We start from the raw sequence: 288,358 nt of genomic DNA, 5'->3' as shown, positions 1-288,358 counted from the left end.
TTCAGTAGTTTTTGAGAAATGTAGGAAAATCCAAATTTGTATATCTCTGGCTGCAAAGTATTCACGAAAAAAAGACAAGCTAGTGCAGGGGAATGCACAGCTCTGATTGGCTGCCAACACTTCATCCAGGAAGTGTTGGCAGCCATTTTAGGATTTGGCCTCAGCTGAGTCCCAGAAAAAATGCAAAACAAAAGACAAGGGGCCAGGGTAGGGACACCCTGACCCCTTACTCTGGTGGTGGAGCCCAAGGGTGCCCCCCCGAACAAAAAACAATATTTTTGCCCCAAACTCATGACATTCGCAAATTCACAGAAAAAAAATACAAAAAACAAGCGCGGGCTCCCGGGGCAAAATGCGTGCATGGTGTGGAGGATGCCAGTCGGGCTCCTCTACAGCCCCATATACCACCACCTCCCCGGGGCGATCTCTAATTATTTTCAGGGGGCTACGCACACCCCTATGCCCTGGGTACCACCAACTCCCAGGGGCAAAATTAATTATGGGTGTGGGGGAACTCATCAGCCCACCCCACAGCCCTGAGGACCGCAACCTGTCAAACAGGTCCAGCTGTCAAAAAGTGGAGCTTATATCTCTGTTCCTTGCATGCAAATATGTGTGCAGTGAACAGAGATGAAAGGTGTGCTTCATCAACCACAGAGCTGCTGTTAAAAGCATCTCCGTTGTTGCTGAAGCAATGGGACCAGGGGTAAGCCCATGAGGCTTCCCCCGTAGTCACAGATAACCCATAAAGGGCTAAAAAAAAATGGTTGAAAAAAAAATAGCTCAGTGTGAAGGTTACAAACCTTCAAACTGAGCATTGAGGGTTCGAGTCCAGCAGGACTCGTTTCCCTCTTTTATTTTTTTAAAGTACAAATGTTTTAGGGTGAAATGAAAAGTGTTTTTACTTTTTTTAAATGATAAATACATTTTTCTTTTTAAACTGTATAGAAATATCTCATTCTAAGTATATCATCCATCGAAGCATAAAAAAGTCTATATTGCTCTCTCTGAATCTCTCTCTCTCACTTTCAATCTCTTTCTCCCATTCCCACACCCACACCCACTCAGGCACTTAGACACCCACTCACAAACACAATCAAACACTAACGCACCCACTCACAGAACCACTGAAACCCTTGTGCACCCACTCACAGCCCCAGTCAGACCCAACACAGTAGCACTTACTAGTTAGGCAGTAGAAAGTACTCCAATTGGGTAGACGTTTTGCTTTTCTTGAATAAATAAGCAGGTCATGTTGCATTTTGACACTAATGCTCATTTCAGAGAGATTAAACTCCAACCCCCCCCTACCCAAAAGGGTGCCTGGGAGAGAATAACCACAGGGCCTGGCTGAAGACCAGACCTTGGCACGGGGATAAGATGCCAACCCCATTGTGCACAATGAAAGGCTGTGCGTGGCATGAGGTTTGATGTCTACAGGGGGTTTGATGCCTAGGAGTTTGATGCCTATGAGGGTTTTTGGGGCACAAGTTATTGTTACCTTAGGGCACAAGTTATAGTTATTTGAAATGACTTTTACTATAGCTGTGGAATTTCTACAAGTTACAGTTACTTGAGATAACTATAACTATAGCTGCTGAATTTCTATGATGGTGTGTGTGTAAAATCTGAACCTAATTATAACATCCCTGTAACTTTTGTTTTTTTACTTGATATTCTAATGTTTTCTAAATTTTATTTCCTAACTATGGCATCCCTGTAAATTTGTTTTTTTTCAGTGAATTTCTTATACATATACACATATGTTGAATGTTTGCCACAGTGATCACTGGGCTGTGGAGAAGGCAACATACAGTCAGGAGAGCTGGAACAGGGGTATTCATAGCTAATGAACAATACTGAAAGTCCTTATGTCTTCAGAGGGAGTCTGTACAGACACAAATGCACTGTGAAAATCAGGGAGCCAGAACCTGACTGAGAATGATATCAGTAAGAACAAAAACAAAAACCTTGACTTATATTCTTTGCTCTGAACAGTTATACTTCTGTCTTTCTAGCTTCCATTTGCTTTTGGCTCTAAAACATCTCTTCTTCTATTCAGTGTTTTATGGCTCAGACAAAGCACCGGAATATGCACCCGTGACGACCTCCCATGCACTGAATAATCTCTCTCTGCATGGGCGCTCAGCTGTGCCGCTTAAATGGAACTCAGATTGGAAGCAGTGGGTGGATACAAGAAAAAGTTCCTAAATTAAAGTTGGTGGATTACAGAAATGGACAATAATTTTGCATTGAAGAAGGTTGGTAAGTAATTAGTAACACATGGCCTGAAGAGAAAGTCTTGAAGTGAGATTGTGCAACATGTGATAAGATTAGGGATGATTTTATGAAGAAAAATGGGATTATGATGAGAGGAGTCAAAGTCGTACCTCTGAATGGCTTCCACAATTACATAATCATATTACATCATGAAGCCCATAGGCAATTTTATTATTAAATTGTATCAGCAACATGCCTTACAATAATATTAAAGTACACATCATAAAAGACTAAAAATTAATAATAGCCCCATAGTCACAGTTTAAAATATAATAGCAGCAGTCACTCTATTCATACAAAATCACATATCCCCGAACAATTAAATATAAATGATTGATTTAAGAACGACTGCCCCCCCCCATCCACATCCTAGAAGAGGGGCAGCTCTTTGTCAGTACCTGTCCTCTATTCGTGGAGGGACCTAAAGGCAAAGTGCTTGTGCTCACAGTATTTTATATTGACAGTAATAACTCACATAGCTACAGGGTCTTTTGAAGGGGAAGGAGGGGCCCTAACATTAGTGGGGGCAGACCATTATTTCATCATACCGCTATTGCCTAGGGCCCTATTAGATCTTGAAAAAATTTGAAAGTTTTAAAAAACAGCCACCCCTAGTTTGGCTGGCAATCACCTTAGCCTGGGCCAACTGGCACATATGTATGAGGCGACCAGGTTATGTTCGCTCATAGTACCTGACCTTGGGCAAAGTGCATGTGCAGTTTTTGTGGAATTTGCTCCACTAGCCTTAAAAGGAGGGAGAAGCCACCAACGCCTTACCTCATCAAATTTCTTACATGCCAGGGTGAAATGAGACACATTATACACCTCCCCAGGGGTGCAGTCACAAAACTCCAAACCTTCCGTCAGCCTACAAGTGCGGACCAGGTAGCCTTTTAGGGGCAACACTCCCAACCTGTATTCCATATAGAGAGTCCGCTTCAATTCCAGATACAGCATATCCAAGTACGCCTGGGGAGCAGGGTCATAGACATTGTTAAAGTAGTGCATGATTGAATTAGGCCTTAGTTCCTGGTGCACCCTCATCTTACTGAGTTCCTGGTATAGATTGTTTATCTGGCCCACCGTATCTTTGGTAACTCTACCCGGGTCTACCCGGGTAGAGTTACCCCAGGAGCTCCCAAGGAACACCCCCAAGGACCATCATGTGCCATAGTGATTTCACGAACGCTAAAATAAAAACTAGGGAGAACGTTTGGTAGCCCAGCATTAAAGCAATGATACCTTGATATATGGGTATGAGCTTGTAAGGTAAGGTCGACTGTAAGAGTGTTAAATCTGCAAAGGTGTGTAGGGTATCTGCGAGCTTGGCGTGGTTGCTTGAGGGCTTTTGGATAAAATTGGCTATTGATTTCAGGGATCCCTTCTTGATTCTTGATTCTACTTGAGAAGGGGACGTGTGCCATTATTGTGATGGATTCTTTCACTAAGTTGCCAGCGGCTGTAGCGGATGGGAGTTTGACCTCTTAAGTAGTCATTTGTTTCTTAGAGGTCCTTCTTTGTAGGAAAGGCATACCAGAACAAATCATTTCAGGTAATGAAATGCAGATCATTAAAAAATGCAACTTTGTTTTAGAAATTGTGGACTGAAACACTTGTGTGTGGCTTTCTATCATCCTGAGGCCAACAACTAGGTTGAACACTTCAATATGGTGGTGAAGGAGACTATCCTTACCTGCAGTTAAGTCTTGAATTTGTAAGAGGAAATCTCTCCAGGCTACCTTGTTGTTGTATAGAATACATCCAGTGCCGTAACAGGAAAAAATCCATTTGGACTGTTGAGAGGTTGCACATCAGCCCTGTTGCTAATTTCATGGTGGCTGAACAAAGACAAAAAAAAGAAGGTATTTGGAGATGAGGTGCAAATGAAAAAGAAAGGTTAAGAAGTATTGAGAAAGGAAGTGCATGAATTGAAAAAGAGGTAACAGCAGGACTTGACGGACAAAAGTTGAAGCTGGTCAAAACGTCAGAGTTAGTAAACCATGTTGATGGATAAAGGTTTGTCATAATGATCTCATCACCAGAACATGGTAGAGGTCTTCAGGACAGTTGTTAGATTGGCAGAGGGAAACATGGACCCTCACTAGGGTTCCCTTATGTCAAGATATTTATGTTGTGGATGAACTATATGAATCAAGTAGAAAGGAAGAGTGCAATGTTTTTTATAAGGAGGAAGATAGGACTAATGAGATTGGAGTTGTTGGAGGGAAATGTGGAGCTGTGGATGAGTCTGGATTTATGACGCTGTAACTGCTTGATTGAATGAAGTTGTAGTTGGAACATGAGGCCCCATACAATCTGGCTTCTGTACCTTGAAGGCAATACCTTGATGCAATGCTCTTGTTTGCAAGATACACACAAAGTTTGATGATCTCCTTCTAGAGTAGACACTTTGATGTATGCAGTCTTTCAATTGTTTTCATGTGTATGTGTCTTTATGTGGATATGTGTGCAGAAGGAGATGTCTGGTGAATGCCTTAGATATGTGGTGTGAGAATGGGATGTGGTATTGGGATGTTGAGAGGTGCATGTTGATCACTAAATGAGAGTTGGAGGACATATGGGTTGATCATGGAAGTACCACTCATTTCGTCTGCCACTTATCTTGTTGAGCCTCCACACCCGAACACTCCCCTGTAAAAAGCTTCTGAGTTGATCATTTGCCTTTGTAGGGACCAATGCTTGTTTACAGAGACCAATGCTTGTTTGCAGAGACCAATGTCTGTTGGAACCAATGCTTGTTAGAGACCAAAGCTTGCTTGGGAACACGTGTTGCACAAGCCTCCAGCATCCCTATGACAGATTTGAACATTGGAATGTTGGTAGCTCCATTGAAAACAATGGAGTGCTGCGGGCTTTTACAGGCCGGTAAAAGCCCGCAGCGCCAACATTCCAATGTTCGCTTTGTTCACAGCAACAGCTGTGAACAAAGCCTCACGGAGCCCGAGGGGATTTTAATCCCCTCCGGCTCCGTGAAAATTTTTTTTTTTAATAGAACATTCTGCCCTGAGTGGCAGAATGTTCTAATAGCCTTAGAACCCGCCGTAGCAGGCTCTACCGGCTATTAAAGTCCCTCTCCCTTGTTAAATGCCCTCGACTTCGGCTCGGGCATTTAACGCGGGGAGCGGGCCTATAATAGCCGGTAGAGCCCGCTACGGCGGGTTCTAAGGCTATATTGGGTGTGGCTCCCCATGACTCAGACTGGGAGTGGCTGGATGCAGCAGGTATTTAAACCATAATCGGCCTGGGGGAATTGCTTGCTGTAAAGGATACCGGCTGCAGAAAGGAATCTCTGCACCTACGCTTTTGATCTTCACGTTCTGTTTTGTCCAGCATCTTGGAGGCCGTTTCTGGGAGAAGAAGAGACCGATGGAATTAACCCTGAAAAAGGCGGTTATGCGCTGCGCGCAATTTAAGAACATTTATTGCTAAAACTTGATACTTTGTGACTTGAAACTTGATAAGCGAATGTTCCAGGATACGATGGGCCTAAAAGGGCACATCTTTGGGTTTTAAGATTACTGGGATGTTTGCCGCTTGTCATGCTACAACATTTATTGTAGTTGCTTCCATTATACCACAGAAAGGAGTTTCTATTGAACAATTCTTATGAAAACCATATACTGTGAATATGTTTGTTACCGCTGAGCTTAATGTGGCATTACTATTGTTGTTAACAATACGATGTTCTGTGATTACGGTTATTATTGCTGAGTTCAAAGTGGCATTTGCATTATTTCAAATTGTTGCTGGTGATGCAGAACATTCTGTGTTTGGCTCTTTACCGAAGTTGAAGCTTAGCTTTGACATGCTCAAAATTACGCTGTGATGTAATAGTGATAAACCAGTTGTTCATGAAGTTAAACGCTATTAATTAACCCTATGTTTTCTTAGTAATACAACGTGAACCATAATCCTCGATATTAAACCTAAGCTTTCAGTGTGATTTAAACGCTGAATTGTGGTCCTCGCAATACGAGCACAGTACAATGATTAACCCCTGGATATCTGGAGAATTTAATTGTCTGAGAGTTTGTTCTTATTATTGTTGTCTATGTAAATGTCTATGAGTCGAGTGAGTGAGCACCTTGGGAAATCTCATCAAGGTGAATCAAGCAAGACATCCACTGAACGTCAAGGAACATCTAGGTAGGCTTAATTCAGGTGACAAGCGACTAATCTGGGATTACATTGGGAGTAGTTATAGACAGTATAGGAGGTTCAAGGCTCTTATTTTATTACAGGTAATCCACATCATTTCACAAACTTCCTACAGAGAGGGAAAGCCATGAAAAGCAGGAAAGGAGACCCCAACAGGTACATCAAGCTTGCACACCATAGTTTAACAGTAGAGTATACATGGGTTATGAGATATTAGTTATTTGACTGATGTGTAATTTATCTTTGGAAAGACCAGCTCTTCAAGCACCATCACTTGGCGTCCTTATCCAGCCCTGTGACTTCAGTGCCTCTCTCCTTCTCTCACCCATCCCCTTTGCCCTGGGACAAAGTGGTGCCAATCATGGGTATTTAAGTGGGAGCAACGTTTAGGTGGAATTGGGAACAAGCAGCTTGGTCAACATTGTGTCTCTGTGGGAAGAACAGGTTAGTGCTTGATATATCTTTAATAATCACTTATCTAATGGGTGAAGACATTGAGATTTGTTGTTTAACACACTACTGCTATACTAGGAACGCATAGCCACTACCCCTGTACCTATAGACCAGTAAAAATAATTTAGGTGTCACCTTATTTGTGCTGTAAGAAATTGGGTTGTTGGTTGACTGGGGTGAGAGCCCTGATCAAGCAGCAACCATAATCCTTGTTAGGATAAAACACAAGAAAACCCTAAATTAACCTGTGCTCAACCCCTGGTAGGTAGCTTTGCACAGACTAGTCAAGTTTAACTTAGGAGCAATGTGTAAAGAATTTGTGCAACATGTCAAATAGTAACACAGTGAAAACACACCACAAAGTAGCCCACAACAGAATTAGAAAAATAGAGTAGATTTTAATAAATAAAAGACCAAAACAACAAATATTCACTTGGGAGAACTAGAGATAATACATTTTAAAGTTTTAGGGAAAAATAGTGCCAAGAAGCGCTAATGGGGAAATCTGGTTGCACCCACCACAAAGCAGCCTGGGCTGGCTACAGGGTCTCAGCTAAGCTCCTGAACAAAGTACCTTAAATCCTGGTTGTGGAGCGTTGTGTGGACATGCGTCGAAGATGCGACACACAGCCGAGGTGATGGTTCGGTTCTGAGATGTGGTGAGGAAGCAGTGCAAGGTCCTGTTGTGTCAACGTCGAGGGTCACGTCGACGGGGCTTGTAATCTTGTGATACGAAGACTAGTGTCAGGGATGCTTTGCACAGTGGAGGCAATGTTTTAGTTCCGTTAAGTGGTGAAGCTGCGATGCAAAGCTTTGGCAAAGTAGCTGAGGCTGCCAATAATGAGGGATGCGACGAACTGTGTCGGGACATCGTTGCACAGCGGTGGTTCCGAAGGTGATGCCTCAGCCCCAAGATGTGAGTTGCTGAGGCGATGTGAGTCTTTTCCTACGGGTTCAATCCATGCATTATCAGCAATGCATTGGTGCTGTTCCGGATGCTCGGGCCCCTAGAGGAGATATATTAGTTCTGCCCACGGATGCTTCACTCGACAGAGGCAATGCATCGGTTCTGCTGACAAGCACCTTGGGCCCACTTCCAAGGCTCCAGGACTGGGGTAGCACCATTTGTTAGGGCAGATGTAAGTGTCCAGAGGGAGAAGCAGGGTGGTTGGAAGTCTTTTATGTCCCCGAGAATTCAAATAAGGAGTTCAGACAACTAGCCTTTGGAGTCACTCTGGGTTCTGGGTTCAAGAGATGCAGGTCCAGTCCTTCTCACCCAGGCAACAGGGCAGCGGCAACAGATCAGTATAGCAAAACTGGAGTCCAGCTGAGTGCAGTCCAAGAGTGGCAGTTCATCTAGCAGCACAACAGCACTTCTTTCTGGCAGGGTATACACAGGTCCTAAAGTGTACTGAAGTGATGGTAATACGTATGCCCAATAATGTCTTTGAAGTGTGCAAGCCTTTAAAAACATGCCTATGAAGTGCACAGATGTCCTGCCCTCCCTTCCCTGGCTCTAGACTAACTAAAGGGGGTATGCAGGCCTCTGTGTGAGGACATGACACAGCCTAATCAGGTGTAAGTGAGGCTGTGCCCAGCCACTCCCTGCGATCCTGCCTGGATGGTCCATCAAGTCACACCTAAGCTCCCATTGTATGTGACTGTCTAGAGGGAATATACAGAGCCCACTGCTAACTACATCCAGTCATGTGACCAGAAACAGGGTGCTGGCACCAAATGGCTAAAGCAGGACAATGGCAACTTTCTAACAGTGGCATTTCCATAATTGCAATTTAAAATCAGACTTCACCATTAGTTAGGGTTTTAAATTGTGATTCCAGAGACACCAAACTTGAAGAAAGTATCTCTTCCCATCCAGACGTTATACTTATAAGATTTAATAAGGTAACTTCAATGTTATCCTATGGAAGAAAAATTAATTTAAGAGTTTTTCACTACCAGAACATGTGAAACTGGAAAGTACATATCCTTCTTTTTAAATACAGTGCATCATTGGCTGTCCAGGGCTTACCCAAGGGGTGACTTATATGTATTAAAAAAGGAAGATTTGGGCCTGTGTGATGCTATTAATTGTGTTTGACCAATAACTTTGTGTTTCACCACTGCGCATATTAGTTGCTCAATGTTCACCAGTAGCACATTATTCAGGTTAGCCGCCTATTGGCTTTAACAGGGCATTAGACATTACATTTGGTATTTGGGTTTAGCTGCCTATTGGCTTTAACATGGCATTAGCCATTACATTCTGTATTCAGTTTAGCTGCCTATTGGCTTTGACATGGCATTAGGCATTACATTTGGTATTTAGGTTAGCTGCCTATTGGCTTTAACATGGAGTTAGACATTGCAGTTAAGACATTGCAGATGAGCTGTGTTTTTCCAAGCTGTGTTTTTCACACCAGACCCTAGCTGATTAGAGCACATAGATTTTGTGTTTACCTCTCAATCCAGTCTGAGAACGAGTGAGGCTTGGAGAATTGGCCTCTCTCCAAGTTTCTTCGGTTCTCAGACCGAGTTTGCTTTTAAGGATGGCTCTGGACAACAGCAGAGTTAGTTAGATAGAAACTATCTTGACTTCAGACAGGAACGGAGACGTCAGTTGCCTGTCCCCGTTTGGGTAGAAAATCTCTTTCTCGCAGTTGAACCGGAGTCATCAACTTGAAACCAGAAAGATGAAGCAGTAATAGGCCCTACGGTGATGCTATTTTGACTTTTATGCTTTGCTTTGAAGTTATGCTATAATATAATCACATGTATTTGCTGTGTACATTGCAACTGAGAAGTACTTTGTTATATTTTGCTTTCATTGCTGCAACTACTTTTGAACATGTGCTTCCAACCTACTAATTTCGTCACTCAGGAACCTTGTGGTGAAGTAACAATAACAATAAATGTCTTCTTTAAACTAAGAAGTGCATTTCAGAGAGGTTTTGTAAGCTCGGTCATGAGATAAGAGAAGGAAAGCAGGACATTTTGGCGTTCGTCGTCAGTCTTGAGAGTCGAAGTTGGAGATTGGAAGTGCACTATTTAAAAGTGTACTTGTTTTTGTTGTTTAGAGAATTAAAGAAGCACTGCAGACCATGTTTGAAAATGCATGTGAAGTTAAACTGCCTTATGGTGCTGTGAGAAACATGTTTTCTTGTTTATCAGGACTGTGTGAGTCATGGGATGAGTGCTGTGATAAAGCATATTTAGAAAATGTGCCTTTTGAAATAAATAATGTTCCTTTTGTTCTTGACAGAAGGGTTTGGATACTTTTGTCTGCTTACAGAAAATGCATGAGAGATGTAGGCAGTTAGAAAATGAAAATAAGAATTTACGTGAGCAAATTAGCCAGAACACATTATTGCAAGATAATGCTGAAATCTATAAAACTGCTGTTTTAGAAGAATCTGGCTTTTCCCATTCCAGCAATGAGGAGGTTAAAACAGCTGTGGGCCAGTCTGAGCCTCAGTGTGAGCAGAACAGCCCACAGTTTTTGGCAGTTGAAGTGCATTCCTTAACAGATAACACTGAGAACAGAGCTCGGAATGTGATTTACAGACCGCTTTTGCAAAGTAAAATTAATTCGGACAAGGCAGAAGTACTGTCGCAAAATGAGCAGTTACTGGGAATTCAGTGGAACCCAGAAAATAGACAGATGTTGTCACAAGTAAAACAAAAGATTTTAGAGTTTCTCACTATGTGCACTAAGCAAGAGACACCAAGTTTCATGAGCTTGTTTGATTTTTGGAAACAGTATAGCCCTCATCTGAGTGAAATCTTAACACTTTGGTACAAAGTAACTAGGAAAAAACATGAGCAGCTGCGTGCTTTTGATTTGGCAAATGAAATAATTCAGACTTTCGGTTTCTGCGCAGTGCAAGAGGGAAACACTGATTTACATGTAAATCAGGAACAGGGGAGGACAAGAGTGCCCCAGGAACTTTGGAGCAAGCTTTTGACTTGTTATTGGGCTCTAGTGAATACTGAGAAAATTACATTAAATGATAATGTAATTCTGAAACCTGAAATATCAAGCATGCAGTGGGTGATGAGTTCACCTAACTCTCACAGTTTAGGACAGGCACAGGAGGCTAGTATCATACACTGGATCTGGTACATGCAAGAGAGGGCTAGAGTCACTGCAGCCCTACATGAACAGGTGTCACAAACCCTGTTTCAGGGTGAGGAGAGGGTGCAGGGAGTACCACAGGTAAAAGAGTCACCAGTGAAATTGAGTGCACCATTTGACTTCGTGTCCCCTGAGGATAAAAAGCATGTTTGTTTGACTATTGATTCAGATTTGTACAATGTGTGTCAGACTTTAAAGCAAGAGCTGCTTGAGATGTGTCATTTTTACACTGATTCTTGGTTCACTGCCAATGGTTTAGCCGTTTGGTTTTCCACATGGCTTGCACATAACTGGTTCAATTCCCTTGCAGTTGTTAAAGAGAAAAGTACAGAAGTGTCCACCCAGAATTCTGACTTAGTGGGGATGGCTAAGTGGGTGCACCAGAAATGTGGACATCTGAGAGAAAAAGCCACTTACAGGTGGGCAGAGATTAGAGAGATGCACATTCCCCTAGATTTAACTGTGATTTTGCAATGTCCTATTTGTCAGCATGCACAACAGCAATATGTCCCACAAACAGTCAAAGATCAGTTGGGGAGAGGAAAGTTACCAGGACAGATATGGCAAATTGATCAGGTTTTAGGGGGAGTGATTGCTGCAGATTACCAAGGAGAAATCAAAATTATGCTGATAACTAGAAAATAATCTGATTTATTCATACAGATTGGAGACAGAATTGCCCAACTTGTCAAAAGTGCAGTGAATGGAGGTTTGGTAAAGAAGGAGTCTGCCCCAGCCCTTCTGACAGTGCAAGATAAGGGAAGCTGTGGTGCAGCAGATAAAAACCTCAGTGCTAAGGTGTGGGTTGAATCCCCAAATGACCCTCTAGAACCTGCAGAAATCATAACAAAGGGGCCCAAAAACGTCCTGCTGATTAAAAAACAAGGAAAGGACGAGGAAGGGCACATTTCAGATGACAAATGTTATTTGCAAAAGAAGTCATACTTTTTTCTTTTGCAGATCCTACCACGTCTCGCCACTGACCATGCATATGCTGTGTGGTAAAGTACAAACCCAATGCATCCATTTTGCGCAACTGGCGCCTTCAGTTCAAGTTCAACTTGTTTGATTACATTCTTCCACTGGAACTAAGCAACCTTACCAGTTAACTGTCTGTGTTTTTTCGTGTGGAACTCTGACTTTCGCTTATATTCCAGCAAACCTTTCAGGTGGACCGTGTACCTTTACATGAGTAGAACTCATGCTACATCAAATTGCTATTTAGAGACACTATTATGCCAATCAGAGTATAGATGTATCTTATGTGGTAGGTTATGAGATCAATATGTTAATCCACTTCCATTGCTTTACAGTGATTACTTTTATCATTCAAATCTGATTTGCTTATAATGTTTTTTTTTTGTGTTGATGTTTTTGTTTTTTGTTTGAAATAAGAGGTATGTAAACAAAAATTCATTGGTCATAGGGTGGAGTGTGATGCTATTAATTGTGTTTGACCAATGACTTTGTGTTTCACCACTGCGCATATTAGTTGCTCAATGTTCACCAGTAGCACATTTTTCAGGTTAGCTGCCTATTGGCTTTAACAGGGCATTAGACATTACATTTGGTATTTGGGTTTAGCTGCCTATTGGCTTTAACATGGCATTAGCCATTACATTCTGTATTCAGTTTAGCTGCCTATTGGCTTTGACATGGCATTAGACATTACATTTGGTATTTAGGTTAGCTGCCTATTGGCTTTAACGTGGAGTTAGACATTGCAGTTGAGACACTGCAGATGAGCTGTGTTTTTCCAAGCTGTGTTTTTCCACATTGTAGACCAAGCTGTGTTTTTCACACCAGACCCTAGCTGAGTTAGTTAGATAGAAACTATCTTGACTTCAGACTTCAGACAGGAACGGAGACGTCAGTTGTCTGTCCCCGTTTGGGTAGAAAATCTCTTTCTCGCAGTTGAACCGGAGTCATCAACTTGATGCCCCAGAAAGATGAAGCAGTAATAGGCCCTACGGTGATGCAATTTTGACTTTTATGCTTTTATGCTTTGCTTTGAAGTTATGCTATAATATAATCACATGTATTTGCTGTGTACATTGCAACTGAGAAGTACTTTGATATATTTTACTTTCATTGCTGCGACTACTTTTGAACGTGTGCTTCCAACCTACTAATTTCGTCTCTCAGGAACCTCGTGGTGAAGTAATAATAACAATAAATGTCTTCTTTAAACTAAGAAGTGCATTCCAGAGAGGTTTTGTAATCTCGGTCATGAGATAAGAGAAGGAAAGCAGGACAGCCTGGCAAAAGGGTTATTTTGCCAGGTCAAAATGGCAGTTTAAAACCGTACACAAGCTCGGCAATGGCAGGCCTGGGATGTGCTTAAAGGGCTACTGAAGTGGGTGGCACAATCAGTGCATATAATGCACTTTACTAGGCACTTATAAGTAAATTCAATGTGCCAATTGGGAACAAGTCAATACTACCATGTTCAGTGGAGACAGCACAAGCACTTTAGCACTGGTTAGCAGTGGTAAAGTGCCCAGAGTCCTAATACCAGCAAACACAAGGTCAGAAAAATTGAGGAAGAAGGCAAAAGGTTAAGGAGAAGGCCACCCTAAGTCTGATAGATCAAACAGGTTTCACCTCAGCTGAAAGTGGGTAGCACTACCCACCCCTTTTTGAGTTTCCTTCACTAAGGCAGAAGAACCTGAATAGACCATCAACATCAGAATGGTCTGACCCAAGATAGTGTTCCACCATAAAGTCCATTCCCTGTAGGGAGATGGATCACCTCAGCAGTTGGATTTTCACCCCTCATCTGTATGAGCCATCTGAGAAGTCTGTGGTCTGTCTGAACCTGGAAGTGAGTCCCAAACATGTATGGTCTCAGCTTCTTCAGTGCCACTATCACAACAAAAACCTCACTTTCGATCACACTCCACCTCTGTTCCCTTGGAAATAACCTCCTACTAATGAAGGTTACCAATTGGTCTAGGCCCTTCTCATTCAACTGTGCTAAGACTGCCCCTCCCTAAGCCATGCTCTGAAGCATCTGTCTGCACTATGAATGCCTTTGAGAAATCAGGGGCCTTAAGTTCAAGTGTTGTGCACATGGCTCCTTTGAGGAGATCAAAGGCTTTCTGGCAGGCCTCTGTTCTGATCACTTGTCAGGGCTCTTCTTCAAAGTCAGCTCTGTTAAGGGAGCAACAATGGTGCCGTAACCCTTAACAAACATCCTATATTATACTGTGAGGCCTAAAAAAAAGGGCCTCGCTTTGGTCTGAGTTTTAGGGGGTTACCAGTCCAGGAGAGTCAATCTTGGCTTTGATGGGTTGCAACTTGCCCCAGCCCACCATTAGGCTCAGATAAACCACAGAGCCCTGCCCTATCTGGCTCTTACTGGCCTTGATAGTCAGGCCGGCCTGCTGCAGGGCCTGAAGCACCTCCTTGAGGTACTAGAGGTGTTCCTCCCAGCTAGAGCTCTAGGCAGATATATCATCCAAGTAGGCGGCACAGAATGTCTCCTTCCCAGCCATGACCCTGTTGATCAACCTCTGAAAGATAGCAGGGACATTCTTCAAAACAGAGGGCATCACCCTGAACTGGATGTGGTCCTCTGGGGTTGAGAATGCTGACCTCTCTTTTGCCCCCTCAATCAGAGCAATCTGCTAAAACCCTAATGAAAGGTCAAACATACTCAGAAACTTGGCAGCACCCAGCCTGTCAATGAGATCATCAGCTCGGGGATGGGGTATGTGTCAGTCTTCAAGACAGAATTGAGACCCTAGTAGTCCCCTAATACTAGCATCTTGGAAACCTCCACCTTGATACTGGCCCTCACCTTATCTGACATCAAGTAAATCTTATTTTTAATAGATGGACTCTCTCCAGTGTCAATATCATGGACACACAAGTGTATGAGTCCAGGGGTGAGGGAGAACAGAGAAGCGAACTGCTCTAGTAACTGGCAGCAGGCAATCGGCTGCTCTGTGTTCAGAATAAAAGAGAGGTTGATACTCTCCACTGACCCTTCGTGTTCCTGGGTAGACAAGAGGTCAGTGAGAGGTTCTCTCTCCTCATCCCCTCCCTTATTTATCACCCGGAGCAAACTTACTTTGGACCTCTCGAAGTGTGATTTAAGGCAGTTCACATGAAGCACCCTTAAGGTGTTTCTAGGAGTCTTGATACTCCCCCTTCCACTCCTTCAGCTTATATGGACCTGTTCAGCAATCCTGGCTCTGGGCTCCACAGGCTCCGTGACCCACACTGTCTGGCCAGTTTGGAACTCCAGAGTGGCCTTCTGGTCATGCCAGTGATTCATAACCTCTTGACTGGCCTCCAGGTTACTTTTAACCTTTTTCCAGAAGCAGTGCATCTCGCTGCAAATGGCCATTGTGTAGCTGACCACATCCTGAGGTGGTTTCCTGAGAGCTCCCCCCCTCTTTCACAAGACTAAGAGGTCCCCTAATTGATTGGGCATATAGGAGTTCAAAGGGGCTAAACCCTGCTCCCTTCTGTGACACCTCCTTGTAGGCAAAAAGAAGGCATGGGGTCATGAGGTTGCCCTCAACAAGGGATGTGAGGAGCCGCGCCAGGGAGAGTGTTGTGCCGGGTTATTTCCAAAGATGATGCATCGGTCCCAAGTTGTGGGTTGTTGCAGCAATGCTAGTCTTTTACGAAGTGTCCAATCCACGCAGTAGCAGCTATGCCTCAGTTCTGCTCAGTCTTTTGTGAAGTGTCCAATCCACGCAGTAGCAGCTATGCCTCAGTTCTGCTCACAGTTGCGCCGACCTGTAAAGGAGATGCCACAGTTCTTCTCAAAGGTATGTCGTTCAGCAGAGCTGATGCGTTGGTTCCACTGGCAAGAACCTTAGGACCACTTTAAAGGGTCCAGGTCTGGGGTGGCACCACTGGGCAGGGTAGGCTCAGCAATGCAGAATCTAGGTACAAAAGCAGGTGGTTGGGAGTGTTTCATGTCCCTGAGAATTCAGATAAGAAAGGCAGCCAGCTAGCCCTTAAAGACACTTTTGGTTATGGGTTCAAGAGATGCAGGTCAAGTCCTTCTCACACAGGCAAGAGGGCAGTAGGCAGCAAGTCAGCACAGCAAAGCAGGAGTCCAGCAGAGTAGTGCTCCTTCGGCAGCACAGCAATCCTTCTACCTGGCAGAGTATCCACAGGTCCAGAACGTTATGGAAATGGTGGTGTCTGAGGTCCAGTTCTCATACCCAGTGGTACCTTTGAAGTGGGGGAGACTTCTAACATGCCTTTAAAGTGGACAGATGCCCTCCCCTCCATGCCATCCTTGCCCCAGCTCCAGACTAACTGCCAGGGAGAACGTTGCGCAGGGGTGGTTCCAAAGGTGATGCGTCGGTCTCAAGATGTGGGTTTCTGCGGCAATGCTTGTCTTTTACAGGAGTATGCAGCTCTTTGTGTGGGGACAGGACACAGATACTTTAGGTGTAAGTGAGGCTGTGCCCAGCCTCTCCCTCCCATCCAGCCAGGATGGCCCATCAAGTCACATCTAAGCTGCTCCCATTGTGTGTGGCTGTCTAAGGGGAATACACTAAGCCCACTGTCAACTACGCCCAGTCATGTTACCAGAGACAGGCTGTTGGCACAAAATCACTTAAGGCAGGAAAAACTTGAAGAAAGTGTTAAAGATGTAATTAGGGAACTACAATATTACACTATGGGAGAAATAGGCCTTGCAGCAGTGAAAACACATTTAAGAGGTTTTCACTACCAGGACAGGTAAAACTAAAAGGTACATGTTCTTCTTTATAAATACATTGCACCCTGCCCTTTGGGCTGTTCAGTGCATACCATAGGGATGACTTATATGTATTAAAAAGGAAGGTTTGGGCCTGGCAAAAGGGTTATTTTTGAAATGGCAGTTTCTAACTGTACACAGGCTCTGCAATGGCATGCCTGAGACATGTTTAAAGGGCTACTTAAGTGGGTGGCGCAATCAGTGCAGCATGCCCAATAGTAGGATTTACTTTGCAGGCCCTGGGCACATGTAGTGCACTTTACTAGAGACTTATAGTTAAATTAAAACTGCCAATTGGGGACAAGCCAATATTACCACGTTCAGAGGACACTTAAGCAATACAATTCTACTAAGGAAAAAACAGATCATGTAAAAAAAGTTCCTATCTATTGTTCTGCACAGTTTTTGAAAACATTTGGGCGGTATTTAAAAAAATTATTTTGTTAATAAAAAAGCAAGAAATAATATTTTTTAAATGACAATCAATTCATATCTGGACCTAAGAGCATTTTCTCTGTACCTCAGACTGAGAAGTTGAGTATATCAGTTATTTTGTAAATAAATAACAGGAGGGATTTGTGAGACAAGGCCTCTTTTTCTCATGGTTAGCCCCCACTTTTTGCCAGGTATTTGATGTGGTCTCAAATTTGTTAGTGCCCAGGGCCTCTGCTAGCCAAGTTCCCTGTGCCAGATCTCTATCGTAAAACTTTTGTGATGCATTGGCACAATTGGCAACACCTTTAGCTGCCACTATAATTCCCTAGTAAATGGTACTTAGGTAGCCAGGCCTGGGTTACTAAGGTTAGGCACCTGACGGCAGCAGCACAGATTGCGCCACCCTCTAGGGCCTTGTTTCCAGATGCACCCAGCACTGCAACTGCAGGCTGAGTGTCCTGGTGCAATTCTAAAATGCAAACTAGACATGATACACAGCCTGTGTGCCCTGACAACTATACACTACATGCAATATGGTAAGCCACCCCTCTGGCAGGCCTTCCATCCATAACGCAGGGTGCACTAGACTGTATGTCTGAACATAGATGCATGAGCAATATGACCCTACTGTGTCCTTACCAAACCTAGGACATAGTAAGTGGACACACAAGCCATTTTAAATGCATGTTCTGGAGCCAGGTCAGTACGAGGTTCACAGCTACATGATGGCTACTCTGAAGCCTTGGTTGTTTAGTATCAAACAAATCAGAATCATAAATCCAATCTGGTACCAGTAGTGGATTTGACGCAAAATGTACCCAGAGACCACCTTAGAGGTGACCCCTGCAAAACCAACTAACATTGGCATGGTTTCTGGCCAGTCACAACCAGCCTGCCACAACCAGAGAAGAGTCTGTAACCCTGAGATGAGAGCTCCTGCTGGGTCCCAACACAAAGGTGGTCATTACGAGTTTAGTGGTAATTACTGCCAACCGCAGTGCAGTGTGCCGTGAAAAGACCGGTGTGGACGCAGGAAACTTACCATCATAATACGACCCCAAAGGCAAAATCTGCCAGAAAAGAGCTAGGTATCCGACCCCGCCAGGCCGATCGACGGACAGAAACAGGCTGCACAGAAATCGCCACTGCCATGGCAAAAACTAAACCGCCCTCCCAAATACGAATCAGAAATCAGCACAGCAGTTGTGCAACGGCGGTATGCCATTGGCGCCATGGACCGCTGTGGTCATGAAATGAACTCACCAACAACAACACCCCATATTGGACAATTTGAAAACCCCACACCTGAGACACATACATACACTTCACACACCTACACACACCACTATAAAACACACACCCACAATACCCACAAACCCGAGCTATTCCTATCTGTTGCTTTACAACTACCGGCCAACTGGAAAGGGACACCACAAACTCAAGTCACGTTTTTGCTCACTCCACACCACATATAACTCACAAACACACAACCACACATCCCACGACTGCACCTTCAATTTTCACCACAACTGCCACCAACTCACTCACACACTGCACAACCCCAAACAACACCACTACATCACAGCACACATCTCCCCACACAACCCACTATGGCACCCCCTAAAAAGCCCCGTTTCACTGACAGGGAGTTGCAGACCATGGTGGACGAAATAATCAGGGTTCAGCCACAGCTGTTTGGTGTACACATCCAACAGACATCTATAGCCAGGAAGATGGAGCTATGACAGAGGATCGTCAACAGGGTGAATGCAGTGTGAAACCATCCACGCACAAGGGATGACATCAGAAAGAGATGGGATGACCTGCGGGGGAAGGTCCGGGAAATGGCATCACGACAACAGATTGCCATCCAGAGGACTGGCGGTGGTCCCCCACCACCTCCCCCGAGTGGACCGAGTGGGAGGTGAAGGTCATGGCTATTCTTCATCCAGAGGGCCTCACTGGACTCACTGGAGGACTGGACTCTAGTAAGTCAATGACATACCCCTCCCACCACCTGCACCTGAAAAGCATGTCACCGAATCCAAGACACACTATCCCATGTCCATTCCACCCCATCAACCACCCACACCCATCCCCCTGCATGCCCACGCACCCCACTAACACCTACCCAACCAATGTGCACACAACCATCAGTCGCTGCATGTAATGCTTGAAACACAACAAGTCCCATAATGCATCACCCATCCCACTGATTCCATGCACTGCACCTATCCCAATGGGAGTCCTGCATGCAGATGTATGGGGATGAAAGCACAATCTACTGGTGGCAGATGCTGACAGGGAAATGGCAATGACAGGACAGAGGACAGAAACAGAAGGAAACACATGCCACTGAGAAAGTGTGCAAGCAAAGCACATGTGCAATGTCCACCATCAACAACTAACTGACTGTCAATACCATATCCCCTGAAGCTGTTAACACTGCTGCCACCCAGCTAACACACAGTCAAACACTCTGCAGGACACACGATCAACTTGATTTGTTCTACTCCACAGGTGAAACTGCCCGTGGCAGCCGCCAGGAGGTGCCAGCAAGTGCCAGTCCCACAACAGAAGAAGGCCTCAGTGATGACACTACAGCAGGATGTCTAGATCTGAACGAGCAGACTGGCCCATCAGGAACCTCTGGTCAGTCACCCTCCAGAAGCCCCACCCAGCCTACCCAACAGACCCCCACTACACAGCCACCACCAACAGCTGTGGCCCAATGCCCCCAAACCAGTGTTCCTGGCTCAGCCACTGTGTGCCCATCTATACAGAGACCAGAGTCACCACCGGTCACAAGGCAAGACGATGAAGGTCCTGGTGCAAGTGGGGTAACTGTAACGGGATCACAGGCACAGGGGGCCCAGGCCAGTGGGATGCCGTCTGTGGGACAAGGGGGGAGCCACACAAGGGTATCAACTGGCCAGGGGGCCATTTAGCAAATCCTGTCAGCATACCAGCACACCCAGGACAGGAGGGGCCATATTCCGCCCACTTTGCAGGAGGTTCAGAGGCTGCAGAGTGAACACCATCAGGAGCCCATGGAGCAATGGCAGACCCACAATGCCACCATGGCCTCCATCAAAGGAATGCTGCAGGACATGACTGCAGTCCTACATGAGATCTTCACCCGCATGCAGGCCCCGTCCACAAGACACGAGACACCCCACCCCTTCACATCTGCTGCTGGTAGTGGATTAGTGGTTGTGCCAGGGAACTCACAGGACACCAGCACCCCTTTTTCTGCTGCCCAAGAACCCCCTCGCAAATGTGGCCAGCCAACCAGACATATCTCAGACACTGTAGTTATGACCAAACCAACCGCCAGAAAGTGATCCCTTCTTGTACTGTTTCCCTTGTGTGCCACTGACACACCTTGTTGACCATCTACTGTCTGTGCTCCATTTCCCAAAGGCCCCATGGACTCTGGACCTGTGCTACCAACAACTGTGAACACCAAACTGACTATTTAGTCCACCATCTGCACACTCCCTTCTATTTCACCATTCCTTATTTCGCTGCACTTAATTAAAATTGTACATTCACACCCAATGTATTGGTGCTTTATTCTTAATGCATGCATGTAAGGTATTACTTTGTCCGTGTCAAATGTTAAACAGTACCAGAATTTGGTTAGGGCGAATGTAACATTCAAAATCTGAGAAATGGCTTCCTGACACTTGCACCAGGAATGTCCTCATCCTCCTTGTACGTGGCATGGCAAAGGGTATCCCACCATAGTAAGGCCTGCGAGGAACAGATATGTAGCATACATTTAGGTACAGTTTGTTCAATGACACATGTACCTGCTTTGTGTCCGAAGCTGAACATCATTGCAAGAGTACTGTCACTTATTCACTAACCAGTATTACCATTTGTCAATTGTACTACACACCAGTTATGCACACACATATGCAGCTTTCAAAATTAGTACAACTGTAGGCCAAACAGTCCATATAGACTTCCGTGTGTGAACTACCTTAGGGAGTCATCAAACACATGAAGCAGTAGGGGGTATGTGACAGTACACACATTGCACCACATACACACTGCAGTGTCTCCAGCACTGGTTGTACAGTCTTACAATTGTACACAACTCTACGTAGGAAATGTTGTGGGATACATTAGGCTAAATGGACCTTCAACTCATTGCAAGGATAGCTGAATGAGCTGAGCTCTGGAGTCCACATCGTCCTCCTTCTTCATCGCTGACCACTGTCCCCTCAGCTGCCACCTGTGGATCATGTAGTTCCTAATCTTCCAGTAGTGGTACATGTCTCCTTAGTGCCAAGTTGTGCAGCATACAGCAGGCCACGATGATCTGGCAAACCTTGTTTGGGGAGTAGAACAGGGATCTGCCTGACAAATGCAGGCACCGGAATATTGCCTTCGGGAGGCCGAAGGTACTTTTGATAACTTTTCTTGTCTTGCCATGTGCCTCATTGTACCTAATGTCACCCCCTGACCTGGGATACCTCAGAGGTGTCAACAGCCAGGACAGGTTTGGATAGCCAGAATCACCTGGGAAGAGTAGGAATACATAGCACATGTCAGCATTGTGTAGAGGGTAAAGAGTTAGAAAAGCAGGTTGTTAGCTACTGCACTCTCAAATCTCACTTACCCAAGTCAGGCTCTCTCTCTTTGTAGTTGTGCCATCAGGTGTAGGACACTGCTGTTCCTCAAAATGTAAGAGTCATGCACAGATCCAGGGAATTTGGCAATTACTTGGGAGATGTACTGGTCTGCAAGACACACCACCTGTACATTAATGGAGAGATAACTTTTCCTATTCCTGTACACTTGTTCATTTACCCCCGGAGGAATCAAAGGAATATGGGTGCCATCTATGGCCCCAGTCACATGTGGAATCCGTGCAATGGCATAGAAACCTGATTTCACAGTGGGTAAGTCAGCAGGTTGTGGAAATTTGATGTAGGTGTGGAGGTGTTTCAGCAAGGCAGTCAGGACATCCCTTAAGATGTTACTGAACATTGGCTGTGACACGCCTGCTGCCAAAGTGACTTCCTCATGAAATGACCCACTGGCCAAGAAATGTAGCACAGATAGCACCTGCACAGTAGGTGGAATAGCTTAGGGATTACGTAGACCTGGCAGTAGACCTGGCTCCAATTGGGCACACAGTTCACGTATAGTCATCCGGTTCAGATGGTAGGTCAGTATGATGTGTTGTTTTTCCATGGTTACCAGTTCAACTAGGGGCCAATACACATGTGCATTCCTCAGTCTCTGCAGGGGTCGGTACCTAGGGAAGGACAACACACATATTTCACCACACCAACACATTACAAATGATGTCAACGCACACACAACTGCACAAACGCAACCTTCACATTGTGGAAGTATTGCATGCGGCTAACACTGTGACAATCAATGTCTGTACCTGGTGCCATGCAACCTACAAATCCAGATAACTGATGCCACATATCACATATGGCATGTGTTGCTGTGTATGACTGGGGTGCATAACATGTTCAGGAAGCTATAACAGCATGGAGGGCGTGTAGAGATTGCACTCTATACAATTTTACATTTCAAATGGTGGTTGCCTGTCCTACATGCTGAGGACAGATGGAAGTGGCATGACCCCCCTGGCGTAAATCGTCATTGTGTTAGATGGTCTGTACTGCCATGCAATTCCCCATTGGTTAACATTGGTGTCTATGGGGAACAGGGGCCAATCACGATCGGCGGTGGCAGTGCATATCACCACAGTCTTCACCGCCAGTTTGATTTTCCTTAGCCACTTGACTCCTGCACTCACCACTACTCCACTGCGTGTGCTGCTGTGTCCTGCATCTGGTCACGAAGATGGCACGTGCTACAGGGGGGCAGAAACCACTAGTCACCAGGGATTTTATTTTTTAATTTTTTTACAGATGGGTAGCGACCCCTTAGGCAAGGGTTGCTCCCTTGGGGGGGGGGGATTTTATTTTAGGCCAATTCTGCCCCCCTTGGGGGCAGATCACCCTATTTTTCTTAGGCCAATTTGCCCCCAAGGGGGGCAGAAACAACTAGACACCAGGATTTTTTTTTGGTCAATTTCACACAAGGGGAGCGACCCCTTAGGCAAGGGCCGCTCCCCTGGGTGGGCAAGTTTATTTTAGGCCATTTCTGCGCCCCTTGGGGGCAGATCGGCCTATTGTAACCTCTAGGCACCAGGGATCATGTTTCTTTCTTTTTTTTTTTCAAACGTGGGGAGTGACCCCTTAGGCAAGGGTCGCTCCACTGGGGTGAAAAATCTTTTTAGGCCACTTCTTACCCCTTGGGGGCAGATCGGCCTATTTTTATTAGGCCAAATGTCCCCAAGGGGGGCAGAAAAAACTAGACACCAGGGATTTATAATTTTTTGCGTCAATTTCATCCAAGGGGAGTGACCCCTTAGGCAAGGGTCATTTCCCTGGGGCGGCAATTTTTTTTTAGGCCATTTCTGCCCCCAAGGGGGGCAGATCGGCCTATTTTCATTAGGCCGACCTGCCCCCAAGGGGGGCAGAAACCAGTAGGCACCAGGGATTTTCTTTTTGCTCCAATTTCACGCAAGGAGAGCGACCCCTTAGGCAAGGGTTGCTCTCACATTTATTTTAGGACATTTCACCTATTTCTATTAGGCCGATCTGCCGTGGGGGGGGCAGAAACCACTTAGGCACCAGGGGATGGTGTGTATGTGTGTGTTTTGTTTGGGGGGGCAGCCCCTTGGGCAAGGGTCGCTTCCCATGGAGGCACATTACTGTTGGCCATATCTGCCCCCCTGGGGGGCAGATCAGCCTATTTTTGGAAGGCCCATCTGCCCCCAAAGGGGGCAGAAAGCCCACCAGAGGCTAGGGAAGATTTTTTTTTCTCAAAAAAAGAGGGTGGGGGTATTGCCATACCCCCAACCCAAATAAATGGACCAAAGTTATTATGCCCACCAGTGGGCAGATGGGGCAATTACCCTCGATTCACTCCCCGGAGAGGGTGGAAAACCTACTGCCAGGGAATACAAATAAAATTAAAAAATAGTTGGGTATTGGCTACCAATCAGTATGGGCATGGTTATGCCCCCGCCCCAACTGAAGGGAGTAACAGTCTTTCAGCTCTCCCCCGCACACTAAAACATCTTATCCCACAGCAGGCAAGAGGACATTTTATTATTTTGGGTTTTGGTTTTACATTTGGGCCATGAGAGCTTGTCTAACTCTCAAAATCATCCCACTTGGAATCGTGAGGGCTGCACTTTTTGGACCTTGGACTTTGGAACGCTGCCATATAGAAAAATCTCCGAGACCTAGACACATCTGAAAACTAAACATCTGTGTGAGTCCAGGGTGGTGCGCTTCCCATGCACACCGCACCATTTTCTAACCCACAATGCCCTGCAAACCTCCAACTTTGCTGGAAGTCCCACATTTTTCCCACATTTTTGTGATGGAACCTTCCGGAATCTGCAGGAATCCACAAAATTCCTACCACTCAGCATAGTTGCATCTATACCGATAAAAATTCTGCCCCACGTTTTTTTTCAAACTGCCCTTTTGGACCCGCATTGGTTCCCCCTCATTTTCAACATATTTTTGGCTCTTCCCTGTCACAGGCACTAGGCCCATCTACACAAGTGAGGTATAATTTTTACCGGGAGGCTGATGGGAACATTTGGTGGTAGGAAATTTATGCCTGTGCGGTGATTCCACACAGAAATGTGTGAAAAGTATTATTTTTTAGCTAAATTTCAGGTTTGATGAGGATTATGGGTAAGGAAACACTGGGGTATCCATGCAAATCACACCTCCCTGGGCTCACTTGGGTGTCTAGTTTGCAGAAATGTTTGGGTTTGGCAGGTTTCCCTATATGGCTGCTGAGCCCAGGACCAAAAACGCAGCCCTCAGCCCCCACCCTCAAAAACAGGTAGTTTTGTATTTGATCATTTTGATGTGTCCACATACTGTTTTGGGGCATTTCCTTTCGCGGGCACTAGGCCTACCCACACAAGTGAGGTGCCATTTTTATCAGAAGACTTGGGGAGCGCTGTGCCGAAGGAAATTTGTGGCTCCTCTCAGATTCCAGAACTTTCTGTCACCGAAATGTGTGGAAAAAGTGTTTTTTGCCAAATTTTGAGGTTTGCAAAGGATTCTGGTTAACAGAACCTGGTGAAAGCCCCACACGACACCCCTTTTTAGATTCCCCTAGGCGTCTAGTTTTAAAAAATGCACAGATTTGGTAACTTTTCCTAGGTGCCGGCTGAGCTAGAGGCCAAAATCCACAGCTTGGCACTTTGCAAAAAACAGCTCTGTTTTCTTTGGGAAAATATGATGTGTCCACATCGTGTTAGGCCTACCCACACAAGTGAGGTACCATTCTTATAGGGAGACTTGGGGGAATGCTGGGTGGAAGGAAATGTGTGGCTCCTCTCAGATTCCAGATCTTTCTGTCACCGAAATGTGAGGAAAAAGTGTTTTTGGGGCCACAATTTGAGGTTTGCAAAGGATTCTGGGTAACAGAACCTGGTGAAAGCCCCACAAGTCATCCCATCTTGGATTCCCCTAGGTATCTAGTTTTAAAAAATGCACAGGTTTGATAGGTTTCCCTAAGTGCCGGCTGAGCTAGAGATCAAAATCCACAGCTAGGCACTTTCCAAAAAACAGATCAGTTTTCAATGTAAAAATGTGATGTGTCCATGTTGCGTTTCCTGACGCGGGCATTAGGCCTACCCATGCAAGTGAGGTACCATTTTTATCGGGAGACTTTGGGGCACACAGAGTAGCAGAACAAGTGTTATTGCCCCTTGTCTTTCCATACATTTTTTCCTTCCAAATTAAGACAGTGTGTAAAAAAAGACATCTATTTGAGAAATGCCCTGTAATTCACATGCTAGTATGGGCACCCCGAAATTAAGAGATGTGCAAATGACCACTGCTTCTCAACACCTTATCTTGTGCCCATTTCGGAAATACAAAGGTTTCCTTGATACCTATTTTTCACTCTTTAAATTTCACCAAATGAATTGCTGTATACCAGGCATACAAGGAAAACCCATTGCAAGGTGCAGCTCCTTTATTGGCTCTGGGAACCTAGGGCTCTTCATGAACCTACAAGTCCAATATATCCCCGCAACCAGAGGAGTCCAGAAGATGTAACAGTATATTACTTTTACGTTACAGAGTAAAAAGTGGGGAAAAATTGATTTTTTAACCTCAATTTCAATATTTTTTTATTTCAGCTGTTATGTTCTGAAGGAAAACTTTGTAGGATCTACACAAATGACCCCTTGCGGAATTCAGAATTTTGTCTACTTTTCAGAAATGTTTAGCTTTCCAGGATCCAGCATTGGTTTCGCACCCACTTCTGTCACTAACTGGAAGGAGGCTACAAGCACAAAAAATAGTAAAAATTGGGTATGTCCCAGTAAAATGCCTAAATTGTGTTGGAAAATGTGGTTTTCTGATTCAGGTCTGCCTGTTCCTGAAAGATGGGAAGAATGTGATTTTAGCACCGCACACGCTTTGTTGATGCCATTTTCAGGCAAAAAACCACAAGCCTTCTTCTGCAGCCCTTTGTTCCCATCTTTTTAAAAAAAAACACAAAAAAATTGCTCTATTTTGGCTAATCTCTTGGTCTCCTCCAGGGGAACCCGCAAACTCTGGGTACCTCTAGAATCCCTAAGATGTTGGGAAAAAAGGACGCAAATTTGGCGTGGATAGCTTATGTGGACAAAACGTTATGAGGGCCTAAGAGCAAACTGCCCCAAATAGCCAAAAAAAAAGGCCTGGCACCAGAGGGGGAAAAGGCCTGGAAGTGCAGGGGTTAAAATATAGTTAATATAAAAAACTAACACAATTAACATATTAAGTAATAAAAAGAATTATTAATAAGTGAATAATTAATTGTTGAATAACCAACTTCCTATTACCATACTAACACAACTACCAGCAACTGGTATATAACATTGAAAACATAATTATTGATCGCAAACCACTACTAGGGATCCGGTCGAGGCAAGATGGCGGCCGCGAGTTGCTAGCGGTCAGAAAGCTCTCCTTCCCCCCAGCTCCTGTGCGGCGTTTTTGTTTCCCCCGCGGGGAGGATTATGCGGGCGGCTTCAGATGAAGGCATTCCCGCTTACATCTGCGGTAATCACCTGCCGAGCAGTATTGCGCGTGGAATCGGCGGATTTATTAGGAGCTCCCTGGGTGATTTCGGCCATAACGGCCTTGGCTTCCTCATTTGGACATTTGCTATTTTCTTACCCCCTCGCGGCAAACAGCGGCGGATGGCCCCGAAAGCTGCACGCGGCAGCCGGCCAAAACCAGGGTCGCAGGAACGACGACCTCTGGACCCCCAGCCCCTCGCTTGGGGGGGATCACCAGGAACAGCGGCTTTGGAAACACCGGCAGTGGTGAGAATGTGCCTGAGGGCAGGCAGCCAGCCCCAGGGAACTCTGCGGCTTTGGGGCAGACGTACAAGGCAAAGAATGGCGCAAAACAGACTGGAGAAAAGGAGGAAGGGGTGACTATACCCCGAATGTTTAAAGCCCTTCATAACTCTGCCCCTACGGGGGGCAGCACTACTATAAAGGACTCTGATACTGGACCTATACGAGGTGCAGCAGAATTGGCTGGGGATGGCGACAGCACTGGTCCCGGATGTCTGGCTTCCTCAGATAGTGGAGGGTCGCTTCAGGTGAAAACCAATGTTGGTAGCCGCTTTCTGGATGTACATCAAACTGTAAGTTGCAGTGCTGGGGGATCCCCACAGGCTTCTGGTTTTTGTGTAGGGGGTAATGGGCTTGCAGCTGCATCTGAGGGGGAAATTGACCTACCGTTATATGCCCCTGGGTCTCAAAGCAATGTAGGGCTGGCGCAAGAAGTAGTGTCAGGGGCAGGGTACTGCGAGCAAGTAGCAGCAGCAGCAGTATGCTTATTGCCAAGCACCGACCCGTCAGCTCCGGCTTGTACTCTGGAGGCGATCCGTGATTACCGGCAGGGTAGAGTGGACTTATTAGCTCAGGGTGAAGTTGGGGAGAATTTTTTTTCCCTGTCGGATCAATCTCAAGATTCGGATAAGGACAGCACCTGCCCCTCCATAGACTCAGAGACTTGTGATAGTTCTACAGCGCCTTCAACCCCTATTTCTGTGTTGAGGGGCACCACAGTCAAACGCCAATCAAAGCAGACTGAGATAACAAGACTAGACAAAGCTGGTGAGTCCAGTGAGAAGAGGGGAAAAAAAAAGAAGAAGGTGTCTAGGACGAGAGCTATGTCCTGGGACTACACAGAAACACAACAACTGCTGCATAGTATGGGTGATCTTTCAGTGGCTCCAGCTCAAACAGAGGTTAATGTTCTGAATGTAGAGTCTGCGCCCCCTTCCCTTTCTCTGCACCTTATTTATCAGACCATCACGTCACAGCATAAGCAAACGCAGAGGGACAGTAAGAAAGCCAGGGTGGCCACGAAGCAACTACAAGTGGCAATCAGTAAGGTTGCGAAGACATGCTCTGAAATTGGGGAGCGGATTGTTGCTATTGAGTGCCGGGCGGACGCACTGGAATCAGATTTGGGTGCAGTAACAAAACAAGCCGCTATGCATGAGAGTCAACTCTCTGATATTCAGTGGAAAGTAGAGGACTTTGAAAACCAGCAACGTCGTAACAACTTGCGCTTAATTGGGATACAAGAAGGTGTAGAAGGGCAGAACTCAAGAGCCTTTATAATTAGATTGCTTAAAGCAGCACTCCCGGAGCAGACTGGATGGGACTGGGAGAAAGAGATACAGAGAGCCCATCGGTTTCCACTACGTCTGAGGAATCAACAATTAACAGGAGCAAGTGGAACAGCCCAGCAACAGCCTAGGGCCTTTACAGTCTATTTTGGCAATTATCTGTTGCGCCAAATAGTGTTTGAGAAAGCCCGCCCTGATGCTAGGATTAGCTGTGAGGGCTGTACATTCTTCTCCCGCCCCGACTTCTGCCATGCTACGGTAGAGAGACGATGGCGTTTGAGACAACTGATTAGCCCCTTCCAGGAGAAGGGAGCGGAAGCCTATCTACTGTCCCTGGCTCGACTTAAGACTATATATAATGGGATGATACGAGTGTTTGCATCCGAGATCAAAGCCAAGGAGTACTTGCAGTCTTTGACTTAACTGTTGATACATGGTTGATACATGGTTAAAAAAAAAAAAAAAAAAAAAAACAGGGCTTATTTAAAAAAAGAAAAGGAAAAATGAAAGGGGCGGGTGATAGAGGTGGGTAGCCCAGGGAGAGCAGAAGAGGAGGAGGGGTGCTCTTATTCAAATTGTTGGTTTGTGGGGGTCTAGTCTTTTAGGGGAAACAATTTTTTCTTTGGTTAGTCAATTTGCTTAATCTAGGAGTCGCTGCAGGAGCCCTTCAAGGGGGGAGGGCTGCTTGTACATCTTACAGACTACAGCCTGGAAGCCTCATTTGGTTGGGTGGGGGGTGGGTGGGAGGTAGGGTTTCCTTTTGTGGGTGGGGAGGTGATTGGTGGGGTGGGTTGGGGTTGGGTAGGTTTTGCATGGGAGATGCACAGAAATATGTATTTGAAGGCACATGAGATAATTAGGTGTATGATGAAACAAGATGTAAGTTTGGGTGTATTTGTTACAGTTTTCAATGGGGGACCGTAATGTTTTACGGGTAGCCACCTTAAATATATGTGGGCTAAATGATTCTAAGAAAAGACGTCTTGCCACTCATGAGCTTAGAACATTAAGGGCAGATATAATTTGTATGCAAGAAACGCATGTTACCCCGGCTAAAAAGTATTTGTTGGATTTTCCTGGTTTCCAATTAGTCGCATACACCACCCAAAATACGAACACTAGAGGGGTTGCAGTACTTACACGGCGAGATCTTCTTAAGGTGGTCAAGAACAAGGTAGATAACATGGGCCGATGGGTGATAATAGAGTGTGCTATGGGACAATCGAATTTTACTGTGTGTTCTATCTATGGCTCTAATGTTGATGATCCGGCTGGTATTAATATGTTGAATACTGAACTTGCGCTCTGGGCCTTACCGCTTATTGTATGTGGGGATTTTAATATACATACTGAGACTAATATCCCCTTACAGAATCAGGGTTCATACGTCGGACGAAAGCCGAAGGTGTTTCGCGCCTTACAAATGTTGCTGCAGACTCATGGTCTTGTGGATGCATGGCAGCATTGTATGCCTATGGATCCTGGTTACACTTTCTTTTCATACCCCCACCGAAAGTCTGTCCGGTTAGACTACTTTTTTCTGTCTTCATCGTTATGCGAAGGAATTCTGGTGGAAAAATTCCCTAGGGTCATATCTGACCATAATCCCTTGGTAGTACAACTCTCGGACTTGCGTAAAGAGCGACATCTGAGACCCTGGTCTTTTGACCGGGGCTTGCTGCTTGACTCAGTTTATGTGTCACGGATGAAAGTATGGCTAACTGAGTTTTTGGGTTTTAACAGGGGTACGGCTCCACCGGGGATGTTATGGGATGCTTTAAAGGCTGCTATCCGCGGGGAAACTCTGAGCTACGCCCTTAGGCGGGAGAAACAACGGCACCTAGCTATATCTATGGCCCAGACCAAATTGGCTTCTTTGGAGAGTCAGATAGTGGTGCTTGCAAGGAATAATGCTCCAATACAAGATACTTTGGATAAGATGACGGTCATGAAGGCCAAGATCATTCAGTTGTATTTAGACCAAGACATCATTAAAGCCCAGATTCGTACGCAGGAATGTTATGAGTTTAGTGAGAGGGTGGGCAAGGTGCTTGCATATAAGACTAGACAAAAGGCGGCTCGGAGTGCCATTTTGGCAATTAAAGATAGGCTGGGGCAGATTGTGTATGGAGATACGTTAGTATTACAGGTGTTTAAAGAATATTATTCCGCATTGTACCAGCAGGAAAATCTCTTCTCGGATGAGAGAGACGAAAAGATTGCTCAGTATTTGAGTGATATGTCGTGCCCAAAGTTAGCGCAAGAGGAGGGCTGTCAGTTGACTGCCCCCATTGAGTTGGATGAGATTATCTCAGCTCTAACTGTTATATCTAATGGGAAAGCCACTGGCCCTGATATGATCCCAATAGAATTCTTTAAAACGTTTTTTGAGGAATTGAAGGATGATATCATTGCACTCTTTACGTCAGTACAGGCTGGAGAGCGGGCGCCGGGCTCATGGCTGGAGGCTAACATTGTTATATTTTTAAAAAAAGAGAAGATCCCACTTTTACCAGGCTCCTACCGACCTATCTCATTGATAAACGCAGATGCCAAATGGTATGCCAAAATCCTTGCGGTTAGGCTTAGTCGAGTTATTGGTGGGCTTGTTTCCCCTTGGCAACATGGGTTTATTCCCGGGCGGGGGACCGCCGATCATGTTAGGCGTGTTATCACCATGTTAGATGCATCTCAGGTTATGGCGGCCCCTATGGCATTAATATTATTAGATGCCGAAAAGGCTTTTGATCGGGTCAATTGGAAATACTTATGGACAGTGCTTAGTAAAGTTAATATAGGGGCTGGTTTTATTAAGGCTATACAAGGTTTAAATCAGAAGCCCCTTGCTCGAATTCAATTAGCCGGGGCAATTTCAGAACCCTTCTATATTACAAGAGGAACTAGGCAGGGCTGCCCCTGCTCCCCTTTATTGTTTGCACTCTATATAGACCCCTTGATTCAGAAGTTATTGCAAAGTACATTGATCTCGCCTATGGTAATGGCGGAGGGCAGGTTTAAAATTTTGGCATATGCTGATGACATAGCCGTCACTACTCCTGAACCAGGGAAGGCGATCGAACAAATAGAGAAACTAGCTGCGGAGTTTGGGCAAATCTCAGGCTATGCATTAAATAGGAGTAAATGCCAAATATTGGGCAATGAGTGGGCCATTATTGAAGACAACAGCAGGGCCAATCAAGTGACCTATCTAGGTGTCAGATTGTCGGTTAATTTGGACTTGATAGTAGAGAGCAATCTTGCGCCTGTCTTAGCTAAAACCAGGAAAGAGTTGCATCATATGAACAATCTGCATTTAACAATTATTGGTAGATGCAATCTTATTAAAATGATTTTTTTACCTAGGGTCTTATATTTTTTCCGCACTATCCCGCTGGAATTTAACAAAGAATTGTTTAAGCATATGGAGAGTTTAGCGACTAGTTTTATCTGGTCTTTTTAAAAAGTACGGCGGGCATATAAGTATTTAGTGCTACCCAGAGAGAGGGTGGGGTGGGCGGCCCCTCATTTTCTTTTTTATTACTGGGTATCTGCACTGCAATATATCCAACCATTAATTAATCGACAGGCTGATAATCGAGATTTTGGCGAAATTTGTCCTACTATATATAATATGATTTGGGGAAGTCATGCCAATGCAGCTTTCTTGAGAACAGTGGAGCCTAGTTACTTTAAAAAAGTTAAGTTCAAGACTGTCTGGGCTGCATTTAAGGTCTGGACCAATGTTAAAAAAAAAATTGGAATCGGCCGGATCAATTTTTACACCCCAATTTTGAATTCGTCGGTACTTCCTGACATTTTTAAGGATGAATACTGTACCAGGTGGGCACAGCTTTGTGTTCGGTGTATTGGTGATTTCTATGGGAATACCCACCTTAAATCTTTTGAAGAACTGACAAGTGAATTTTCATTAAACACCAAGGATTTTTTTAAATATTTGCAAATTAGACATTTTTGGGGGGTAAATTTTAGATCAGCATCTGGCCAGGTGGGGGATAGAATCCCAGTTATGGAAGTTCTTCATAACTCCACTAGATGGTGGGTTCGCTCGCTTTATCCGCTCTTCTTGAACTTAATGCCAGATGACTTGAGTAAACAGGCGGAGAGGTGGGCTCGGAATATTGGAGCTTCTGAAGTGGCCGTACGTACTTCTTTAGATATGCCACTGCATTTTATATTATCTGCTGGGCCACAAGCCCAACATTATAAGACTATTTTTCACTTATATTATACTCCCGCTAAGCTATTTAATTGGGGCAGCTCAAGGGGGGTGGTGTGTCCCAGATGTAAGAGTGTATCGGCCGACCTGGTACATATGTTTTTTAAGTGCAGCAGGCTACATGAATTTTTTACTGATATGGCTAACTTTTTAACTAGGCTAACCCATCGGGAGGTGGTAATTTCACCGCAATTAGTATTACTTGGAACTGATGGAGTGGTATCCCCAGAATATTCACAGAGGTTTTTGTTTCTAGCCATGTCTGTGGCCCGCTGCTGTATTGCATCTGATTGGTTGGAGTCAACTCCACCAACTTTTAACCATTGGCTGGCTCGGATGTGCTCATTGTTTTATTTAGAGATGGGCTCTTATGCGTATAAGGGCCGCGGGCGTAGACGGTTGGGTGAAGCTATATGGGCCCAGTTTGCACAGTGGCTAGGCAATAATTGAATCAGGCTCGTAGGGGATCTATTCATTTATTTAATTATGCTCAACTTTGGCACTTTATTTGTATTCTAATGGTCGTGAACAGGCTATTTCATACGCCCCCTCTCAGTGGTCTTGATGTCTGCTGTAGGTTGATGAAATTAATTTATGTAATGATGTGTATTTATTTAATGTATTCATTGTATTTATTCAGCCTTCTTTCTGCTTTGGTATTTGTACACTGTGCATCTTCAATAAAAAAAATAAAAAAATAAAAATAAAAAAAATAAAACATAATTATTAAACAATTAACATAATTGAAATTCAATTAAATATTTTAACAAAAATTAATACATTGATAATTAATTATTATTTAACTTCCCACCCTATACACCTACAAACAGCACAGCCCACACCTAATATATACATTAATTAAATTAAAAATTACAATATTAACACTATTTAGATATCTAATTATCAATGAAATAACCAGTAAATAGCTATTAACTATTATGAATCAATTATTACATAATTAATTTTCCACCCTATACCCCTAGAGACCCAACAACCCCCACCTAAAATATAACTCAAAAAATATAATAGGTACACAATTTACATATGTTTTTATCAATTAGGTCATTAATTAATAATAAAATAATAATATATTATTACTTAATTAACTTTCCACCCTGTACCACTACACACCCAACAACCCACAAAATATATATAACATAAAAAAGTATTATTAAAAAATGTACATAAATAAAAATTAAATTAAACATTTCAATAAAAATGTATAATTAATTGATAAATGATTATTACTTAATTAACTCCCCCATACCGCTACAAACCCAACATCCTGTACCTAAAATATAACTTACAAAGTATAATAAGTACACAATTGTCATAATTGATTATCACCCAAATAGTTAATAATAATTCAAAGTTAATTATTAATTAATTATACCTGATTAACTTCCCACCCTGTAACCCTGCAATCCTCACAGCCCACTACAACACTATAACCCACTATTAACAATTAAATTGAAAATTGTAAATAACTTAAAATCACAAACTATATTATAAATATTAACAACAATTATGCAAATAATAAAACATATATAATTAAAATATGACTAAAACACATAAAGATAATTAAAAATGATATTTTTACAACTATATTATTGAAATGGTTATTAACAACACAGATATCATTGAAAAAGATATTACTTACCTAAAAATTAATATTAACGTCAGCGACATTTTTTCATCACAATATTTAGGTGTCACAATATTTAAAACTCAATATTTCTGTGACTCGATATTTTTGATTCAATATTTTGTCCAAATACTGAAGAAAATACCATGAGTGGTCTGATAAACAGCAAAGCATCATTCTTTAAAAGGTAGGACAGGCTGGAGATAGCTTAGGTATATCAGGCTGAGGTAAAGGGAAGAGAAGCAGGGCTGCAACCACTCCTTCTTTGTATGTAAAATATGTAAAATTTTGCATTTAGCTAAACACTGACTTGTGTAGATATATACATACACCCGACATTGAAAGCACCACATAAATGTGAACACCTCTGGCATTACAAATTGTCCCTTATTGCTAATGAGACCTTTTTTAGTTCAACTTCTATTTCTCAGGTCTCCAACTTCTCAAGGGTTCTGTTCCAGGCAGTCTCCAATCACATCATTCTGCCCTATCTCAAAATGACTATTTCCACTTCCAAGGTGTTTTTGACAGTTTGGCCTCTTTTTTCTATGAGAAGATCAAGGAATCACAGCCATTCGTGATTGTGTGGCCCAAATTCTGTTTTTAATCCCAGGGCAGAAACAAACTAATAGCCTCATCTTTCTTTTGCCATCAGTCACTAAAATTGATGAGAAGTTCTTGCTCAGCTGCTTTTTTTATATAACCTGAAGAGCACCAGTATATAGAAGCTAGGATACTGAGGCTGGTGGCTGTACCGAATTACATCAGCCAAGGTTACAATGATGACATTTCCATCTGCCTCATCCTACTGTTGCGGTTGTGTCCAAATGAGAATCTTTAGGAAAAAACGTTTTTTGACTCTGTGCCACAATTCGGCTTGTGTTGTTAATGCTACCATCAGTTCTAGATTGAACTATGCCAATGCTGGCTACATTGGCCTTCCTAGGTCAGCTATTTACCATTACATGTTTAGGAAGGCTCTTAAAATGTATCGATTTTATTATCTTCATATCTTTTCTGATGTTGTTAGTCAGATCAGTGTCAAGATATCTGAGGCCATTTGTTGCCCCTTTTAAGCAACAGCTCAACTCATATCTTGCATACATAGGTTTTCAATATACTTACTGGGTGCCCTCAGGAATTAAATGAATCACTAGTGGTAATTTTACAAGAAATTGAGCATAAATAATTAGTTGTAGCTCTGTCGTTCAGTGATGGAGCATATTCACCTTGGGGATAGCTCAGGTGTCTAGTGCCTGACTTATGGATAACCTAAGAGATAACTCAGCTGTTAAGTCGTGTATTCTGTCAAGGGTTTCTTTAGTTGCTAAGGTTGGACTGTGGTGCTTGAGTCCTTGGAGCAACATTCCAGGGAGTGTCAGTTGTTTTGCTGGCTCTCTGGAAGTTGGTCGTTGAAGGATGGTGTACTCGAACTTATATATTCCATGAAAGTGTGAACTTCATCCTGGCGTCCTCTTCATTGGTTTATGAGGACGTAACATATTTGGTGACAGAGGATGGGATATGTCTCATTTGAATGTTTGGATTGGAGTCCCTAAAACACTACGACCGCATTGTCAATTTTGGGTGGGGATTGATTTTTATTCAGTTTTCAAAGAGGGTTGCGGATACAGGTGGATTGCGCTTTTAGTTTTCCCCTCTGTTTTGGGAGCTTTGACTGTGAGAGTTGATCACGCACGGCCTTCCGTGCATTGCCACCTTGTGGTGATGTTATTTGGAGATCCTACTCCGCGTTGTCCCTGGCACACGCGTTTGGCAGTTTTGGGACTTTTATTGTACATTTTGTTAAACTGCTTTTCATGTACTGCATCTGTGTGCTGCCTTCATTTGAAGACGCTGAGCATCTTTCCCTGCATGCGTATTTACTCTTACCATTATCTGTCAAGGGATCCACAGCTCTAGTGTCATTCTTGGAGGTTTCTTGCATGCGTGTGTGCACGCTCTAAAGATAAGCCCTTCGCACAGGAAGCCGCTATTAGAGTTCTGCCCACAGATTGATTTTCAGCATGTGAGCGCAAGGAAAACCCGTCTTAAAGGTGAGGGCTGAAGATATTTACACAGTGATGCGCTCACCTTAATTAACAGTATAGGCGCTCATGGTTCACTGGATTTTTATGTGATATCATCTTAAAGGCAAAGTTGGCAAGTCTGTTATGTAGTTGTACACGGTGATACGCTCACCTTAATCTACAATGGAGGCGTTCACTGTTTGATTTGGAATCTGGGAAACCTGCATAGTCCTCATAGTTTCACACAGTGATATGCACACCATTTAAACAGATGTCGAAGATATATTTCTCTAAGTTAAGTAGTTTTGGTATTTGTGCACACAGTGATGCGCACACCAGATGTATGTTTTATATCATTAAATGTATTGTATTTGGAGGGTACAACATTTTAATTGTTTATCTGTGGAGTAACAAAAAACAACAGGAAAAAGAGAATTAACATTAATACTATTATAATAACCAGTATGCAAACTGCAAATTTACCAGTGGCATTCCAAACAGAGCCAGCTCTTGCTAAGATCGAGTGGAGTCAATGGTACAGATCATTCAACAGCTACTTGCTCGCTACTGATGGAACAAATTTTTCAGCCGCTAGGAAGAAAGCTATGTTATACAATTGTTTAGGAACAGGGGGGGCAAAGGATTTTTTACCATCAGCCTCAGCTATTTTCACAAACTACCACGAAATGGAATGGAATTAATTTACTGAAGCAGTCAAGAGACTAGAGAAATATTTAATTAGGGATCCGAGTGTCATAGTTGAAAGACATAGATTTTTCACACAGAAGCAATTTGAGAATGAGACAACAGATAATTTTGTAGCGGAGTTAAGGATTTTAGACTCCTCGTGTGAGTTTCTAGGGCCTTTAGACCAATATTTGAGAGATAAAATTGTGGTAAATTGTTTTGATGTTAAAGTGCAAGAAATAATTTTATGCTGTAAGAACCCAATATTGGAGGAAACCCTGGAGGGAGTTAGAGGTATAGAGAGTGTTTTGCATCTTCAAAAGAATTAGGAAAGGCAAAAGAGAGTACATGTGAAAGAGTAAATGCTATCTTGTACAAAACCAAAGCAGTCTTACTTAACAAATCTGATAAGAATTATTTGTGTTTTAGGTGTGGATCGAAACTTTATTCTGCAAATGCTAAGAATTGTCCAGCAGTTGGCAAGGCCTGTAATAAGTATTAAAAAATTGGTCACTTTGCACATGTATGTAGAAACTCTGCTAAAGTAATGTTGGCAGAGAATCAGGAGAATCACATTGTTGACCCTACGGTTGATGAGGAGAATAATAACTCTAAAAGAATGACATTATGAATAAATATAATACAAACATCATTGCAAGAAGATAAAGCTGGGGGTGATCCTGCGTGCATATTACAAATAGGAAAAGCAGAAGTTAAAGTCACAGTTGATTCAGGGTCACCGATTACAATAAATTCTGACGAACTGTTCTTGAATGAATGTGTTGACGTAAAATTGCTGCCTCCTGACATATGTACAGTAGCCTATGGAGGATAAAAAAGTCAATTAATGGGGTATTTTATGGAGGATATGATATTTAATGGTAGGTCAATCCCTTCAAAGGTCTATGTAGCACAAAAAGTATATAACATTCTAGGGTGGAGGAACCAAGGGAAATTCTGGATAGTTCTCAAACCAGGCTCAGCGCATCCTATTTCTTTGGTAGAGAGCTTAGATACACAGGATTTCACATTGAAAGATCTTGTGGATAAACATAAAACTGTGTTTGAAGACAAAGTAGGGATGGTTTAAGGTTTTGAACATAAGATCATACTCAAACCGGATGCCATTCTTGTAGTACATAAAGTACGGAACATCCCATTGAGTGTAAGGGGAAAACTAAAGGAACATCTCAAAAATGTGTGCAGAAGATGGGTGATTGAGCCAATAGATTCATCATAATGAATCTCGCCTATAGTAGTGGCCATGAAGAGATCAGGAGGGATGCAACTTTGTGTTGATTTTAGATCTTTAAATAAAAACATACAGGTTGACTGTTTACCTCTGCCAAGGATCCAAGATATGTTTGCCCAATTAAGGGTATGCACATTTTTTCTACTATTGACCTTAGGGCTGCGTATCACCAAGTCGAACATAGACAAGAGTCCAGGGATCGAACTGCATTTATCACTCCTTTGAGAGTATTCAGATTTCTCCGGATGTCGTTCGGTTTGATTTCAGCAGCATTCATCTTTCAGAAACTCATGCAACAGTTATTGGGGGAAGAGAAGGAAGTTTTTGCATATCAGTATGACATTTTGATATGTTCATAGTCAGTTTAGTCGCATTTGGAAAAACTTGACAGAGTGTTGGACATATTGCAGGATCATGGCATTACATTGAAACATCAGAAGTTTCGATTTTTATTGCAGGAGGTAGAATATTTAGGGCACAAGTTATCCTCTAAAGACATAGAACCTAAGGTTGATCTTTTAATGGCCATTCATGATTGTACCCAACCCACAGACAAAGATCAATTGTGATCCTTTCTTGGTCTATGCGAATACTATTCTTGTTTTGTACAACATTTTGCTCTACAAAGTGAACCGCTTAGGGAATTATTGAGAACAAATTCTACATTTGTATGGGGACAAGAACAAGAAAAGGCTTTCACAACATTAAAAAAACGATTGTGCAAGCTCCAGCTATACACCCCTTTAATGATAAAGCCATGTCTGTTGTGACAGTAGATGCTAGCAATACGGGGATTGGAGCTGCATTCACTCAATTGCAGGAAGGTGTAGAAAATATTGTAGCCTTTGCCTCAATAAGACTTACAGAGACTGAACAAATTATAGTACCATTGAAAAAGAAACATTGGCTTGTGTGTGGGGAGTTCTTCATTTCTCTACGTACTTATAGGGGAGGGAACTCGTAGTAGTTTCTGATCCTAAGCCATTGGTCCTTTTGTGGAATGATAAGGGTATGGGTAAAGCTAGTCTGGAGTTAATAAGGTTATTAACCAAATTGCATGAATTCAATTTCAGTATGAAACACATACAAGGGGGAAGAAATTGTGGAGCAGATTGTCCATCACAGGGAGAGATTGGTGAGATGTGTAAATGTGGAGAGGACAAAGAAATCGTAATTGGTATGACTGATGGTGTCACAATAGCACAGAATTCAATATCGAGGAAATGTTGGGAGTAAAATGTGGATAATGACTTATGTTTGAAGAAACTCAAAAAATGTATAATGCAAGGTTGGCCCAGGGAAGAACAGGTATCTGATGATTTGAAGCCATTCAACAAAGTGAAGGATGAGTTGAGTATGGAAGGGGATTTGGTGTTGAGGGGTACCATGGTAATTCCTCCAAATGCTTTGAAAACAAAATTAGCAGTTTGGCACACTAGGGACATGTTGGAATGACTGGGACTATAAAAAGGCTGAGACTTCACGACTGGTGGCCAGGGATGGATAGTGAAGTGGAATTGATGGTTGGGAGGTGTGTTGAATGTGCACAATCTTAAAAAGGTATCAACATGACTTTCACGCCATTATGTCCTGTTGCTTTTGCTGGACGACCATGGGAGAAGATTGGAATGGATTTCATTGGACCCATTGGGTGACTCAATGATGTTGAGAGATTTGTTCTAGTAGTTCTTGACTACTGCTCTAAGTGGGTGGCTTTCAAATTCATGAGGGAGCCACATACTAGCAGTTTGATCACATTTTTAGAGGATGTTTTTTAGTTAGAAGGGGTTCCTGCATTTCTGATCAATGATAATGGAGTTCAAGCCATGTTGAATCAAATGTTAGAATTTCTCAAAAGGTGGGGTATTAAGCACCTAACTACAACATTGTAAAGGCGTGGTAGAGAGGGTTAATCGTATACTTAAAGATTCTATTCAATTGGCTTCCTGACACTTGCACCAGGAATGTCCTCATCCTCCTTGTACGTGGCATGGCAAAGGGTATCCCACCATAGTAAGGCCTGCGAGGAACAGATATGTAGCATACATTTAGGTACAGTTTGTTCAATGACACATGTACCTGCTTTGTGTCCGAAGCTGAACATCATTGCAAGAGTACTGTCACTTATTCACTAACCAGTATTACCATTTGTCAATTGTACTACACACCAGTTATGCACACACATATGCAGCTTTCAAAATTAGTACAACTGTAGGCCAAACAGTCCATATAGACTTCCGTGTGTGAACTACCTTAGGGAGTCATCAAACACATGAAGCAGTAGGGGGTATGTGACAGTACACACATTGCACCACATACACACTGCAGTGTCTCCAGCACTGGTTGTACAGTCTTACAATTGTACACAACTCTACGTAGGAAATGTTGTGGGATACATTAGGCTAAATGGACCTTCAACTCATTGCAAGGATAGCTGAATGAGCTGAGCTCTGGAGTCCACATCGTCCTCCTTCTTCATCGCTGACCACTGTCCCCTCAGCTGCCACCTGTGGATCATGTAGTTCCTCATCTTCCAGTAGTGGTACATGTCTCCTTAGTGCCAAGTTGTGCAGCATACAGCAGGCCACGATGATCTGGCAAACCTTGTTTGGGGAGTAGAACAGGGATCTGCCTGACAAATGCAGGCACCGGAATATTGCCTTCGGGAGGCCGAAGGTACTTTTGATAACTTTTCTTGTCTTGCCATGTGCCTCATTGTACCTAATGTCACCCCCTGACCTGGGATACCTCAGAGGTGTCAACAGCCAGGACAGGTTTGGATAGCCAGAATCACCTGGGAAGAGTAGGAATACATAGCACATGTCAGCATTGTGTAGAGGGTAAAGAGTTAGAAAAGCAGGTTGTTAGCTACTGCACTCTCAAATCTCACTTACCCAAGTCAGGCTCTCTCTCTTTGTAGTTGTGCCATCAGGTGTAGGACACTGCTGTTCCTCAAAATGTAAGAGTCATGCACAGATCCAGGGAATTTGGCAATTACTTGGGAGATGTACTGGTCTGCAAGACACACCACCTGTACATTAATGGAGAGATAACTTTTCCTATTCCTGTACACTTGTTCATTTACCCCCGGAGGAATCAAAGGAATATGGGTGCCATCTATGGCCCCAGTCACATGTGGAATCCGTGCAATGGCATAGAAACCTGATTTCACAGTGGGTAAGTCAGCAGGTTGTGGAAATTTGATGTAGGTGTGGAGGTGTTTCAGCAAGGCAGTCAGGACATCCCTTAAGATGTTACTGAACATTGGCTGTGACACGCCTGCTGCCAAAGTGACTTCCTCATGAAATGACCCACTGGCCAAGAAATGTAGCACAGATAGCACCTGCACAGTAGGTGGAATAGCTTAGGGATTACGTAGACCTGGCAGTAGACCTGGCTCCAATTGGGCACACAGTTCACGTATAGTCATCCGGTTCAGATGGTAGGTCAGTATGATGTGTTGTTTTTCCATGGTTACCAGTTCAACTAGGGGCCAATACACATGTGCATTCCTCAGTCTCTGCAGGGGTCGGTACCTAGGGAAGGACAACACACATATTTCACCACACCAACACATTACAAATGATGTCAACGCACACACAACTGCACAAACGCAACCTTCACATTGTGGAAGTATTGCATGCGGCTAACACTGTGACAATCAATGTCTGTACCTGGTGCCATGCAACCTACAAATCCAGATAACTGATGCCACATATCACATATGGCATGTGTTGCTGTGTATGACTGGGGTGCATAACATGTTCAGGAAGCTATAACAGCATGGAGGGCGTGTAGAGATTGCACTCTATACAATTTTACATTTCAAATGGTGGTTGCCTGTCCTACATGCTGAGGACAGGTGGAAGTGGCATGACCCCCCTGGCGTAAATCGTCATTGTGTTAGGTGGTCTGTACTGCCATGCAATTCCCCATTGGTTAACATTGGTGTCTATGGGGAACATGGGCCAATCACGATCGGCGGTGGCAGTGCATATCACCACAGTCTTCACCGCCAGTTTGATTTTCCTTAGCCACTTGACTCCTGCACTCACCACTACTCCACTGCGTGTGCTGCTGTGTCCTGCATCTGGTCACGAAGATGGCACGTGCTACAGGGGGGCAGAAACCACTAGTCACCAGGGATTTTATTTTTTTATTTTTTTACAGATGGGTAGCGACCCCTTAGGCAAGGGTTGCTCCCTTGGGGGGGGGGGATTTTATTTTAGGCCAATTCTGCCCCCCTTGGGGGCAGATCACCCTATTTTTCTTAGGCCAATTTGCCCCCAGGGGGGCAGAAACAACTAGACACCAGGATTTTTTTTTGGTCAATTTCACACAAGGGGAGCGACCCCTTAGGCAAGGGCCGCTCCCCTGGGTGGGCAAGTTTATTTTAGGCCATTTCTGCGCCCCTTGGGGGCAGATCGGCCTATTGTAACCTCTAGGCACCAGGGATCATGTTTCTTTCTTTTTTTTTTTCAAACGTGGGGAGTGACCCCTTAGGCAAGGGTCGCTCCACTGGGGTGAAAAATCTTTTTAGGCCACTTCTTACCCCTTGGGGGCAGATCGGCCTATTTTTATTAGGCCAAATGTCCCCAAGGGGGGCAGAAAAAACTAGACACCAGGGATTTATAATTTTTTGCGTCAATTTCATCCAAGGGGAGCGACCCCTTAGGCAAGGGTCATTTCCCTGGGGCGGCAATTTTTTTTTAGGCCATTTCTGCCCCCAAGGGGGGCAGATCGGCCTATTTTCATTAGGCCGACCTGCCCCCAAGGGGGGCAGAAACCAGTAGGCACCAGGGATTTTCTTTTTGCTCCAATTTCACGCAAGGAGAGCGACCCCTTAGGCAAGGGTTGCTCCCCTGGGGGAGGGGGGGGGCACATTTATTTTAGGACATTTCACCTATTTCTATTAGGCCGATCTGCCGTGGGGGGGGCAGAAACCACTTAGGCACCAGGGGATGGTGTGTATGTGTGTGTTTTGTTTGGGGGGGCAGCCCCTTGGGCAAGGGTCGCTTCCCATGGAGGCACATTACTGTTGGCCATATCTGCCCCCCTGGGGGGCAGATCAGCCTATTTTTGGAAGGCCCATCTTCCCCCAAAGGGGGCAGAAAGCCCACCAGAGGCTAGGGAAGATTTTTTTTTCTCAAAAAAAGAGGGTGGGGGTATTGCCATACCCCCAACCCAAATAAATGGACCAAAGTTATTATGCCCACCAGTGGGCAGATGGGGCAATTACCCTCGATTCACTCCCCGGAGAGGGTGGAAAACCTACTGCCAGGGAATACAAATAAAATTAAAAAATAGTTGGGTATTGGCTACCAATCAGTATGGGCATGGTTATGCCCCCGCCCCAACTGAAGGGGGTAACAGTCTTTCAGCTCTCCCCCGCACACTAAAACATCTTATCCCACAGCAGGCAAGAGGACATTTGATTATTTTGGGTTTTGGTTTTACATTTGGGCCATGAGAGCTTGTCTAACTCTCAAAATCATCCCACTTGGAATCGTGAGGGCTGCACTTTTTGGACCTTGGACTTTGGAACGCTGCCATATAGAAAAATCTCCGAGACCTAGACACATCTGAAAACTAAACATCTGTGTGAGTCCAGGGTGGTGCGCTTCCCATGCACACCGCACCATTTTCTAACCCACAATGCCCTGCAAACCTCCAACTTTGCTGGAAGTCACACATTTTTCCCACATTTTTGTGATGGAACCTTCCGGAATCTGCAGGAATCCACAAAATTCCTACCACTCAGCATAGTTGCATCTATACCGATAAAAATTCTGCCCAACGTTTTTTTTCAAACTGCCCTTTTGGACCCGCATTGGTTCCCCCTCATTTTCAACATATTTTTGGCTCTTCCCTGTCACAGGCACTAGGCCCATCTACACAAGTGAGGTATAATTTTTACCGGGAGGCTGATGGGAACATTTGGTGGTAGGAAATTTATGCCTGTGCGGTGATTCCACACAGAAATGTGTGAAAAGTATTATTTTTTAGCTAAATTTCAGGTTTGATGAGGATTATGGGTAAGGAAACACTGGGGTATCCATGCAAATCACACCTCCCTGGGCTCACTTGGGTGTCTAGTTTGCAGAAATGTTTGGGTTTGGCAGGTTTCCCTATATGGCTGCTGAGCCCAGGACCAAAAACGCAGCCCTCAGCCCCCACCCTCAAAAACAGGTAGTTTTGTATTTGATCATTTTGATGTGTCCACATACTGTTTTGGGGCATTTCCTTTCGCGGGCACTAGGCCTACCCACACAAGTGAGGTGCCATTTTTATCAGAAGACTTGGGGAGCGCTGTGCCGAAGGAAATTTGTGGCTCCTCTCAGATTCCAGAACTTTCTGTCACCGAAATGTGTGGAAAAAGTGTTTTTTGCCAAATTTTGAGGTTTGCAAAGGATTCTGGTTAACAGAACCTGGTGAAAGCCCCACACGACACCCCTTTTTAGATTCCCCTAGGCGTCTAGTTTTAAAAAATGCACAGATTTGGTAACTTTTCCTAGGTGCCGGCTGAGCTAGAGGCCAAAATCCACAGGTTGGCACTTTGCAAAAAACAGCTCTGTTTTCTTTGGGAAAATATGATGTGTCCACATCGTGTTAGGCCTACCCACACAAGTGAGGTACCATTTTTATAGGGAGACTTGGGGGAATGCTGGGTGGAAGGAAATGTGTGGCTCCTCTCAGATTCCAGATCTTTCTGTCACCGAAATGTGAGGAAAAAGTGTTTTTGGGGCCACAATTTGAGGTTTGCAAAGGATTCTGGGTAACAGAACCTGGTGAAAGCCCCACAAGTCATCCCATCTTGGATTCCCCTAGGTATCTAGTTTTAAAAAATGCACAGGTTTGATAGGTTTCCCTAAGTGCCGGCTGAGCTAGAGATCAAAATCCACAGCTAGGCACTTTCCAAAAAACAGATCAGTTTTCAATGTAAAAATGTGATGTGTCCATGTTGCGTTTCCTGACGCGGGCATTAGGCCTACCCATGCAAGTGAGGTACCATTTTTATCGGGAGACTTTGGGGCACACAGAGTAGCAGAACAAGTGTTATTGCCCCTTGTCTTTCCATACATTTTTTCCTTCCAAATTAAGACAGTGTGTAAAAAAAGACATCTATTTGAGAAATGCCCTGTAATTCACATGCTAGTATGGGCACCCCGAAATTAAGAGATGTGCAAATGACCACTGCTTCTCAACACCTTATCTTGTGCCCATTTCGGAAATACAAAGGTTTCCTTGATACCTATTTTTCACTCTTTAAATTTCACCAAATGAATTGCTGTATACCAGGCATACAAGGAAAACCCATTGCAAGGTGCAGCTCCTTTATTGGCTCTGGGAACCTAGGGCTCTTCATGAACCTACAAGTCCAATATATCCCCGCAACCAGAGGAGTCCAGAAGATGTAACAGTATATTACTTTTACGTTACAGAGTAAAAAGTGGAGAAAAATTGATTTTTTAACCTCAATTTCAATATTTTTTTATTTCAGCTGTTATGTTCTGAAGGAAAACTTTGTAGGATCTACACAAATGACCCCTTGCGGAATTCAGAATTTTGTCTACTTTTCAGAAATGTTTAGCTTTCCAGGATCCAGCATTGGTTTCGCACCCACTTCTGTCACTAACTGGAAGGAGGCTACAAGCACAAAAAATAGTAAAAATTGGGTATGTCCCAGTAAAATGCCTAAATTGTGTTGGAAAATGTGGTTTTCTGATTCAGGTCTGCCTGTTCCTGAAAGATGGGAAGAATGTGATTTTAGCACCGCACACGCTTTGTTGATGCCATTTTCAGGCAAAAAACCACAAGCCTTCTTCTGCAGCCCTTTGTTCCCATCTTTTAAAAAAAAAACACAAAAAAATTGCTCTATTTTGGCTAATCTCTTGGTCTCCTCCAGGGGAACCCGCAAACTCTGGGTACCTCTAGAATCCCTAAGATGTTGGGAAAAAAGGACGCAAATTTGGCGTGGATAGCTTATGTGGACAAAACGTTATGAGGGCCTAAGAGCAAACTGCCCCAAATAGCCAAAAAAAAAGGCCTGGCACCAGAGGGGGAAAAGGCCTGGAAGTGCAGGGGTTAAAATATAGTTAATATAAAAAACTAACACAATTAACATATTAAGTAATAAAAAGAATTATTAATAAGTGAATAATTAATTGTTGAATAACCAACTTCCTATTACCATACTAACACAACTACCAGCAACTGGTATATAACATTGAAAACATAATTATTGATCGCAAACCACTACTAGGGATCCGGTCGAGGCAAGATGGCGGCCGCGAGTTGCTAGCGGTCAGAAAGCTCTCCTTCCCCCCAGCTCCTGTGCGGCGTTTTTGTTTCCCCCGCGGGGAGGATTATGCGGGCGGCTTCAGATGAAGGCATTCCCGCTTACATCTGCGGTAATCACCTGCCGAGCAGTATTGCGCGTGGAATCGGCGGATTTATTAGGAGCTCCCTGGGTGATTTCGGCCATAACGGCCGTGGCTTCCTCATTTGGACATTTGCTATTTTCTTACCCCCTCGCGGCAAACAGCGGCGGATGGCCCCGAAAGCTGCACGCGGCAGCCGGCCAAAACCAGGGTCGCAGGAACGACGACCTCTGGACCCCCAGCCCCTCGCTCGGGGGGGATCACCAGGAACAGCGGCTTTGGAAACACCGGCAGTGGTGAGAATGTGCCTGAGGGCAGGCAGCCAGCCCCAGGGAACTCTGCGGCTTTGGGGCAGACGTACAAGGCAAAGAATGGCGCAAAACAGACTGGAGAAAAGGAGGAAGGGGTGACTATACCCTGAATGTTTAAAGCCCTTCATAACTCTGCCCCTACGGGGGGCAGCACTACTATAAAGGACTCTGATACTGGACCTATACGAGGTGCAGCAGAATTGGCTGGGGATGGCGACAGCACTGGTCCCGGATGTCTGGCTTCCTCAGATAGTGGAGGGTCGCTTCAGGTGAAAACCAATGTTGGTAGCCGCTTTCTGGATGTACATCAAACTGTAAGTTGCAGTGCTGGGGGATCCCCACAGGCTTCTGGTTTTTGTGTAGGGGGTAATGGGCTTGCAGCTGCATCTGAGGGGGAAATTGACCTACCGTTATATGCCCCTGGGTCTCAAAGCAATGTAGGGCTGGCGCAAGAAGTAGTGTCAGGGGCAGGGTACTGCGAGCAAGTAGCAGCAGCAGCAGTATGCTTATTGCCAAGCACCGACCCGTCAGCTCCGGCTTGTACTCTGGAGGCGATCCGTGATTACCGGCAGGGTAGAGTGGACTTATTAGCTCAGGGTGAAGTTGGGGAGAATTTTTTTTCCCTGTCGGATCAATCTCAAGATTCGGATGAGGACAGCACCTGCCCCTCCATAGACTCAGAGACTTGTGATAGTTCTACAGCGCCTTCAACCCCTATTTCTGTGTTGAGGGGCACCACAGTCAAACGCCAATCAAAGCAGACTGAGATAACAAGACTAGACAAAGCTGGTGAGTCCAGTGAGAAGAGGGGAAAAAAAAAGAAGAAGGTGTCTAGGACGAGAGCTATGTCCTGGGACTACACAGAAACACAACAACTGCTGCATAGTATGGGTGATCTTTCAGTGGCTCCAGCTCAAACAGAGGTTAATGTTCTGAATGTAGAGTCTGCGCCCCCTTCCCCTTCTCTGCACCTTATTTATCAGACCATCACGTCACAGCATAAGCAAACGCAGAGGGACAGTAAGAAAGCCAGGGTGGCCACGAAGCAACTACAAGTGGCAATCAGTAAGGTTGCGAAGACATGCTCTGAAATTGGGGAGCGGATTGTTGCTATTGAGTGCCGGGCGGACGCACTGGAATCAGATTTGGGTGCAGTAACAAAACAAGCCGCTATGCATGAGAGTCAACTCTCTGATATTCAGTGGAAAGTAGAGGACTTTGAAAACCGGCAACGTCGTAACAACTTGCACTTAATTGGGATACAAGAAGGTGTAGAAGGGCAGAACTCAAGAGCCTTTATAATTAGATTGCTTAAAGCAGCACTCCCGGAGCAGACTGGATGGGACTGGGAGAAAGAGATACAGAGAGCCCATCGGTTTCCACTACGTCTGAGGAATCAACAATTAACAGGAGCAAGTGGAACAGCCCAGCAACAGCCTAGGGCCTTTACAGTCTATTTTGGCAATTATCTGTTGCGCCAAATAGTGTTTGAGAAAGCCCGCACTGATGCTAGGATTAGCTGTGAGGACTGTACATTCTTCTCCCGCCCCGACTTCTGCCATGCTACGGTAGAGAGACGATGGCGTTTGAGACAACTGATTAGCCCCTTCCAGGAGAAGGGAGCGGAAGCCTATCTACTGTCCCTGGCTCGACTTAAGACTATATATAATGGGATGATACGAGTGTTTGCATCCGAGATCAAAGCCAAGGAGTACTTGCAGTCTTTGACTTAACTGTTGATACATGGTTGATACATGGTTAAAAAAAAAAAAAAAAAAAAAACAGGGCTTATTTAAAAAAAGAAAAGGAAAAATGAAAGGGGCGGGTGATAGAGGTGGGTAGCCCGGGGAGAACAGAAGAGGAGGAGGGGTGCTCTTATTCAAATTGTTGGTTTGTGGGGGTCTAGTCTTTTAGGGGAAACAATTTTTTCTTTGGTTAATCAATTTGCTTAATCTAGGAGTCGCTGCAGGAGCCCTTCAAGGGGGGAGGGCTGCTTGTACATCTTACAGACTACAGCCTGGAAGCCTCATTTGGTTGGGTGGGGGGTGGGTGGGAGGTAGGGTTTCCTTTTGTGGGTGGGGAGGTGATTGGTGGGGTGGGTTGGGGTTGGGTAGGTTTTGCATGGGAGATGCACAGAAATATGTATTTGAAGGCACATGAGATAATTAGGTGTATGATGAAACAAGATGTAAGTTTGGGTGTATTTGTTACAGTTTTCAATGGGGGACCGTAATGTTTTACGGGTAGCCACCTTAAATATATGTGGGCTAAATGATTCTAAGAAAATACGTCTTGCCACTCATGAGCTTAGAACATTAAGGGCAGATATAATTTGTATGCAAGAAACGCATGTTACCCCGGCTAAAAAGTATTTGTTGGATTTTCCTGGTTTCCAATTAGTCGCATACACCACCCAAAATACGAACACTAGAGGGGTTGCAGTACTTACACGGCGAGATCTTCTTAAGGTGGTCAAGAAAAAGGTTGATAACATGGGCCGATGGGTGATAATAGAGTGTGCTATGGGACAATCGAATTTTACTGTGTGTTCTATCTATGGCTCTAATGTTGATGATCCGGCTGGTATTAATATGTTGAATACTGAACTTGCGCTCTGGGCCTTACCGCTTATTGTATGTGGGGATTTTAATATACATACTGAGACTAATATCCCCTTACAGAATCAGGGTTCATACGTCGGACGAAAGCCGAAGGTGTTTCGCGCCTTACAAATGTTGCTGCAGACTCATGGTCTTGTGGATGCATGGCAGCATTGTATGCCTATGGATCCTGGTTACACTTTCTTTTCATACCCCCACCGAAAGTCTGTCCGGTTAGACTACTTTTTTCTGTCTTCATCGTTATGCGAAGGAATTCTGGTGGAAAAATTCCCTAGGGTCATATCTGACCATAATCCCTTGGTAGTACAACTCTCGGACTTGCGTAAGGAGCGACATCTGAGACCCTGGTCTTTTGACCGGGGCTTGCTGCTTGACTCAGTTTATGTGTCACGGATGAAAGTATGGCTAACTGAGTTTTTGGGTTTTAACAGGGGTACGGCTCCACCGGGGATGTTATGGGATGCTTTAAAGGCTGCTATCCGCGGGGAAACTCTGAGCTACGCCCTTAGGCGGGAGAAACAACGGCACCTAGCTATATCTATGGCCCAGACCAAATTGGCTTCTTTGGAGAGTCAGATAGTGGTGCTTGCAAGGAATAATGCTCCAATACAAGATACTTTGGATAAGATGACGGTCATGAAGGCCAAGATCATTCAGTTGTATTTAGACCAAGACATCATTAAAGCCCAGATTCGTACGCAGGAATGTTATGAGTTTAGTGAGAGGGTGGGCAAGGTGCTTGCATATAAGACTAGACAAAAGGCGGCTCGGAGTGCCATTTTGGCAATTAAAGATAGGCTGGGGCAGATTGTGTATGGAGATACGTTAGTATTACAGGTGTTTAAAGAATATTATTCCGCATTGTACCAGCAGGAAAATCTCTTCTCGGATGAGAGAGACGAAAAGATTGCTCAGTATTTGAGTGATATGTCGTGCCCAAAGTTAGCGCAAGAGGAGGGCTGTCAGTTGACTGCCCCCATTGAGTTGGATGAGATTATCTCGGCTCTAACTGTTATATCTAATGGGAAAGCCACTGGCCCTGATATGATCCCAATAGAATTCTTTAAAACGTTTTTTGAGGAATTGAAGGATGATATCATTGCACTCTTTACGTCAGTACAGGCTGGAGAGCGGGCACCGGGCTCATGGCTGGAGGCTAACATTGTTATATTTTTTAAAAAAGAGAAGATCCCACTTTTACCAGGCTCCTACCGACCTATCTCATTGATAAACGCAGATGCCAAATGGTATGCCAAAATCCTTGCGGTTAGGCTTAGTCGAGTTATTGGTGGGCTTGTTTCCCCTTGGCAACATGGGTTTATTCCCGGGCGGGGGACCGCCGATCATGTTAGGCGTGTTATCACCATGTTAGATGCATCTCAGGTTATGGCGGCCCCTATGGCATTAATATTATTAGATGCCGAAAAGGCTTTTGATCGGGTCAATTGGAAATACTTATGGACAGTGCTTAGTAAAGTTAATATAGGGGCTGGTTTTATTAAGGCTATACAAGGTTTATATCAGAAGCCCCTTGCTCGAATTCAATTAGCCGGGGCAATTTCAGAACCCTTCTATATTACAAGAGGAACTAGGCAGGGCTGCCCCTGCTCCCCTTTATTGTTTGCACTCTATATAGACCCCTTGATTCAGAAGTTATTGCAAAGTACATTGATCTCGCCTATGGTAATGGCGGAGGGCAGGTTTAAAATTTTGGCATATGCTGATGACATAGCCGTCACTACTCCTGAACCAGGGAAGGCGATCGAACAAATAGAGAAACTAGCTGCGGAGTTTGGGCAAATCTCAGGCTATGCATTAAATAGGAGTAAATGCCAAATATTGGGCAATGAGTGGGCCATTATTGAAGACAACAGCAGGGCCAATCAAGTGACCTATCTAGGTGTCAGATTGTCGGTTAATTTGGACTTGATAGTAGAGAGCAATCTTGCGCCTGTCTTAGCTAAAACCAGGAAAGAGTTGCATCATGTGAACAATCTGCATTTAACAATTATTGGTAGATGCAATCTTATTAAAATGATTTTTTTACCTAGGGTCTTATATTTTTTCCGCACTATCCCGCTGGAATTTAACAAAGAATGGTTTAAGCATATGGAGAGTTTAGCAACTAGTTTTATCTGGTCTTTTAAAAAAGTACGGCGGGCATATAAGTATTTAGTGCTACCCAGAGAGAGGGTGGGGTGGGTGGCCCCTCATTTTCTTTTTTATTACTGGGTATCTGCACTGCAATATATCCAACCATTAATTAATCGACAGGCTGATAATCGAGATTTTGGCGAAATTTGTCCTACTATATATAATATGATTTGGGGAAGTCATGCCAATGCAGCTTTCTTGAGAACAGTGGAGCCTAGTTACTTTAAAAAAGTTAAGTTCAAGACTGTCTGGGCTGCATTTAAGGTCTGGACCAATGTTAAAAAAAAAATTGGAATCGGCCGGATCAATTTTTACACCCCAATTTTGAATTCGTCGGTACTTCCTGACATTTTTAAGGATGAATACTGTACCAGGTGGGCACAGCTTTGTGTTCGGTGTATTGGTGATTTCTATGGGAATACCCACCTTAAATCTTTTAAAGAACTGACAAGTGAATTTTCATTAAACACCAAGGATTTTTTTAAATATATGCAAATTAGACATTTTTGGGGGGTAAATTTTAGATCAGCATCTGGCCAGGTGGGGGATAGAATCCCAGTTATGGAGGTTCTTCATAACTCCACTAGATGGTGGGTTCGCTCGCTTTATCCGCTCTTCTTGAACTTAATGCCAGATGACTTGAGTAAACAGGCGGAGAGGTGGGCTCGGAATATTGGAGCTTCTGAAGTGGCCGTACGTACTTCTTTAGATATGCCACTGCATTTTATATTATCTGCTGGGCCACAAGCCCAACATTATAAGACTATTTTTCACTTATATTATACTCCCGCTAAGCTATTTAATTGGGGCAGCTCAAGGGGGGTGGTGTGTCCCAAATGTAAGAGTGTATCGGCCGACCTGGTACATATGTTTTTTTAAGTGCAGCAGGCTACATGAATTTTTTACTGATATGGCTAACTTTTTAAGTAGGCTAACCCATCGGGAGGTGGTAATTTCACCGCAATTAGTATTACTTGGAACTGATGGAGTGGTATCCCCAGAATATTCACAGAGGTTTTTGTTTCTAGCCATGTCTGTGGCCCGCTGCTGTATTGCATCTGATTGGTTGGAGTCAACTCCACCAACTTTTAACCATTGGCTGGCTCGGATGTGCTCATTGTTTTATTTAGAGATGGGCTCTTATGCGTATAAGGGCCGCGGGCGTAGACGGTTGGGTGAAGCTATCTGGGCCCAGTTTGCACAGTGGCTAGGCAATAATTGAATCAGGCTCGTAGGGGATCTATTCATTTATTTAATTATGCTCAACTTTGGCACTTTATTTGTATTCTAATGGTCGTGAACAGGCTATTTCATACGCCCCCTCTCAGTGGTCTTGATGTCTGCTGTAGGTTGATGAAATTAATTTATGTAATGATGTGTATTTATTTAATGTATTCATTGTATTTATTCAGCCTTCTTTCTGCTTTGGTATTTGTACACTGTGCATCTTCAATAAAAAAAATAAAAAATAAAAAATAAAAAAAATAAAACATAATTATTAAACAATTAACATAATTGAAATTCAATTAAATATTTTAACAAAAATTAATACATTGATAATTAATTATTATTTAACTTCCCACCCTATACACCTACAAACAGCACAGCCCACACCTAATATATACATTAATTAAATTAAAAATTACAATATTAACACTATTTAGATATCTAATTATCAATGAAATAACCAGTAAATAGCTATTAACTATTATGAATCAATTATTACATAATTAATTTTCCACCCTATACCCCTAGAGACCCAACAACCCCCACCTAAAATATAACTCAAAAAATATAATAGGTACACAATTTACATATGTTTTTATCTATTAGGTCATTAATTAATAATAAAATAATAATATATTATTACTTAATTAACTTTCCACCCTGTACCACTACACACCCAACAACCCACAAAATATATATAACATAAAAAAGTATTATTAAAAAATGTACATAAATAAAAATTAAATTAAACATTTCAATAAAAATGTATAATTAATTGATAAATGATTATTACTTAATTAACTCCCCCATACCGCTACAAACCCAACATCCTGTACCTAAAATATAACTTACAAAGTATAATAAGTACACAATTGTCATAATTGATTATCACCCAAATAGTTAATAATAATTCAAAGTTAATTATTAATTAATTATACCTGATTAACTTCCCACCCTGTAACCCTGCAATCCTCACAGCCCACTACAACACTATAACCCACTATTAACAATTAAATTGAAAATTGTAAATAACTTAAAATCACAAACTATATTATAAATATTAACAACAATTATGCAAATAATAAAACATATATAATTAAAATATGACTAAAACACATAAAGATAATTAAAAATGATATTTTTACAACTATATTATTGAAATGGTTATTAACAACACAGATATCATTGAAAAAGATATTACTTACCTAAAAATTAATATTAACGTCAGCGACATTTTTTCATCACAATATTTAGGTGTCACAATATTTAAAACTCAATATTTCTGTGACTCGATATTTTTGATTCAATATTTTGTCCAAATACTGAAGAAAATACCATGAGTGGTCTGATAAACAGCAAAGCATCATTCTTTAAAAGGTAGGACAGGCTGGAGATAGCTTAGGTATATCAGGCTGAGGTAAAGGGAAGAGAAGCAGGGCTGCAACCACTCCTTCTTTGTATGTAAAATATGTAAAATTTTGCATTTAGCTAAACACTGACTTGTGTAGATATATACATACACCCGACATTGAAAGCACCACATAAATGTGAACACCTCTGGCATTACAAATTGTCCCTTATTGCTAATGAGACCTTTTTTAGTTCAACTTCTATTTCTCAGGTCTCCAACTTCTCAAGGGTTCTGTTCCAGGCAGTCTCCAATCACATCATTCTGCCCTATCTCAAAATGACTATTTCCACTTCCAAGGTGTTTTTGACAGTTTGGCCTCTTTTTTCTATGAGAAGATCAAGGAATCACAGCCATTCGTGATTGTGTGGCCCAAATTCTGTTTTTAATCCCAGGGCAGAAACAAACTAATAGCCTCATCTTTCTTTTGCCATCAGTCACTAAAATTGATGAGAAGTTCTTGCTCAGCTGCTTTTTTTATATAACCTGAAGAGCACCAGTATATAGAAGCTAGGATACTGAGGCTGGTGGCTGTACCGAATTACATCAGCCAAGGTTACAATGATGACATTTCCATCTGCCTCATCCTACTGTTGCGGTTGTGTCCAAATGAGAATCTTTAGGAAAAAACGTTTTTTGACTCTGTGCCACAATTCGGCTTGTGTTGTTAATGCTACCATCAGTTCTAGATTGAACTATGCCAATGCTGGCTACATTGGCCTTCCTAGGTCAGCTATTTACCATTACATGTTTAGGAAGGCTCTTAAAATGGATCGATTTTATTATCTTCATATCTTTTCTGATGTTGTTAGTCAGATCAGTGTTAAGATATCTGAGGCCATTTGTTGCCCCTTTTAGGCAACAGCTCAACTCATATCTTGCATACATAGGTTTTCAATATACTTACTGGGTGCCCTCAGGAATTAAATGAATCACTAGTGGTAATTTTACAAGAAATTGAGCATAAATAATTAGTTGTAGCTCTGTCGTTCAGTGATGGAGCATATTCACCTTGGGGATAGCTCAGGTGTCTAGTGCCTGACTTATGGATAACCTAAGAGATAACTCAGCTGTTAAGTCGTGTATTCTGTCAAGGGTTTCTTTAGTTGCTAAGGTTGGACTGTGGTGCTTGAGTCCTTGGAGCAACATTCCAGGGAGTGTCAGTTGTTTTGCTGGCTCTCTGGAAGTTGGTCGTTGAAGGATGGTGTACTCGAACTTATATATTCCATGAAAGTGTGAACTTCATCCTGGCGTCCTCTTCATTGGTTTATGAGGACGTAACATATTTGGTGACAGAGGATGGGATATGTCTCATTTGAATGTTTGGATTGGAGTCCCTAAAACACTACGACCGCATTGTCAATTTTGGGTGGGGATTGATTTTTATTCAGTTTTCAAAGAGGGTTGCGGATACAGGTGGATTGCGCTTTTAGTTTTCCCCTCTGTTTTGGGAGCTTTGACTGTGAGAGTTGATCACACACGGCCTTCCGTGCATTGCCACCTTGTGGTGATGTTATTTGGAGATCCTACTCCGCGTTGTCCCTGGCACACGCGTTTGGCAGTTTTGGGACTTTTATTGTACATTTTGTTAAACTGCTTTTCATGTACTGCATCTGTGTGCTGCCTTCATTTGAAGACGCTGAGCATCTTTCCCTGCATGCGTATTTACTCTTACCATTATCTGTCAAGGGATCCACAGCTCTAGTGTCATTCTTGGAGGTTTCTTGCATGCGTGTGTGCACGCTCTAAAGATAAGCCCTTCGCACAGGAAGCCGCTATTAGAGTTCTGCCCACAGATTGATTTTCAGCATGTGAGCGCAAGGAAAACCCATCTTAAAGGTGAGGGCTGAAGATATTTACACAGTGATGCGCTCACCTTAATTAACAGTATAGGCGCTCATGGTTCACTGGATTTTTATGTGATATCATCTTAAAGGCAAAGTTGGCAAGTCTGTTATGTAGTTGTACACGGTGATACGCTCACCTTAATCTACAATGGAGGCATTCACTGTTTGATTTGGAATCTGGGAAACCTGCATAGTCCTCATAGTTTCACACAGTGATATGCACACCATTTAAACAGATGTCGAAGATATATTTCTCTAAGTTAAGTAGTTTTGGTATTTGTGCACACAGTGATGCGCACACCAGATGTATGTTTTATATCATTAAATGTATTGTATTTGGAGGGTACAACATTTTAATTGTTTATCTGTGGAGTAACAAAAAACAACAGGAAAAAGAGAATTAACATTAATACTATTATAATAACCAGTATGCAAACTGCAAATTTACCAGTGGCATTCCAAACAGAGCCAGCTCTTGCTAAGATCGAGTGGAGTCAATGGTACAGATCATTCAACAGCTACTTGCTCGCTATTGATGGAACAAATTTTTCAGCCGCTAGGAAGAAAGCTATGTTATACAATTGTTTAGGAACAGGGGGGGCAAAGGATTTTTTACCATCAGCCTCAGCTATTTTCACAAACTACCACGAAATGGAATGGAATTAATTTACTGAAGCAGTCAAGAGACTAGAGAAATATTTAATTAGGGATCCGAGTGTCATAGTTGAAAGACATAGATTTTTCACACAGAAGCAATTTGAGAATGAGACAACAGATAATTTTGTAGCGGAGTTAAGGATGTTAGACTCCTCGTGTGAGTTTCTAGGGCCTTTAGACCAATATTTGAGAGATAAAATTGTGGTAAATTGTTTTGATGTTAAAGTGCAAGAAATAATTTTATGCTGTAAGAACCCAATATTGGAGGAAACCCTGGAGGGAGTTAGAGGTATAGAGAGTGTTTTGCATCTTCAAAAGAATTAGGAAAGGCAAAAGAGAGTACATGTGAAAGAGTAAATGCTATCTTGTACAAAACCAAAGCAGTCTTACTTAACAAATCTGATAAGAATTATTCGTGTTTTAGGTGTGGATCGAAACTTTATTCTGCAAATGCTAAGAATTGTCCAGCAGTTGGCAAGGCCTGTAATAAGTATTAAAAAATTGGTCACTTTGCACATGTATGTAGAAACTCTGCTAAAGTAATGTTGGCAGAGAATCAGGAGAATCACATTGTTGACCCTACGGTTGATGAGGAGAATAATAACTCTAAAAGAATGACATTATGAATAAATATAATACAAACATCATTGCAAGAAGATAAAGCTGGGGGTGATCCTGCGTGCATATTACAAATAGGAAAAGCAGAAGTTAAAGTCACAGTTGATTCAGGGTCACCGATTACAATAAATTCTGACAAACTGTTCTTGAATGAATGTGTTGACGTAAAATTGCTGCCTCCTGACATATGTACAGTAGCCTATGGAGGATAAAAAAGTCAATTAATGGGGTATTTTATGGAGGATATGATATTTAATGGTAGGTCAATCCCTTCAAAGGTCTATGTAGCACAAAAAGTATATAACATTCTAGGGTGGAGGAACCAAGGGAAATTCTGGATAGTTCTCAAACCAGGCTCAGCGCATCCTATTTCTTTGGTAGAGAGCTTAGATACACAGGATTTCACATTGAAAGATCTTGTGGATAAACATAAAACTGTGTTTGAAGACAAAGTAGGGATGGTTTAAGGTTTTGAACATAAGATCATACTCAAACCGGATGCCATTCTTGTAGTACATAAAGTACGGAACATCCCATTGAGTGTAAGGGGAAAACTAAAGGAACATCTCAAAAATGTGTGCAGAAGATGGGTGATTGAGCCAATAGATTCATCATAATGAATCTCGCCTATAGTAGTGGCCATGAAGAGATCAGGAGGGATGCAACTTTGTGTTGATTTTAGATCTTTAAATAAAAACATACAGGTTGACTGTTTACCTCTGCAAAGGATCCAAGATATGTTTGCCCAATTAAGGGTATGCACATTTTTTCTACTATTGACCTTAGGGCTGCGTATCACCAAGTCGAACATAGACAAGAGTCCAGGGATCGAACTGCATTTATCACTCCTTTGAGAGTATTCAGATTTCTCCGGATGTCGTTCGGTTTGATTTCAGCAGCATTCATCTTTCAGAAACTCATGCAACAGTTATTGGGGGAAGAGAAGGAAGTTTTTGCATATCAGTATGACATTTTGATATGTTCATAGTCTGTTTAGTCGCATTTGGAAAAACTTGACAGAGTGTTGGACATATTGCAGGATCATGGCATTACATTGAAACATCAGAAGTTTCGATTTTTATTGCAGGAGGTAGAATATTTAGGGCACAAGTTATCCTCTAAAGACATAGAACCTAAGGTTTATCTTTTAATGGCCATTCATGATTGTACCCAACCCACAGACAAAGATCAATTGTGATCCTTTCTTGGTCTATGCGAATACTATTCTTGTTTTGTACAACATTTTGCTCTACAAAGTGAATCGCTTAGGGAATTTTTGAGAACAAATTCTACATTTGTATGGGGACAAGAACAAGAAAAGGCTTTCACAACATTAAAAAAACGATTGTGCAAGCTCCAGCTATACACCCCTTTAATTATAAAGCCATGTCTGTTGTGACAGTAGATGCTAGCAATACGGGGATTGGAGCTGCATTCACTCAATTGCAGGAAGGTGTAGAAAATATTGTAGCCTTTGCCTCAATAAGACTTACAGAGACTGAACAAATTATAGTACCATTGAAAAAGAAACATTGGCTTGTGTGTGGGGAGTTCTTCATTTCTCTACGTACTTATAGGGGAGGGAACTCGTAGTAGTTTCTGATCCTAAGCCATTGGTCCTTTTGTGGAATGATAAGGGTATGGGTAAAGCTAGTCTGGGGTTAATAAGGTTATTAACCAAATTGCATGAATTCAATTTCACTATGAAACACATACAAGGGGGAAGAAATTGTGGAGCAGATTGTCCATCACAGGGAGAGATTGGTGAGATGTGTAAATGTGGAGAGGACAAAGAAATCGTAATTGGTATGACTGATGGTGTCACAATAGCACAGAATTCAATATCGAGGAAATGTTGGGAGTAAAATGTGGATAATGACTTATGTTTGAAGAAACTCAAAAAATGTATAATGCAAGGTTGGCCCAGGGAAGAACAGGTATCTGATGATTTGAAGCCATTCAACAAAGTGAAGGATGAGTTGAGTATGGAAGGGGATTTGGTGTTGAGGGGTGCCATGGTAATTCCTCCAAATGCTTTGAAAACAAAATTAGCAGTTTGGCACACTAGGGACATGTTGGAATGACTGGGACTATAAAAAGGCTGAGACTTCACGACTGGTGGCCAGGGATGGATAGTGAAGTGGAATTGATGGTTGGGAGGTGTGTTGAATGTGCACAATCTTAAAAAGGTATCAACATGACTTTCACGCCATTATGTCCTGTTGCTTTTGCTGGACGACCATGGGAGAAGATTGGAATGGATTTCATTGGACCCATTGGGTGACTCAATGATGTTGAGAGATTTGTTCTAGTAGTTCTTGACTACTGCTCTAAGTGGGTGGCTTTCAAATTCATGAGGGAGCCACATACTAGCAGTTTGATCACATTTTTAGAGGATGTTTTTTGGTTAGAAGGGGTTCCTGCATTTCTGATCAATGATAATGGAGTTCAAGCCATGTTGAATCAAATGTTAGAATTTCTCAAAAGGTGGGGTATTAAGCACCTAACTACAACATTGTAAAGGCGTGGTAGAGAGGGTTAATCGTATACTTAAAGATTCTATTCAATTGGCTATTACCGCAGGACCGAGTGTCTAACAAGGCGTGGCGGTCAGGATTTGGAGTTACCCTAATACTCCTCATTCGACAACCTTGATTACTCCATTTGCACTTCTGAGGGGAAGACACTCATGCAATTAATTATCTCCCAGTTGGATGTTGGAGGAGTAGATCATGGGAAGTCGTTTCCCAGCTTAGAGTCTATCAAGGTTAGAGTAGGGAGTTCTCAAGATAAAGCAAAAAAAAAAGGTATGATGAAGTAAAAAAGGTGAAAGATGTAGACTTGAGTGTAGGGGAATGTGTCAGAATTCGAAGACCTTTTTAAAAAGAGAGGGTCCAAGTTTTATCCCAAAGTAAGAGGGGTGCAGGTTTCCAAGCTTGGAGCACCTGGGGACCCAGCACTAAAAATATGACAGACTTGTTGATCAGTGTATAGCCTATGTTTGGTGCTCCAAATCCCTCTAGAGCAGCAAGGAAACAAATAAGGCACACACAACCCACCACTCATGCTCCTCCGGGGATAGGGAGAATGAGCACGCTGGGGGGCAGGAGGAGACCTTCCGTGGTGGTGGCAAAAACAGATAAGCCTAACTGAAGATAAAGTGGAGAATGTGAAACTCCCCTATTAGGATCCTTGTAACAATCACGAAATGGAAGGGGAAATGATGATGCTCCCCAAGGAGCATAAGTAAAGATAGAGTCAAGCACATATGTATGCCACAAGAATAATTGCTTGCACTGATAGAACGTGAGACCTTGCACACAACTCTGGACTGATGACTAAGGACAAAGAGCCTAGATCTGCTAAAAAAGGGAAGATGGACAATTCTATGGAATTAATATTTACCCCAGTGGAAACAGGGGTTAGGGTAGTGGGAGAATGAGAAGGACTCCCTCCCAATATAGCTACCATTCTACTAGGGGTGGGTGTAACTTGCATAATTCTGTGTAATGCAATCATTAGGAATTACCTAAGAATTCTGCAAGAAAAACATGAAATTACGTGAGAAACGTAATTCTACATTCAATACTATTTCTTAACACAAACATGGCTACCTGTGTCTAAAATGGACCCAATGATGCTTTTTGAGCTAAGAAATAACTGTAAATGCACCAGAACATGAACAGCAAGCACAGGCAGCTGCTCATGCATGCTAAATGTGCTCATGACTTAGGATTTTCCTCTGTCTTACTACTGGTATTTAGGGCTATTTCCTTAGTGCTAAATGCACTATTACATCCAATATGGTTGCGAAAATTCATTATGTGCAAAGAAATAGTGCTAAATGTAGTAGAACCTGAATAGCGAGATTTTTCTCCCAGTAGTAAAATGTGCTGAGATAAGATTTTTCCCTTGAATTACTTTTAATTACGCAAGCAAGAGTAATTGTGTTATTATCAGTAATTCCACACAAAAGCGTAGTGTGAAATTACTCCAATTACTCCAGTAATTGAAATGCTGCCCCAACCTATATTCTAAAGGCCATTCAAAACTTGTGACCAGTTCTGGAATGTCAAATTGTGTAGGTGATTTAAGAGGTGTTGCTGATCAGGCGAGACCTTCAAAGTGTGCTGAAAGGCTCTCCACAGCTGAATAACAAATTTTGGAATTAGAAGACACTCTCAAAGATCTAAAGAGTTCTGTCACTCACTGAAGAGCAGATTCCCAGGAGATGGCCATGAGAGTGGAAGATACCAAAATCCATTTGAGTATCAGCAACCTATGTTTCATTGGATTTCCAGATGGAATAGCAGGTAACAATATGGTGGTCTTCCTAATGAAATAGTTTAAGACTACAATACTAATCCAAATCCACTGCAAATCAGATGACAGAGCACGCAAACTGCATTGGTAAGTGCTGTCCTGGAATGAGAATGCAACGGAACCAAAATCAAAAAAGTGCTGGTGGCACATTACCTCTGGAGGCATTGCCCTGATTTTCCACTACTCCAAGAGACCCATCTCATAGGTACTTACTCTTAGTTCTTAGTAAGATGCCAATACAAATTACTATCACACATAGGATTCATAACTGGGCCCAGGGGAATTGCTATTCTTGCAAAATAGAACTCTCCATTCCACATCAACAAAATATGACATACCCTAATGGATGTTTCCTGATGGTGCTAGAGCAATGGGAACAGCAAGCAACCATACTTTTCCATGTGTATGCCTTTTCCAGATTACAAAACACAGTGTTCGAAAAAAATAGGGATTATACTCCTTGAAGCTGACTCATCGGCACATGTAATGGCAGGGACTTAAATTATTTAATGTCACATGAACTAGACAGGATGACCGTCCAAACGACGCACCTTGTGCCTACGACACACATCTCACAATTTGCTATGGCATCTAGCCTCATAGATATTTTGAAACTTAAATATCACAATGATATGCAATTATCGTGCTTCTCTAAGTCACATAAAGTGTTTTCTAGGTGGAGTATATGTTTGTTCCGAATCCTGAAGCTCCACTTATAGAAAAGGAAGAATTCTATCCTAGAGGAATTTTAGATCACTCTCCCCTGATTGTAATTACAGGAAAGACCCAGAAATGAAAGACGACAGAATGGAAGCTCAATGCATTGAACTGAAAGACATCAAAACCATGCCAGAGATTCGAGCAGACAGTGAGTTTTACGGCAAAGTGAATGAAGGGTCGGTTGAATCCCAGGATATATGGGGGATGTGTATGGTGGTTCTCAGAGATAAAATACAGAACTTTATGCCCCACAAGAAAAACTGCAAATTAAAAGGCAAGAGAAAAACAGAAGTTAAGATCCTTCCTTTGGAGCATGGGAAGATATTCAATCTGTCCCACAGGAGATTCAGAAAGCTGGAACTAATGAAAAAAGAACACTGGCACATGGGACAAAATGAAACTTGCCAACAATGGCTGGGAACACAACACCACACAAACTGTATGGAGAAGGGGACAAGGCTGGCTGACTACTGGCATGACTCAGCAAGAGAGAAGCAGAAGTTACATGAGTGAGGAAAATAGTAAATGATGAGGGAACTAGACATGACACTGACGCAGGAATAGCTGGAGAGTTAGCACAGTATTTTAGTACGTTTTATGAACCACACCTGCAGGATTGAGAGGACGAGGTTAAATGTTTTCTAGATGGGTTAGATATCCCAACACTAAATAGAGCTGAAAGAGAGGACTTAGAAAAAGACGTTGAATTAGAGGGAGTAGGAAATGGAATCAACCACTTAAAATCAGGAAAGATCCCAGGCCCCAATGTGATACTGGCAGAGATTTACACAAAACTCTGCTCACTACTGAGCCCACATCTCCTGAACATACATAAAAGAAGCTAGAGAGAAAGGAATGTCTCGGACATGCAATTATTACAGTAATAAATAACATAGATAGGCTAAGAGATACGTGCTAATTTTACCAACCAATTTTGTTGCTGAATATTGAAACTAAGATGTTGGCTATGATCCTGGCCAGTAGCCTGGCGGTGCTCAAGCATCCTTTTTACCCAGAGATTAATCGGATTTTATACCAAGGTGATCTACCAGGCTTAATCTTAAAAGACTGCACAGTTATTTGGCGAATATGAATAACCAGACAGACCCACATGTGGTAATCTCATAAGACGCCAAAAAGCCTTTGCTGTGATACACTGGCCTTTCTTCTTCTTCTTAGCCCTTCAAAGGTTTGGGCTTGTCCCAATGTTTTGCAGTTGGGTAGCTCTCCTTTATGGAAACCTTACAGCAGAAATCAAAGTCAACAAAACAACATCATATAGCTTTCCTATGGGGTGGGGCACCCGGCAGGGATGCCCAATCTCTCCACCACTTTTTGCCATCAGCGTATAACCCTTGGCTTGTTGGGTTAGGGCCCAGGAAGAGGTAGGAGGAATCCAAGCAGTTACTATTCCCATGGACAAAAAAAATCTCACTCTAAACAGACAACATTGTATTGTATGTCAAGCAACTATTGACATTAATTCCCAATATATTTAATCTGTTTGTAAAATATAACCTGGATGCAAAATAAACTGAAAAAAATCAATCCTATACAGAAAGAAGGTTGGGAATTTGAGGGTACGCTACCCCCAGTAATCTGGGTCACTTCTGAGGGTATTAAATATCTGGGGATATTTGTAGCATTGCAAGACGTTTTGTTGTTGTCTAGAACTATAGATGGTATTGATAGTGAATTTCAGGCTGATGTGTGACATGGGAGAACGTCCCACTTTGAATTAATGGGTCATGCTGCAATTTTAAAATGATCTCTCTCCCGAAATGAATCTATGCCATGTAGAGCACACCCTACCCAATCCCAAAGTTGGTCTTTGTGAAAACTGACAGGTAAATAAGGACCCTTTTGTGAGATGGGGTAACCCAAGGATTGTAATGAAACTCATATTAGAGGTCTATACAATGGGGGAATTGCTCTCCCTAATGTAAGAGACTATCATTTGTATTGATGACTATATCATTAGTATTAATGACTGGATTTATGCACCAGGAGATGATCTTTCAATACTATTGGAAAGGTTGATAATGATTAAGCCTTCCTATCTGTGATACACATATGGGGAAAAAAATACTCATCTTCTGCCAGCAATATAGTATGTAGTTGAAAGTTGGGGAAAAACCACAAAACGCTTGAGAAGGAAAGCTATGATTACAAAAGAAACCCCCTTGTGGGAGGGGAAAATGTTGCTAGAAGTCAATAAACTAAATGGATTTAAAGCATGAAACAACATTGGTATTGGTGGGAGACACAGTTAAGTCCTTCATAAACCTCCAGATGGAATATGAGCTAACCCCGAACCAGGCATATAAATAAACCGAATCTAGACACACTTTTCTGGTTGAAGATGTGGGGCGGTTGGAGGTCCCCGAATACACCCAATTTGACAATAGAGTATTAATAGATGAATTAGGGCGAGGGGAAATTTATTTTTTATATTAGACTGATTAACAATATACCAGGCAGACTGAGATGTGAGAACAAAGTGGGAGGAATAACTAGACAATATGGAGGCAGCATTGATACACCAACTGGAGGTCACAATAAAGACAAGAATGTGACTAGTTAAATGTAAAATTTTACACCTAGTCTACTGTAGTAGAGGAAGGCTCAACAGAATGGGCCAAGTCCTGCTACCAATTTGCTTTCAATGTAACAGAGATGAAGGCACACTTCTAAACACATTTTGAGGGTGTAGCACAGTACAGACATACTGGAGAACTATCACGTGGGAACTGGGCCATAGCCTGGAATTTGAAATCTCTATGACTCCTCCATTTATTGTTTTGGGAATTCCAAATGATGTAGAGTCTCAAGGAAGAATTTAATACTTTGCATGCTGGGATTAATGGAAGCTAGATGGGAAATTAACAAAGATGTGTGGTACTCCTAACGGCTCCAATGAAAAGAGGATAGAAAAAGGTGAAAGGATGCTTATATGGAGGCCTTAAAAGTAACATACGACTCTAGGGGTAGCCCTGTAAATTCTACCAATATGAGGATACTGGCTCAACTACTATAGACTAGATCAGTTATACTCATAGTACAGCCCAGGGGCCGCAAGCGATCCTCCTGACCTTTACATGAGGCCCAGCGGCTCTGGGCTGCTCTTAACTAGACAGCACTAACATTAAAAACAATTAATTAAACAGGCTAGCATTTATTTAAGGTGAGTTGAAGGTAAAGAAAAGATATAACAGAGGGGTTCTGTACAATGTAACATCAGAAACTCCTTTATTTTTAAAGACATATTTGAAACAAAAATGTAAAAGCATGATCAAGTCTGCTCAGAATTCAAAAAGTGTATTTCATTAACACGTAGAAACGTCACCTTAGTACACCAGATTATATCAGTGCATTGAAGAAATATATTTTTTCAAAGTGATACTTTTCTAACCAGAATTTAGAAACATTTACTCCCCCATCCCCTACCCGGACAACAATGCCTTTGGTGAACTAAGAGGCAAGTCAGCTATGTGCACTGCACTCTTTCGGTGGCCTAGGTTCCATTATACAAAAACATTATAGTTTATGAATTCAAACACAAAAAGGTTTTGTGTAGCACACATCCTGAAGTCATGCGAGGTCCTCATATGTGATAATGAATAAAAAGCAGGGAAAGTGAAATGGAACATTTGCTTAGGATCACACAGTTTGGTTAAGTGGAGAAGCCGTGATTATTCCCAAGTTTATGGTTTCACGTTGTGCTATTTAGACACTACAAATAAATGCTTTGCATCACTTACAACCACTTTACTGCCAACCCCCGACTGCCACCCTGGTGCCATCAGTGTGGCCCTCGGTCACATCAAAGACCAAACTCTGCGGCCCCCATGAAAATGTTTGCGAGTACCCATGGACTAGATGATGTATTCAGATTGGTAGTGGACAACCACTCTTCATGAGCTGTGGGATGTACCCTGCATTTCACAACAAATCAAATCAACATGAATTGGCCACTGTTGGCTATGAATATAAAGTCTCATTGCTGGTGTTGGTACGGTGTGCTTCTTCTATGTCGTAATAAATTTAAAACTTAAAAGATATTTATAAAAAAGGAATCCTAAAAGAACTAAAGGAAGAAATGGCCATATTGGAAAGGGATGAAATGGAAAAAAATCCCTTTAAATCACACATGCAAATTTCCAGGCAAGTGATTGCCCTCTTGGAGTCAAGCCCCCTGGAAGAAGGCCAGCAGCACCCAGCAGCAGCAAGGAGCTGGGACACTCCAGTAAGACTAGTCCTTGCAGTTTCCATGTGCTGTGGTACTAAGGCTCCCGGGTACCACAACACTGCAGTCCGCAAAAGCCAGCAGGAAGACATATTTGCAACAGTCTGTCAAAAGGAATATAACTCAGCTACTGTGTATAATAATAGTTCATGGCTAGTGCTACAATGATGAACTGGTAACAATGCTAACTGCCTGGTGCTTCTCTTGTGTCCCATTCCAGGGTGTCCCTTTCACATAGGAGGCCAGGTTGATTGCCATAATTAGTATAGACATTTGGGAACAACTATTCTAGAGAATATGGTCATTCTTCTGAAAAGATTTTTGCAGATAATCTTAACAAATGTTGCATTCTATAAAGCACATTGGCCTGCAGAATGTAATAACAATATTGATATTCTAGTGGAGTTGACAGTTAATGTGCCTCAGGCATGATTTCTAGTTTTGTTGGAGTGACCTCCTTGCAGGACATTGCACAGAAAGCCTGCAGTCTGTGTGTTGTGGACATGTAAGGAATATTTGCATTCTTCACATGTAAGAACATCATTTATTTCAGTTATTTCAGGGCACCTGCCTGTTTGTGCCAGGTCTTTAGGCCTAGCGACATCTTAAATATATGAACTGCTCATCGTGGGGTGCTATTGTACTATTTTATTTTCATTTAGAGTAGTGCAGATTATTGCCAGAGTACTTACCAGGTGGTAATACTGACAACTGATTGGCATTCACTTATTCAATCGAAGGGGGAATGGAAGCTGCATTAGGAATCCAGCCTGTGACTTACCAGCCACCATCCGGAAATCAGGTACATTAATACTCTACTCTGTACATGTATGTGGCCTCAAACAAGCACATGTTGCAATGTGCTGGCGAGCATCCTGGAAAATGCACCTTTGATCAACAGGCAGCAGCGCCGTTCTAATTCATTTCACAGAAGGAATGCTTGGACCAAGGGCAAGGAGGGTTGTTTTTGAACAACTTTTCGAAAACGGGTTTAGTTTGAAATCTGTGGAAACTGATTTTTAGTTGTCAAATTTCTAATGTGCCTTTGTGAAGATCTCTGCCTGCTGGCTATAAAGCGTTGTCATATCCACTAAAATGTTTGATACACAATGTATCGCTATTTTTTTTTTACATTGGCTCTAAAGAGCTTTGCCCTGTTGTTTGAAAGAGTTTGCCAAGCCTTCATTGGATGACGTGTTAGCCACCCCTGTCCCCAAAGTTCGTCGCCCTTTACACCCTTCTTAAGAGTTCGTTCATCTAGTGAGGTCTCCCCTCCTTTCGGATCCGCCGCCTCCACTTACAAAAACTCTCCATTCCATTTCCCCACGATCTCTCTTCTGCGGTCCCTCATCCCCTCTCCCCCACCTCGTGAATGGTTGCTCTAACCCCTAAATACTTGTCCGTGATGTCTCTTCATTCCTTCGGGCCCCTCTAGTATAGTCCGCCCATCCCCTTTACACCCCCGTCTCTCCTGGCACCCCCACTGCACCTCACCCCCTTTGTGTGGTCTCTCCAAACCCGCACCACTTTCCCCAGGCCCCGCTTGTGTGGTCTCTCATCCCCTCCACTCCCTCCCTGCAGCCCACGGGGGAGGGGGTCCTCTCAAGCCCCCTTCCACGTATGGTAATTACTTTCACCCGCGCCCCCTTGTTTAGTCTATTCTCTCCCCCAACCCCTGTGGCGTGCTACATCCACCCCTCACGGAGACCCCCATGTTTACTGTCCCTCCAATCTCTCACCTCGACCCCCCACCCCGCGCGAACTTTCCCGCTGCCGTCGCCCACTCATCTGTTTTCATTTCCTCCCGCGCCCCTCACTCCTCCGCCGCCTCTCCCCGTCCCTCCCACTGCCTTTGTCTGTATCTCATTGTGTCTGCCCCGCTAATGCTCATTGCGGAGGTACCGGTGAGCTGGCGCAGTGATGGGCACAGCCCTGGCACCGTGTGATGAAGAGGAGGGAGCTTCCTCGCAGACCAATGAGGATACAGAGATGACGCGCGCGCGTGTGTGTGTGTTTGGGAGGGGAGGGGGTCCAGGTTCCCTCTGCACATTGTGTGTGGGAAGGAGAAATCTTCAGATCCCCTCTCAGAACCTCAGCACCCCCGGGCCTCCCCACCTGCTCTGCACGTCCAACACAAAACCCACAGAATGAATGAGACACCTCGCGCGCCTTCTGCCAGGCCTCGCCTGGAGGGTGCAGTCTCTCCTACTCCACTCACCACACTCACGTTCTCTCCCCCCTCCACTCTTGGTCTTTCATGTCCCAGTCCCAGTCTCTTCCGCTCCACCCTAGGCATCTCCTAACCTGCCCGTAATCTATTTTACTGTACTCGTTGGCACTTCGATAACACGAATTCGCAGTCTCTTCTGCCCACTGGCGGAGTGTGCGGACTATACCGCCTCACTTATGGTCTCCCTGTCCTACCCGCAGTCTCTGCTGCCCAACGTGAGGAGTGTGTGGTTACTCAAGGTGTGTGCGGTCTCTCCAGAGTCTGCGATCAGCACAATCTTTTCCGAGTGTGAGGTCTCTTCCAAGTGTGCGTCTCTTCTGCTGCTGGCAGTCTCTTGCCTTGTCTCGCTTCTTACTCAGGGGCACGACTCAGGATAGAGCAGAGACGAGGGTAAGTCATTCAAGCTGAATTATTCTCTGCATGTTTCCGGCTGGGGCGTCTCTTCTGTGCAGAATCACCAGCTGTTCATGGGTGTATTGCACGTGTGCATGTGCAGGTATGTATGCTTGTGTCTGAAGAAGTGTGAGCAAGTCTGTATACATGCATCTTTATAGCTTCATATCTTTACGTGTACAATTGATACATGTCTCTACGTGTGTGTGTATTTGCACTTGTATTTTAGATGCATCTCTATTTCTGTACACCTGATTGTATAATCAATGTATGTTGTTGGGGGGGGGGGGGTTTGCATGCATGTCTAGAGGGACATGCATGTGCATAAGTATCTGGAGCCCGTGTGCGTGATCTACTTTTGCGAGTGCATCTTCAGAAAGTGCATGGTTACGTGAGAGGGGGAGAAAGAGAGTGTGTGTGTGTGTGTATACACACACACAAACGTATCCAGAAGTGATATGCCTGTTTCTTTGCGTGTGTGTGTGTGTCTGGGTATGGATGAGCATGAATCTATGTATGCATTTATTGTATATGCCTGTGTGTACTTGAATCAGCAGTCGCTTGTCTGCATTCGGATTCTATGTATGTGCATCTATAGGTATGCGCCTCTACATATGTATCTGCCGGGCTGTTCCTGGAGTGGGACATTCTGTTTGTATGGATTTGCACTTGTAAGTGTGCATGTGTGTTGCCCCGTCTTTGCCTGTCTAGGTATGTTCTGTATACACTTGAGTCTAAATTTACATGTGTGGCGAAGTGCATGTCTGAGCGAAGGCTTGTGTATGTTTTTTTGTGAACTGAAGTGAATTGTGCAATATTTAGTGTGTAGCTATGTTTGCGTGCGTGTCTCTGTGTGGGGACGCTCACATTTCTGTGTGTGCGTGCATACTTGTCGGTCTGGCTATCTTTGTGTGTGCGTGTGTCTGGTGTGTCTGTCTGTGTACAACCTAGTCAATCCGTTCACAGGTCTAGCTATCTTTGTGTGTGCGTGTCTGGTGTGTGTGTCTATGCACTCAGTTCGCAGGTCTAGCTATCTTTGTGTGTGTGTGTCTGGTGTGCCTATGTACTCCGTTCACAGGTCTAGCTATCTTTGTGTGTGCGTGTCTGGTGTGTGTGTCTATGTACTCAGTTCACAGGTCTAGCTATCTTTGTGTGTGCGTGTCTGGTGTGTCTCTCTATGTACTCCGTTCACATGTCTAGCTAGCTTTGCATGGATGCGCGTGTGTGTGTGTTAAGCTAAACTTCTGTGTGTTGTACTTCTCTGTGATTGCGTGTGTGATTTTGCATGCATTCCCAGATCACTCTGTCCTTTTCTACCTCTGTGTGCTTGGATAGCTGCACAGTTACCAAGTGACTAATCATTTTGCGCTTGTTTTCTGTTGGTGCAGTGGGGTGCATGCGTGTGCTTCTCCCTGCTTACCTTTTAGCTGGGTCTTCTTGGCGCTCTGCAGATGCCGGCTTCGTCTCTGTGTTTGTGGATGTGTCCTTGTGTTTCTGTGTATGGCAGTGGTCATATATTGTTTTCTGGGGCGTTGCATACGACTGGGTTTCTCCCCTAATTGTACCTGTTACTGTGTTTTATGTTCTGTTCTGTTACGCTATGCTGCATTTTATATCGTGTTGTGCCACGTTATTGTATGTGTTGTTGTATTGTGCTGTGCAGTCACGTCGGTTCATGCTGTGCTAGCTGTGCGAAGCTTTCTTACGATTCTACACTCTCCACAGTCATACGGTATTGTGTTGTATTGCATCGTACGTTGTGCTGTGCCATGCTGTACGGTGATATGCCGCAAGTTTGTGTTATGCTGAACTGTCATCTCACATTAGGTTGTGTTACGGCATGGCACGGTGTGGTACGGCGTATATGAGTTTGCGTGTGTATGGTATACTGTATATTTCGCCACTGTAGCGCCTATTGTTTGGGCACCAAAAGACAGCAGCGGCGGTAGCAGCAAGGCTAACTGCCCTCGTCTAACATGCCCGTTTGTTTCAGTGTCGCCCTCGGCGCATAACTGCAGCCGACACAATGTCCAACCCACCATAACATAACAACGACCATGCAGCCTCACTGCCCGCTGAAGTGACGGTCGGCGCTTCACGGGGTCGTCGCACCACACGCACAGGCAAACACGGCGGCGCCTGCACATGTGTGTACGGAAGAGCCTGGCTGGGCGCTGCATCGAAGCTGAGCTAGCGTAAAACCATTGGAGCGTTGCGCAGTGACAGGGGAGGGACTCCCCCTTCCCGGCACTTGTCTACATAACGTAGCGCCCGCTGAGACAGCCGGCACTGTCAAAGCGCTGACAGTAGCCAGTGTTCTCATATCACCATCGGGAGGATGAAAGGCTGAGATGGCCTCGGCAGGCCTCCAAACCAGCGAACTTTAGCTTAAACATTTATTTTTACAACAGGCGCTTTAACCCACTGAAGAACCTACCCTGTCTGACACCGGTGACGTGCAGGTCACACACAGGCTCTCTGCTGGAGAGCCAGTGACCCACTAAGCTCCCTAACGAAGTCAGCCAGACGTCTCTGACTTACCGGTTACTTCTGAAGTCTGCAACATATACAGTAACCTTCTCAGTTATTTTATCAGCTTTGGCTCCTATGATATGTACGATGTACTTATGTCTCTGCAGCAGACACTTTAACCCACTTAACTGACTAACCAAGTCCAAATCGGTGACTTTTCGGATGCACAAACACCTCAGCAGAATGCACATCACTGGTTTGATGGGTATTTGATGGTGTGGTGTGAGGTTAGTGTGGTACACCTTTGTCCTGACCGCAGCAGGGACCATAAACCACCACAGGAATTCTAGCACCACAGGACAACAGACCCTTGGCTTTGGGACCGTGAATACTCCTCTGGGGAGTGAGTGCCTGAGTTTTAGTCCACCGAAATCATATAAAGTACCGAATTTTACGTAACAGGCAGTGTGCAGTTACAAAGACAGCTGGTGTGTTTGTTTCGGAGTGTTGTATGCACACTGGGGGGCGCTGGCAGTGCCCTGAGGTGTCTTCTCAATGGGTGTCACTCTCAGGGGTACCGGTAAGCCGCGGCCTCTTCGCTTATGTACACATATAGTCCACGCTGTCACGCGCGCGGCTATAGGTGGGTTTAGTGCGCGGTCCTGTCTGTTCATGCTGCTCACCCTGGGCACTCCACAGACCCGACTTCTGTGGACGCTTCTCGGGAGGGGGTACATCTCCCCCTAGGGGGCGGTGTGTTCTTTAAATCTAGCCCTGGCTTTTCTGCGCTTGCTTTTCAGGCCGGGGACTGGCTGTCCGGCCAGAGGAGCCCCGTCCCGGGGGTTCCCCGCGCCCCCTTGTAGTGTGAGTGGAAGGAGCTGTCCACCGAAGGCAGGATCCTTCCTGCGAGGCCGGGGAGTCGAGGCCAGGGGGAGACCGGGCGGACAGCGCCCCCTGTCGCATCTCACTATGTAAGTCACTGTCTCCTTCGAAATGAGTGTCTTCTAAGCCTGAGGCGACAGCGCTGTCAGGCGAGGGGCTGTCCAGGGGATGGTGAAGGGGTGAATAGAGGGGCCAAGGGGTAGGTGAGGACAAAGAGACGTGCAACAGAGGCGGGGGGGGGGGGGGGGGGGTGAGGGGGGGCAGCAAGAGACAGAAGCAGTAAGAATACATGGGGAGCGGTGAGATGTGGACAGGCCGGGGGCAGGAAGAGATGATGAGACAGACGGAGCTTGGAACAGTTAGGAGGAAAGGGAAAGGCGCGAGACACGTAGAACTGAGGGGCAGGGTGACGTGGGAGGGAGAGACATTACGCCACAAAGGGAGAGGTGTGAGGCACACAGACTGCGGGACAGGGAGACAGCCACATTTAAGTATAAAGGAAAATATGTGAACCAAGAAACGTTTTGGCAGAGGTAGGAGAAGTGAGGCATAAAAGGGAGCGGTATGAAGCCGAAACAGGCAGAGGGACTAGGTGAATGGGAGAGAGGGAACAGGCGGGAGGGGTCGGCTCAGTGAGGGATGGAGGGCGAGCCGTGAGGCAGGGACTTGCTTCGGGCCAGGGTGCGACGGGATAGCGGCCGGTGGTGGATTCGGTGAGGTATAAAGGCACGGCTGCAGTGAGATGAGGGAGGCGGATTGAGGGGGAGAGGCAGGCACTTCGAGGTGCACAAAGAACTTGGGGGATAGGATGTGGGATAAGAAGAGAGTTGCATGGGGACCGGAAACGGAGGCAGAGGATAGAGGCAGGTGCTGTGAGGTAAGGGGGGCGCCGCCAAAGGCAGGGGAAAAGGCGCGAAGAAACAGAGATACAGGTCAAAGGTGCAGAGGAGCGTGAGGTGGGGTCAGAGGGCTACAGAGGAGCCGAGGGACAGGAAGTGACATAGATAGGTCAGGGGAGGGAGAGCTGGACACAGCGAGGTGCAGTGCGCTGTGAGAGACGGACTGGGGCCAGGAAGAGGTAGGGAGCTGGGCCAGAGATGCAGAGACACGCGAGGTTCACAGGAAGAGCCCGACAGACAGGCCGAGGAGCAGCAACAGAGGAGGGGGTGGGCTGTTAAGAAGGGAACTTCGATGGGACGACGGAGGCGGGGACAGGGCAGAGATCTGGAATAAATGGGGCTGGGAGAGAGAGTGGCAAAGCAAAGGCGAAGAGAGTGAAATAAAGAATATCGTCAGAATGAGGAGGAGAGCGAGACAATGGAAGAGGAGCCCGGGGGAGAGGGGAGGGGGGAGCAGAAAGTGTCACCACTGACAAATAAAGCAATGGAAAAGAGGCGCTGAGGAGATGCGGAAAGTCGAGAAAACGAAAGGCAGTGAGGTGGAGAGACATGGAGGTGAGCAAGATGGAGAAAAAAAACAAGAGAGACAGAGAGAGAGATTGGACAGAGCGAGCGAATCCGAAGAGAGAATTATGGACACACAGAGGGAAGAACGTGAAAAAGGGGACAGTAGAAGTGAGAAGTGGGGGAGACAGGTCAGAGGAGTATAGAGAACATTTGAAAGAGAGGGTAAGGGCACCCGGATGTGACGGAGAGGCAATGTTCCATACGAACAGAGACGGCGAGGAGCAGACTGCACAAGTCACAGAGAGTGGCGTGGTGAGAGGGGAGAGTCAGGGAAAGGCGCGCCGGAGAGAGCGGACAGGGAGAAGAGGGAGAGACAGAAAGAGGCGAGAAGCTTTGGAAACCTAGGCCGACATAGGACAGAAGCTAAGAGTAACCGGCGCCAAACAGAGGGGAAAACTCTGCAGGGGAGACGGAGGGCGAGACAGCGAGGTGAGAGCAGACCGAGATGGCGAAGACGGGAGGGGAGCGAGGAAGGCCTGGCACAGGAGGATAGACAGACACCGAGAGGAACGGGGGGAGGGGCAGATAAGGGTGGTCCCTTTCCGTCAGACGAGTATCTTGTATCTCTTTGCTGTTATATAAAGCACGGACTTCACTCAGCAGGGCTTCAGGGCGCTGTACATAGGTGGGTGTGAGAACACCAGGCAGAGGTTTACCATGTCTTAAGTGGAGACAAAGAAAAGCAAATGTCTCTTACAATAGGGCTAGTGTTTAAGGAATACATAGGATTCAATTGCAGTGATTTAAAGGGCGGGTAACAGGGCATCATGTTAGTTGAATGCAGTGTATGCTGAATAGCAGCACTACAGTACACATGCACAACAATTGGGTAGTTCTGCATTAACTGGTAGACTTGGCATAAAACATATAACCATGCCCCCTGGAATATTGTGATTGTAGGGCTTCAGCAATTTTCGTATAATTATAGGTGTGCCACATTTGCCACATAATCCATCAGCTGTCACATAATCTGCAGATTTGAACCAAAAAAAATGTTTCTAGCTCAAATTGTTGAAAAGTTACTAAAAATGCAGCAACACATGCTGCAATGCAGTTGAAGGCCCTTTGCAAAGCGGGAATGGTCACCTTTCTCTGGCTTATTTGTGTGTTAACTTGGTCCTACTGAGGTGGAGCCAATGCCCAGCCACTGCTACCAAGTTTAACAAGCATTTTCAATGCAACGGGTCTCGCGTTTGTTCAAGTTAGAGCTATTAGCGCTGTAAAGCAAAAATAAATGCAGCATGATCATGTTATGTAAAATGCAACGTGATCGCGCTGCGTGGAAAATAAACAGATAAAGTAGCTTGGCTCCAGGCTGAAAACATCGAGCCTCGTATGTTTTTGGTACTTTACCGGTGCTCTGTTGGTGGGCTAAACACTGGAAAAGGCATGAGGTATGCATGCCTTTCACAAATGAAAGCAAGTGGATTTTAAAAGGCAAGCCCACGAACCAATGTAAGTGACTGACGTGGCATAGGCGTGGTTTCAAGCCCAAAGAGAGATTACAGAATGGATGGAGCACTTTGTGCTCGCCCATAAAAATGACAAAATAATTAAGTAAAACTCTTGCAACATGTGCCACATAATTTGCCTTTACTTGCCACATAATTTACTCAACCCTGCCGCACAATTTGTCCCTCTTTTGCTGCATAATTCCAGTGGCCCTGCATATAGCTGTCTAAGGTTTGTATCAATGTGGTACAGCCTAGTAGGGCGCTTGGATTACCAAGTGGCTGCTCCGAGAAATAGATACATGATCAGAAAAAAGCAGCGATTTGTGTGGTAAACAATTAGTCATAAATTGATGACTGAATTGAAAGCAATCAGGAGGAAAAGCACAAATACACAGAATATGTAAGAGAATAGTTCAACTACAATCTACTATACCCTATGTAGGCACCATTGATCAAAGAAGCCCTAGATTCAATATTAGACATTGTGTAGCAGATGACATTCAGCAGTTGGAGGTATATGTAAGTTAAAATCTAGGTGTAGCAATGAATGCCACGTACCGACACCACAAATCAATACGTAAATCAAACAGAGCACCAATTTGTGTGAGTCATGCTTTTTCATACAAGAGGATTATGATCATATATGACTGGGTTACAAATAATCTTGAGTACAGGTTCAAAAGCAAAGGAAAACACGTGAAGATGGGGTAAGGCAAAACAATACTGACAATGGCATCATTTTTCAGAGGTTAGGACTTAGTGGTAAATGAATGGTAGTTCGAGATTGTTGAACCGAGAAATTGGGGCGGTTGGTACAAACAGAGGTCTGTTCCTCAGCACAGACTGAAAAAGACAGATGCCGACATGTACTAACTTGTGTTTTGGGGTGGATGAAGACCCCCATCTCTGTGTCCAAGAGAGGGAAACCCACAGTTGGCAGAGTTCACCCCTACTCTAAACACCGAATGAACTTGACAAAGACCTCCGTGTGTGTGCGTGGGTCTCCGGGGCTTGTGCATGCAGAGTGCAGGCGGTTGGCGAAAATGTTGATGGCTAGAGGGAGTTTGAGTGAGTCATCCCCTGAGGAGGATCTGTGTGGCCGAATTTATGGGCTTGCATCTTTGTTTGGGATATGTGAGGGGATCTCAAAATGGTACCTTTGTGAAGGATACGTGGGTTTATTTCTGTATGGGGCATAAGCGTGGGGGTTTGTATGGTTTGTTCAGAAGGGGATCGGGGTGGGGTATGTATGTGGGTGGTCTTTAGCTGGAAGACCTATTCACACATGTGCTTGTGCATGGGGCTCGGTTAGAGTAATTCTATGTAAGAACTCATGGAGTTTATATCTTTGTGTGCAAGATATGTGCCTCTGTACACATAGAGATCCGCGTGTGTGCCCTAATGGAGTATCTATGAGTAAATGTCCATGTGGTATATACTAGGTATGAGCCAATTGCACGTACTGCACAATGGCACACACAGTTACAAAAATTAGGCATACACAAAAAGATCTGAAAGCAGGACATGTGAACACAGTAGGGGCTCACTCTGGATCGGGCTGTTCAGTGACAAGGAGCCATCCCGGTTGTCTTTCCCCAATCCTGTGTCCTTGCCCTTGTGTTTCATCTACGGTGACTACCTACATTGGATGCTCACATTAAAGGAGCTGTCCTTGTAGAGTTACTGCCAGATTGAGGGCACTGGGGCTCTGGAGGGATGCCCACATCTTGATAATGTTCTTTTAATGTGAACTCTTTCCTACTGAGGGTTATGCTGGGGCTATGTAAGAATGCTATTACAAGGGACCGTTCCTATAGAGGCAGTGCTCCCATGGTGAAGGGACTGTGAAGGAAGGCTCTCATCATGTGTAAGTTTTTATAATTAGAATTATGTCTATATAGAGAGATAGGAGGGGCTTTAGAGGTAGATGTACACATCTTTATTTTATTTACTTACACAGTTTTCTATAGTGGGGACCAGACCTCATGAGAGGAAAATCTTCATTGGGGGAAAAAAGTTTGTATAGCAAGGGAAATAAGAACATAATAGTCCTAACATCAGAGACCAAGAACAGTCAGCCACTCCATTACGTAGAATAGACATTTTCTCTTGCCAGTTAAATACACACATTTTGAACTTGAAAGATTAAGAATAAAAAATACTTTCCCCTGGTGGGAGGTTTGGGAAACAAAGCCCTATTGAATGGCTGGTCAATCATGTAATGCTTGAAACAGTGGAGGCTGTGGAAGCCTTTGTAACATGAAGAATGTTCACGCTATTGCTTTACTGTTGTATAGCTGTCTTGCTTTGGAAGGTTTATGTGGCAGGCCTGGCTAAATTTGCAGAGAGAAGAATGTATCTGCGGAAATAAATCCCAAAGGAAAAAACAAATGAGAAGAACAAAACACACATGGTTCTGCATAACTTAATGCATCTCATAAATTCAAATGGGGATTCAATTGAAATCGATATCAATGAAAAATGTGCTCCATGGGTGCAAAGTGAAAAGGTGCTCGTGCATCTGGTAACTAGAGACTGTACAAATAAGCAGAAAACATGTTTGGATTCTTTAATAAGCTTGCCCAAACTCTATAGCCCTCATTGCGACTTTGGCAGTCTTTTCACAAGACCGCCAAAGCCGCGGGCGCTGAAAGACCGCCAAGGCTGGCGGTCTTAAGACTGCCGCATTACAACTGCTGCCAGATTTGCGCCTGAAATCGGACGGGTATCCGACAGCAGTCGTGCTGGAAGTTGACGGGGAAGAGGAGGTTCCACCGTGGACACCGCCACACCAAAAGCATGCCGGATGCAGTATTACGACCTGTAATACGCCATGAAGGTGTCCTTAAGGTGCGGCACTGCCAGTGGTGGAAACGCTGGGGACCGTCCCTTCCCAGATGACCTCCTTGACGGACGAGGTAAGTGATCGTCCGACTGGGGAGGGGGGTGGGAGGTGTGTGTGAGTGAGTGTGTGAGTGTCGTGAAAGCGGGGAGAGGTGGGTGCATGTATGTTGGTGATTGCAGATGGATGGGGTGAGTGCGTGTGTGCGGTGCGGAAGGGGGAAGTGAATGGGTCTATGCGGAGGGGGGACGTGTATGGATGCATGAGGGTGAGGGGGCGTGAATGTGGGTATGAGCTGGAAGGGGGAGGGTAGAAGGGGAGTGAATGCGTGAGTGTCGGCAGTGTTTGTGTATGTATATCAGTGTGAATGCGTGTGTATGTCACAATTGTGTGGGTGAGTTGGGGTGTGTTTGTGTGTAAAAGTGTGTGAGTGCATGCATGCAGGTATGTGGAAGTGTGTGTGAGTGTATCCTGGCGACAGGAATGCTTATTCCTGTCACCAGGATGCAAGACCGCCAGCATTTTTCTGGCCTCCCGCATCTTAATACTGCTAGCAGTATTACACCATCCGCAGTGCTGGAGGTGCTGACCTCCAGCCCAGCAGACCGTAGAAAAGCGGCAGGATGGGCAGAGTATCGGCGGTTTGGCTTCGGCCAAACCACCGAACTCGTAATTTGGCGGTCTTCACCGCCAACCCGTCAGAGGTGAGACCGCCACTGCGGCCCTGGCAGGTTTTTTGCCCAAAAGACAACCATATAATTAGAATATCAGTACAGGCAATTTAAACATACTGTGGTGTGTTTAAATGTCATACTGAATATCTAGTCTTTTGAGAGTCTTAGGATAGACGAAATTTCCACATTTATGGGAGACTTTAAACTTATAGAGTTTGGACAGACTTACTAAATAATCCAAACTTGTTTCTACTTATTTGTACAGACACTATTTATCTATCACATGCACTGTATGAGCACATTTTAACTTTGCACCTATGGAGCACCCTTTTCATTGATGTGAACGATTTCAATTGAGTCCTCCTTTGAACATATGTGATGCATTTAGTTATACAGACCCATGTGTGTTTTGTTCTTCTCACTTATTTCTTTTCTTTGGTATTTATTTCCAAAGATACATTAACTACATGTGTGTATGTGTATTGCGTTTGCTCCCACAGATCCATTTGTGTTATTGAGTAAAGTCTTGAGCACAAGAAGTGAGGCGAATCATGGTGGTCATCAGGATCTGAGTTCTAATGAAGGGGCCAAGTAAGATGTACGATGGGGTCTCTGATGTGCCACAGAGAAGTCTGAATGTGATTCATGGGTTTTGACTGGCCCACAGAGGTTGCAAATGGGAACATAGTAGGGAAGAGCTTTGGAGAGAGGAGTGGGGGAGGTTAAATTTATGGCTTTAAATAATTGTTCAACAATTTTAGGTTTATGCTTGATTATCCGCAGATATCGGGTTGTCAGATTATCTGGGGGAGGGTTGTAAAAGGTTCTCATGTAACAGTTTGTAGCCAGATGGCAGGCCAAGGCCATAGGTCTAAGACCGATTCAGAGAGAGCTCTTGACTCCTTAGCTCTATTTGGGATCAGGACACTCCGGCCGGTCTACTGATGCTGGGCCTCTCGGCAGCATTTGATCACTGCATCCTCATTAAGCAATTAAAAGTGATAGGCCTTGCAGTATCAGCACTGGACTAATCTCCATCTTTCCTCAAAGACATAACAAAGTCAGTCTCTCTATTGCAGTTTCAGCCTAAAGAGTGGAAGGTGAACTCCGGAGAGCCAAAAGGGCTGGTCCTTTAACCAATTAAAAAATAAAATCTAACCTAGTCCCTTGGAGAGTCGATTCAGAGCTTTGGTTTTCAACTAGTATCATCTGCTATGCTAACGTCGCCCAAATTTTGCTCAAGTACTATAAAGCGGCCCCCCACAGTATTGCTTCCTTGCCGTCTAGAATTGGACATTGGCAAATTTCTCAAATTAAACTGGAATAAACAAAGTTTTCTGGTCAGGGATTCACTGTCAGCTTGAAACCAATCTCTCTAACCGATTTCACTCAGCATACTAACTGCTCCAACCAAGGACGTGTGTCATTTTGGCTTTTTGTTCCAACATAATCTGTCCCCGAATGTTCAAATTCAGAAAACATGGACATCCTGTCTTGTGCTATTAAGGACAATGAGGAAAATTATTCTTTTCCTCCCTCAACAGTTGGGTTCCACTTATGGTACCATTCTGTCGCTGCTTCACTATGGCAACACCATAGACTTCAGACCACCTGAAAATCAAATAGCTAAACTGCCAAGAATACAAAACTTGGCTGCCGGTCTCAGGTGGAGTTGATCAGATGTTGGAGTGAAGGCGTAGCCTCCTCTGCCTGCCAGTTAAGACTCCGTGCATTGTACATCAATCTTTTCAGACGTCTGTCCCTACATTATTCTGGTACGATTGTGCCAGCATATCCCAATCAGATAGCTCAGATCATGTGCTAAGCTCCCCTTACAGGTCCCATGTTTTCGCTGTTAACTGCATAAGTGGGCGCTCTTTCAGCATCTTTTGCCCACACTGTGCAATAGTCTACCCACCGATCTAATTAAAATCTTCTTTCATTGTCTGTTTAAAAAATAGCTTCTGATGATCTTTGATGTCTTTTTCACTTTTGGCTATCCACTTTCTCTCTCTTTTTATTCCTTTTTACCTGTCCTGGTGCCATGATGCCCTTTGGTGTAAGCCGCACTTTATAAATATTCAAAAAACAAAATACAAATATAAAAGTGTAGAACTTTGTTCAGTAAGGTGAAAGATTAGACAGAAAGATTGACTAATATTGACTAATAGATAATTACAATAGTCAAATATGCCTAGAACTAGTGATCTATGTCTCGACTCCAAGAAAGGGGATGTTTGAGCAGACCTTGCATATATACTTCAAAGCTGATACTTGACTGCTGTGACTGTGCAAGTTATGAATGCTTCTGTTTGCATAACAAGGTTGAAAAGCAAACTGAGGTTTCTGGGCGAAGGAGATGGGTCAAAGTGCTGGGAGAGAAAGAGTGGGGAGCAAAATGCAGATATGCGAGGAAAATAAATGATCTCTGCTTTACATGAGTTCAACAGGTTGGGCAGAGAGCCAAGTATTGGCAAACTCCTGTGTGACAGTCAGATTCCCTAGCTGGAAGTAGGGAGTAAAGGGCAGAAACTGGAAAGATATCTGAGTACCATCAGCATGTAGATGACAGGAAACCCAAAAGAGGAGATGATGATAGGAGAGGAGGGTGATGAGGAGGGAGAAAAGGAGTGGACTCAGGACTAAAGATTAGTGGATGTCAACATGTGGGGGGGATAACAGTGACAGCAAGGAGCACTATGAGATGAAGAAAGAGGCTAGAGATATAAGACAAGCGCCCGTCAATGGCTAATCCAATAATGCAAAGGGCCAAGGGAAAATGGCACTGAGGTGTCACTGACTGTACACACGCAGAGCAGAGGACAAGGACAATAAGTTCATTAAGTCATATGTTTGTTATGGTATCCAGGCTGCAGATCAGCAGAGATTCCGGAAGGAAGCCGAAAAGAGAGAGGTCTTCAGTGTACTTACTAAGGAGGGATGAGTATAGATGAGATGTGCCTCTGGTAAAAGGAGGTAACGAAGGGAGAGCTTAATATATCACAGGTTTTTTGACGCCCTAACCCTTCTACTAGCAAAATGTTGGGTTTTGTTGGCACAAAAATCTAACTTGCAATGCATTAAAGATACAGTACAAGTTTCAAATGTCTTTGTGATTCACAATGTACACATTGTGACTCCTATAAATTGATAAGGAAATTGAGTGTGAAATCGAAGTGCTTTCTTTCTAGCAATTCACAGTAAGATTTATGTTTGTGACCACAAGTGTGGTCGCAAACCACTGACTGGAGGCCAAAGCCAGAGAGCGGTGCTTTCCATTCACAAAGTAGAAGCTCTCCTTCACTTTGTGAATGTGGGCTGTGGGCACTTGGGGTGAGCATGGCGATCGAGGGAATCAGTGCATTCTCTTCTAATTCCCTTTACAATATGTCATCGTTGGTTGAATTGTAGCCCCTGCTCTTTATGGGAGAGAGGTTGCAATTGTACTGATTTTTGCAAATGTTAATACAGGAATGGAGGTCTATTGTCCCTGGGTGGCCCCTAAATCTGCATCCATAGACATTCTGTAGAATTCACAGAAGGAGCCCTCCCTCATTTATATGCACAGAGCAGGACCTTTGTGAATCCGACCCAATGTTGCGCTGTGAAGGACTAGTAAATCTTCTGCAAAAATATTCTCAGGTTGCAAAACAGTCGCTGTACAAAAACACAACCTCTTTGCGATATGAGAATGCTACACTGGGGCCAATATGGGCAAGAGAGATGGAAATGTATGTGGAGGGAATGGCCGTGAATCTCAAGTGAAGGATACTGGAGAACCTGTGTGATGAGAAAAAGGGTGATGCTGTTGAATGCAAAACATCTGAGTACTTCCGAGAAGTTGGCTTGGGAAACAGTTGGGCATGAGATATGCAGGTAAAAGAGTTTTTCATCTGTTTCTGTGCTTTTCAAAGTCTGGCCTGTGGCAGAGGGTCTGTGCACGTGATATCATTAGCAGTGCTATGATTTGTTCTCATCAGACATGCAAATCAACTTCATACCAGTTACCAATTGGCCAGCACAATTATAACATAACATGACAGGGCATACCATAACTTCTATTTAAACATCCAGTGTGCGATGCAGAGTTTCCAGCCCCTTGGCTCTTGTGACTCTGAGGCAGGGGCGTCGTGAACCCCCCTCCCACCTTAGAAGCTACAGCAGAGGTGGAGTTGTTGATGGGTCTCTTCTGTTTGCAACTGGGAAGATCACCCCTCATAATTAACCTGTAAGGGGATGTGAGTGAGAGGGAGGGAGGAAGGAAAAACGAAACGGATGGGTGAGGGGAAGGGTGGATGGACAAGTGAAAGGATGGATGGATGAGTGAAAGGGTGAATAGATGGATAAGTGAAAAGGTGGACGGTTGATTGGAGAAAGGACGGGCTGATGAGCCAAAGAATGGATGGATAATTGAAAGGGTAAATTAATGGATTAGTGGATGGATTGGTGAAAGCGTGGATGGACAACTGAAATAATTGATGGCTGAGTAAAAAAGTGGATGGATGAGTGGAAGGGAGGATGGATGGATGGAGTGAAAGGAATGATTCATCAATGAGTGAAAGGGTGGATTGACGGATGAATGAAACGGTGGATTGATGGATGAGCAAAAGGAAGTATGGATGGATAGATGGCTAATTAGATGGATTAGTGAAAGGATGGGTGTAAGGATGGATGAGTGAAAGGGAGAGAGGATGGATGGATAAGTGAAAGGGTGGGTGAATGGATGATGAGAGAAAGGATGATAGATGAGTGGGTGAAAGGATGGATGGATGAATGAGTGAAAGGGTAAATGTCTGGATTGGTGGGTATTGAGTGAAAGGATGGATGAGTCAAAGGGAAGTTGGAATGATGGATTTGATGGATAGGTTTGGAGATGGATGGATAGGTTTGGAGATGGATGGATAGGTTTGGGTATGGATGGGTGGATGAGCGGATTAAATGGTGAACTAGTGATAAATGAAAGGATGAATGGGTGACAGAATGTAAAGATGAAATGGTGGCTATCAGTGGGTGGATGGAAGGATGAAAGGATGAATAGATAGATGCATGGCTGAAAAAGACACTAGAGCTCTTCTGGGGAGGATCGTGATGACTTGCTTTGCCTGCTTGTAGCCCTAAGGGCTATGGTTCAAAGTGGGGGGTATTTTAATTTTCTGTCTACTCCCAGTCTTTGAGGAATTATATCCGACTGCTGTTGCAGTTCCAACGCTGGGGATTAGACAGGTTTTACTACATTGTCAAACATACATGAGTCGCCTTCCAGATTTAGCATTTCACCAACCATTTCACTGGAACGTCCAGGTTTAATATAAATATCTGTGATAATAAACTGGGTCCACTGTTTTAATAAAAGCTCCCATTTAATGGGGAAGACTATTTTCTTCTACATTTAAAGGGCATTTTTGTAGGTTCTGACGCAAGCTTTATTGACAATTGAGTTAAAAGGGCCACCAGCGAGCATCTTGGCTTTTATCTGATTTGCACAGGATTCCAAAACAAATTAGGACCTTGGTGGGCTGCAGCCAGGTCTCCTGGAGGAGTAAAATGTTGATTTTTTTCAAATAGTCAATAAATATAGGGTCATGCTCTCATCGCACGTAGCTATATATGATCCAAAGTATTGGCCAGCCATTACCCTGTATCCCTAATTTTGGACTAGCCTGAAGACAACAACTTGACACTGCTCAGGCTTTGTGACCAGATTCTTATTAAGATTGAGGGGGCAAGCTTGGGTATTTTGTATAGTGGTTAGTTATAACTCCAGGTCTTCAGGTATTGGTGCTCGGGTCATTATCCTCTTTACCAGACTCCCTACTACAACTGTTTTTCTGATATACTCTTTGCTTGCAGGGTGGCCAGCTCAAGATGAAAAGGTTATTTCTTTGTTCTTTATTTATAATGTATATATATCGCACATGCAGTGGGATTAATCGCATTTGGAATCCACATAGGAAAAGAAAAGCAATTGCACCAATGGCTTTTTTGGTAACTGGGATGTAAATGTTTACTGTGAAAAAATTAAACTCGCAGGGTGCTGTCTTTTTAGCAGAAGACCGCTAGGCCAGGGCAGGGCTTCTTAAGTGATGCAGCAAAGTGGCCATACACTAACCTAGCCCACACCTTGCATTATTCACAGTGCGTGCATTTCTTAGGCTAGTGCTCCTGAAAGATTGCCAGGTCTGAGACTAGAGTGACTGACTCCAGCATGGCCCTATAGTCCTTTCTACAGAATGGCCTGCTAGGAATGTCCCATTTTCTTTGTAGCCACTCCTCCTCTGAATATGGAAAGAAACCATTGTTGATAGGCGAAGGCGGTCCATGCATTGTGCATAACATACATAACATCACCATAGCATCCCATACGTATGGAATCATATTCCTTCTCGTGCATACTAAAAACATGAAACCAATAACCAAGATGACAACAAGAAAATCTAAAAAAAAAAACTGTTACGTAGTTACAGATCGTTAAAACTCTGTGTGCAGTGACCATTTCCTTTTACAATATCTGCAGCTGTACAAGAATTGTTGAGATTCTCATAAAATGTCTATGTAATGGATAGTTTGTTTTCCACATTTTAGGTTGAAAATCTAGGGCCATATTTACAAGGCCCCGGCTGCACAATTACAGCGCTGGAGAATCACTTTTGTGATTCTCCTGCGGTGCGGTGTGCCCACACATATTTACAAGGCCACATAAAGCAACCTAGTCTGTCTTTTCGTGGCCTTGCAAATATGGCCCGCTTTCACGCATAACCCTACGTGAAAGGGGCGTTCCATGGTGTTGCTGTGGGTGTTCCCATGCTACACCCATGGAATCGGACGCATTCCCAGATTTATAACGTTTCGTACGCCTGGGAATGCATAAGATTCCTACGCCACCCCAGGGGTGACGAAAAGGTGACGCACCTTTATTTCTCCATACTTTTTGCTCTTTCTATGTGTGCTGCATTCTGCAAAACACATAGAAGGAGGAAAATGCCATTCATGATTATGTGCAGGACGGTGTCCCTTGCAGCACATATACAATCACCCCTGAAACACAGGCACCCTTGCACAATGGTGCAAGGTGCCTGTGTTGGTGCTAGGCAGCCAATTATGTGCCAGTGCAGAGGAAAGTACAGTGATGCATTGTATTGTTGTAAATACGACGCCTCCCTGCACTTTCCTAATGGTACGGCGCAGCAGACTGGCTTGCGGTGCCACGCTGCTTCATTTTCTTGTAAATATAGGCTCTTGAATTTTAATTGCATATCCAGTTCTTCATTGTGGCATTTCAAGAATCCAAATTACTCAGAAGCCCTAAAATGTAATTTTTTTATTTTTTATTTTGTCTGAGTTCCAGAACTTCACTTATTCACCTCTCTAAAAATGACAGCTATTAAAGAGATACCATGAAATTGTCACATAGCACCAATAACAAGAGTGTTTAGAGATTCCTTCCTGAGTCTATGAAATAATACCAATGTTCCAATCCTAGGAATCTACAAAACATACCTGTGAAAGCCCAGAATAAAATACATCATCAGGCTGTAGTAAAAGGATGTTATTAAGGTGGAGAACGCTAAACTTGTAAATGTCAGTAGGTGGGGAGATAGTTTTCCAATGAGCTGTTTGGCTTGGAAATGTTGAATGTCAACACAAATGCAAAATTGTGGGCATTTCCAAACTATTTTCTGTCCCTTTTTCACCCTGCAAATTGACAGATTTTTAAAGTTTCATTTATAAAGTGCTTACTACCCCTGACGAAGCTTTAAAGCACTCTTTTCAGGGTGGAAATGGGAAGAGGCCACCCCCAGATTTGATTTTTTCGTATGTACGTTTTTATTGGCATTTTACAAAAACATAATATCAAATTCATACTGTAGATACAGTTCAAGATGATAAATATGTCACACATATGCACAATGTAGGAGTCTGGACTGGCTTGTAGTGAGTACCAAGGGGTACTTGCACCTTGCACCAGGCCCAGTTATCCCTTATTAGTGTATAGGGTGTCTAGCAGCTTAGGCTGATAGATAATGGTAGCTTAGCAGAGCAGCTTAGGCTGAACTAGGAGACGTATGAAGCAACTACAGTACCACAAGTGTCAGTTGCACAATATCATAAGAAAACACAATACACAGTTATACTAAAAATAAAGGTACTTTATTTTTATGACAATATGCCAAAGTATCTTAGAGTGTACCCTCAGTGAGAGGATAGGAAATATACACAAGATATATATACACAATAGCAAAAATATGCAGTATAGTCTTAGAAAACAGTGCAAACAATGTATAGTTACAATAGGATGCAATGGGAACACATAGGGATAGGGGCAACACAAACCATATACTCCAAAAGTGGAATGCGAACCACGAATGGACCCCAAACCTATGTGACCTTGTAGAGGGTCGCTGGGACTATTAGAAAATAGTGAGAGTTAGAAAAATAACCCTCCCCAAGACCCTGAAAAGTGAGTGCAAAGTGCACTAAAGTTCCCCTAAGGACAAAGAAGTTGTGTTAGAGGAATAATGCAGGAAAGACACAAACCAACAATGCAACAACGATGGATTTCCAATCTAGGGTACCTGTGGAACAAGGGGACCAAGTCCAAAGGTCACAAGCAAGTCGGAGATGGGCATATGCCCAGGAAATGCCAGCTGTGGGTGCAAAGAAGCTTCTACTGGACAGAAGAAGCTGAGGTTTCTGCAGGAACGAAAAGGGCTAGAGACTTCCCCTTTGGTGGACGGATCCTTCTCGCCGTGGAAAGTCGTGCAGAAGTATTTTCCCGCCGAAAGAACGCCAACAAGCCTTGCTAGCTGCAAATCGTGTGGTTAGCGATTTTGGACACTGCTGTGGCCCAGGAGGGACCAGGCGGTCGCAAATTGGACCAGGAGAGAGAGGGGACGTCGAGCAAGACAAGGAGCCCTCTCAGCAGCAGGTAGCACCCGGAAAAGTGCCAGAAACAGGCACTACGAGGATGTGTGAAACGGTGCTCACCCGAAGTTACACAAAGGAGTCCCACGTCGCCGGAGACCAACTTAGAAAGTTGTGCAATGCAGGTTAGAGTGCCGTGGACCCAGGCTTGGCTGTGCACAAAGGATTTCCGCCGGAAGTGCACAGGGGCCGGAGTAGCTGCAAAAGTCGCGGTTCCCAGCAATGCAGTCTAGCGAGGTGATACCTCCACCAAACTTGGACTGAAGAGTCACTGGACTGTGGGAGTCACTTGGACAGAGTTGCTGGATTCGAGGGACCTCGCTCGTCGTGCTGAGAGGAGACCCAAGGGACCGGTAATGCAGCTTTTTGGTGCCTGCGGTTGCAGGGGGAAGATTCCGTCGACCCACGGGAGATATCTTCGGAGCTTCTAGTGCAGAGAGGAGGCAGACTACCCCCACAGCATGCACCACCAGGAAAACAGTCGAGAAGGCGGCAGGATCAGCGTTACAGAGTTGCAGTAGTCGTCTTTGCTACTATGTTGCAGGTTTGCAGGATTCCAGCGGTCAGCAGTCGATTCCTTGGCAGAAGGTGAAGAGAGAGATGCAGAGGAACTCGGATGAGCTCTTGCATTCGTTATCTAAAGTTTCCCCAGAGACAGAGACCCTAAATAGCCAGAAAAGAGGGTTTGGCTACCTAGGAGAGAGAATAGGCTAGCAACACCTGAAGGAGCCTATCACAAGGAGTCTCTGACGTCACCTGGTGGCACTGGCCACTCAGAGCAGTCCAGTGTGCCAGCAGCACCTCTGTTTCCAAGATGGCAGAGGTCTGGCGCACACTGGAGGAGCTCTGGACACCTCCCAGGGGAGGTGCAGGTCAGGGGAGTGGTCACTCCCCTTTCCTTTGTCCAGTTTCGCGCCAGAGCAGGGCTAAGGGGTCCCTGAACCGGTGTAGACTGGCTCATGCAGAAATGGGCACCAAAAGTGCCCATGAAAGCATTTCCAGAGGCTGGGGGAGGCTACTCCTCCCCTGCCTTCACACCATTTTCCAAAGGGAGAGGGTGTAACACCCTCTCTCAGAGGAAGTCCTTTGTTCTGCCATCCTGGGACAAGCCTGGCTTGACCCCAGGGGGGCAGAAACCTGTCTGAGGGGTTGGCAGCAGCAGCAGCTGCAGTGAAACCCCAGGAAAGGCAGTTTGGCAGTACCAGGGTCTGTGCTACAGACCACTGGGATCATGAGATTGTGCCAACTATGCCAGGATGGCATAGAGGGGGCAATTCCATGATCATAGACATGTTACATGGCCATATTCGGAGTTACCATTGTGAAGCTACATATAGGTAGTGACCTATATGTAGTACACACGTGTAATGGTGTCCCCGCACTCACAAAGTCCGGGGAATTGGCCCTGAACAATGTGGGGGCACCTTGGCTAGTGCCAGTGTGCCCTCACACTAAGTAACTTTGCACCTAACCTTTACCAGGTAAAGGTTAGACATATAGGTGACTTATAAGTTACTTAAGTGCAGTGTAAAATGGCTGTGAAATAACGTGGACGTTATTTCACTCAGGCTGCAGTGGCAGGCCTGTGTAAGAATTGTCAGAGCTCCCTATGGGTGGCAAAAGAAATGCTGCAGCCCATAGGGATCTCCTGGAACCCCAGTACCCTGGGTACCTCAGTACCATATACTAGGGAATTATAAGGGTGTTCCAGTAAGCCAATGTAAATTGGTAAAATTGGTCACTAGCCTGTTAGTGACAATTTTGAAAGAAATGAGAGAGCATAACCACTGAGGTTCTGATTAGCAGAGCCTCAGTGAGACAGTTAGGCACTACACAGGGAACACACACATATAGGCCACAAACTTATGAGCACTGGGGTCCTGACTAGCAGGGTCCCAGTGACACATAACAAACATACTGAAAACATAGGGTTTTCACTATGAGCACTGGGCCCTGGCTAGCAGGATCCCAGTGAGACAGTGAAAACACCCTGCCATACACTCACAAACAGGCCAAAAGTTGGGGTAACAAGGCTAGAAAGAGGCTACTTTCTCACACACAACAGCTATCAAGCCCCCCCCCCCCTCTATTTGCACCCCCAGATTTGATGTGGGAGTAGTGGAAGGGTCCTAAAATCCCCCTCAACCCCCGAGTCCTCCTCTATAAAGAACAGGGGGATAGGACCAATAGAAAAGTCCCAAGGCATTCCCAGAAATAGCCCTGGAAAACTGCGCCTGGAAAAGCTTTTCAGGTGTACTCCCAGAAATGTTTGTATATTTCCAAAGGTTTTACATCTGTAAGCCCTATTTTGTGAATCACCCCATTGTAATTTCTTTGTTTGCCCATTATTAACTATGTCATGCATGCCCGTGGCCACACCTAATTTTCATCGAGGTTGCGCGTGGCGGGTGCAATCAAGGGAACGATTCCCAAACCACACACAAACCAACACCCTGGTAGAGAAAGGAGGCCCTCATTTCCTGTTCGCAGTTCAGAAGGGCCATTATGTTCCTAGAAACATGCTTAACAGCAAACACCTCCAGGTCTGCCAGTCACAGCTTCACGAAGCGCTCAAAATGTGTCTCTTCCAATAAAATGAAACACAATTAAAGCGCTCAAACCCGGGTGGAGTGTTGCAAAAGGATCAGTAAAATCAAAAGGAAGGGCGGTTCTCCGTACACGCACCCGTGTGACCCCACAGACCGAGGTGGGAGCGCTTCTGCTGTGAAGTGTGGCTGTTAAGGAGCTGACACGACGCAGCCAGGCACCGGAAGTAAGCGCATCAAAGCAAATGAAATCTGTCTGGTATCATTTTAATCAAACTTATTCCACTGGCTGCCTCCGTTAATTGTCCTCACCCTGTCACGGGAGATGCCAGCCCTCCAACCCCCTCCCATCCCGGAGGATGGCAGGAAGGAAGAGCCGAGGGAGGGAGTGGGGGAGGGGGAGAAAGAGGGGCGGCAGATCAGTCTTTTGTCCCATGCTCCGCCCTTACTAAATTAAGTGTGAAATTGAATGGTTATCAAAATAAAGCCAGGGGCAAATGAAAACAAGGTTTTCTCTTATACTCGGGTTATTTATTCCTCTTGCGCTTTTATCTCTCTCTTTTGGTGCTCTTTCTCTCTCTCACTTTCTCTTACAGTTCTAAAAACAATAGTCGAAGGGATGTCATCATGGACGTCAGTTCACCAAAATGCCGGGGGTAGCGGAAGTGACACCACAAGTACTTTGACCTCCACTTAAACTCATATGCATACATACACACACATTCACACTTATAAATACACTCTCACTTGCAAGCATGCGCACAACGTACTTTTAAAAGCATTTCTTACTTACCTCAGCTGCCACGGAAGAGCTAACTGTACTCCATTTTTATTACGTTAATAGTGAATAGTGTGTATTCTTCTTCTTCACTATTAGTGTGATAAAAAATTGATAGAATACAGAGTGACTGGAGTCCCCCCCCCTCTCTCCCCAAGCTGAAGGACGAGCTGCCCCTGTGTTCCATGCACTGAATTTGCCACCTCTGAGGCCAGGGGTCTCAAAGACAGTACCAGGGGTAGCAAAGGGCAAGCCAGGGGTCAAAGCCTTGGCTAACAGTCTCACATAGACATTTAAGAGGGTGGGGACTGAGAAAGGATCCCTGCTGAATGCCCCAAATGTTGTTCTCAGGCTCTGATGTGAAGGGTGGGAGGCGGACCCTCTGGGTGTGGCCTGTGATAAAGGCATGGATCTACTTGAGGGCGTTGCTTCGGATCCCAATGTGGTGGAGTCTGGAAGTGAGGGTGAAGTGGGAGATGGTGTCAAATGCAGTGGAGAGGTCTAGGAGAATCAGAGCAGCTTTCTCTCCACGGTCTAGGAGGGTCCTGATGCCATCTATTTCGGCACTGAGGGCAGTCTCTGTGCTGTGGTTACTGCAGAAACTGCTTTGGGAGGGGTCAAGCATGTTGTGTCTTTCAAGGTGTTCTGAGAGTTGCTTGTTGATGGCCTTTTCCAGGACTTTGGCTGGGAGGGGGAGCAGAGCAATAGGGTGGTAATTTTTTTGCTCGGCTGGTGTCAGCTAAGAATTTCTTCATGAGAAGTTTGACCTCTGCTTGTTTCCATATTTTTGGGATGGTGGCAGTCTAGGTGGAGGAGTTACAGACGTGCATGAGTAAACTGTATATCTCCTTCTGCTCCCAGGTGAAGATGTTGTGTAGGCAGGGGTCATTGGATGAGCTGAAATGGGTTGAGGTCAGGAGGTTGACTGTTTTGCTGTGTAGAAAATGGCATCCAGTCTGTGATGAGGTGGCTGGCGGAGTTCTCTACCGGAGTCAGAAGGTGATCTATGTTGGTAGGTTGCAGCGTGAAATTGCTGTAGATGACTGATTGTGTTGTGGAAGTAGTTAGCAAGAGAGTTGCAGAGGGTCTTGGAAGATTGGATTGTGTTTTCTGTGGCTGTTGGGAGAGAGAACTCTTTGATGATCTTGAAGAGCTCCTTCGGGTGGTTGGCGCTTTCCTCAATGCGGCTGAGTAGGGTGGCCTTCTTTGCCTCTCTGAGGTGGCAATGGTACTTGTTTAGTGCATCTTTGAAGGTGGTGCGGTCCACGGGGTCTCTCCTGTGATGCCATTGTCTTTCCAGCCTTTTGCATTCTCTCTTTTGTGTGCATAGTTTGGGGGTGAACCACCTGGCAGGCATGCTGGATCTTCTGGAGGTGGAGCTCCTTGCAGGGGCAACTATGTTTTTGCCGTTGATGATCCATTTGGAGAGGTTGTTGGCGTCTTGTTAGAGGTTGCTGTAGATGCAGGATTTGATGGGCTGTAGGGCGGTGGTCCAGTCTGCTGGTTATGGTGAAATGTACCAGGCAGTAGTCGGTCCAAGTAAGCTCTGTTGTGTGGGTGAACTTGATTTCCTCTCTAGCTGTGAAGATGGGGTCTAGCATGTGTCCTGCAGTGTGGGTGGGTCTGGTGAATAGTTGTTTGAGTCCAATGTTGCTTAGGTTATATAGAAGATTAGTGGTGTTGTGGTCATTGGGGTCATCCAGATGGAAGTTCCGACCTCCTAAGAATATGTAGTCTGTTGAGTTCATGGCTAGGGGTGCAATGAGTTCAGTAATGGCTCTGCAGAACGTTGGTTGAACTCCAGGTGGTCTGTATGCAAGGGTTCCTTGATGTTTGTTCTGGTGTTTGTTTGTATTCAGAAATTTAATTGTTCAATGAGTTGGGACTTCTCCTCTTCAAAGGTGGTGCACGGGAGGTTGTCCTAATGCAAGATGGCGATGTCTCCTCCATGTTTGTTGTGGCGGTCCTTGTGGATCAGTTTAGATCCTTTTGGCATAGGGAAGGCCATGTCGGGTGCTGAGGCAGTTGTGAGCCAGGTCTCGTTATGATTAGGTCTGGCAGGAGTGTGGATATAGTGTTTCAGATTTCCGTTGCATGTTTGCAGAGTTGATGGGTGTTGATCAGCAGGCATTGAAGATGCTTTGTGAGCTTGGAGGGAGGCTGTGCTGGTGCGGTGTCGGTCTGGATGTTGCAGGTGAAGTGGCAGTGGCAGCAGGTGAAGAGTCAGTCTGTGGTCTGGGGGGAGGATATGTAGCAGTTGTGGTCCCCGTTGTTCTCCTGGTTCCAGGTGGCCAAGGTCCGGAGTTTGGCGACAGTGTATCGTCAGGTCAAGGGAGGACAAGAGTTCCTGCCGCTGGGTGTGGTCCAGGCACAGACTGGCACAGACAGGCTTGCCTTTGGTGCGCCAGCAGCACGGTCACGCCGCAGCTGCCGTTAAATAGGTCCGGGGGGCATGGGCAGGAGGTAGGCGGGCACGCTGTGGGGGGGGGACGGCAGGAAACACAGGGGAGGCCTAAAGCGGGGAGCACAGGAAAAGGAGGGGAGGGCAGGCGGTGGCAGCGGGAGCCTGACTAGGGCAGCAAAATAGCAAACAGAAGAGGAGCAGAAGGCACTGCACAGCAAACGCTATGAGGTACTTAGCTTTGCAAGTGAGAGCCGGTTGATCATCTCAGAATGTCATTGGTAACGCAATAGGTGAAGTAACATTGTTATTGACAAAGGTAGTGATCAAAGTATGGCATCCAAGAATTCACAGAAGAGACTTATGCTTTTATTCTTCTTTCGTCTTTTTTTTCACTGTTCATCATTCTTTAAGTGAATTAATAAAAATATGTGATTAAAAATGCAAGAGCATCTTTTTCAGTAGACAGAAGCATTTATTTTGTGAAGGAAATATTCAAGGTTTTCTAGGGATTGAAAAGAATATTTATAGTCCGCTTATACTCAGCAATGCTGTGAATAGTAATTTTACTCCCAGCATCCACGTAGCATGGTCTTTATATGTTCCATAAGGTTACTATGCATAGAGCATGGCCTTCAACTCTTCCATGTGCTAATACTACCTATACAGCATGGCCGCACTCATGCTCTACAGTACAGTACAGTATTGTATGTGCAACAGGGCGTGGCCATTGGCAATGCTTTGTAGCCAGTACAGAGGACTGCCAATGTTCAGGTAAATGCACAATTGAAGCATTGAATGCTAAACTAATGCGCTGATTTAGACCCTGGAGGAGAGAGGCAGGAGGCTCCCTACGCCAAGCTACCACCACCCACAATCAAGCTGCCAGACACTCACAAACTACCCACCATGTCAGAATCATACAGCAGTAATTTCCATGTGTTTGTAACGTGCCCTGGAAGGGCAGGAGGATGGCAGTGGTGCAGTGGACCTTGCTTGCTCAGAGCTGGCTGTAGCCCACGTCTCCCCTTTCTTCCTCAGCACTGGGAGAGGGAGGTGGCTCTCTTCATCACTGCACCCCATGGCAACAGAGTAATCCCAAGGATTACCTTCTGGCAGTGGTGTAATGCCAGGCATTCCCTTCTGGGCTAAATACACAGCAACCAGCATCCTTAACTGCAGCACGGGTGAGACAGAAGGCAGAAAAAGAAACGATAAAGAAGAAAAACAGTTCCATACACCGAGTAAATAAATATTACAAATAAACGATCAGCAATAAGATGGGATCCAACTTGTGTATTAGACTTGATATATGTTACCCACAGGGATAAATCGACTCAAAACAAACGGGTTGTGCCACCACGCAATTAATTATCATGTTTTTCTGGATCATATAGTCCTGATGAAGACCATCGAAGGCTTAATGGAGTGTCAACAGTAGTCAGAATAGCAAAATATATAATTCTAAAACCCTGGGAACCAGTACCCACTAGAGGAAAAATTGGGAAACTATGATTTGTTTTTTTTCCCCTTCACCTTTAGTAGGAGTGATTGAAGCATGACATTTTGCCGTAGTCAGCGAACAAGAATCCAACATTTTCTACCTATCAATATATACTTTTTAGATCCTCGTGATTTATAACTCAAACATCAATGAATAAGGGCTAAAATGGGCAAAGCAAAAGTTAAAAAAATGTTTTTTTGTAATAAACGATAAGGCAATGTACAGCTGGAAATATGCTGATATGTATTTTATGTTTAGGTATTATGATTTGCTTAAAAATAATACTGATATTCCGCGATGAGTTTTGTGTAAGGGTTGTAACAAAAAAAGTCTCTGAAATGCTTGACTTTAGTCACTATTGTTGGAAAAAGGCCCATACATTAGTTTCTTTACGAGTACGGATAATTTATGATTCATCAGGAAACGCAATGTTTATTGAGATACGCATTGCACCCCATCCCCAATGGCCCTAAAAGGGTGAACCACATTGTTACATGCGTACGAACCACCACATTGCCATCACGCTACATACACAGTATCAACTGCTAGGGAGTACTATCTAGATATTCTGAGGAAAAGGGGATAGATGAAACTTTATGCGGGTCAACTGCCAGTCTGGGACATAGAGGGCGCACTAGCAATTACTGATAAAAAGACAGTTGGCGACGGCTCTATGAAATCAGTTTAGAGCCGCACATATTGGTCTGCCTTATTTGGCATATGGGTGCCATAAGTGTATAGTGCCATTGGCGAGTCAATGATTGGTGTAAAAAAAAACCAATATAAATAAAGTTGGTATTGCGCAAGATTGTTTCAATGTAGTCATTGAATAAGTCTTCTAACAATAGTTGATCGAAGGGTATGATGCTATGGAGGAATAAACACATTACCTAAGTTTTTGACTGTTAAGAAAAAAATGGGTTTGTATGTAGCGTTTGACTGCAATTAAAATGAGAATGTTATTTGCTTTTCTTGCACAGTAAGTAGGTGTATTTTAATGTATTAAAAATATTTATAAAGGATTTGTTTATGCCCTTTAGCATGCACTGAATAATAGGAATTTACTTATAAATATGTGAGGCATTTGCTTTGAAATCAATGATTTATATAAATTGTGCTATTTCAATAAGCGTGTAAATAACTAAATACACTTTTTTTGTGTGGTCAGATTGAAAGGCGTGAAAATACTTTTAATAATTCTGCAGTTTGAAAGTATAGCCTTCAACATTTGAAATCTAGACATCTGTGGTGCTGAGTACCAAGTGATTCCTAATTGACAGACCGAATCATTAAGTTACAAGGTATATTAGTTTCATGAGATATACGTTTCTAATTGAATCCTTATTGAGTCTGTTGTCGAGGTGAGCTATGTCAGACCAAACCTCTCAGGATCGGAAGGCAGAGAGGACATATGTGGTCTGGGGAAAAATCCTATCCACGAGAAAGCACTAAATTAGCATTTACCACCGTTCATCTGTCTAGCCTAAGGGCCTGATTTTGAGTTTTGTGGAGATGGTTACTCCATCAACAACGTGATGGATATCCCATCCACCGTATTGCGATCCCATTACAATCCCATTACAATCCCATTATGTCTTATGGAGATCGTAATACGGCGGACAGGATATCTGTCACATTTGTGACGGAGTAACCTGTCCGCCAACTCTAAATTAGGCCCTATATCTCTGTGAAGACCCGCTTTTCCATCAATTACCGACGAAGTTATTCAAGCTTTTGGGAATTTATTCTCTAGTGCTAGTAAAGTGTCAAATTAGGTTCTGAAAGCAGGAGCAATTTAAAAAAAAATAAGCTATGTGTTGCTATTAACATGTATGGCGTGATTTGCCACAGTTTGCCTTGACTTGTGTGGTGGTCATCAAAGGATTACCTTTTCCTCTACTCACCAGTTCATTGTCCCAATAATGATATTGGTCTTCTGGTAAAGTATTCAGCATTCTTGCAGGCTGGTTTCTTGATTTGATATGCTGGAAGAGGGATGTGTCTTGGATAGTGTAATTTGCCTTTGTATGGTTCTTGATTCCAGTCTTTTGTATTTTCCAGCCCCTCCCAATAACCTGTAGGAAAGTGTACCATTTTGTATTATGTATGAAGCACCTGATGTATACTCAGACAATTGTGATGGCAGCTAATTGCATAATAATTTTGGCCGATACTTGGATTCTTATATTGGAATACTACTTTGGGCGGAAATCTGTCTGTGAAAGTTGATGGAAGATATGAGATTTCTTCATCTATATTTGGGCTACACGTCGCTAATGGCATTCTCACCAATCTAGTACAACATCAGGTATGTGTCATATACATGTAGAGATTTTTGATCATGTTTGTTTCTCTGCATACAGGTGTTGCATGTGAATCACTAATAGAAGTGACACATACACGAATCTAACTATTAACCTATTCCGTAATAATATTTTAGCTCCAGATGTGTTCCAAAATCTAGTTTATAGAGATTTGTATCAAACGGTAGGACTGTATGCCTTGAAAGAATAATTAATGAAGGCCAAAAATTAACTGCTTTTGAATGATACTTGTAACCTGGACGTGCAATATTCTGGCATTTCAGGTTATCAGAAACATGGCTATTTGCGGCAATATCTCTTTTGATACCGCCTTAACTCTCTGGCATTGTTCACGTCTACTTTGGAGTTATACATGGAATGTTAACATTCCATTAGCCATTATCCAGATAAGGCTTGGAAATCTATTGTGGCCTAGCAGCGCTAGGAAAATAAATTAAAGTTATCTTTGCACACATGGAACATTTTGATTTGCTGATTGTGTCCAGAGAAAGTTGTCATTTTGTTGCTATTTTATTTTAAATCATTGCTATTTTAATAATCAACACATTAACACACGCGTGACCAAACACAGCATGCCTAGCAACATTACCGCACTCTGTCCCCTGCAGGACCAGCACGAGTCACCGTAAAACCATCACTGTGCTTCCTATTGCACAAAGCTGAATTTCATCCAGACTACAACTGCCATCGAAATGTGCTTAGAGGTCAATGCATCACTTCTGGTTTCAAAGACACCTGAAAATATTTTCGTGGTGAATTCTAAATGTCATAATTTACCATATGCAACAAGGTGCATATCGTATTCATTTCTGTATATAGGTTTGACAGTATTAACTGTATTGTATTAAGTCGTGAGACGTGTACTGACTGTACTGTGGTGTCCTAGCCTGCCAAGATAAATTATAGTGCTGCTTAATTTGGTTCTAACTATAACAGACATTCAGTTGAAGTTTTCCAGTTAACTTGTAATAGTTTTTTCAACACAGTTTACTATGTGCTCTTATTAAAACCCTCCAATGACCCCTTAAGAATGTTTGTGAGGCACCACAACACAAACATGCCTCCATATATTTACCTATTAGTTTTATGTATGTATATATATATGTGTGTGTGTATATGTTCACGATGTATCTATATGAATATATTTGTTACCCTCTCTTTTTACTTCTTCTCCTCAAATCAAATTTCAATATAACTATATTGCCTAAGATGTTTTACTATTGTTGATTAAGGCATGTTGTGTTATGCTTGTCAGTTACGGACTGTCACATCATAGGCTAATTATTGAGCTGTTTGGCACTGGTGTAAGCCTTTCGTATCCAAGTAGTGGAATAGACTAACTAGGCAATACGCCACTTGTGGTGTTCCATCTGGCTCTTGTTGGTGCGTTAGGTCTGTTGTACTGTTAGTATTCACAGTGCAGGGTGCTCTGAAAACTGCGGTTCTCGTAACTTTCTGGCTAACCTGCATGTTCTGTGAGCCTTTCTATTATGGGACCTGCTTAAGCAGTTTGCTCCAAAGGGGAAGACAGGCATTGCAACCTTTCTTTGAACTCCAATCTATGATAATTGAACCATAGAACTGTTGTTGAACCGAGGTAAAGTATGCCTAACAATAACGTGTATGATACTGTGGTCAGAGAGCCTGTATGTTGCTACATTGGAGGCCAGGCATTTGAGCAGATGGGGAAAGGGCAGGTGGGCCAAACACACACACATACATACTCACACTTTCCCATCTACATACACACTCACACCAATACATTTACAAGCACGCACACATAGACCCACCATTCCCATACACACACACACACTCATTCCAAGCAGGCTATGATGGGGGTCGCTCTGCCCGACAAATGTGGAAAACAACAAAATGCAACAAAGACAGTAAGAGTGCCCCCGAGGCACTAAGGAGAGTGAGACACCCTATGCAGACCTCATATATCTGGACATCCAAAATGGCGATCGGACGCCGGACGACGGACGGGAGGAAGAGAGAACAAGGAAGCAAGGAGGCAGGCGAGGGTCACTGGAGCAGAAGGAAGTCAAGGAGCCGGCCCGGGGAAGCAGATCAACGTAGGAGAGCGCCTTGCAAACCAGACATGACCGAGGCAGCAGAAAGTGAACCAGGAGGAAACCAAGGCATGTGAGTGGGAGAGCCGACAAGGAGATGATTAGATGCTGTACCCCACCACATTCCCAGAGAGATGTGGCTTTCTGAGGTATGTGACCACATATGCGGTCAGGTTGGGTTTATCCCAGGTGAAGGGGGTGCTAGCGGTAAGGACAAAGACCATAGGTCATCTATTGCAGGAGGGGCTGAGTCACTAATACTGGGCACTTATAGCGGCATAGGCTGTGAAGCTAGGAAGCCAATAGCAGTGTCTGAAAAAGAAGCGCACAGTGGTGTTCTGTCCTATATCACACAGCAATCCCTCTCCTTTTTTCCCAAACCCAGTGTGAAGAAAACAAGACCACTTACCATAAGTCCTGTGTTTGCCTGAGGTCCAGAGGGAGTCTGGCCAACCACAGCTGGGAGGAGAATCTGAAAGGAAAGGAAGAAGAAATTAACTGTGACCAAGACAGACTGGAACAAGACTAGCATTCAACCACTTGTAGGGGGTGATAAACTCTGAACCAAAATAAAAGTACAGTTAAGAAATTCCACACGTGTGTGTGTGTACTGCTATCTCCTTGATAATACCCTGGTGTGTAAGTGGGATTCTGAGACAATCAGAGGGGGGACAATGGAAAACAAACCCATACTAGAGGATTTGATTACCCAGTTGGCAGAGGGTCAACAGCATTTACAATTGGTGATAGAGGAACAAACCAAAGAAGCACAACAAGATCAGGAAATCTTGAAAAAAGCTACCTTTATAGCAAACAACCAATTGGTACACAAAAATATCACTACATAGACTGATGGACACAATCGCAAACACAAGGTACCATCCGAATGTACCAAGCTCGGTCTTCCAAAAATATCAGGATGGGGAAGACCCAGATGTATTTTTCACCAATTTTGAGCAAGTAGCCTTGTCGGCAAAGTGGCATCAAGAGCAGTGGCGATAATATATGGCACCCGTCCTTACAGGAAAGCTACAAACTGCTTACCAAGCGGGCAATCCAGCTGGCATTACTCCGTATGTGAAGATAAAAAAAGCTAAATTAGAAAGAGTAGGGTTTGATAACGAACATTACCAAGTTAAATTTCGAAAGAGCAAATGGATTACCTCTGAGAATTTGAGGACCCTCCTTTATCATGTACAGGATATGGGAATCCGCGGAATGATACACACAAAGGCAACAAAAGAGGAGATTGTTAACAAAATATTGTTGGAGCAGTATTTAGAGGTTCTGACAGGACACATGGAGAACTGGATCAAACAACAGCCGGACGTGGCTGTTATGTCCGCCACAGACCTTGCTTGTGCTTGCCATAGATCACAACGATGCCATCCAAAGTACCATCAGTTGCTGCTCCCAATTGGAGGGCAATTTCGCCATTAAAAAAAAGAACCTAAAGAGCTTCACCAAAATACATCCTCTGACTCAACATATTGGCATGGAAACGGCTCAAGGACTGCAGTGCTACAATTGCACTGAGTGAGGACATAGCAGCCATAATTGTCCCCAGAGCCCCCAGCCACGAACCAATGATAATAGGACTTACTCCTGGGAGGCTTCTGTGGACCGGTGGTGATTCCTGTCAGTATACAAAGATCATGAGGATAAATGGAACAGTGGCACGTGTCCTGGTAGACTCAGGGTGCCAACAGTCAGTTATAGACGCTGCCTGGGTTTTACCTACACAATGGAGAGAAGGAGAGATTGTCCTTATAAGTTGTGTTCATGGAGACAGTAAGGCACACCCATACCTAAAATTACGATAGATTGGAGAGGACATGAAGAGTCCATTAAAGTAGGAGGTATTCCATACCTAGTCGAGGAAGTAGTAATATGCACAGACTATGTATATTTCAAGGAACTGGTAGGAAGCACTTATAATAAGGGTGAAGTGAAAGACTGGTTGAAGGGTGCCCCATTTGTAACAGAACAGATAGATGAGGGTAAGACAAAACGGCTCATAAGTCAACGAGAAAAGCAAGAAACCTAAAGGAAAATCCAGCCCCAGCAAACAAACAACCTAATTCCATCTACAGTCAAAACGGTTTTGTTAACATCAGGAAGGTTTCGGGTATATCAAAAAGAAGAATCCTCTCCGAAAAACGCCTGGGCCTCAGCCGGTAAAGAGGAGCCTAGACAGGTCGGTCCTTATTTCTTTAAAATAAATGGGTTGCTATATTGTGCTATGAAGGTGAATGGAGAAATCAAAACCCAACTGATTGTCCCATTTGTCCCTATTCCTTTTCGCCTGCAAGTAGTACATCTGGCACACAGCCAAACGGGTGAAGGCCATTATAGAAGAGAAAAAACAGAGGAATACCTTCTATGCCATTTTTATTGCCCTGGTATTTTTTCCTATATAAGAAGGTTCTGTAGTAGCTGTCCTCGTTTTCAGTTGGCCAATCCTCCCCATGTCCCTAAAGTGCCATTACAGCCATTACAGCCATTATCTATCATAGACGTGCCCTTCACATGGGTGGGTATGGATCTACTGGGGCCCCTCACGCCATCGTCAATGGGGTGTCACTATATCTTGGTACTTGAAGATTAAGCTACAAGATACCTGGAAGCTATCTCCCTTACCAATATGACTACTAAAGCAGTAGCTCAAGCCATGATCGAATTATTTTCCAGAGTAGGTTTTCCTGCAGAACTCCTTACAGATCAAGGAACGCACTATGGGGGTCATTCCGACCCCGGCAGGCGGCGGGCGCCGCCCGCCGGGCGGAGACCGCCAAAAGACCGTACCGCGGTCAAATGACCGCGGCGGTCATTTTGACTTTCCCGCTGGGCCGGCAGGCGACCGCCAAAAGGCCGCCCGCCCGGCGGGAAAGCCCCAGCAACGATGAAGCCCGCTCCGAATGGAGCCGGCGGATTTGCTGGTGTGCGACAGGTGCAGTGGCACCCGTCGCGATTTTCAGTGTCTGCTCTGCAGACACTGAAAATCTTAATGGGGCCCTGTTAGGGGGCCCCTGCAGTGCCCATGCCGGTGGCATGGGCACTGCAGGGGCCCCCAGGGGCCCCACGACACCCGTTCCCGCCAGCCTCTTCCTGGCGGTGTAAACCGCCAGGAACAGGCTGGCGGGAAGGGGGTCGGAATCCCCAAGCAGCGCCGCCGTGGAGGATTCCCTGGGGCAGGGGAAAACCGGCGGGAAACCGCCGGTTTCCCATTTCTGACTGCGGCTTTACCGCCGCGGTCAGAATTGCCCCTGAAGCACCGCCAGCCTGTTGGCGGTGCTTCCTCCGTCCCCGGCCCTGGCGGTCCATGACGGCCAGGGTCGGAATGATTCCCTATATGTCTCATCTCATGACCCAAATATGCCAACTTTGTGGGATAAAACAGCTTTGTACCTCTGTTCATAATCCACAAACAGATGGTCTGGTAGAATGTTATTAAAAACCCATTATAACACCCCTTAAAAAGACCATCTCTGAGTCCGGATGGGACTGGGACAAGAAACTCCCTCGGGTTCTATATGCTATCAGAACCCACACCCAGTCATCTACAGGACACAGTCCATTCGAATTGGTGTTCAGACACCAACAAAGAACTTTATTGGACATGGCAGGCGAACAGTGGGAAGAGGAAAAAGACAAAGGGCAAGATATGCTAGAGTATACCCAACAGTCGAAGGATAAGACATGCACTTTGTGGGAGGATGACATGACCCATATGGAAGAGGCTCAGGGTAAACAAAAAAAAGGATATGACTATAATACCAAGTTAAGGAAACTACCTATTGGTAGCAATGCCCTGATTCTCTTACCCTCTTCTGACAATAAACTCTTAGCAAAGTGGCAGGGACCCTATAGAGTGTTAGAGCAGGTCACCCTTGTTAAATATCAGTTGGATGTATCACATGCCCCAAAGAGAGGCCAAATCTATCACATTAATCTCTCAAAGTAATGGGAGGAGGCAGAGAAGGAAACAACAGAACCACACCCCACATTGTTAGTCACACATACACAACCCTTGGACATTCCTTTACCCCCCACCCCCACCACAATAGACCTGAGAAAACCCAGAGTCCATCCCTAGGAGACGACTTGACCCAAAGAGTACAACTTTTGTCCCTAGTTGAGGAATACAGAGATATGTTCTCTAAAATCCCAGCACAGACATCGCTGATAAGGCACAATATACAAACCGAAGCAGGCAAGATAGTAAACCTCAAATTATACACAATACCCAAAGCTAGGCGACAGGCAGTAGAAAAAGAGGTCTAAGAGATGTTACGGGGGGCATTAAAGAACCATCAAACTACCCATGGTGTTCTCCAGTGGTACTAGTACCAAAACTAGATGGTGCAATCTCGTTCTGTATCGACTTCTGCAAGTTGAATGCCATCTCCCGTTTCAACACTTATCCAATACCTCGTGTCAACGAGCTCATTAAACAAGTGGGCCAAGCCAAGTATCTGTCCAACCTAGATCTCACCAAAGGGTACTGGCAGATAGCCCTGAACCCTGCTGCTAGGAAGAAAACAGCCTTTTCTACCCATTCAGGGCTTTATCGCTTCAAGGTGCTACCATTCGGTCTGTGTGGGGTGTCTGCTACCTTACAACCATTAATGGATATCCTATAGCACCCTCACCGGTCCTATGCAGCAGCATACCTGGATGATATTGTGATATATAGTAGCTCATGGAAATAACACAAAGAGCAGCTAGAGGCCGTTTTGAGAACAATTAAAAGAGCTGGTTTGACCGCTAATCCTGACAAACGTAAGCTGGCCAGAACATGTATAAACTATCTTGGTTAAATTACTAAGAATGGCACCATACAACCACAAGTGAATAAGGTGGAAGCCATCAAAAAGATGCCAGAATAAATGGGATATTAGGTCCTTTCTGGGTTTAGTTGGCTACTGTAGGCATTTTGTTTCTGCATTTATCCACTCATGCAGTGCCATTAATTGACCTCCTTACTAAAACTCTTCCAAACAAATTGAGCTTTTTAACCCAAACGGACTGCTTTAACACCCTTAATTCCTTCCTTTGTACTACCCCTGTGTTGTGATGCCCTGACTTCGCGAAACCCTACAGACAGATGCCTCCGACCAGGGTTTGGGAGCTGTTCTGTCCCAAACGGATGACAATGGTCAGCTACATCCTGTAGTATATATCAGTAAGAAACTGTTATCTAGAGAAAAACATTACCCTGTCATTGAGAAGGAATGTTTGGCCATTAGGTGGGCTGTAGAAGCATTACAGTAGTATCTCTTTGGACATTCCTTCACCCTTCTGACTTATCAAGCCCCCTTAACTTGGCTGGCATGCCATAAAATTACTAACCAAAGAATATTGTGATGGTTCCTCTCACTGCAACCCTATTCCTTCCAGATCTGCCATGCACCAGGTTCTTGACAAATCAACGCTGACTTACGCTCTCGAACACCGACTGTCACATGACGAGAAGCGAATGTGACTGATCTCTTTTGGCCCGACAACGCGTAAAACAACGAGATGCAGCAAAGACAGGAAGAGTGTCCCTGGGGCACTGAGGAGAGTGAGACATAGGGTAGAGACCTCGTATGTCCGGACATTCAAAATGGCGATTGGACACCGGACGAGGGACGCGAGGAAGAGAAAACGTGGAAGCAAAGAGGCAGGCGAGGGTCACCGAAGCAGAAGGAGATGGAGTAGCTAGCCTGAGGAAGCGGATCAATGGATGTAAGCACCCGCAAACTGGAGAAGACTGAGGCAGCGGAAAGTGAACCAGGATGAAGCTGAGGCACGCAAGTGGGAGAGCGGACATCAAGGAGAGGAGAAGATGCAATACCTCGCCACGTCCCCAGAGGGATGTGGCTTTCTGAGGTATGTGACCACATATGCGGTCGGTTAGGTTTTTCCCAGGTGGAGGGGGTGCTAGCAGTAAAGGCAAGACCACAGGTCAACAACCATATGAGGGGCTGAGTCACTAATACTGGGCACTTATAGCGGCATAAGCTGTGAAGTTAGGAAGCAAATAGCAGTGTACGAAAAAGAAGAGCACAGTGGTGTAGTGTTCTGTCCTATAACCCACAGCACTCCCTCCCCCTTTTTCCCAAACCCAGTGTGAAGAAAACAAAACCACTTACTATAAGTCCTGTGTTTGTCTGAGGTCCCAAGGGAGTCTGGCCACCCAGAGCTGGAAGGAGAATCTGAAAGGAAAGAAAGAGGAAGAAATTAACTTTGACCAAGATGGACTGCCCCAAGACTAGCATTCAACCACTGGTAGGGGTGTTAAACTCTGAACAAAAATAAAAGAAGTAAAGTTAAGAAATTCCACAGTTGTGTGCGTGTACTACTGTCTCTTTGATACTACCCCCTGACACAGACATGCACTAATACACATACATTCATACTTACAAATACGTACCAAACACTAATAAAAGTGAAAAACGTACGAGCCTTAGCAGTGGCCTCATGTGGTGGAAGGGAAGCCTCCAAGGCTCCTGTAGGGTGAGGACTGCCACCTCCTCTTATTGGCTGATCTTGCAAATAAGATGAGAAAGCCGTCCCTTACTTGTCACAGAGTAGGATAGGGGTCATGGAGAGTTTCTGGCCCCATCCCACTCTGTGACGAGCATCACTGATGGATACTCGGCCCAGGGCACTTCAGTGCCTAAAACTGAAACACCCAGGTCAAGTCTATGAGTGATGTGCCAGCTCATCAAGAGGAGGAGGACCTCCAAGAACTTTGCCAGGCTGAGGAGGTAACGTCCACATCGATGTGAAATCCTCAGCCCAGCAAAGTTCATCTAAGGAAGACAGGTGCCTGCACATTTAATGCATGTACAGCATCTGATTGCCTGACCTGAACATGAAGTGTCTGTCAGACTGACCTTTGCTCAGCCTGCAGACACTCATCATGTTTGCAAAAAGGTGGAGGGACGGGGCCCTCAGCCTGCAAGGATATACCACAACTGTGTTCCAGGTAGGTATCCTGCAAACCAGTTTCCTCCGGAACGGGGAATGTGGACTTTCAGAATGTCCATGTCTATATGTGAATTATGGTCTCATGTTGCTATCTCTGGGTCGATCTATAGCATGGCCACTGTGATTGTTGTCATTGAATCTGTAGAACTGTGTGTAGTCTCAAGTAGGGTTCTCTGAAGGGGTGGTTCTTGGAACCAACAACTGAGTTTGCACCAATTCATCCAGGTCAGAATAGAGTTGGATGTAATACTTCATCAAATAGTTTTTACATGTAATGGAAGAAACACAAGATAGGGCCCTATATGCAGTGGTGACATCCAGTGATTTAGAGAAGGCTTTTGCCACTGTTAGCTGAAGGTATGTTTTTATGCCAGTAAGAAAAATGAGATTTGGCATAGCCTTTATGAAATGGATACTGATGTTGTAGTGTGCACCAATGATGGGGATGAGGATGGGACCGACAATATTTGTAGTGTACAAAGTGGAAAGAGTGGAAAATCGCTTTCACCAGTTTGTCAAGGAACCTTTAGCAAATCTCATTATTACACAGAATGGTAATGGAGATAAAAAGATATTAGGCACTTTCCATACAACTTCATTATATGCAGATGACAACTTTGATGTCATGAGTGAAATGCTGTTTACGAGAGTGGAGATTCTCTGGGCTAGTGGGGTATGCAGATATATGTTTGTCATTATGTTAGGCAGGTCCTGAACTAGGCAACCAAGGAAATATCTGGTATGCAAGTAGGTTTGAGGAAACAGCCAAATGAATGCCTTTTCGTTTTTTTTTGTTTTTTTTGCATTTAGCTTTATAGATAGGGTTTTACTGTAATGGAAAGTCCAATTTCAGTGCTGGTGTATTTTTCTTGGTGATTGAAATGTATTCAAGTTAGTGTGTAACGATGAGTATAGTTGTACAAAGCTTCGTTTGGTGGATCGTGTGGGTTGTTTGCAGTAGACCTTATGGGAGATGCTTCAAAATTTCCAGAAGCTCTGTAGAAACTTAATAGGAGCTTAAAAGTAATGTTGACTTTGAGGCCGAATGTTCACAGTTTGAGAGATATATAGCTGATGTTAACATAAAACCAATGGACATAAACAGAAATATAACCTGATTATTACCTTTAAATTGTTCCCAAAGATGTATGATCATAGATATGGACGTAGAAAGGCAGACGATTGTCATTGCATTTGGGTCTAGCCTGATGGTGGGTTGCAACATATCCAGCAGCTTTTTATGATTGTTTTTGGTTCGCTAGTGTGATGACGCCTAGTTTTCACAGTTTTTTCAGTGCAATCTTTTCATTCCACATGAATCACACAAAATCATCCAAATACCCACATATGTTCACTCCTACGCTTACGATAAATGAACGATTTGGGGGAATTCTCTTAAATCCCAAGTATACTCTTTGTAAGCTACCACAATTATATCTGTCCTGGAGTTATTTACATACGTAAGCATTTATGATTCAGGATATGTAGCAGAGGTACATTTACATATATGCAAATTGTTTTGCATCAGCTTGTGACATAATCCTTGTGGGCTCAGAAGTAAAAGGGAAAACGAAAGGAATTAAAATTGGAAGCTCTACTGGCAAAGCACAGTAGGGAACTAGGATTGGCCATGCTAGCAAAGGAGTTATCAATAGTGAGATAGCCTTCTGTCAGCGTGGTTGGGCTACAACTAGAAACTATCATGGCAAATGGAGGGAAAGCCTAAATGAGCTGGTGAGACCAATCTTGAAGGAAAGCATTTGTTGCCAGTGTTTGTGGACCTAGTCTCCAGCTGTAATAACAATGAATTTGGGTGTTCAAACAAGAAGTAAAGAGGTCTATTGCAAAGCAACCCTATCAACATTAAACATTCCTGCTTAAACTGTATTTCGTCTCTACAAAATTAATCAGGCAATTAATTACTGACCCCACTTTTTTCCAAAACATTTGTTTCAAAATTCCCAGACAAACTTTCTCCTATACTGAGTCTTTGGGCAGAATTTTTAAAAAGTGGCACTGCATCAATTGCAGCACCACTTTTCTTGCACCCTTCTGCACCCCCTAACACCACCATATGTGCGCCGTATTTAAGTTACGACGCGCCATGGCGGTAGTTAGAACAATAGTGTCAACATTTTTGACGGTATTGTGGCGCTTTGCCCAAAATTTGGACGCTCGTGTAGCAAAGTGCAAGGAGTCCCATTGATTTAAATAGGTGCATCATTTTAATGCCTGCTCTGAGCAGGCATTAAAAATGACAAAAATAATGGTGCCGTGAAATCTTTTAAATTTCACTGCGCCATTTTTTCAGGCCTCCTAATGGGGGAACAATGTGGCACAAGGGGTTACAAAGTGGCTTAATGCATGCATTGCACCACTTTGTAAATCTGGCGCGGGGAATAGGCCACCTTAGCGCCACCTTAGCATCTAAAAAATGACGCCCAAATGAAGTGTCGCAAGGGGCTCTTAAATCTGTCCCTTTGTTCGTTTGGCTAACGGTCTTGACCATGTACTTCAAAGGTGGTTTAAGTACTATACCACTGTGAGATTGTCCACACAAAGTAGTACAAAGCACCTTAATTATTTTTTTTTAAACTTCTGTATCACAAACGATCCTCCAAGCATCTCTAAACAGTTGATGTACAACAATGACTCTTCCTGCAACCATGTGCCGCTAGTTGTCTGACTTGCATCAGATTCTAATACAAGATCTGGGGCAACAGAAAAAATGTATTTGTTGTTACAAGCTTCTACGTGGTCTAAAAACCCTTGGGGAACTGAACAGGACTCTTACGCTATCTGAATGACAGTAAAATAGGAGTGAACTTTTCGCAGAAGGTGAATTTTTAACCTTTGTAAGTCTCAGGAATGAGGGGACCTAAAAATATAGCCTGAATCTAGGATGGTAGCAGGTCCACTATTCATGCTAAAAGTATGAGGAATAGAGTAGACAGTGCTAAAACCTGACATCTCCTGTTTTATGTGGAAAACATTAGGTCTTGGAAGTTGAAAAACAGATTTGTCTGAGTCTATTTGAAACACCAGAAACAGGATCTGCTTGGAAGGCTGTAATGCAGATGTATCTTTGTTTATAATACATTCCAGATTCTGCGAGAGACTCATAACATTTTTAGTTGAGATAAGATTAAGTAGGTTATTACAACTTTGGAGGAGGTGTTAATCCGTCCCAAAAGTGACGGTAAAGTGACGGATATACCACCAGCCGTATTACGAGTCCATTATATCCTATGGAACTCGTAATACGGCTGGTGGTATATCCGTCACATTTGGGACGGATTAACACCTCCTCCAAAGTTGTAATAACCCAAAGTTGTCAATCTTACTCCTTAGGCTCTCTGTGTGTCATGGTGGATTTCATGATCTCAGTGAAACACCAGGGTGCCGAAGAAAGACCTAGAAGGTAGACTTTCTAATTGAAAAAAATGTCTCCCCCTGAAATTGTAGGTCTTTCCTGTACTTCTGGTGAATCAGAATTGTTAGTTTAGATAAGTGGCTTATAGTTCTAAGTGTACCATCCAGTCTTTCTCCTTCAGTGAATCCAGGAGATGGATTATTGTCTCCATTTTGAAATGGAGACAAAATACATACTTGTTGATGTTCTAAGACTGATGACTGGGAAAATTGTTTGTTTTTCTTTTGAAGCACAAATATTGCACTTACAAAGCCAGATGGATCATAAGGAGATATCTCTATGGCCTGTTTCTTAATGAGAAACTGTGCATCTTGTGTCAGTAATAGCTCTTGTTCTTTTGCAAAAGAAAGAATATAAGGTTTTTAATTTTGATATGGAGAGGTGTGAAGCTCTGTACAGTAATCCTGAGTTGTCTGTAGTACCCAGCGGCCTGCAGTTATAATTTGCCATGCAGGTAGGAACACATTTCCTTGACCTCCCACAGGATGATGGCCAGTAGGCAAAAACCTCTGTTTCTGAAACCACTGTATCTGAACTCCCTACTCCTTGAGGCTAGAATTGTGGTTTAAAATTCTGCTGGAATCCGTAGGATCATCTGAATTGATTGTTACCACAACAACCGACAAAGCGGCTCACACCTTTGTTGGCCTTGCCAAAAACCCTCGGTCCACAAGTTTTTCATTAGGACAGTTGCCTCTTATCTCTTAATCAAAAGTGTCAACATATTTGCTCAGATCCTTAATAAAGGTTTCACCAAAGACTAAACCCTTAGTTTACTGACCCGCCTCTTTAGCCATCGAATTCCTTAATTTGGGTTCATTCTTTAGAAATAAATGCATGTGACGTTCTTGAGCCATAGCTAAATTGGAATTGCCTAAAAGACATATTCCTCTGAGCCCAATTAGAAAAGGTCCAAGGATAAACTTGCATGCCTTCAGTTCTTGCTTTATCTGCCAGGTCCAACATTCTGGTATGAGGACCAGTCAGATCCAAAAGCCTATCTTGGCAAGTAGCCCATGCTGTACCACTATTTTTAGGATCCTTGCCAAATTGGGTGAAAAAAGAAAAGCATGTTTCAGTCTATTGTGGTGGCAGAAGTAATGTTGCTAGGTAACAAAGGACGTGGACATTTAGTAGAGTCTATTTCGAGATATCTTATCTAAAGCTAGTGTCAATTTATGTGACACATGCTGTGCCACTTATTAATAAGGAGTCCATTCTGTTGAGTTTGGGTAATATAGCAGAGTGGGATCAAAGATCGGCTGACCTGAAAAATCAAGAAGTGCATTACAGATAGAAGTAGAAGACTCTCCCAATTGATTAAGAGAAGTTTCCTCCACTTCTACAGACACCCAGATCAATATGTCTGAATCATCTTTATCTTTATCATTATCTGTGTCATCTAAATCATCATCCGTATCATGTAACTGGAATACATGTCAAGGCAATTTAATTTTGCTAGACAAATTACCAATCTCACGGAGAGGCACAAAATACGGACAGTCATTAGAATTAGTAATTTATTCAGAAGAACATTTTTTTTTCACTTTTTTGAAGTTATATGTTTAGCGTTAGCCTCGAGTGCCAATATTGTTTTGCATAAGCTTTAATTGTCTTAAAAATACTCAGTAAAAGAATTGAATTTGTCGCTGAGAACTTGGGCTTCCTCATTTTCATTGTAAGACTCCATTATATAAAGAAATAAATTGAAGGTAGAATTTCAGGCACACTAAATATATATGTAATAATAATTGCCAATGAACATGTATTAAATTTAATTAATAAATAAAACGATTATGAGAGCTTGAAATTTTAATAATGAGGTATACCCACATAACACATTTGCTATTCAAAATTTGAGAACAGCAGAATCAAACTCACAGCGTTGAGAACCTTTTGAAGAAAAATTATGTTGAATGATTGCATGCTCAAGAGAAGGGCAGATCTTTAGGCATGGTTTACCAGTGGACAAGAACAAGTGAGGTAGGAGGTAGGGTTTCTTCCCTTGACAGCCCCTTGAGCCGTTGTACTGAATCCAGGAAATGCTTCCCTGAAGATGCAGCTTTTCTCAGACCCGCAAAATTGTCATATTGCCGGGATGAGAGGCAGAAGAAAGCTCCAATGTGCTAAGAGGAAATTGCAGCAAAACAACACAAATATGTTGCTCTGAGAAGCTCCCGAAAAGATCAAATCTCCCTGAGTGAGCGTGCAAGTGATGGCTTGGACTGGACTAAGTTGAGGAAAGAAAAAAAGAGTGAAGCTACACAATATGGAATATGTATCCACAAGATTAACTGATACTACCATAACATTATTAATATACCACTCATATCATAAAGGTGAAGAAGATTATGAAATACTTATCTTGACTGCAAGCAGCCAGAAAAGGGCTTATTGCTCGCAATTAGGAGGTTTGTAGAGTTGATAATACATGATTGGTCATTGTATTTGTGACTGTATACTGTTACTCTAGATGTTTCTAAAAGTATGATGGGAACTGTAGGCTGCTATTCAAATAATTGCAAGAATATACGGCATAATAAGAACCATTCTGTCTTGTAATAAAATGACCCCCTATTGATGCAAACTTATGTGTGAAGAAATACATTTGGGGGTAGAAATTGACATTTCGCCAATGCCAAACGTGATTTTGCACTAGTAATTCAAGTGATTTGTGCACGTATCATGAGGTGAGGTGCACAAAGATCTTTGTGAATCAGGGCCAATGTTAGTGAGTGTTGGTAGGTTAAGATTTAAATAAAAATATATAATTTGTAACTTCTGTGTCTACAGCCGGAAGATAGATTTGTCAGATCCATGTTCTCATAGCTTTTTTGTTGAGGTAGTATTTGTTAACTTTATTCTCTTTTAAATATTTTTTGTTTTGCTGGAATGTTACATTGTATTATTGTCTGTGGGTTTGAATTCTGGTCCCAGTGGCAGATGGTCATGTAAAGCCTGATCAATCCATCCATCGGAAGTATGACTAGATCCAGAGAATATTGATTCATGAAATTTTGACCTACCAGAACTTTGACAAAAAAACGTTGATTCGCCACATCTTCTACAGTTGTGAGAGTTCGACATATGCTAGTAGTGGTGGTGATAGTAGTACTAATTGTGGTTACACTGGTGATAGTATTGGTTGTAACAATTATGGTGATGGTGTTTGTTTCAGTGATGAGTTAATAGTGGTGGTAATGGTACTGGCAGTGGAAGTGGTGCTAATGGTGCTTTTTTTAATGTAGTGGTGGTGATGGTGGTAATAATAGTGGCAGTAATAACGGTGAAAATGTACAGGTGTGGTGGTAATAGTGCTTGTGTAAATTAGATATGGTAATGGTAATGGTGGTGTTACTAGTGGTAATGGAGGTGGCATTAATGGTTGTGTTGGTAATGATGGTGAATGTGGTAATGATGGTGTAAGGGCAGTGGTAACAGACTAGGTGGCAGTGGTAACTGTGAAATTTGTAACGGTGATGGCAGTTGTTGGGTGACAGTGGTTGTAATACTAACAGTGGTAATGTTGGAGGTGGCAGTATTGTGGTGTTGATAACGATGGTGGTGGGAATGGTGATATTGATTGTTGTGGCAATAGTAATGTTGGTAATGAGGTAGTTGGAATGATGGTGGTGCTAATGATGGTGTAAAGGTGGTGGTGGAATTGGAGTTGAAAATAGTAGTGGAGATAATGATAGTGTTAACGTAGTTGGTGGTAACAGTGGTGGCAATATTGGTGGGAGTAATTGTTGTGGTGGTAATTGTGGTGTTGGAAAAGGTGATGGTGGTAATGGTACTGATTTAAAGGCAGCATTGGTTGCAATGGTGACAGGGATTCTGGTTTTAAGGGTGGGAATAGCAATGGTGGTTGTAATGGAGATGATGGTGGTAATGGTGGTAGAAGTGGTAGCAGTGGTAGTAGTGGTAATTGTTGTGATGGTAATTGTGATGATGTTAACTGTGATGGTGATGGTGATGGTGGAAATGGTGGTGGTGGTGATGGTAAAGGGGATGACAAAGATGGTGGTAATAGCAATGGTGGTAATGGTGGCATTACCACCTATCAAGTGTACCAAATATAGCACTATCTCCACATGCAGATAATGTCTCTTTCTACAGTCTTGCATTTTCAAATTGCATGCTACCTCAAAATGTATCCCCATATTTCTAAAATCTAGCATAACAATAGACTATTACTCAAAACTGTATTGTCACCTTTCCTTTTGTTTCAAATGACCCTCTTCTTCCCTTCCGTCCTTGTCCTGCCTCTACTTTCTTTGAGCACGACCTTCTCCAAGTCACATGCATGGTTTCCTTAATCTTTATGAATGTGCCCACCACCTATTTCAAACATCACAACTTTTTCTTCTTTGAAAGTCATGTGCCCGGCAACAATACCTCAGTTTCTTCTAGCACATCTCGTAATCCTCAGAAGCATTTGCCTGAACTCAGATACCCCATACTCCAACCCTGCTAACGATAACACCTTTCTCCTATTAATTTAATCTACCACAGAGATACTGGAGTGAATGCATGAAATGGATTTGTTTAAACGCACAAGTCTAATACTTATAACCATTCATAACCAATCGGGGCTTCATTTGAGCAGGTGGTTTCTGGTGCGGTCCACCAGCACTTATTTTTGAGGGCCAACACTTATTTTTATGCCTCAAGCATTTACTGTGAGCAAAAGACACATATGGGAAAGACGGAGGAAAAGAATAACGAAAAAGCGCCACAAAGGGAGAAAGCACAAAGCTGCAAGAATGAGCTGAAGGGGCAAGAAGTGGCTGTAAATAGATTAAAGAGGCCCGAGATGGCTTCAGGATTACGCTGCCTCCGTATTCCATGTTCGTACATTTAATTGCAACAGCTGTGTGTTTCAGAGGAGACCTTTGGGCACTGGCACGTTTTTATTTACAAATTAAGCACTGTAACCAATGACGTTGTATTAGCCATGCATGTTGGGTTCCAAAGCAGCATGCTGTCTGACATGAAGCACTTCAATGCCTCATCAGGGGTAGTAAGCACTAATACAATTATACTTTTCCTAACACAATGCAAACTGCTACTTTATTGCTAAGACAACAGTAAACACAATATCACAGAATTTAATTTGTGTTAATTGCACATGGAATGCATGCGCAACATGTCCTTAGAATGTTTATGCTATATACTCACCAAACAAATTTTTAAAAAGAGAGGATGAGTGTGAAGGTTAGCCTCTTTTCAAATATTTTGCATAGATTGCTATTGAAGATTTTGTTTTACTAAATACATACACATATTTTCATAAATAATAATCCCTGGTCGTTTCTACGCTCTCCACTATGTATTTATTTAATTATGTGCTAATGTATATAAAACTATGTGTTTATATATCCTTTGATGAAGAAGCAGCTGAAGGGACCCAGGGAATAAGTAGAAGCACAAACAGGGAATGTATGTAAAGAGTTGAAGCTTAATGTAATTGTCGGGGGTACAAAGTAGGCACTGGGCAAAGGGTGAAGGTAAAGATTGATAGCTCTTAAAGTCAATGTTAAATCGCAAACAACAATTGTGAAGTTGGGAATGTGCAGGAAATGGAAGCAGATGGAGCGAGCACTGATGATCAGAGGCCTAAGTGAAATTTTGTGTAAAGCACATGTTTCAGACCCCGCTGACACCAGTTCCTGGATAGTGGAATAGAAAGTCCACCAAGTCCTATCACCAAATTTCTCCTTGATTAGATGTAGTTTGCAAATTGGCTTGCTGTCCAGGTTAGTACACATATGGAGCAAAGGAATTAGGGAAAGGTACTCTTTTTCTGTCTGCCCTAGAGACTGCTACAGCTGTCTTGGCAGCCTATCAGTGCTTAATTTGTGCTTGTTGTTTCCAGTGCGGGCACTGGCACTTATTTTTCAGGGCCAGCACTTATTTTTCTGCCTCAAGCATTTACTGATGGAGGAAGAGAAATACGACAAAGCGTCACAACGGAAGAAAGCAGAAAGTTGCAAGAGTGAGCTGAAGGGGCAGGGAGTGGCTGTAAATGGATTAAAGAGGCTAGAGATGGTTTGTGGATTACGCTGTCTCAGTATTCCGTGTTCGCACATTTAATTGCAGCAGCCTCATGTTTAAGAGGAGAGGTTTGGGCACAGGCACGTTTTTATTTACAAATTAAGCACTGCAGCCTATTGTAATCTTGTTTATTATTACATCGTAGTGTACGTAATGCCACATACAGAAATGGGACTAGGATCAGTCTCTTTCTGCCATTGCTCTGAGGGAGTGTCAATTTTTGGCTTGTTGGGTAATGTTAGTGATGGACTTTTTTGCCTACTTAATGTCTGCTTTCAATCTTGAAGGGTGGAGAAAACAGTTTGTGTTAATTTGTGAATTTCTGCTTCATATTTATTATGGTTCATGCTCTGTTCTGCTCTGCTAGTGAGTTTTTCACTGGTGCTCACATCAATCCCTGCTTCTGCTCTACCCTTGCCCTCCTTGTTACTGCAGCTCACATATCAAAGCATATGAGTGATTCTGCTCTGCCTGCATTTCATATTGCTTCATTGCTGGCAGCCAGGCTGCCATCGCTCATGGAAATGTTTATCAAATGGTCATACAATGCCAGTTCATAATCTCTTGAGATATTGACAATGTAGTGCCTCACTACTACTACCACAAACCCCATTACAACATTATTCATTACCGTTACCACCACCATAATAATTACCATCACATCACCATTACCACTATTACAACTACATTACCAGCATCGCATTACCAACATTACCATTACCATGACTGTTGCCACCATCACCATAACCACCATCACCATTACCACTATCATTATCACTACCACCATCACCATTATAACACATATCACCATTGCCACCATTAGTACCACCATCAATGCCTTTGTGTTCATGCATTCTGTGGCACATCATCCGATGAAACGTAATGCTATCTTTATTCATAAATGTTTTAGTAGTGTAATGCTTCAGAAAGTAGTTTTCAACCATTCTCTATTCTGCTTCAAGGCAAATGTCTGATCACTGCTAGGCTGCTGTTGACCACTGTTTCAGCAAAGAGGCCTGATCAGCTTAGGGGTTTGAAGCGTAAACTAACGGCTGGATGCATGTATAGGGATATATTGAGAGCATTAGACTGCAATCAAAAGAAGCAGTAACCACAAAATCATACCAATGTGAGAACATAGATGGCTAGCTAATGCAAACATCACAAAAGGGGGTTCTACAAATGCAGGGATGGAAGTCTTCTGATGTTCATCCTTAAGTTTAGCTCATAGTATTCATTATAAGATAAAGTTAAATCAATTTTGCACGCCTCTGGTTTGCCATTCCACAAGATGGACGGCAACAAGAGCTTCCCCCAGACAGTGGACATGTTGTGCCTGCATTCCTGTAGCTTGGGACACTTGGCTGAGGGGGTGCTCACAGGGGTGCTTTAGAAATTCAGTAGCAAAGGTGAAAGGTGGAACTGCAAATACTGGTGTGCATGGTGAAGTACACCTTTTAGGAGATGCCCAGCCTTTTGTTTTCCTTGATCACACTTTTGGTTGGACTAATGGCAGATAAGTACACACCTCTTTTTGCCTCTATCAAGGGTGTTGCGGGACAGAGAATACCCTACTGTGAAAGGCATCACAACACAGAGACAGTGTCTGGAGAGCAGCTTGGATAATGTTAATGCTCACAAACAGTAAAGTCATAAGATGTGACCCTTCTTCTACCCCATGATTGGAAAAGCTAAAAACTACTAAAAACAAGAAACACAAACATTGACAAGGTTTCAAAATGTTTAGTGTTCTATTGTAAACGTCATCCTTCTAGCAACCTGTCGGTTTAACACATGCCGGTGAGATGGGCCTGCGGGTTGAGCACCGCCTGTTGAGATCAGAGTACAAACCCTATGGCAGAGGTTTGCATCCTCTCGCCTGTCACGTCTGTTCATACTTCTAAGGATGATATGCCGATTGTTCCTTAGATCGGTAATGCTATCTGAGCAAGCATGCACTAAATAAAGGCTCGGTGAATGGTTAGATTTTAATAAACGTGCAGCATCTACTTATTAGGGGCAACTATCAGTGGCTCTAGATTTCTCCTGACATTTCATCTGCAGCGCTATCACGAGGGCGGTAGGTGTATTGAGGATGTGAATACGTCATAACTTATCCTGATGCACCAAGTAAAAACAATGTCAACAAACAGATGAACAAATGTACAGTTGCAAGGTAGAAGGAAGAAAATGCAAGCATGTGGGAGCTGGAGCACAGACTGTGTCAAATATATTTATGCAAGACATTTGTAAAATCAGACAGAAGAGCAGATACCACTCTCGACAAACACAAAGGACATTTTACATACCTTGACAAATATAAAATTACAAAAGCCACACATTCTCAGGGCTGTGAGCACGTTTTCTCAATGTTCTAAGCAGCTTACCAATCACAATGCAATACAAAAGTGTTTTTTTTTTTACGAGAGGGCAATGTAGCACCTCCAAGCTGACCAGCACGTACTCACACCCACAAGAAAGTGCGCTGCTGCTTCACAAGCTGACAACAAACTTCTTGTGCTTTGTTCAGTGTCCGATCCTTGAACCTCCAATCCTCAGAAGTGACTCTAAGGGTCAGTTGGCTGACTTCCTGCTAGAACTACAGGGACACAACAAGCTTTCAGAGGCCTCCCTGCAACAGCACAGCTGACCAGCACCACTTGGATCTGTCTAAGTCCTTCTGCTGGCCTCTGTTACAGTGAGTCCTCATCCCCAAGAAGTGGCCCCTGTGAACTGGACCCTTGCTGGCATCAGAATGCATACTCCTCCTCCTTCGAAACCAAGTTGAAGGTGAAAATCCGGAAGTTTTGAGCTCTTTGCAAATGCAAGCTGACTTTTTGTGCCAAGAAATGACCGTCTGCAACACCAGCCAAAGCAACGTTTCAGCAATGACCTGCTCTTGATGCCGAACAGTGACTTCCCGTGTGAACTGCCAGTGTGAAGCTGCAGCAACGACCTACTCCTTGCGCCAACAGCCTCCTTGCAGCCTCCTCCAAAGCAAAGCTCCAGCTGAGGCCCTCTGTGTGGACTAGGAATGTGAGAAGGTAAAATTATTTACCAGGACAAACATGATCCCTGTATCTGAACTGAACTCCATCACATTTTGCCTGATCGTTTGCCTTTGACCCAGTCCAGTGCTGTCAGATACCCACAAGTGGCATTTTTATGCTTTTTGGTGCTATTTTCACCTAGAAATTTAAAAATGCATAACTCCAGTTTTAGTGATTGGATTTTTGTCATTTTAGTGTCATTTTACTTTTAAAAATGTACTCTATTTTTCTCAATTGTTTTAGGAATTTTCTTTTCACTTTATTACTGTTTGAGTGCTTCATCAATACTTTACACATAGCCTCTAGGTTAAGCCTAGCTGATTTTCTTCCAAGCGACCAGAGCGTTTAGCACATGTTTACTTAGTAACTTTTGTAGTTCACCCTAACAAGGATTGTGTTTATTTCTTAAGTGGGGCTCTCATTCCCTCAACTAATAATCCAATTTCTCACAAGGTCCAATTAAATAGGTCATCATGCCACATGTTCTCACCAATCTCATGTGTCGAAGAGCGGTTAATCAAATTGATAAAAAATGTGTGTAGCCTTCGAAGACCATAAAACATTGGAGTATCACAGGAAGGATGAAATGGGAACCTGAGGCTATCTCTTAGTTGGCAAGATGGTGCAGAACCCTGTAGCACCATTTTTGGGTGGGTGAAATAAAATCGTTGCAGTTTCCTCCATGCTCCATTTCGCCTGACCTATCTTTTCACCCTTGCCAATAACACCTTTTATTTATGTTCCAAATGAAAATTCAATTTATGGTGTGCACTACATGAGTCAATAATAATACATCATTAGTAACATAGCCATATTTGAATAGACCACTGATATGAGTTTTTCTTGGATTTACAATGTTTAATTTTTTATCACCTGCCCAGTAATCCTTTCACGTGCACCTACCCATGCTGTTGTAAAATCCTCTTCCATAAAAGTGTTCAGGTGGTTTCTGGCCGAATCTGTCACGCACTCTTTATCAATAAAGTACTTTTCCCAGAAGATACATTCTTACAAACCATGAATCACTTTTGGAAACCGCCGACTTAGCTTTGTCTAGTTCCTTAATTAAATATTGAATCTCTCAGATTCAAACGTCTGCACTTTTTTTGTTGATGCATAAAAACGGATTTCCTCTTTTCTGGTTATTCTCTTGAAAGCCAGCACTGCTTAGGCGGTGCTTCTTTCTGACCTAAACTATTTTCTTTGTGAGATTTCGAAAAGTATTGATGAGGTGTCTACCCGTTTTTGCTATTTTGACAGTAACTAGTTGTTGTCAGTTATATTATTTTCCTTCCTTTCTTTCCTTTTCCTAAATCTGCAGTGAATATTTCATATTTGTGTGTAGCATTACACAGCATTTCAATAAAAGGCATCTGAAAAAAGTAAGCATTTGTGGCTTGAACGTCTGTGTGCAGTTTCATTCTGAGACCGAGCATCGTCACGTTTTGAGTTGAAAAGCTACCTTGCCCTGTTGTTCAATCCATGCTTGTCTGTTGTTTTTTACTGTTTGTGTGATATTTTGCGCTTTTTGTCGGTGATATGTATTGCTTTGTCTTTGGTGTTACTGTTGAAGAATTTGAGATTACTCCTTGGTTTATACCAAAGAGTCTTGCTTTCTCAGTAAAAAAGTAAGTTAGTGTCCAAATAGTGATGTCACAAACCTCTGTATGCTCATTCAGAATATCTAGGCTGTAAATCCACTCAAGGGGCCTGGGGCCAGATTAGCACCATGCTGGATCCTGAAACCAAACTGTGATATCATTCCAAGAGCCTGGCACTAGATTATGACATCACTCTAGGACCATGACACCAGACTGACATTGTTCCAGATACCTACAACAGACGGGACAATACGCCAGACTGTGTGGTCACTCTAGAAGCCTGATGTCAGGCTACCATCACTCCAGGACCCTGACACCAAACACTGATATCACTCAAGGAACAGGACCCTGGACTGGCATTACTCACTGGGCCTCATGTCAGGCTGTAATATCTAGGCTGTTGCATCACTCTGGGCTGTGACACCACTTTCTCACACTCCTGCATCATTCTCTTGTTCCCTCTTTCTTCTCATGTATCTCTCTCCATCTATCTACCCCCTATCCTCTCTCTCTCTCTCTCTCTCTCTCTCTCTCTCTCTCTTTGTCCATATCTTTCTCTCACTCATACCCTCTTTTGTGTCCTCTTACACATATGTTTCTCCAGAAATTGTTGAACTAAGCTATTCAAATAAAGCAAACAGGCAGGATAACCCTAGGATAGTTACTTACATGCAAGAGGCCCGTTGGGGGTGGGGGGGGGGGTGCTTAAAATTGTGTACATCCTCTTTATATTAGGAATCAGTTGGTCTCAAGCATGGCGCGGCGAACTCCCTACCCTGGTGGGTACATTGCCAATTAAAAATGTCTTGAGTGTATGTCTTGGCAGTAGAATGAGAGATGAAACAATGTGGGGTTTCACCATGCGCTACTGTGAACCCCTCAAAAGTAGAACTGCGTGGTGTGATGATCACTCTCCAGTGCTCCGCAGCCTCATCATTAGGTCACCGAACCCTATGTTTACTGAAAAGCACTGGTAAAGCCAATAGGTCTCGACTATTGGCTACATACTGACCGTGGGTGGACGACAGTTGGCGGGTGGGAAGAAGGAATGGGATGGTTAAAAAAAAAGCGCTATAAAGCAGCCAGTACCGGCCACGTAATACTGTTTTCTTTTCCTTAAGGCAGCTTGGGTGGGAGGGGGTGGGAATAAGCAAGAAGGACAACGATGGGGTGGGTGGGAAATAAGCAACACGCTAAGAGAGGTGTAAGAGGAAAAAGCAACACACACAGGGATGGAGGAGGAATAAGCAACATGGGTGGGAGGACCATGAGCAACATGGATGGGGATGGGAAGGTAAGAAGCAACACGGACCGGGGGTGGAAGGGAAAGAAACAACACGAGCAAGGATGGCAGAGGAAGAAAGAAAATCAATAGAAAATAGCACTTCTATAATAGCGCCAGCAGCGGAAGGACCCTAATCTAGATGATGCAATCAGTACTTAGTCTGAGCTCCAGCCCAAAGTAGAGATGGTGATGCCTGCTCGCGCTGCCCAATTAGAAGGCAGCACATGAGAGTGGCAATGAATGGTAAGCAATGTGCGGGCTCCAGGGCTCCTGTTGAACACACTACGCAAGCAAGAGCACATGCACTAGCATATGCGCTGACAGAGGCGAGACCTACAAAGGGGGAAAAGGTGCAGAGCTCAACTGATCTCTCACTGCTTATCAAATGTGGTCAGTGTGCGGTGGTGCACTGCCTACAACTAGCGCAAGCCTACTCTTGTTAAAAGCACACTTAAAAAACGTGTGTGAAGAAGTGGAATAGTTATAATTGTATCATAAACTTTAAGGGATCAAAAATGCTGTTGTCTTGTACAAGGTTAAAACAACAGCTTATGTAACTGACCCTGCTACAGAGTCAATATATTTCAGCTGTTTTAATGGTTCATAATGATCCCCCAGTTTCATCAGGGCAGACTTGGAGCAGTCCCTTTTCACTGTTGATAACTGTTTTGTTAAACACACAGGGCCAGATTTATCAAGGGATAGCATTGCCCTTGCATTACACTGGGTGTCACAAGGGCAACAGAATCTCTAATTCAGGTTTACCTAGCAACGTAAGGCTAGTTTCATTGCCTTGCATTGCTCAGAAAATCAGGATTTGTGCAAGTTAATCTGCCCCAGGCAGAGGGCGTGCCATGGGGGGAGCATGGGTGTTTCCACACATCCACCCCTGGGCCTTTGTTACGCCACTGGGGAAACAGCAGGAATGTGCTGTACAATGTTAAATACGGTGCATTCCTGCCCTCTCCCTTTCACGCAGTAAGGTGTCTTGCTGTGTTGCACTGCGTGAATATTTGATAAATCTGGCCCCTAGTAGTACTGCTTGCATTGATATGCCCTGAAATGTAAATGTCAGTCACTTAACTGTCACAAGCACAAGTGCAGGAGACATCTGTGCCTTGAACTGCTTTCATGCTCTCGACAAACCACTCACGCATTGACGGCCTTGCACGCTCCACATTCTACAAACCTCATGCGGTGGCCATCTTCTCTGTGGAGGTATCCATCAACCGATGACTCACACTCCAATGCATAACATAAATCAGACACATATGTGATCATTTTCCAAAGGGAGTTCATGTATCTTTTGAAACCTGGCACAACGTGTTGCCAGGTGCACTGATGGAAGGACCCCTAACCTAGTAGCATCCACCCCAACTTTTGGGTAATCATGTCACACCATATAGCTACGGCAAAGTGCAATTCACGGTTGCCATTACTGTTTTCAACTGCCTGTCACTCGCAAGGGCTGCTGCTCATGGTCTCCAGAACACCATAGGCCTCATCATTGCCTGGCCCCTGATCTCAGTGCTTCTCCTGCTCAAGAACGCAGTTCTTTAGTCAATCCCTCTGCTGCCAGGCTCCAACTGCTATCTCTCTCTGGAAGGGGACTATCCGCATTAGAGCGTGGGGGATAGTTCAGTAAAATATTTTTCAATAAAGTATTTTCCAAAGGCCTTAGAGTGTCTCACTCCCATCATTCGCGATACATGAGCGATTCACGTCAGTCTTCATGTCGCGCATGAACACCCACAGTAAGTTGCTACCCTGGTCCCCCAGGACCTCACTCCTCCTGTATAATTCTTGGTGTAATTCAGCTGCTGCAAATTCAGTTTTTGAGAGGTTGGTGGAAGCCAGTGGGCAGCTCCCTGTTGGTAGCTATGCAATTCGAGCTTGCACATTACTCAAAAGCCAGAGTCAAAGTTTGGTGTATTCAGAAGGGATGATACGCACCTGAGAGCTTGTTTTGTAGAACTGTCCTGAACTTAATGACACATTGAGCAGTTTATAGATTGCTGATGGTAGTTTAAAGCGCCGCGTTTAAGAATTTGCCGTTTGCTGTATGAGATTAGCGCTTTGTCCGAGTTGCTTATTTACCTGAACTCTAATAGTTTTAGGGTGTGTGCGTGTTGTGGTAGGAAGGGTCAGGTCTGTAATGACAATGCAGCGCTTTCACTGTATCTCTCCCTCCCAGTTTCCCTGACCCCCTCCCCCGATTCTCCCCTGTGCCCCCCCAGCCCCCCTGCCGCATGCTACTCATTCATTTTCTTCCCCCGTGCACCTTTCTCTCGTCTTCCTGTGAACCCTATTGCTAGCGGGCTGGAGAGGAGGAGGTAGAGGGGGTTGGGGGTGTAAAATGAAGTAGACGACGGGCGAGGGAGGGGTCCAGTCGTACATGCATGCCCGGATTTTGGCTTTCTTTACCCATTGTGCAGATGTCAGAGGAGCTGCTTTGATCAGCCAAGACCGGCTGCTGAGAGCTGAAAGCAGCCCGTGAGGTGCTCGGTTCCAGGGAGGGGGCGGGGAGGCGGCCACTCGAGTCAATAAAGGAAAGGGCCCGGTCTTTGGTTCACCTCCGCTCCAGGAATGTTCATGGTCCAGAGCTCCAGCTCTGCCGCCTGCCAGGCCTCTGTCCCGCGCTCTCCATCACTGCCCTGGCACCTGCGGCATCCGGGGGTCCGTCGAGGGGCTCTCTGAGCGCCAGCTGCTGTGTCCTCCAAGGACCCACCGGCAAGAGGAGCGGGCCAGTAGAAACGGGGAGCAGGGGGCGGAGAGAGGTGAAGCGAAGCGTGAGCGGGCAGTGGGGGGGGGGGGGGGGGGGGAAAGGAGGCAGGGAAAGGAGGCAGTGAAGGGGTGCGGGAAAGGAGGCAGGGAAAACTAGCGGGGTAGGATGGTGCTAAGTGGGGGGGGGGTACAGGATGAAGAGTGGGAGAGAGGGAACGGGGAGAGGGAGAAGGTGATGTGGTGCAGGAGTACGTACAGGGAAGCAGGGGTTATGATGCAGGAGTAGGGAGAGGTGATAGAGGATATGATGCTGGGGTAGGTAGATGGAAGCAGGGGTGTGATGCAGGGGTAGGTAGATGGAAGCAGGGATGTGATGCAGGAGTAGATAGATGGAAGCAGGGGTGTGATGCAGGGGTAGGTAGATGGAAGCAGGGGTGTGATGTAAGGGTAGGTAGATGGAAGCAGGGATGTGAGGCAGGAGTAGATAGGTGGAAGCAGGGGTGTGATGCAGGAGTAGGTAGATGGAAGCAGGGGTGTGATGCAGGGGTAGGTAGATGTAAGCAGGGGTGTGGTGCAGGAGTAGGTACAGGGGAGCAGGGGTGTGATGCAGGACTAGGTAGAGGGAACAGAAGATGTGGTGCAGGAGTAGGTAGAGGTGGTAGAGGATATGATGCAGGAGTAGGTAGATGGAGCAGAAGATGTGGTGCAGGAGTAGGTACAGGGAAGCAGGGGGTGGAATGCAGGAGTAGGTAGAGGTGGTAGATGATATGATGCAGGAGTAGGTAGATGGAAGCAGGGGTGGGATGCAGGAGTAGGTGTATGGAGCAGAAGATGTGCAGGAGTAGGTAGAGGTAGTAGAGGATATGGTGCAGGGTAGGTAGATGGGAGCAGGGGTGTGATGCAGGGGTAGGTAGATGGTGTGATGCAGGGGTGGGATGCAGGAGTAGGTAGATGGAGCAGAAGATGTGCAGGAGTAGGTAGAGGTGGTAGAGGATACGATGCAAGGGTAGGTAGATGGAAGCAGGGGTGGGATGCGGGAGTAGGTGGATGGAGCAGAAGATATGGTGCAGGAGTAGGTACAGGGAAGCAGGGGGTGTGATGCTGGATTTGGTAGTCTGATGCAGGAGTAGGGAGCCTGCGATGCAGAGGTCAGCAGGGTGCATAGACGCTAAAGCGCGCGCTTGCGAGGTGACATGAAGCAGGTCGGCCAGGTAGGAGAAGGGACAAGGAAGCAGAGAATAGAGGTAAATGCGGCCGAGAAGAGGGAGTGGGTAGAGTAGAGGAGACGAACAGGGAGCGAGGGGTGAAGCACGAGAAACGAGAACATGTGGCGTAATAGAGCTGTCGACCTTGGAACTGGGGAACAAGGGTCGAATCTCGGCGCTGGCTCGTCATCCTGTGATTCTGGGCAAATCACTCAATCTCCCCGTACCTACAGGAAACATGAATTTGTCCTTGTGTAACGTAATCGGTGCTCGTGTAAAGCGCTTCAATGCCTTCGGGTGAGGATCGCGTTATATTGCACTGCGAAGAAGGAGAGGAATTAGGGAAGGTGAAAAGGGAGCGTGAAAAGAGGGAACGAGGGAGCTACACGGGGAACAAAGAGCGGGATGAAGAGGGGGCCAGGAGTGGATGAAAGGAGAGGGGGAAGAGGCGAGTGGGCTTGTAGGGTGAGATGATTATCAGGGGACGAAAGTGATGTACAATACAGACCGGGGGAGAGGAAAAGACGCGAGGGGACAGGTGTTTGAATGAGGCTGGCAGCTGCAGGTGTGGCGGGATCCAGGTGGAGAGTGGTGGGAAGCTGCCAGGGGGGAACAGGTGGGTGCGCATAGAGGCGGCCGAAGAGAGCAGAGAGCGGGTTTAGAAAAGGGTGTAGTTTGGGAGGAGAGTAAGGATGGGGATTGGGGAAGGCAGAGGATGGGATCCGAGGTGGGGCGATGAGGGTAACAGATGGGGCGGCTTAGGGAGTGCGTGACCCCCCCATAGGAGGCGGCTGATGGACACACTGGTGCACATACAAGGGCTTTCCGCTTCACAGACCAGAGAGGCGACCGATGAAAAGGCCCTTTGTTACCAAGCTCCTTCAGGCTGGGAGACGGAGAAATACCTGACCAGAGCACCCCCACCCGCTCACCGCCGCCCCCTCCTACAAACCATCTCAAGTATGCATGGACCTATCACCCTGGTTTTCACTGGTGGAGACTCGGGAGGGGAGGGCTCAGCCTGTATGGAAGAAACTCAGTCCCCTTGTGGCTCGATGAGATCCGAGAGAGCGGGAAACTGGAAGGCCACGGCTGCCTCGGGGACTGTTGTCTAAGCGTCCCCCACCCTGCCAGGTGAAGATGCCACAGCCGCACTTTGGGGGAGATAACCGGTTGCCATTCTTTAAGAGTCCAGAAAGCGAAGGAGGCCTTTGCTAGGCTCATCTCAGTGGCACAAGGCACAAGGGCATCAAGACCGATGAGGAACAATGGTGGAGGATGGACGAAGACCATTGTGGAAGAGTCAACAAAAACCAGAAGGTTCTAGCCGGATCAGTCTCGGTGACCAGCGGGTGCCAAGTCTGGGCTGCTCCCATGGCTGACGAGTGCCCACCATTCTTGAAAGGTCTGGGACTCAGGGAAAAGACTGACCAAGTGGGCACGAAGCTCACATAGGGTTGGTGGACGTGGCACAGTGGATTATTGAGGGGGCGATTGTTCAACAGCCATTGTAAAGGGGCGCTGAAGAGGGTAGAAGTTTATAGACAGAGCAGGTTGTCGGGCTGCCTACTCAGTAGTCATGCAGCCCACACCCATATTGGTTGAAGGTGCCACAATGGATCTTAAGAAGAGAATGATCAACCAGTATTCTTGAAGAGTCTAGAAAGTTTGCAGGTCCTGTTCAAAAATAGCTAAGCTTCCCCTTGGCATGTGACCCATGCCACCACCAGAAGAGGGTGTCATTGCAGACTTTTGTAGAAAGTTAGATAAAAATCACATTATAAGGTTCATAGAACCTGGAAAGATCGTAGCCAGTGTTGATTAGGTGGCAGCTAGAAAGCCGTTATCCCCTTTTTGTCAGCCTCTTCCCACTGGTTGGATAGTCAGTGGCAAACCTCTGTACAGGGATGTCAGCTGCCATTTTCAAAGGGGTCTGGATACAGTAGAAGTTCATAACGATGGAAGTCTGCACAACTGCAGGTTTAAGGTCAACACCAGATCTTTTTGTCAGTGGGTGGTAAAGCTTCATGCTGCAACACGTGAATGGTCTTACACGCTGATGCTGGATGATGGGCCAGGCCAGCACATAGCACTCAGAACTGCTGCACGAAGGTGCCCCAGTGGATCCTTGGTGGGGGAAGCTGGTCTTCTCCATGCAGCAATTCATTACCTCAAAGCATTTTAGATTTGTTGATAAGGATAGGAATCAAATTGTCAGACAGGAACTTTAGAAGTAGGGGTGACAGAAAGAGGAAGAATCCAGGGACGAAAGCCTGGAACAAACAACATCCAGATGATTTTTGATTAAGGAAGTGGATCAACTTGGCCTAAAATGAGACTTGGCTGCATTTAAGACGAACCAATTAGGGATTATACAGGGGACCTAGAAATGTTATGATCCATGCATGCTTTGAAACCGACGACTCTTGAAAGATATATTTTTAAAAATATAGAAATCCAATACCAGGCTGTGATGGAGAGCTGTATTGCCCTCTTTAGTCACTAGGAATTCGACCCAAGATCTCCAAGGAAGAGGCGTTGACACATTATGAGAAGGAAGGATCTTGTGATTGATGGTAACATAAACTTTCTGTGCATCATTGGCGGTTGTTTCTCATGTTTTACCAGCATGTCGTCGGGATTACTGCTCCATGGTAGGTAGCAGGCTCCTATCATTATCTGTTGACTTTGGCACAAGGAGGGCTGAAGGGTTTACAGAATCCGTGCCCTAGAGGTACTTGGCCAACATTCATGGGATTCTTTGATGGTGTACATTGGTCACAGATAGACTCTGAGTTTCTGTACGATGGCAGCCACTTTGCTCCTCGTAGAGGTCCAGTCTTGCCAAAGGCACCACTTGTACTTTGGGAAGGAGATTCCTGGGCAGGTTTCACGTTTTCACCATTGCGCATAAAATTGAACTGCACAGAACAAGGGAGCATCCATTGTTGCTGTAAGCGGGATAGGATATGGAAACGGGTTGCATCCCATAGGATAAGAGGGGATACTGCCCATATTTAACCCATGAGGGATAGATAATGCCAAGGCCTTGATGGGAGGTCGTTATGTACAACTAAGGAGCCGATGGAGGCAAATTATCGTTAACCCTTCATGTCCATGGCTAGCTGTGCTTTAGGTGGTCATATCAGTACTACATTTAAACTGTGCAGTAGCACTTTTGCAGCACATCTAGAGTCTGGACATCGCTCAACAGTGATTCTTATCTTCTCACGGGCACACCCGTGGAGCAATGAATCATGTTTGTGGTCCCAACACCTCAAACATGATTTATCTAATCCATTTCACGTCTCGATCTAATTTAATCAAAGCCTTTTATCTGTTTCTGTCCAGTCTCAGTATTTGCTTCAGCTTGTGATGAAAGATGTGTATAATGTTGTGCGTTCACGGGCTCTTTGTCACCGGTTCAAGAGGTGCCTATGCCGTGTTCATGGTTTGGCTGTTTCAGGGTGATCTGAGGCTGCTTTCACAAGAGTAAATAAGGACTAAGGAACATTATCCATGGTTACTGCGCGATAGGATTTTTACTAATGGATTAAAAAAAATATATAGTGATGATTCCACGCTGATAATACGAAATCAGAACTATTTCTATGATTTTACTTTCTCACTATTTGAAAATATTTATATTAATTTGTAGCGTTACTGTTATATAACGAGCAGCAGTTTTTTCAAAATCTGAAAATAATGTGTGTGACGTAATTTCTAAATGGGAAGCCAAAAGTCCATTTTTGTGATGTGTAAAGATGTAAAATATGCAGCAAATACGCGTCACCATCCTAATTTTCTAAAATTCTGAATATATCACTGGTTGACAATCTAGGACCATAACAAACATGTACCCATTTTTTATTGTTATGTAATAATGAGAAGCATATTTTACAGATAGCAGGATTTCTATTGATTGAAAGTCATAACTCATGCGAAAAGATGCTATTGCGCTGAATCATGGAAGTAATTCAAAGATATGACATCACTTACTATAAATTGATAGTCTTGAAACGTTTGCGGTATTTTTACTAGCAATATCCAGACAGGAGTAATATGTTTGCTGTGGCACATCCAGGGCCATGTTCCGCAAACTTTCACTAGTGCAAAAACACATGGCAAAGCCTACTGCCCCTTTTTGCTTCACGTGTAACAAGGAATGCAGCACATGGTATATTCTCCAAATTAAAGTTTTCAGCAGGGCAAGACGAGGTGCAAACTGGTCTCCCAGAAGTTCTTGATTTGCTGGAATAATAAGCTGAGCGATCAGGAGGGGTGTGTAACGTTACAGATGCTTTACCCCAGGGCATTACGTGGGCCGGGTCGTGCCGGTACTCAGTACGGATAGCAAAACAACAGGGACACTGAACTAGGTGCCTATCGGGCCCTATATTCACGTCCACAACTTTGCAAGTTCTAATTGTATTTCCTGATTTCTTACAATACGGCTGTGTTCATTTTAGCATGCTTCATCATGTTTTAGAAAGCTAAAATCCCTGTTTTAGGCAAATGGCAAAAGAAAACACTGAGCGTTATTGTAGACCCATCCTTTATCGTGCCTAAGTAGGCATTTCACAAAAAGCGACAGGTCCTTACTTTTAAAATAGTAGTGATTATCACAAAAGGCAATGCCCTCACTTTATCACCATCAGACGTTTGAAACACCGAGTCAGCGCTGCCAGTATTTAAGTCTACGAGCCGCAGGTTACAGGCCTCCGCTGCCTACTCGTGAACCCACCGAGCTACCTTACCCCTCCAGAAGGGCAGAAGCGACAGAAATGGCCCTTGCAGAGGGCCCAGTGCAAGGGCCACCTATTTGTCAGTTGTTATTGCCATTCCTTGGGGAAGGTGTGAGTGGGGGACCAGTGGCCGCACTATTGGCAGCAAAGAAAAGGGAATGGTGAGGAGGAGGAATGGAAAGGGAGACTGGGAAGTCAGTGATGAAGAAGAAAGTGGTGATATAGGAGACAGTCAACTTTTACTTATCCTTGGAGCAGCAGGACGTGATGAATTTGTGAAGTGAAGGATTCTAGTTCGCAGACTTTAGGACACGTGCATTATTATATCGCTTGCATCTCTTGTAATGGAGTCCGAGGTAGGGTTATTGGGCCACAACACTTTCAGAGCCCCCATCATCTTATTTAAAGCACTGTTTTTCGCTCTTTATACAACTTTGTGAAGTTTTAGGCAATTTTAGAAATGTAAACGTGGGCCAAGTTATAAAAAAATGAATGTTTGCAGGAGAAAGCTCCACCCCAAAAATATTTCCAGCGAGAAATGTAATTCTGTGGGAAAAAATGGTATACAAGATACGTTTCCTGAATGCAAAGATAAGCAAAGTTGAGGGTAAACTTTAAAGCTTTATCCCGCGCTAGAAAAAAACAGCTTGGTCAATTGTTATTACATAAATAGCAAAAGAAGTACAAAATCAATAAGTTCTATTATTTTTTTTTTTTAAGATAGTTCTTAAAAGAGCACGCCTTTGTTAAAAATTCATTAGCATCGTCATCATCACACATACAGCGCCTGTGAACAAGTAAGCGCGGTAAAATTTGATGAACTGATCATCAGGTCAGATCAGGTGTGTCTTTTAGCTGCATACATTGATTATATTTGCAATCATGTTGGATGGACACAATGGGAGCGGGCAGTTGTCCATGAGAACACAGCATGCTTCCTCTAAAGCAGAGGTTCCCAACCTTTTGACTCCTGTGGGCCCTCACTTTATCATTACTGGAACTCAGGGACCCCCAAAGAATCATTAATGAAATACAGGGACACCCCCCAATGAGCCATTACTGAAAGCTGGGGACCTAATCTGTTAAAATTATTTAATTTTCTAAGCAGTCGCAGCCCCCTGGAGGAGGCTTTGTGGACCCCCACAGATCCACTGCTCTAACGTGTTCCAAACAGGAAATCACTTTTTTACAGCAGTACCTGTCCTTTTAAGGGACACAGACTGCATTAAAGAAAATATTTCCCATTTGGAAAGCAAATTCAGGGAGAATTATCTTCTCTCCCTTGCAGACTACCATTACTCTATTATCAGCCATTTTTAGGGAAATTGTGACTTTCCTGGTTAATATTCAGTAGGTGGTTGTTTTGCAACACCCTGCAAATGGGCAATTTGTAGAGCAATCTTGTAATACATAGATCGCTTTGCATATTACATCCCTATTTACAAATGAGTAGGTGTAGAATTTGCACCTCTCTAATTTGAGAATAGGCATAGCACATGAGGTCCTAAGTGAGTTATAGAATGAGTATGATTAAAGTTGCTTGGGTGCAAAAATCATTCTGCAGTATGAGCTAGTGCAATATTAGGGGCATTTAAGAATAGGGTGGTACCGAGTACTACACACAGTTTGAAAGATGTGTGCTGGAACTGGCATCAGACAAAAATAAAAAAAAGTTGTAAATGTACAGTGATGTAGCGTTTGGCCCATGCAGAATTGTACTGTGCATACAATTGTGATTTGGGGAAAATTGCAACGTGAGAATACGTCACATACGGTCTGATTTAGAATTTGGCGGAGGGGGTTACTTCATCACAATGTGACGGCTATCCCATCTGCCGTATTACGATCCCATTTTAGGCTATGGAGATCGTAATACGGCGGACAGGAAATCCGTTACAAACGTGATGGAGTAACCCGATCATCAAACTCTAGATCAGGCCCATAGTCTTCCCAGTAGCATGCCTGGAAACCAGTAATAAGCACAGCTTTCCAGGAGTCCTGCTGGTAATGTGCTGGATCTGCACCTGGCCTCAGGTGTGTTACTACAAGTGCACAATCACACCTTTTTTGTAAAGCCTTCAGTCAATGCTACAGTATCAGCTGTGGGACAGGACGTGTTGATGGATTTAATTTGTTTACGTTGCATAAAACTGCATCCAGTACTCAATACACACACCACATATATTTTGCGGTATTCTTCTATATGAATAATATGGAATAGTCTATGGGTTTTGCCACAGACCTTTATTGTGGGCAAAAAAAGTGGAGCTAACCAAACTTGAAAATGAAGCTTAACCTTAGCGGAAAACCAGCTTCCCCTGTAGAATTATATTCCATCATGTGGATCCATTTTTACATAGGTGAAAATGCCATTATGAGACATACCCTGCTTGCTCACTTCCGTTCCTTTCTGTGCTAAAGAAGGAGTACAAATTGTGCAAAGTGAATTTTCTGTCTTTTTGTACTGGTGTAAAACTTTAAATGATACAACATATTACCATTCTGCCATACCTGCACAGAGCTTTGTTCAAGGGCTGGAGTGGAAAGGGTTTACTTCTGCCACCACACAGTCACCCTACCACATAATTGAGACAGCCTGACATACACAGGGTCACACTATGCAACAGTTATTAAGTGGCATTTAAACTCCTGATCGTTAGACTTTTACGGTGTACAGCTGTGATTTTTGCAAAGTTGATACTTCTCCAGGATTCACAAAAATGCTAACGTCTGCACATAAGCCCCTTAGAATTGTAGATTTCTGCGTGGACGTGCCCCACAGTTTACTACTAATTTTAAGGTACAAATCTAGCTGAAAGTTTGTGCTACACCAGGGCAATCTATTTCCTACTATAGAAATTATTTCCAATACATTGCATGAAAATAAGAATTTTGCAACTAATTAGCACATTTGCTCCAGCTGTTTTTTGTCATTATGTCTCAGTGCTCATATTGTACATGTCACACTGCTGGAAAAGTTGACAAAGTTTCAAAATTCACAACTGTCTCAATAATTACCCTAACCCCCTCTCAAAACGCACGGGCTTCCAGTGCAAACTCTAGCCTCACAACTGCAGAGATTCACCATACTTGTAGTTTTTCTCCAGAGGTCAGTCCGATTAGCAAATCTTGATGTCTATAGTGTCTCATTGGCGATTGCAAATACTATTTGAGCACTCTAGTTGTGCAAAATGTTTAGAGAATGTTGCCGAAGGATATCTTTCTCTGCGGCATAGCACAGCGGCTCCACAAATGTATGTGCAAGGGTAGGTATGTGCGTGCATGTACAGAACATTCAGATTTCACAGTAGGCATCTCAGGGAGCTTGCACACTTCCTGGAGTGGTGTTTGTGCGCCACCCAATCCAGCATGTTCCAATTCCAGCATGTGTGGGAAGCTTGCAGGTGATGGGTTTAATTCACCTAGTGCGAGCTTCAGACCTGATTTCGAGTTTAGAGGACGGGCCCCTTTTCAATTGTACTTGCAATAAGGCAGATGGAATATCCAATTTTTAAATCAAGCCCTAAGTTTTCATGGTAGTCCGATATAGAAAGCAAGTACCCTTTTGTAGCAGCGCAAGGCAGCAATCCACCTTGTGTGTCATGAGCAGGCCCACTGAAATGATGAGATTGTGCAGCTGCGGTGATTTTCACATCATTGTAGATTTGCCAGATTTCTCACCTAGTCGATCATCTGCTGCATAATCTGCAGATTTTGCTTTAAAAAATTTTTTTCTAGTTCAAACGGTTGAAAAGTTAGTAAAAACGCTTCAGCATGTGTTGCTGAGCACTCGAATGCCCTTTGCTAAGGTTGACTGATCAACTTTCTGTAGTTCATTGCTGTATATGGGTGTTAAATTGGTACTAATGACATACTACTAATACCTAGGCAGTGTTAACAGGTTTAAAATTGGCGAAATAATAAAGTTATACTGTCCAAATTGTGTTGCATAATAGTGCTTAATTTGGCTTTTCTTGACACATAATTTAGTCAACCCTGCCACATATTTTGACCCTCACCAGCTGCATAATTCCAGTGGTCCTGGCCATGAGTTAAGTGCATGAATCTAATGTTTTGGTAATACTGAAAAGCACACAAGTTTTTGGAGGAGATGCATCTTGGGTGATCATCATTCTGCACCCAGAAACGAATCTTTGGAAATTACATTAGCTATCTTCTCTTTCCTGCGCTCTGACAAAGTAAAAGAATGTATTTCTTGTACCAATATATCCAGTTAATTCACACACATATCAACACGCTTGACAATGACGAGCCAGATAGTTGAGTTAGTACGTGAATATATTGGCTAGCCCTCCAGCTACACTCATCAAACCTATAACACAGGTACCCATCAACAACAAAACATCAAATAGAGTCACACTTCCTGCTACTCACTGCAATTACAAACTAGACCAGACTCTGGCCTACGGTGACTTCCTGGAATCCAGATAGGTACTCTGAGTCCAGACTACACACAGAACGTGCATTGTATAACATAACATAGTGTCCTGTTTGTGTAAACCATTTGCAATGGTAAGCTAGCACGCCTGGCTACTGCACCTGCCTGCCTCAGAGCCTGGTGGCATGAAAAGTCTTCTTTGGGTAATGGGCACGCTACGGATTCCTAAGTGTAACTTGTAGGTCTCACGGTAGGATCCTAATAATATAAATAAGTCAAAGGGTTAATCTTTACAGAGACCTATGTAAACTACAAACCACCATTATGGGTCAATTTAACGCGCCTGGGGTTACTATACCTGCAGCAAAGATATTTTTCTAACGGCCAACAAAGACACTATGGGTTCAGCTCTCAGCAGGGCTTATACAAGACTTATGCATTTAAAAATGTTTACAGAGAGTACTGAAGCTAGTAATAGTTGCTACCTATGAAGCAACTATACCCGATTATGAAGCTTTGAGACTCTAGCACTGCACAATACATCATAAACATTTGTTTTACTTATTTCAAGTAGTCACTTAATTCAGCTTTTCTTTATAGTCTCTTAGTTCCATGAAACCTTTTAGTATTAGTTTGTGCTAAAAAGAATGTAGTCAAATAATTGAAACTAGGTGAATGGGTGATAATGCCAATGGGCTGCGGATTAAATATGATGGTGTTGATTTATTACATTCATTAGAAAGTTTTTTGCCCAAAGTGTAAGAAGCCTACAGATTCTGAATTTTTTAGCATTTTCTTTGTTTGCAATCAGTACTTATCTGCAGACCACCATGTTATAATGATCGACATGTCTGCTTCTACTTGGTATCTCTCAGTGCTTAATTTGTAAAAGAATAAGTGCTGGGGAACAACGTTTTTTTCAGAGGCCAGAGGTTGGTGCTGGTGCGATTGAAGGTTGGGGTGCTGAATACAAAGGCACTCGTGCCCCTTTCATCCACTACCAGGAACTCACTCATGAAGGTTATTTTTCATCCTTGAGTTCAACCTTTATATATGTTTTCTGTCATTGTTTCCTCCTTCCCCCCCCCCCCCCCCCCCATGGGTTTTTCTTTCTCTTCCTCTGGCTCAAAAGTTGTCTAAGAAAAATAAGTGCAGGTCCCTAAAAATGAGTTCTGGTGGACACCACCTGCAACCACCAGCTCAAATTAAGCACAGACATCCCTGCACCTAAATCGAGCTATTCAATTTCATTCAGCTCAGAAGTTAGAATAGTACGCGGCCAGTCGGGTACGAAAATCCCCTTCTCAGGCCCCATAACCGACCCTTGTTATTTTCACTGTAGGACAGAAAATCTGGCACAGGCATGGCGACTCTTTTGACAACCCACGGGTGACTTTCCGAACCGCCCCAGAGGCCTGCAGCCTGTTTCTGCTGGTGAAGTGTGCTGTCGTGAGATTGAACAGAAATATTCATCTGTTAGGTAACTATTAAATGAGCACTGAGTTATGGGGTGAGTCCAGGTGGCGGGTACATGCGTCCGAAAAGTCGGGAGAGCTGGAATGAAGTTGACCCATTGACAGTGCATCCCCACAATTCACTGTTTGTTCCATAGAGCCGCTAGTGTTGGAGTGCTGAGCAGTAGGTTGGTTAGAGGCCACGGTACACACAGAATTCAAATGTGTCACTTTTGTAATATTTCTACCTCATTTATCCGTCTGCAGGTGATACTTCTCCCATGTATCACAAAACTACCTTAAAACTCTCAACTTGACATCAAGTCACGCAGCATACCGTAGGTGAAATAACACAGTGTATATACCTTGGCAAAACACAGCCATCCAATAACCGCGCATTTAATATTTGAGGTTGAAACTGTCACCTGATGCTCAGAATTTACAATTTAGCTATTCCTCTGGCACTTCCGGAGTATCTTTTCCATATCTAGTAAAATTCCCTCCATTAGTCCGGTGTCGCCGTAGAACGCATCTCCAGGTGTCTTCTGCTACTTCTTTTCGTATTTAATTATTCATTTGTGACATGTATTGGTGCCGCCTTAGGTGGACTCGATGGTGGGTGAATTTTGCAAGTGTGCGCTAGTAGGCCACGGGCCCACAGCTCGGCAGACTTGTAGAACGCACTATTTACTGTGGGAGTTTGAGAGTACAGAAATTGAACAACAATGCAGATTATCCTGGATACCGGTTCGCTAGAGGTAAGTACACATTGCTCGGTGTATTTATACACCTGCTGCTGAGATCTCTGCTTAATCTGAGGACCAAATCTTTGAATACCAATGGAGGTAATAGTCTGCTTGTTTATCCTCTGATGTTAACGAGTGAATTGAATAGTAAAATTACCCTTTGTTGTGATTCTATGAGACTTTGGTGATCAAGTACAAAAAATAGATACTTGTATAAAGGGACTGTGAATATAAAGGACGAGTGAATGATTTGACATGTCTGTAGATAAGAGTGTTTAATAAATAAGAGGTGCAGTGTGACAGTCACGTACTAGACACGATAAGGGCGTTTTGGACCTCTTAGGTGGGTGTGTGAGGCCCAGTGGGTGAGGTTACACTCATGGACCACTTTTCTTCAGATCACAGCATGATCCCTCCCCGTGCCTCGAGCGGGGCTTATTCGTGACTTGATGCATTTAAAAATATTTACAGAAAATGCTGAAGTTAGTCAGAGAAGCAGCACTTTAAATATACCCTTTTAGGAATTTTTGAGACTCTAGTAGTGAGTAATACATTATAAACGTTGTTTCACTTATTTCAAAGAGAGAAGAGACGAATCGAATGTATAATTTGGCTTGGGGGCAGAATGGGGCAGAGTTCCGGGGAGTCGCTAGGGGTTATAAGAATCATACCAATAAGTTATTCTGCTGCCGGTCTATTCCTCTCCCAGTTGCCCTATTTGCACACGGCCTCCCCTTGCCCAGCACCTTTCCAGAATGTCCTGAGTCATCCCTTGGGGGGCTCGTGTGATTGACTCGTCTCCTCGTCCTGACCCTCCTGTTGCGGCCTATGGCTTTTTATTCCTATGTGATTGCATATAATACTTCATGTAGGGCTGAAAGCCATGGGCTGAGGCGGGGGACCACACCATCTCTTCGGGCGACGCTGCAAGCTGAGTTTACCCCCCTTGCGGCCCCCTCCTTCCTCTACAGATCACCCCATATTTATTTGGTAACAAAATAGCAAATGAAAAGGGGTATTGAAGCATTCCATGGCGGGGAAGATGAGGACAAAACTCTTTTTCTCTTGCAGAGTGAGAAACAAAAGAGGGTTTAGAGAGAGGAGGGGGTACAGGGAGGGCTAAGGGGACTGGAGGGGAGGGAGAGGGAGCAGCCAATTCAAAGATCTGTCCTCGCCATTCAGGGCTGAGCTGGAGCGCTCTGGCTGGTTAAAGGTGCTGTGGAAAAAAGAACGAAAGAAAAACCCTTTATTTGAGCTTTGCTTTTTCCTTACTTCGCACCTGCAACTTCTCGTTTCTGGAACTTTACAATGGTCAGCATAAGGGGGGGAAGCTGGGTTTAAAATGTGTGGAGGGCGCTGAGAGTAAAAGGGGTAAAGGAGGTTCCAAGAGCAAGAAAAGGGTTAGGAAAAGAAAGGGCGAAGACTGAAACGAGGAACGAAGGTAAAAAAACAGAAGCACAACAGTCTACAAGTGGAGGTAGCTGGTGGCATGCTACATGTAGTAGGCAAGAGATGGAGAGGTAATAAAGTTACTGTTATCGAGCTCAGACGAGAGGAATGATCAAAAGAGGAAAAGTGAAAAAGATAAATTGGGGTCAAAGAAGCAAATGAAATGTAAAGATGACGGACAAGGTTTGCTAAAAATTCAAAATAAAGATGAAGAAGGAGACGAATAAAATAACTCGAGACAGAGAAAGGAAGGAAAAAAGAGAAATCCCTAACAGAGAGAAAAAAAAGTGAAATATTCAAACAGCACAGACAATTAAAATACTGGCAAAGAAATTGATGGATAGAAAAAAGACAAGAAACAAAACAGGCTTCAAGGAAACAGAGAGTGAAGAATAAATATATATCCTTGACAGAAATATAAGAAAGAAAATCCTAGAATTAAAGAAGATATGGACAAGGGGTAAATAATAGAAACAAAAGAGAAAGGTACACGAGGCAATGAGAGAGAAAGCAAGCAAGACAAAACAATAGGTGAAACTATAAAACATATAGTACGACGTGATCAAGGTTGATGTGTTTGAAATATAAAAGATAAACAGTCATACGTCTAAAAAGAGAGAAATTAAAAAAGCAGAATAGAAAAAACAAAAGTTCAGTCAAAAGAAATGTGAATAATAGAGCAAAAAAGAATGAGTAAATATAGCAAAAAAGAGAAAGACGCATATAAAATACACCAGGAAAAGACGCAGAAGAACAATCAAGAGAGAAATATTAAGAGTCAGGTCAGTAGAAAAGAAGGGAACAAAGAAGCAAAGTGGGAGAAAATAATAGAAAGGGAGAAAGGGAGTAAAGAAGTATGAGACAAGTGAGAAAAAGAGAAAGAGGGATATAAAATAAAGAAGTGAAGATTGGAGAAAAATATAAAAGAAAGCACATAAAATAGAACGAAAAAAGAAATATAATTAAAGCCAAACAATTGTTTTTCAAAAACACGGATTGATAAAGAAACGAAAATGCAAGCAAGATAAAGGAAAGATAAATAAGGCAAATTAGACAATAGTAAAAGTAAAAGAAAGGAAGACAAAGAAAGATGTGAAAGTCGGAGCTAATGACAAAATTAAAGATAGATACAGAGGGTGACCGATGAAAACAAAGAAAGGTGAGTGACAACAAATTAGTAGAAATGAGGTAGAAGCATGTGAGGAAAGTAGGGAGAAGAACAGGTAATGAGAGAAAGAGACGTATAAAACAAGAAAGGCACTTAAAATATGCACAGGAGAGTGAGAAAGGGTCAAAGGAAGACCGAAAGAAAGGAAGAAAAAGAAGAGAACAAAGACATTAGAGAAATGGGGAGAACTGGATGGGGAAAACGAATAAAAAAAGAAATAGGAATTGGGGAGAATGAATACTGAATGAAAGGGAGAAAAAGGGAAGAAAGAGAAATGAGTAAAAGGGTGAGAAGTAGAAAGCTAAATAATGAGTGGAAAGCTGTGGGAAGAGAGCTGAGTAAATAAAAATAGAAATAAGATAGAAATAGCATAGAGAAGTAGAAAAAGAAGCTTGAAGTGGAGGTGGAGGAGAAAGTGAGGATGATTCATGAAAAAGTTCATGGGAAAAGTAATAGATCAGCTCATTGAATTGAATTTTTATGTATGGCGTAGGGACAGCTTTAACTGTTTATCAAGCCCCGTGTTGTCCCTAAAAATTACATACACATATACACAGCAGAGATACATTCGGTCAGCCTTCTTTATCCACTCAGCTGTCATTCATATGTAGTTCCGATCACCACAGCATATACCACGAGCCGGTAGGCCAGTACTTCATTCATTGGTTGTCTTGCATTGTTATTGATTGCATTTTTCCTGATCACGTGCACAGGGCTGATGTGCCTGGGCGGTTGTGCCATTCCGTTATTTTTTATTTTATTTTTTTAAACTTTTTTTCCCATGCTTGCCAAGGTAAGATCTACTGGCTTTGCGCATGTTTGCTTTCTATTTGTCATGTGTGTGACACTCTCGGACCGCACAGGGATGAGGTGCCCACCCCCCCAACAATGAAAAGAAAGGGATTCCTTTAAGAGACTTTTGTCGGGTTCAGACCCTCTTTGGGCAGATGTTTGGCTGCATGGTCGCCAGCTCCGTAAAGCCCTTTGAATCTTGACTTGGTATTCAGAGACCTCAGAAGTAACTCTGCTAGTGCACATCTGTCCAGCTGTGCAACACTTACTCTTGTTCAGAGCTACATTCTCAGATCTACCAGCTCACTTCAATCCTGATGTGCAGCAGCATCTACTATAACACTGAAGTCAAAGCACATTTCTGGCACCACACCTCAACCCTGTCCCGCAGCACCCCATGCGATTCCAGTTCAGGGCCAAACGCGCAGTTCTGCTGCCCCACATCAATCAATTCAAATGCATCCTAAGCCCTGACCTCACACCGTCGTAGGACTAGCATGAATGCAGAGCTCTGCCAAGTCTCTCCGTTCCTGACCCGCAGCACCCATTCTTGTTCTGAGATACAGAGGTCTGCCTGAGCCTCCCACTCATGACCAGAAGCACACCCTGCGATCAGGGGCGTAGGAGACAATACATTTCTGGGGGGGACAGGGACAGCCTTGGGGACTTTCAATCAACCCTATACAAATCGCTTGTTGTTTGCGAACTGCGGGCTCCGATAAATATACACAATCATATATATTGGAAGTGAAATAGGAAGAAAGGAAGGCATGTTTTTACAGTCTGAAAGTATCTTTTATTGTTATTTTCATTCACAAAGTAATTAGCTCAAATGTGAAAATAACATGTTGATTAACCTTGCATCTTCATGCACCAAGCTAATAAAGGTAGGAGGGTAAAAAGGAAGAACATAACCTTTGCACCTCACACCCATCATGCCCTTCGCCTCATGCCAATTGGAACCGCACTGGAGATATCAAAAGCGATTAGGTACAACAGTTGTAAACTGTGCTCGGAAACCATAGTTCTAATAACACGTCTACTCCTGTGTGCGATCTTGGGAAGCTCAGCTCCACATCAGTCATAACTAGAAGCATTTCAACTGAAGAATCTCTTGGAGTTACAGGCTATATAAACATGGATTCTTTCATCTCTGTATAAACTGCAGTCACTAATTTCTTTAGAATCGGCTGTTTGTGATGCACCAAGTCACTGCTTATAAAGAAAAAGGCATTCACTGATTATAAAGAAAAGACATCATAAAATGACTATGATAGGCTTATTACAGTCGAGTTCTGACATTACAGTGCCTTCTGCCAGAGCTAGCAGCCAAGGTGAAAGGCAGATCAGGTCACAGAGCATAATTAATGCAGCTGTTTAAAACAAAAAATGGAATGTTGCTTTTCTTTCTTCTGCTCTACTTTAATAGCTTGGAATGACAGAATCTATGCTCTAAGGTTTTAAGTGGTTTGTGGGAAAGTTGGTGGTGTGACCATGTATTATATGGGGTAAAATGCCCCCTGCGTACATAAGGATATTACAAGTCACCTTGAAGTTCATACCTTATAAACAAGCATTGGCAAAGCCAATAGGTCTCGCCTATGCAAGTTCTATTGACTTTGCCAATGTGTTTTAGCCATGCGGTACACTAGTAAGACTACTATTCAGCACGTCTCGAAGTTAATGGCATAAAGGAGAATGATGTGTCGTCGACTGGTGTGGCGTAGTGTCATGGACTAAGTAGAGTGTTCTAGAATGGAGCAGTAAACTAACTTTAAAGGAACAGGGGTCCCTTGAATAAAATGCAACACCACTCCCATAAACAATGATATTAAAGTAGTATGCAAATGGAATGTTTCATGCTTTTATTCAATCAAAATATAAAAGATCAAATGTAGTGGGAAAACATCAACAGGGAAAATCGAGAAAGACTAGTATTCGGGCACTACCCAAGTTATCTGGATGACCCAAAGTCACCAATTACAAGAAAAATGTGAAAAATAACCTATATAGTACAGTGGTTTGGAGGAGGCTGGCCTGGTTTGTAGTGGGTACCTATGGTACTTACACCTTATACCAGGTCCAGTTATCCCTTATTAGTGAAATGTAGGCAGTTTCTAGAAGCCAGGCTCTCTAGGGGTAGCTGTAGCCAAGGCTCATCTAGGAGACATGCAAAGCTCATGCAATACCAGTGTAGTCACACTCACACACATGAAAGAAAATACTCAGTGTTACAAAAATAAAGGTACTTTATTTTAGTGATACAAATGCCAAAAATACCATAGAGACTATACTCCCTTAGGAGGTAATACATCAATTATATACACTAGTAAGCAGAAATAGCTGTACAGTTAGAAAACAGTGCAATTATGAAAATCACAATGGTTAGAAATGGGCTTGGGGGAACACAAACCATATACTAAGAAAATGGAATGCGAATGCCGGTTTCCCACCTAGGAAAGTGTGATGTGTAGAGGGGCGCTGGGAGTGTTAGAAAACACCAAAGGTAAGTAATAGAACCCACCTCAGAGCCTAGGGAAGCAGGAGTAAATCACAGTAACGTTCCTAGAACACACAAGAACACGAGAAAGAAGATAATGCAAGAACCAGAAGAGACTTCAAGACATAAAGGGTGGATTCCTGGACCTAAAGACCTGTTGAAGAATGGGACTAAGTCCAAGAAGCCTAGAAGAGTCCAGGGAGGACAGGAGCCCCTGCTAACCCGAATCAAGGTGCAAAAGAAGAACCACTGGTGAAGAACAAAAGTCTGTACTGCACCCAAGAAGATGAATGCCGGTTACTGGTTGGTGCAGATGATATCCCACACCGGATGGATGATTGCAGTGTGGTTTGTGTCACTGGATTCCGATAACAAGCCTTGGCACACGCAAAGCTCATGGTTAGCAGAAAATGGCACTGCCCGGGACCAGGAGGAACCTGGTGGACTCTACACAGGAGGGGAAGTCAGAGGGGGCTCTCAGCAACTCACAGAGCCCACATAAGACCAGGCAGCGCACACAGAAGTCCCCCAGCATGGGGACAAAGGAGTTGCAAAAGGAGGCCCACGCAGCACAAAAAACACCGCCAGAGAACCACTCAGGAAGCTGTGCATCACAGGAAGTAGTGCTGGGGACCGGAGCTACATTGTGCACAAAGAATTTCGTAGAAGGATGCCAACAAGCTTTGGCAACTGAAAAACACGTGGTGCACAGGGGTACTGTCTTGGATGGGAAGGCAAGCTCTTACCTCCACCAAAGTTGGACAGTAGGACGTCAGGACCATCGGGACCACTTCAGTCCACCACCCGTGTTGCAGGATCCATGCAACTCATCAGGAGAGGGGACCCACGCAGATGGTCGTCATTGCAGAGAGGTGCCTGCTGAAGCAGGGGAGTGACTCCTTCACTCCAAGGGAGATTCCTTCATTCTTCTGGTGCAGGCTGAAGACAGGTTGTCCTCTGAGGATGCACGACTGGGAAACAGTTGCATTTGCTGGCAAGAGCTGAAGATACAATGTTGCAGAAGTCGTCTTTGCTTCTTTGTTGCAGTTTGTGGAGTTCCTGGAGGGTCCAGATGCAATTTCTTCGGTGAGAAGGTGAAGTAAAGAATGCAGAGAATTCCTTCTGGAGTCTTGCAATCCGAATCTGAATAACCTTCCAAAGGAGAGACCCTAAATAGCCCTGAAAGGGGGATTGGTCAGCTAAACAGGTAAGCACCTATCAGGGGACGGCTCTGACACCACCTGCTGACACTGGCCACTCAGATGCTCCCAGAGTTCGCAGCCAACTTGGAATCCATGATGCCAAAACCCAGGGACCCTCTGGAGGAGCTCTGAGCACCACACCTGGGGTGGTGATGGACAGGGGAGTGGCCAGTCCCCTTTCCTTTGTCCAGTTTCGTGCCAGAGCAGGGACTTGGGGGTACCTGAACCGGTGTAGACTGGATTATGCGAGGAGGACACTAAATGTGCCCTTCAAAGCATTTCCAGTGGCCTGGGGAAGGAAGCTACCCCTCCCAAGCCTGTAACACTTATTTCCAAAGAGAGAAGGTGTAACACCCCTCTCCCAAAGGAAATCCTTTGTTCTGCCTTCCTGGGCTTGAGCTTCTCAAGCAACAGGAGGGCAGAAACCTGTCTGAGAGGTGGCAGCAGTTGGGGCTGCCTGGAAGACCTCAGAAGGCTGGAATGGCAATACTAGGGGTCCTCTAAGGAGCCCCCAGAGTGCATGAAATCATACAACCAATGCTTGCAAAACCCTTGGGGTATGATTCCAACATGTTTGATACCAAACATACCTATGTTCGGAGTTACCATTATTGTAGCTGGACATAGGTAGTGACCTATTTCCAGTACACGTGTAAAATGGCATCCCCGCACTCACAAAGTCAGGGACAATGGTCCTGGAGGTCATGGGGGCACCTCTGCTAGTGCAGGGGTGCCCTCACACACAGGTGCTCTGCACCCTGCCCTCAGGGCTGGAGGGCCTGCTATAGGGGTGACTTATAAATGACCTGGTGCAGTGTAACTGGCAGTGAAAGGGTGCATGCACCTTTTCACACAGGCTGCAATGGCAGTCCTGCAGAAGCCTTTGCATGGGCTCCCTATGGGTGGCAAAATAAATGCTGCAGCCCATAGGGATCTCCTGGAACCTCAATGCCCTGGGTACCTAAGTACCATATACTAGGGACTTATAAGGGGGCACCAGTATGCCAATTTTGGGTGAAATACTGGGTTACCAGTATGCAACAACCATAATTTCAGGGAGAGAGCATAACTATCGGGGTCCTGATTAGCAGGATCTCAGTAGACACACTCAAACACACAGGCAAACAGGCCAAAAGTGGGGGTAACCAAGCTAGAAAGAGGCTACTTTCCTACAAGGTTAGCATCCACAATAATGATTTACAAGCTTTTATACACCGACTTTTACAAGAATGACTCAAATAGTGAATCAAGAAGTAATTAGCTCAAAGTGCCTATGCTTATGCCAACTTATGTACAATATCACAAATTCAAGTCAAGGTACTTTGGCTGACAATATTTCAATCCCCTAGACAAGTATCAGGATCATCCTAAGCCTTCGTTAAGCTTGATCTTAAAGGATTACAGAGTGCTTGTAACCAAAATGGCGAAGATAAATCTGACTCACGTCTAATATGAGTGAGAAGGCAATCAACGGAGATCTGAATCTCTAATCAAGCGCCAATGCCATAAAGTAGAGTGGAGTAGTGTCAGAGTGTAATAGAGTGTCACAGAGTGGAGTGGCAGAGTGTCGTAGAGTGGAAACGCATAAAGAAGAGTGAACTGGAGTAGAGTGAAGTAAAGTAATATGAAGTGGCAAAGAGAAAGTTGGGTAGAGTGTTACAGTGAGCATAGTACATTGTTGTATAGTGGAGTGGCACAGAGGGTTGTGCAGTGGCGTTGAGTAGAGTATTGTAGATTGAAGTGGCATAGAGTGGTGTGGAGTGGCACAGAGTGGAGTAAAGTGGAATGGAGTGGCGTATAGGGAGTTGTGTAGGGAGTTACAGAGTGGAGAAAGTCTTAGAGTTTAATGGAATAGAGTGTCAGAGCCTAGTACCATGGAGTGTAATGTCAAAGTGAAGTGTCATAGAGTGGAGTTGGGTGGTCTAGAGTGAAGTGGCATAGAGTACAGTGGTGTTAAGTAGATTGGTGTAGAGTGTAGTGGTATAGAGTGCATTGGTTTTGAGTAAAGTGGTGTAGAGTGCATTGGCGAAGACTGCACTGGTTTAGCGTACAGTGCAGTAGTGCAGAGTGGTGAAGAGTCGAGGGGCGCTGAGTGGAGTGGCACAGCATGGATTGCAGTGGTTCAGAGTGCTGTGTCAGAGTGATGCGGTGCATGGTAGAGTGGATTGGTGCAAGGTAGAGTAGACTGGTGTAGAGTGCAGTGGTGGAGTGCAGTGATGCAGAGTAGAGTGGCATAGAGTGTAGTGGCATATAGTACATTGGTGTAGAGTGCAGTGGAGTGGCATATAGTTGAGCGGTACAGAGTAGAGTGCCGTGGTGCAGAGTAGAGAGGAGTATAGTTCAGTGGCAGAGTGCAGTGTTGCAGAGTAGAGTGTCATAAAGGGCAGTGGTGTAGAGTAGGGTGGCATAGAATACACTGGTGTAGAGTGCAGTGATGTAGAGTGATGCAGAGTAGAGAAGAGTGGCTCAGAGTACAGTGGTGCAGAGTAGATTAGAGTTCCATAGAGTGCCGTGGCATAGAGTAGATTGCTGCAGAGTACAGTATAGTGGTGAAGAGTAGATTGTTGCAGAGTGTAGCATAGTGATGTAGAGTGCAGTAGCATAGAGCGGTGCAGATCAGATTGGAGTGGCGCAGGGTACATTGGAGTGGTAAAGGGTAGATTGGACTGGCATAACATAGAGTGGAGTTGCGTAGATTGCAGTGGCATAGAGGAGAGGATTTCAAAGTAGAGTGAAGTGCCCTACAGTGGAGTGGTGTAGAGTAGATTAGAGTGCAGTGGTGCATAAAAGAGTACAGTGGCATTGAGTGCAGTGGTGCAGAGTAGAGTGGCGTGGAGTTCAGTGGCAGAGAGTGCAAAGTTGCAGATTAGAGGGTCGCAGAGTACAGTGGTCTATTGTATAGTGGCATAGAGTGCAGTGGCATAGAGTGCATTGGTTTTGAGTAAAGTGGTGAAGAGTGTGCTGGCAGAGTGCAGGGGTGTAGTGTGCAATTGTTAGAGTAGAATAGCAGAGATTGCAGTGGCATAGTGTAGAGTGCTGAAGAGTAGAGTGGTGTAGAGTGGAGTGGTACAGCATAGATTGCAGTGGCGTGGTGTAGAGTGGAGTGGTACAGCATAGATTGCAGTGGCGTAGAGTGGCACAGAGTGGAGAAAAGAGGTATAGGGTGCAGTGGCATAGGGTAGATTGTTTCAGAGTAGAGTGAAGAAAAGATAGAGAAAAGATAATATACTTCAATATGCTTAAGTATGTAACGATAACAACAACATAAATAATAACGCTAGGCATAATGGCCCAAAATGAAATATGGTTCTCCCTGTTAGCCACCCTATAATCAAGCCCTTCATTACCTAGATAACAAAACATTAAACATAAATGTTAGAAAAATATACCCTTCTAATAGCTAAATTGTTGTGTGAAAAGGTAAAATCTGGGCTCAATCTCGACTTCACTGTTTCACCAACTGGTGTGATCTTAGTCAAATACAAATATTGTGTTTCACAGAATCTCCTTTCTAGCCTGCAGGCATCAGTGTGAGTGGGACTCTGTTTCCTCTTTAGATCTTCCTCATTGTCTTGCAGCTCCTCTTGAAGGCCTCCTGCAGTGCTCCTCTTCAAGGTGGCAGGTGATGCAGACAGTAATCATCCAAAACTCTTCTCCTCCTCCTGCTCTTTGTTCTTATGAGCACCCTTAATGCCCACAGCTGTGAACAGGACAAACAAAAGGGCAGAGGGCGCAGGGGGCCTCCTGGCTCACCTTCATTCTGTTCCCATCAGATTGGAGGATGGTCGGTACAGGGCTATTATAATTAGCGCTTTTGTGCGCTAATGGCCCTCTGAATAATAGATGTGAGAGGGGAAATTAGTTTGTCCCCTTGTCCCCCCCACCTTCGTCCCCTGTGTCCCCCACCCTCCAAAATCTGGGGGGGGATACATCCCCTGCGTCCCCCACACTTCCTACGCCCATGCCTGCGATGTTTGGTAGCTGGACCCACACAGCTCTGCTAATGCACCTCAACCCTGGAGTATGACACCTCCGATATCCGGTTCCGCCACATTCCCTCCTGCCTGCTCCCTTTGCCGATGATCAGAACTTTACATTTTGAGAAGGAGCATCAGATCAAGCATTATGCGTCCTCACACTGTTCACAGAATCTGTTTTCTGGCATGAATCTTAGAGGCTCAGGTCATTGCACGCCATGCTGTCCCTTCTTCTTGAACATAGTACTGCAGGCCCCATGCCCTTTGTCTCCAAAGTGCCACTTGTATTCATTTCTTCACAACACATGAACCTAGTTGCAATGTGAATTCACAAGCCACAGACATCAGGATAGGTGGGATTAGGAGAAAAGCCATTGCCCAGACACTTTGAGACCTATGAAGCCAACTGTTTCCCCGTCTTCCTGGGGCACCTTCGGCTCTGTTGGCTCTGCTCTGTGGCTGTAGCACCTATCAGGCTGAGAGTATCTGTCTGCTGTCTTTACATAACTGTGCCTCTTTGACTGGCTTGTCCTAAGTCCAGGACTACAACCCTATTAACATTATCCTCAAAGTATATGGTGATCTATTGTATGCAAAGTACAAAAATCCAAACATTTTCTAAAAGACAAGAGTGAATGATTCCTCTGTAGGATAATCGGGAGGCGAGTCCAGAGCTTCGAGCAAGAACTGAACACACAAGAGAGAGCTCACCAGACTGAGTAGTTTCTTCTCTTAGTCAAGATAAAAGTATGCAAGGTCTGAGAACAGCATCGAGTACACGGACTCTAAGACCATGTACATATGTCTGTTACAAGCAGCTGAAAAAAGTGCAGATTGGAGGGTCCTGGCCAGCTGCAGCCACAATCGGTGCTTCCTTGTGACAGTAACGAAGCAATTAAAAGTCTTTTGCATACTTTATCGAGAGAGGATTGTGTTGAGCATTTATTAACTGCAAGTCAATTGTATTGCCAGTGATCATTACCACTCCAGTAAAGGGCAATGTCTTTCGTTTTAGACAAAAATATTGCGGTGTATTTCCCAGCCAGGAGTCTGTAGAATAAACCACCATATTCTATCACTTCTTCAAGGTCCAGCCGGAGGCGCTGTCTAAGTGCACCACTCACTGTGTGACCACTGATTGGCTAAATTACCTCACCCAGAAGTTACCACCCGGGGCATGTGACTGACAGCAATAGTGACCTCATCACCAAGCAATTTTAAAATGTCACGTGTTCATTAATTGAGGCCTACAATCAAATCAGTTAACCCTAAGCAAATGCAGCAGTCAGAGACATTGACACGTGTTGGTGGGTTGTATGCCAAAATATTGAGGTCAGTAATATTTATCAGTACAGATAAAAATGCACCAAGCATATTGTCAAGGTTAACACATACAAGGAAGTATAGATTTGCTGTTCTTAAATCCACTTCCACTTACCTTGAAGATTTGCTGGTAGTCAAAATTGTAGAGTCGATATAAGTGCAGGTCGATAAAAATAGCTCATTATTTTGGTAGAACATCCCACACAGTTGGTATTTTGGCAGAGGATCTGGTTCCCATCAAATGCTGCATTAAATTCAAATTTCTTTGCATTACTTGAAATCATCCTTTCCAGAAAACTGGCTCACATGGTTCACAAAATTACCCACTTCAGCCGGAGCACTCCGAAGAACTCCTCCACAGGTGTACTCTTCTCCAGCACCAGGCAGACAGTATCGCGCTTGGATGAATGCTTATTCAGAGGGTTCTTGTACCTACTCTGGTACTCCCTCCTCCTAATCTCTGGTCTACCACATATCTACTGACCGTGAGAGAGCTTCACAAAATACCCCATACGCTCCAGATCCTTAAACTACTGCTACACCAGTCTCATCACCCTAGATGGGAATCTAAACCACTGATCCACCTGTGCTGTCGAGAGATCATGCACAATGCAAATTTAATTTAATGCCCCCCTACTCCCTCCAGTCACAAGTCTAAGAATTCATTCTCATTCTACCCGACAAGGGTAAGGGGTTTTTCCAGAAACATTATTCTGCGGTACCAAGTAGGAACAACCACCTACACACAGGCTAGAACGGCATATGCAGCAGCACCACAACCTATGTTTTTTCTTTTAAAAATGTCCTACGGCCGTGCTGTACAAATACTTCCACAAAGGATGGTGGCAGCTTTCATAGTACAGACAACCCTTCTTTGTGTGTGCCAGTGCACTGCACACCATGGTATTGACCATAGACAACCACTTCCAACAACATGCACTTTGTTTGGCTGGAATACCACAACCTTTTGTACTGCCTACATGTAACCACATAAAGACTTCCTGGTAGATTGTGTGTCCCAAAATCCAACAACAAATACCCTAGCTACAGACAACCTTATAAAGCCCTACAAATGGTAAAGAAATAATTAAGCAAGGGTGCCAAGAATTTTCAGTGAGGTCTTGATACCCAATATGTTTGTTCATGTCCTAAAGTAACACCTAAATAGCTGAGGAAGCCTTAAAACAATGTGAACAATGATCAGTGTTCATAGCGTTTAGAAGCCAGTCGAAGCAGGCTGGTAAGAGAAATACGAATGTCCACTTTGCTTTATAGTGCTTAATACAGAGAGTGCATCTGTTTCTCCTCTCAGTTTTGGGAGATAAGGGACCTACGACCAAGGAAAAGAAAACAACTTGCAGAAGATCACATCATTTGGTCATGCCAGGATTAGAGCCTCGATCTCATCATTCCAAAGCTGGCCACTAGGAACGCTTCCTAAATGTCAACATTTAGGTGTTGAAAAAATACACCATTGATCTGACAGGCACATTAGTTTTATTTTATGTGTTGTTTGATGCTTGACACCAGCAGTGGAGCTTCACCCACACCAAGTACATGGTCAGGACTGTACACGCATCAGTTTGGTGAAAGGTGCGGATACCAGATCCCTCCTGGCGCCACAAATGGACTGTGCACAGAGCATGCCCCTCATATGGGTGAGAAGAACAAGAACCATGGAGTGATTTATATGTGTCTTTTGCTGCTTATTTAAGTTTAACTTGGGTTTAACTTCCTCAATTAATTAATCAACTCAGCTCAGTTTAGAGAATTCTTCTCAAGTCGTTAATGGGGGAGCTCTCTAAGAGTATTCATAAGACAAGTGTGAATATGTAAAATGGATGCAAACAAAAGAAGATACTTCTCTGTATGTCCTGGTACAACTGAAAGTAGAGACGGGAATTTATGGTGATGCTCAGCACCCAGTGCTGGCTTAGTTCACATATTTGTGAACTGCCATGAAATGAAGAGTTGGTGAGAAGAGATTGCTGAGGGAATCTATCTAGTTGCATCAGTAGAAATGTAGCCAGCACAGCGATCTGTTTTCTTCAATGATCTTTCAGTTGGCAAGTGCTGGATAAAAACCCTAAGCTGTGAGTCATATGTGAGCTAATGCTTTCCCAAGTGATTTTTCTAAGAAACTGTCAGATGTATTATAGTCTCAGAGAGAAACTTTGTTTCAAGGTCTGTTGACTCTGCATTATTAGATCAGATCTCCCGCACACTCCGAGATGATGACGAGATTCTCAAATGGATATGGAATGATTTTTGGAGTTATGAGACTAAGGACTGAGTAAGTATGATGCTCATATACTCCATTGAATAGACCTCCTATAATTTATGCCTCCCTAATTATTTTTCTTTCTCTACCCATTTGTCAAAGAGATACTAGTCTTTTGAAATGTAGGTGGTTAGGGTTAGGAACTTTATTAAATAAAAGTATGATTCATGCTTCTTTTATACTGTGTTCCCTTCCTTGACAATAATTTATTGATGCTGATGAGCTGTGTCACAGATAATATTGTCTTGTTTATGAATACTGAACAAAGCTTAAAATGTTGGAAAACACGTGACGGTTAGTACGGCAGGAATAGATACAAACACAAACATAGCAGCCTCCTTGGAAGGGATCCATGAAGGTATGTGTGTAAGTATAGACGAGTTCCTTATACGCTGCAAAGATCTGGCCTGCACAGCAACATACATTTCAGTCCAGTATTCATATTGGACAGTTGCATACATTTAACCTTTTGACTTTTGTAAGCTCCATGCCATTAGAGTTAAGCCTTGATAAAGTTATATTGACAAAACATGTGTCAGCTGTCTTTTACCTTAGTCAAGAAATGTTTGTGGTCGAGGTCAAGACAACTATCATCAGGCCATGAATTATTATTTGGATCACTTGTTATAATAGACTGCATCTAACACTTCATGTAGTACTCTTACATGGATGGATTCCGTCACTGTAAAACCTACAGCAATAGTGCTTCATTACCAGTGGTACACTAACTTTGGTCTTTTCATTTGTTAATAACATAGGATTCACATCAGGCCATCAAGTTGGACTGTACCTTGGATTGCTTCTTGTAATAGACTCTAATCAATTATGATCCCAGGATTTGCGTGTTCGTTTTCTAATTTGCCTGAATTTGGTGTTACTCTATATTGTGCTCTAGATCCAAATATACAGTGTTGCATGACTGTTGGCAGCAGAGCTCCGAGCTACTTGCTGTAGAGGTCCTATTTTTTTAATTTCACATTAAGCATCACAGTGACATGAATGCTGCTTCCTGCTGTAAGCTATCCTCCAATCACGGATGGTGGCTTGACTGGGATGACACTTCACCCTACTGCTTGAGCACTGTAGCACCTAATGGTACCTAGTGCCTAGAAGCTGCTGCAATCCATTCTGTGGCGATGTTGGAGTAATTCTTGCCAACATGGAGCAGCTGATATCTGACGCTAGGCTTTACATTACATGATGGATCCACACAGGACATACAGTGCAAAATACTGGATTATCACAAGGCCTGCAGTGGCGTCCCCAAAAGCAGTGGGTGAAGCTCTCTCCTCACTGACACCTTTGACCAGTAAGCCCCTGTCTAGCTTTGCAGCATCCGCTTTAACGAGTTTTGAAGTAGGTCCAACAGGCGCGCACATTGGGTTGCCTCGCCGCCACCTGCAGCTCCTGTGAGACCTCTGTGCATAATCCCACATAGTCCTGTGGGTTCAGGCCCAGCACCATATCATGTTTAAGAGCTTGTGGTGCAGAGAATGGGCTCTGAAGGTGGATGTGTTTACCTGCTCCGAGAGGCAGTGCTTCTCCTAAGTAACAGTGACGTAACCGGTTGAAGTGTCATTGGCGTATTATGATACACCATAGACAGTTCTGTATTCAGCTTTAATGAGTCATAAAACAATTTAAGCAATTCGGTGTATTTCATTACAGTATTCCTCTCCGGTGCATAGTGACTGCTACTTTCATTATAATGTATCATTAGCACAAAAACGCTAGAGAGAACAAATTGTAGATTGGAATAATATCCATCAAACAAAGACATGTTCGAATCAATTATAGGCAAATAAAATACCCCAAAGAAAAGCCGCTGACATGTGGTGCAGTGCTACGAATTAGCAGATGTGGTGTGACAAAACGCAGAGTTAAAAAAACGATTAATTATTATTGTAACAATGGGGACTTCTTGGGGGAATAATTGAAAACCTCTCTCATTGTTTGAAAAAACCGGAATCTGTTAGTAAAATAGCTGAAAGAGTGAAGTGCTGGTTGGTGACATCTGGATATGACCTGTAGGTCATGACCTGTAGGTCAACAGCACCCATCCCTGCAGAGCAAACTCAGCGTCTTACCCTTCTGCCTTCAATAGCCGGAGCGCCCTTAAAGACGGGAACAGCAACATCTTGTTGTTTGCAGTGGACAGAAATTGCAAACCTGTGGTATTAGATACTAAGGGCCACATGTGCAAAGCATTTTTCTAGTCGCAAACGGGCGGATTTGCTCAATCGGCCCGTTTGCGACTAGAAAGGAAGGGGAACGTTCCTGATTTAAGAACTCAGAAACCAGACGCGAGGACCCTTATGCATAATCGGCCACAACGTCACTTTTTGAAACATTGGGATGGCCTTTACACTTAATCTGATGTAGAAAATAAATTATTGTACACTTTGATCTGTACTTGTGGGAAGTGTAACTGGAAGGGGGCTTCTTCTCTAGATGGCTTTATGAATTTTGATCTCCTAAAACCTGCATGCTGTTCTGGCCTATCCTTGACAAACCAAACCAATATAATAAAGTTGATTAAAAAGCATGCAGTGACATTTACCTCCCAATTGCAGAGTCTCGTTTGGACTGGTAAATGATATGTGCAAAAGAAGAGGAATTAGTTGATCAACCCACGGAGAATTTATATTCATTTTAACAGGGCTCTATGGAAACCGGGGTTCCCAAGGCTGGATTTCACCAGCAGCTAGACCTGAACTCTGCTTCAGTAGTTGAGCAGCTGTTTAATAACCAGGTGTCGGGGGGAGAGTTACTCCCAATACTGGAGACCTCATTGATGTGTGAGATTCACCCCAGCATCATGTCTTTTATCAAAAGATGGAGAACCGTGCAGTAGAGGGGTGGACTGAACCCTCATTTATGCACGCTCGCCATCTATAAAGGAATGAGTGAACGTCACAAAAACGATACTTTTACTAGTAGAAACATTATAGTTAGGTGGTAACAAAAAGTTGACAAAGCCATACTGACAGAGAGAGAGGAAACCAACCCCTGCCCTTCTCGCCCCCTTTAATCTCTCACAGAACCAAGACCAGACTGCATTACTGAATGCTCTTCGGTTGCCCTGCAGAGATGAGGGCCAGTTCTGCTGCTCATAGGTGCTGGTATTGTTTGCTGGGGGCCGGTATGACCTCCTTTCCTGCTTGTAGCGTTTCGGTGCTATCAAGTCAATGCAAAATAAATGCTTTTGAAGCTTGCCCAGTCAGATCATCCTCGCGTCAAAGCCATTTGTTTTTGCATCTGATTGGTTCCTGTCACTTGCAGGGTCTGCTGTTGCTTGGCTCGGAGTGCAGTACTTGTATGGTAAAGCCTCTTCAAAATTCACAAGAGTGCATTTTTTTATAATGGGACCATTGCAACGCAATTCAGTTTAATGTATTAAATCGAACCATTGCATTGAGTGGAAATTGTTAGAGGTGAAAGATTCTAACCCTGAACTTAGAAACTCTCATGCCCCTACTGCCACAGCCATACAATCATGCTATCAGTGAACCCAATCCAACAGAAACATTAGTCGTTTTTTGGCCTGGGTATTAGTATAGATGGAGTAATATTAGAGTCTTTGCTTTTGTACAGCACAGGACCCAAACTGGTGTATTTCAAGATGCTCTCATGTGATAATGAAGGAAATGGAGACCCAGTGAAAAAATAATTGCCTAGGATCACACCTTGTGGTCAACGGGAAGCCGAGATTGATGAAAGGTTGCATGGTTTCAAATTGTGCACTTCAGCCACTACATCATTATTTCTTTCTGTCTTCCATTTCGGATCAAAGTTTGATGCTTTGTGTTTGATTGTTGGAGGTTCTAAATTAGTGCAAGGTATTAAGTACATCTGAGCTATGCATGTGTTATATCTTATTGTCTTATTATATAAGATACTGTGCATGATGTTAGTCAATATTATGGAGTAGTTGACTGTTAACGTTCTACATTGGAATAGAGAACCTGGGAGAGGGAGTCTGCACTTGGGGCATTAGCTGTTGGGATGAGTACTGTGTTGTTGGAACTAAAGATACCTCCTGGATTTCACCTTCTTCTTCTTGCTGAAATTATTTTACCAGTGTATTACACAAGGATTGGTGGTGGTAGTATTTGGGAAGGGTGGTGTTCTAATGCGAAGCTAAAATGAAAACCAGAGCACCCGCACTTTGTCAGCACAAAGACCATTTGCTGCACGTAGCTAAAAGTCTTTATTCATTGTCATCTCTTCATGAATTAATTCCTGTACCCACTCCTAACCCATTTAACTATGCATTCCCTCACGGGGCCACGCTGCCATGGCTCCACTCTCCATCCATTCATTCAGTGATTGTACAAGGTTATGTGATGAAAAAATGTTGTAAAACTCATCTTTTTTCAAAACATTTTGGAAGGTGAACCTTCCCAAACCCTCCTTTCAGTGGTCACGCTAGCCTGCTGCACTCGCTATGTGCAGTGTAAGGGCTGGCCTGACAAGTTGCCAGGGCTGCTTTTGGTTCCCAGCCCTGCACAGAACACTAGGGGTGCAGACAGGAGCAGGGCAAGCTTGCTTCAGTCTTAAGGAATGGGTGCAGCAAGCCCTGGAGCAGCGCAGTCTTGCCTACAGCCACCCACACCAACACCCACAGCGGATATGTTCGGCATGGACAGTTGTCCCTCACAGAGGAGCTACAACCCTCACTGAAGCAATGCAAGCTTCCCTCACTAGTGCAGAGAACGGGTGCACAGCTAGGAGCAACGTTGAGGCTTCCTTCAAAAAGAGGACGGGAACGGCACAGGCAGAACAAATTTCCTTGACACACAAATCATCCACAGCCAAGAGAGAGCACAGGCATCATGTTATCTTATGCTCTGTAATGGTCACAATTCCAGAGTACTAACTGCTATGTCCATGGCTTAGTATTACACCCTCAATCAATACTTCTGTCCATATGCAATTGGGAAGGTTATCAGTCATTAGTGTCTGATTTTACTTAATGCTTGTGAGAGACCAGGAGAGTATATTATTGTACATTTTGTTTGGTCCTGGAAAATGTTACTAGCATCTTCTATGTGCCAAGGACAAATGTTTTGCTGCATTAGGTGGTTGATTGTCTGTTGCTCATCCAGAGTAAAGTGTTCTCTATACAGGTATCAATTAATTAGTTTATTTCAGACAAAAATCCTTAAAATTGCAGTCTGTCTAAACTCAGCAGTACAATAACATATAACAAGAATAAAAAGAAATAAATAAAATACAATACAATATAGATTAATAGGAACTTCTGGTAATGATATTTCATTATACAGAATAAAAAAATCCAATATAGCAAGTTGGACAATGAAATCAATAAAAAATGTTCAAGTACCTTTTATGAAGTGCAAATTATCCACTTATCACAGCACAGGCAGGTAATTGTGATGCAATGTTGTGCATAAGAGAGCGTGGTGGGCTTATGCGAAAGTGTTGGAGTGGTTTCGGTACTTATCTTAATGTGGTGTGTGACAGTGCTGTTGGTTTGACTGTGTTGTTAGACATAGATGGAGAAGTTGCTGTTTTGTACATGTGAAGGTGCAAGAGTTGTGTCTAACATGTTGTTTGTCAATGCCTACTTACAAGTGTGTCTGGAATGATGGTGCATGACGGTATTTTTCGACTGAGCGTGCTCTGATGAATCCAATCATACCTTAATTAAAGGCTACTGGATGTTTGTTGAGTATGTCTGTTATTGACTGTTTATATAGGGCAGATTAAGAGCATATGAGGCATGTCTCATGCTACGCTGATGTGTAGGTCCAAAAGTATGAGAGTCACATAACTCACACATGCACATATGGACGCGCACACAGAGAACAGGTATAGTCTAAGTAGCCCACACCTGGTGCTTTCAAACGCTAGGGTGCTGAATACCAAAGCTCTGTAGTTTTGATTCCTCTTCATGCCTCTAATCCACCATCAGAAGGTGCCTGCCTCCTTATCTCACTCTTGCAGGTTGTTTTTCAAACCCTGCTTTCTGCTTTTATCACTGATTTTCTCTTCTTCCTTCCCCCCTTCTGTTTTTTTCTTGCTGTGGATCAAAGGTTGTGGAGGAAAAGTAAGTGCCGATCCCCAAAAATGAGTGCTGGAGGGCCCCGACAGCAACCACCGTCTCAAATCAAGCACTGGATAGCAATAGCCCCTCCTTTCAAGGATGCAGTGTACAGTTATTGCTAGCTCCATGTCAGGGCTGAGGCATACTGCCTTACCCCGGCTGCTGCAGGAGTAAAGTTTATCCCCTTTTGTATATAATGTGTCTTGTTGGGAGCAACTTAACCTCCCATGATGTAGATTTCTTTCTCTCTCTACCCTGGATATAGAGTAGTATCTGCCCTACTGTCAAGGAGTTACCACTTTGGCCCCAGGACGTCTAGGCACACTGTGCGTCATCACCATGGTGCAAACAACCAGAGTGGACAACAAAGTTTGCCTGGGGTTCAGGTCACTATCCAGAGTTCCAAACACTTCACTACGAAGGGACAATGTAAGGTACGGGCAAAGGGGACTCTGGATCAGGGCCTCAACTTTTTATGGGCCCCCTTAGTGCTTAAGTGAAGCTTGTTCTTTGTCTGCCTGTTTAGTTTGTGGAGAATCAGCCTTCCATGCTGCCTGCGGTGTCCTTTACTGTGAGGGATGTGTGCACCTGTGCTGCCTGTGTTGTAATGGGCAATGCAGAATACATCACCGCTGTACTATGCTGTATGAATGAAGTAAGCCTGCACTGCTATTTTCTTTTCTGTGTGTGTGTGAAAGATGCTCCCATTGCTCATGCCTTGGCTGTACCTATATATACCTTGCCTGGAGGCTTATACTGCTACTGTTCATGCCCTGTCTGTTCTGTGTGGCTTAAGCTTGCTTCACTGCTTCTTGTGCTCCACACCTGTCCCATAACTGGGAGGGACGTTTGCACTGCTGTGATCTATAAAAGATAAGACCATTTGTTCTTATCTTTCATACTACACCGTTTTAAGTACTGCACTGTTCGAGCTATTGCTTTGCACTCCTGTGATCTATTAGAGATTAGAACCTTGGTTCTGGTATGCTGCAACATGCAGTTCTAGGTATAAGGAACATATTTTACAACTTTGCAGCTCCATTAAAACTGTGGGTTCTGTACCAGAAGATTTCTGGCAAAAGCCTAATTGTTTTAACCTGAAGGATATCTCTGCTGTCTGAAGCCTGATCAGATAGGTTCTCGCAACTGGAGGGATAGAATAGCAGCAGATACACAAGCCTGTATAATCGTTGTGACTGAAGGGATAGCTTTGTCTGAGCCTGTGTGATCTGTTTAGAGTTGTGCCTTACATAAGGAAACTGAGGATTCTGGTAGAGCAGAGGTCTGCATACAATGCCGTGGGCCTCTCATACATGGCATCCACACAAGGTCACTGTGTAACAAAAGTTGGCATTCTAGTTCTTTCAGCCAGTAGAGGTTCATTGAGGCGCATACAAAGGCGAAGTGTTGCCCCAAGAGAAGTTGTAGTGTGTACCCTCCCAAGGCGCAATGCGTTACATTCCAATGTGTCAAGGAATTCATTCAGGTATCACGTTGCCATGCTTTAACCTAGATGTGAATCAACAAAATACATTTTTTTCAAATTAAGTTAATGGAACGCTCTTTTTCAATAGGCTAGCAAGTGGAGGATGCAGTGCTTTTCCTGTGTCCTCTTATGCAAACATCACTGCAACACGTACACACTCTAGTGGTTGTACCACCAGTGGGAAAAAGAAACAAATGGTGCTACCTTTGCTTATCAAATTAGAATTTGAACAAAAACTCAAATAAGACCTATGTGTAAATGAACAGAAGCTGCCTTAAAAACAGAAAGCATTGGTTTGGGTTTCAGTGCTCCTGGTCCAAGCATGGTGTTTCTCTAAAGATGCTTTACTAGTTTTGCAATTCACAAATTCCAAGTGAAAAGTTACTCAAAAGTGTAAGAGTAAATTACACATGTAAATTACTCAAACGTCTGTTACCTTTGTAAATAGCCCCTGCAGTTCTGAATAGCCCCCGGCCTTTCAGCTTGGTGGAGACATACAAGACATTCTGTTGGTGTAAACTTGCACTTGAATTTTGTTAATAGCCAAAAAATAGTAAACCTACTCCAAAGCATAAATTACTCAAACGAGTAAATTACCTTTGTGAATTAGGCCAACAGTTTATGCCACTTTCTACTATCAGATCTTTCTTGGTTGGTTAGTTTCTGGGTTGGCTACACTGTCACTTCTAAATTGAAACTGACGGTTGCTATTTGAAGAATAATATGGTATAGGTCACCAATAAACATAGGGGAATACAAACCTGTGAATTATGACTTCCCATCCAATAAGAAGCTTAAAAATGAAAGCTTCGGGTTGGGTTTAGAAAAGTCATTTGCATTCACAAAGGCATCGCTGAGCAATAGGGCTTTGTATGTGAATACAAAAAGACTATTTGAAATGCACAGTTCTGCATTGCAGTTTGTGACTGGCACCTTGAATTGCTAGGCACATATAAAAACAAATTGCAGCTAGCCAGAGACCGGGCCAATAAAAGTTGCTTGCTTCCTTATAACGTGAGGGGGATGCATCAGTGTCTTTGGTCTATCCATGGGTCGCACTGTATGGAATGGTTACTGCGCAGTTGAAGTATGTGCCTAGTGGAGCTCCCACTGTGCGTGACAGGTGCTTATATTGGGGAACAAGACTTAATACACCACTGTGTGTTGCAGTGTGAGCCATATCCATTTAAAGGTCAGGGGTCACAAATTCTGGCGCATTGTAAAAGCGGGTACATATTCTGGTCCGTGTAGCAGGCAGTTCCGCATTTGTTGCTGTGCTCAGTGAGACACATAGCCAAATGCTGCCTCGTACATAACAATGAGGCATGTCATGTGCATCTCAATGCCTCTAGCTATTTTGCCCTCTGCCCTAGAAGCACATTGTGGCCAAGCCTAAGGACCGGGCTTCTTGCAGAATTGTGCATTAAAAGTTAGCAACGTTGTGGGAGGAGATCAGTTACTTTCCTGAGCGCACAAAGATAGAGAAGTGTGCAATAATCAGTATTTATTTATTTAGAGTACTAGGAGAAACATGCAGAATGACTAGAGGCATAAGGAAAAGGGGTGCAGGGCCAAACATCGTCAGCCTATTCCCTTCATGATGCAGATGCATGAGGTAAAAAAAGTAGATCTGAATAACTCCGTTTACAAGGGCAGATCTGCCTAGAACAAATATATCAATAATTGACTTATCAAGTCAGCATGGACTCTCTTCTGGCTCCATTGTCTGTTTCTGCATCCATTGACAAGATACTATGTCCTTAGGCATAGTAAACTGACTACAGACACAAGGTTAGAGGGAAATCAGTTGGAGACAAAGCTGTAAGAGAGTGTATGCCTCCTGTAACAAAAGATTTTCACTTACCTACCACTGCCAATTGCATTCTTCCTGCCCTTCCCCAGTCCATTTACGCAGTGACTTCAACTCCGTCATGGCTTGTTTACTCTGTGGACACGGCATATCGCTACTAATCCAACTAAATTCAGTATACCACACTGCAGACAGTCGAATTACAGAACATAAGTACATAAGTGTGTTGTTTGTATGCTATTTACATTTTTGAATATATATATGTATATGTATATTCACTGAAAAAAGGTCAATGTAGCATTATAGTTTGATGAATTTCGTTGTGAGCTAAAGAAAAGCACAGAAATTCAGCAGTTATTTTAGCAGCATTAGCCATAACTGCCACCCCGCGATGCACTGCTTATGACCTCATATATGATATCCCTCATGACATTTTCTATGACATCATTTATGACTCCTGCTCAGGGCAAGCTTGTACAAGAGCAGGTTACTAGTATTGAGTGGAGAGTGACTGCTGTTACCTGTCAGACCTCTCTGTCGGATAAAGGGCGTGCGTACTAGGGTGTGTGCATGAACTGGCCTCTTCTGTCAGACCTGTCTCTCAGATGATGGGTTAGTGCAGTAAGGTGTGTGCATGGACTGGCCTCTCCTTTTAAACCCCTCTCTCAGATGATGGGTGTGTGTAGTAGTGAGTGGAGGAGTATTGACCATTACTGTCAGACCTCTCTCTCAGACGACAGGTGTGGATATTAAGGTGTGTGCGTGGACTGCACTCTTCTTACAGACCTCTCTCTCAGATGACAGGTGTGCATAGTAGAGTGTGTACATGGACTGCCCTCTCCTGTCAGTCCTCTCTCTCAGATGATGGTGTGTGTAGTAGGGTATGGGAAGAGGGACGGGCCTATCCGCTAAGACATCTCTCTCAGATGACGGGTGTGCTTAGTAGTGGGTGGAGATGCACTGCCCTTTCCTCTCAGACCTTTCTGTCAGATGACTACTGTAGTGTTCATATGAGGATGTGTACATAGACTAGCCTGTCCTGCCAGACCTGTCTCTTAGATGACGTAGCAGGATGTGTGCATGCACTGGTCTCTCCTTCTAGAACTCTCTCTCATATGGCAGGTGTGCACATTAGGGTGTGTGGAGAGAGACTGGCCTCTCCGCTGACATCTGTCTCTCAGAAGACAGGTGTGCATAGTGGTGACTGAGAGCGACTGCCCTTTCCTGTCAGACCTCTCTCTCAAATGACACACAGGAGCTTAGCAAATCACTACCTGAAGTTTAGGTAATTTATGCATCTTGGCAAGCCAAAGCGGCTAGCCAACACTTTTTGGAAATCCTGGGCTGTCCAGATATGTGCAGGAATAAAATCATACATAAAAGAACTTCAAAGAGAAGTAATGCCACAGGGAAAGAAAGGGTGGCAGTAACAGAAGGGGTAGGGGTGCCATCTACAAGTCACTGACAATTTTATTCAAAGTGGTCCACCCCATTGCCCCAGACTACGCCATCTCATTCCATCAGATCCAAAAATACTAAAGAAGTATACTGCTTAGAATTATAAATGGGATTTGCATGCATCTCTACGATATTTGTTTTTTATTTGCAATCTATATATCACAATTAGGTGGTTCAATGTCTCAATCCCTCGCTTTGCCCTGTGGTATCTATCTTATCTGCCAATCATGCTATTGTTCTTTTATAAGACATTTCTGGTTGAAATATCTTGCAGTTCTCCCACATTAATACATAATAAATGAAAAAGGATGGGGTTGATGAAAGAGCAAGAGGAAAGAAGCGCGCTTCAATATGTTTAAATGTTATTAATTAAGAATCAGCTTATTGATGCACCTTCTTCAAATATCTATGAATAACTGATTATCTTTTGAAAGAAATGTTGCACAATAGCTTCAATCAGTAGTAAACATTTATTGTTATGAGTGTTATTCAAATGTTTTGTGTAAGTGTACATTCTATGGATTTTATGTGACATTTGAATAAAGTTGCTGTTATATATTGAAAAGGCTTTTTTTTTTTTAAATAAGCAACACATGAAACAAAATTAGAATATATAAACGCATTGCTGCCTGGCATATCTACAGATGATAAAATTACACTCTGCAGACATTTTTCATAAGGCAGTGTGCAGAAGAGCTCCAGATTACTTCAAATTCATTATTCACTCAGTTTGGGATATCCTTGAGCTTCACAGATCAGAACCTATTGATTCTGCTGAAAGCCCGAGAAGAAAAGCTGTTGGAAGTGAATCCTAAGTGAGCTAAGGTTGACAGAACAACTTCATCCTGTAAGGAGGACACTAAAGACACAACTTTTATGAAGATAATGTTTTTGCTGTGTGCTGCTAATCGTGTCGAATCTTGATAACGATGACACAATTACATTCATTTAAATCAGGGCCACTGGAAGTATGCGCTTGTGCGGCTGTGGTGATATGTGATAATTATAGGGTTGTCGCATTGCAAACTAAACCATCAACTGCTACATAATCTGCAGATTTTAACAAAGCACTTTTTGCTGCAAGAGGAAGGCCATTTGCAAAGGCTGACTGGTCACTTTTCTGTTGTTTAGTAATATACTTGTTTGTTAAGCTGGTACTAATGAGGTGCACCTAAACCCTAGACAGTGTTACCAAGTGTAAAAAGTACAAAATAATGAAGCAACTCAGTCAAAAAATGTGCTGCATTATGCTGCATAATTTGCCTTTTCTTGCGCATAATTTACTCCACCCTGCCGCATAATTTGGCCCTCTCTTGCTGCATACTGCCAGTGGCCCTGGTTTAACTTCACATATGTGCACAAAACAAATGGTCAGTATCTGTGACAACTTCTTCCTCTGCCTGCCCTTTAGAGTTAAGTCATTAAATACACTTGCTACAGAAATCTGTGCACAACATGCCGGTCAGAGATTTGAACCCTCGCAGTAGAACTCAGACATTCACCTTTTCCAAGTATGTAAAATGATAAAAAATTACCTTGATAATATTAACTCCTGTTACATAAAAATAAAAACACAAAAATACAAGTTGCCCTGCTAATGTTCAAATGAATGACAGGTGGGAAAATGCAGTTCTATGTGGTGGGCACTCAACCCCCTTCGTACAGCTAACTAAAGATAATTTGCAAATCTTGTATTAACATTCTCCGTGCTTTGAATAACATAGGAAGTATACCATGATCGAAGAGCCATTATTATTGCAGTCAGGTGGCTTTACACTGACAATTCATTTTTCAGATCAAACTTCTAGACATTTTTAAATTTCTCAAAACTGCAAACTTATATTGAGATGTTTTGTAGGTAATTATTCTAAATTGATTGCCCCTCCTACACTTATTAAAACACCTACTTTTCACTGTTTTCTTAGACAGAATAGAAATTCAACAAATAAGCAGAAAGTTCAGGCTCTTACATTTCATTTTTCGAAAAATGGCATACACTGCCTGAGAAGCAGTGCGCGCATTCATCCATGTGTGTTTGCGTGTGCACTACCACTAGCCACAATTTCAATGATCCTTTGATTTAAAAAAAAAAACAACAGATGAATAAACAGTGTGGATTGGCTCACAGTACCATTGTGATAAATGTATTAAAGAACCAAGCATTTCTATATATCTCATAGGTCTAGTTTTAGCAAACATGTGAAGTGTGCAAAAAAATTGCAAATAAATACACACATAAAAACCAAGGAATTCCTCAGCAACACCAACCGTGCCACTGAAGTGCACATATTGTCAGGCATCTATGCAAAATGTCATTACTCGCAGTGCAAGACAGCCAATAGATGAGGATGGCTGACTGACAGCTACTTTACGTATCTAGAAAAGTATTTTACTATGGATTTCTTTGGAAACATAGGGCTGGTGAAGCACCTCAAGCTGCCTTTAGGCCAGACTTAAAATAGGATGTTAAAAATAATTCAGATACCTCTTCAAAGAGACATTTAAACTCATGACTAGCCTCCGTGATACTACAATACAGTTCAATTAAAATAAATAAATACAATAAATTGATTCTTTGTTACTGCCCATCTAAAGCTAAACTTAGGCCCAGGCAGTAGTTGTTCCTTATTGGCAATTGATTTATTACAATCACAATGTAGTGGGGTTAAACGTTACTGCAATCACCAATAAATGTGTGTTTTTACGTAAAGCACTCCAAAACTATTAGAAATAACACACTGAGGGATAACCCTTCAGAAAAAAACAAATATTATGTATTTCTTAGTGCTACTGCTTTTAGGACTAAAAACAGGAGGCATTTCAGCCGTAAACACAAAGGCTAATTTAATACACTGACAATCTTACATTGGGACAGAAGGAGGAAAAATTATCAGCTGTATAAAGTCTCACTATGTACGTACAGCATGGAAACTAGACGTCTATAAATTGGACACATTTATGTGCTTTAATAAAAAAACACAACAATGTTAATAAGTTAAACACCAGTGTTACAATTATCATGTATGTTCTCCATTAGGTGTCCACCTTCCAAAGTTTATATGCTATTTACTTAAGCATAGGTTTTGAATATGATTGCACATTTATTCGTGTTCTTATTCTATAAGTCTGCTTGAATATTTTCTGTGTTTTTCTGTATGGTTTGAATTTTCTTTTTCAGTGATTGTTTTTACATAATGAATAAAGTTTCATAAAAGCTGATAAAGTCACTTATTGTTCATTATTTTAAACAAATGTAAGTAATGGAAGAATGAAAGTAAGTAAGACTGCTATCACCTTTCTGCTAAACATGTTACACAATATTCACACTCAATATGTAAACTAAGATTAAAGTGTAATGAGATAGATAGAAACTTCATTCCAGAAAGTCAAGGCAGAAGGGCCATACAGTGCTGTAATCACCTTCCTTCATTGAAGCCTACAGGGAGGCATATCCAGCCTTCATCCAGAGGCCTACCTGCGTACCTGCCAATGCAGACATGAATAGTAGATGCTGCTTCTTTGCTGAACGTTGAGTCTACCGTTCAGAAAAGGTATGCGGGTGTGAACCATCTCTGAAACCTGAAGTACGCAGCTTTTGGTGCTACGTATAGCTTAGCTAGCTAACTGGAAGGTGGGTTTGGAGATTTTGATATAAGTAAGATTTATGGTACAATAACAATGTTACAATATAGTTATTATATACCTTTCTGATAAGCATCACTGCCGGTGTTTTACTTGTTTTTTGTAATACCTTCTCTTCACATTGTATGTACTAGTATATGGTTTTGATTTGAAATAAATCTTGAAAATATATTCCAGGTTTCCTAGCATTATTTACTGTGCCTTTTCATGATCAAAGAGAATTTGGGTTCCACTAATCATCCCATTGATATTTCACAGGTTTGCTAGTTACCCAGTGGCAGCTGCTGTCACTCAAAAATGGTGAGGCATTCATAGAATACATTTTTGTTGTCACAAGCATTAGAAGCATTATGCGGCTGCTACAAGTGTATACTGTATTTATATTGCTTGAACTCAAGTTCGTGCTATGTAAATACAATAAACCATTGTAGCAGTCGCATAACGCTTCTAATGCTTGTGACAACAAAAATGTATTCTATGAACGCCCCACCATTTTTGAGAGACACTAGTGCTTACATGAGCACCTGTTATATTTACATTGAAATGATAAAAAATACTTCACTTACCTTATCTTCTTTCCCCTTGGGCCGACTATCAAATCAAACCCACCGTACTGTCTGCTGCACTGAGGCACTGAGGCACTGGTCATGGGGGGCACCTCAGCCAATGAAGGCAGTGCTCTTCTGCTCTTTAGAATAGTAAACAGCATAAGAGCACTGCGAGGATTGGCTGGGACAGACAAACACAGCGCTCCATCAGAGAGTGATGGGGCTGTGTGTCTGTTTCCTCATCTCCCTGATAGGGATGACTGGGAAACCTGAACCGCACATGTCAGCCTGGCCACAAGCAAAATACCGGCCAACCTGACATGCGCTGTTCTGATACACAGCCCCAACTGGTCATCGGAGCAGTACAACTCCTGTCTGCCGGCAAAAAGTGTGAGAGATAATTGCTGGCAGGCAGGGGCCAATGCCATCTTGCTCCTATGAAGAAACCGCTTCTGTAGTTACCTTAAACACATCACACTTAATTAATGCTCAGCAGTTCCTTTTGGAACTGCTTGGAACTCAAGAATATAAAAAATACTGACTAAAAGCAAAAATATGTTTTGATCTCATGAAGTACACATAAGGCACTGAAAGGAACAACTTTGTGTGCTCATGTGTTCTTCGTGAAAGAGCAGAATGCCATCACTCACAGTGAATGGCATAAAATGGGATGACACATTGCCCCATGATTTAGTGGGAGGAAGAAAACTGCAATGACACAACAACAGACCAATGGAAGAAGAGGGATGGCTGAAAGCCCCCATAAGTAAATATATTATATTTAGAATTTTAGTGAAATCAAAAGGCCTTGGCTAATGCCGGACCTTAAAAATGAATCCATGAAGAGCTATCATTACCCCAGATCTATTTGAAAAAAATTGGCTACTGTCGTACATCACTTCATACGTGCAAAGAAGCGTTGCTAATTCATGAGCAAGGTTAGGACTCCACGGGTATTACCCATATTTGCATTTTATTTCTCAGACCTCTCACTTGGCATGTCCCTGGGAATGCCCACTACTCCTCCAGGGACCTGTAATGGGGCCTTATTCATAAATGGATTGTGGTGTTTGTTAAGTAGTAGTCATGTAATACTTTCTAGAGTGCTCTTACATGCCTTTGTAAATTTGAACCAAAACATCAAATATGGAAATAAAATGGGAACAAAATAGGACTATTCCTATACAATTAGTACAAACAGAAAAGACCTTGTTGTCTTGCACTATTACGAATAGGAAGTTGAATGTTTTGTGGCCATTTCACAAAGACATGTAAGAATGCTAAAATAATACGCCTATAATATTACTTCCCATACTCAGAAATGCTTTTGTAAAGTGGCCCAAACGGTTGTGGCCTTGCATGGGTATAAGTCTCGCACATGTGGAGAAATAACTTTGTGAAATGGACCCAATGTGTTTTTTCAAGAAAACGTTGCACTTTTAAAGGAAATACCAATATAGAAGCTAATGTTTCACAAATGTCTCCCTACCATTGTGATAGCCCATTAGAACATGTATGTCATTACTAAAGAAATATACCCTATTATTCATCACAGATAGCATCCGCAGTGGCCTAAACCGATGGCATAATCTATTGGTTGACAGCACCCAACTGCAGAAGGATAATCAAAGCTTTTGTATGCGAAGCTTTAAGTAACAGATAGATAACATAAGACTGATGATGTTTGGAACAAAACGAGGTTGATAAGACAGATCAGCTATTTAATGCGTGCAAATGAATAAGATATGTTTCTAGAGATAGCATATGATAGATGTATGCAAAAAAAGTGTAAGCCATAAACATCCAAATGAGTCATACTTTCAAAAACGATATGCATCTGGAAAACACTGGTCAGAAAATCAAAGCACAACAGCGGGAAACGCTTACTAAAGAAAGAAGAGAGTGACCAATAAAGAAATATTAAAGAAGTAGAGCGATGGGGAAGATGTTCTTTGAGGGAAAACACCAATGGAGCTTTAATTGTGCCCGAAGTGGTAGCAGTAGGGGGAGTTTATGGTGCATTGGCAAAGTCCACCTAGTTAGAAGAACGCTGAATTATGACATAAAAAGGGAAAGAAAGCCAATAAGAATTTACAATGGAAACAATAGGTTTGAAGGAAAATGGTAGCCTTTGCAAAAAATACAGTGGCAAATTTGTTGATGGAAAGTAGACGGACAGTGGTAAGGTAAGGGTAGTCCTTCAGAACCTTCCGGTAGAAGCGCAACGGGGCCATGTTTTGATGAGGCCCCCTTCAGGGCTGACTTATTAACTGGAGATGCCACCAATGAGCTAAACTGAGATCCTTATGGCAGATGCTGATAAACGCCGAAAACATGACATTAAGTAAGATGATGCAATGAGAGATGTCACTGCTGAAGCTTAAAGTTATACACGATGTGCTTTATAGCTGATGAAAAAAAAATAATTTCACGTTTGATTTTCATCTCCAAGGCATTCAGATGTCTGAAATTGTGTTTGCTCATAAATTTTTCATGCCCTACGTTTTTCATGTTTGATGACAACTTTAACACCAATTTAGCAACTTTTTTTTTTATTTTGAATATACTTATAAATATCTGTTCACAGACAGATGCTCTGGTACGCAATTAGATAGTTGTGAGACCCTGCTCTCTATGTTGTTGTCCTTTCCAATGCAACCTAGTCAAGATTTACATGAGCCATTGTATTCTCGATGTCCTTACATGCGTGTGCTCGGCCCCATGTGGGTCGTCAGGTGGTGTGCGGGTTATTCCCTCAATTATCTAAATACCAAACTTCAGCTTACACCCGTCCAGAGATTTAGATGACCTGCAAATCTGGGCCTTCTCCGCCCTGTTTCTTGCTGGTTAACTTCCCTGTACCCCATGCATAAGGCTCTGGAAGTCCCTGCTTGTGTTACTGCAGCTGCATCCCTCCTACCCTTCTCAAAAACCCTACAAGAAAAGAAACTCATAAGTGGCCCTCATCCACATAAATTTTAAATATTGAATTACCTGCTCTCGGGTCCTGGACGTATTTTGGTCAGAATGATTAGGGTGGTGACCTACAGATTTTCCAATAATCACACTGGATATCTAGTTAATTAAATTAGTTCAACAAGAAAGCCCTTAGTGACACATAAGGGCCAGGGGAGAGGGAGAGGAGTGTGGATTGGCAGGGGTATTAAGTGCCAGGAAAAGTAATATATTGTAAAACAAACAACATTCTCGAAGACCTTCAAAACAGATGGGGCAGAGAGAGAGATATAGAGCATGTGTGTGTTTTCTTTCTTGTGTGTTTTTAAAAATACATGCTGCAGAATATGCTTACAAAGTGGAGCAACACCCCAAAGTCTCCCATGAAGCTATGCCCTTGCCTGGTGTCTCAGTCCGAAAAAGGTCTGAGTTAAATTGAATGGACAATATGTGAACCTGGGGATCTCGCAAAATGCATCCATCTACCCTGACCCATCTGATCAATCTTGGACTTCTTCAAATATAAAATGTCAGTAGTAAGTTGTAAACATTTTATCCCAAATCATCTGATACAGAAGCCATTGATTTGGATACCCTTGAAGCACCAAAAATACTAACCATTATTCCAAATGGAACAATAGCACCTCAGATTCAATGGGATATTTTCAGGGAGGGCCCAAAGTAAGTAGTACAATCTTACTCACATCAATGGGACACCTAATATCAGGCACTGAAGGGTAAACCCACCACTAATCCTATATCATACTTTTGCCTCCGGGAAGCCCTTAGATGGGTCAAGAACCGCTAAGGAGGTAGCATAGAATGCAATTGTGGATAATTGTCTCCTCACACTGGTAAGGATTTACCTAATGACCTCTATTTAGCAATAAACAACAAAACATTGTGACTAGTGAATGAAACCAGCCTTGCTGGTAATGGGAGCCCCCCCAGTAAAGGTTCAATCCCTTTTTCATATGCATTCTTGATCCTGGAAAGTTATCATTGGTAATCAACTAGGGAGAGTGGGGCTCAAAGACACCATGGTTCCTCAGGGAATGGCTTCATCAGTTGCTCTATGCCCGACAAAGAACTCTGAGCACTCTGATTGTAGATTGTCGACACAACAGACCTATTATCTGGCCAAATCTTGAAGGCCCCCAACTATAATGAACAGTTCATAGACGTTCAGATTCCTTATGAGCCACTACTTGCCCCATTCTGTGTGCTAAACCCCCTACCCTGGCTCATTTGAAAACCAATGATTTCCACCACATCTGGGTATAAGGCCAGATTATTATTTGTGAATGTCATAATACTTGGCATTTGAAATCCCTCAGGAAGTCTAGCCACAACCTAATATACCCCTAATATACCTCTTGCCCACCCACCAAAGACTTGTGTGGTGATGTTTCTCTTTCCAACACAACTTTACCCTGCCAAAACTTTTAGAACAAACCCTGACCATAGGAATAATGGACAGGGCACAACTCAGTAGGCCCACCACAATCAGAATTTGTAGCTGCTGTAACGTGACCTTAGAAGGCAGAAGACATAGCTCCAAACTGCTTGAAATTCGTATACCTTCAATGCCTCGCAGCCCATAAACACACTCCTCAGAACCGATTTCAGTTGTTGGACATGAATTGCTATCAGAGGCCAGACGAACACCCACTAATGCTGTCAAATGATTAAAGCCATCCAAACTTCCAGAATATTCTTTTCTTGAAGGGACCCTGCAACAAAACACCATCCAGGTAGTGCACAGTAGTTTTCAAACTCACCAAGTTTCTTGCTGCCTATTCCAGGAAGTGGCTACATGTTTTAAAATATGCACAAGATACAGAGAATCCCAGAAACCTAAAAGGTTGTAATGATGAAGGTTTACTAGAAGGAGACTGAAGAGGGACTCAGTATCTGATTTTGGCATGACTTCACACCTTTAACTAATTTCTGTAACTTGGAACCGACTGGTCAAATGAGCAAGTCAAAAGTCGTTGCTGAAAAGGGTACCTCGAATGTATGGCAGAGGCAGTGTGAGGTCAAACTTGACCGGCTCTTCTTTGGTGACCAAGCCTAGTTAGGAGCATATCAAATCCTTCATCAGCAGGTAACCGAAAGGGACCCCACCCTGCCCGCCTGCAGTTCATTGCATCTTTTTTATAACTACCTAAGCAATGACCTCAAGAGACCATTGGTTTTTGTGGGTGCAGAGGCCAGTCTATGGATGGAAACCTCAAGCAATTCCTCAAACTAAGGTAAAGAGTAAGAGAATCATATGTGTAATCATATCTGCTGAGCAGGTGTGCTAAAATATGAAGGCGAACCAGAGATAGAACTTAGCTCGAAAAGGAGTGGGTCTTGGACTTGGCAGCTAGGTTACCTTTAGTTTGCTTACATTCTGATTGTCCCTGAATGCCACAGAAAGTTAAAGAGTGTCTCAATGTGTACAATGCAACCTTGGCACAGTCTTTTTTGTTAGACAGACGGTAAACTTTGTGCATATCACTAGCGTCAACACCTGGCGTCAACACCTGGCTACAAGGAACGCTCAGACTTTGAACTGCTGCATCTAACATGCATCTTACCCAACCAAACGTTTACTTCCGTTTGGTCCCATGCCACCTCTCACCCATTAGAACTCACCTGGTATAATTGTGTGTCTTATAGTAATGAGGCATTGCTATGGACAATACTCTGGGCGAACCCCCGCCTTCCCCACTTTACCTGACCTAAGGCCTTATTTAGAGTTCGGAGGATGAGGTTTTCTGTGCTAGTCTACGGCACCTCTAATACAGAGGACGGATATCTGCCACGTTTTGACAGAGTAGCTGTCTGCCAAAAGCCCTGGTCTCTTCCTCCTTGATATCGGCGTGAATCAACACGTCACACTATTCCCCACTCCCAATTGTCGCTTTACTTCGTTAGTTAGTTGCCATGGGAGTGGGCTTGACCCGTGCAAGACCCTGCTGAAACATTTTCCATTGAAGGTGTTGTGACTGAACTAAATAAACTTGATCTTCCAGAGCCTTCTATCACAACAATAAGGGAGTATAGTGGTGCCTACAGCTGGATTAATCCCGAGGTGTCCTCAGTCGCAAGGTCTGGTGCCGTTGTCATTGTTAATTTGAATTTGTTTAGCAGACAATCTGCAATTAGCATGGCACTGCAGCGCCTTTCAGAATAACCTTCCCTCCATTTGCCTGTAGCCGTATCCAGTCCCAGTTTTATGACATGTGCGGTACATGTGTCCCATGGCTGTGGTTTCTTTATCTTGCTGTTGGTGTGTGTGATTCTATACCCCTGCTTCATGTATCCTTATTCCTGCACCGGAGAGTCCTGCCAGAGAGGCTCCTTTTTGTGTTTGAAAGTGTACTTGTCTGCAGGGGCTGGCGGGGTGCCATTGGGGTTGGTGTGCTTGTGTACTGTGCTGGTAAAGGTGACAGTGGCGTTAAGAGTGTTGTGCAATTTCCCCAGCTGGGTGGCCATGCATGCAGGTTACATTTTAGGTGGGCTACATATGTTCACCTGATGGTTATGCGCTACCTATGTGTCCAAGACCACCAGAATTTTGAAGTCTCCCGGCCAATATTGTCAGCGCCAGGAACTGTCTCCTTTTTACTGCTTGGCAAGGGTGTGGGTGTTCTTCAAGATTGACAGAATTTGGTGGCCTGGTAAGGGGAAGGTATTCAAGTTTTAGTTCCTAACATGGCCAAATGTGGGCTGCATGGGCCGTCATAGTTGGCCAGTGTGCCACTTTGCTTGTATTGCAGGCAGAGGTCACTGCTGGAGCACCTACCTATGAGGAGGAGATGTGTCACAAGACCCTCCTGGACCATACGAGGCCTACAGGGACTGTAGGCTAGGGAGAAGAGGACGGAACACAGGCAGTGTAAGGGTTTACTCGGGCAGACCAAACACAAACTGAAGCACTTCCCAAAATAAATTTAAGTTCATGTTTTAAATCCAGTGACACTTCTTTTCAACGATCCTCCATCACTCTTTGTTCTTGATAGGCCACATAAATAGCAATCCCGAGGTCTCTGTTTTTCATAATTATTGCAATGCCCACTTGTGATCTAGACGTCCACACGCCTACACGTCCTCTATTATTTCTTTTTTGAAGGCTCTGTCCTTGACTTCAATGAAGCCTACACTCCACTATCTCCTGAGAAACTGTAATGCCACACACCGTTGTTGGGCGTTATACTGGTAGTGGTAATTAATATGCATAAGTTAGGGATAGTGGTTAATTACTAAAAGGGTATGAATAACTTAATTAAACCCATTTCTGGTCCACTGATATGCTGTGCTCCTCTGTGGAATCCATGCTTTATGTGTGTCCGAAGTGTCTTAATTTTTCAGTTTTGTGCGTTGGTTCCACGAGTGCTAACAAGGCCCTTGCTGTGGTCATTCTGTGGTAGCCAAGCAATGTTGTCCATGGTTGAACTCAGTGCTTTAGTTCTTGGATGTGCAAAATTCATATATATTTTTATCGCACAATTTCCAACTATCTACAAAATTACATGAAATTTCATGACATGCAAAACCACATTCCGTACTATATTTTAGCACAAAATGTGTCTTTGGATAAACTAAATCTACAAAAGTGCAAAAAACGAAAGCGCTGCGAACACCCCCTGTTCGCATTATGGTTGTTTACACTGCTCCCGTTCTCCTGCTCTAAAATGTTACATTTAATATATATTTGTTGCAGAAAAATGAACATTTCAGAGTACTTATAGAAAGAAGTCTTTAAACACTGCGAGGACTGGTCCACTTAGCACATTGGTTCTTCAACACATATAGTGCAGAGCAAATAGCTCATACAATATATCAGTTTTTTTTCAAAGCTGTTTAAACTTCGGTGGTGTAGTTATCAGTTGGTTTTAAGTGTATTCAGTAGAAAGCCAACAATCTAGGATACAATTCATTCTTCAAAATCACAGAGATTGGCGGTACATAATGCCTATTATTACTATCATACCATAAAAACTTTACAAAACATATTGAATGTGCTTAAACAATGGATAGGAAGTTTCAATGGTTGACCCTCTTGCTACTAAATGTTTACACTTAGTTATCCAAGATGTTATGACGAGCCTTGCTACCCACTGATCTAGAGCTCATCTTAGCACTACCCCCTTCTACATCACTTGATGCTTGAGCTAGAGATTCTTTATTTCCCACCCCCACATCCTGGCGATACTGGACTTTTCATGGTTTTTATCAAATGTTGCTGTTAGGTGAGCTACCAGGCCCTTGCCAATACACTAAAAACATTTGTTAAAAATAAAGTATATTTTTTATTTTAAAAAGCACACATTGCCATAGTAATCCCTGGCACTGAAGATAACTATTTTGTGTGTGTATGTGCTCCTTGTGAAAGGGCAGAAAGCTGTCACTCACAGTAAATGTAGCCAATGGCTTAAGTGGACTAACTCTTTGCCTTAGGCTGCGTGTTGTACTGGAAAGACACAAAAGACCAATGAATGAAGAGGGCTGACTGAAAGCTCCTGTGGATGCACATCGTTTAAACACATACATATCCGTTAAAGGAAATGAAAAAGTCATGCCCAAAAAATCCTAATAAAAAATGAAAAAAATTCAAATAAACCGCATGCTGCAGGAGGCTGTGACTCGAGCAAGGTCATTGGGCCAGCATGTTGAAGTCTGGAGGCAGCTCTTAGCCCGAAACCCAGTGGGGAAATGCAAGAGTGATAAAATAGCCGGCCCGGCCTTGCATCTCTCTTGCTGTCAGGTTAAGCTGCAACAGCCCTTGATGACCATCTGAACGGCAGAACAAGCCCCACAAACTCCTATTTTCATTGGACAGCTTTCACACCCCACTTAACCGATTGATTTTTCAGTCATCGATGGAACCAAGTTTAAAGATCCCCAGCTGGGGCATGTCATGAGCAGAGAAATCTCTGACCATCCCTTCGCACAGGTGAAAGCTGTTAATTTCTTCCAGCGGGGAGGCCAATGCTACTGTTCTCATAGCAACTCTTATATTGTATAACACTTCTTGTCCTAAAGTATCAAGTAGTATTGCATGCAATGAATTGAGTTTACAGAATGCGGGGGAACATGGAACAGACTGAGACCTTCCAAGAATTAATAGATAAAAATAGTTTAAAAAAAGCACAGTGTTCTGTTATTGCCTCCAGCCCTATATACACAACAACAAACACATGCCTCAAAAAAGTCAGACCTATTAGCTGTACCAATTTGTGTACGCTGTATCAGATTAATATCTAACAACAATGGATTTGTTGTGAATAATTAGAAATATGAAAGTAAGTGACTATGAATTAAACATTACTAAGGTCTGTGGAAAGGGGAGTAGTCACCCAAATGCCTCAATCTCTCCTGTTCTCCCCTTCACACTAATTTCCTCTGCAATCTCTCCATTAGACACTTACATCCTTTTTCACCCATCTTACTTAAATTCTCCACCTGCGTACCTGACACATCATCACGATTGTAGTCAGTACTGTATTGTATCTCGGACCTTCTGCATGTGCTTATTTATGTCACCTCATCTTCACCAGGCCCTTTGTTCTCTCTCAAACACACACACAAATCTGCACACTCTCTGCATCCGTCAATACGGCATTTTCTTTTCCTTTGTCACTATCAATATTTCACATCTGCATACTCCTTCACACATTCATAAATTATAATCAGAGCTGGCCCTTACTCAGATAGGACCCTAGATGGGCAGAAATGTGGCACCCTCACTTATGCTGGTAAATAAAATGAACACGCTTAGGGGCAACCCAGTATTCCCCTAGGAACTGGCTACAGACAATGTCTCACTTAAAAATTCTCCTAGAGGAATTATTTAGATATAGTATGCGTACATATTATCAAGTCTTCAATTAATGAATAAGACAACTCCGTACTGTTAAAATCCAGAATATTACTCAATAGGATTCAGGAATTAAAAAAAAAAAGCGTACAACAATTCCAACGAATGTCCATTTCATAAACAACAACACTGTATATAACCCCTCTAGATCAGAAGATTGAATCCCAACTGCAGATCCAGGAAGGGGTTGTAACCCTCCTCATGACACAGTTCCGCACAATAAGTGCCTGGTTTTCAGTCCCAGTTCAAGCAATATCACAGACTTTCAATTCAGCTTGTCAAATGAGAAGGTAATGTCGACGTTTCGGCCTGTAGTAGCAGTCAGAGGTCCGTCAGACCATCATCAGGACTCAGTGTTGTTAAATACTACCTACACATAAGAAAAATTAATTAAAAAACGGTACGTGCAGTCTATTAAATCACACCATGTGTACCGCATGTTGAACCCAAAAAAACACCAAAACACAGGTGTGGATGCTAGTATAATCCACTACCTATATGACAAGAAAAGTTCAAAAATACTTTAAAAACATACCAAACATGCACCATAAAACGGTTTGCTATGTTTTCAAAGACATTTTTAACTTTCCTTATGTGTAGGTATTATTTAACAACACTGAGTCCTGATGATGGTCTTGACGGTACTCTGACTGCCACTACAGGCTGAAACGTCAACATTACCTTCTCATTTGACAAGCTGAATTGAAAGTCCATGATATTGCTTGAACTGGGACTAAAAACTAGGCACTTATTGTGCAGAACTGTGACATGAGGAGGGTTATATATAACCCCTTCCTGGAGCTGCAGCTGGGATTCAATCTTATGTTCTAGAGGGTTATATACAGTGTTGTTGATTATGAAATGGACATTCGTTGGAATTGTTGTACACTTTTGAGTAATATTTTGGATTCTAACAGTACTGAGTTGCCTTATTCATTAATTGAAGACTGGATAATATGTACGCATACTATATCTAAATAATTCTTCTAGGAGCATTATTAAGTGAGACATGGTAAATAAAATGGAGCAGCAGGGGGCCTTTTTTGTATTCAAGGGTCAGCCCCTGACTGATTACACCACAACAGTGACTGGACTCTGAACACAAACATATACGCACCGCCTCCAGCTTACCTCATTCACTCACAGCTTAGCTTCATCAGGATGGTGCCAGTTTGTTTGTTGGTGAGGAGAGGGCTGATGGTGTGTGGAAAAAATCGGTGAGAGGGAAATACGATGTCAAAGAAGGGAACTGATGAAGTGTTTAAAATAGCAACAGCAGCTTGTTAAAAAATAAGACAAGCACTTTAAACTGAATAGTTGGAGCCAAGTAAAAGGAGTGTAGATGTTTGTGGGAATTTAATGCAGACAGCTCTGTGCACCCCACAGGCGAATGGTGCCCTGGGCTTGGGCCCAGCTTGCCCATGCCAAATGCCAGCCTTGACGGTAATTACTATTGGCATATATGTGACTATCACTTCGTGTGCACTACAGAGAGGCCTGGCATTGGATGAGCTCATAGTTCTGAACACCTTTATGACTGACTGGCAGGCATGTGTATGTGTAGATACAGATCCATGGGGGTTTTTGGCTCCATCATGAACACCTATCCACGAACTGACCTCACCTGGACACTTAAAAGCGACTCACAAAATGCACTATACAAGAGTCCTATGTCACGTAAAAAAAACCTACAGACAGACATCAGGGAAAAAAAAATAATTATAGGGAGTGCAAGAAGAAGAAAAACATCTCAAATGTGAACCGGGGCTGCATTTCAGTTATGAATGGCCTAAAAGGTGTTTACAGTCATTAATGAGATATTGATCATTTTTATTTCTTGTACGATTACAGGCATGAATATAGGTTCCAGCAGGGACCAATTTGTTTCAGTCAGTTTCTGATTACTTACGAGTCTCATATTGGCCGAACACAACTCATTTAAAACCCTGGTAACAACCGAAATGGAAGTCAATAATATGCCTCAAAGAGTGTCTAATAAATTCTAGAGTTAATTTCAGCTTCAACATATATAATTTTTTGGGTGAAGCAAAATCATTACGCATAAAAGCAGGCTGTTAGTGAAGGGACATCAAGTAGCTGGTGACTGCGAACAAATCATTTTCCATGTGGGGTTAGGATGGTGAGGGTTGTTTTATGACTGAGATGGTATCAAGATTTATACTGTGACTAAAAAGAGGAAGAGCCAACGTAAATCTTTTTTTGCTCTCCTCTGTGCTATCTTTTAAGCTAATCACCCTCTTGTCCTCTCCTCTATTGCCCAATATACAGTATATTTCTGACCTCCCGATATCTTGTGTCTATTTCATTTCCCTGCTATATATATATACACATATATAGTCTTGACTAATTGCCAGGCCTACAAATGGGATAATTTTATAAAGAAGAAATGGGATGATTTTATAAAGCAGAGAGCCCCTAGAAATGTCTGCCCTACAAGCAATATTGAAAGAAGTATGGGAGGTCTGTGTTGTGGAAGTGTTTTCCTTCATCATAACCTGGGATGCAGGTAGCCTGTGAAAAGAGTATGTGTCTGTAGACAGCATTAAAGTTTATGAAAGGTCTAGAAGCAAGCAGGAGCTAATGAAGAAACTTTAACACTGTTGGACCAACTTACCCTAACATTCCTCTGAGGATGATAAAATTAGTACCACTTAAGAGTACCACTTAGTTGATTAATATCATCATCTCATACCCACTCTAAAGAGGCAGGACAGTGTTAATAAAGCCTACACTTTAATATGTAATTATGGAGCATATTCACAGCCATACATAAGACACAATACATAGCACTGTGTGCAATAGGGTGCTAGCAGTAACTATGTAAGTACGTGTATGGTGTTTCTATAGCACAAACCAGCCAAAAGAGTCAAAAGCAAGCATAAAGTCAACGAGTGATAGGAGAGGTGGCTGGGTTGTGAACAGCTAATGCATTATGACGTAGCGTTTTTTTAAAGAAATGTCTCTTCAACTCTTTCCTAAACTGGGGCATAGCTGGGTATTCAGATCAAAAAGAAACCAAATATTTTGATGAAAACAAATACTGTGTATAATTTAATTTGTTCAGTCTTCAAATTACACTCATCTGTTATGTCTATAAGTACATTGCTACTTGTAATTAGAAGGTTATTGCGTCATGTAGAATGTGATGAGGTGATAGGGAAGGTTGTGGTTGTTGTAGATTGTTGACTTGAAAAGGAGGTTGTTGCCAGAGAGTGAGCAGATGTGTTGGCCTCACTGTATGAATACTTATTAATAAAGAATATACCAATCATTTTCTACATGGTTTTATTCAACATCATCATTCTCTAGTGCAGCCTCAAAGCGCTGTCAGTACCCTCTGGATCTGTGGTAGTTCTAAAACGAATGTTTGGATGAGTGTAGACATCTGGAGGCAGGAGCTGGGTGTATTCTCAAAACAAAGTATCACAGATTCATTTCTGCAGGCGCTGTGAGGTTTCTGTGGCCAAGCCGGCACCTTGCCATACTGTCCTCTGAACAGCATGGCGCTGCTGAGTCACTGAGAGCCTAATGAACGCCATGGGAAATTGATTGCACCGATTAATTACAGACATTAGCTGCAGCCTCTGGAAACCGCAAATAATCCTTCATGGCAACAACGTCTCGAGGCCTGGAGATGAAAGGAGACGCACTGAGATGGGCAATTAGCTTGAAAATATCAGTACAGTGTATATCCCCCTGAGTGTACCAGTGTGCTAAAATGGCCACTGAGTTGGCCTGTGATTGGCGAGGCTTAGTCATTGGTACACATAAAACATGACCTTCCTACAAGGCTCGCCCAGTTTGTTGCTAAACATCTGCTGCATTTTCTCTGCCAATTCCGCCACCCCTGCCCCAATTTGAATGGGCAATTATGCAAAAAGACTAGTCATGCTTTCCCTCTGATTGCAAACTCAGGCCTAGATTTACAATAAAGTGGCGCAGCGCTGCAACAAAATTTGCAGCACCGCACTGTGCCACTTTTGAAACGCAGGGATGCGTCATATTTACAAAAATATGTTGCACCCCTGTGTTTCCCCCTGGTCCTGCGCTCAATTCAGCTGCCAACGCAGGCATGCTTGCACCATAGTGCAAGGGTGTGAGAAGGTAGCCTCTTTCTAGCCTTGTTACCCCCACTTTTGGCCTGTTTGTGAGTGTATGTCAGGGTGTTTGTCACTGTTTTCACTGTCTCACTGGGATCCTGATAGCCAGGCCTCAGTGCTCATAGTGAAAACACTATGTTTTCAGTATGTTTGTTATGTGTCACTGGGATCCTGCTGGTCAGGACCCCAGTGCTCATAGGTTTGTGGCCTATATGTATGTGTCACTGGGACCCTGTCACACAGGGCCCCAGTGCTCATAGGTGTGCAGGTATATGTTCCCTGTGTGGTGCCTAACTGTCTCACTGAGGCTCTGCTAATCAGAACCTCAGTGGTTATGCTCTCTCATTTCTTTCCAAATTGTCACTGACAGGCTAGTGACCAATTTTACCAATTTACATTGGCTTACTGGAACACCCTTATAATTCCCTAGTATATGGTACTGAGGTACCCAGGGTATTGGGGTTCCAGGAGATCCCTATGGGCTGCAGCATTTATTTTGCCACCCATAGGGAGCTCTGACAATTCTTACACAGGCCTGCCACTGCAGCCTGAGTGAAATAACGTCCACGTTATTTCACAGCCATTTTACACTGCACTTAAGTAACTTATAAGTCACCTATATGTCTAACCTTTACCTGGTAAAGGTTAGGTGCAAAGTTACTTAGTGTGAGGGCACCCTGGCACTAGCCAAGGTGCCCCCACATTGTTCAGAGCCAATTCCCTGAACTTTGTGAGTGCGGGGACACCATTACACGCGTGCACTACATATAGGTCACTACCTATATGTAGCTTCACCATGGTAACTCCGAATATGGCCATGTAACATGTCTATGATCATGGAATTGCCCCCTCTAGGCCATCCTGGCATAGTTGGCACAATCCCATGATCCCAGTGGTCTGTAGCACAGACCCTGGTACTGCCAAACTGCCCTTCCTGGGGTTTCACTGCAGCTGCTGCTGCTGCCAACCCCTCAGACAGGCAGCTGCCCTCCTGGGGTCCAGCCAGGCCTGGCCCAGGATGGCAGAACAAAGAACTTCCTCTGAGAGAGGGTGTGACACCCTCTCCCTTTGGAAAATGGTGTGAAGGCAGGGGAGGAGTAGCCTCCCCCAGCCTCTGGAAATGCTTTGTTGGGCACAGAGGTGCCCAATTCTGCATAAGCCAGTCTACACCGGTTCAGGGACCCCTTAGCCCCTGCTCTGGCACGAAACTGGACAAAGGAAAGGGGAGTGACCACTCCCCTGACCTGCACCTCCCCTGGGAGGTGTCCAGAGCTCCTCCAGTGTGCTCCAGACCTCTGCCATCTTGGAAACAGAGGTGCTGCTGGCACACTGAACTGCTCTGAGTGGCCAGTGCCACCAGGTGACGTCAGAGACTCCTGCTGATAGGCTCCTTCAGGTGTTAGTAGCCTATCCTCTCTCCTAAGTAGCCAAACCCTCTTTTCTGGCTATTTAGGGTCTCTGTCTCTGGGGAAACTTTAGATAACGAATGCAAGAGCTCATCCGAGTTCCTCTGCATCTCTCGCTTCACCTTCTGATAAGGAAACGACCGCTGACCGCGCTGGAAGCCTGCAAACCTGCAACATAGTAGCAAAGACGACTACTGCAACTCTGTAACGCTGATCCTGCCGCCTTCTCGACTGTTTTCCTGCTTGTGCATGCTGTGGGGGTAGCCTGCCTCCTCTCTGCACCAGAAGCTCCGAAGAAATCTCCCGTGGGTCGACGGAATCTTCCCCCTGCAACCGCAGGCACCAAAAAGCTGCATCACCGGTCCCTTGGGTCTCCTCTCAGCACGACGAGCGAGGTCCCTCGAATCCAGCGACTCTGTCCAAGTGACCCCTACAGTCCAGTGACTCTTCAGCCCAAGTTTGGTGGAGGTAAGTCCTTGCCTCACCTCGCTGGGCTGCATTGCTGGGAACCGCGACTTTGCAGCTACTCCGGCCCCTGTGCACTTCCAGCGGAAATCCTTTGTGCACAGCCAAGCCTGGGTCCACGGCACTCTAACCTGCATTGCACGACTTTCTAAGTTGGTCTCCGGCGACGTGGGACTCCTTTGTGCAACTTTGGTGAGCACCGTTTCACGCATCCTTGTAGTGCCTGTTTCTGGCACTTCTCTGGGTGCTACCTGCTTCAGTGAGGGCTCTTTGTCTTGCTCGACGTCCCCTCTCTCTTCAGGTCCAATTTGCGACCTCCTGGTCCCTCCTGGGCCCCGGCAGCGTCCAAAAACGCCAAACGCACGATTTGCGACTAGCAAGGCTTGTTGGCGTCCTTTCGGCGGGAAAACACTTCTGCACGACTCTCCAAGGCGAGAGGGATCCGTCCACCAAAGGGGAAGTCTCTAGCCCTTTTCGTTCCTGCAGAAACCTCAGCTTCTTCTGTCCAGTCGAAGCTTCTTTGCACCCGCAGCTGGCATTTCCTGGGCATCTGCCCATCTCCGACTTGCTTGTGACTTTTGGACTTGGTCCCCTTGTTCCACAGGTACCCTAGATTGGAAATCCACAGTTGTTGCATTGCTGGTTTGTGTCTTTCCTGCATTATTCCTCTAACACGACTACTTTGTCCTTAGGGGAACTTTAGTGCACTTTGCACTCACTTTTCAGGGTCTTGGGGAGGGTTATTTTTCTAACTCTCACTATTTTCTAATAGTCCCAGCGACCCTCTACAAGGTCACATAGGTTTGGGGTCCATTCGTGGTTCGCATTCCACTTTTGGAGTATATGGTTTGTGTTGCCCCTATCCCTATGTTTCCCCATTGCATCCTATTGTAACTATACATTGTTTGCACTGTTTTCTAAGACTATACTGCATATTTTTGCTATTGTATATATATATCTTGTGTATATTTCCTATCCTCTCACTGAGGGTACACTCTAAGATACTTTGGCATATTTTAGTATAACTGTGTATTGTGTTTTCTTATGATATTGTGCATATGACACTAAGTGGTACTGTAGTAGCTTCACACGTCTCCTAGTTCAGCCTAAGCTGCTCTGCTAAGCTACCATTATCTATCAGCCTAAGCTGCTAGACACCCTATACACTAATAAGGGATAACTGGGCCTGGTGCAAGGTGCAAGTACCCCTTGGTACTCACTACAAGCCAGTCCAGCCTCCTACAAAGGGTGTCTGTGTTGAGGGGATTGATTGTTAATGTGCAGGAAGGTCTCCCTTCCTGAACATAATCTACAATGGCAATTTGGTTCTTCTATGTGTGCTGCAGAAAGTACCAAATCATAATTTTTGAATGATTGTTTGTATGCAAAAAGGGACACCTTCCCGCACATTAAAAAAAATCATTCATGGCCTTTTGCTAGTTCTATGTGTGCTGCAGGATGCAGCACACATAGAAAAGGCAAAAATGAGGAGAAATAAAAGTATTTCCACTTGTTGCACCATGCTAACGCCACCCCTGGGGTGGCATTAGTTTTTGGCACTGCCACAGATTTACGATTTCTCGTAAATCTGGGGCAGTGTCAAAAGCAATGGGTGTTGCGGTGGAACACCCACAGCAACACCCTTTGCAAGCCCCTCTGCCGCCGAACAGTGTGTCACAGGGGCTCATATTTACAAGGAGGCGTTAAACCATAAAAAGTGGCTTAACGCCTCCTTATAAACATGGTGGCACTAGGGCCTTGTAAACCTGCCCTCCATTATTCTGTGTACTGTGGTTAGATTTTGCATTTTTAAATATTCCTCTCAAATTCATTATTGTTTGTGCATTTTGTGTGACTGTTAAATTGAGTTGACAGATATGCTGTTTTAAAAATGATTTGTTACTGCAAAAATATTTTCTCACATGTGATGTTATTTTAGACTTGATTCTTCAAAGAGTACCACTGATGTTAGCTAAATGCAGTATATAATTTGTAAAGACATAAGTGCCAGGGCTCTTGTCTGCAGACCACGGCAGCTTGCACCACACACTGGTCTACTGACAATGCAGACTTTTTATACATTAAAAACTACTAATACCTGCCAACTAAGCTATTTTTTAAAGCTTTGGGTGGCAGGTATTAGTCATTTACAATGTATACAGGATTAATAAACAACTGTTGTTGTGTTCAACACAAAAGTAAGCAAACAGTGCCACCATGTAGCTGGCTGTCATTAGTCCCAGTGTTGGCAATTAAGTGTTGGTGCAGGTCAAACCTCATGGTATCTCCTGGTAGCTTATCATGGCCGCAAGACTAGGATTCTGTCACTCCAGTGTTGATTACTCCGCAGGGTGTTTCCTGGTGGCTTGGCACTGCCGCCAGGCCCTATCATTCAACTGCTCCTGCTGTGGCTCAATATTGTACTTCCTCATGACTTAGCACTGGCAAGAGGGACTGAGACACTGTCTCTTCTGGCATGATTGCATATAGTATAACCTTTGTATCACTAATGGGAGAATGTAGCTATGTACTTGCTCATTAGACCACTCGCATGATCACTTCATGATTGCATGCACACCTTAATGACTGCCTACATGACAGACTGCACAACCTCTTTGGAACATACATGTACAATGTGTTAATACATGCCCACATCTTATAGTCCACTTTACACCTTGGGTTACCCTTGCCCTGGTTCCACTGCCGTGTTTTCAGATTTTTACTTTGGCGCTCGTACTTCTGAATATCACTGAGTCTCAGAGCACTCCACATTTTTCAGTGGCCATGTGATATTGATAAAGTAATGAATAGATCTGCACAATACACAACTTATCTCTGTTGACCACATGTATAACCAAATGCACTCACAATACACTGCTGTAGAATTTTAAAAAATGAGGCATGTGCCATTATTATAGCACTCTGGGGGGTCATTAGGACCCTGGCGGACGATGGTACTTTGGGGAAAGGTACTGCCAACAGGCTGGCGGTATCTTTCCCCAACATATGACATTTGGCGGTTTGGCTCAAGCCAAACCGCCAATGTACCGCTCCGTCCACCAGGGTGGTAACAGCCGCCGGGCTGGAGACTTCGGTCTCCAGCCAGGCGGCCGTCACAATCCCACCCTCGGGATTATGACCCCGCCTACCGCCATGGTTTTCGTGGCAATCTTACTGCCACGAAAACCATGGGGGTAGGCACTATCAATGCCAGGGAATTCCTTCCCTGACACTGATAGGGGTCTCCCCTGCCCCCTCCCCCTCCCTATTGCCCTCCCCCACCATCTCCTCCCCTTCCATCCCCCCTGATATCCACACACTCACACGCGCACACATACACACTCATACACACATGCATACCCACATCCACCCACGCATGCACACATACATACCCACACACCGCAACACACACTTAGATACATTGAAGCACACACGCATTCACAACACACAACATACACTCACATTCATTCATTCACACATGCATTCCACGCGACTCACACCCGCATGCACGCATACGAAAACAGACACACCCCCCACACACACACACAACACCCCTCACCCCCTTTTCCTGTTGGAGAACCCAACTTACCTGCTTGCAGGGGGTCCTCCAGCAGAAGACGGACACGGTGCTGCTGCCAGCAGCAGCGTCCGCCAGCAGAACACCGCCAGGCCGTATCATGGAACATGATACAGTAGGCGGTGTTTTGCTGGCGTGGCGCTGCTGCTGGCAGCAGCGCCACCTTACCGCTGTCCATCGCCATGACCGTCGACGGAATTCCACCAACCTTCTGGCAGAATTCCAACTACGGTCATAATGCGGTTGACGGCTGGTAGCCACGGCAACGGTATGTTGGTGGCCGTCGCCATGGCGGTAGGCAACATTTGCCGCCAATGTCATAATGAGGGCCTCTGTCTCTAAAGTTAAAGCTAATAAACTAGGACTTCAAGATCATCTGAAACCCAGGAACATTAAAGGTGATATTCATGACTCACTTGAGGTGGAACACATGATCGTCAACAGGAAATAGAATGCAAGATTACAGTATAGGCATTCATTTTTTGACCCCGGTTGAGAGTATAGGAAATTCAAGATGGCAAACGATCTAGGCTTAAGACTACAGATGCACGATGACATCATTGGCATCAGACAGATTCCTGTAAGAGCAAGTTCAGTATTCTAGTCTACAAAAGGAAATGTAAATTGTCCGTGTTCTTTTGACATCTCTCATAAATCAAATCAAGTATTACTCTGTTTTAAAGCAAACTAAGAAACATCTCTTTCTCAGCTCAGCTACTCTCCTTAAATTTCTTATAGCATACAACAATATCTATAAGGTAAAAATATCACAGTGATAAATTTTTATGCTGACATCATCCTTATACTAGAGAATAACAAAATGTGTGTTAAAAGACTCATCCTACATCTAACACTCTCAAGAAAAGAACAAATGAAATGTAATAGCAACATAGGATGTGAGTTAACAGAACTAACAATCCTGTAAAGTTCACAAAATGGGCAGAAAATTCCTTTATTGACATCCTATAAATTGACTCCCAGTTCAGCAATGTTCATTCTATAAGGTGAAATGGAGTCACTCAATCAGTCAATCAAACAGGATTTATAGAGCGCAGCTAATCACTCGCGAGTGTGTCCAGCTCCTGAAGACATAGCTGCTGAGGGGTTCAGTTGAACAGCCAGGTATTGAATCATTTCCTGAATTCCAGAAGCGAGGATGCGGTCCATTGGTGATGGGGGAGGCTGTTTGAGGATTTCGCCACAAGATAGAAGGAGCGTCCTCCACTGTTGCTTCAGCGTATGTGCACAGTAGAGGGAAGCAAAGCGCAGGTGTTTGGAAGGTTGGTGGAAGTTCAGGCAGTGGTTGATGTGTTCTGGTCCTTGATTGTGAAGGGCCTTGTGTGGATCAGCATCTTAAATTGACATCTCTTCTGAATGGGGAGACAGTGGAGCTTCTTGAGGTGGGCGTTGGTGTGGGTCTGTTGGGGAGGGTGAGGATGAGTCTGGCCACTGAATTTTCTATGGTCTATAGTCTCTTCAGGAGATGTGTGGTGATTCCTATGTAGAGTGTGTTGCTGTATTCCAGCTGGCTGGTGACTAGGGCTTGAGTGACGGTTCGTCTGGTGTTGATGGGGAGCCATATGAAGATCTTATGGAGCATGCAAAGAGTGAGGAAGTAGGTGGAAGAGACTGAGTTGATCTGGTTTTTCATTGTGAGCTTGCGGTCTAGGATGATGCCAAGGCTGCGAGCATGGCGTGTCGGAGTAGGTGCTGGCCCTAGTTTGGTAGGCCATCAGGAGTAGTTCCATAGGGAGGAGTTGTTCCTTAAGATCATCATTTCCATTTTGTCTGTGTTGAATTTTAGTCAGCTGTTATTCATCCAGTCGGCGATGTCAGTCATGCACCTGGGGACGTTGGCCTTCCTGGTGGAATGGCCTTTTGATAGTAAGAGGATGAGCTAGGTGTCATCTGCGTAGGATATGATGTTCATTCTGTGGGTTCTGACAATGTTGACCCACTGGGTCATGTAGATGTTGAACAGTGTGGGGCTGAGGGATGAGCCTTGAGTGATGCTACAGATGATGTTGTGGGTTACGAGGTGAAAGGTGGTAGGCAGATTCTCTGGGTTCTTCTGGTGTGAGTCACTAGCAAACCTTTGCATGAGAGTATTAAAATTCAGGAAACGAGAGTCATGGGTGAAAGTACACCCTCCTAACATGGCAGTAAGGCAACATGAATAACAAAGCATGGCTCCAAAATCTTCAGGCTTTCCAAGACTACAGCAGCAAGTTTGGGAAGTGATTTGATTCACTTCTCTTCCTCATTTTACACTGAAGTTTCAAGATGGCTACGCTCAACGATTATCCTGTTCCCTCTATCTCCCACTCTCTTTACTTTCACTTTATCCTTCTCCTCTTCCCTCTCTTCCCCACCTACCCACATTCTTCCCCATCTGTATGATATTATTCTTGCTCCTCTCTCTTCTTACTCCTCCTTTGCTCTGTTGGCCCATTCCTTTTTTTCCCCATTCTCTTCTATTTTATCTCATTCATGTTCCATCCTTTTACTCTTTTCTTTCTTCCTGCCTCTGTTATCTTGTTGTTCTCATTCTCTTAATTTTATCTCCTCTGCTCTTTCATCTGCCCACCCTCTCCACCCTTGTTTCTTTGGTTCTTTCTGTTAATTTAAAGCACTGGTGAAGAATGACAGCATATTTTTTAAATTTTTACCAGCTGACAGTTAGGAACCACATAAAATTCAAGGTGCTCTGCATAGCCTACAAGGTTCTGCATGATATCGGCGCTGAATTCTAGAGACAAGCATTCAAATGGTACAAACCCTGCAGAAATCTATGTTCGATGAGGGCTAAGAAAGGAGTGGTCCCTAGATTCAAGAGGATGAAATGGAGAGGAAGAAGTTTTGTGGGCGCCAAAACATGGGATTTGTTCCACCTCATATCAGGGCTTCTCCTTCCCTGCTTGACTTCAGAAAGGAGCTGAAAATGATTTTTTTTAATAATTAATTTTAATTAGGGCTTCATCCAGTTGTGCTCAAGTCTTTTGCTAGTGCCAAGACACCTCAAGGTATGCAAGCGCTCTATAAGTTGCTTAACATAACATAACATAACAATTCTCAGAACATGTTAGTAGATAGGTTTATGAGGTGGTGCCAGGAAGAGGGTAGTCCAGATGATGTGAATTTGGTGCGTGTGTGTCTTGCTGTCTATGTCCCTCATAGTGAGGGAGTCAGGCACACACATGGTCAGTCAGATTTTAGTGGTGTCTGTGGCTTTAACATGAAATATAAAATGTTTCTTATGTTGCACAGCACAGCTCTAGAAAATGAAGAGTAGCACAGGAACATTTAGGGATTTGCCCAGGATTGCACTTTCACCAGGATTCAGAGCCTCATTCTCTAGTTACAAAGTAGACAGATGAGATGTTAGATAACATCTTCCTCTTTAGGAATCACCAATGCTAAGTCACAGCCATCAACATTTCATGCACCATTTGGTAATTCTTTGGATGGTCACAGTGTCAAAGGCTATTTTTCAAGTAGGAGGTGTTAATATAAAACATAACATGTCAGGAAGTCCAGAAGTGTAACATGCATTCAACATAAATAACAAGCAGCATAGCAAATAATCAGGAGACAATTGTCATTTTAACTCTCACCCCAAAAGGTCAGCTGGAACATGTAATGCTAAAATGCATGCAATTTTCTATAGCTTTCATATGCATTTCTCTCACTATAAGCCTATGCAGCATAAACATGTGACAGAAACTTGTTACATCAGTGATACCTGTCTAATGAGCAGGTGGCAGGAACTTCTCAAGGCGAGCATGCGAAACATCCTTGACACAAAGATACAAATACATGAACAAATCAGGTTTCTGGTTTCCAACATTGAAAGCAAGGATACGCTTGACTACAAAACACATGAAAAGTGCAAATGTACTAATTATGATAAAATGGCTTATAGGGCTGCTAGAGTCATAAAGATTAGCAGGCATATTGAGGCTAGGGGGCACTTCAGATTAATAAAAAAACTACATATACATTTGATAATAAAACATACCAGTGTGCATTGGGAGATACAGGTGAAAAGGCATTAATATTAAAGCAATGGGATTACATGATTATGTTTTCACAGAGGTTAGTGCTTCCCTTTTGATAATCGAGTTCAATAAAACACACAGTAATTCCCATAAGGTAGCTTGTTAATATTGTCCCCTAGAAATCTCAATATCTATTCTAATATGTTTCTTTATGTAGCACTAGCTATCGCAATATTCTCATGTCTCTGTTACATGTTTCAGCAGCAAATAGTCACCTAACAAAGGAACCTTTTTACTCACCCTGTATGTGTTCCCTTGTTTGGTGAACATTTATTATATTTGGCTTTACACCTGGGCTCCGGGGTATTGTTCTTAATCATTATTAGGCTAAGTGTCTCTTTGGTGGCTCATATCTGCTACCTAGAAATTGCTTTCCCCACATTGTTGCGGGGTTGCTTCTTAATACCCCAAATAACTGCCCTTTTTCAGAGGAGTAGATTTCTAAAACAAAAGGAAAAATCTTTTTATAAAATTGTTGTATGAATCATTCAGATTGAATGATGAGGTATATATTTTTCTATTACCATGTGCTGATGATACATCATCTGGTCACTTTCCACTTACTTTTCGACCCAGCTGCTTGTTTTAGAGCAATTGAACTTAATCAGTTTCATGTTGTTGTTTGGTCTTGCATTAACTACAACCTTTTTATTTTAATGAAAACATATATATTCTATATTATCTTACATGCAGAGACGTTCCCTCTGTCCTTTTCATAAAAAATAAACCTTCCATCTCTTCCTTTCCCGCCACTCTCTGATTCATTATAAACCTTCTGCCTAGTATAGAATCCCAGACATGCTTTCTAGACTCTTTCTTCTTTTCTGTCCAGTTCATCTCACTAACAGGCACAATAACATGTCCACCACTCACAATAACACCTCACATCTTCCCATTATAAATGAACTTTAACTAGTACATCCCTATTCAAAACGGTAGAGTAAATGCATGATATATGACAAGAACAAACTTAACAACCTTAACATAGCTCATCCTACTATGAAAAGGAAGCATTCATTTCTTACCTCTTCCCTATTGCTACTCACCACTGTGTGCTTTAATGCATCATCAAGGGTAGTAAGCACTGTATAAACACAATTTACAATTACAATGTTAATCCATTGGTATCATTCAAATTTTGCTTCCATTCACCACAGTATACAGCATGAGACACAGTCTCAGCCGTCTTCCCTACTTCAGAATGTGCACATCTGCCAGACAAGTAGTCCTCTTTAGTACCAGGAACTTCTATAGCAATATGTGCTTTCACATGAAAATATTTAGGCATTTAGACACTGCTTGTTTTCCTTAGGTGAAGGCCTGGCAACTCCCCAACACTGCTACTGGGTTGGTTGTATGCCGCATGTCTTCATATAAAAAACATATACAAACTAAGTAAACATTGGCAAAGGATAAAGTTCAGCAGGCAATTCCAGAAGTGTTAAATTTGCCAGTGCTTGTTTAATGAGTCTTGGGTGCTTTAGGCAGCTCAGGAAAGGATCAATGAAGTGAAAGGCTAGTGTCCTTTTGTTTATCATGGCTTGTCCAATTTACTACCTAAGCATGAACATATCATTGGATGGTGAGCCCCTTCTGTACTGAATATGAATTGTAAGTGTTAGGTGGAGACAATTTGGAAAGTCAGCAGAATACTGCAGAGCTGCTCATTTTTTTCACTGTTATAGTTCACTCTACTCATTTTACGAGGTGGACTTTAATTCAAGGTACAGCAAACCAGAGAACTCTTTCAACAATGAAACATTTTAATCTATTCTCTTCAACTCAATATAAACATACTCACCTCCTGAACCTAAATATCTGGTTTGTCCATCTCCTACAGGGTCGGACATCTTGCTGAATAAGAACGTGCACACTGTACCCTTTGTCTAGGTTTGTGCATCACAAATACCACATTCATACACACAAACATTTATTTGTTGATCGTGAATGGAGAGCTACTATTCTCTCTTCAATATTGCAGCTCTCTCACAGCAATGGCTCATGGAACCCTTTGTGACACTACACCTTCAGCAAAGTTTGAACCTTTTCATCCACCATAGGTTCCTTTTTTCCATTGATGCTGCATGCTCCTCTTTCTTCTTTTTGACATCTGGATGCATTTCCTTCCTTCCTTCTCACTCACTGATGTGTTTGCGTTGGTCATCGTTCTTATGGTTGAGATCTTGGTCAGCTGTGGGTGTAAGACCTTGAAGAAATATCTCAATGCATTTTAGAGGCCACCCACAAATGTACTTACAGAAGATTACTACATCCACTACACTTGTTGCTCAAGCACTCACCTCTGGCTGACACTCAGGTCACACACATCATTTTAACAGCTACAATGCCACATCAACACAGGGCACTCTGACTTTTCAGTCACACAAGCACAAACTCTCAACACAAACCTCACAATGTCACAGGTTTCTTCTTCATTATGGTCCTTCGTCTATGACTTATTTAGGTCTTGACTTTCCTCTAGAGTAGTACAGTATTTTTCCCAGAGGGCTGATTCCATTCCAGATTTTCAGAGTTACGGTAGACTATTCAATATTTCATTGTGGTCTGGTATATGTAAATGTATCTTATGTGGATATCCTGAAAATCCGGCGAGTCTGTCCCTCCAGGACCACTGGTAAACACACTTTTTAGAGTCGCTGACCATCAGTCAGCCCCTCATCCATAATGTTCCTGTCTTTAAAGTGATGTGCTATGGTCTACCAAATTTATAGTGATAAATTCTTCTGAATGAATAGCAAATCCAACTGTCTTCCCACATTCCTCTTGGAATAATGGGAACATATATGCTTTGCTCTTCAGGTAGAAACATAAATGACAATGTGTGAATGGATTTCTTCAGGGCAGCTGCATCAAAACCCCAACAAAGGAAGTTTCCTCTAGGCAGTGTAGTCTACAATTGAACCTCACAGTGGTGCCTGTGAATTTCTTGTCACATGATTTGAAACCTCTGCACTCCCTAATCTCTTCTGCTCCAAAGACACGTTGAATGTCCCAACTAATCACGCTAACCATTGAGGGGTCTCAATAGTTGAGGGACACAAATTAGATATGAATTATGATGTATTGTAATATTTAAATAGCACCTTCTACCCCTAGGTGGGGCACTGACTTGCTAGCCTACTTGGGTGCTTTTTCTGTGCCTCAATCCAGATGTGGATAAGCCTGGATTAAGAAGTAAGAGCCAGCCAGGAGTTATTGAGTAAAATACACTTAAAAATTCCTCTTTCACAGTGTAAATTCGCACATATTTCTGCTAATTTAGAGATAATGCACAAGTTGCTCCAATTAAAAAAAAAAAAAGAAAGAAAAAAGAAACAAAGACAGAAAGAAACCAGTAAAGCCCCTCTGAAGCTTATAATCGATATTATACAGCTTCTTCAGACTTATATTCATAACATAGGACACCACACTTGTAAGGGATTAGAAGGCTGCACTTCTTTTTTAATAATATCCTAGAATATTAATCAAATGCAGGAAGCACACTATTGGTTTATCATAACGATCTAATCAATCTGCCAACATGTGGCCACAGCCATTTACTAGCCCAGGCAATCTTTATTAGGGGAACAGGTGGGGTCAGGAGCCAAATTTGTTTCTCCCAAGATGGAGGCAAGATGAAGATGTGAATATGAGTATCAGAAATATATGAGAAATCTTTATTACAAGAGGTTATTCTACCACACTCACTACTATAAGATGTCTGCCTACAGTTGTCAAATCTACATCCACCTTTGACCCTCTAGGAGGGTAAAGTGGGTACTGCAGGACTCCATCTACATTTGTGCCACCAGGTAAAAAAGGAGAGGTGCTGCCCTCCCTACTCCAATATATGGCATGGGCCAGGTGGGCAAGACCAAGAAATGACACCATTGCAAACATATCAATGCACCAATACAGACACCTTATATCCATATATAGGTGCCAGCAGCCTTCACAAACCCCCAACCACCTTGCCCACACAACAATTCCAGTACATTGACTTTGAGGAAGTCTCTGAATTACCAGCAGGCCCAACTAGATGAAGTAATCTGGTGGAGATCATACAGATGGTGTTGGGGCTCAGCTAAAATTTCAAGTTATGATTTTCAATAGCCACTCAGGGATACATGCACCTGACAAAATATTATGGCATTTCTATATCCAGACTCTCTTTTGACTCAAAGGACTTACGTCTCCAATGGGAGTAAAGGAGAACAATGCACATCTCCTTTTACTGGGTCTGTAAATCAACACGCTTCTCCATCTCACTGCTCTTCTGACTATCTTCTGTGCTATGTCTTGTTACAGTATCAGAATCAGGAAGAAGCCTATCTGCTATATATGGATTAAAGTACCCCATACATTAAAATGATTTTGAAGTCACAACGGAGTAGCATGACCGCAGAGAGGAACGAGGCAGAAGGCTGAGATCCTTTATAAGGATATGGAACTCCAAGTTGGCTTACAATATCATTATCATGTATGGCAGGGGTAGTTTATTCCTTTCCCACAAACCACTTAAACCCTTGATGTGTAGCTCTTCCATAAGAAAGAGAGAGAATGTTTGCAAGCCTGAAGAATACAAATAGAATGTATTGTGCAAAATTAAACACATAAAACACTGTTAAATACTTCTTGCAAAAAGATATTAGCAGCAGTTTATTACAAGTCACTTCAGTAGCTTGCGATGTGTAGAAATATGCAGAACGATTGTAACTTTTCCAGAATTACCTAAGGGAGCAAAAATAACCATGTTGCCATAAATATATCCTTTCTGCTTGTCAACGCGCAGCTACAAACACAAAGAAGATAGAAAAGGCATTTTCTCCCTTTAAACAGTTGCTGTAATTATGCCTACTGACCTGAACTTCATGTCCCTTGGCTGCTGGTTTTGGCTGCAGACACTGTGACGTCAGAACACAACAACAATAAGTTTTACTATAAAGAAATTAGAGGCAGGTTCTTACACCGGGTTGTAGAATCCCAGGTATTATAATATAATGACAATATTTTAGTAATAGTAATATCCCTTTCTTCGCAACAGTCTCTACTGTGAAGCCCGTCGCTCAATGATTTGCTGATTGGCGTACTGTTGGGCCAAGACAGCCTTCTGTTGTGGGCTCTCATACCTTGTATTAGTACAATACGAGGCCTACGCAGATGGCTCTACATATTAACGTTCAGTATTTATCTGCCTGCATTATTTCGGTGTTCGTGGGAGGTGCGGCAAGGGAGCGCTTCAGTTTTAAGGCTGCCGTTTACCAATTTAACACATTTACTGCATTTCGAGTGCAACATGTACCTGGGGCAGCCGGGCCTACCGAAAAAGAACTGTATTTCCAGACCGTCTGGTGCCTGTGAGCAAAGCGAAGACGGAACTGGGCATGCGTGTTCGGCAAAAATCCTAACACGGGACAGAACACCTCCCCCCCCCCCCCCACCCCCAAAAGCCCTTCAGGTATTTCTGAGGCTCTCAAAGTGTTTCATCCCTCTGCCAATGATAATTGAACAATAATTGGATTTTGGAACAGAGATTATATTAAATCTCAATTCCTAATTCTTAGTCATTTTAGCCGAGACTGTCAATAAAAGTGTCAATCTGTCACGATTTAGTGAGATTATATGTAATTATGGGGTCTGCTCTCCTAGCAGGAATGGTGGAGTTGCTAAGGAGGCTCAGAGGGAAGCCTGCCCCACCACACCACACAGACCATCATGTCAGCAAAGATCAGGTAATTTTTGGAGAAGTGATTTACAGTGGGGGCTCCTCTGCAAACCTTTAACCCCTTCGCTGCCAGGCCTTTTCCCCTCAGGAACCAAGCCTTTTTTTGGCTATTTGGGGCAGTTCGCACTTAGGTCCTCATAAAATTTTGTCCACATAAACTACCTATGCCAAATTTATGTCCTTTTTTTCCAACATCCTAGGAATTCTAGAGGTTTGTGGGTTCCCCTTGAGGAGACCAAAAAATTAGGCAAAATATAGCTAAAAGTTTGTTTTTTCAAAACAAATCGGAAAAAGGGTTGCAGAAGAAAGCTTGATGTTTTTTTTCCCCTGAAAATGGCATCAACAAAGGGTTTGCGGTGCTAAAATCACCATCTTCCCAGCTTCCAGGAACCAGCAGACTTGAATCAGAAAACCACTTTTTTCAACACAATTTAGGCATTTTACTGGCACGTACCCCATTTTTGCTATTTTTTGTGCTTTCAGCCTCCTTCCAGTTAGTGACAGAAATGGATGTGAAACCAGTGCAGGATCCCGGACAGCAAAACTTTTCAGCAAAGTAGACAAAACTCTGAATTTCACAAGGGGTCATTTGTGTAGATCCTTCAAGGTTTTCCTACAGAAAGTAACAGCTAAAATAAAAAAGATATTGAAATTGAGATGAAAAAAGAGCCATTTTGCTCCACGTTTTCTTCTATAACTTTTTCCAGCTATGGCAGATTTTCTAAAGCAATATACTGTTATGTCTGCTGGACTCTTCTGGTTGCGGGGATATATAGGGCCTGTAGGTTCATCAAGAACCCTAAGCACCCAGAGCCAATAAAAGAGATGCACCTGTCAATGGGTTTTCATTGGATACCGGGTATACAGCAATTCATTTGGTGAAATATAAAGAATGTAAAATAGGTATCAAGGAAACCTTTGTACTTCCAAAATGGGCACAAGATAAGGCGTTGAGAAACAGTGGTTATTTGCACATCTCTGAATTCTGGGGTTCCCATACTAGCATGTGAATGACAGGGCATTTCTCAAATAGACATCTTTTTTACACACTGTCTTACATTTTGAAGGAAAAAATGTAGAGAAAGACAAGGGGCAATAACACTTGTTATTCTATTCTGTGTTCCCCCAGGTCTCCAGATAAAAATGGTACCTCACTTGTGTGGGTAGGCCTAATGCCCGCAACAGGAAACGCAACATGGACACATCACATTTTTACATTAACAACTGATGTGTTTTTTGCAAAGTGCCTAGCTGTGGATTTTGGCCTGTAGCTCAGCCGGCACCTAGGGAAACATACCAAACCTGTGCATTTTTTTAAAAACTAGACACCTAGGGAAACCCAGGATGGGGTAACTTGTGGTGATCTCACCAGGTTCTGTTACCAAGAATCCTTTGCAAACCTCAAAATTTGGCAAAAAAAAGGTTTTTTCTCACATTTCGGTGATAGAAAGTACGGGAATCTGAGAGGAGCCACACATTTCCTTCCACCCAGCATTCACCCAAGTCTCCGAATAAAAGTGGTACCTCACTTATGTGGTTAGGCCTAGTGCCCGCAACAGGAAATGCCCCAAAACACAACCTGGACACATCACATTTTCCCAAAGAAAATTGACCTGTTTTTTGCAAAGTGCCTAGCATTGAATTTTTGCCTCTAGCTCACCCAGCAGCTAGGAAAACCTAGCAAACCGGGACATTTCTGAAAACTAGACACCCAGGGAAACCCAGGATGGGGTAACACATGGTGCTCTCACCAGGTTCTGTTGCCCATAATCCTTTGCAAACCTCAAAATTTGGCAAAAAAAACACTTTTTCCTCAAATTGTGGTGCTGCAAAGTTCTGGAATCTGAGGAGTGCCATAAATTTCCTTTTACCTAGCATTCCCCTGCATCTCTCGATAAAAATGGTACCTCACTTGTGTGGGTAGGCCTTGTGCCCACAACAGGAAATGCCCCAAAACAATACATGGACACATCATAATTATCAAATACAAAACAACCTGTTTTTGTGAGTGGGGTGGCACCTGCATTTTTGGTCCCGGGCTCAGCAGCCATCTAGGGAAACTCAGACATTTCTGAAAACTAGACACCCAACGGAGTCTACACAGAATCCTCAGCAAACCTCAAATTTATTTTAAAAATCACATTTTCCCCACATTTCTTTGTGGAATCACTACACCGGCACAAATTCTCTACCACCCATTGTTAACATTAGTCTCCTGATAAAAATGATACCTCATTTGTGTAGGTGGGGCAAATGCCTGTGACAGAGAAGAGTCAAAAACATTTAGAAATTGAGGGAGAACCAAAGGGGGTTCTAAAGGGCAGTTTGAAAAAAAAAATTTTAGGCTGACAAGTCGGGCAGAATTATTATCGGTGTAGATGCGACAATGCTGGGTGGTAGGAACTTTGTGGATTCCTGCAGATTCCGGAAGGTTCCATCACAAAAATGTGGGGAAAATGTGTGATTTCAAGCAACGTTGGAGTTTTGCAGGGCATTGTGGGTAATAAAATGGTGAGGGTGCATGTGAAGCACACCACCCTGGACTCACCCAGATGTTTGGTTTTCAGATGTTTCTAGGTCTCATAGATTTTTCCTCATGGCAGTGTCCCAAAGTCCAAAAGGTGCAGCCCTCACAATTCCAAGTGGGACGATTTTGAGAGTTAGACAAGCTCTCATGGCCCAAATGTAAAACCAAAATCAAAAATAAGCAAATGTCTGCTTGCTTGCCGTTGGGATAAGATCTTTTAGTGTACGGGGTAGAGCTGAAAGACTGTTACTCCCTTCAGTTAGGGTGGGGGCATAACCATGCCCATACTGGTTGGTAGCCACCATCCCACTATTGTTATTTTATTTAAATTCCCTGCCATTTAGTAGGCTTTCTGCCCCCCTTGGGGGCAGATGGGCCTTACAAAAATAGACCGATCTGCTCCCAAGGGGGAAAGAAATTGCCAACAGTAATGTGCCCCATGAGGAGCAACCCTTGCCCAAGGGGCTGCCTCTACAAACAAAATACACACACGCACCAATCTTTGGTGCCTAAGTGGTTTCTGCCCCCAACGGGGGAAGAACTGTCTTAAAATAAATTTGCCCCCCTGGATAGCGACCCTTGCCTAAGAGGTCACTCCCCATCTGTAAAAAAAAAAAAAAAAGTCCTGGTGCTTAGTGTTTTCTGCAGATCGGCCTAATTAAAATAGGCTGTTCTGCCCCCAAGGAGAGGCAGAAATGGCGAAAATAAATTTGACCCCCGAGGGGGGCAGATTGGCCTAAAAAAAATAGGCCGATCTGCCCCCAAGGTGGGCAGAAATGACCTAATATAAAATTGCCCCCCAGGGGAGCGACCCTTGCCTCAGGTGTCGCTCCCCATCTGTAAAAAATGTTTTTAAAAAATACGTGGTGCCTAGCGGTTTCTGCCCCCCCTAAGGGGCAGATCGGCCTAAATAAAATAGGCCGATCTGCCCCCAAGGGAGGCAGAAATGGCCTGGAAACAATTTGCCCTCCAGGGGAGTGGCCCTTGCATAAGGGGTCTCTCCCCACGTGTAAAAAGAAAAAAAACAATTCCCTGGTGCCTAGTGGCTTCTGCCCCCCCCCCATTTTGTATTAGGCCTTCTCTGCCCCCCAGGGGAGCGACCCTTGCCCAAGGGGTCGCTCCCCTTTATTATTTACATTCAAGTAAACAAACTCTCTGGTGCCTAGTGGGCATTTCTGCAGCCCGATCACTATGCGATCGCCTGCAGAAATTCTCAGAAAGACATCAAAGGAAAGGAAAAGCCTTTCCTTTCCTTTGATGTCTCTCTGCCCGCCCCCACCCCGATCAGGAGAGAAGTGCAAACGTTTCTCTCCTGATCGTGCTGGAAGCTCAGGGGGCGACCTCTGATGAGGTCAGCGCGCGGCCGCTCACTGATGTCATCATACGTCACTGGGGGTGTTTGGGGGTGAAAGAGGAAGCAATTCCCCTTCCATCCCTGCCCAGCACTTCCCCTGAGGGCCGGGTGCAGGACGTAACGGTTACGTCTTCGGCACCCAAGCAGTACTACCGAGGACGTAACTGTTACGTCCACGGCACCCAAGGGGTTAAAAATAAAATGATAATAAACATAGGTCATGATTGTTTTATTTTTAATGGTGCGGGGCAATGGGGGATGACAGGGACGGAGAGGGAGCACTGTGCACTCCCCTCAGTGCACATGTGTTTTGGCCAGCGGTTTCGGGCTGGCCAAACACACATGCACACTGACCTCTCTCCAAACCAGCACTGTGTGCCGGGTTGGAAACAGCAGGACCAGGATCCCAGTGTACCTGGGAGCGCAAAGCCAGGGCAACAAGCCAATCCTAACACTGCTTTCATTCTGCCAGCAGCATGAGAGCAGCGTTAAGATTGGTCGTAGGGCAGGCTGGGAGTCTGTGCCTGCAAGCGGAGCCAGAAACATGAGAGAAGTAATAAGATTGGCCGCAGGGCAGGCTGGGAGTCTGTGCCTGAAAGTGGAGGCAGAAGAGCAGCGTGGAGGTGGGGAGTCAGGTAGTTTTTTTATTTATTTAATGTTTTCCCTTGTTTTGTCCCCCCACGCGTCGCTCTGCCACTTTACCGCACCACGAGCCGCGACTGGGTGAGGACTGGATCTCCGCAGGTTCCTGGGCCCAGCCAAAGGTGTAGTTAAGGACCAAAAGAGGGTGCCTCCATACTGCAAGATGTTCTCTAAAGGTCAGATGGGTGTGTCTGCATGCAAATGCTGAAGGCTAGATAAAGGTTTTTGAGGGTGCAACTAGTGTCTTTTGAGGTCCTGTTGAGGGTTTCTGATGGCTAGGGAAGGGTGTCCAAATGGCAGCTGCAAGAGTGTAAGTACCAGGCCTGGGCAGAGTATCTATTACGCAGGAGTAGTCAGAGTAATTTCAGTATTTGTGCGTCACTTTTTGATGCAGAATTACTGATAATAATGAGATTACTCCTGCGCACACAAGAGCAATTTGGGGGAATAAAGCCTACCACAAGAGCACATTTAGTGACCACAAACAGGTGATTGCGTGCCACTTTCTATTTGTGTTCTGCTGCATTTAACTCTGTTCCTTAGGGCAAAATGCGTTGTCGCATCCATTTTGGATGTGAGGATACATTTTGTGCAGAGAAAATAGTGTTAAACCTGGGACTGAATTGGGAAAAAATCCTACCACAGGAGCACATTTAGCGAGGGTGAGTGGCTGTTTGTACTTCCTGTTCATATTTTGTTGCATTTAGCTCTAGTTCTTAGTACAAAATACATCCTTGCATCCATTTTGAACACAAGGGTGCATTTTTGCACTAAAAAATAGTGCTAAGAGCACAAATACTCTTCTTGTGTAATTCTGCATAATCTCACTGAATCCATAGTAATTCTGCATGATTACGCTACACAGAATTCTGCAAATCTCACATAATCTCCTGCATTTTGCATTACGGTTTTTACTTGAAATGACTGCAACTACACCATGTTGCACAACTTTCCATGCGTTTAGGAAAAAGTATTGTGGTAGGAGTACAAAAACAATGTGAACGAACAGAACACGAATTGCTGATATATAATTTTGTGTCATTTCACATGATTTTCCTGAAATTTCATGTAATTGCACACAGAGAAATTATGCAAATTTTGCACACCGCGAGTATCTATTAGCTTGGGGTGACTGAAGACTAAGGGCCTGATTACAAGTTTGTCGGAAAAGGTACCACCATCAAAATGGCGCTGGATTGCCCAGCTGCATAGTTCGCGGTCCGCCTACCAAATTATGATGTTGGCGAGTTGCTAAACGAGAGACAACCGGAGGCTCGCTGGTTCCGCCAGCCATTTGCTGACCATCTCAACGGCAGAATGGGGAAAAGCTTCTGTATAGACAAGTTTCCCACAGTCCAAATTACAAAGTGCCTTTCCATCCAGGGGACTGTGGCAGGGAGATTGTCTGGTTCACAGCGGCAGAATCGAAGGAAATGGGGTGAAAGCTCACCCAATTCCTTCTTTTCCCTTCAGTCTCTGATGTGGACCCATTCGTCCAGGGGCCCCCTCCACAGCACCAACTTGACCCGGAAGAAAATGACCCAGTGGGGGCCTAAATCCAGGTTAGTAGATTTCGCACTTTTCTCCCATTGACTAGACTGGGCACATATGGTCCAGACTCCAGCAATGGAAAAGTACTCATATACTGTATTTTTCCGCAGGTCATGTGTATGTGTACATTTTGCAATTTGTAAGACAAAAGGTACATACCTGCATCGACACATATGGGAAAATATGTCTTAAATTGCTGATCGCATCCTGCGCCAGTCCCCTGCCATCAGTAGCACTGCAGCTGGGCCAGTGGTAATTGCCCGCCGAATCCACAGAGTCATTGGGAGCACAGCAGTATGGAGGTGTCCGCCGCCAAGCTCGTAACCAGGCCCAAAGTCTTGAAGGCTTGGTGGAGGGATCTAAAGGCATGCCAAGGGTTTCTGAGGGCTAATCTGGAGTGTATACAGACTAGCTTAGGACAGGGCAGACTAAGAGCCTCTCAAAGCACGTTCATTGATTCTGTGGGAATGCTGCCCACTAAGAGTGTCAACGAGCAGACATGTGTTGTTTAGATACCCTCTGCTGGTATCCTATAGGTATGTCTACTGGGGATTCCTGAGGGCCAGTGCGAGTTTCTGAGAGTGGATTTGGTGTCAAAAGGAAGACTGGGAGTGAGTAGTTTTGGGGCGGGTGTCTCTGAGGGCCGCAGGTCTGTGATTAAAATGTTTAACTTAGAAGAGCAGAAAAAAAGCTAAACGACATTCAACTTCCTTTCTCCAGCCCTGTGCCTGTGCTGACAAGTAAAATGCCATAAATTAACAAATGTTGCCTAAAATGTATCTTTAAGATTGACTGTGCTGAAGTCTATGCTTTTTAAAAGTTTTTACAGCCTCTTCTCTGAGGTTTGTTTGTGATTTTCAATGATAGTCAGAGTTCCATGAGTTTGTTTCATAATTATACCTTACACCATTTCATTTTTTTCATAAAGAAATATTTCAGAAGGGGGAGGTGAGGCACACAAATATCAGTGTTTTGATTCTTAAATTTTTAAAATACCTCTTTAAGGCGACTTCCTTTTATACTTGCTTTTTTAAAAGCAGCACTTGGTGTTTTTGAGAGTTCTTTGTATATTTATTAGTGCTCGCAGTTGGATAAAAGCTGTCACGATGTAATAAAAAACTATCTGCACCTACTTTAATGGAGCTGTCAGGAGAGATAGATTAGCAGCACATATTTGCAGCAGCCTTTTGAAAAGAAAATCAACGAGAGAGAAGGCAAGGTAGAAACACACTTTAATGCCATGACAATTCTTTTGTGAATGCATGCATTTGTTCAAATTAATTATTTATCTGAAAGATTCCAACATTAACCTTTAATATCAACACTTTCGAGAGCCCTCTATTTCTACACGCGAGAAACGGATTTTATTCTAGTTTCCGTCCATGTGCTGTGCATTATAATAAAAACCTTTAGGTGAAAACAAGCGCCCATGTTAAGTGATAGTTTCATCTTTTATAATGTAGTTAAGATGCACTAATCTCTGTAAAGCAGCCATTAAATTATACAACTGAATTGCGAATGTATAGTGTTTGTGTGTTTGCAGTTGTCTCTACATTTGACCTAGCTCCTCCTAATTATTCTACATACGTTCCCTCGTATACTCTGGGAATTATGAATTCCCCTCATTTCCCATCATGCTCCAGAGCGTTGCCCAATGGTAAGGATTCCTCTCACAGGTTGAACAGGGTCTCCAAAGAGATCCTGGTAGGAGTACCCCCACAAACAAGTCTTTACAAGAGCTATGACCTTTGTCAATATGTCGTTGGCTTGCTACACTGATAATTTACAAGGTGATTAACTGAAATAAGAAAACAGCTTTATATGTAGCAGTTTAAACGGCGACGTAGTCCGGTGAAAAGCAATAAGTATATTTGGCAAAGGGTGTAAACTTGATTGAGTTGTGTATGCCAGAACTATAGTGGTTCTCCACCAGAGTGTCAGCCTATGAGCATCGCCCACCTCCTCAAAGCATGAGAAATGCTGCTCATTTGAAAGACGTCTAGCTTTGGCTTGGAATGCACATGCCTTCCCACTTAGCCTGCCCCCACTCAAAGATTGCCTAAGAAAAAGCCCACAAAAATGCCATCTTTCCTAGGTAGCTGGGTGTCTACAGTTTAATCAAAGATCCAGTTTGCTTGGAAGCTGGACTCCGTCCCACTCCTTGAGCTTGATACGTACTGGCCTCCTGCAGCCAGTACTTTGGAGAATTAAAGCCCAACATCCTGGGTTGATCTGGCAAGTGAAATCACAAAAAGAGAGATAGGAGAACTAGTCCTGTCCCCACAATTTCCAATTCTGTTACCAATACAACACAAAAGCAGGGCAAGTCTATGATAAACATGTTCTAGTTATAGAGTCGCAATCTTCTGTATCCCTATTTTCTACTTCTATTCCCAAAAACAAACATCCATTGTTTATAAACGGGAAGGCCTTACTCACATGATCGTGGCATGCTTCATCCTTGGCCAGTCCGCCCCATCGGGTTAAAATAGTACCAACCCGGGAGTCTCAACCTTGACCCGGAAAACTCTGGGAGGAGGGAGCTCAGAATAAAGTATGTTCTGGTATATGTAGAGGACCAGATCCTAAAACCGTAAAACTGCCTTTGTGCGTATCCTAAATAGCTCCTTTATTATTAGGATCACACAGGGTAGGATTAAAATCGGGTTGCTCCTCAGTCAGGAACAATTATTTATGGGTGTCTGGAAATGAAAAAGACTCACTACATCCCCATGTCCATTAATGCCAACATGTTTCGGCCAAACAAAAGGATACCTGCTTGGAAAAAAATCTACTTACACGTGAAGGGTCCTGGGCCTTTATCAGGGCACGTCAAGCAATAGGCCCCTACTGTCTATAAAGCATGGCTAAATCATGTAATCATGTATAGTGGTAAAAATAAGCCTTACTTACAACCTAGTCATCCTCAGTGCACCCTGCAGTCGTCAGGGTTCTGCCTCATCAGTCACTATGCAGGGGGACCTCACCTGTAGCCACACATTTGGTAAGGCATACGTCCTGTTCTTTCACCTAACGCGTTGCCTCCATCATGCTGCTGCGTCTGGTTGCTGGATGGGGCCAAAATATGCTACTTGCTCTGGGAACATTTCTGCCTTTAGAGTAAATACCACAAAGACTGATACTATGACAGCAGATCAGGGATCTCTCAATACAGTGGGTAGTCCACTGCAGAGGCAATAGCCTGCACTCACCTGGCAAGGTCGCGGACTGTCCAACTAGCTTTAAATTATTTCCTAAGTGCTTTATAACTACTACTGAATTGCTATGAAGAATCTTGGCCCAGTGTGGTGAACAGGGAAAATCTCCTTTAAACTCCTCAGTGATTTGTACGATTGAAGGGATATCATTGTACATTATACAATAGAGCTGAATTGGGGAGATACCAATGGCATGTTTAAACCTAAAAAATACAGCATATTTGTGTATAAATACACTAATATTAGAGAGACTGTTAAATACATAATTTTTGCAAATACAAAAGAGGTGACAGCACGCTGCTATGCGAGAGACAACGAAATGACACCAGTAGAGGAGGCAAGCATCCTTCAGAGGAGTGGGCTTTCTGGAACACGCGGTTCCGAAAAAAGAATTGGTTGTAGGTGTAGGTAAGAGTGAATGCCACTACCAATATCTTCATAGAAAGTGACTAAGAAACCTCCTTCCAGCAGTAGTGATGCAGTAAAGTCACAAACACAATAGATTGTTAAAGACCTGAAGACTAAGGGCTTTGACTGAAGGAACTGGATATCTGCTACAATTTGGCAGAGATCACCATCATGAAACTCATGCCCCTGCCTCGTACATTTGGGGGAACCTCTGGGTATTTGACAGCTGAGGTCAATATGATCAATTTGTCCTAAAACAAACTCTAGCTTTGACACTTTGTTAAAAAAAAGCAAAAAAGGTTGCAGTGCAAGATAGTAGGCGCCACCTAACAGCGCTTCCGCACACACACCAACCATTCTGCCAGCTCAGGGCACAGCTTGATCCCATCTGACTGTCCCGGTGTGAGTGGAGCCCCCTGGAGGCTGGGAGGGAGGCAAATTGTGGTACCTAAAGGGGCCCCTCTGGGTGTGGGCCCGAAAACGCCAAAGGAGCTGCCGCAGGTGCACAATAGCAGCAAGCTTGCAGTGGCCTAACTTGATGAGATGAGAGGTGCCCTGGTGCCGCCAATGAAGTGGCGGTGACCTCTTTGCCCCCCCTCCTGCTGTGCAGGGTCTCTCCAGGACTGTCCGGTGCTAGTGGGCCTCGGGCCACATGGGAAGCAGCAGGCCCCAGGGGACATTTGGAGGTTGGCGGCTGGTGGCGAGGGTTGGCGTTGAGCCCCTTCTTCCCCTCTCTTGCCATCTCAGGGCAGCTTCCCTCCCCCATTTGATATGAGGAAACTCAGAACCCCTGTGCAGCTTGATTGTCTGGGGGTAATGAACATTGCGCTCTCAGACTGTCAGGTGCTGCCAGGACCCAAGGCCGCAAGGTGAGGAGTGAGCTTCAGGGGACATTTGGAAAGCAGCTGCTGGGGTTGAGGGTTGGGCAAGTGAGACTCCTCACCCCACCCCTCTTGCCATTTGGGAGCAGGGCCCCACCCACTTGATTCGAGGAACCGTGGCGTCCCGTGGCGTCCCGTGGCGTCCCTGCACACCCTGATTCAGCTGGAAGGAGTGAGCATCGTGCCCCCTGTGGAGAAAACCCAGCTGGGTCTTTTGGGTGGCAGTGGCTGAGGAGGGCTGATCTATGAAGGGTGTGAGTGGGGGCCCAGTTGGAGAAGAAGAAGGCTACAAGGTGAGGTGGAGTTTGCTGTGCAGAATGACATAGGAGAGCCCCTGCACCAGTGGTCGCAGAGTCGGAGCCCCCTGTTTTCTTGCCTACTTATGCTGCCTGCCCTAGGTGGCGCAGGGGCCTGGGGGCCAGTGGTGTCTATCAGACCCTTGGTGGGGACACCCTCAGCTGCCATGGTGAAAGAAAAGCTGCAGTTGAGACAAGGCAAATAGGACTGATTTGCCAAGGTAATTCCACAAGCACTGCAGGAGCCAGACCTGCAGGACACTGTGGCTGCAGTACAGTGGAGGATGAAGCAGCATCCCGGTACAGAGGTTACCCCAAAAGCCATTGAATCATCCCGCCATGCCCTGGGGACCAAAAGTGGGGAGGTTGTGGTGGACATTGCACTTCTCTGACAAGACCTGAAAAGGAGGGTGTTGGTTGCTGATGAAAAGTGATACATTGGAGGACACAGTGAAGTACCTCACCCAGGCAGTACAGAAAATGAGCCCAGTGCATGTGCGAAGTGGGTGAGCTCCATAACACGGCTGGACTGTGCCACCCTAGGAGTACGTCTCTATAACCCATGGTCCAGGACGTTCATGAAGTCCCCTCCCATGATGTGCAACTCGCTGAATGAGTCTAGTAGGATCCGCTCAAACCATCCAGCTGTTACATGCCCTGTGGAGAGACTGAGTAATGGAGACGGCCCTGCCGTACCATGCCCCACTGGAGATCTGGGTAATGGGAGATGAACTAACAAAACAGGCAGTTTCCCAGCTTTATTGTACAATCATAAACAATACACCTGATACACTTGGGAGGCTGCGTGAAAGGTGGGAGGCAGATGTGGGACCAGTTGAGGATGTGGACTGCATTGATGAACCCTCGCGATGTAGCCATCAGGACAAGGCTCTGCCTAATCCAGTTTAAAATCCTGCAAAGTTCTTATTATCCCAGGTTCCGCCTCCACAAGATGGACCAGGCAGAGAGCCCCTTGTGTCTTCACTATGCTGCATAGGAGGGTACCTTCCTTCACATGATCTGGGGCTTTTCTAGAGTGACACAATACTGGGAATCCTTTATCACAGAATTAGAGGAGGTGGTAGGCACTGTTATTCCCAGGATGCCTCAATTTATAGTGCTAGGTATACCTAATGATGTGGATATCCACATGAAGCAACTACTGTTTTGCATGCTGGAATTTGTTGTTGCCAAAAGAGATCTGGCCAGCCACTGGGGAGGGAGCGTGGTCCCAATGTGAGACTTGTGGAGGGAATGCATGAATCATTGCATGGAGGTGGAGAGAGTGGTGCATGACAGTAGGGGGTGTCCAAAGAAGTTTGAATAAATCTGGTGGGGGCTGGAGGCCATACCACAGCCTAACAGATGCTTTGGATGTTATACCGGGTGATGAGGCTTGAACCTGATGCCAACCTTGATGAGATGAACCCAGTCATGAACCCTGGATTGAGACATTTGCTGGGTGCGGACGGAGGATTTTCGGCTGCCCAGAGGGGTGGAAGGGAGGATAATGATGGTGACATGATGCTGTGAGGATCTGCTTGAACAGGCTGCACATGTCTTTTTGGTTGTTGGTAAAATCAATAAAACATATCCAAAAAAACAGCAAAAAAGAATGCAAAAAGGTACCAAATAAGCTATATACGCACAAAGAACTGTGCTCTGTCTTCAGTGCATCCCTTGAGCTGGCGGACCATCTAATGGTTCCCCTCTGGCAGGGTAGCAGAGGCAACGGCCTCATATTTACAACAGGGGGCTGGGAGTGGCAGGTACAATAGTAAAAATGTTTTTAATAAATGCCACTTACTTTGGGACATCTTCTTGTCATCTCTCCTCTCCAGGCTCCAAAGCATGACCGGACCCAGGAAACTGCTCTAGCCAATCCTGGTGCTGCTTTTACGCTTGCAAGCAGCGTCAGAATTTGCTTTCTCAGCGCTCACAAGAGCGCTGGAGGCTTGTGCTTTCTCTAATCCAGCTGTTTTAAGACAGCTGGGTTAGAGATGTTTAAAGTGCGCATGTCTGGCTGGCCATCACAAGACGGCCGGCCAAAGGGACATGCACACTTTAAACAAGAGCACAGCTCCCTGCTGTCGCTCGGCAGTAATTTCCGTGCACCGACCTGACACTCGGTTCAGGACAGGGTGCTGAAAAATAAAATGGTAATAAAGAAAATGTATTACCATTTAATTTTCAGTTCTCGGGACATTTTATTTAGCTGGTCGACGCTTCTATGCTCGCATGGAGGAGCCACGCTTAGGCCTCTAAAAGTGGAGTGGTAGCAATGGCCTCTATTAAACTGGCAAGTTATCCACCAAACTTAGTAATGACTGAACTGAGTGTAGTCTGTGGTGCTGCAGCAGATGGAACCGACGTCCATATATGTCTACCTATCTATCTATACTTGCTTACAGTGGCGCCTGCCACTAAAAGGGGTGGCAGGGTGGAACAGGGTGCAAATAGATGGGAGGGGTCTGAGGAGGGGGCTTTAAAAAAATGTTTAAAAAAAACAAAAACACTTATCTTCGAGGGGAGAAGTGGTCGTCTCCCCCCTGTCCTCTTCCTCTTCCCCAATCACAGCACTGCTGAAAGCAGCATCCTGATTGGTCTGAGCAGCCTACTTCGCCGCTCAGACTGGGAATGGGAGCCTGTGCATGTTGCCTACCCGGCTGTGCTATACAGCTGGGTAGAGAACATGGAAAGTGCGTGTGTCGACCAGCCGAACACGGCCAGAAAAAAAGACATGCGCTTTGTATGCATATAGCCCTCCTCGGGCCCCCTACCTCCAGCCCAGCCGCGCCCTACAAGGAAAAATAAAATGATAATAAGATAATGTACGTTATCATCATGCTATTTTTCCTTTTTGGAAAAAGGAGCGTGGCAACGCTCCTGCGCCTTAGCGGAAGAGCCGCCCCTGGTTCCTAATCATCTTCATGTCTCTCCTTCTCCTCCACACAGTTAAATCAATGACAGGGCTTCTCCTCAGAAGGTGACATGGCTGGACTGCTGATGGATGGCTCAGCGCCACCACATACTCGCGGGAAAGTGCTGCGCCGCCTTCATCCGAGGAAAAAAACTGAAAAAGACACGAAAATAATATTCCGAGGCACTGCCTCATTTGCATCCTTTAACTAGGCCCGGCATGTGCTGTCACTGCTGGCGCCTCGTACGTAGGCAGAAGAGGTCCCCAGTGCCCTCCTCGCCAAAGAGGAGGATAGACGAGGAGATGCGTGCTCCTGCGTCATGAAGTCATATGCGGCCCCGGGCAGGAAACTGGGCCTCCACGGAAATATGGCAGTAGGAGGGAATTATCTTCGAAACAGTTGGAGGTTTGCTCTCATATATGCCAAGACGTCATGTTGTTTATGCCAGTCTTTTTCTGTCGTGTCTTTTCAATCAATCACGTTACCCGTGGCACAGTTAAAACTAGGACAAACGTCTTTCAAGCCGTAGCGCCTGCCTCTTCAAGCAAATGGATGGGCGGAATTTGGCAAGGCACGAGTTGTAACATTTTTCGTGCTCGTCGTGCCTCCCCTAGGCTGCTCGTGAGAAAGAGGGCAGTAGCAGTCGCCAATAAACCGTGGGTTTGTTAAACAACAAGTCCCAAACCAGAAACGCAAGCGTTGACATGTTTCACACCAAGGGTACTTACTCCAAACTCTAAGCTAAAAATATATTAGATCATCCTCTTGAAAAGGTGCCTGTGGTACCAGAAGAGGAGAAGCACCCATTCTAAACACCTGGTCTCTCTAAAATATCAAGAATGTGGATTTCTGTAATCAGCTCCACGGAACAGTGTCCAGGCGCTTTTGTACATTGCTTTGTTAATCGGATGCTCAGGAAAGATGAGCATTTCAAGCGCTTGCAAATAAACGTCTATGATCCAATGAAGAATTACAGAATCCGTGCCCCTTCAGTGTTTTGCGTGTTCACTGAGATTTTCAACAAAGGTGTACATTTCTTCTAGTTGATATGGAAACTTTTAGCGAAACAACCTACTGCATACTAGGAACTTCTGTAGGAATAGGAGCTTGTGTGGTACAGAACCTCCAACAAGCTGGTTGAATCAAAAGTGGGCTAATATGACATTGGGGAAAACACAGGACACATCCTTTACCATGCACCCTTTACCATGCATGCCTTTAGTACGCAGATGCCTTTACCATGTATGGTAAGTAAAAAAAAAAAAAAAAAAATATATATATATATATATATATATATATATATATATATATATATATATATATATATATATATATTATATATATATATATATATATTTTCACTGAAAAAAACAAAGGTTACAGGGACGTTATAGTTAGGTTCTGGATTTACTCATACAAAACCATAGAAATTCACCAGTTATAGTTAGAGTTCTTTCACGTAACTATAACTTGCGCCCTAAGGTAACTATAACTCGCGCCCTTGCCATGCACAGTTTTCGTATCACTAATGTTAATGCAAACAATGCAGTGATGTCAAAGATGCCATACAAGATCTCATCAATGACATACTATCTGAAGTAATTAGTTGCACATGGCGAAGACACAAGTTATAGTTACCTTAGGGTGTGAGTTATAGGTACTTGAAAGAACTTTAACTATAACTGCTGAATTTTTAAGGTTTTATATGAGTAAATTCAGAATCTAGCTATAACATCTCTGTAATATTTGTTTTTTTCAGTGAATTTCTATAGCTTTTAAATGTAAAGTAATTTTAATTAACATCCATTATTCCAATTCCCGCCGCGCACAGCCAGGCCGTGCGCAATGGGGTTGGTTGCAAGGCCAAGCCCTAATAACCACCCAACCCCGTGCCACGCATGGCCTTTGGACGTACGCAGCGCAGGTTGGCCACAGGGCCTGTTTCTGTCAGTGGATGTGTGAGAGGGTGCGTGAGTGTTTGAGTAGGTCTTAAAGGGGGTGTGCGAGTCTGAGTGGGTATGAGTGGGTGCATGAGTGTCTGAGTGGGTATGTGAGTGGGTGCCTGAGCCTCTAAGTGCCTGTATGAGTGACTGAATTAGTGTCTCAATGAGTCTGTGTTTTTTCGTTAAAATGTTTCCATAATCGTGAATATTTTTTGAATAATTCGTGAATATTTGTGAAAATTCATAAATTCTCATGAATATCACACACCGTGATGCAAAATTATATTAAACCTATATTTTGCCCCTAAAACACGCCTATTTCACATCCCTTGGGTCAGGATACCTTCATCCAGACCCCTTATGACAATTTCAATTTGAATTTTCAATCCCGGGAACAGTGTCCCATAAAATATCATGGCTGTCACAACTTTCTAGTCAGGTTGCGGTCAGTCAATTGTAAAGCTGCATTTTGCACACATATTCGTGAAAATTTGCGTATTTTCACGAATTATTTGCGGCCAGAGATATACAAATGTATTTGCCCTTAAATATCTACTAAACTACTGAACGGATTTACACCAAATAACAAAAAGCACAATCTGTGTATCAGCTGCTACCTTTCTGTCAAATTTGGTGTAATTCCATCCAGTGTTTTGGGCTGTAGACGTGTTGACAGGTCCTATGGGAATTAGCATGGGAAATGCAATATTGTTTAGCCCCCTTTTTGGCGGTTCCCACTTGATGGATCACCCTAAAACTTCCTGTGCGCAACAAGAATCACCGGGCCACGATTTTTGGAAAATGTTGTGAAGATCCATCAAATGGTGCCAAAGATATAGGCAAGTCAAAAACACTTTTTCTATGGAAATATGGTCCTAACTATAACTATCTACTGGTGACTACAAGTAGGTAATGTGTGTGTGTGTGTGTGTGTGTGTATATATATATATATATATATATATATATATATATATAATGGTAATGCTAAATGTATGGTTTAAGGGTGGGTAGTTGGGTAGTGGTAAAGGCTGGTAAGGTGGTAAGGATAATTTTAGAGTTTAGGGGTGGGTAGTGGTTGTAGTGTACAAAGTAAATAATTCACTGCATTTTTTTAATCCCAAGCTTGATGAAATAGACATCCCCATAGCTGGGAAGGCATGTCCCCCAACATTCTAATATCAATCTATAAATCATACAGCACTATTCCAATGCTGACATCACAGATAGCTACTAATATAGCAGAACACAACAGTGGTAAAGGGTGGTAAGTTTACTTTTAGGATTCAGGGGTTGGTAGTGTAAAGAGTGGTGGGGTAACTTTAAGGTATTGGGGTGGGTAGTGATATAAGGTGGTAAGGATCATTTTAGGGTTTCACAGAGGACAGGGATAAAGGGTAGCAAGGGTGATTTTAATAAAAAGTGTCAGTTTAGGGAGTTCTCCCCTCAAAAATAAAAAAAACAATAAATGCAAAATTAATCAAATTAAAATGACATATATAATATGGGTTTTACTTACCTTAAATATACTTACCATGCATGGTAAAGGCATGTATGATAAAGGAATCTGTGTGGTAAAGACATGCATGGTAAAGGTATCTGTGTGGTAAAAGCATGCATAGTAAAGGTATCTGTATGGTAAAAGCATGCATAGTAAAGGTATCTGTGTGGTAAAGGCATGCATAGTAAAGGCATCTGCCTTGTAAAGGCATCATGGTAAAGGCATCTGCCGTAAAGTCATATATTTGTAGGTACCAGACCCAACACAAGTTCCTCTCTTGCCAGGGCAGGCAGAAGCAGCCCTCTGCCTGGGTCTTTCATGTGAGCATCTGTTTGAATGGTTTGCTATTCAGAGCGCTATCAGCCGGACTCCTCGTCACCAGCCCGACCGGCATCAACTAAGCCCACCTCAATTAAATAATTCCCTGAGAGAGTCTATCAATCCATTCTCATACACCTTGACCAGCTCAACATGGTTCCAAACCCACAACTGCACTTGGGTGAGGGGGTGCTAGGAGGTGGCTGTATAAGGGCAGTGGCCACTGCGATGTAGTTTTCAAAGGCCTCAGAACCGGTGACCAGCTTTAGGCTAGCACTACTACACCTAAGCCAGGTCAGGAAGCAGAAATGGATCCAGACTTTCCGCAGTAATGGTTGAGCGTTAGCTGCATTTCGAAAGCAGCTCAGTGGTTCCTGTCTCCCCAGTGTTCAGTGTCACAAGGTGTGGTTTCACGGAAGCCCTGGCAATCTTTTCCTCCACGTGGAGAAGGACACTGGCTGTTTCGTTAGTGGTGGTCTCCCATGAACAGTATCTTAATGTGGGGCTTGTCTCCACAGTTAAAGCAACCCTGTTATCATAGCCTGGCTCAGATTTCGGACTGGACGAGCTTAGCTTCCTTTGCCTTCCATCCCTGCTGGGGTGCCGCAGATTTGTTTTGTCCTTTCATTTTGTCCTAGGGTTTTTGCTGATGACTTCAATTCGCATTGGACTTTTCCTGCAGAAAACCATGTCACTTCGACCCTATCCTGTTGGCCAACTTCTTGTCTGCATCCTATGCATGTAAACTTAAGTCACTCTCCTGTGAGTCAGCCTAGTACAGAGGTCTTCAAACTGGGGGGCGGGCCCCCCTAGGGGGCCTCAAGTGGTCCCGGGGGGGGGCTCCATACTCTGGTCAAAAGAAGCATTCTACAGATAACAGGGCATTGTTTTAGGCAGAAGCATGTCATTGCATTTTTTAAAAGGTAGCGGTACTTAACTGCAATGTTTAAAAATGTCTAGACATATTTGAACCTTGACAACTTTAAAAAATATTTGTGAAAAAATTCTGAGGGGGGGCCCAATGATTTTTATTTTTCAACTGGGGGGGCGCAGCATAAAAAGGTTTGGAGACCATTGGCCTAGTATGACCACAACTCCACAGGACAAGGTTTCAAGGACTGCTTTATTAACAGCACATTAAACAACCCTTCATAAGTCATTGCCTTCCTCCCCTCGGGGCAGCATAAGTTAATGAGCTAGAGACTGAGAGTCTTCCATAATCTTTAGAAATGTTTGGGTCTCAGTGTTTCGCTTTGGCAGTGTTTTTCAATGACATTGTGTGGCAGACAGAATGTCACCAGGAATCAATCGTGCTATGTTAGTCTTTCCCGTCATAGCCTCTCAATGGCCTTTGGCACGAGAGGCTACAACTCAGAGGGTTCGAGCAAAAGCCAAAAAAATCTGAAAGAGCACGAAAACCCACCTCCAAAATGAAGAGGGATTCCCAAACCACAAACTTGATGGTAAAAAGAAAATGGCCCAAGTACAAGTTCCACTGGGGAGCAGGTAGTGGGCGATACTGGCCCATGGATACAGTTCAGGTGACTCTAGGTTTTTCTCCAACTAGGACTAGTGTTACAGTTCCAAGAGGAAGCTATGTGTGCTTGGATATGCCTTAGCTGCCCTGGAAGGCCATCATAGGGTCCGTATAGAAGCCTGCAGGAGGGGTATAGTATAGTGGAACATATAGATAGCGCATCCGATTTATAGTCTCTCAAGAATCATTGCCACCTGACCCGAGCCTCCAGCCACGGGGTAAAGGGGGCTTCTGAATTTCATTGCCAATTTGTTAAGCCACCTGTCAGCATGTGACAGCCCGAGGGCTTGTCACTGATTTCTGTTGCTACTTTCGGCTGTTTTGGGGTATGAACTGCCTATCTTCACAGTGCCTACTGATTGCTAAGCAGGCGCATAGGTGTGTGCTCTTCCAGTGAAAACAGCTTGTTTAGACAGAGGTAAACGCAGTTGAAGACAAGACTAAGAAAGAGACTGTGAAAAAGCCGAGAGTCACAGACGGGGGAAGAGACAGTGAGAGGGACAGACAGGATGTGGTCCTATACACAGAGGAAGGAGCTAAAGAAAGAGACAGCGAGGTGATCAGACTGAGACCCGGAGGGGAGGGGGTAGAAACTAGGACAGTGACAGCGAGATGGGCAGGCACAGACCAGGAAGGGTGGCACAGAGAAGTAAAGCGAGAGGGAGAGGCGCAGATCCAGAAGGGCATAGACGGGGACATTGAGAGGCAGGCATAATCCCACTGGGTGTCACCGACAGGGCAAGGGGCAGGCAGGGGGGCAGGCAGAGGTCCGAGAGGACACCGAAGAGGGAACGGGCAGAGGCAGGGATAGGCCCAGGCCCAGACAGGCTTACAGACTAGGAGAGGGGCCGCGAGGGGCAGACAGAGACCCGGAGAGTCCGTCGCAGACAGAGAAAGGGGCCTCGTGGGAGGCAGGCATGAAGCCAGATGGGACACACGGGGGAAGGGACACGGCGCGTGGCAGCCGGAGGCCCCGCGTACAGACGGCGGAAGAGACAGGCGGGATCGTGAAGAGGAGGGTTCAGACCCCGAGAGCAGCAGAGGCGGAGAAGGAGAAAGGGACAGCGAGAGGGCAGGCAGACACCTAGCGGGGTTCACAGAAGGGGAAGGGGCAGACAGGGAGATCGGTATAGAGGCAGCGGGGGCACGGACGGGGAAAGGGACAGCGGGGGTGGGGGTGCAGGAAGAGACCCCGAGGGGGCTTAGAAAGAGCTAGAGGCCAGTTGGTGGCCTGGGCAGCAGGGGAGGAGTTAACAGCCGCGCTGTGTAATTGCTGGTCTAAGGGATGTGTTCCGGCCGCCGCGCGCTGGGAGACATTCATTAGGGCTCGCAGAAGTGACATTACTAAAGTGAGCGTGCTGATGTCTGACAGGCCCCGATCCATCACTCTGACAGTGATAAACACTGCCCGGGACCAGGAAATTGAGCAAAGAGAATTTTCGCCTTCTTTTTCAGTGTTTTGCATATTTAATGCTTCTTTATGTCCCAGCGGTGGGGGTATGCGGAGGTCGGAGATGTGATTGGCCCAGCGAAATTGCCCATGTTACAGCCTGCCACAGTGTCACACCGGTAACCTTCCATCTGACAACACCACGACACACCACTAATCTACCTATTGATGCAGAAGAGACCACCAGCAATCCACCACACTACCCACGGAACTGCCCTGCCACCTTTGTGCCTACCAGCCCCCTGCCGAAAAGTCCATCCTGCAGTGTGCCAAAGTGGTCGTACCAGCACCCTGCTACCAAGATGTTCAAGACAGAAACATGCCACCGGCACACAGCAGCACCCTGCTACCAAGGCTCCCACATTAACCAAAGCATCTATATAGCAATGTGCCAAGGTGCCCACACCTGCGCCCTGCCAAAAGGGCTCCTATCGAACTGCCAAGGCACCTCTGTTGTTTGGTGGTGCCTATATCGGGGCAGGTGTTTCCTTCCTCATGGCTGTTGTACTAGAAGTAAAGCGGGTGTCTACCACCCACGCCAAGAACCTCTCAATCATCATGTACAGCATACTTGAAATGACCGCCCAAGTGAACTCGTCAGTACCTCATGTTCAATACCTTGAAGATGCTCAATAATAATGTTTTCAAATAGTCACCAATTATCATGAGAAAAAACATCATGCACACCCTCGTCACAAGCAAGCTGGACTATGGAACACTCTCTGTGCCGGGGTCAACAAAAACTCACCCAAAGGCTTCAGACCATTCAGAACTCTGCAACGAGAACCACTGTCAACCTCCCATGCTGCACTCACAGCACACCACACTTGAAGGAGCTCCACTTGCTCCCCGTACACAAAGGAACACAATTCAAATTCCTCACCAACCAGCCACTACATAACAGTGGCCCAGTACCTCAACAATCACTTCTGCTTTCCCAAATCTTCTAAACACCTGCGCTCATCCAGACTCCTACTTGCACACATCCCACGCATATGTGAAACCCGATTCAGTGATCAAGCATTCTCCTACATGGCCCCTAAAGCATTTAATACCTTGTGGCTACACAAAAGAGCCTCCCCCTCTCATTTCTTGAATTCTGCAAGAAGCTGAAGACGTGGCTTTTAGACTAGTCCCACTAGGCCATAGGATTAGTAAGACTCACACTGGCTCAGCACCAGGATATCCTCCCGGATGATAGTGCACTTCACAAATCTGCATGACATAACATAACATATAGGAGCACAGTGCCATATAAGAAAATACTTTTGTTGGGAAAGAGAGCATGTGCAGCAAAGACAGCATCTATATCATGTAAAGTACTAGGAGAGTTAATGTGTAATGCCACATTAAATAGAACATATGGTAAGTAAGAAGGCATAAATCCCAGGCAAGACAGCATGCATGGTAAATAAGATAGGTCACATGGCTGACAAAATAGTGTGTAGAATACACAAGAGAGGTACAACAGAGTGCCAGTAAGATGCTATGTATGCAGGTAGCTTAGAACCTTTGTCAGGTAGCATAGTATGCTTGACAGGTCAGTTAGCACATATTCCAGTTAAGAAAGTCTGTGTGCCAGATAAAACAGCACTAGATAAGGATCTGTGGCTTCTGGTAAATGTAGAACATTTGTTAGGTAATATGGCATGTACGCCAGGTAAAGCAGCATAAATGGCAGGTAGAATAGCATGTGCGCTGGTTAGATACCATGAATGTCCGCTAAGACAGAATCTTCCGTTTACCAAGTAAGATAGCACGTCTTGCCTGTCAGAGTGTCTATTGCAGACTAAACAGCATGCCAGGGAGGTAATATATCAGAAAGTGAGAGCTCAGAACCCCAGAAAACCAAAGGTTACAGGGACATTATAGTTAGGAAACAGAATAAAAAAAAACATAGAAACTCACTTAAAAAAAAACAAAGGTTACAGGGACGTTATAGTTAGGCTCTCATTTTAAACATACCAAACCATAGAAATTCACCTGTTATAGTTGGACTTATCTCAAGTAACTATAACTCGTGCCTTAAGGTAACTATAACTCGCGGCCACCACCGTGCACAGATATCTGATCAATAATTTTACTGCAGATGTTACAGTGACATTATCAATGATGTTATCAAAGAGGTCATGAGTGCTGTAACTTGTAGGGTCATTAGCAGTGAATGGCGAGGGTGCGAGTTATTGTCACCTTGGGGCACGAGTGGCAGTCCCCAGGGCCATTTATGGCATAAAAATATAAATGCCCCCAGGACCTGGCCCACCGGGGGCTTCAGTTAAAGCAAGTGCGTGATCCCATGCTTCGTTCCCACTGAATTTGTTTTTTAAAAATGCTCTTTTGCTCAGGGTGGGTACCTCTGGGACCCCAACACTAGAGCTAAGGGGTCAGGCCTCTTTTCTCAAGTTTTTTACTTTTATTCTGGGGCTCGGCTGAAGTCGAGTCCCAACATGGGTGGCAACACTTCCTTGTTGAAATGTTGGCAGCCAATCAGATCTCACCACGAGATCGGGAGGGGTCTTGAATCCTTTGGTTCCCTTTATATACAAATTTATATTTTTTTGAATGTCTGAAAAACTACTGAACAGACTTACACCAAATAACAAAAAGTGCTCTTTCTGGACGAAGAGCTACCTTTCTGCCAAATTTTATATAAATCCGTCCAGTGGTTCGGGCGCTATCGCTGTTCAAAATCCCTTTGGGAATTAACATGGGAAACGTTCCTCCCCCCCCCCCTTTTTCTCAGCCCCCCTTAACGGATCACCCCAAAACTTTCCAGACAGAAGCGGATGTGACTGTTGAACTGATTGGGAAATGTTTGTGAGGATTCGTGAAACTTGCTTTTCTTATAGAACCTAGGCCCTAACTATAACTACAGAGTGGCGACTGGGTAATATCTATCTATCTATCTATCTATCTATCTATCTATCTATCTATCTATCTATCTATCTAGACACTTTAGTTACGGTTAGGCCAGAGTTCTCATGGGAAAAGCATTATTTTTGTTTTGCTAATAACTTTGGAGCCATTTGACAAATTAACTGAAACTTTCCAAAAAAGGTAACTCACTTCAGCTCCTTCCTGGAATGTATTGTGTCCATTCAGCAAGTGGGGCCAAGAAAATATAGGTGTTCCCAAAACGATTTCCCATGATGCCTGTAAAATAATGTACTCCAATACAGAAAAAATGGCTGAACAGAACTGCACCAAATTTGGCAAAAGGTTAGAACTTTGCTCAGAAAGCAAGCTTTTTGTGATTTGGTGTAAATACATTTAGTCGCTTTTGAGAAATTCAAGCTTAAAGATGTGTACGGGGTGGTCATAATTTTTTTTAAAACCTAGGTATATCTGAACGGTTGGTCAAGCAGGAGTCCTGCGGTACCAAATATTGGAAAAATAGGACCCTCTTATTGGTTAAGCGAGCTTTTTCTCCTGTCAACCAGTCCTACAGTATCAAGCAATTTGATTAGCTTGAAGCAAAATTGAAATAAAATGTTGCGGCTGCCATTACAGGTCTCAGGGACTCAGGTCTGGTGTTCTAGAAATATATAAAAAATGTATAAAGTGGGATGGTAGGGACCCCAAGACCCTGGCACTTGTCGAGGAACACAGAAAGAACAACCCAGGGTCCAAATTGTTTTAAAAAAAGTTGTGCTATGGATTTGTAAGTTCTCCCATGAGATCCAGTACGAGCCTCTTGAGAGGTACCAAGGTACTCCAGCGGGAGTACCATACAAGCTTCCTCTGTGAAGCTTGTACAGTGCCATAGTACCAACGGGTGAATTTTGAGCACCAGTACTATGGCAGTACTCTGGTAGCTGCAAATAAATTACAAAAATAACAAAAACAAATGTGGGTAAGGTCTCCGGTGGGTTGGCCAACCGAGTATTGTTGGCTGCAGGGCATAGCAGCAGGGCGGTGGCTGCCCAATTGGTGCTGGGTACAGAGCCTTCTGCAACCAACCTCCCACTGCAACCTGCCAAAGGCCACGTGCAGTGAGAGAATTGGTTGAATGTGAAAAGAAAAAAGAAATTAACTGAAAAAACAAGCAAATGTTAAAGAGATATTATATTTAGATATGATGATAAGATCTTCCCTAAGGTTAAAAAACCCAGAATTTCACTGAAAGTTTAAAGTGACAGTACATTTAGGTATGGTAGTAAGATCTTATCTTACATTAAAAAAACTCCTGGAAATTCACTGAAAAAACTAAAGGTTAAAGTGACGTTGTAGTTGGGTGCTGAAATAAGATAAAAACTAGTATCAAAAAACAAAAAACACTACACACGTTGCTGGATGGGCACAATGGCATACAACTTTAGAGCCATATTTACTGCACAAGTGTGAGAAGAACCACCGCTAAGTGCGACACACTTCTATTCTATATTATTCTACAATGTGCAATATGTCAAGATTGTCAGCAAAGTCTGGAAGTAAACATCCACACCTTATAAATGTCCTCCCAACATAGAAATTGTCTGCACCACTGTATTACAACTATTTAACATGCACAATATCCACTGGTGGATAATCTATTGTCAAGAGCAGCTTTCACCTTTCTTACAGATTTAGTGGAACAGGCTTTGGCTTTAAGCTACAACCAACTTTCAATCATATCTCTGCAACACACATCATGTGTGCTCAGCCTTCATTTTGCTTAGAATGGAGCAGTACTTCCACCACAAGCACCATATACCATTTAACATGCACAACTGCACTTTCCACCTGGGTGTATGCTGTTCCATGTTATAGACTCACACGTATACATTAGGCCAATTATGCTGGAGTAAGTGGCATAATTTGGGTAATTTTGCTTAACAAAATTTACATGAAATTACAAGGATAATACAATTACTCCACATCGCAATTTTAATGCAAGATGTACCATTTGGGTAATTTGTGATCACAAGCAGCTTTCCAGGTAGATTTATTTACCTGAGGAGTCCATTGGGGTAATTTTTTAACACAATCCTACAAATTTGAATGTAAACAGCAGTGTTTTGAGTGCCACTGTCAGTTCTTTTATTGTGGGTGGTCAACAAACATTTCAGCTAGATTTCTTTATTTAACCGGAAAATAAGGTAAATTTTATTGCAAAACTGCAAATTCAAACACAAACTGCAGTGTTTTGAAAGCAAGCAAACTGAAATCAACAAAAAATACATTCTTGAGTCAAAGTTTTACCCGTAGAGCCCGTTCAGGTAATTTCTTCAGTGCAAGATGCATTTTACTTAATTATGTGTAACTTTTCAGTAATTGTGTGGAATTACGCTACCGAAAATTACACAAATTATTCCCACCTATAGTGTACATTTAGTAACCCTATCCTGTGTGTGACTATGGTGGTATCACTGATGTTATCAGTAATGTTATTTAAGATTTCATCAGTGATGTCCTCAATGATGTGATTTGATATGTCATGAATGACATCATATGTGAGTTCATAAGCACTACATGGACTGCCTGGAAGGGGCATCAGTTATAGTTAGCTCAGTATGTGTGTGTTCATATTCATTGGTAAAATGCGTCATGAGTCCATGTACCACAGCGAGCTGAGGGCCAACAGCACAAAAAAGTTGAACGGAAATGATTGGATCAATCAGAACCACTGCTAAATGTTCTGATATTTTGGGTGCATCGCATTGTTTTTATCTCACTGTGGCATTACAACTATATGCAAAGGAGTTTTGAGCCTGTTTAAAAAGGGACAGTTCAGGCTGAGGTACTTGGCAATGTGCTCTCTGTAGGGAATAAAAGTACCTCAAGGTAGTTTAAGCCCCAAAATAATTACCAGTGGTACAGATTAATTCAAGCATTTTAACCACTTTCTAACAATTTTATTTGGTAACAGGTACCAGTTCTAGTATTGCACTCTTCCATTCTTCCAACTCTGATAAAATCAGGAAGGTAATAAAAAAAAATACGTTATTATGAAGTATGTTTATAAGGGCTGTCATGTTCGGCCTGCTGTTATTCTTTTACAGTACCAATAAAGATGTTTCAAAATTAAGCTCCAAGAGACAATACAGCTTGTGTTGTTGCTGATATGTGATTAAAATACTAATGTTATAATGCAGTTTAGTTGTCCATCACCATGAAAAATAAATGTTGGGATACAAATGTCACACGTGTGGTATACAGTTGTGTGGATGTCGAGAGCATGTGTAGATCATATTTAGCAGTAGGCCTGTGAGTGTGTGTGTGTGTGTGTGAGCCTGAGCGCTGAAGCCAGTGGGAAATATTTAGGATGTCCCTGACTTGGCATAGCAAAAGATGAAAGTGAATGACTATTCTCCCAGAGAATTAAAGTGTATTGCCTGCATAGCCATGGCTGGACGTAGGAGATCTGGACACTTGAGTGATAAAGGATGACGACAGTGACACCTTTAGAAATTCCATGAGGCCTTTTGTTAACAAGAGGCTGCTGATTAGTTATTACTGAATGCTGCCATTTGGTTGACTGTTGGGGAAGAGGAGTGGGATGGTAGTTGCTGTTGTGCAAGGTGAAGAGCTTCATAGGTCACATCTGCCTTTTGTTGTCTCTTGTTCAGAATTCACCGCTATATTTGCTGTAATTATTCCTCAAAGCACCTGCTGCTGAAACCTGCTACTTAACAGGAGGTCCAAATCAAGGCAGGGATCACTTAGGCCCTCATTACGAGTTAGGCAGTCACGGTCAAAAAACTCCAACCGCCATACTCGCAGGGAGGAGAAAGCCATCATACCGGCTGCCTCCCCCCTTCCGATCGTATTACGATGTTCCAGCTGGGCTGACAGGTGGGAACATCGTATTGCGACATTCCCGCCGGTCAGACCGGCGAGAACAGTGCTACGGTACTGGTCTTGTCTCCCTTAGGGGAGCTGAGGCCAATACCGTAGCACTACAGCACTCTGGGAATGTGCCCTGTCGGCAAAGCAGACAGTTCGCATTCAGAGGGTTTCTGGGCATGGGGTCCCTGCACTTCTCATGCCATGGACAAAACCTGCATGTAGATTTGTACTTTTATAATCCTTGTCAGCTATTTTAGGAGGGGTAAAATATTGTTTTGCTAGCTGTGATTTTGTATACATGTATAGTTTTCTGACTATAAGAATGAGGGTGACCTTGTGGGAAAGATGTGGATATGGTGACAAGTCAACGTTTAAAGGCTATTGACTTGAAAGGAAAGTTTATGCCATATGCAATATGTCTTATCTGTTTTGTTATAGAAATTATATCAAAGGCAATAGTCCTGACAAATGTATTGTGAAAATCATATATTAAAGCCAATAGGCTCTTAGAGGTGGATTGTTATTGCACTGTGTTGAAGGCAGCAGACTGGCAATTTGTTACAACGCATGCCACAGATTTAGTTACTCCATTGGATAAACCGTTGGGATAGACAACATGAACTGTGATAGTCCTTATTAGACTCTAAGCGACCATTGTATATGTAGGCTTGAGTTTGTGATGGTAACAAGCCAAAAATAAAAGTTATAGGCCTGAAAAGTTAATTTTGGAAAGTTATGCCATATGCTATAGGACGGATCTGGTTATCATGAAAAGTTATGCCAGAGACATTATGGTTGGCTTATTTAGTGTGACAATTATATGCCTTTAATGGTGGGTTGTTATTAAACTGAATTAAAGATTGTAAAGTGGTATTTTGTTGCATGGAGTGTGCCATATTACCATAGTTACCCATGTCTTTGGTGTTGGTTACCACCATGACAAACCTGGGTTAGATCTACACTTTGAGAATCCTTGTTATGTCATTTTAGGAGAGGTTGTATATTTTTGACAGCTGTCATTCTGTAGATATTTGTAATTTTATGACTGCATACCAAAGGTTGGTTTATGGTAAAGCTTGTGCCCAATACAGTAGCCCCGAGTTTTTATGGGAATAAAGGATAAAGTCCTGATTAGCTTATTGGGAAACATTATGTCAGATTCCAAAGATCTGGACTGTAGACAGGTAATGTGCTACGTCGAAACTAACAGTTCAATATAGATTTTTGGTTCTGGTTCTTCCTTTAACAAACCCTAGATGCTGAAGATCTGCACTGTAATAATTCTTGCTAGACATTCTTCGGAGGGTCTCAGAGGTGCTGTTGCCTGCTAGGCCCTTGTCATAAAAACATTTAAAATACGCTAGATAAATACATATACATATATAAAGGGTCATTGGGTCAGCCCTTTTGTGTTTGAATGTCATTCACATTCTGCTTCTCCTCATGACAGCATTATACAGGGGTCGATGGGTTAGCCCAGTAGTTCTTAACCTGTGGTCAGGGGACCCGTTTGAGGGTCCGCGAATGCTAAGAAAATAAAATAATATCAACAGACTAACAAAGTGTTTAGAAATAAAGAAGCAAAATGTATAGTCAACATTTTTTAAACGTGCTATAAATATAAAGGAATTTGAAATTAGGTTGGCATCCTCAGATTGATTTGAGGGGGTCGTGCAAATACATTAAACAGAATACAGTATGGATGATCGGTTCCTCAATTGAATTTAGAAAAGCTCCAACCTACCCATTAAAATTATTTTTTTTAATGTTTGTTTTTTAATTAAATAAAACATTTCATGATTTGTGCATTTCTTTGATGAATGTTTTTTTTCTTTAATGTTGTGTATTGTTTGTGGTTTATCTTTTTAGACTTAAAAGAAAAACAATTATTAATGCATTTCAGACAATCCACATTTAATTCATAGATAAAATCGGGTATGCGAGCAGACACACAGGGAAAGAAAATAAAGAATTTTAAATATACAGCTCAAATCACACCCAAACATATAGATCATGCATATATAATTTGTCTATGATGCCACATCATCCTTTATGCTACAGAAAACCGCACAACCGATAGTCACTGTTGTGTGGCCATTCATTACTATAACATTCCTTCACCCAGCACAAAAATGAGTCTTCAGATACAATAGAGTGATGCCAAGGGTCAGTTTCCTGTCCACCATGACCTAAATTGCTAAATGGTCTAAAGTGCCTAAAGTGCAAAAAAAAAAGGTGCAAACAACAGTGCAAAGAAGTAACCTAAGAACACCCTAAGAGTATCTTGTAATAGATGCCATATTCCCTCTCTTGTTGTTGCTTCACAGGATAAGGATCTTCCAGTCTAGTGATGAAGATTATTCCATTCTACAAGACGCCCCCATATTTTCTCCCCCTTCCATCCCGCCTTCCGACCCTTACGTTCATATAGCACGCTCTCTAAATTCAGCATTGAAAGAAGGCGCCCAAGCCATTGTTGAAAGGATGGCGGTTGGGGATCTTGCCACACTGCCGCTATGCATGTGTGGCACATGGCCATCACCACAAAATTAAGTACTCACCCGTGGTGACAGCTGATGTCTCTTGTACCCCCAGGAGCATAATTTTCGGAGTGGGTACCAAATTAATATTAAGCACTTTACCCAAATAACTTAGAGATCTAAATCTTAAGCAGATCTAGCTTATGGCAACAGAAAACATGTGTACAAGATTAGCTTCAAATGATTGACAGTGTGGACAGCATGTCCCCTCACCACCCCCCCCGCTTAACAATCTTCGCATGGGCGATGCATAGATCGAAGATTGCTTTACTACTGTGCCTGAAGCCCCAAAGAGGAGAGTGTAGTGCAGCTGAGCTCCAAAGACTCATAAAAACTCAAATCATCTGATTCAAGCGTTAATTGCCATTTGCTGTTACGCTTCTCTATTTTGTCATGTTGACCAGAGCGCAGGACTGAACACATCAAACCAATAGAGCACTTCTGAGCCCCCGTCAGTACCTCCAGGAGCGGGACTTTAGTAAACTTAGACCGCCAGTTTTTTATACAGAAAATCACGAACCTGCAGGTACTTAAAGAAATGTCTACGGCTTAAGTCAAATTGACCCTAGAGTTCCTCAAAAGTAGCCAAACTGGCACCTTGAACTAAATCCCCTAATTTTTGGAGCCCCTGTTGCCCACATTATTCTTGAAATACATCTGACAAAAGGGTTTTTTGAGAACCGGGGGTATACCAATTAGGCCTACCTAGCCCCAATTCTTACCACCAAATAGTCAACCCCCTGAAGGTAGCCTTGAGCACCTTAAATCTGACCTTTTTGTAGTAGCTAGTTTCTACCAGTGACAACAGACAGCCATTCGCCACTGGCCCTTTAATTAACTCATGGATATTTGGTACATAATTTTGGAACTATTGCATCCCCTCTTTGCATATAAAAAGAGGCCTCATGAATTGTAAAGCAGCTGCCATCTGATATAACCTAAGATTTGGAAGGACCCAGCCACCCCTTTCACTGGATAGGGACAGCCATTTATTCACCCTCCTGATCTTCCTGTATGAGCAAATGAATCTAGCGATCACGGCTTCCATACCTGTGAACCATGCTCTGTCAAATTCTACCGGGAAACCTCAAAACAGGTAAAGGAGCTTTGGTAACGATAGCATTTTTACAATGTTACACTGGCCCATTACCAATAGGTGCAAATTAGTCCATCTCACTAGATCCTGTTTTGACTTCCCATTATTGGAGCCATATTTAGCTTAACTATTTGATCCACTTCAGCACAAATACATATCCTGAAGTATACAGCATGTTCAACCTTCCGCGCATCTTATGTAGGGGTGCAACTATTTGCACCACATGAGTTTTACTATATTCAAGGAATACCCCCAAAACTCTACAAACTTATGTGCTTCCACCTCAATTTCACACAGTGCAATATTACACTGACACATCATCTACGTAGACTAAGACTTTTGTGTCCCAGTGGTAGCACCTAACTGGTGGTATAGCTGGGCTGCTTCTAACTTGCGGAGTAGGGGATCCATATACAGAGCAAATAATGGAGAGCAGGGACACCCCTGCTTCGTGCCTCTTTCAATGTGTTTGGGGCCGGATTGTCCTCCCATCAATTGAAAGCAAGCTACAGGTTTATAATAGAAGGCCTGCACTGCTTTAATGAACTGCCCTCCTAGTCTGAGTGTACCCATGGCCTTCCAAAGATATTCCCAGTTGATTCTGTCAAATGTTTTCTCCGCATCCAACAGAACCAGGGCCTGGGCTTGCCCGTCACCCTGGGAGCATCGAAGAGTGTTATAACCCTTCAGATGTAATCAGTGGTGTCCCTAACAGGGATGGACTCTTGTTGGTTAGTAGAAACGAATTTAGTGATTATGATACTCGGCCCATGGCCATCACTTTAGAATAGATCTTCATTTAGCTATTTAATAAAGTTATTGGTTGATATGACCCTGGGTAATATTGCAATATTAACAGTCAATCAAGATTCTGGGGGTCTGTTACACTTCTGCACTTGAACAAAGAGCTCCAGCTTCACTGGAAAGAGAACCAGGCAGAGGATTTTATAGCATTCTAATGGGATTGGTCAGCCCGATGGCCTTCCCTGATGTCAGCTCTTGGAGAGCAGCTTGTATTTCATCCATCAGTTGTAAATTGCACCCACAGGCCATCACTCTCCAGCTGGGTAATTCTACCCTTACTAACACTGCTCAAAAACAATTCCATACTGTTTTTTCCACTGCAGGCATAGCTTTGATATAGCTTTTCATAGTCGGTCCTGAAGACTTCCCTGATGCCTCCCGGATCTGAGAGCAAACCACCCTGCGCCTCCCTTATTTATTATGCCAGCTGCTACTTTCAGGCGAGTACAAACTGCTAAAAGATGTCCTACGCTCTCATTGTACTCATAGCATTCCTGCCACCTAGCCATGCATTTCTCAGCTACTTTCCTAACCGTAATATCATTAATTGCAGTCTTGGCAATTGCAATCTGCTGCTAAGCATTTACAAGACCCGTCCCCTCGGCTATTGCTGGAGCTAATCTTGCTTCTGCCCGGTTAAGATTCTGATACAAATTCCTGATCAAACATTGTTTCTGTTTCTGGCTACTCAGACTAAACCTCAAGGTCTCCCACAGGACACATGATTTAAACGCGTCCCACACCATCCTTATTGGGGCGCTATCAACATTGAATTAAAAAAAATCAGGAATCTAAACGGTCATATGTTGAACATATGCTGGATCACCTAGGAGACCTCTATTCAATTGCTAAAGGATTATAAACGAACATAATCTGAGCTCTATTCGTGCCCCAGTTAATAATTCTGAAAATGTAAACAGGCCAGAGAGCCATGTGGGGCCGAATAATATGTGAAGCCAGGATCAGGTGCTTTAAGCTTAGGCCATACATCCAACAGTCCTAACTCCTTCTAACAGAGCTCAATACACTTGGGGCTTTCGCCCTGTATACAGACCAAGATTGAAGCTGGTTCTCTCTCTTGGAATAGACCGAGATCCATTAAAGTTCACATCAATGCATGTGACATAGGGGGTGGGCCAAGCCGCGAGTCCTACTGATAAGAAACCTAAAACCCCTGGCTCAACCACTGTCGGGCGAGTATAGAGTGAAAGATTCTGCATTATGCCGACATTGAAAAATAACTCATCTCTCATAGTTATCTGCAGAGCGCTAAATAAATTCACACAGCTTGTCACAGGCAAATATAGCAACATCCCTAGTCTTTGTGTACTGGGTGGTGCTGCCACAAGTGTCAGACCTAGAGTTTCCAAAAATGCCTCTTAGAACCCTGTATATATATCTCCTGGAGACAATAAATGTCTGCCCTCAGAACCTTAAGACCCTTGGCTGCCTTTTTTCTTTTCCCGGCATTGATAAGTTTGAAAATATTTTTAGACACTGTTCGCCGGTTAGCCATAATCCCAATGCAACACCCCACCTGGAGGGAGCCTGCCATAGCTTTGACCATACAATTTTAGTCCCTGCTGATTGATCCTGTCCTCAAATAGACCGTCCATTTTCCTTCTGCATGACCACTCTGCTTCCCTATTGCACTGTTTCCTATTCCCTGTTATCACCCATTGCTTCTTCCATCCCTTTCCCATCCCTTCCCATGCATTCTTTTTTGTTGAGCTCCTGTCCTATACTCACTACCCGACAGGCCCTCCTTCCCTGTCTCTCCTCCTCTCTCCCAAAGCCAACCCCATCCCCAGTCCCAACACCAGATCGCCCCCCCACCCCTGCTTTTACCCCAGCTCTCAACCACCCCGCCGCCCACCCCCTACCATTTGAGGCAATCAGGCCCCCTGTGGCCTGAATGATTGATTCCCTTTATACCACTGCTCGCCCCCCCCCACAGCTCCACCTTCTTAAGGAATATCTAGTCACCAGCTCTCAAGAAATTCACACATAGGAATAGATGAGAGGTGTAGGGTCCCCTCTAAAAAATAGACTCAATGATTCACTAATGACGAATTCCATTGCCCATTTAACATTGTACTTATCATTCCCCAATCATACTGTTACTCACCATGGCATATACCTGAATCATGCTCATTTCAGACACCCCTCACCAAGATATGCACTACAGCATATACCCATACAAATACAGATAGATACAAATAAACATATATGCCACATACCCCAGTTCAACCAACCGGCGGCCGGAGAGGTCTATTAATTGGCTGACTCCGTAATATTAGGTTGTTCAAATATTCCTTGGCCAGGATCTCAGATGTGAAAGTTTTAGTTTTGCCCTTAAACACAATTTTCATACGAGCAGGCAAGTAAAAAAGCTTCTGCCCCAGTTTCCTGAAAGGGCTTAATCATCTGCCTCAGTATCCACCTGCGTTACACTTTGACTTGGCAAAAATCAAGGCGAACAAGGAATGAGTGTCCATTGAAGCACCTCTAAGCATCCGGTCGAGCTTTCTTGTAAATGGGCTGCCCAAGCAAAAAATTCCTGAAGAAGACCAAGATCGCCCTAGGGTATTTCTCGTTGCCCCTTTCATGGAGGCCCTGCTCTTTTCGCGTTATTGTGAATCAATCACTCTTTGTACTTCCGCCTCCCAGTCCCAGGAAGTGAGTTCGGGGAAAGCGTTTTTGAAAAGGTCAATCATAAATGCTCATATGTCACTGCCCTTACCCCCCTCTTTTATCCCCAGGAAGCGTACGTTATTTCACCGCTGGTGACTTTCAAAGTCCTCCAGTTTCCACATAATGCCAGAGAGTTGTCCACCCTGGGATTCGACCTGTCCCCTGTGTGCCCCCATGTTGGCCACCACAAGCGTTACTCGCTCTGCAATTGTATCAAGCTTCTCTCCAATTCCTACGTAAGTCTTTGATACCTTCTTTAAGGCCCATTGTAGATGTTTCGTGGCCTGTCAAGCTCTCCGACTCTCAGCCCGGATTTCTGTCTGAAGCTCTTTTAGCGTGCCTTAGATGAGCTGGAGCACTGAGCCCCCGCCATCATTAGTGAATTCATTGTGGCTTTCCGCTTTGGACATAAGTAGTATCTCTGACTCCCCCGCGCCCTCCTTGATAAAATAGTCTTGTGGCAGTATAGTCCCACTTTAAAGCTGCTGCTTCCTGTAGTTCTTGATTTTTCATTGCCTCAGCTACTGGTCTCACTTTCTCTCTCCTTCGATACTTCCACCGCTTCACAGTGGCCCCTGGTGCTGCGGATAAACGACTTCAGCTGGCTGCAGACAGGCAAGCACTTGCTGCACCGTCGCTTGAGCTGTAACTGAAGCTGACAGCCTCCGAATCCTCGGTTACGGAATAGATCTTGTCTCCCCCATCTTTAGATGTGTCTGAGCTTTTGCCACCCTTAACAACATCTTCTTTGATTCCATCTCTTATGAGCCTCTTTAGGTTCTCTAAGTCTGGCAGATTTATACAGCTTTCTGCACTGTGCACCCACCCTTCAATTTGCTCCATTTTCCTGATGCATATGCTGGGCAATATATTTAACCCCCTTAATAGGACCTTTTTCTCTACCAGTTCAGTTTCGTGGGGGTTTAATCCTCCCCTTTCTTCGCAGTGGAGGAAGGGAGATTTGTTGGAATATTTTCCGTAGACTCATTTCCTCTTGCCCCAGACCTTTCAAGAGCCATACTTCCCAACCATATAGGAAGAATCCCTCCTTCATTCCTGTGCATTACTGTGCCAATATGTTCACCTATGGGAGGAGGGGATACTGCCTTGCGTAAGCTACTTTGAGCCTTAGTGCAGAAAAGTTCTGTAATGACTGGTTGTGGGGTCTCGTACTGCGGCAATAATGCTGAGTCAACTGAGGGTTTATTAATCGCCTCCCCTAATGCATTTTTATAATTTTTGTCACTTTTATCAGTGCAGTTACTTTTATCATGTTTAATCATCCCTAGCTCAGACCGCCTACCTGCGGGGGCCCTGCTGATCCGATCCTGCCTCAATCGTTCAGCTCCCGTTGCAGCACCAGGCACCACTTGTGATCCAAATGTAGTGCCATTGTTTGCCTCTGGGGCATCATCGTCCCACTTGTGTAGCCAAGCGTCCTGAGGCACAGTGGCAATTATTACTGAAATGCTTGACCCAACACCACAGGCATTTCAAGGGCATGCCTCAGGACACCTTAAAGTGGTGGTGACGTTAATCTGGCTTGATCTCCGAGCCCCCCGTGGGCATTCTTGGGCTGCCCTTTGCGGCATGATAATCTGGGTGTCCTGTTTGGTATGGCCGCAAGTGAGGAGCATCAGCCCCGCCTCTTAGTGTACTTTCCTCCAGCTGTGATCTCAATCCATCATGATGAGAAGCTACGAGGGAGAGCCAGTGAGCAGCTGCACTACGCATCCGCCATCTTGGCTCACCCCGACCTCCATATTGTTTGTGATTCAAATCATCAAAATTGCCTAGAGGTCCCCGGATTTCAATAAAGACTAAGTCGGGGTCCTGGATTCCAATAATAATTCAGTGGGGGCCCCTGCAGGCCATTAATGATTTAACGGGGTTATAATCCAGTACTATTGCCCTTGCCAATTCTTATTTGCTTTTTCACTTGTGTGTTTGAGCCTAAACTCTATGGGCAAGATTTACAAGGCCTTAGCACCTCTTACCATCACACTAGCATCATCTTTTATGACGTTGATGTGGTGTTAAGGAAGCCATTGTCCTTCGCCACATTTACTAAGTGGCGCAATGCTTTGCAATGCCTTGCACCACTTCATGATTGCACCAGGCCTGTAAAAATGGCACAGTGAAATTTACAACATTTCAAGGGGCCATTTTGAGCATCATTTTTAACTTCTGCTTAGAGCAGGCATTAAAATGACACGCCCATTACTTTCAATGGGGTTCCCTTCACTTTGCAGGATTAACACCATTATTCGTGGCACTAATCCTGCAAAGTACCACAATAGCATCCTAAATTAGGAACCTATTGTCCTAACGTGCACCATGGTGCACCGTATGGTAAATACAGAGCTACCATGGTGTTTTTAGGTGCCGGTAGGGTGGGGGCAAGAAAAGTGGCACATCTCAGCTGAAGCCACATTGTGAAATTGCTTTCACAATTTTGGGGAAATTAAAAAAAACAACCTCTGCAGACTTCATATGCTTAATAAAGTATGTGAAGTTTGAACAAAGAGTCAGAAGAGAAAAAACGCTTAAAGTCGGACCCGCAGGATTAAAAAAAAAACTGCAAATAGATACTTTGAACAGGGAAATTCTTCCTGAATTCTTTTTGTGTGACAACTTCCCCATGGGTGAAGGAATGCAAAGTTCAAAAATGCATACAGTCATGACATGTAAAAGTTGAAAATTATGCACCCCTTTAAGAACAGACTGTATTCCCTACGTATATTCACTGGAAGAATGGACAGGAAAGGGAAATGAGAGAGGGATTAAAATGGATAATATTCAGGAAATGCCTGGCCTTAAAAGGTGTGTTTCCAGGGCTACAGAATCTAATCTCATCTTTGAGCCTGCAGTGGAGAGGATGTAAGTGGATCGGTGGATAATACCATTTCAAGATGGCTGCTCTGTAAATTTGAGCCAGTGGTTTACAGTGCTCGGCACCGGGACTTAATTCTCAACACTGGCACTAGTGACAATCTACCACATGGTGGCGCTGTGTGTCTAGTTTTGAGAATAATAATTCAATATACATTACAAATGACAATTTTTTTACTGACAGAGGCATTGGGTGCTGCAGCCTGAAGTGGCCTCGTGTGAAGGGTATGGGCATTTACTTTTGTACAAATTAAGCATTGAAGTGGATCCATCTTGCCTGTCTCTGAGGAGCTAAATAAACATAACAATGATGAACCTCCTTCCAGGACTACTCTCCCTGTTTCAAGACATGTCAATGACAAATTGCAGATCCAGAACAGGTTCACCTCTGATCCTTTTCTATGGAAGCATACCTGATTGGATCCTCCACCAAACACTGAGAACCCCTCTCTCACCATTAAATAACAAACAGGGCCAAAATGGATGGAGGGTCATCCATTTTCTTTTCTTTTTATAAACACATTTTATTGTTTTTAAGATGAAAATCACCAAACAATTGGCACAGGCAGTACAGCAAGCTCCAACTCCAAGCATCATTGACAATTGACAATAAAGCATTTCAGGGGACATACATCACTTAATTTCTTGACTCAACATTGAGGGTCGTTACCCCAGCACTGACCTATGGCAACAACCCCAGTCACCTACCCCATACCCTCACATGTTTCTGGGGGCAACCCCTTGATTCATACACCAGTTTTTCTTGGTTTGCACACCAGTCTTCTCCCCGTCTCCATTTTTGGAGGGACGGACAGGTAGACGAGCTCCAGGCAGCGGCAATGTTTCTTTTGGCGACAAGCAGGGCCGTACCAGCGAGGGCCCGATTCGCTCAGGACCCCACCACACCCTCCATCACCCCCAACAAGACTAATTTGGCAGACATCTGCAGCTCCAGCTCCAACACCATACTTAGTTCATGGACTACTTTACCCAGTATGTTTGCATTACTGGCCAAGACCATAGCATATGGAAAATGTCCGCTGGTTCACCCGCACATCATGGACACTGGGCAGTGGGGCGATAACCGGCCCGGCAGAGCCTGGCAGGCATTAGATATGCTCTTTGTAAATAGTAAAATTGCACTGTGCGAAGTCTCGCTGACACAGCCAGCACCCTAGGCGCCATCAGCGCCTCCGTCCATTCTGTTTCTTCAAAGGCCCCCACCCATGATTCCCACTTTTCCCTAGTTGAGTCCAAGCCATCCGGTGCATTAATAACTAACATTTTATAGACCTGGGAAACACCCTTTCCTCCTAGATTCCCCATGAGTAGCCTGGCCTCGAGTGGGCTGAACTCCGGCAGAGGGCTTGCTGCCGACAGGTGCGTTCCCAGGGCATGCCGAAGTTGGAGGTATCTAAGGAATTGCGTTCCGGATAGCTGAAAGTCTGCCTGCAGTTCCTGAAATGTTTTCAACGCATCACCCTTCCACACATCTCCTACTAGTGAAATGCCCAACAAGTCCCACTCCGCAAACCCCTCCAATGCCGCTGTTGCACTCAGCCATTTCCCCAAAGTCTCCAACTCTACCTGATAGGCCGGGTCTGCCCACCCCCCCCAGTGAACCAATCATGGATCACAAACAGCTGTGTCACTAGGTAGTATAGATGAGGATCCGAGGTGCCTAAGCCCCCTTCATATATTCCTCTGTGGCAGTGTTGCGCTGCCACTCTGTGCCTGGCCCCTTTCCAAAGAAACACCGTGGTGGTGCTCTCCAGGGCTCAAAACCATGAGCGTGGTATTGGGAGGGGAAAGTTCTGGAAAACTTACAAGAGCCTAGGTAAGCCCATCATCTTGTATAGGGCAACGTGGCTTAAAAAAATGAGGACAAGGTCCCGTTGACCTGCACACAGGCTGAGGGGTTAGTGTACAATGCTCAGACTAGGTTGAAGCACCAAAAAGAGAAACCCCAGTCCACCGAGTCAAAAGCCTTTTCAAAGTCAATAAATAGAAGAGCTAGGTCTCAGGGCAGTCGGTGGCGTTCGGCAAGGGCCACATGCAATCAGCGGATGCAATGCCGAGTGCTACAAGTTGCCATAAACCTGCACTGGTCGGGGTGTATTAGTTGTGGTAGAACCCTCTTGAGACGTGTGGGGAGGATAGTGGCATAGATTTTTACCTCACTGTTGATCAAAGGTATCGGCCTATAGTCTGCACAGTGTAGCAATGTGGGTTGGTTTTTAGGAAGCACCACAATGGTGGCGGCGTCTAGTCCTTTCGGGAAGGACCCTTGTTGCTCTGTCTCTATAAAGAGTGCTAACAGATGCGGCACCAAGTCTTCCTTGAACGCCTTATAGTATTCTGATGGGAAACCATCTGGGCCAGGAGTTTTCCCTGTTCCCAACGCAGAAATAGCCGCCCGACTTCCTCCGCACTGAGAGGTTCGTCTAGGATCTGCTCCTCCGCCGGGGGCAATTGCAGCAAGGAAACATCCTCTAGCAGCCGGCGGGCATGGTTTGGATCTATCGAAGCCGAGGCCCGATACAGTGTCTGGTAGTAGCGGGTGAAGGCATCAGCTATTTCTTGGTGCCCTGCGACACGATCCCCTACCCCATCATGAATTTCGGGAATGATCCTAGAGGACCGATGGTGGGATATCAACCAGTATAACAACTTTCCAGTTTTATCCCCCCAACCATAGATCCTTGCAGTGTTCGCCCGCTACAGAAACTTCACGGCCTCTAGGGATTGATCTCTAGTTTCCTCACGTGTTAATAGAAGCTGTTGTGATACCCCTTTGCTGGGTTCCACTACTTGTGCATTCCCTAAACACATCGCCCGCATTTCCAACTGCTCAATACTTTGGGCTCTTGAGCGCTCTTGTTCTTGTATCAGGCCTCTGGCCACACCCCGCAGTACCGCCTTACTTGCGGCCCACAGGGTTCTGGGAGAGGCCGCGGACCCATCATTAAGGGTAAATTACTAACACTGCGCCTGCCGCAGCCTCCCAACGTAAGTCTCGTCCTGTAAGTACCAAGCATTCAGTCGCCACAGAGGTCGAGTCAGTGACTCAGTGGGGCCCACCGCAAATCGAAGGGGTGTATGGTCAGAGATACCTCAAGCTAAAATCTCAATATGGGAAAGGCAATTACAATCAGTGCTTAGCAAAAGTACCAAGTCAATTCAAGATTGCGAGCCGTGGGCCACCAAGGTATGAGTGAACTGCTGCCATCTCGGACGCCACACCTGCCAAGCATCACAGAGTCCAGTAGCAGAGAGCCAACCCATGAGTCCCGCCGCCATAGCATGCCTGTGAGCCGAGAGCGGACGGCCAAATCCTAAGTGGGGTCTTGAGCCACGTTGAAATCTCCCCCCAGCATAGTGAGCCCCAGAGGTAGGTCCAGGAGTAACTGGGTTAGGTCCTCAAGGGTCCCTTGCACCAACGCTGGTGGGGCGTAGACACTGACCACATTGACCGTGACACCCTCAGCCTTCCGATTAATAGCCACATAGCGGCCATGCTGGTCTTTCCATACCTGGATTGTCATCATGGGAAATGAACGGTGCAGTAGAATCGCCACCCCCTGTGACCCTCGCGCAAACCCTGCATGATACACTCTATCAAAACCCCTTCCGGCTAAGAAGGGGCAACGCTCGCCCAAGAGGTGCACATTCTGCAGCAGGAGCACATCAGTTCTGTATCGGTGTATGAAGGTAAATACTGCAGTGCGTTTAATTTTGTCTAAGAGACCATTAACGTTCCATGAGATTACTTGTGTCGAGCTCATCAGAGTGGTTATTATTGGGTGTCGCAATGCTGCTACTGGGTGTAGTCATTTCTTGGTCTGGGGTCCTTCCCTTGTTTTGCCCCTCACGTAACTGAACAAATAATCTCACTATGTCAATTGGTTCTCTGTACCTTCTATCTTGTGCGCTGGCTAACAAAAACAAACATACCAACACAATATTGAACGTTAACAAATGTTGGGTGTGGGCAGCCCCGCTCGACCAATGCCGTGCAGCCGGCCGAGGAGCCGGTCGGTGTCCTCAATTTATCGAGGTGGGGACGGTGAAGCCCCCAGAGTGAGAAGGTGCCGCCGATGAAGGGGATTACTAACATGGTGGAAGGCGGATGACGGAGGGGTCTAGAGCACTACAAAAGTGCGACCGCCATCTTGATGCCTTAACCACACCCATTTTCTACTCTCCTTTGCCCCACAGGAAGCCACTAATTCATAGAGGAAATGCTCTTTCCCCTTTCCCACATTTCAGAGGTTGCAGTTTTAAAGCCTTTAATAGGAAAAACAGATAGGGATGTAGTGCTAGAACACAAGATAATCTGTTCTCTTTAAGGCTGGTGGATCGCACTAAGAAAATACACCCATAGTAGCAGTATATGACCAATGTAAGACACAGCCTTTAGCCCACCCACTTCACCTTGTTGCTATATCTTGACTAAGCCAAAATTGTTTTACTCTGTAATCATTGCAAAACATGGTTTAGAAAATGTTAGTGAAAATCCATATTAATAGAAAAAGACAGCGAACGAGTTCAAGAGGATGGCGCCTTGAGTGCAGAACCACTTGTATATGGCTGAAAGAATAGTGAGCAAACTCGAAAAGCAGAAATTAGCAGAAGGTAATGGGAATCTGACTGGCATAAATCAAAGCAGAAATTAGCAGAACATAGGTATCTGATTGGCTAATATCAGTGAACATCCAGTTAAGTAGAATCGTACTATGCTTGGCTCTGTGAACCAAGCATAATGTTTCAAAGTTCCTCATATATGAAGCCAACACAAGAACTTCAGAAAATCGTACCTCGGTTTGGCCTGTGTAGATTCGGTTCAGGCTATCTGAATTTTTACAAGTCTAAACGGTGTGTTGAGATGGAGAGGAACTTTTTAATGACTGGTATTGGTGTCAGAACTCTGAAGTGAACAAATGCCTGTTTATGTATTTTCACACCCTCTAGTGGAGAGCTATGTAAATGATAGATCCCAGATTGAAAGTAGTCCTATCTTTAAAGTGTGGTTATTGAAGTGCTGTGAGAACAGGGGTGGTGTGTCCTTTTGTTTATCTGACAATAGGTTTGCTGTTGGATTTAGGGATGCTTTCACATGAGCATCTTGGGAATCTCTGACAGTAAACAGTAAATAGTTCCTGTAGTCAAGTACAATTGAACAAGAGTTTTGAAGCTGGTTCCTGGGATGTAAAGTTTGTCCCATGTAAGAGCTGACTTGGAAATTGATGTGCTTGGAGACTGCAGAGTGAAGGACATAGACATTTTCAATATTTGTGTCGATTTAAAGCCTAACATTTCGAGTGTATCTAACCACGCTGGTTCTAATAAACCACAATGTGGGTTAAGGAATCAGTAGAAACTCTAGTTTTAGATGATTCAATTTGAGGTATTATGATAGTGTCCAGGATTGTTGTATGTCATCAAAAATCTGGGTCAAGGATAAAATGTCATCACTGGAAGAAACTTTCAGGAACATCTGAGTATTATCTGTGAAGATATAGTAAGTGATAAGACGGAGCCTGAAAAGAGAGCCTAGGGTGAATGTAACAACTGAACAGTATACCGGACAGAATACATAGTAGGGACCAACCTGCCTCATAGTAGAAGAATAGGATAGCGTTGCTAATTTTTACATGCGAAATGTAGGTTGTTTGTTAGCTAAGGACGGTCCCATTAATTCCTGTGCATTTGTTTACTGATATTTAGAAAATAGGGGTGATTAACCTATCAAAAAGCTAATACGTTTTGCAGGATCAGTAGTCAGGAGGCACCATTACCAAGGATCCTTAAGGCATCATCTCCTATTGGTAGCATAGTGGTGTGTGTGTCATAATCCGGTCTAAATGAGAATTTAGGTAGTTAAAAATACTTTTCTGAAATGTATTGTTTTAACAACAGTATACTAACACAGCTTTCTAATGCATTTCCTACACTCGGAAGGGTTGTCACAGGGCAAAGCTCCTCCAAATCAACTCCTGATTTATTTATGAGAAGGGTTGCTCGACCTAATTTTGAACCATCAGGGATCTTTCTTTGTCTTGTGGATTTGTTGATCAGCTTGTCAGTATGAGGGAATGGAGGTTCCCATGTCCTTAGGAAGCATGCCGGAATCAGGTTGAGAATGTGAGATGAGAAACTGGTGCTGTTTCTTCCTGAAAGATAACCGCACAGGAGGTTTCTTCGCTGGCGCTCCAGGACCATGGTCACTGTTTGGGAGTGGGTAGAGGGGATGGAGGAGGGGGAAAGGGGGTGGATGGAGTTCTATCTTTTTGATTTTCTCCCCAAATAATAACGAAAAATTAGTCATTGGGTGTGCTGACCACTAGAGGACTGGAAGGATATGTGTTAAATCTGCTAATTTCAAACAGTGTTTTGTGAGATTTTTGAGTAGAGTGTTTTGGACTCTCTGGAATATGGATTTAGGCTGGATGGTGTTTTTTAGGGTCGAGCCTGCGTTGCATGCGCTTGCGCATGCGTATAGCAGCGAGACGCTTTAGTATTTAGAAAAGGGCTCGGAGCCCTGTCAACTTCACGTCAGTGTTTTTTATTGGTTCGTGGGCTTGCCTAATAAAATCTGCTTGCTTTCATTAGTCGAAGGCACGCATACGTCATGCCTTTTCCGATGGCTAGCCCTCCTCGAGCGCAGCAACCAAGTACAGAAAACATGCGAGGCTCGCTGTTTTCTATCGGGCTCGTGGACTTCTTTTTCTCTAATTTACGAGCGCGATCTTGCTTGGCAGAAGTCGAGCGCTTTACATAGTTAATTTCACTTTTTCGGGTTATGTACATAAATGCACTTTTGCCCAATAGGTGAAAAGTCGGGTTAGGAGTTTACAACGCGATCAGCTCTAACATGAGCAAACGCGAGACCCGTTGCATTGTAAATGCTTGTCTTTTGTTGTTCTTGCAGTGTCTAGTGAGGGTGAGTGGGAGTTTGCACACCAGACATATTCAGTTGCCGCAAGAGACTTGGACTTTCTTTCTTCGAATTATGTTTCAATTGTATAAACGCTGAGGTTTCTTGGATATTGTGTTTTAGTATTTGTGGGGGGGGCGTTCATGAAACATGGCATACAACATTGTGACATTATAATGGAACGCGAGAGCGTTATCCCTTGCTCTTCTGCGAAAGCACATAAATCTGAGGAGACACTTGCCCGTTTGTCTGACTCAGTGTATGGGTCTTATGGGGTGATCATTAATCACCACTCTCGAGAGTAAGATGTCGAAAGGAACTAGGGCAGGGTCGAACAAGTCAACGGGGCCTGGGGTGGTAAAATGAAGGAGCCCTTCTTTGGATGTCGGCAGATCTAGGATCATTCATTGTTCGTGAGGTGAGTGCTGTGAACACAGGTGGGAAGACTGTCTTGAAGAGAATGGAAAAATAGGACCCAGCTTTGTTCTTGGAACTGTGCCAGTACACATTGAAGAATCCGCACAGATGCAGAAGAGCAGTTGTGTAAGCGCTGATCACTGGGCAGGCATGGAGGGATGGAACAAGATTGCAAATAAGGTTCCCCAAAGACAGACGGGCCCCAAAAGCCTAGAAACTCCCCTTTCCACATACGTAATCACGCACAGTCACGTGGCCTGTAGCCTTCACCAGTCACTCGTGTAACTCTTTGTCTGCCTTTCTTCTCTTTATAGGTGTCTCCGGATGAAACAGAGGGAGGATCAGCTGCCCTAGGCGATGCCACAGTTCACCTTTGCCTGCTTCTGTGGACTCCATGGCTTCTGCAGGATGAAGAGGAAAAAGGAAGAGCCCAGTGGGGAGCAGGAGACATCAGTATGACTGGGAGAGGCCGCTGACCAGAGACTTGAATTTAGGGCCACCATCTCCCACCATGCATATTCTAACCTTAGCTAGCACCATGGATGACCCTTTACAACACTTGCTTCTACTACAGGGGTGAGGGCCCTCAATGTGGCCTGTCTAGTAACAGCCTTCATATGAATAAGTGCCTAGGGTGAGTGGAGAAAGGAGAGAGGGGTTTTAGAGACGTCTTAAAATGGTGGAAATACAGTGAGCTCCTTATGAGTATCAGCTACTGTATGATACCCAGTTCTAAAGGCCACATCTCAGATATTGCAGCCATGTCTAGAGGTCTCATTGGGGAATACTGCATTCAATTCTAGAGGGCACACCAATGATCATGTGTCCAGTTCTGAGGTCACACTGAATTACAGTATCTTACTTTTGCAGAACAGTAGGAGATTTAAAACAGTCCTGGCCTGGGCAGCTGCTTAAATCAAAAGTCCATTGAGGCGAGGGTTGGTAAAAACAAAAGGGTAAATGCTTTTGGGGCACTGTGCTGAAACTAAGTTCTCCCCAGAGGCTGTGTTACTCACCACACACATCAGGGGTACTAGCTGTAGTGTGTTGTGACCATTTACCATAAATGAGTTCAATCTTTCAGCTAGAGCCCTAAAACATAATTCCTTCTTTTTCATCCTCCTACATGGACACACTTGAAAAAAATTAAATTGTCCTTGTGAAAAGCAAATTGTTTCATTATGTGTTAGATACTTGAAAGTCTCTGCAGTGATGGGCTTATGAGGGAAACCTTTTATGGTGTACAAGACAAAATTTAAAAATGCGTTATATTTAAGCCATTATATCTAAATGGAAAAATATCAAAAACTTAAGTACCTAATGTATGGGATGAAGTTCCTCCTGCTGTACACTATAAGGATATTGCAATTCACCAAGGAGTTATGTGACCATGTAGAGGAAGGAGGCCGAAGGCTGAGTTCCTTCGTAAGGTCATTGAGCTTAAAGTTGACTTTTAATATCCTTACAATGTACAGCAGGGGGTACTTTATTCCTTATATTTCATGGTCACACCATAACCCTTTCCACAAACTACTTAAAACGTTGGTGTGGTGTTCTTTCAGATGAAAGAGATAGGATGTTTGTAAGCATGAAGGATACAATTAGAATCAGTAGTGCCAAAAATAAACACACCAAAAAGCAGTTAGATATTTGTTGAAAAAAGATATTAGAATCAGTCTGAAAGAACATTACAACATTACGTGATGAGGATATTTCTCCACGACACCAAACTGCCCATCCCTCTGGAAACAATTACTGATATGTAGAACATCACAATTCAAAACGACAGCAAGTCAAAGGTTTGCAAGACATAGTAAACAGAATTCTGAGCTACAGTGTTCTTCTACAATCTGACTTGTATCAACAGGAACTGTTTCCACTGGCAGAGACAGGCTTAGATTGTGAAGAGAACATTCAATGGGAGAAACAGGCTGGAACTGTGACGAGATGTTCTCTGTCATGGTGTGTCCCAATAGCAGGAATTACTTCAACAGGGTTGGGCTCCATCATGCCCTTTTGTCACAATTTTCTAGATGCAATAGTGACACCGGTTGCAAAAAAAGCCCTGAGACTGCAGAGAGATATTGTCAGCAGTATACCTTAAGAGTCATTTTTCATACTACAGTGAAGGCGGCTATGGAAGATCTGATCAGACAAATCTCTCTGTGTCCCTGATTGTGGTGGGAGATACTGGAGCGGAGAATATTTTTAGACTGGAGAAAGCTTTTTGTATAAATTATATTTTTACAGTCGGTTATATCTCACCCACATCTGAAAAAGTCAGACATTTTTGGAAAAGGTTGACGATCTGGTTCATTTCAAAGAGTGGTACTATAAAGTGTTAAGACAGACTAGAAGGTGAACAAGTCTTGATGGAAAGTGAGACATGTTTCAAAAGGTTGGTTCACTTGGAGGGATGAAAGAGGTGGGACATGGCCAAGCAAATCTCAGATTGAGGACAGTGACAAAAGGAGATTGGGCTGTTGGGGTCTCGCCAAAGCCTAAGGAGAGCTCTGACAGACTAGACCAAAGGTGCTCCTCAATGCCCCTCGCAGACATATTTATTCCCTTGGCACCATCCTCCAGGTGCCTGACTCCAGAAATCTAAATGTGCTCAATGGACTAATCGAAAACATACACTCAATGGACTAATAAAAAACATACATTGAATGTGTCTGTTTTAAACAACCAGTTGAGCTTTTCCCAAGTGCACTTTAGAGAAGGAGGAAGAAACCTCTGGGGGTTGACTTCAAAAAATAGAGAGGAGCTAATAACGTGTGTGTGTAGACCTTCCATGATCTCCATTGAGTAGCCAAAGTCAGAAGTGATGGAAGATGCAACTTCCGCCAATCTTTATGTGTGTGGAGATCCAAACTCCCTCTCTCTCTACTAGAGAGGTCCCCTTCTCTGCAGAGCCCAACGCAGAGACATGTGGTTGTGGCGATGTGCAAATAGAACTGACCTTGTCCCTGATGACCCCCATACGTGTCCCCTGAGTGACGTCAGCTACTAAGACTGCAGATCCTCTACCTTATAATGGCAATTACAATCTTCTCCCAGCTCTGTAGCTAAAGGCATTCAGAATGCCAGTCCAGGCAGATACATGCGCCATTGTAAAGGACAATGTCAGGCACTTAGAAAAGTCTTTCCAGCCTCCTGTTGTCACTGCCTATCAATGACTTTGAACACTGCAGGTTCAGGACGCAGGAACAAGGCAATGACGTCTACCTGCCATTAGGCCTCTTTTAAACACTGCAGATTCAGGAGGCTGAAACATGCCCCTAAACAAGGCAATGTTGTGTATCTGCCACCAGGCCTTTTTTAAATGGTGCGGGGTCAGAAGCCTGGAACAAGGCCAAGTGAGGGGTCAACAATATGGACTCTATTGTGCAGTGAGTGGTCAGGAGGCTGCGACAGGGGCATGTCAGGGGTCAGCCACCAGGCCTCTATAGAACACTGAAGGATCAGGACGTTGCCACCAGCCAGGCTCCCAACAAGAGCTTATCATGGGCTTATCACCACACCTCTTCTGAGCAATACAGCATCAGGAGGCTGACATCAGGACTCAAACGGGGCGCCAGGGTTCTAACACCAGGTCTCTGTTGACCTGTATATAATATCCGTGGTCCGCCATCAAGGCTCTCCTGACCTCTGCCATGCCAGGCATCTGTGACCAGGCCTCTAATGAACAGGGTCTTACCAGGAATTTGCCAGTAGGTTTCCAATTCGCTAATGTCAGGAGTCTGAGACTAGGGTTTTCTTTGACACAAACAGAAAAATATTAGTTTACAGTGGGAGTTGGGGTTTTAACGAAAATCCAGGAACACGAATACACCTACACAAATAGTCACAGAGCCCAGAGGAGGACTTCTAATTTTAGACTCATTTGGCCTATTTTTCTCTGAAAAATATTAAACTAGGCTATGCGCTCTGATAATCAGCCAAGCCTGGGGGACTTGCCTTTTCCTACTTTCCCTGAATTTATAAGTGATATATCCACGCTATGTGCCCAATAACCATCAAAAAGACAATTTGTAATTCAATTCAAGTTTTCAGAGCTCAGTATAATGATCCAATCAGGCCGTGGGCCTCACGCCTTCCACCGGCAGGTGCTGGTTACCAACAATTCCTCTGAGGTGCAGAAAGACAATAGTCCCGCAGATAAACGGGAGTGGGGGAGGGAAGGGATTAGAACTCGGACCCGTGCCACAGTTAATGCCTTCACCACCTGATCAAACCACTCTGAAAGACAGGGAATGTAAGGGAATGTCTGGCCAAAAACTCTTAAAAATTGACACAATGCTGCAAGAACTGATGTAAGGACAATGCCTGCTTTCCGTGCCACTTTGGTCTTTTTTCTCTAAAAAGCCTGCTCCATTTCTTCCACCTTCGAAAACGTATCTGTTAGGCAATGTATATTAAAATTTAGAGCATTGTTCCGGAATGTTCAGCAGACTGTGACATAGAAGGCACAGCCACCCTCTTTATTTCTCGAGCGCTACTGTCCTGGCTTTCCTGTCCGCGCCCCAGTCATTGTTCCACTGCCCCACGCACACAGCGCTAATAGACAGACAATAAGACGGTAGACAGGGTGAGATGATGTTAGGTTCGGATGCCTGCACTGCACTTTACCTGTTCTAATGCTTCTAATGTCATGCACGCCTTGAAGCAAAAAGGAGAGACACCAATGCAGAATGCTCTCCGAGATTGTTTAGGTGGAAGATGAAACCTCCTGATGAAACTCAAAAAACGCTAAGGAAGCCTTCTTATGAACTGCAGAGAACTTGAGTATATCGCTTGCAGACACATGTACACCGGGACATAATCAATAGACCTCCTCCAGCTGGGGGTGACAATCTCTGGCATCCTTGTACCAGGACCCCAAATTGACAAGTTGTACACCAGCCATTAAGCACCTGAAATCATACTACAACACCAGAAACGTCACCAGGCTTACTGCCCATCATTCTGCCCACATAATATGCTTGACTGTAAAATCTCAGGTTTGCGTGAAAGATCAAACACTGATGGCCCACCAAGAAGTTATGCTGAGATACCATTACCATCTAGAATTCTTCTGTCGTCAACACAACCTCAAGCAGGATAATAGTTAGGCATGCTGTCATAGAAGATTCATGCAACTGGGGACCTTCACCTGTGTCTTGTTGATCGTATTCCTCTTTCCGTCAGCTGCCTGCATTGGAAGGGAGAGAAGTCAACTGGGATAGTACGGCAAACTTCCAGAAACATTCCTGCAGCTGTAGACTCCACCCAATGATAAGCTGGCCTTTGTGTTTGACCAATCTGGAGAGGAACTCTTTGTGACTTCACAATTCATTGAGAAGGTCACACAAGATGGTCTGGATTGGATCACTAGATCTGATATTCAGGTTTAGTTATCCCCATAAGGCCACGTAGGTGCGAAGGTGAGCTAAAGAGTGCTTTCAGCCATGCAGAAATGAGCATGAACATAACTGTCAGTCCTCTGCTCTCATGTAACTGACTGCTGTGATGCCACGGGATCGTACATCACTAGGTTTATCTTTATTTAGTTTTGCGTAGTGCAGTCTTGTCGCTAAGGAGGGGTGCCAGAGTAATTCACACATTGGATGTCCAGTTGGTCAGACAGCATGCATGCAATATACACAGGGAGATAGGGATACTTCAGGTGATACATTATTACAATATTAGATCATGTGACTGCATCAGTGAATACACATTTCCACACTAATAAATCAAAGGTTTCATCTCTCTATGACATCAACAGTTGCATTCTTGGTTGCAGCAAACGTCGTGTTACCCATCATATCAAACGTTGCCTTATTTCAGATCAAATGTTGTATCCTGTAACATCAAATGTTGCCTTCTCTGAAATCAAATGCCACAGTTTCTACTGCAAGAAATAATGCATTCTCTATTGCACCAAATGCAGTACTCGCTGTTGCACTGTTAGCTTCTTTAGTACATCCAATTGCTGCATTCTCTGTTGCATCAGATATTGTACTCTCTGACATCAAATGCCTCATTCTCTAATATGAAAATGTTGCAATCTTTCTAATCAAATGTCAGCCTCTGTTGCATCAAATGTCATATTTTCCATGAGCTCAAATATCACATTCTCTGTTAACTCGAATACTGTATTCTTTATGTCATACATGTTGAATTATCTATTGCAATATCAACTGGCATATTCCCTGTGACATCACGTCACATTCTCTATGACACTGAATGTCATATGCTCTATCTAGAACATCACGTCCCAGTCGAAGCTACACTAAAGATCACATTTTCTGTGACAGGAGATATCAGTCTCTGTGACGCCAAATATCACATTCTCTAGGACTTCAAATGGTGCATTTTCTATCAAAACAGCAAGAGGACTGCAAAGATAGCTGACGCTTCTACTTAAAACAAAGTTGTAAGTGTGTCTTAGGTACTACATTTGGTGTTTTACACATTTCGAGGGAAATTACTCTTTATATGGAGAAACAGATTGCAAAGCAGGCCCTGGTAGAGCCACTGTTGCAACCCCCTGATGTAACAATATATTGTAGATGGTTTGTCTGAGTAGTTCAGGAATCCCTCGCATGTGAATGGATAAAGAGATTTTAAACATCCAGCTGTCAAAGTACAGGTCGTGCCCTACAAATGGGATAGTGATCCTTTAGGTTAGCTATGCATTTGTGCACATCTTCATACATCCAGACATGCCTACACATCCATTTAGTTCCTAAAAAGAAATGAATTTGGACTAATCGACCTAACGACTACATATCCAAAGCACTTCTACAGGATTTAAGCAATCCATCCTGGAGTCAGACCGCACTATAAGCACTTTGAATCTGTCTCAGGGTCTGGTTGTCACTGCAAAAATTAGGAAGATACCTTTCTGTCCTATTGTCCTATGCCCCTCAGTTTCTTTGACAGTATTTATCATTCCAGTCCATTGCCACTCATTCCCGTGCTAGTTCCCGTGCCCCTTATTTTCTTTGAGCCCTCATCCCTCTATCCTTCATCACAATCAAGCTCTCTCTCTCTCTCCCTCTCTCTCATTGTTATCTCTTTCTCTTGCACCTTTATTGAACTTGCTCACTTCCATTTTTGGACTCTGATCACTCTTCCTAGATCCTGACCTCTTCTGCTTCTGGGGACAGCAAGGTATGGTGACCTTCAGGAAGGCCCTCAGCACTACTGTGGATTGTTATTGTCACTTGAAAACTTTACATACATCAACCACCCATCTCTGCCTAGAAGGGAGGGATACCATTGCAAGGGCAGTTTGCTCAGGAAAGCATGCTCAAGATGACTGCCTTCTCGAATATCTCCACAATGTAAGTGTTTGAGCCAACATCGACAGACAAGAGCCGAGGACGGAATGCAAGGCTTAGAAACATCCATACGGACAAAGTCGATTTGTGTAAGCTTTAAATCCCTTTTTCGAATGGACAATGTGTGACAGCCATGTTCTCCCCACATACAGGGTTAGTGAGTTTGTAAGTAATCATGTCAGCCTTTAAGGAAATTGGGAGGTCTCCGGACAGGCCACTCTCTGCTCCAGCAGATCCAGTCATTTCATGTGGTCCAGCTCTGCCTCAGATAAATCTTCCAGTTATTAAATATAAGCCACTGCACTGATTTGGGTGCAGTGCAATCCATCCTGGACTCAAACCGCACTCTCAGCACTTTGAATCTGTCTCAGGGTCTGTTTGTCACTTCAAAAAGTAGGAAGATACCTGTTCTATCGGGTTTGCAAGGAAGGAGCCTAGGTATACATTGTTTTTGCTTTTATTTAGCAGTCAGTGGTTTAAATAAATAATTTCAGAGTTTGTTGTCTCCACAAAGAAGATACCAGAGCACAAACAGCCCAACAAATGTACTACGTGCAAAGTTCAGCGTCCTGCTGGGCGGCATTCAGCTCGGATTTAAAAAGATGGCCTTGTGCAGGCTGTGTGGAAGGAGTCGACCCGCTACACTCCCTTATCCACCAGCCACAGAGTTTGGGAACCTGGCCGGGGTTTTATGGGAGACAAGAGGGTCTCTAAGAGGCAGTAACATAATCACATCATTGCATATCGGAAATAACCCTGACGACAACGTGAAAAGCTCGGTGGTGCCCCCACCATCATGGAGCGATAGCCAGAGTGGGTGCCCCGAAACAGACCATAGTGACAGACACAGAATGCGGTGTCTGGGTGGGGGCGAGGCAGGTACTGGGGGGTACACTGCTGAAGTACCTCCATCGTCAGCCAGCCCCTTCTGCACAGAGGCCCCTTGTTCCCTCGTCACCGACACTGCAGGTTCCCAGAAGCTCCAGTGACACAGGCTGAGCCAGTGACAACAAAGCGCTGTCTGTCCTCTTCCCACAGGTAACTTTCCGAAGTGGCTGCACTGGGAGCGGGGATGGCAGCCGAGCTGCCCAGGATATTGTGTGTCAAAAGACAGGCCGGTTCCTGTAGGAGGCCGGTACAGCTAAGGTTCAGTGAGCCAAATGCCAGGCCTCTGGAAGCCAGCCTTCCACTCTACAGGCCGCAGACGTTCCACAGAAACAGAGACAAGGTTGTGAGGACAGGAACGGGTACCGCTGGTCCATCTGCGCGAGCAGAGCACGAGACTGCCTAGGTGCGCTCCTGGAGGGTTGTACATGAACGTCAATTCACTGAAATGCCAGGGGTAGCGGAAGTGACATCACACGCCATTTCATCTTTCATTCACATACTTACACATGCACACATTCACTCTTACACACACACTCTCTTTTACACTCTCACCCGCAAGCATGCACACAACATACCATTTGAAAGAGTTTTTTCCTTACCACAGCTACCGAGGACGGTCATAGTCCAGCTAACTGTACTCCATTTTATATTACACTAATTGTGAATAATATTTTATATTATTCACTATTAGTGTAATTAACAGAACTTATTGAAAACAAGAAAGTGGATCCACAAGAACGTCCGTAAGGACGAGCTGCCCCAGGGTTTCTGGCACTGATTGTGCCACCAATGGGGTCAGGGGTCGCAGAGGTAGTGCCAGGGGTCGCAGTTGCGACCCCTGACGATCCCTAAATGACGTCCATGCAGTTGAGGTTCGCCAGTTACATTAAAAGTCCACTTCCGGCCCCTAAATGGGCCAGTTATGTGCACGGGGACACCAATACCTCGTCTCCGCCATCCAACCGCATGTGGAGATAAAAACGGGAGGCACTACAGAATGCCGATTGTGGGAGGAGTCAGCTGGAGGCTAGACATGAAGTAGAGGTCTGGCATGACATCCTTCACACATCTGGCACTATCAGGAAGTTACAATTACGTCCCTTCCAAACATCAACAGTGGATCCTGCAGCTCAGTAAGGCGTAGGACAGTACCAACACTTGTCATAAATCTGAAACAGGGGTCTGTCCTGAGGGTCACATTGAAAGGTGCGTCCCAAAAAGCCAGGGCAACTGAAGAACAGGCTGTCTCTTACTTTTAAACGTACCAGCCAAGCTACAATGCTTCCACTTTCTCCGTAGACCGATCCATGTCAGCACCCCCCCCCTCTGCTTTCACCTTTGCCTCATCTTTCCGGTCTTGCCTTTTTAGAGCTTACATTCTGAAGGCCTCCGTTGGTCTGACTCCTCCTCTGCCTGTTTCTAGCACACTACTTTTCACTCTTCCTTCTCGTACGTCCCCACTTTTCTTCAAAGATTCTAAATTCGTTGCGTTTCATTTACTTAGTTGCCCCCTCATTTCTCTAGGGTTCCTTTCCGCCCTGCTCTGCTTCTCCTTTGCCTCCACCAGGACAGTATTTATCAATCCAGTCCATTGCCACTCGTTCCCGTGCTAGTTCCTGTGCCCCTTATTTTCTTTGAGCCCTCATGCCGCTATCCTTCATCACAATCTCTCTCTCTGTCTTCTCTCTCTCTCATTGTTATGTCTTTCTCTTGCACCTCTATCGAACTTGCTTTCTCCCACTTCTGGACTCTGGTCACTCTTCCCAGATCCTGGCCTCTTCTGCCTCTCTACGCGCCTCTTTAACATGGCCCTTGTACACCTTCCTTTCATGACCCACGGTCCAATCTTCTATGTCTCCATCCTCCCCTGCATCCTTTTCTTTGCTACTTTTCTCCTCTCTCTCTCTCGTATTTTCCTGGGTCCTCTCTCTGTGTTTCTCCTCTTACCTTCCAACAGCCCCTCTTTTTTTTTATCCCTCATACCTTTTTCCTAAATCCCCATTCCTCAGCCAGCTCTATTGTTCTTCTCTCCTCACACTCTCTCAAAGGCTTCATTTTTTAGGCAGCACTATTACACGACACATTTGCTGTCTGTTGTAGGACATATTGTGGCTTACCAAGAACATAGAAGGGCTTAGAGCCTACCCATTACATACTATTGGTGGCTTTCCTTATCACTTGATTGGCTTCTTATTTATGTCCCAACTTGTCAATCTTGTTTTTGTCCCTCCCAAGTGGCATTGCCTCTTTACAATCTCTTTGGTTGGCTGCCATCACTGCTTCCATTGCTTGCTTTTCAAGCACTACTTTTTTCTTTTTTGTAAAGTACTCTAATAAAGTGTGTGTCTTTGAGTCATCATGTCACACTATGCTACCTGACTGCTCTCCACCTCGCTCTCATCCCAATTGCGCTTGCCATGTGCTCTTCTGCCCATTGCTTCCCCCATCTATACCTCCATGTTGCCCACCCCAAACACTGTGTTGCTTTTGCTACCACCCTCTCTCAGTTGCTTTCACGTCCCCTTCAGCCCCCTGCCATCTGTTACTTTCAGGTCCTCTTCCAGGTTATTTGGACGCCTCCACCATTCATCCCCATCCTTCCCCATGTTGCCTCACCGTTCCCCCACCCTTCCAGTGTTGCTTCCACTGTTCTACCCACTACTTTTCAAAAAACACTTTTTTGAGTTTTATTCTCTTTTTAGTTATGAATCCAACTCAAATTTGGTAACTAAAAAGTAAAAAAAGAAAATACCTGCATCACTTCGTAGGAACGCACATGAGTGGTGCGCATGCCTACAAAATGACGCAGGCAGCTGGGTCAAAAGTTTTTATTTTATGTTTTTTTTAACTATAACCATGTCATACACCATTGACAATGCTGTGCATCATGGCTATTGCAATAGGCCACAAAGGCAAGACCTAACGGTTTTGCCAATGCTTGCTTTTTCTGATGGCCTATATCTTTGACTTCTCTCACTGCCATACCTCTTCCACCAATTTCCATTTGTTTTTATATTATCCTTTGCCACACCAAACTCTCCCCATTTTCATCTTTGCCTGCACATCTTCTCCCACTCTGATCACCTCTTTCTTCCTTGTTTGCTCTCCCTGCCTCTCCCCTCACCTTACCCTCTCAACTTCATTGTGCCCCTCATCTCTCTCATAATCTGGTATCCTTTATCCATCTGGACATGCCTCCATGTCCTTTCACCAGCTTTTCTCTTACCTCGCCCCTTTCTTCCTCTCCTCTTGCTCACACACTCTCCCGTCTCTCATCCTTACCCTCTATTTTTTTCCATCCTGTCATACCTACTCTTCCACCCTCCACTATCTTCTTCACCTCCTCTCCCTGCCATGTCCTTATCTCTACAGACACTGACATCAACTTCCTTTGGAATGCTTTCTATACCATTAGCACACAGGTGAAATAAGGACGTCTGCATTTGACAGACATTATTATAGCGGGTACTCTGAGATAAGGTTGTATAAACCTGAGGCAGAGTCCGAGTATGGGCCTCAGGTGGGGTGTCTGGTTTACCCCTCTGAAAATTGCGCCCGGGCTTTGGGGTTCCAAGAGGCCAACTGGAGCTGAATCGCCCTCCTTGCCAGGCTCCCCCTCTTCTAACTCTGACACAGCCACTCCATGCCATATCCCGGCTACCCCCCCCCCTTCCTTCTCTATCTTCCGTAGCCCCCCTCCCTTTAATGTCCGCATCTCTCTTCACCCTCCTTTGTCTTCGTTGTAGCTCCCCCTGCCAGTCTCCGATCTCTCCTCACTCTGACACATCTACTCCGTGTCCCCGTCTCCCCCCACACTGATACCCCTCCTCCGTCTTCCTCCCCCATGTCTCAATCCCCCCTCACTATCAACCTCCTGTGTCTACCTTGTCGCCTCCCCTGGCCATTTCCCCATCTTCCCTCACTCATACCCCTCCTCGCTCCTATGCCCAGCTGGTCGCCTCTCTGCCCTTTTTCTACACCTCCTCTCCCTGCCATGTCCCCATCTCCCCTCACTCTAACCCCTCCTCGTTGCACTGTCTTCTTCACTGATAGAAGGGCAAGGACGCCGGAGATGCTCAGGAGTCCCCCGGCCGCGGTAACCATAGAAACCAGTTATTTTTAGTTGGTTCGTTTTCTCCTGCAGCTCCCAATAAATTGTCTGGTTCTACCTCTGGAAGACAAAAGCCAGGTCGCGTCTCCTCTGCGTGGAGGCCCCCGCTGCCTTGGATATAAGATGCTGCACACAGGAGTAAATTGAAGAAGATGCGACCATCTCCATCCTCTCAATGAAACCACCCGACATCTCTCACACCTGCAATGTTGATTTTTAGAACCTTACTGTTTAGGCATATTTCCTATAACGGATGTGCAAAGAGATGTATTGTCTTTTCTACCAAATCCCTTTGTATTTCCTGTGATATCGACTCGAAATGAAATAAATACATTTATATATCTATGTATATCTATCTATATATATATAAGTGGTCTTTGGGGTTTATCTGAGGGTCCAGCGGACTGCTGCATGTCTCATAAGATTGCACAGGGAAGCCTTTCCTTGTGCTTTATGCTGCAGGCTCCAAACTCTCAATGCACATTGAAACACGCACTCGCAAAGTCAATAGGCCAGGAGTTCACTGCCAGCCTTTTGTCGTTGCTTCTTTAATATCCTTATTGTTTTTGCTACTGGGCCCTCGTCAATATATAAAAAAGATGCCTAAAAGCAAAAATATCCTTTGGTCTCATAAAGCGAACATTGCTAACATAGTGCCTGTAAATTAAAGAAATGGCTTTATGTGCGGATGTCTGGAATGGAATCATTGACAGTGGAATTAGCCACAAACTAAAGTGGGATGCCTAATTCTCCCACGTTGTATCTGTAATGCGCGGTGGAAAAATATGAATGAAGCCTCAATAAATGGATGAATAGACATTCTGAAAGCTCAAAAACTATATTATATGTATCATTTTAGAAATATCTGAAATTCTTGGCTAACACCAGATGTAAACAAGCATTGATAAAGTCAAGAGGTCGGGCAATGGCTGGTAGCCTTTTGGCTTTGGCAATTCTTTTTTTCTGATGTGGGTTTTGCTAAAGATGATTGTTGAGTAAGCTGGTAGGCCCTCATCAATCTAAAAAAATGGTAGAAGACAAAAAGGTTTTTGGATCTGCAAAAAGCAAACATTACTATAGCAATATGTCCGAAGAGAACTGCTTTGTGCCTGGATGGCCTCATTATGAAAGGCCAGCGTACTGTAACCCACAGTGAAGTTAGCCAATCCAGTGGCTGAAGGGGACTGACTCATTGCCCCCTGATGCATGCTGGAATGGGTGGGAGCAAAATGTGAATGCCAAAAGAGGCTAATGGATGAAGTCTGTATGAAAGCTCTATAACTATCTATAGTACACACATAATTTTAGTAAAATTAAAAGGTCTTGAATAACATCAGGCCTAAAAAAACTAATTGATCTTCCGTTGACCGCCAGTCTCTTTGCTAATGCATTTTTTAGTGTTTTACAGGTAAAAAGGGAGGCTTGCAAAGACAGATAGAGTGTTGTATAGATAGGCAGCCCGCCAGATAGATAAGTTGCTAGTATATAGATAGATAGATAGATAGATAGATAGATAGATAGATCGATCTAAATTTAGTAATATAACGTTAAATGTCTAAATAAGTACAAAATACAAGATCACTTAAAGCAATCTAGCAAGACGTAAACGGGACATACAGTCATAATTGGTTTACAACTCCAGTCCCCAGTTAAAATAAATACCAGCCTGCCACACAGGAGTGCAGTCAGAAATGCACTTTATTGCACACATACTAAAAAATTAATGACAACTTCATGAAGAACAGTTTCAAATGGACACAATTTGTTTTGTTGTGAAATAGCAGCAGTCAATTAATAAAAGGGTCACTCAAAAAGGAATTTACAACACCATCAGCAGGAGAAAGGAACTGCTAAAGCTGGAACGTGCCAGGTTATCAACATGGAAAGCTGGTAGAAAGGGTCCTGTTATCTCATCAGGCTCTAAGCACAAAGGCAACACTGGAGTAATAAAGTACACATAAAAACACTGGCACCGAAGAGCACTATCTTGTGTGCGTAGGTGCTCCTTGTGAAAGAGCAAATGCAGTCACTCAAAGTGAAGTTATCCAGTGGCTGAAGTGGACTGAACCCCAGCACCATGCTGTATCCTGTAGTGGGCGGAATCAAAATGTGAATGACACACCAACAGATCAATGGTTGAAGAAAGCTGGCTGAAAGTTCCTTAATAAAGGTATATTATATATATTTATTTATTTTTAAATTGAAAGGCCTTGACTAATACCCTTTTCCAGTGTCACACTGTGCTTGTACGTATTCAAAAATATGGCTTCTGCTTCTTAGCAAAGAGAAGTCAGAGGGGCTCAACCTGCCTGTGCAGCCTTTTCAAGCACTCACCCTCTGAAAGAACACATTTCACACATTATGTCCAAGCTTGAACAGTGTACTGCAAAAGAAGCAAGCAATGGCAAAGCCAGTAGGTCTTGCCTTTGCTGTGCAGCCTGGCTAAAGTTTAAATCAGGCATTTGCAATGCAATAGGTCTCACATTTGCTTGCGTTAGAGCTATTGGCATTATAAAGTCATAACTGGACTTTTCTTGCCACATAATTTGGTCAACCCTGCCTCATAATTTCATCTTTTCCTGCCATATAATTACAGTGGCCCTGTGTATAACTAAAGCACTTCCATTTGCCTTCTGTAGGAAGCTGGCTCTGTATATACTAAACCAAAATGAGGTATAGTAGCATAGAGTCATGGGGTTCCCCAGAGGCTTAATAGAGGCAAAAGTAGATAATACTAATGCTCTCTTTTGTGGTAGTGGGGTCTAGCAGTCAGGCTTGTCAGAGAGTAGTGCAAAGCATTTGTTGTACACACACAGTAGGGAATGAGGCACACACTCAATGACTAACTCCAAACCAATTGTCTTCATATAGCAAAAATGTATTTTTGTTACTTTATTACTAGAACCAGAAGATCTTTGTTGCAGTAAAGTTCAGTTGTTTGGTTTTTGCAGATAAAGCAGTTTGCAAGTAAGTAACACTTTGCTATTTCAAAAGTTGGGAATGTGCAATTTTTCAAAGGAGTTAACAGAGTCCTAGGGGTGGAAGTGTTAGCACAGTTAACAGATAAATTTGCGATTTACTAATCCAGTCTTAGGGGGTTAGGATCTCCACAGGTCAAAGTTTAAGCTGACCACAAAAGGTCACCACCAGCAAGGGCCGGCTGGGTGCAGAGGGCAAAGTTGGCATCAATCAATCAATCAACCAAACATTTGTAAAGCGCGCTACTCTCCCGTTGGGGTCTCAAGGTGCTGAAAAAGGGTGGGAGGGGGGTGGGAGGGGTCTGCTACTGCTCGAATAGCCAGGTCTTGAGGCGTTTCCTGAAGGTCAGGAGGTCCTGGGTCAGTCGTAGGTGGACGGGGAGCGTGTTCCAGGTCTTGGCGGCGAGGTGGGAAAAGGATCTTCTGCCGGCCGTAGTTCGATGGATGCGAGGGACGGCAGCGAGGGCAAGCTTGGCGGAGCGGAGCTGGCGGGTGGGGGCATGGAAGGTGAGTCGCTCGTTGTGGTAGGCAGGGCCCATGTTGGAAGAGCTTTGTGGGTGTGGATGAGGAGTTTAAAGGTGATCCTCTTGGTGACTGGAAGCCAGTGTAGGTCTCTGAGGTAGGCTGAGATGTGGTCGCAGGGTGGGATGTTGAGGATGAGGCGTGCTGAGGTGTTCTGGATGCGTTGAAGTTTCTGCTGGAGCTTGGCTGTGGCTCCTGTATAAAGCGCATTGCTGTAGTCCAGTCTGCTGCTGACGAGGGCGTGGGTGACAGACCTTCTTGTTTCAATGGGGATCCATCTGAAGATCTTGCGAAGCATGCGGAGGGTGTTGGAGCAGAAAGATGAAACAGTGTTGACCTGATCGGTCATGGTGAGCTACGAGTCCAGGATGAAGCCTAGATTGCGTGCGTGGGGGGTGGGTGTAGGTGCGGTTCCACCAGGAGTCATCCCATGCAGAGTGGTTGGAGCCGAGGATGAGGATCTCTGTCTTTTCCGAGTTAAGTTTGAGGCGGCTCTTCTCCATCCAGTTTGCAATGGCATGTAGTCCGTCATGGAGGTTGGTTTTGGCAGTGGTGAGGTCTTTGGTGAGTGAGAGGATCTCTGGTTTACAATGTCATCCTATGAGGGCTGGGGTTGCTTGGTGGAAAGCAGATTCCAGGTAAGTACCTGCTATTTCAGGACACAGGCCTGGGCAGTTTTGGTCAGCACCAGGAGAGACACAGATTCACACCAAACACACACTCTCAGAGGCAGAGGGGCGGCCGGGTGCAAACACAGTGTCAGACAACCAATGCTTTTCCATGAGGGAACCCCGGGGGTCACAAAAATGCTGCAGGCTGGGTCGAGAGGGCTGGTTCTGGAAACCCAAAGGCTGGACAGGATGGAGAGGCGCCCGCTGGACATTGCTGGAGCATCAGTCAGATTCCCCAAAGCCAGGGGGCTGCGGATGACGGGGTACCTTTGGACGTCAGGAATCTTCATCGGATTCGGTCGCAGTCAGGGGGTCATCCGGATTCAGGCTGCAGGCATCGTTGTGTTGGCCAGGAGGGGTCAACCCAGGATGAACTTGAGGTCAGAGTCTTCTGGAGACCTTCTCTGGACCAGTGGGCCAACTGGACTCAGGCCGTGGGCGTCAGGTGCAGAGCGGGCAGGGCTTGGCGATCCAGGGAGGTTCTAGAGCCCCTGTGGAGATTTCTTCTGGACAGGGATGCTGTACTCAGGAGTTCTTGGTCCTCTGCTGGGCAGGCAGTCCTTTGGGTGTTTGTAGAGGTCACTGGCCCTGAAGGATATGCTGCCTTTTTGAAGCAGGAGTCTTTGAAGCTGCAGAGAGGCCGATAGGGCTCGGACTAAGCCAGTTGTCATCTGGAGAATTCTCTGCTGTGGTCCGCTTGGCAGTCCTTCTTCTTTTTTTTTTATTCTTGAAGTCGCCAGTAATCTGGTGAGTAAGTTTCAGGGATGCTCCTAAATACTAGTTTTAGGGGTGTTACTGAGGTCAGAGGGCAGTAGCCAATGGCTTCTGTCTCTGAGGGAGGCTACACCCTTCCGCTGTCCACTACCTTTGGGGAAAGGGCTACATTCCTAACCCTATTCATCCCTGTCCTCCAAAACAAGATGGAGGATTCTGCACTTCAGCTATGGACACTTAGGAGTGGTACCAGCTGCAGTGGTCACTTCTCCCTGTCCTACCTAATTTTCCCACCAGACGTGCTGCCAAAACTGGGACTGAGTGAGGGAGACGGGCATCTAGATTAGCTGGTGTGCCCTGGGGCACTGTAAAAGGAGGCCAGAGCCTTTGAGGCTCACCGCCAAGTGCACAATTCCTGCAGGGGGAAGGTGTGAATCACCTCCACCCAGAGAAGGCTTTATTTCCGAACCCAGAGAGCACAAAGGCTCTCATAAACTTGTCTGTTAATGGCAGGTTGTAACAGACTGGTCAGCATTGCACTAAAGAGGGCATCTCTTAGATGCCCTTTGTGTGCATTTTACAATAAATCCAACACTGGCATCAGTGTGGGTTTATCGTGCTGAGCAGTTTGATACCAAACTTCCCAACCTTCAGTGAAGCCATCATGGAGCTGTGGAGTTCATAATGACAAACTCCCAGCCAATGTACTTAATGTGGCCACACTGCACTTACAATGTCTAGGAATTGACTTAGATACTGTAGAGGCATATTGCTCATGCACCTATGCCCTCGCCTGTGATACAGTGCACCCTGTCTTATGGCTGTAAGGCCTGCTAGAGGGGTGACTGAGCTATGCCACAGGCAGTGGTTTGTGGACATGGCACCCAGTGAGGGATGCCATGTTGACTTCACCTTTTCTTCCCCACCAACACATACAAGCTGCAATGGCAGTGTGCATGGGTTTGCTGAGGGGTACCTTTGGGGTGGCACAATACATGCTGCGGCCCTTAGGGACTCTCCCTAGCCACAGAGCCCTTGGTACCACTGGTACCTCTTACAAGGGACTTTGCTGTGTGCCAGGGTTGTGCCATTTGTGGAAACAATTATACAGTTTTAGGTCGAGAACACTGGTACTGAGGCCTGGTTAGCAGGATCACAGCATACGCTCAGTAAAGTCAGCATCAATATCAGGCAAAAAGTGGGGGGGGTAACCATGCCAAAAGGGGCACTTTACTACGCCTTCTTCCTCTAGCTGCTGCAAAAAATGTTGCAATTTAACATCCTAATTTAAATATGCCACCCCACCATCAGAGTTGCTGGCTGGCTAGCGGAGTTCCCCCTAAAAAGACACAAGACAGCCAGAGAGGAGAAATAAACTAGAAGGGTCACCCAAACACATCAAGAGTGTTCAAAAAGTCATCATGTAATAAGGATGTTAAATTGGCCTGAATTATGGTCATAATTGTAATAAGGAGAGATTATTAAAACATATACAATTATAATATAAATCTTTATCAGAAATAAACCTTTGGCATTGGACTATAATGCTCAAAACATTCCCTAGAGGGCCATAACAAAATATAATTTGTAAGAAACATGGTCATGTAACCATATTGTTTGCCCTTAGAGGGCCTAACCCCATGAAAAAAACAGGAGAAAGTAATGCAGTGTACCCATATACTTAGCCCGCAGAGAGTTTTAGGGCTAGCAAGCCTACTGCAACAATATTACAAACAAGGCCTTTAAAACAAAACTTCACCCAACTGTAAAGCAAAAGGCCAAGCCAATAGAAAGCTTAAAATACACTGAATGGTGGAAGGGGTTATTATTTTGGGGTCCCAACTAACCTCGTGTGGGGACTCAGAGATGATGTATACAGAAAGAGAATTTTGAAGGTGGTCTTATTTTCCTAGGACCGCCGCAGGCTGTGGTATGAGCAAAAATGTTTTGTCAAAGTAATGCCCTGCAAAACATTGTGGTGCAATTACTCGGGCCACAAATATTATAGTATGTTGACTGCAATGCTCAGAACAGCCCTTAGAGAACACCACAATAAAAATAGCACTTGGAAGAAACATGGTCGTGTAACCATACAATCAGCCTTTAGAGAGCATAATCACATGAAAAATAGAATGGGAGAAAGTAATGCAGTGTAACAATATATGTAGCCCCTAGAGGACCATGTGCATTACACGTTTTCAAGACTAACAAGCCTATTGCAATGATATTAAAAAGAAGACCCATAAAACATAACTTCTCCCAGTTGTAGCCATGAAAGAGCTTAAAAAGATAATAAATGGTGGTAGGGGTTAATATGTCGAGGTCCTCACTAACATAGTGTGGGGACCCAAAGAGTATGCAGACAGAAAGAGCACATTGTGGTCAATGTTTTGAAGGTGGTCCTATTGTCTTAGGACCACCATAGGTTGAATAATGAATAAAAAATGTTTGTAAAAATAATGCCCTGCAAAGCATTATGGGGCACGTTTCCATGCCACAAATATTGTAGTATATTGATATTACTGTAATGCTTAGAACAGCCCCTAGAGGAAACCACAACGAAAATAGCATTTGTAAGAAACATGGTCATGTAACTATATAGTTAGCCCCTACAGGGCATAACCACACAAAAAGAAAATGGCAATAAAGAATGCAGTGTAACTATATATTTAGCCCCTAGTGGGCGTAGTGCATTGCACATTTTCAGGGGTAGCAGGCCCATAGCAATGATATTATAAACAAGGCCATTAAAACACAAGCTATTACCAGCTGTAAAACAAAAGTTCCAGCATGACAGCACTTAAAAAGACATTGAATGATGGGAGTGGTTATTATTTTGGGGTCCCCACTAACCTGGTGTGGGGACCCAGGATGATCTAGACGGAAAGAGTGTGTCATGCTGAATGTTTTGGGGGTGGTCCAATGTCCTAGGACCCCCACAGGCTGAGTTATGAGCAAAAATGTTTCGCAAAAGTAATGCCCTGCAAAGCATTATGAGGCGAGTTTCCCGAGTGCAATTAATATTGTAGTATCAGCTCTCCCGCTGTGCCGGGAGAGCTGCTTTCACTTTGAGGTTGTCTGTTTACATAAAAGCATTTACCAATTTCAAGTGGTTTAAGGGGAAAGCCACAAGAAATGACTGATTAGCTTTCTGTGAACAATGTGACCAGCGCTCCAATGACACCAATCGAGTTCACGCTGCTGTGCCTGTTTGCGCTTTGGGTGCCATGGCCGCCATGCAGTATGAAGAGGAGAAACAAAAGAAAAAAAATGTTTGCCCATGCTGAAGTATATCGGCAATCGGGCAATAATCCATGCAACAGGGGCAGTCTGCAAGACATGACAAAAAAAGCCTCAAGGTGGGACAAACATAAAGCATTTACCAATGACAGCAAGTGATTTTTGAAAGGCAAGCCCAAGAACAAATGAAAGTGATGGGCATGAGATGGGAGTAGGTAAAAGGCCACAATACTTACAACAGGTCAAAGAGCTTGCGCGCTCATTCTAAAAAGCACAAAAGCCTTTGACGTGGCCATCTATGCCATTTGGTAAGCATACACACCATGCAGGCAAACACATTTATTATGATATTTATCAGTCCGAGACAGATAATTAACTAAGAAGAATGTCAAACGTGTTAATTATTTATTTATTTGTTTAAAGTGGCTAGGCTGCGGAGCAGAAGCAACACGGTGGACCATGGGGGGAAATGTAGAGCAAAACGTGGGAAGGTGGGGGGTGAGTGACGAAGCAACACAGGGAGGGTGCGGTGCACAAAAGCAACACAGGATGGGATGTGAAAGCATCCATGGGAGGATGACTAGAGGGGATGTGAAGGCAACTTGGGGAGGGCGAGAGCAAAAGCAATGAAGGTGTTTTAGTAAGGCAACACAGGGGCTTGAGTGTGGCATTGCACACAGGTAAGTGCGAGAGGGAGGGGCAGGGAGTAGTCGACAACAGAGAGCAACACGGAGTTCAGAGGGAAGGAGGTGAGGGAGATGACTCATGCACACACACTGTAAAGGAGTGCTTAACTCAAAAGAAAAAAATGAGTGTTTGAGAAGCAAGCAACAGAGCAATGATGCCTGTCAAACAAAGGTTTGAAAGAGGCAATGCTCACAGGGAGTGGCAAGTACCAGATTGACAAACTGGAAAGTGAATAAAAATTAGGCACATAAGAGTGAAAAAAAAGCCAACCAATAGTGATTAATGGGCAGGCTCCAAGCGCCTCTATGTTCTTGGTAAGCCATATTATGCCTGGCAACAGACAAAGCATGCACTGTTGAATAGTTTGACCTAAAACACAACCCTGCATCTCATGTAGCAAGCCAGAAACATTTTTAGAGTCAAAAAAGTTAATCAAGTCTAATCTCCTACTAATCGTGTTAGGAAACAAAATGGATCCGTTATTTATTTAACATGTACATCTATCCTTCATTTCAAGAGTAGCAAACCAAAAGTCCTGGTTTGATTTAATTCTCTTAAAATATTGTGTGGGTTGCCAAACACAGTCACAATCGAAAGCACCTAAGCAAATGCTCTAACAAACATGGGGTAGATTGGAGTGGAGAGAGGATGATTGGAGTGAGATATATAGGAGTGCAGTGGAGTAGATTGAGTGGATAGAGTGGGAAGATTGGAGTGGGGTAGACTGGGGTAAAGCTGTGTGGGATAGATTGGAGTTGGATAGATTAGCGTGGAGTCGAGATTGGAGTGGAGTGAGATAGATTGGGCAGGGTAGAGTGGGGTAGATTGGAGTGCAGTGTAGTGGAGTAGATTAGGGTGGAGGGGAGTAGGGTAGGCCGGGTGGAATGGAGTGGGATAATTTGGAGTGGGGTATATTGGAGCAGGATACATTGAAGATGGATGATTGGAGTGGGGTTGGTTGGAGTGGGGTAGAGTGGAGTGGATTGGAATAGGGTAGAGTGGGCTGGGGTGAAGTAAAGTGGATTGGGGTACAGTGGGGTAAACTGGAATAGGTTGGAATGGAGTAGCTAGGGGTAAATTGGGGATGGGTAGATTGGAATAGGGTAGATTGGGGTAGAGTGTTGTGGGGTAGAGTGGTGTGGATTGGGGTAGAGTGGGTTACATTGGAGTTGAGTGGGGTAGGTGTGAGTGGAGTTTGGTAGACTGGTAAGAGGTAGACTGGAGTGAAGTGGAGTGGGATAGATTTGAGTAGAGTACAGTGTGGTAGAGTGGTGTGGGTTAGATTGGGAAGTGTGGTAGATTAGAGTGGTGTGAGGTAGATTGGTATGGGGTGGGGGAGACTGAAGTGGGGTGGAGTGGTGTAGACTGGGGTAGAATGGGTAGATTGGGGTAGAGTGGGGTAGACCGTAGTGGAGTCGTTTTCGATGGGGTAGACTGGGGTATTTTGGAATGGGGTAGACTGAACTGGGGTTGAATGAGGTGGAGTGGAGTAGATTGGGGTGGAGTGGCCTTAACTGGAATGGAGTGGGTAGAGTGGAGGGGGTTAGATTGGAGTGAAGTAGATTAGAGTGGAGTGGGGCAGAGTGGAGTGGGATATATTGGGGTAGATTGGAGTGGAGTTGGAGAGACTGGGGAGTGTAGTGGACTGGGGTAAATTGGAGTGGAGTGCGGTAGATTGGAGTAGAGAGGAGTGGATTGGAGTGGGGTAAATTAGGGTTTGGGGTAGAATGTAGTTGGGTAGATTGAAGTGGGATAAATTAGGAGGATTATGGTAGGGTAGATTGGAGTGAAGTGGGGTAGATGACAGTGGAGTAGGGTAGATTGGAGTTAGACAGATAGAAGGGGTTAATTTGGAGTGCGGTAGATTGGATTGGAGTAGGTTGGAGTGGAGATGGATGGAGTTGTGTGGGGTAAACTGGGATGGGGTAGATTTGAGTGGGGTAAATTGGATTAGAGTGGGGTAGATTGGAGTGGACTAGAGTAGGGTCTATTGGAATGGAGTGGGGTAGTTTGAAGAGGGATGATTGGAGTGGGGTAGTTTGTAGTAGGGTAGATTGGAAAGGGGTGGGGTAGATTGAAGTGGGGTGGATTGGAGTAGGGTAGATTGAGGTGGGGTAGATTGCAGTGGAGGTGGTGTGAAGTGGGGTTGATTGTGGTAGGATGGGGTAAATTAAAGTGGAGTAGATTGGAGTGGAGTAGATAAGGGTACACTGGAAAAGGGTATATTGGGGGAGAGTGAGGTGGAATAGATTGAAGTTGGGTGGAGTGGGTTAGACTGAAGTGAAGTGGTGTACATTTGAGTGGACTATGGTAGATCGGAGTGAACTAGATTGGAGTGAGGTGGAGTGGGGTAGATTTGGATAGAGCAAATTGGAGTGTGGTAGACTAGAATGGAGTGTGGTAGACTGGGGCAGAGTGGAGTGGGGTAGGTTGGGTATATTGGAGTGGGGTAGATTGAGGGAGATTGGAGCAGAGTTGAGTGGAGCTGCAAAGATTAGAGTGGAGTCAAGATTGGAGTGGAGTGAGATAAATTGAGGAAGAGTGGACTGGGGTAGATTGGAGTGAAGTGCAGTGGGGTATATTAGGGTGGAGTGGGGTAGACTGGGTGGATTAGAGTAGGGTAGATTGGAATGGAGTGTGGTAGATTGAACAGGGATAACTGGAGTGTGGTAGTTTGGAGTGGAGTAGGGTGGATTAAAGTGGGGAAGCATGGGGTGGGAAAGATTGCAGTGGGTTGGGGTAGATAGAGGGGTGAAGTGGGCTAGATTAGAGTAGACTGGGGTATACTGGAGTGGCGTGGAGTAAACTAGAGTGGAGTAGACAGGGGTAGACTAGAGTGGAGTAGATTGAGGAGGGGTAGTTTGGGAAGGGGTAGATTGGAGAAGGGTAGATTGGGATATGGTGGGGTGCAGTAGATTAGAGTGGGGTGGACTGGAGTGGAGTGGGGTAGATTTGAGTGGAGTGTGGTAGATTGGAGTGAGGTGGATTGGAGTGAAGTGGGGTGGGGTAGATTTGGGTACAGTGGAGGGTGGTAGAGTGAAGTGGGGTAGGCTGCAGTGGAGTGGGGTACATTGGGTGGATTGGAGTGTGGTAGATTGGAATGAGGGGGTAGATTGTGGTAGACTGGAGTGGGGTGAATTGTGGTAGATTGGAGTGGGTAGTTTATGGTGGAGTTGGGTAGATCAGAGTGCAGGAGAGTTTGATAGAGTGCCATGGAGTTTGGAGTGGAGTGGGGTAAATTGGAATGGAGTGGGGTAAATTGGGCTGGAGTAGATTGGAGTGGAGTCAGGTAGATTGGAGTGAAGTGGATTGGATTTAGGTACACTGAAGTGGGGTGGTATGGAGTAGATTGGAGTGGATTGGAGTGAAGTGGGGTAGACGGGTAATCTGGAGCAGAGTGGGGTAGATTTGAGTGGAGTGCGTTAGATTGGGGTGGAGTGGGGTTGACTTGAGGAGAGTTGAGTTGATTGGGTTAGATTCAGTGGAGTGGGTAGATTGAAGTGGAGTAGAGTGGAGAGGAGCAAGGTAGAATGCAGTAGAATATAGTGGGGTAGGTAGGAGATGAGCAGGGTAGGTTGGATTGTAGTGGAATGGACTGGGGTAGATTGGAATGGAGTTGGGTAGATTATGTTACAGTGGGGTAGATTAGATTGGGGTAGATTGCAGTGGGTTGGGGTGAAGTGGGGAAGAGTGCGGTAAATTAGAGTGGAGTGGAGTAAACTGGAGTGCAGTAAACAAGGGTAGACTGGAGTGGGGTAGATTGGGGAGGGACTGATTGGGGAGCGGTAGCCTGGAGTGGAGTGGAGTGGGATAGACTGGAATGGAGTGGGAGAGACTGCCTGGAGTGGAGTGCGGTAGACTGGGGTGGAGTAGATTGGGGTAGATTGGAGCAAAGTGGAGTGGGGTGTAATACTTTGGGGTACATTGGAGTGGAGTGGGATAGATTAGAGTGGAGTGTGGTTGATTGAAGTGGAATAGAGCGCAGTGCAGTAAGTGCTGGGGAGTGGAGTGGAGGGGTGTAGAGTAGAGTAGTCTGTTGTATATTGGAGTGAGTAGCAGAGATTGGAGTGGTGTAAAGCTAAGTGGCATGTTAAAGAATACAGTGGTGGCTGCTGCCAATCTAAAGTGGTGGGGTGGTTGGTGGATGTAAGAGGAATAATAACAAAAATAAAAATAAAACTTGCCTGCAGCTCCCGGTCCCACTACCAGCCACCTTGGTGCTCCTTTCCTCACGGCAGTCATTGGGGCACAAAGCACAAGCTCCCAGTCCAGATGCTACTCTCACACTGTACCAAGCATGACAGCAGCGCTGGCATTGGCCTGAAGGGGCTGGTCTGATGCTCGCTCAGGCACAGGGACCCTGTGCCATTTCTCCAACCAGGCTGTGCAACACATCCCGGTTGGAGAAATGTAAATGTGCATGTCGGTTTAGCCATCCTAAGACGGCCAGCCAAACCAACACACACACTTTACAGTGCCCACCACTCCTCCTCCCTGCCATGACCCAGCCCCATCCTAGATTCCATGGCTGTTAGCCAGTGATAAATAAAATGATAATAAAATTGTTATATTATCAATTTATTTGTCACTGCCTGACTCTGAGCAGGGGATCATGCTCCTCCGCTATTATAGAGGAGCCACCCCTGGCAGAGTGTCTTAGAGTGGAGGGGTATAGAGGGGAGTGGAGTGTCATAGAATGGAGAGGCGTTGCATGGAATGGAAGGGCATAGAGTGGTGTGGGGTATGCATGGTGTGGTAGCGCATTGCCATTACAGACAACACATTTTCATTTGAAATGACCGTTACATTTGTACCGAATTACGGTTTTACTGTACACAAACAATAATGAGTGCAAATGTAATCACCTAGTGTTCTGATGGGTTTTGATTGTATTCAAAGATTTGTTTTCACTACACTTCAGAATTACATAAAATGTGCTTCATTTGTACTAAATTGCTAGAAAAAAAACATCCTATACCCTCTCCTCTAACATGGGTAATCAGCAGGATTGTCACATAAATTCCCTCAATTTGAAGTCTGAGAAAGAATAATGAACACCAAGCTCCCTGGAAGAAAGAGCCTGATATTTGACCTCTGCCTTAGAATTCACCGCAAATGTGACAAGATAAGAACAAGATTTAAAGGCCTGTTTACAGAAAGCAAATTTGTAGAATTACACAGTAAACAAGGTTTGGATAATGGGAGGAACAAACTCAAGCTGGACAACCTAAAGCAAATAATGCCAGTAAATAGAAAGCCAGAAAATGTGAGTTACAAACCACAAAGCCAATGGTAAGCAACGGGTGGAATACATTCCTAGGTCAGCTTTCTAAATGTCCCCAAGATGTCTTTAGCAAACCAGACAACTGCTCTATCTTGTAGGTTTCAATCTAAAAATAGAGTGCAGTGTTTAACAAGATACTATAACTACCAATTAGAAAGCACAGGCCAGCAAGATGGTAAATTATTCAGCAGCTGAAATGACCTCCCTTCCGCCCATCACTTCTGAACAGCTGTAGGGGCCATTACACTCCTCACACGGTACTGCAATGGCATGAATAAAGGCAGCTTGGTGAAGAGGAGAGTGAGTCCTGGCCCAGCAAAGAGTTTCACAGCAGCTGGAAGCTCTAGAAAGTCAGTGGCTTGAGAAGAGTCAGTGATAAGCTCAATATGCAATTGCAACCCTTTGAGTATGTGCGTCGGCTCAACATGTTGTGATTCTGGGCAATCACTTAGGGCCTGATTTAGAGTTTGTCAGAAGATTTACTCTGTTACAAACCTGACAGATATCCTGTCTGCCGTATTACAATTTCCAAAGGCTATAATGCCATTGTAATATGGTGGATGAGATATCCGTCATATTTGTAATGGAGTAACCCCCTCCACCAAACTCTAAATCAGGCCCTTACTCTCCCCGTGCCTAAAATAAAAAAATCTAATTATCCTTGTGTAATATAATTGGTTCTCAGGTAAATCGCTCTTCGGGTCGAGTTTGCGCTACATAAAACAGAAAAATAAATAAATATAATGATAATATGATGTGTACCTCAATCCTGTGGCAAACCAATCACGTTGGCAGTGTTTTAAATTTACAGCAATACTTTGAAGGCAGTAAAGAAAACAACGGGAGTCAGGGGCCAAGTAAGACAGGTAGAGGGTGTAGTGTTATTGTTCATGGGTAACACCACAATAAAGCCGGGGACCGGGGGATTGTAAAATTATTTCCAGGGGATGTGTAGTAATTGGTATAGTTCTGTGCGTCTAGCCACCAGGGAAATAAACGCCACCCCAGACGGCGGGCAAGGTCTTGGGTGAGTTCAATAAAGTGAAGGCAATCACTCACTTGGAGTACCAAGTATTCAATTGTGCGCCCGGCGAGTGAACGCCTACATTGGTGACAAGTATGGCCCCCGATGCATGTCGTAGTACCATCTTCCTCCCCCGTTGTGCACTGGGTGCTGGCCGCACCAGCTGCTGTTTTCCCTCAGCCGCAATGTAGCCTGCGGGAGTCGCGCATGGCAATTCTGCCCCCAGGCCACCTGTCTACCATGTGCTTTCTTGCATGCGCAGCTGGGCCTAGCTCCCTACAAGACATCCGCTCCTCACTGAAGTGCCTGATGTGAGCCTGCATCTACTGTGCGGCTGCCTCTCTTCTTCTGCTGTGCACACGTGTCTGCCTACATATTAAGAGCCCTTCTGAGGAAGACTTCAAGCCAGAGGCCCAATCAAGGCCACACCCCACCAGCTGGTAAGCTTGCACAACATTCAACACTATGTCCCAGCACTGCCCTGCACTTTGGGACCCAGATACAGCCAAGCTCCTACAGCTGTCTGTCCAGTATCGCTCCAACCGGACCACTGAGGCAAGTTGCACACTTGCTCAGAGCTGCATCCTTCTCCGGGGAAGTTGTCCTTTGCCCTGCGCACCTTCCTAGTCCTGGCCAACACTCCACTTACCTGGACACTTACACCCATCCTGGTCAAACTCAGAGTCGCCTACCTGGCACCAGTTGCAGTACTAAGAGCCCACTTCAGCCACTAATCGGTTGGCCCGGTGCCCTCCCCATTGTCAGCGCAGCACCACAAGGAACCTCATCCCAGCCGTTGCGAAGACCCTCAAAATGGCAACCAACCTGGCACATGAACCGTTCAGTGTCACAGGGCCCCCAATCACACAAGCAACCAACTGGAAAATGTGGGTTGAACAATTTGAGACCTACTTTGATGCCACTGTCGTTGCAGAAGAGAGAAAACTCCCACAGTTAGTCAGAGTTAGAGTCTATGCCTGCAGCAGCTAGTCACCCCTCCAATTAGCAGGAGTTTTCATGGCAAACATTAGCCAGGGCATTACCCAGCTCAGCTCCAAAGTGTACGTTTCACAAGATGGGTCTGGCATCCTTCTTGGCTGCCAAAAGGCCAGAGACCTTAACCTAGTGCAGTTTGCCTTAAGTGTGCATGTCACAGACCTCAACAAAATGGCTCAAGGATACATTCATACCCTTTTTTATGTCATTGGATGCCTGATCGGTCCACCCATCCACCTGCACGTTGATGAGTCAGTTGCTCGTGTGGCACTCCAGTACAGGTGCATAGGCTTCCATGTGCACCCCATGGTTGAGTTGCGAGCTACAACTGTTAATACAAGCCGACATCATCGAAATGGTCACAGGCCCCACACCCTGGGTCACCTCCATTCTAGTCACCAAGAAGCCAAAGCAACCTGATGCCATATGCATCTGTGTCGATATGAGGCTACCAAATCTGGCCATTATAACAGAATGACACTTAACGTCAACAATAGATGAAATAATTGGCGAACTGTCAGGGGCCAAATGGTTTTCCAAGATGGACCTTTGCTCTGGCTACCCTCCTTCAATAGCTATAAATGGGCCAAATATCTCCAGTAACAGAATACCAAACACCCTCGATTACGCCTCATTGACCCCAAGCCAACAGAGAGGTGGCGCGGTTTGTGCACACCCTAACAAAGGTCATACGGTTCGCAATGCCAGAAAAACTCAACGTCGAAACATCAAACTACCATATCCTGCAGAAATACAGTCCCACACCTCATTCCACTACTGGCATTGCCCCCAGCCAGCTGTGTTTTGGAAAAGAAATAACTGACCTTATTCCACACCATCCCCTTTGGGCTGCTCAGCCTACCCCCTCCCAAACTGCTTGGAATTAAGAAGGGTCCATAACAATGAGTATGCCTCCCACCATTGGAGGGCAACACAGAGCACCCTGAGAGTTGGTGACACCATGGAGGTCAAAGACCGTCACCCAAGGGAAAAGTTTTGAATGCCCTTTGAGACTGACCAATGGTTAGTCATTGCCATCAAGGGCAAAATAGTGACAGCCGAGAGAGTGACTGAGACTGTAACTAGGAACATATCTCAGTTCAAGTAAGTAATACTGAGGTCATATGAAAGCATGTCAACAGGTACCCTGGAGGATGAGGAGAGCTGGGATGAACCACAAGGATGGGAACATCCTCCTTGCCAGAGTCCGCAGAGTGACTTAGAACCTGAAAAGTGGCCTCAATCCAGCCACGAGACACCATCACTGACCTCCACACCCTCTGTTGGACGGCCCAGCCCAGTGCCTTCTGATTCAGGAGAAGCAGAGAGGTTGTTCGATATACCCTCGGCAAGAAGGAGCCAGAGAAGATTTCATCTGCGAGCTAATCCCAACCCCTCCAAGAATTATGCTGACTTTCTGACTGAGTGATGGTGATCTATCAGCGATGGAGACTTGGCAGCTGTTTCCCAGTCATGTCATGGTCAGTTGAACTGATGTTCCAGAGCCGCTACTGTTGACTGGTCAATTGAAACAATAAGGGTGTTTTCCAAACTGTATCATTTTGTCGTCATTCAAATCCATGATAAAAGAGGAATGTAGTGTTATGGTCGATGGGTAGTACCACAATAAAGCCCAGGGCAGGGGTATTGTAAGGTTATTCTCCAGGGATGTGTAGTAGTTGGTATAGCCCCAGAGGGCAGGCAGGGTTTTAGGTGAGTTCAATAAAGTGAATGCAATCAATCACCTGGTATCCCGAGTAGTCAATTGTGTGGCCTGAGAGGACACGCCTAAAGAGGGGACGGGTGACAGTTTAAGCTATTAGTGGAATGGTTGCTTGCAGCAACAGGAGTGAGGGGGTGGGAGGGATGGGTAAAGACGCCTTTAAAATGATACACTCTTATAGCGAGCAGCACCACACAAGAAAGTGAAGGGAAAGTACCCTTACAAGTGCACAGCCAGTGGAAGGAAACTGACCGCAGGACAGGAAGACAGGAAGGTGTAGTTTGTCCGTGCTCCATAGAAAGGACAAAATCAGGGAGAGAAATGAAAGAAGGAGCTGCTGTCAAATGAGAAGCAAGGAAATGTGAGTGACATCAAAGCCTATAAATGTTAAGTGATAGGCTGGCTCGCAGCTCCTTTTTAAGTTGCTTTATTTACAAGAAGCTCTCAAGAAGGAGAGACCTAAAACCAGAGGCCCGCGCCTGCTCACTTACTATTGAGCTCCCTAGTAGATTCTTTTGCTTAGCAGCCCCTCAGAACCACTGCTCTATCCCTTACTGCCCAACAAGCTTGAAAGGCTACACACCCCAACATGCATAGTACTTTTGGCAATGTACCAGGATTAGAAAATTAACTCTAGAAGGCATGAGTCTATCTGTTGTCACGTCTGCATGATTTCCTCTTTTGTGTTTGCTTCTGGTTCTAAACACTCCTAGCATCAACCTTGTGTGTTGATAAAATAAAAGCTGAGTTTGCAAAAAAAGGATGCCTACAGCCCCCTACATTGACCTAAGCACACCCCAAAACAAGTTTGAAAAAAATCACAATTTTGTATAAAAAAGGTAAACATGGAAACACATTTGCTATTTCATCCACATTCATGTTCAGGTAAAATAAGCTTGCACAGGAATTAAAAGTACAGAGTAGGAAGGGAATAGCCATTGTAGTAACATAGTAACAGGAGGACTTTGAGGTCCATGGCGCTAAATGAGTATATTGTGCACCCTAATTACTAGTTGATTGCACCAGAGCATTGAGAAGCAGCTGAGATACCTTTTGTCATTCTGCCCCAGTGCTAACAGGAGTTAGTACTAGGCTAAGCAGTGCTTAATTTGAGCAGGTGGTTTCCAGTGCAGGGCAACGGCACCTATTTTTAAGGACCAGCACTTATTTTTCTCCCTCAAGCATTTACTGTGAGCAACAGACACATATGGGAATGACGGAGGAAGAGAAAATTCAAAACGCTGGAGAGAAAGCAGAAATCTGTAAGAGATATCTGAAGGGGTAGGGAATGGCTGCAAATTGTAATTGTATTTATATAGTGCTTACTACTCTTGACGAGGTATCAAAGCGCTTTTCGTGAGTAGCACCCTACTCCGGAACCGAAAAGGAATTAGTGGTAGAGTTAATTTGAGCAGAGGATATGTGAGTTTGTTAGCTGGATTGACTAGAGTAATGGAGGATTAGGGGAGAGAAGAATCCAGAAGTGTTATTTGGGAGTTTATAGTAATGGGATGAGGCTTGGGATGAGTAAATGAGAAATGGAGGAGGGAAGAGTCTGTAGAAAGGGTTAGGGAGTTCACAGTACTGGAAGGGGATTTGGATGAGTCAAAGGTGAGATAAATGAGGGAGAATTTAGTAGGGTCGTTTGGGAGATCATAATAGTAAACTGAGGTATGAGGTGAGCTAGATGCAGTAGAGGAGGGAAGAGGTTAGACAGGGTTATTTTGGAGATCAAAGTAGTAGAATGGGTTTGGGATGAGTCAGAGTGGGGATGGAGGATAGATTGATAGACATAGGATGATGGGGAGACAGAGTAAAGCTTACGAGAGAGTACATTTTATTTTATTTTATATTTTATATATTTTTTTAATGTAATTATGTATTTATGTATTTTAATTTATTTTTTCTCTAGTACAGTAGGACTAGAGTGATAAATAAAAAGACATGTAAATACATAGTAAGGAATATATGTGTAAGGAATATAAAATGGGTATAATAATATGAGATGTAAAGTTGTATTGTATAAACATAGACGTTCAAGATTTGCAATATGTAATGTTAATTTATAAGTGTACTTTTCTAACATTCATTTATCTTTCCTCATTTATTTAAGAGTGAAATGCTTGCTGATAACATAGTTAAGATAATATTTGCTCATCATGATAGGGATTTATAAGGATCTAATATAACAACTTATCTAGGAACCTCGCAATGAAAAATGAACATTTTAAGCATGGAATAATATCCACATATATAGGTATATTTACACATATACATATACACACATGACATACACACATATATACATTTAACCATGAGTAAATATATATTTGTTAAACAAGCATAAAGTGTATATTTTATTATTATGGAATAGTAATTATACATATTTCTTAAAGAACTATACATATCTAGATATATGTACACATAATCAGATTATAAATATTTATCAACATAGGCGGATGCAGTCCATTGCTGTTTGGATATGGTGGTTATGAAGGAAAGAGGCAACTCTTCAGTCTTTTGAAAACAAGATAGTCATCTGCGGATCTTATATTTGGCGGTAATGAATTAATTCTATACTTTGGCTGTTTGAACAGAGAAGGATGTACCACCTATTGTCTTTTTCTTGTATGGTTGGTGTTTCGAAGGTGGGGTGCCAATCTTGAATGGAGTTTTCTTTGTTGAATTTCTTTGGTCATTTTATTTCTGATGAAAAGCGGTCCTGTTCCTTTTATTACTTTGTGGGTGATACAAAGCAGCTTGAAGGTGGATCTTCTGGCAACCGATAACCAATGTAGTGCTCTCAAGGCAGGGAAGATGTGGGCTAGTGGCTTTACATGTAACAGTAGCCTGGCAACTGAGGTCTGAATACGTTGTAGTTTTTTCATAGTGGCTAGAGATGATCCATGGTAGAGGACATTGGCGTAATCCAGTTTAGATAGTACAAGAGAGACAGTAGCCTGCACCTTGTGTGGAAATCCGATGTGGGGGTAGATGTGTCACAGAGTTTTCATGGTGATGAAGCTTAATTGTGCTAATTGGTCCACTTGGGCATCCATTGTTAACTTGGAGTTTATGGTAATTCCAAGGTATTTAACTTCCTTAAATATTTGAGGAGGTCAAGCCAGGTCAGGTCCCCAAGGGTCATAATTCTTCCAGTCATCAAATGTGAGGATTTCTGTTTTGGAAGCATTCAGTTTGAGATGGCTTCAAGTCACTGATCAACGGCTCTGAGGCAACTGAAGATTTGTGAGCTTTCAAAGTTTTTTGGGCATTCCAATTTAAGGGGTATTTGTGTGTCATTTGCATAGTTGTTGCATGTGAGTTGAAAATCATTGATCAATTCTGGTAATTACATCATGTAGATGTTGAAAAGCACAGGTGAGATGATTTACTCTTGAGGGACCCCGCTTTTGTGGGGTAGGGCTTGGGCAAGAAGGGGGGAGAATAGATCATATTTTTTCTGTTTTGAAGGTAGGATGTAATCCAGTTGAGAGCAGTGCCTTCTATGCCTGCTTCATGGAGTCTTCGAATTAGGGTGTCATGGTCAACAGTATCAAAGGCAGCTGAGAGGTCCAAGAGAAGTAGTGCAGCAACTCCATTGAGGTCGACTGTGTTTTTAAGATCATCTCTGATAGCTACAAGTGCCGATTCAGTGCCTCTTCCTGGGCAAAGTCCAGTTTGGTTGTCTGAAAGTATGGTGTTGTCTTCAATGAACTGTGACATCTGGGCGAATGCTGCTCTTTCTATCAGTTTGCCCAGGAAAGGTCCATTTGCAATTGGTCTGTAGTTGTTGGGGTCATGCAGGTCCAAGTTTCTTTGTTCGTATTCATATTCATTGGTGGCCCACAACTCTACTATATTTTTGCCACTGACATCCTGAGAGACAGACTCCAGGGATTCCCCTGGCAGCGCTGATGGGAGCACTACATGGGAAGCCTGGAGGAAGCTGCTGGATGGACCTGTGTGCTGAGGGGGGTCACTTTTGTAAGGACCGTGCATGCCCCTTTGGTGGTGGATTCTTGCCCTGCTGCCTTGTGGGGACTCTGGACCGCTGGAGGTGGGGGCCAGAGAGTGACCGGGGTGGCTGTCCCTGCAGGCAGGAGTGTGGCTGTGGCCTGTGTCGGGGAGGCGAGTTGTGAGCCGGATCGTGGCCTGCTGTAGTTGAGGGCAGGCCACACAGTGTGGAATCCTGAAGCCGGTGCACTTCGTCCTAACAATGGGGGTGTATTGGATTGCCTCTCTCCTACGCCTACCTGCGCGCCTACCAGGGCTCAGTGGAGCCGATGGTCCGGTCATTGGAGGTTTGGCCTCATAACGATGCAGGGCTGCACCATGTCTCTTTAGGTGAGACAGCGACGTGAGCATGGGATGGACAGAGGAGTTGGGGTGACTCAGAGAGAGTGCACCCTAGTGCGGATATCATCATTTGGTGATGCGCCCCTTCCATGACCCCGGGTACACTGGCATAGTACGGGTGCTCCTGGGACAGCATTGATGACTGTCAGTCTCCCCGGAGGGGGCCTGGAGGACTTTGGCAGAGTCTCTGTTGTGCTCTCTCCACCTCTGAGCAGAGTCTCTGTTGTGTTCACATATGATTTCTCCACCAATGGATGTATGTTAGGAGCGTTGATGATCCTCTGGTCTTTGAGGACATCAGACTGCAGACCTGGACCAGGGGTGTTTTTTCATCCTTTCACACTGCATTCACTGCCCCCTTCACGGCTGACGTGTGCCTGCTGACCTGCCCTAGGCTGGGGGTTCGGGACCAGAGAGTGGCCAGTTTGCATGGGCAAGGGGCGTCTCGCACATCCAGCAGCTGTGTGGATCGCTCTCTCCCTTTGCTGCACTGAGGTTGCCTGCCCTGGGGGTGACCCATCCTGTTTCTGTGGCTAGGCGTGGCTGGTGGCCCAGAGGAGTGGATTAGAAAGATGGTAGGAACCTCATGTCCCTACATGGGGTGGAATAAGCAGTCTGAGACCCCTCAGGGGAACACAATAGAACACCACACCACACCTGTGCCTGCCACACAGCAATCTACATGTCAAGTGTCTGTCAGGGAGGATCAGGCACCGAACCCTTCCTCTGAAGAACATACCAGGGCAGAGATTCTGGCGGCTACCTAGGGTTCTAGGGTTGCACTGGAACACAAGATTGATACTGTGGCCCTTGAGGCTAACCTGCTGCATACAGACCTCTGTAAGATCTTGTATAGGGTCCGGATGATGGAGGGTTCCATTGGGGAGCTGCAGGGTGAGGTGGCTGCACTGAAGAAGCAGGTTGTCATGGTCGCATCCAGGTCCGGTGTTCTGGAGGCTTGGATAGAAGATGCAGAGGGATGGTTGCCCCACAATAATGTGCACCTGTTGGGATTCCTGGAATGAGCAGAGGGTACTGCTACTAAACACTCTGTTGAAACCTGGATTCAAGACGTCTTGAAACCCAGTGGATTGTCCCACATGTTCACCATCGAGAGGGCGCACAGGACATTGGTAGCACTGCTCGTCCTGGGGTGCTGCCGTGGGCTATCATTGCTTGCATACTGAAGTACAAAAACAGGGACTCCATCCTCTGGGCAGCCAAGGACACTGATACTGCCAGGTATGAGAACCATAGGATCTCCAGCTACCACGACTACACTAATAGGGTGCAGAGGGCCTGAAAGACATCTCTGGATGTTAAAGCTAAGCTTTGTTCCATGGGTCTCTGATACATGCTGCTATACCCAGCCAGACTGAGGGTGTTGTTGGGGACAAATCTCATTTTTTTGACAATCCAGAGGATGTGTTGCGCTTGTTGGAGGTCTAGGACACAGTGCCTGAGGGAAGATCGGCTCCCAGGAGACCTGGAACTCTGGGGCTGACTGACACAGGTAGTCCAGGCGGGAGGGCACCTGAGTGGAGTACCCTATGGGCAGCCGTTCCCCTGAAAGAAGTGGCCCTGCCAAGAATAAGATTCAAGACAATGGAACTATGGCATTGGCTTCCAAGGAGCAACAGCTGGAGTCAGGGGGGAATTTAGCTACTGAGGTGGGGCCGCTAACACAGAGCGCTTCTGTTATCTGAGGAGACACCAGAAGATTTCCATTTGATATGCCACTCTGTCTTACTATCAATTTTGCCTCACATGGGGGAAAAAGTAAACAATGGTTCTTTGCATGCTGTTCCTCGTTTAAGGGGTTGTATACAATGGGTAATGTTGAAGTTGTGTGTGAATTGTTGGTTTCATGAGTCAGGATTATTTAATGTCTAAAGGCACTATGGCCCTCATTACAACCTCGGCGGTCTTTTCCAAAGACCGCCGAGGCTGCGGGCGCCAGCATACCGCCAGTGCTGGTGGTATTTCTGGCTCCCTATTACGACTTTTCCGCTGGGCCAGAGGAAAAGTCACACCACCATTGCTGCCAGCTCGTAATAGAGCTGGCGTTAATGCTGATTTGCAGCGGGTGCATTAGCACCCATCGCGCATTTCACTGCCCGAAATGCGTGACGGGGCTATGCCTGGGGGCCCCTGCACTGCCCATGCCAAGTGCATGGGCAATGCAGGGGCCCCCAGGGGCACCCCAAGTCCCCCTTACCACCAGCCTTTCCATGACGGTGTTTACCGCCGTGGCCAGGCTGGCGGTCGGGGACTCATAATCCCCAGGGCAGTGGGGACATGCGTACAATGATGCTAGAGGTGCATAGGGAACTCCAGAGACTCTGGGATACACTGAATAAGACATCTCTTAAATCCTACCATCAGTTATTACATTAGAGAGGGTGACAAATCTGTCAGGCTTGTGGCCTGGATCCTTAGGTGTGACTCTGAGATACCCCCAATTCTGCATATCAGGGACTTGCGGGGGCAGTTACAGTCTCAGTGATGGGATATTTTGTGGGCCCTATTGGATCACTTTAAATTGCTGTATCGGGCTGGCCAGACGTACACCAAGGAGATGACAGATCGTTTTTTGATGAGGGTTGGAATCCCCTTACTATGACCAGAACTTTTGCAAGAATTGCAGGAGGACCTCTTAATACAGGAGCTGAGTGAACCTGTGAAGGAACTCAATAGTACAGAGGCCCCAGGTGGAGATGGGTTTCCAGCAAAGTTTTATCATACCTACTCCACTATCGCAAAGGAAAAACTGCTGGAGGTCTTTCTTGAAGCGTCCTCTTTCATCTCTGCTATTTATGGTAGCAATTGAGCCCCTTGTGCTGCTTCTGCGCATGGAAATGGCTCCCTGGAGAATCAGGGTGTTGGAACAGTTTCGGTATATAGGGATAGGGATCTGGGTCACAGACACTGAAGCTCAGCACTTACTGAGAAATGTGGATAGGGTCTTGTCAGGGCTTGAGAATTCCATCAAATTCTGGAATGGGCTTCCTCTTTCTGTACTGGGAAGAAAGAGCATAGCAAAAATGGTTCCTTCCACGCTGTTTGCACCTGGCCCAGAGCTCCCTATTTCCATTGTGGGATCGGTTTTTTCGAAGGTTGGACAGCCTATTAGTCTCTTTCATTTGGGTAGGTAAGCATGACAGGGTGGCACTGACAGTGCTTAGAAGGGATCTTGAGGATGGCTGATTGGCTATCGCAGACTTACAGTTTTATTATTATGCTGCACATTTGCAAATGCAGCTAGATGGTTGACGTAATCTGATAATTGGAAGAAGCGTCTCCTGGGGACCCTGACGGGAGAAGCCAAATTACCACAGCTGCTGATGCGCAAGGGCAACATCACTGGTTATCTCAGCAAAATTCTTAGGAAATTGGCAATCAAAATGTGCAAATATAAAAAAACTTTGAGAGTCTCTATCATTATTAGGCGAAGGTCATTACAAAATGGCTGAACCTTCTTTGAATCCAAAGAAAGGTCAGAAGCATGCAGACTAAACACATGATACTTAGGGCCTCATAACGAGTCTGGAAGTCTACTGACCGCCAGACTCGCGATGGCGATCCCACTGCCGACGGGGCGGCGGTGAAGACTGCCAGATTACGAGTGTGGTGGTTTGGCCTGTGCCAAATCTCCACTTACCCATTCCTACCACCAGGGCAGGCGGACCGCTGGGCTGGAGATCAGTATCTCTGACCCGGCGGTTCATCAAAGACTGCTGCCGGTATTACGAGTCCCCGTCCCACCAGAGATTTTGTGGCGGTACCACCATCACGAAATCCCAGGTGCGAAGGCTACGAGCGACTGGAATTTGCATTCCTGTTGCCGGTAGACAACTCCCCTACCCCACCATCTTCACAAGTGCCCTCCCTTCCCTTACGACATTCCAACCCCCCACACCCAAACCCTTCAGTAACACCCCCACCCCATGCTCCCAGAAGTAATCCCCAGCTCTCCTGCTCCCAGTACAAGCCCTCCACCCCCGATCCCCACACTAACCCACCCCAGATCCCCGTACAAACACCCCCACATACAGCCACGCACCCACACAGACCCACAAACATGCACACCCTGACACTCACTCACACTCACAATACCCGTACAGTCACATGCACACACACAACATCCATACAGTCTCACACACACACAAAACACCCTTACAGTCACACACGCACACATGACAGTTGTTGCCAAAAGACTTATCATCCAGGCCCTTGTCATCTCGTGCCTAGATTATGGTACTGCTTTGTCCATTGGATCACCCAAATTTGTGATCAGAAAGCTGCAGGTGGTGCAGAATGCCTCGACCCGTTTGCTTCTAAATATACCGAGGCATAAGTCAGCCAAATCAGCTATTTCCACACTCCACTGGCTCCCTGGTGAACATCGCATAGAGTTTAAAACCTTATGCTGTGTTCACAGAGCCCTGTATGATAGAGGTCCTTAATTGCTTAGGACACTAGCTTCTTTCTACATACCTACTAGACAGCTTAGGTCCTCGACAGCTGCCCTTGCCCATATTCCTAGAGTAAAGAAGTCTAGATGGGGTGGAAGTTCTCCGGCTTATCGTGGGGCCAAGTTATGGAATTCCCTACCTCTCAGCCTTTGCCTTACCAGCTATGAACTCTCCTTTCAGAAAGCACTAAAAACTTGGCTATTCAAAGAATAACCCTTCAGTCTACTTTACAGAGTTTCGCCCTCAGCGCTGGGAGGCCTTCGGGTAGCCATGCCCTCTATAAATTGACATAACATAACAACACCTATACAGTCACACGCACACGCATCGCCATCACCACGTTTACACACAGACACACATGCAAGCAAGCACAAACACTCCCCACCCTACCCCCCATTCATGACACGCATACACACACTCACACACATCCATTCACACACTTCACCCACCTCCCCTTGCAGAGGACACTTACCTCGTCGGAGAAGGTGCTCCTCCCTGAGGGGACGAGACCCGGCGCTCCCACCGCCGGTAGCACCCCACCATCAGGACACCGCCAGGCCATATTACAGGTCACAATACGGCTGGTGGAGTCCTTTTGGCGGGGCCAGGCCGGTGGTGGAACCGCCTCTGCACAGCTGACCACCAGGACGACTGCTGGCGACTTTCTGCCTTAAGAATGGTGGAAAGTTGCCAGCAGTCATAATATGGAGGTCTAGTAGCGGCTTTGGCGGTCTTACTAAAAAAAAAAAAAGTCATAATGAGGGCCTTAATCTCTTTCTTCTGGAATTCACACTTCTCAGGTTTTCAAAACTAATGATGCTGCAGCACTTTGATAGAACTAAAAGCATGTTCTTGATTCTCTGAAAAGGTGGTTTTAGAAAACAATAAAATAGCATCTACATACCATAGTACACAGTGATTCATAACATAAGAAAAATGTAATTGCTAAAGAATTGAAAAATAGTAGGAGTATTATGTAATCCAATTGGCATTATGCAATATTCAAAATGCCCAGATAGGGTAATGAAGGCTGCTTTCCATTCAACGATGATAACCCCCTTTTTAATCAAGTTGAGTGAACATTTCTGCTCTTTCGACTGACTCCAAAATGCTTTTTACGAGAGATGAAGGATATAGATCTTTTATCATAATGTGATTTAACCACAAATTTAATACAAGATAATGGTCTTTATCTTTGTTGCTACAAAATACAAAGATAACTGGCAGGCCAGGAAGCTGGTGCAATTACCCATTTCATACACTCTCCTGCAAGTAAACCATCAGTACTGATTTCTCTTTTTCCAATGAGAAATAAGTATGTGCAAATTTAACAGTTCCAGGGTCAGTTGGCATGGCGCATTCCTTTATTCCACGAGTGGGGAGTGAGCAGACTTTAGGCTTAGCAAAAACTGATGAAAACACATGGTTCTGAAGTAGCACCAAAAAAATATTAGGCCAAATTAAATTTGTTATAGAATCCTTTATCTCATCACTTGCTGACCAATAATTTCCTGCAGCTTAGACAAACAATGATGACAAAGATATTTTTCTAGTAGACCACTTGACATACGGATTACGCCTCTTTAACCAAGGAATTCCACACTAGTTTATATCATGAGAGAGTTTATAACAGCATTGGAAAATACTTCGCTATGTTCTGGTTCTGTAAAATCTACCTACAATCGGCCTTCAATACCGACCCCAAAGATAATGGAGAATATCAACAGTATGAATCAGCACAGGAGTCTTCTTAACCTTCTTAGGGATATTTGTTTGAATGCTCCAGTCCATATTAATGAACATTCTACAAGCACCACTGTCCAATGCTGATGCGTTGATAATTGTTCCTTCTTCTATTTTCATGCTGATTGTCAAGGGAAAAAAATGGCTGTGTTAGTTATATAACATCCAAAAGTAAATACATTTCAGTGTCCATCTCTTTCAACAGAAAAGACTGAATTCTTCATAACTTATTCTATCATTATTAACTACATGTCTGAATCATATGTCTAATATTACCACAATATAGAAACAGTCCAGTATTTCACCAACTTTCATTTTTGTTCAATGTCAAATGAACCATAGCTGCACCTACATGTATAGGTTCTTTTTAAGACAACGGCCCCCTAGAACATATTTTAGATTAAATGAAATTTGTTTTGTACAGTTAAAATAATTATCCTTGAGGTTTCCATCTTTCTTTAACAGATTTTCAATTAACAATGCTAACTCAATGAAATCAGAAATTAAGTAGAATATTGTGAATTAACCAACTCATCCTTAATCTCTTTCTCAACATAAAAGGTTCATGTGACTTCTATCAATTTTGTAGCATCAGATTCTAATTGCCATTAGTCAATATATCTATTCAACCTTGCTGGATATCGCACAATGCTTCTAGGCTGAGTGTTCTCAATCAAGACATTCAAGCATCTTCTTATATACAAGTGAAGAAAGTATCATAAGTCTGGAAGCAGGCATATAAAGCCATTGTCAGAGCAGTTACCCACCCAAATCAGGCTAAGTGAGGCAACCAATCAGAAAACACACTGGAAGACACTTGAGTATTACATTGGGCGACTACCCCCCTAAAGAAATAATCACAACCCTTGTCAGGGTGAAACATCAGAGTCACTAAATTAACCTGAGCTCTACCCCTGGTAGATACGGTATAGACCAGAAAGGCTCAACTTAGGGCAACATTAGAGTGTTTATGAGGGCCAGCACAGCAAAAACATCAAAATGCAAAAAAATAAAAACCCTAAACTGAATTAGAAAAATATAATAAAATTTAACAAACAAAATGACTCAAAAACTATAAAAATCCAACACGGGGAACCGGAAATATGAACTCTTTAAGTTTTAAGTAGGAATAGCACCATGAAGTACTAATGCCAATGATAGTAAATTGCAGCAGTAGACTGAGACTTCAGTGCAATTTGACACTGATCCATAAGGAGCATGGGTGGGATACACCAGCCTGGTTCATCCTGGTCAAAGTTTTTACCTTCTGACGTTAGTCTTTCAAGTCCCAAGACATCATACACCTCTAAGGCCCCCAGAACCTCAGAGGAGGTGTCCAGAGACTCACATGACATCAGGCAAGGGCCAACAGTAGTGTCCAGTCCAGATCTATTTGCCGCTAATCAACAGGTCAGTTGCAGGAAAGGCTTGTTGTAATTTACTATATCCCTGCAGTTTAAACTGGAGGTCAGCCTTATGACCCCGGGAGTCCATTTGTTTGCCCTGGGTATAAGAGAGAGCAGGCCCAAGTCCTTTAGGACTCTTCTCAGTTCGCAGACAGTAGGTCAGTTCTCTTCTGTTATTCCTCAGGTCTAGAACTGTTCTGAAGTGAGTGTCTGGGAATGCAACACTTATTCCTGGCATAAGCTGATGTTGCGAATTACTCATGGGCATCCCCTGTTCAATGGTGTAAAATTCCCTGGACCAACCCTACCTCCCATTGGACATTTTCAAGATGGCAAAAGTCTTCGGTCACACTAAACTCTGTGGGCTGGGGGTGTGAGCGGGGAGTTTATCGCAGTAATCTTAGTGTCCTACCTCACCTGAAACTAAAATCCATTTTAAGGCAGCCCCTGTACCCACAATAAATTCAAAGACAGAAGTTAAGTGGGACAAAGCAGTTTTCCAGAAACTACACAGTGGATACACAAGAATTGTTTGTCATCCTGTTCCCCTCCCTTTTAAGGGTACAATAAAATGTTAAGTGTAAATTCAGCAGAGTTATCAAACAGGATTTGGCATCCAAGCAGGCGTTGATACTTTAATGTAAAATGATGCACACAGACCCCACCCTGCAGACTCAGTGAGGTTCAAAGGAGTCATCTTTGCCCATCAAGGTCAACCTATTGATTGCTACTGGGAGGAATTTCACACCTTAGGAGAGCCACTGCACATAATAGCTTGCAGGAACTTCAGGTGGGGAAAAGTATTTGTCTAAATGTTACTTATCCTTAATATATATTAAAGATTTGACTTAACCATTTAATTGGATGGTTAATAACTTTAAAAATGTTCTTAGCCAGTTCCATTCCCAAGATACAGCATTAGGATTTGAATCTGTATTCCAGATTTCTACCTGGGCAGCTAAGCCTGCCTCTGTGAAAACTAGCTTTTGGGTGCTAGTAACTGTAGGGAAATGTTATTATTGAATTTCCACATGTCCTACCTTTAAATATTATGCACTCTGTCTCGTGGGCCACAAGGCAGGGGACTTATTAATATTTAAAGGGAGGTTTTGCCCTGTCAAAATTGTTTAATTTTGACAGCTTGATTTGCAGTTTTTAAATGGCCACAGTCAGTCTACAGTGGTAGGCATGAATTAATGTTTTACACTGTCACTGTAGTAGATGGCAGAATGGGAGCTGCGGTTCACTAGTAGCATACTAGGCATTTATACGTAAGCTAAATTTACCAATAAAGAATATGACAATTAAACCATATTTAAAGGGGGCGCACAGGCACTTTAGCACTCATTAGTAGACTAGAGTGTACTGAGTTCTAAAGCCAGCAACAGTTACAGGGCCCAGCAGAAGACAAAACATACAGGGTGACCATGGATAAAAGGTGGATTTCCTGCACACACTTTTGCTTGATCTTGACGGAACTATGCAGAGCAAAGCAAAATTTGCACCATAAGGGAATCCCAAAAAATCCCTTAACTTCAAAGGATACGCTTAAAATCATGGAGAATTTGCAGAGACTACTGGGATATCTGTAGACCTCATCTCTTGCAAGACATGCATCAACTAGGTACAGAAAAAAGAACCCCAAGTATGATATCTCTCATCTGATCAAACTCTGTGCTCCAACCACTGCTCTTTGTTGCCAATGCTCAACGCAAAACAAAGTACCCCTCTAGTTGACCACAACTGTCACAAAACACTGATGCAGTCTAGGCAGTGAGGGCTCCCAGCCAAGCATGGAGTGCATAGACATGCAGCATGAGTGTGTGGTAAGCACACCATATTCTTCCCAACACTTGTCATCTCAGGTAAGCTACCAGTGTGGATGAACGCCTTTGTACTTTTTTGCTCCAAACAGTGAAGGATGATAAAAACCATGATTATGTTATTATATGTATTAGGTGAGCAGCCTACAAATAATCCTTGGAGCGCCAGGAGAATCATGCAGGAAAGGACAGAACAAATACCTTAGATGTAAGAAGGCATAGGGTGAAATGCCAGGTTTTCAAATATTTACCGATTTTCAAACGTGTGAGTTCACTGCACTGATAAAGTGGAGGCTTTTCCACAACTAAGCAGTTACCACAGAGAAAGTTCTGCAACTGGTGTGGCATCCTAGATGCAGGAATACTCAGGAGGGTAATGGTAGTTTACCTACATGTTAAAAATAAAACATAAAATATCTGGAACCCTAAAGTCCAACTACAATTTAATACAAAAAAGCAAGCAACACAACAAAAGAGTAAAAGACAATTGTCACTTCAAGCGACTATGGTTCTTGCTAAAAGGGCAGCTGGAGCATAATGCACACATACACAGAATTCAGTATATATATGCTTTTTCTCACTACAAGTCAACTGATCTTAACCACGTGACAGAAACATTTTATTTCAGCAAAAACATATCTAATGAATGGTTGCAGGATCTTCTCACGGAAGAATCACAATTCATCCCTGAGGAGAAGATATGATTCATAAATACAATAATAGACTCATTCTTCCTCTATATGCTTGCCCCCACTTGCTAGGTTCAAAAACGAGGCTGTGCTTCTTGGAAATGTGCACATTTACAATACTGAAAAACATGGCTTACGGGTCTACTTGAACATGGAAATTAGCAAGCTTATTGAAAGCAACTGGAGGCTCCACACCACGGTGAAAAATTATCCATATTTGATTATAAAACATTGGTACATTCTTGATCATGTGTGTAAAGCAACAATAGTGTAATGCATCGGAATATATGAGTATGATATGACCAGGATTTAAGCTTTCACAATCCCCCCCTTTGAGAGGAAAAACTCCATCTTACAAATCAATAGAGAACAGTCTCATCACTTCTATTTTTATTTCCTCACTGTCACTTTCCTTATCATCTTTAGAAATAGCAAGTGTGAAAATAATGGAAGCATCCTTATTTTTGCAAGAGCATTGGAGGATACACATTATTCTAGTCTAGCCACTTTATAGTTATAGTTAGGATTCTGAAGGATAGGAATTTCTCAGATTTTTGATTGGTAATAACTTTGCCACCATTTGACGAATCTCCACAAAACATTGCAGACTTATTCCCTTTTCTACATTGGTATTTAATGCAAAGTGTTGTGGGGATTAGTTAAGGGTATGGAATGAAAAATGGGGGGTCCCAAAAACCTTTTTCCACCAATCAATTTTCATAGATATTTTAGACAGACATAGCAACAAAATGCCTGAACAGGTTTTGATTAAATCTGGCAGGAATATGGATTATGGCGTGGAAAAGGTCATTTTTGTTAGTAGATGTAAATTGGTTTAGTAGTTTTAAAGTTATAATGGGCAAAAACCTATTGATATACATCGCAATACATGGCATGACAGCCTTAACAAAATCAAAAGGCAGCCATATTATTTAGAACACACCTTAAGTGTGTTCTGTGTTTTATTGTACAATCTAAATTGCTATTATTTGTGGCACATCTAGGAAGACATGAGTCATGTTAGGTAGGGAAAATTACTTTTAGTGATGTATATATTTTTTAAAAACATTTACAATGTACTGCAGTACTATCTCGAAATTATCGAGAAAGTGCAGTATTGCTATTGAAATGTTAAAAGAATTACACTATTGCATTCTACACCACTGTACTCTATACCACTGCACTCTACTGTGCACCACTGCACTCTACTCAACTGTACTCTGCACCACTCTATGACACTGCACTCTATGCCACTTTACTACACTTTGCACCACTCTACTCTAGAACACTGCACTCTACACCACTGTACACAACTCTCTACCACAATACCCTACACCACTGCACTCTGTGCCACACTGTGCCACTCTACTTCACTCCACTCTATGGCACTGTACACCACTCTACTACATTCAACTCTCCTCCACACCACTCTACTCTAGTCTGCACCACTCTACTCTATGACACCCTACTGTATACCTTGCCACTCCACGCCACACATTGCTACTCTACGCATTCTATTTCACTCCACTTCATAGAATGCCACTCTATTTTATGCCACTCTACTCTATGCCACTCTAGTGTATGCCACTAGAATCCACTATACTCTGCTCAACGTTATGCCACTCTACTCCACTTCTAGTCTGTATTATTCCACTGTACGCCACTGCACTCTATGCTACTTCACTCTATGCTACTGCACTCTACACCACTCAACTGTACTTTGCACCACTAAACTCTAGGCCATTGTTATGCCACTGCGCTATACACCACTCTACTCTATGCCACTGCACTCTATGCCACTGTATTCTTTTCTGCACTATTCTGCTCCATTGCACTATATGCCAGTGAACTTTTTGCCACTCTGCTCTACACCATTGTACTCTACAGCACACTACTCTACTCTGTACCACTCGACTCCATGCCACTATGCCACTGCACTCTACACTATTGCACTGTACACTATACTACTCTACTTTACACTGCCCTACTTTATGCCACTGAACTGGACATCACTGTACTCTACTCTGCACCACTCTACTCAGTGTTACTGCACTCTATACCACTGCACACCACTCCACTCAATGCCACAACACTTTACACCACAACACTCTACGACACAACACTCTACAACAACACTTTATGCCACTCCACTCTATGCCACTCAACACTATGGCACTCTACTTGAC

General features: G+C 44.0%; 1 protein-coding gene across 3 annotated transcripts; it reads left to right on the top strand.

Annotated features, from left to right (window-relative positions):
• Positions 1–69,386: 69,386 nt before the first annotated feature.
• BLACAT1 (BLACAT1 overlapping LEMD1 locus) lies at positions 69,387–254,153 on the top strand. 3 transcript variants are annotated; one of them, XM_069238552.1, is made up of 2 exons: positions 69,387–69,918; positions 241,826–254,153. In XM_069238552.1, the coding sequence occupies exon 2, from the start codon at positions 241,869–241,871 to the stop codon at positions 241,968–241,970; it is 102 nt and encodes a 33-aa protein (XP_069094653.1). In that variant the 5' UTR covers positions 69,387–69,918; positions 241,826–241,868; the 3' UTR covers positions 241,971–254,153. The 3 variants fall into 3 exon arrangements, with proteins under 3 accessions (XP_069094653.1, XP_069094654.1, XP_069094655.1); XM_069238553.1 differs by lacking the exon at positions 69,387–69,918 and adding an exon at positions 73,201–73,364; XM_069238554.1 differs by lacking the exon at positions 69,387–69,918 and adding an exon at positions 119,180–119,770.
• The last annotated feature ends 34,205 nt before the right edge of the window (positions 254,154–288,358 follow it).

Source organism: Pleurodeles waltl, chromosome 6 (assembly GCF_031143425.1).
Source record: "Pleurodeles waltl isolate 20211129_DDA chromosome 6, aPleWal1.hap1.20221129, whole genome shotgun sequence".
Taxonomy (NCBI): Eukaryota; Metazoa; Chordata; class Amphibia; order Caudata; family Salamandridae; genus Pleurodeles; species Pleurodeles waltl.
The sequence above is the reverse complement of the archived record's forward strand: the minus strand, read 5'-3'. Positions and strand labels throughout refer to the sequence as shown.

Excerpts from the sequence above, each read along its gene's own strand:
- BLACAT1 (XM_069238552.1), top strand. The coding sequence starts at position 241,869 with ATGCCACAGTTCACCTTTGCCTGCTTCTGTGGACTCCATGGCTTCTGC.